General features: G+C 43.0%; 3 protein-coding genes, 3 long non-coding RNA genes and 1 pseudogene across 20 annotated transcripts in view; 4 read left to right on the forward strand and 3 right to left on the reverse strand.

Moving 5' to 3' along the window:
• Positions 1–4,671: 4,671 nt before the first annotated feature.
• cemip (cell migration inducing hyaluronidase 1) lies at positions 4,672–201,907 on the reverse strand. 6 transcript variants are annotated; one of them, XM_088370826.1, is made up of 31 exons: positions 201,803–201,907; positions 196,961–201,632; positions 196,618–196,790; positions 110,005–110,171; positions 97,267–97,404; positions 92,942–93,080; positions 91,121–91,357; positions 90,658–90,837; positions 77,826–77,896; positions 77,532–77,627; positions 70,577–70,698; positions 63,073–63,220; positions 62,007–62,198; positions 53,428–53,597; positions 44,916–45,125; positions 43,741–43,946; positions 39,239–39,308; positions 38,891–39,019; positions 37,126–37,211; positions 36,109–36,240; positions 36,006–36,041; positions 28,939–29,094; positions 28,616–28,796; positions 27,746–27,961; positions 19,073–19,284; positions 13,304–13,489; positions 9,078–9,282; positions 8,401–8,487; positions 7,415–7,572; positions 7,124–7,224; positions 4,672–6,417 (listed from the first exon to the last, which is right to left on the reverse strand). In XM_088370826.1, the coding sequence occupies exons 4-31, from the start codon at positions 110,087–110,089 to the stop codon at positions 6,185–6,187; spliced, it is 4,182 nt and encodes a 1,393-aa protein (XP_088226952.1). In that variant the 5' UTR covers positions 110,090–110,171; positions 196,618–196,790; positions 196,961–201,632; positions 201,803–201,907; the 3' UTR covers positions 4,672–6,184. The 6 variants fall into 6 exon arrangements, with proteins under 6 accessions (XP_088226952.1, XP_088226953.1, XP_088226950.1 ...); XM_088370827.1 differs by lacking the exons at positions 196,618–196,790; positions 196,961–201,632; positions 201,803–201,907 and adding an exon at positions 186,887–186,996; XM_088370824.1 differs by lacking the exons at positions 196,618–196,790; positions 196,961–201,632; positions 201,803–201,907 and adding an exon at positions 140,721–140,900.
• On the forward strand, positions 42,168–56,508 carry LOC148400102 (uncharacterized). The gene is made up of 3 exons (XR_015857458.1): positions 42,168–42,319; positions 44,370–44,440; positions 56,395–56,508. It is a non-coding gene; the product is annotated as an uncharacterized LOC148400102 (long non-coding RNA).
• Positions 73,387–75,035, forward strand: LOC148400103 (uncharacterized). Its single transcript, XM_088370831.1, has 2 exons — positions 73,387–73,408; positions 73,554–75,035. The coding sequence occupies exon 2, from the start codon at positions 73,718–73,720 to the stop codon at positions 74,810–74,812; it is 1,095 nt and encodes a 364-aa protein (XP_088226957.1). The 5' UTR covers positions 73,387–73,408; positions 73,554–73,717; the 3' UTR covers positions 74,813–75,035.
• LOC148400104 (uncharacterized) lies at positions 137,090–137,840 on the forward strand. Its single transcript, XR_015857392.1, has 3 exons — positions 137,090–137,140; positions 137,280–137,339; positions 137,449–137,840. It is a non-coding gene; the product is annotated as an uncharacterized LOC148400104 (long non-coding RNA).
• LOC148400105 (uncharacterized) lies at positions 179,432–188,442 on the reverse strand (annotated as a pseudogene).
• A 9,966-nt stretch (positions 201,908–211,873) lies between the features above and the next one.
• LOC148400106 (uncharacterized) lies at positions 211,874–214,758 on the forward strand. Its single transcript, XR_015857527.1, has 2 exons — positions 211,874–212,707; positions 214,520–214,758. It is a non-coding gene; the product is annotated as an uncharacterized LOC148400106 (long non-coding RNA).
• Positions 214,759–268,225: 53,467 nt separating this feature from the next.
• arnt2 (aryl hydrocarbon receptor nuclear translocator 2) overlaps positions 268,226–288,358 on the reverse strand; it is a 99,908-nt gene continuing 79,775 nt past the window's right edge. For 9 of the 10 annotated variants that reach the window (XM_088370734.1, XM_088370735.1, XM_088370732.1 and 6 more), the window contains 7 exons: positions 285,081–285,153; positions 284,797–284,920; positions 284,423–284,525; positions 284,200–284,338; positions 278,998–279,148; positions 272,591–272,736; positions 268,227–269,330 (listed from right to left, as the gene is read on the reverse strand). In XM_088370734.1, the coding sequence (XP_088226860.1) occupies positions 269,232–269,330; positions 272,591–272,736; positions 278,998–279,148; positions 284,200–284,338; positions 284,423–284,525; positions 284,797–284,920; positions 285,081–285,153 (835 nt within the window). In that variant the 3' untranslated portion in view covers positions 268,227–269,231. Of the gene's footprint in view, positions 269,331–272,590; positions 272,737–278,997; positions 279,149–284,199; positions 284,339–284,422; positions 284,526–284,796; positions 284,921–285,080; positions 285,154–288,358 lie in introns of all 10 variants that reach the window. The other variant, XM_088370736.1, reaches the window with a different exon arrangement.

Consider the following 288,358-nt stretch of genomic DNA (forward strand, 5'->3'; position numbering starts at 1 on the left):
AGACGAAATAAGATGGTTAGGAGAGCGAGCTCTGTCCTGGGCTGTCCCCTGGACTCCATTGAGGTTGTAGGTGAGAGGAGTACGTTAATTAAGCTGAAATCCATCATGGACAACACCTCTCACCCCCACCATGACATTGTGCGGTCCCTGAGCAGCTCCTTTAGCAGCAGACTATTACACCCACGGTGTAGGAAGGAACGATTCCGCAGATTCCCTCTGCTGTCAGACTCTACAACAAACCTGGGCAAATTACGGCCCGCGGGCGACATCCGGCCCTTTGTGCGTCCCTGTCCGGCCCGCATGAGGCCAATCGTAATTTAAAAAAAAAAAAAAATGTGTCGTGCGTACAATACAACTGTTTCGCTTTTATTTTGAAAGGCGTCGCACTTCGTGTAGCGTACGTATATGTGAGCTGTGCGTGAAGGTGAACAGTGCGAAGTAATGCTGCCCGAGAAACGTGTGCTGACCCTCAGAAAAGAAAAGTTGACAAGGAGTGCCGTGTTTTCAGCAAGACATGGACTGCCAAGTATTTCTGATTTGTGGTACACAGGTCGTTGTGTTTAAAGAATATAATTTGAGTTGCCACTCCACGACCAAGCATGAGAAAAAATACGTCTGTCTGATAAACAGCACGCATCAGAGGCTAATGCATTGCTAGCAAAACTGCAAGCCCAACAAGGACTTTTTATCAAACTTCACACCCAGAGATGGAGCGGCTTTGCCATTTGAGGAAAAGTTAAAGAAGTTAAGAATAAATTGTCCTGATTAATAATTGTTTTTTTATTTGACGTCTACACCACAATTTCACATAGCTTAATATAAACAGAATAATTGTATTCTTCTAATTACCAGTACCAACTATTTAAAATAAATAATTTAGTACATTTTACAATGGAAGAAAATTGAGCAGGTTTAAGTTATCGTAGGTGTGGCCCTCTGACACAAACTCAGGTCTTTCATGTGGCCCCTTGTAAAAATTAATTGCCCACCCCTGCTCTACAACATGCGTGGCACCTGATAAAATTGTGTTTCGTCTCTACCGCTACTAGCGGCACTTGTCTTTGTCCTTGTCTGTTATTTATCCTTTTTTGAATTTGGCACTTGTGTTCTTGCACTCTTATGCGCTGCTGTGACAAGTAAATTTCCCCACTGTGGGATGAATAAAGTTCTATCATCATCATCATCATCATCAAATAAATAAATAAATAAATAAATAATAAATAAATAAATAAATAAATAAAATATTGTCAGTGGGAACTTTAACTTGCTTGGGGTCGGATTTTGTTTTGTGTGACAGCTCGTTCTTTTTCTGTCGGTCTTTTGCGCTCTCTCGCAATAATGTACTGATCCCCTGTCCCATCTTGAGTCTTTGTACAATTCCAACAGCTTTCAAATGGCATTTCTGCTGAATGTGATGCTTGAGGTAGTCCAACTTCCATTCCTTCCATATTTCTCCCTCCCTAAACAGGCCCACCACTTTGGCTTAACTGCATGTTTTGCAGAGGACACATTTCTCATTCGAAAAAGAGAAAATCACTTTCAGTTTCACCGTGTCCTCTTGTCGTTGCAGACACTTCGACCGCCATTCAATCTTAAAAGAACTGCCGCATCGCTTATTTATTTTGGCTTGGCGAGTGGATGTGTCGCTGCTCATTCGTTTTGCCATGATTAGCTAATTTAGCATTAGCATCGCTTGACTCTGCCGCAGTGTCGTCAGCTAGCTAACCTGCGTGGCACGGATGGGTAGGACACATGTTCAGGCACTGTCAATCCTATGATTGGCTATGTAGCATAAGTGAACCATATCATATCATTGGCTAGACACCTGTCAATTACTGATTTACACTACAAAAAGGCACAGAAAGAAAATCATTCGTCCACTTAATCAGATTAGATTACGTCTAACATTAGATATTTATTTATTTATTTATTTACCGTTTATGCTGAATTTTATTTTGTGCGCAGCATGGAGTTTCTCGTGCGCAGACTGCGCGACCAGTGCGCAATTGCGCAGCTTAGAGGGAACACTGCTTCTAATTAACTCACAATACATCTATGCCCTCTAGCGGCCAACAAGACGTTGTTTCAACACTGGTGTTTAGATTATTGTTTCTACTTAGCGGAATTTCGTTTTTTGCTGGTGGTTCTGGAATGCATCTCCCACAAAAAACGAGGGATCGCTGTACTTTCACAGAAGTTAAATACGTCCCTCTATCAGTCCAAGCACGGTAGCTACTAGGGACGTGCGGTCAGTGCCTCCCCAGTCATGAACCTCACCGCACGTCACTGGTAGCTACATATACATTTCGAGAAACGTGAACCATGAATCTAGCAGTATCGTGTCTCCTCCCCAGATTCAACTAAACACTGTGTGTAGAAAATGAATGGATGGATATTCTTCCCTAAAAACACCATTAATGGTCGATGCTCTTATAGTGACCTCTCTGTCTTGATCAAAATGTCAGTCCTTATGATGGCTGATTTCTAGTAAATCCCTGAAATGAAATCATAAATACATAAAATATAGTCAGTATTTGTCACTTTTGTTGTTGTTGTTGTTGTGTGGTTTGTGCGAAATAAGAAAAGGACTCAGGCCATTATTGAAGATTGTGCCCTAGAACAGTGTTTCCCAACCACTGTGCCGCGGCACACTGGTGTGCCGTGAAAGACGTTCAGCTGTGCCGTGGGATTGTCCGATATTAATTACGGAGCGCATTGTAATCGCCAAACCACTGGTCAGTTCGCGCAAGGCCTGGTCAGCCACTTGCTAATCGTGCATGTGTGGAGAATCGGAGAATCTTGAGATTTCCTATTGTGTCGATCTGATTGTATTGCATCGGCACATATTCAGTTTATGTGTGTGTTGCTGTGTGCTTTTGCTAACAGTGACAGACACTATGACGGTTGTGGTGCGTTTGTGGTCCAATGGAAATCAGAGCATGCAGTTCAACCGGAGAACCTGGATTGGTTATTTTTCACATACGTAAAATAAGCAGTCAAGTCGAGATTCCTCGACTGTGATAGCCACTCAGCTGCTGTCAGAACAGCAGAGCGTCTTTAAAAGTGACTTTGTTCTTATTGTTGCAATATTTATCGACCTAGTCTAAAACAGTAAACAATATCACGTTGATTCTTTTATTTTAATCACAATCACTTTGAATAGTTTATTTCTCACACCGTCTAAAACCTTTTTAAAAAACGGTCACTTTTATTTAAAAAAAGGAATACAATTTAAAGAATATTTAGTATTTATTTCTATTAAATTATTCGATTCTCCATACATATATAGGAATAGGACTGTACGTGTTTCGTTGTAATATAACTGATTTTAATATAGGAGCTTAACAGATTTTTGTTGGCGGTGTGCCGCGAGATTTTTTCCAATGAAAAGGTGTGCCGTGATTGAAAAAAGGTTGGGAAACACTGCCCTAGAAGAATGGTTCCATGATTCGGTCGTGTATTGACGCCTAATATTTGGAAACAAATCTTTGTAAATACAAAGTTAAACTGTTTGATGAGATAGAAAATATAGTTACATTTTTTAAAAATTTGCATTTAGTTTAGGGTTTAACTTCACCTTGCAAGGCAGATGGTTACACAAGATGACAGTGCGGAAAGTTAGGTTCATCCACATCACAGGTGTCAAACTCCAACCGCTCCTGCATGTTTTCAAATTTCCCCTCGTTAAACACACTTGATTCAATTGATCAGGATCATTATCAGGCACCTGTAGAACGTGAGGATGAACTGATCCACAGAATTTGAACATCTGATCTGTAAAACACTATTTATTGTCTTTGCCTTTAAAAAATTTGATAAACCAATGAGGCAAAATGGCCACAGGTACAGAAGTTATTTGTAATGGTTGCGGATAAATTACTGACATGTTATGTAAAAAATACTTTTTAAGTGCTTGTGTACATATTTTAAAGACGTTGTCCTACCCAAATAGTTTGGTTTGCAAAATGCCTGCCCACCCATCAAGCGTACAACTAAATAATCAAACTAATCTTACATCTGCTTCTTACCTCACAATTTGTCAGTTAATCCAAGGCTGTCTAAAACGCAAACCCATCTAAACCAAAAAGTAAGAAGAGCTGCATTGAGTTCTATTGAACACACAGCTTAGCATTAATGTTATAGCTTTTGGTAATTGGCACAAATTTATTTGCTCAATGAAGTTGTTGACATGGTGGGGGTTGCGGGTAGCGGTGTTTGGTGGTATGTCTGTTGCATGCACCACATGCAGTTTTGTCGAAAGAATTAATAAATGTGTTAAGAGTAGTGTAGGAAGTAATGCCCCCCCCACACACTCTACACTTCTTAAATCGGAGTCGCTTGCCTCATCACAACACCCTATTATGTAAGACTTACATTGTACGTTGTACTCTCCATCGGTTCCACAGAAGCGAGGGCAGGCTGAAATGTCACTCATTGTCAGAAGACAAGACGAACCCCTGAATACAGGCTAAGTGAGGGGAGACTTAAAAAAAAAAAAAAAAAAACAGTGCATGAAGTGTGGCGCAATTCTTCATATTTGGAGTATTTTCACCATGTCACAACACATAAAAAGTTCAGTGCTGTCCTGTAACTTTGCAGGATGCCAGTTTTGAAATGTTTCAATTGGTTCTTTGTTCTTGCCACTGTGAAAAAAAAAGATACCAGTCAATCTCTCATCAGCATTATTTATTTATGTACAAAAGTCTCAAAAGACAAACATTAACAATCGCATACAACACATTCATTTTGTTTAGTGAACAATGCATATACAAGTTTGCAGGAGGTTGAAAAATTGATCTATTACCTACATGTACACAGAGGACAGAAACAACGTTACAACTCAGATGATGTTCATTGCAGATTTGGATTGGTGGAGTCTGTACAATAAATAAGTATAAAATATATGCCATATCTGTGGAATTTTAAAAACAAGTCAAACATACAAAACACAGAATTACTCCTACACCCTCCGAAAAAAGACCAGCTATTTCGGCAAAGGGAGGGTCCAGATTGGAACAAATGTTTCTGCGGGACTTTTAAATAAGAAAATTACATCTACAAAAACTCCATCGTTTGACATTTAGTGGATCCTTTAGTTATGGGCCTTTTGCTGGTTCAACACTAAAAATACAGAGCAATGTATCACATTGGAATTGGTTGGAATTGGGGGGTTAGATCACCAAATGATTCCCGAGCGCGGCACCGCTGCTGCTCACTGCTCCCCTCTCTCCCAGGGGATGGCTCAAAATCACACGGGGATGGGTTAAATGCAGAGGACAAATTTTACCACACCCAGATGTATGTGTGACGATCATTGGGACTTTAAAATAGAAAAAATAAAAAAAATATACAAGCTACTATTACACAACCCTGCATTGGATGCTAACAATGACTATATTTTTCTTTTTGTTGAGTAATTGAGTTTAATAACATGGACATTTAGGACGCTTGTTTCACATATTACCTATTGCCACACTTTCATGGAAGGATGCAGATGATACACACTTCATTTTGTTTGGACAAAATCTTGCTTGTAATATTGATGTTGAAGAGGTCGCTGGCTGACATTATAGAAATCCAACACACAGTTGCAACAAAGACTAAATGTCAGCGACCAAGAAGCATACCCAGCAGATGAGAGCTTTTAAATGTAAAGTACATGCGCATAAATTTGTCTTTTTCCATAGGTAATATTTAGCTTGACAAAAATAAACTTAGTTGTTGTCCAAGCTTCAGCTTTCAACTGAACTCTGCAGTTTTAGACACTTAAAATATCTGACAAGCGTGGCCAACCAACCATCATCTGACGAGCTTCTTAGCTTTCTCACACAGCAAAAGGGCTTTCACCTTGTACTCGCATGTGTCTTCTGACAATAACTCCTCAGGGGCATGTTATGCAAAATGCCAGCAGGACTATAGTAATGATTAATGTGCTCATGATAGAAGTGCAGCGTCTCAAACTTCCCGTTAATGTACGAAGAGTCGGCCATAATTCTGCACAATAATTCTACGTCGAGTTTAAGCCGTCTAGTAATCAAAAACACACCACTTGGACCTGGACCACAAAAGTCTATAGTCAATGTATAGTGAGTGCATTGTCTGAGTATGTGTGTGTATTTTTTTGTTTTGTTTTCATGATATTGCAGCCACATAGGCTCTTTGTTCTTCCCGTTCTGCCTGTCACTCATAGCTTCATCTTGTGGACCACAGGGATTGGCAGGACCTGGTGGATCTTGGCTCTGTCGGGGTCCACTTCCAATCGAATCCAGTCAGGGTGAAATGAGCCCTTGAAGCCTACAAACGCCAATTTATCTTCAGGAGGAAAACATTGAAGAGGGTGAGGACCTGACGTGAAGATTGTTGCTTCTAAGCAAGCTTCTTCTGGGTTTGTGTTGACTCTGGCTTGCGTGCCCAAAGCTGTTGAGTGGGTCTGGTTATTTTAGTATCCTCTCCCAGTCCAAAACCACAAATGATTGTAGCACATAGTAAGTCTCAGTTCATAGGTTATGCCTTAGAGGGAAACTTTTCCTTTGCCTCTCTAGGGCTTGAGACTAACTTTGTAACCTGACGTTTTAGGGGCGCAAGTAGATTTGTGTCATGAAAGGACTAGAGTAAATATCAAAGTGTAAATATTCATCCCACTTATTTACACTATATTACTGAAATGCGGAGTGCAGGTTTGTCAGCAACAAAATATATTCAAGAATTGTTTTTTTGTTTTAATCAGTAAATTACTGGTTGCTTGGGTGCGAGTAGATGAAAATTGCAGTTTCACGGTCTCAAATTTTGAGAGGCAAAATGCCACCATTTTGGTGCAACATGTTTACCTTTAAAGTGTGAGGAATCCCTTGAGATAACATGTTCGGAATTGGCACATTATAAATAAAATGTACCTAACTTGAATTATGATGTCTATTCATCATCTAGTATTTAAACACATGCTCTGTGCTTTCCAAATATTGTCAGAGATGGATGTATGGATGCCCGAGTTTGGCATTTATTATTTTATGTCCTGAAACAACATCATTCATTGTAAATTAGCAGACTACTATTTTAGTTAACATTAAGGTTAACACTACACATTTAATTGAAAAACAAATCATATTTTGTTGTCAGAAATTACCTTTCAATGGCTTTCCTGAGTACGCTCCAAGTCGCTCCAATACTTTGGTCCATGGACCTCTTGTTATCAGACGCCCTTTTGATGTCAGGAGAACAACAGAACTGGAGAAAGAATGGGACATAATAACAATAATAAAGAAACCACAGTTCAAGTCACTCCAATTAATCACGTTTCACAAACTTGTGTAAGGAAAGTAATCATTTTAGTTGGATAATTTTACTGCATTCAGTTCATTATGAATCAAAGATTTCTGTATTGTGTTGCTGGTTACATTGCAAAGCCTGCTCTTACCCATCTTTCAGTCCACTGATGTAGTTGTTTATCTGCGCAGGCACACCCTGAAGGATTGAGTTCCTGAAGCCTTTGCTCTCTATCACCTTGCCATCATGCCCATCGATTATGGTTAGCTGCACGCCATCTTCTGGTTGGTACAATTTCCGGCCATTCACCTGTCATTGCCAGTCATTCACATAACTTTCTAAAGTGCTACTACACACTGTTCAGCATCATTTAATCAGACGCTTAAAGCAATGTTTGTAAATATACAATGTATTATAAAAATAGGTATTTTAAATAAGGAAGAAAAGAGGAAAAAGTCTTAGCAGTTAGTAATTCAGGGTTACATGAGGCGAATGTGAGCTACTTACCCGCTTGAATACTTAAACATACATATGAAGTGATATTAAGGTTTAGTACTACTTTCTCTACCTCAGTCATTAGTGTTCCGTTGGCTTTTATACCTAGTCAAGAAAACAGGGCCCAATTCAGAAAAGGTCCTTGGAGGACCCAGATTATGTATCATTTGCACTAATATGCGCAATGAATGGAAAATAGTTAGGTGGTTTGGTGTAGCCTGATGTGCATTTCTGAGGTGGGGCACACTTGAGCAAACAAACAATTTGAAGGAACCAATCAGCAAAGAGCGGGGATGACTTTGAGGGGGAAACAAAAAAAATCTGTCTTACTTTGAAATAAATGCTTCCAGTGCCATCAACACCTGATACAACATTGGGTCTGGTTTGCCAAGCTCCACGAATGAAAGTGCAATTATCAAAATTGAAACTCAGGGAATAGTAGTAAAACAAAATAACATTAAGTATTGAGCACAAATTTGAACATAATACCTTGGTCCCACAGCCCAAATCCCAAAATATGACCATGTACTTTGTATTGAATTATAATTCGAAACTAACATTTGTAACATTTTGCAGTGTATGCAAATCTTAAGTCAGAGCAGTGAGGGAAATCTCCAACGCAAAGGAAAAACATAAAATTACCTCCGTAAAGGCAAAGTCCTCCTTAATGTGGAAAAACCGAGTATTATAGGACTCTAGTTTGACTTCCAGTAAGTGCTCTGGTGAGTGCTGAAACAAACAAAAATAAATATGAGACAATTTTGACATTTGAGAGAGACCGAGTTGCCACAATAAGACAACAAATAAATAGATATACATTTTACTTTTGTATAAATTATTTTTTTATTTATAAATTATTTTAATTAATCACTACTTCAATCAAAATCAAGTATTAATGTCAGTGTTGGTTCCTAATAATTAGTGCATGTTTACCCCTTGCTGGCGATGCAGGTTCTAAGCCCATATACTTTCAAAAATAATTTCTCTCTCTCTCCCTCTCTCTCTCTCTCTCTCTCTCTCTCTCTCTCTCTCTCTCTCTCTCTCTCTCTCTCATCATCTATCTATTTTTATGATTACTAATTGGAGTCTTCACTTTGAACATTAAAAGCACTTGTATGCTTGCCCACAATTTTTAATTTTAGATGATTTTTCAGATGACAAAATCAGTTCAGATGAACATAAACCTAAGACTGTTGAACCACATTCAGCAAGCCAACATGTTCATTATCAAACTTTCCAAAATATTTGTATAATGTCCACCACAAATTGAGCATTTCAATATTATTTGAGTATGAAATTGATTCTTTCCCATTTCTCACCAGTCTGTCATTTGGGATCTTCCTGGGCATTGGCACATCTACGACAGGCAGCTCAGCATGTTTTGGATAGGCCTGTGCCATGCAATTGCTGGGTGGACTCCCTTTAGGGATGACTGCTGTTATCTTTACCCTCTCGCATCCTTTGAGGGAGCAAAAGGCAAATTGCTCCTTGTCATTATGAGCCTGAACCTTCAAGAAGAGCAGCCTGCAAAACACATCATATCAAAACACACAACCACCACAGTTAGTTTGGAAGTATTGACATGATTAAAAACAAAGCTCTGTCTGTAATTGTGATATACTATATACCGTAATTTTCGGACTAAAAGGCGCTCCGGAATATAGGTCGCATTAGCCATAAAATGCAGAATAACGTGAAAAAAAACATATATATAAGTCACTCCGGAGTATGTCGCATTTTGGGGGGAAATTTATTCGACAAAATCCAACACAAAGAACAGACATGAACGAGCAACAACAGGCTAAACTATAGGTATGTTAACGTGACATAAACACAAACGAAGAGCTGAGAACGGGCCTGACGTTCAGAGTTATTAAAAAAACCTATTACATAAATAACACGTTTATAAAACCATCTGTGTCACTCCAATTCATTAAATCCATCGATCGTCCTTTTTCAACATTGGGTGCGCGCCGCTGACGGCGTTGCACTTCAAAATATTCCACAGGCCCATATGATATATAAATTAGATATCAAATAACCATTATATAAGCAATAATATTATCAAACCATCTGTGCACTCTAAATCATTAAATCCATCGATCAAATTCCTCGTCCTTTGTCAACAACGCCGCGCGTGCGCCCTGACGTCAGCCTCGTCGTTATTCCACAGATCTAGTATATAACTATATTGTAGCGTTAACAAAGTACAAGGAAAGACGTGGGTTTTGTAAACGGCTCTTTATTTAAAAAAACAAACTTCCAGGCGTGTGGCGGCATGGACTTCCAGCCACGGAGGTGGAAGAGAGATCCATAGAATAGGACCGGCCGTGCGTAAAAGCCATGACTGAGCCCCATCCACCGTCCCCGGACAGCCACCCGGCCGAGCGCCGGCCCCCGACTTCTATCCACGGAGGTGAAAGAGAGCTCCGTAGAGTAGGACCGGGCGTGCGTAAAAGCCATAATAGTTTTCAAACCTTCTGTGTCACTCCAAATCCTTAAATCCTTCAAACTCTTCGTCCTCCGTGTCACTTAGAAACAAAGCCGCAATGATGTACGTGGGGCTCTTCGTCATTATCGTCATCCCGTGATCAAGCTTTGTCCTTTTTGTAAACAACCGCCGCGCTGCGCTGCGCCGTGCTGCTCCGCGCTACTGACGTAACTTGAAATTCAAATTACAGTAATCCCTTGCTACATCGCGGTTCATTTATCGCGGTTTCACTTTTTTTTCTTTTGGGGAAAATTTTAGAAAACATTCACATATACGTAAGTTGCTCCTCATTATAAGTCGCCCCCCCACCCAAACTATGAAAAAAAAACGCGACTTATAGTCCGAAAATTACGGTGTGTATATATATATATATATATATATATATATATATATATACACACACACACACACACACACACACACACACACACACACACACACACACACACACACACACACACACACACACACACACACACACACACACACACGCGCGCGCACACACACACACACACACATACAGTGTCCTAGTGGTAGAGTGTCCGCCCTGAGACTGGAAGGTTGTGGGTTCAAACCCCGGCTGGGTCATACCAAAGACTATAAAAATGGGACCCATTGCCTCCCTGCTTGGCACTCAGCATTAAGAGTTGGAATTGGGGGGTTAGATCACCAAATGATTCCCGAGCGCGGCACCGCTGCTGCTCACTGCTCCCCTCTCCCCCAGGGGATGGATCAAAATCACACGGGGATGGGTTAAATGCAGAGGACAAATTTCACCACACCTAGATGTGTGTGTGACGATCATTGGGACTTTAACTTGATATAAATCTATCGATCGGTCGATCCATCCATCCATCCATCCATCCATCCATCCATCCATCCATCCATCCATCCATCCATCCATCCATCCATCCATCCATCCATCCATCCATCCATCCATCAGTACAAAATGTCGATACATACATCTATCAGTACAAAATGTTGATGTCTATACACAGTTTATACATAGTTATATTGCAGATATGATGTTATCAAGAGGTAGATTAGGACACTTAAGTTCTCCCTTTGCGTTCAGTTATGCAAACCTCTACATTTGTAGTCCTAGCAACTAATTTAAACACAATATCATATTAAAGAGATACATTGATGAAATTCTATGTTTGTTCATAGGTTCAGAAAACTCATTATTTCAGTTCAGACATTATCCTAATAATAAATAGCCTTTCCTGAAATTTACTGTGGAACACAACACAGATATGAAACATTTAATGGATTTACTTATTTTTGTCAATGAACATCAAACACTACTATTGATCATATACAAACTGATGGGAACATTATTTTACGTGCAGAAAGCAGTAAAGCAGGAGTGGTTCCAAATCACTCAAAGATAACATCCTTTATGGACAGTTCCTCAGACAAGTTATGACAGAGGGGGTAATTAGGAGAAGCAAGAACCTTATTACTGTGGTGTCTTCCCTGTAGCCATTGAGGAACCTAAGCTTGCAAGTAAAAATTGGTTGCCCCGAGAGGTCAATGGTAATTATAGATGGGGTACATCTACTGTACATATTGTGCTCACATACATACCATTAAAGTATTTACTCACCCACAGAACAGGCAAATAATTGTGGGGCCCATGGTGGTTTTTGGGACATTTGAATGGACATTCATACTCACCCGCCATGTTAATTATATTTTTAATACATTTTTGAATATGTTTTTGAACACGTTATATGCAGTTATATGCAAATAGTACTGTATTGTATCAGTGGCGAGTATTTGGGGATTTTAATGAGGCACCTGGGACAACTATGGGGGTCCTCAGTATCCGGAAGTAGTTGACAGTGAGTGGGAGTTTTGCCGGGTCTTGACTGTAACTGCCGCTGTTGTGTGTTTCAGTAAATTTATAATTTTAACAACAAACCCCGAATGCGTGGAGTGATTTGCGTCCATGCGCGCGACAAAATAAAAAAAAAAAAACAATTAATAAATTATAGTATGTCTACACATGATGTTTATTTGCTGAAATGTTCATGTGGTATTATCGATGTTGGACAAAGTACAATCTCAAATTGAGAATAGTACAGCACAAAGCTGCAATCAAAAATGGTAATGGACTACATCAGAGGTCACATATTCCACTCTTCGGGATCTGGTGCTTTGCATGTTTTATATGGCTTCCTACTGCAACACACCTGATAAAATTAGCGTATGACGTCGCCAAAGGGGGGCGGCGGCAGGGGTTACGGTGGAAAATGTGACAACTCAACGTCCAAAAACTCTGACCAATTATCACCAAAATTTGTGTGAGCAAGTGTAGGCATGTGATAATTATTCTCTAAAATATTAGAACAAAACTCGCAATATATATCAACCTACTTCATGTTGTGAGGTTGCCTGTCCATATGTTGCCTTGTAAAAAAAAAAAAAAAAAGGTGCCTGATTATCACCCAAATTGATGTGGACATATGTATAAAAATATCCCTTCCTCCCTCCCTCCCTCCCTCCCCCCCTCCCTCCCTCCCTCCCTCCCTCCCTAACCCACCAACCCAACCCAACCCATCCATTCATCCACCCATCCATCCATCCATTTTCTATGGTCACAGGCATGCTGGAGCCTATCCCAGCAGTCATCAGGCAGTAGGTGGGGGACACCCTGAACTGGTTGTCAGCCAATCGCAGGGCACACAGAGACGAACAACCATTCACACTCACAGCTAGGGACAATTTGTAGTGCTCAACCGGCCTTCCAAGCATGTTTTTGCGATGTGGGAGGAAACCGGAGTGCCCGGAAAAAAACCCACGCGGGCACGGGGAGAACATGCAAACTCCACACACACAGGGAGAGCCGGAGTCGAATTTGCACCCTCCTAACTATGAGGCGGACGTGCTAACAGTGTTCCACCGAGCCGCCTGTATAAAAATATGATAATCATAATCTGAAAATGCATATTAGCAAGTAACTCGCAATATTTATGAAGAGTCACATTTGTACAAATCCATAACAAATAACACATTTGTAAGACACTTGTGTATTTGAGTGTGTCTGACCCTGTGTCTTCCTCCCAGTAGTAATAGCTCCTGGTCAGATGTGAGTGGTTGAGCTTCTCCTTCTGCATTGTTCTCATGAAGACTCCTGTCTTCCGGGTCTGTTTGGTCAGGCGATTGTGAATGTCAGAGATGACAACAAAGGTAGTGCCTTGAGGGTAGCACACACCCACATTGATCCAGTCATTTCTGTAATAAAAAAATGATATCAAGAAGTCCAAAGGATTAGTGTTTTGCGGGTATTTAATACTCTAATAAAAACTCTGTTGGAATAGTTGGACTACAATACTTACCGTATTTGCCGGTGTATTGGTCGACCTTTTTCGATCCAAAATCGACCGAAAAAAATCGACCTCGACTTATACACCGAGTCATAAAATTTAACTTCGTATTCATCGCTTCAAATGTGATGGTAACCAAGGCCGTTTCTCATGCATCTCATTGTGCGTGGGTGTGCGTCCGTCAGGCTCATCAAACAGCGAGAAACTGAATCATTATAAAGCGTTCGTCGCATTAACACGCATCCTCAGCAACAATTTCAAATATTCTCACCTCAATAACGGACATCGAAAGCCAGGCAGCGACGATGACTGCTAGGGGGAAGTACTGGGTATTGAGCGAATGTGCGAGTCATCGCGCGTCAAGCAACGACAATAACTACCGGTACGTAAACATTCAATCGCCATGTCTAAATGAATGTCGTTGGCACTTAGAAAATATTCGCCAAACTTGGCCAGACTTCCAGGGGAAGAGGCCGAATTTTCACTTGTTCTGGCCGACCGGAGGAACCAGCCGAGGCGGACACTTTACGGCGGTTGAGTCGTTGGCACTTAGAAAATATTCGCCAAACTTGGCCGGACTTCCAGGGGAAGAGGCCGAATTTTCACTTGTGGTGGCCGACACGGGGAACCAGCCGAGGCGAACACTTTACGGCGGTTGAGTCGTTCGCACTTTGAAAATATTTGCCAAACTTGGCCAGACTTCCAGGGGAAGAGGCCGAATTTTCACTTGTGGTGGTCGACACGGGGAACCAGCCGAGGCGGACACTTTACGGCGGTTGAGTCGTTGGCACTTAGAAAATATTCGCCAAACTTGGCCGGACTTCCAGGGGAAGAGGCCGAATTTTCACTTGTTCTGGCCGACATGGGGAACCAGCCGAGGCGGACTCTTTATGGCGCAAGAGCCGTTGGCACTTAGAAAATTAGAACCGGGCGGCGTGCGCGAGTGCGCGGCCCGCTGGAAGTCGAATGAGGCTCTGCGATTTCATCCGCGGTGCTTATAAAGTGCCGATCCGCCGGCCGGAGCTATTTTCGGCCACCCGGCGCGTGCGCACGGCCTCCCGGCTGTGCCGGGCGGCGTGCGCGAGCTCGCCGGCTGCTGGAAGTCGAATGAGGCTCCGCGATCTCTTCCGCGGTGCTTATAAACTGCCGATGCGCTCGGCGGGAGCTATTCCCGGCCACTTGGCGCGTGCGCACGGCCTCCCGGATGTGCCGGGCGGCGTGTGCGAGCTCGCCGGCTGCTGGAAGTCGAATGAGGCTCTGCGATCTCCTCCGCGGTGCTTATAAAGAGCCGATCCGCTCGGCGGGAGCTATTTCCGGCCACTTGGCGCGTGTGCACGGCCTCCCGGTGGTGCCGGGCGGCGTGCGCGAGTGCGCTGGCCGCTGGAAGTCGAATGAGGCTCCGCGATCTCCTCCGCGGTGCTTATAAAGTGCCGATCCGCTCGGCTTGGAGCTATTTCCGGCCTCCCGGTGGTGCCGGGCGGCGTGCGCGAGCTCGCCGGCCGCTGGAAGTCGAATGAGGCTCCGCGATCTCCTCTGCGGTGCTTATAAACAGCCGAGCCGCTCGGCTGGAGCTATTTCCGGCCACTGCGCATGCGCCCGGCCTCCCGGAATTTGAACACATTTCGTCAATAAATTTCGCATATTTCTGATTGAATTTTGAAGTTTAATATAATGCAACAATTGAGCTCGACTTATACAAAGGATATATCATAAAATCGTAAATTTCCGTCGAATTTTAGGGGGTCGATTTATACACCGAGTCGATTTATACACTGGCAAATACGATAGTTGTTATGTAACACGTCTCTCAAAATTAAGCATTAAACTTGTAAAGTTTGATTTTTTTTTTTTGTGACACAGCCATTTAAATAATTTACTAGTTGGCCACCATCTATCAGAATACAACCCAGAACTATTCAGGTCACGCAGCATGCCATTGACTTTTGACAAAGACAAAAATCAATGGCATGCTGCGTGACTTGCTACACACCTACAGATGGTGCCATTGTCATTTTCATTGCTATCAATGGTGCAGCGTCAGATGAGCAACAAGTGCCAATAATAGACCACCAAGAAAGACTTGCCCATTTTTGCGAGTACCTAAAGTATTACAAACAATAAGTTTTACTGCCTGTCATACTAATTGACCAGAGTTTTGTAGATTAAACCCTGATAAAATGTTAATCTTGAAACGGCTCATAGTAAGTGAATCTCCATCCTCTCACAAACCTATTAAGACACAATGTCTAAGTATTGCTGGGGCGGGTTTCATGGAGCTTTCTGGGCTGTATAGAGCCAGGGCCACTAGGAAAGCTAGGGCTATTCTGTCCGACGAATAGCCCCACCTGCTGGCCTTCCACTACAGGCTCCTGCCGTCTGGCCGCCGGTACTTGTTATCTAGGCTCAGAACAAATACCTAAAGGAACATCTTTGTGCCAACCACTATAGACTTCTTGAAACAGGTATTGTGAGCCTGCCCCTGAGGTATAGGTGTCTGGATGCTGCACAATGTAATGATTATGATTGTATAATTGAACGCATCACCTGGCCATATTGTGTGATGTTGATAAATGAATGGTGACTCTCTGTTGTTCTGTTGTTGCGAAACAAATTGCCACTCCGGGGGATAATAAAGATTCTGAAGTCCAAATCCATGCTAATTGCTTAGAATACAATATTAGTCTGGTGCATTTATACATTTATATACCTACTATCTGCTTACTCAATTAGGGTGTGATGATTACTTTCTGTACGGCTTACTGACAGGACCTTATTCAGTGCGAATTCAGGGGCATGCTAAGCACAGTTGGATGCCTGGGATAGAATGGTCATTTTTTGAGGGGGGTGGGGTGTAAACATTTGCTTCAAACATAAGCAAGCAAATTTTCATTTGGATTTTATTTCACGATCAGCTATGGACATATGTAACTAGTGGCATTTCTACTCCTACGACAACCACCTAACTTGAGGAACACACACTGCCAGCTCGAAGGTGCAGAATTCTAACGTGTTGAGTTAACTTGCTTTTTAACTGTAAAGATGGACTTGGGCCTTTCTATGCCCCCTCTATTTATGCAGGATGCCACTTTAAAATGCACACAAATGAATTATTGAGATGCAGATCAATGTGCACCTAAAACATTTATGGTGGCAAACACACACGTCCAATTGTTTTTTGTCTTCCTTAACAACATTTCAGCTATGATATGTTGCCATGCACATATAGTGGCCGCGGTCAAAAGTTCACGTCACGCTTATTTGAGCATGTTTTTGTCCCTAAATTTCTCTCAGTTTGAAAATTCAAACAAATAATCAAAGTAATATCTATTGTAAAACAAAATGAAAATGAACATTTCCCATTAAATTTCCCTCCCTGCTTGCCTTATGTGAGTCGCTTGTAGCACCAGCGCACGTCCGCGTGATGTATGCATCGACAAACAGATCAATTTTAAATAATCACAAAAGCACAGGGGACATTTCTAAACTACACAACAAAGGAAATCAATTTTTGGTTTTTACATTTTCTCCAAGAGACGGGGACAAATTGTATCCCATAAGAGACTGGTTAAGACAAATTCTGGGGAAAACAGTCCAAGAAAAACTGGACTTTATAAGACTACGTCTGCTTTGCTGTGTCTTTTTGCTATACACAAGTATTTTATTTCAGTGTAGGTATGTATGAGTGGAAAAGTTAGCATACACAAATTGGCAGGAGCCTCTGCGTTAACATTTGTGGTGAGAGCAATGTGATTTTTGTATTTTAAAAATTGATAAAAAAAATATTGATAAAAGGATATTGTACTGAAGTATATACTTGGCAACTCTGGGTTGTGGATTTCTTTCATTGGCATATCAGCCCAAACATTCTTTGCCAGGTTTCAACGTGTTTTGCCTTATATTTACCACATAAAAGAATATTCTGCGTGTATAGCTGCTTCTCTGATATTCATTAGAATATTCAAATTAACATTGAGAACAATGTATGATCAATAATCTGTTAAGAAATGAGTTTTATGTTAAGAGTAGTAGTAGTAGTAGGAGGAGGAGTAGGAATAGGAGTAGGAATAGGAATAGGAGTAGGAGTAGGAGTAGTTGTAGTAGTACACGAGTAGCAGAGGAGAACATGCAAACTCCACACAGGAAGGCCAGAGCAGGAATGAAACCCTGCACCTCTGAAACTGGGAAGTGAATGTGCTAACCAATGCGCCACCATGCTGCCTCAATTTGAATAATGATAATAATATAATAATAATAATAATAATAATCATCATCCACCTCAAAGTTCGGAAGGTTGTGGGTTCGATTCCACCTTCGGCTTTCCCTGTGTGGCGTTTGCATGTTTTCCCCAGGAACTCCGGTTTCCTCTCACATCCCAAAAACATGCTTGGTAGGTCGATTGAGCACTCCAAATTGCCCATAAGTGCGTGTGCGACTGGTTGTTCGTCTCTGTGTGCTCTGCGATTGGCTGGCAACCAGTACAGGGTGTCTGCCCCTGCCTCCTGCCTGATGACTGCTGGGATAGGCTCCAGCACACTCGTGACCCCCAAGGGGACAAGCGGTACGAATAATGGATGGATGGATCTCTTCAAAGCTGCATGTTTATTTAAAACTTGCAGGAAAATGTCTTTGAAAAACGTCCAGGATTGCTCTACGTCTAGAATTAGATTTAGTATATATTCCCAGTTTACCAAACACAAATCATGATGAAAGACTTGCTCATGAAAATGTTTAAAATTCTTTCTGAAAACAATACGGGGCTTGCATTTTGGAATCCTAGTGCTTCTATATGATGATGATGATGATCACTTCGGTCATTACAATCGACATTGAAGGAAGAAAATCTATGTAGCATGTTAGTTAAGATCAAGTCAATCAAGATAGATTTATCTGGACTTTTGGGATGAGACCTGGTGGGAAAGTTGAATAAATGTCTGAGATTAGTAGAATTAAAATATCTTTTACACTCATCAGAAGTTGTATTTAACTAGTCCCAGTTTTCTACTGGTCAGAGCTTAGCCATCATCTTTGGAAAACAGTGACTCATTGTATGTGCCTTCTTATTTTTACTTTTTGTATTGTTTACTTGAATGTGTAATATGTCTTGTCACCGTGGGATAGTAAGAAACGAAATTTCGATCTCTTTGTATGTCTTGGTATGTGAAGAAATTATCAATAAAGCAGACTTTGACTTTGACTCTACGACGATGCTACTGAGGTATGTAGTTCAACTACCTGAAATGTTGTTACTGCCCAACACTGGGGTGTCATAAAATAAAAGCAGAATTTGAGTGCAATCTTTATTCAGCATTAATGTACATATACATACCTGTGCTGTATGTGTGTTCGCCACTGAACCTCTCTAAAAAAATTGTCACTCAACGATCCACATTTGTAATCAAGCATTTTGAGTGAAACATAATCGCTGTTTTTTGTGTTCCACTGTGTCTCTGTTTTCATCTTGCTACTATAAACCATGACCATGTTCACTTACTTGTTGAAGTTAATAAGCCAGATGGTGACCTCAGCAGGTGCGGCTTGGTCCCAATGGATGGTATACCCCTTGGCCAAAGTGACAACTGGTTGGAACTGCTGGTAGTGCTTCCTCTTTCCCAACGCACCCTCTAAAGTTAGGGGTCGGTCAGGGTATTCATCTCTTACTATGTGCATGTTCAGATTGGCAGGATTACGTGTCTGGACGTAGAGCTGTAGGAAATAAACATTGCGTTGTTAGGCTGATCTAAGTCTTAATTTTTTGGGTATTTGGTGTATTATTTAGTAAACTAGAAAGGTTTAAATATAAATATTTATGTACATGTTTGTTTGTTTGTTTGTTTATTTCGGCTTGTACATTGTCACCATTCATTACAATTCATCCACTGTTATTACATGACTTGCTGAAATGGGATGAAGCAATTCTGCTTATCTAGTCCCGCCCAGATTTCAACCAAGAATTTACATAATTACACTTCTATTTTGTTGCTTATAAAGTCCCCTCCGTGAGTCGTCACTTTATCGTGGTGGAGGGGTTTGCGTGCCCCTATGATCCTAGGAACCATGTTGTCTGGGGCTTCATGCCCCTGGTAGGGTCACCCATGGCAAACGGGTCCTAGGTGAGGGGCCAGACAAAGCACGGCTCACAAGCCCCTTATGATGAATAACATAAATGGATTACGTTTTCCCTCGCCCGGACGCGGGTCACCGGGGCCCCCCTCTGGAGCCAGGCCTGGAGGCGGGGTTTGAAGGCGAGCGTCTGGTGGCCGGGCCTTCACCCATGGGGCCCGGCCGGGCACAGCCCGAAAATGAAACGTGGGTCCCCCTTCCCATGGGCTCACCACCTGTGGGAGGGGCCAAAGGGGTCGGGTGCAGTGTAAGCTGGGCGGCGGCCAAAGGCAGGGACCTTGGCGGTTTGATCCCCGGCTGCAGAAGCTGGCTCTTGGGACATGGAATGTCACCTCTCTGGCTGGAAAGGAGCTGGTGTGCGAGGCAGAAAGGTTCCGACTAGAAATAGTCGGACTTGCCTCCACGCACAGTTTGGGGACCGGTACAAGCCCTCTCGAGAGGTGCTGGACTCTCTTCCACTCTGGAGCTGCCCACGGTGAGAGGCGTCGAGCAGGTGTGGGTATACTTATTGCCCCCCGGCTGGGCGCCTGCACATTGGGGTTCACCCCGGTGAACGAGAGGGTAGCCTCCCTCCGCCTTCGGGTGGGGGGACGGGTCCTGACTGTTGTTTGTGTCTATGCACCAAACGGCAGCTCAGAGTACCCACTCTTCTTGGAGTCCCTGGAGGAAGTGCTGGAGAGCGCTCCTTCTGGGGACTCCATCGTTCTATTGGGTTACTTCAATGCTCACGTGGGCAATGACAGTGAGACCTGGAAGGGCGTGATTGGGAGGAACGCCCCCCCCCGATCGGAACCCGAGCGGTGTTCTATTGTTGGACTTCTGTGCTCGACACGGATTTTCAATAATGAACACCATGTTCAAACATAAGGGTGTCCATGTGTGCACTTGGCACCAGGACACTTTGTAGTCATGTCATCGGATTTGCGGCCGCATGTTTTGGACACTCATGTGAAGAGAGGGGCGGAGCTGCCACCTGGTGGTGGGTTGGCTCCGATAGTGGGGGAAGATGCCGGTCCGACCTGGCAGACCCAAACGCTCTGTGAGGGTCTGCTGGGAACGTCTGGCAGAATCCCCTGTCAGGAAGAGCTTTTCCCACGTCCCCGGGGAGGCGGGGGACATTGAGTCTGAGTGGACCATGTTCCGCGCCTCCGTTGTTGAGGCGGCTGACCGAGGCTGTGGCCGTAAGGTCATTGGTGCCTGTCGTGGCGGTAATCCCCAAACCCGCTGGTGGACACCGGCGGTAAGGGATGCCGTCAAGCTGAAGAAGGAGTCCTATCGGGCCGTTTTGGCCTGCGGGACTCCGGAGGCAGCTGACAGGTATCGGATGGCCAAGCGGAACGCAGCTTCGGCGGTTGCCGAGGCAAAAGCCCGGGCGTGGGAGGAGTTTGGTGAGGCTATGGAGAATGACTTCCGGACGGCTTTGAGGAAATTCTGGTCCACCATCCGGCGTCTCAGGAGGGGGAAGCAGTGCAACGTCAACACTGTTTACAGTGGGGATGGCGTGCTGCTGACCTCGACTCGGGACGTCGTGAGTCGGTGGGGAGAATATTTTGAAGACCTCCTCAATTCCACCTACACGCCTTCCATTGAGGAAGCAGGTCCTGGAGACTCTGAGGCGGATTCTCCAATCTCTGGGGTCGAAGTCACTGAGGTAGATTAAAAACTCCTCGGTGGCAAGGCCCCGGGGGTGGATGAGATCCGCCCGGACTTCTTAAAGGCTCTGGATGTTGTAGGGCTGTCATGGCTGACACGCCTCTACAACATTGCGTGGACATCGGGGACAGTGCCTCTGGATTTGCAGACTGGGATGGTGGTTCCCCTCTTTAAGAAGGGGGACCGGAGGGTGTGTTCCAATTACAGGGGAATCACACTCCTCAGCCTCCCTGGTAAGGTCTATTCAGGGGTGCTGGAGAGGAGGGTCCGTCGGGAAGTCGAACCTCGGATTCAGGAGGAGCAGTGTGGCTTTCGTCCTGGCCGTGGAACAGTGGACCAGCTCAACACCCTCGGCAGGATCCTCGAGGGTGCATGGGAGTTTGCCCAACCAGTCCACATGTGTTTTGTGGACTTGGAGAAGGCGTTCGACCGTGTCCCTCGGGAGGTTCTGTGGCGGGTGCTTCGGGAGTAAGGGGTGCCGAGCCATCTGATAAGGGCGGTTCAGCCCCTGTATCACCGATGCCAGAGTCTGGTCCGCATTTCCGGCAGTAAGTCCGATTCGTTCCCCGTGAGGGTTGGACTCCGCCAAGGCTGCCCTTTGTCACCGATTCTGTTCATAATTTTTATGGACAGAATTTCTAGGCGCAGCCGAGGCGTTGAGGGGGTCTGGTTTAGGGACCTCAGCATCGTGTCTCTGCTTTTTGCAGATGACTTGGTGCTGTTGGTTTCTTTAGGCCGTGATCTCCAGCTCTTGCTTGAACGGTTCGCAGCCGAGTGTGAAGCGGTCGGGATGAGGGTCAGCACCTCCAAGTCCATGGTCTTCGATCGGAAAAGGGTGGAATGCCCTCTCCGGATCGGGGATGAGATCCTGCCCCAAGTGGAGGAGTTCAAGTATCTTGGAGTCTTGTTCACGAGTGAGGGGAGGATGGAGCGCGAGATCGACATGCGGATCAGTTTAGCGTCGGCAATAATGCGGACCATGTACCGGTCCGTTGTAGTGAAGAGAGAGCTGAGCCAAAAGTTAAAACTCTCAATTTATCAGTCGATTTACGCTCCTACCCTCACCTATGGTCACGAGCTATTGGTCGTGACCAAAAGAACGAAATCCCGGATACAAGTGGCCGAAGGGAGTTTTCTCCGCAGGATGTCTGGGCTCTCCCTTAGAGATAGGGTGAGAAGCTCGGTCATCCGGGAGGGACTCGGAGTAGAGTCGCTACTCCTCCATGTTGAGAGGAGCCAGATGAGGTGGCTCGGGCATCTTACCAGGATGCCTCCTGGACGCTTCCCTGGGGAGGTGTTCCGGGCATGTCCCACCGGTAGGAGACCCCGGGGACGACCCTGGACGCGCTGGAGACTATGTCTCTCAGCTGGCCTGGGAACGCCTTGGGATCCCCCGGGATGAGCTGGATGAAGTGGCTGGGGAGAGGGAAGTCTGGGAGTCCCTCCTAAAGCTGCTGCCCCCGCTATCCGACCCTGGATAAGCGGAAGAAGATGGATGGATGGATACTTATAAAGTGAAAAAAACAAGTTTGACATTCTAATCAGAATCAATCAATCAGAAAACCTTTATTGTCATTCTACATAGTACAATGAAATTGGAGACCTCCATCCAGTGCATGAGGTAGATACGAGTAACATAGTCAAGTAATCGACTAGTAGAAAAGTAGATGGATAATCAGAAACAGTAGTGCGGACAAAGTGCAGTAGTAGTGCAGGAGGAAAGTGTCATCAGTGTCGGCTGGAGTTGAGGGCGGCTATGGCTTGGGGAAAGAAACTGTTTTTGACTCTGTTTGTCCTGGTCTTCATTTGCCTGTAGCGTCTTCCAGGTCAAACAGGGCGGAGCCAGGGTGGGAGCTGTCCGCTGAGATGGCCTTAGCCCTGCTGAGGCAGCGGGTAGTGTAGATGTCCGTAAGGGAGGGGAGAGGGCGGCCGATGTTCCTCTGGGCTGCCTTCACCACTCTCTGCAGCTTCTCCCTGTCAGCGGCGGTGGAGCTGCCGAACCATACTACGATGCAGTAGGTCAGAAGACTCTCGATGGAAGATCGGTAGAAGGTCAGCAACAGGTCGGTGTTGAGGTTGTACCTCCTGAGGACTCTCAGGAAGTGTAACCGCTGCTGAGCCTTCTTGACGATGGTGGTGATGTTCTCTGACCAGGAGATCCGGTCAGAGATGTGGACGCCCAGGTACTTGGTGCTGTGGACCCTCTCCACCTGCTCGCCGTTGATGAAGAGGGGAGTTGGCTCAGGGCTGTGTCTTCTGAAGTCTATGATGAGCTCGTTGGTCTTCTTGGTGTTCAGAGCGAGATTGTTCTCAGAGCACCAGTCGACCAGCTCTCTGTAGGCTACCTCATCGCCATTGGAGATGAGACCGACCACAGTGGTATCGTCGGCGAACTTGACAATCCGGTTGTGGTTGTGAGCCGGTCTGCAATCATGAGTGTAGAGGCAGAAGAGGAGGGGGCTCAACACACAGCCCTGTGGGGAGCCGATGCTCAGCGTACGGGTGGAGGAGAGGCGGGAGCCAACTCTCACAGCCTGGAGTCGGTTGGTCAGAAAGTCATTAATCCAGGCACATGTGAGAGAGGGGAGTCCGAGAGTGTCCAGCTTTGTGGTGAGTCTGTCCGGGAGGATGGTGTTGAATGCCGAACTGTAATCCACAAAGAGCATCCGGACATAGCTCTGCTGCTGCTCCAGGTGGTTCACCGCACAATGGAGGGCTACGGCGATGGCGTCCTCTGTGGATCTGTTGGTCCAGTATGCAAACTGGTGGGGGTCGAGGTGTGGGGGAAGATAATCCTTGATGTGCTGAAGAACCAGCCTCTCAAAGCACTTCATGATCACCGGAGTGAGGGCCACTGGTCGGTAATCATTCAGGCTAGAGATGGCCGACTTCTTCGGCACTGGGATGATGGTTGAGGTTTTCAGGCAGGGCGGGACGGTTGCTAGGGCCAGGGAGCGGTTGAAGATCGTGGTGAAGGTGGGGGCGAGCTCCTCAGCGCAAGCCCTCAGCACCTTGAAATGTGTTACTTATAAAGTGAAAAAAAAACCAAGAATGACATTCTAAATTGGATAGTACTGTATTTTTCAGACTATAAGTCGCTCCGTAATATAGGTCGCATTAGCCATAAAATGCACAATAACGTGAAAAAAAAAAACATATATAAGTCGCCTCCGGAGTATGAATTGCATTTTGGGGGAAATGTATTCGACACAATCCAACACCAATAACAGGCATGAACGAGCAACAACAGGCTAAACGATAGGTATGCTAACGTGACATAAACACAAACGAAGAGCTGAGAACGGGCCTGACGTAACATTCAGAGTTATTCAAATAACTATTACATAAATAACACGTTTATAAAACCATCTGTGTCACTCCAATTCATTAAATCCATCGATCGTCCTTCATGTCAACAATGCCGGCCGGGTGCACGCCACTGACGGCGGTTGCAATTCAAAATATTCCACATGCCCATATAACGATATATAAATTATATATCAAATAACTATTATATAAGCAACAATATTATCAAACTATCTGTGTCACTCCAAATCATTAAATCCATCAATCGTCCTTTATGTCAACAATGCCGGCCGGGTGTGCGCAGCTGACGGCGCTTGCACTTCAAAATATTCCACAGGCCAATATAACGATATACAAATTACATATCAAATAACTATTATATAAGCAATAATATTATCAAACCATCTGTGTCACTCCAAATCATTAAATCCATCGATCAAATTCCTCGTTCTTTGTCAACAACGACGCGTGTGCGCCCTGACGTCAGCATCGTCGTTATTCCACAGATCTAGTATATAACTATATTGTAACGTTAACAAAGTACAAGGAAAGACGTGGGTTTGGTAAACAGCTCTTTATTTAACAAAACAAAAGTTCAATGAGCCAACAACTACTTAACTGTAACAATAAAAACATATACAAGTTGCTCCATGAAATAAAATATATCAAATAACTATAACATAAATAGTTCACCGCCACACGGCCCCAAGCACCGGCGTCGACTTCCAGGCGTGTGGCGGCATGGACTTCCATCCCCGGAGATGGCACTTCCAGCCACGGAGGTGGAAGAGAGCTCCATGGAATAGGACCGGGCGTGCGTAAAAGCCATGTCCGAGCCCCATCCACTGTCCCTGGACAGCCACCGGGCCAAGTGCCAGCCCCCGACTTCCATCCACAGAGGTGAAAGAGAGATCCATAGAATAGGACCAGGCGTGCATAAAAGCCATAATAGTTTTTCAGTTTTTTAGTGTTTCACTCCAAATCATTAAATCCTTCAAACTCTTCGTCCTCCGTGTCACTTACAAACAAAGCCGCTAATGATGCCGGTAGTATGTGGGGCCCTTCGTCATATTTGTCATCCCGTGATCGAAACTTTGTCCTTTATGTAAACAGCCACGTCACTTGAAATTCTAATTACAATAATCCCTTGCTACATCGCGGTTCGTTTATCGCGGTTTCACCTTTTTTTTTTAATTTTGAAAATTTGTGAAAAAATTCACATATAAGTCGCTCCTCAGTATAAGTCGCCCCCCCATCCAAACTATGAAAAAAAACGCGAATTATAGTTCTTTTTGTCCCAGGGTCCGAATGACCAGGATTCTTGACAGTTCATAAGAGTCATTTGTCAGAATCTAAACTCTATCCTTCTAATTTGTACTACTACTTGTACTATTTAGGGTCACATTTAGGGTCACAGAGTAGGTCGAACCCGTCATAGTAAACTGGGCAAAATACAAAGTGACACCAAAACTAAATTCTGATACCACTAGTACTTTTGAAATTTGAAAAAATTAGATCATTTCAAAGAAAGACCTATACTGTTTACATATCCCAATAAAGTATTTTTTCTTAAAATTGGAGTCTAATGGCAATTTTCAATTGCTATATTTTTTTTTTCATTTGGTCATAAATTAAATATTTTGGATAGAACATGCAAAAAAATTAAGCTTGATGGATGGATGATAGATGGATGGATGGACCGATGGAAAGATGGCTCTATCAGTGGATCAATCAATAGATGAATGGATAGATGTATAGATGGATGAACGGACCGATGGAAAGATGGCTCTATCAATGGATCAATCAATAGATGGATGGATAGATGTATAGATAAATCGGTAGAAATGACACAAATCAATACAAATGAAATAATTTAGTCACCAGAAAAAAAGTAAAACTCTAACGAATCAAATTGAATACTTGAATACTTTTTTTTTTGTGGCCCTTGAATGCTTCAGCAGTGCTTTTCAAAACCCCGATGCTACTGCTAATGTAAGCTGCTATCACATCAATGATCGTCGACTTGTGACAAAAGCGCACGTCCGTCAACTGCCGTTATACGACAGCAGCCAGCTCAGCAACACTCGTGGCATTTCTATCAAAGGCAATGTATGTGCGTTGAAAATAAGCGATAACTTACTAATTTCTGAACAATTTTCATGATGCTTCCATCTTTTTCAATGCCAGTGTTTGCTATCAATACAGAAAATGCATTTTTGAATATTTACGTAGCTTTGAACACGAACATGGAACATGACAACATTTTTTCCCAAGAGTGTTAATGTAATTACTGTAGATTGAAGATCTAAAGTTAAGTACGTACAGCTGGGCAAAATAAACTTAAACATTGCTATCGTTGGACAGCAAATATTGTAACTGGGAATATCGAATTAATCTAGGAAATGAAAAAGCACTGTCATACACATACACAAACAGTGCAATGCACTAGTGCTGATATAAATTGGGATTGTTTGGCCCTGGTAGAGGTCTGCAGTCAACTGAACACTGTTGTAGTTATCATTAAAAAGGCAGAGTTTTGACGACTTATGTAGTGGCTTTAATTAGACTGTGCAGACATAACTAATTTGTAGCTTGTGAATGTAAGTCAAGGAATACATGTTAATGGTGGATTTAATTATCTTGGAAAGACAGAAAAGCTAATATGATTAAAAAAAATACAGTGATCCTCTTTCTTTGCAGGGGTTGCGTTCCAGACACACCCGCAATTAATGTAAACACTAACACTGAACGTATTCAAACGTAAAAACATTGCAAACACCTTGGCCTTGCTTTGCCTTGTGAGTGTTTTAGCTGCTTTCCTGCGCTGTGGCCGGAACATGCATCGGGGAGCACGTTCTATTTCTAGCTTGGCACATGCAGGTCACAATGGGCCCATCAAGCCGGGAGTACAAAATGATTGCCATATACCAACGATTTCCGTGACGGTGAACTTTTCCAAAAGAAAATTAGATATGTTTACACATAAATCTGTGAAATTGGGACACCAACAATTGAACCACAATATACAAGCAATACCTGTGTTTGTATGTTGTAAGAACAGTATGTTTCTATGTTGATGACTTACCTGTGCATAGTGCCCACTGCAGATGGCAGCCCTCCAATCAGGCACATCAATGCACTCAGGGTGACGGAGCAGCCAGTTGTCTTCCTTAACCAGGTAAGCTCCGGGATACTCACTCACAGAGCCGTCAATGTCATGGAAAATAGTGGTCTTGTCCCCATCCATCTGCATCTTATTAAACCATGGACCAGGCTCCCCAAAAAACACACGTGATGTGATCTACGTGAGAGAGAGAGCAATTTTTAGCAAATAAAATTCTATATCGTATATCTATATATGAAGCATTTTGTTACAGCTGCAGCTGTTGTAAGATGTGCTATATAAGTAAAGTTGAAGGATGTTGGCATGTTTAATGGCGAACTTGCCCAACTGTTTAATTTGGATACAGAAGATGAGGACTTGGACAGATTTGCGTATGAATATTGATTAACAATATTGTGAGTACAGTACAGTACAGTACATGGTTAAACAGTAGAATAAAGTGCAACCGAATTCACTGTCTTGCTCTCGTGACGTTTTTTTGTTTACCGTAAGTCATGGCATGCATGCGCCCTATAATGCGGTGCACCCTATGTGTGGATTAAATACAAAATAGACCCCGCAATTGAGTATGCGCCTTTTAACCTGAAGCACCTTATGGTGCAGAAATTACGGTACATTATTAGTGTGTTTTCCCAAGTATCACCCAAAGTACATTCTATATTTTAATTTATGATTGACAACTTTTCTACCAAAATGTCTTATTTTCCTTAAAGATAAAACGGCATCTGGTTTATAGATGGTAGAAGTGTATGTCTTGCATGTTTTAAAATGTAGTTCCCTCGAAATATACAAACAATGCTTCAAGGATTTAACGCACAACTCTTAACTCACAGGTACATGGTCAAATTTGATGTCTGTCACGTTATTGTTGGGGCAACTCTGCCATGAGTTGTTGAGCCTAAACCCAAAAGCACTGCTGTGGCGTCCCTCCAGAGCTGCGTATTTACGAAACGTACAGTTTTGCACGTTGATGGGCCCATCGTAGATCTGCATGCCCCGGATAGGGAAATCACTGCACAGAAAAAAACTCATGGTTAACTTGTTTTCCGATATAGCAGAATATAATCATAACAGCATTTTGAATCCACTTTATTGTTTGTGGATCTAAAATAGACGATGGGATAAAGAGTTTTTCTATGTTCACTTTCACTTACATGCCTCGCGGGAGGGTCCTGCCAGTGAGGTCAGCACCCCCTAAGCCCCAGATACTGTTATCAAGGAGTTGCATTCCATGATTGTCACTTTCCCCCACAAACAGAGAATTCTTCACCTGCTGACGAGAACCATCATCATCTGGAAACGTTCCTCCACTGCACACACAGATGGTAAACGTTAACTCCAACAATTAGAGGCACTTTTGATTTATTATTGTTGAAATTTATTGATATTGTATGTGCCAGTGACTCAGCAGCTCATCACACTCTCCTAAACTCCTTAACTTGTACTTTCTACCAATTATAATAAGAACAATAAAAAATATATAATAATGAAATATGAATCCACGTATAAAAATACAAAATACATTTTATTCATAAATTTCCTTACAAGGGGATACAGCAAGAACCATGGACGACTGAAAGTGCCAAAATTAAATAAATAAATACATCCATCTTCTGGCCCACTTTTGCTCACAAGGATCGCGAGCATGATGACTTGGGTCAGTAGGTGGGGGCCATCCCGAACTGGTCGCCAGCCAATTGCAGGGCACACAGAGACGAACAACCACTCGCACTCACACAATGGACATATCGGAATGATCAAGTGACCCTGCATGTTTTTGGGATGTGGGAGGAAACCGGAGTACCTGGAGAAAACCCACGCAGGCAAAAGGAGAACATGTAAACGCCACACTGGAAGTCTAACCCACAGCCTCTGCACTGTTAGGTGGATGTGCTAACCAGTTGACCACCGTGCCGCCACACATACAAGTATGAATAATACTTTATCCTACCCTACAGGCGTCACAAACTGACATTCATTTTTTGTCATTACCATCAAAAATTTAAATAACTGAATATTTTTTAAAGTATCACTTCAGTTGTCCTGTCACTGCTTGCAGATTTAAATTATTTTTCAATGTATTTTACATTTGATAACTGTTAGGGTTTTCCAGGTTATCTTTATCATAGGATTATGTTGGAATGCAACAGGTAATAAATACCTTACCTTGTCCTCCTTATCACAAGGTCGTAAAACATCCCCTGACATGTTTAGACTAGAGGACAAGGGCTTTAGCCAGTTTACCCAAACCCCCACTCTGTTTCTCTTAATAAATATCCCCTCGCAGGAACGAGGGTTCAGACTTCATTCCTTGAACGAGTGAACTCTCCACCTGCAGGTGTCTAAAAGGACTTGCTTGTCTCCCGTGTGGTTCTTGCAAAATATTGTTTGAGTGAGCAAATCTCTAACAATAACATTGCATCCATATTCCCACTTGTTAATATTCACCAGACTCTGTGTTCTTCTTTGTCCCTTTTCTACTTACAGGACTCTTTTTTACTTTGTGCTCTTAGGGTTCAGACCGAGAGAAACTACAACATTTAAGTGAAAAGGGTGCCAGGACTGCTAAAAAAAACATTCAGTTGAACATTTAAATGTTAAAAATGACAAGTTGTTTCTCCATTTGAGAGAGCTACATTTATTTGGTAAAATAAAACACCTTTTCATCAAAGTTGCAAAATACAATGGCAATATCAGAACACTGCATATGATACAGTGTTTATTTATTCATTTATTGGTTAGGAGCACGGTCCTCTCACCTTGCAGCCTGGTATTTGTTCTTCATTTTGCATTTTGAAATCTATTAAGTGTAACAAGGATTGAGACTGAAGTGTAATGGCATAATAGAGGTTTAAATCCACTGACTAAATGAAAATTAACAAATTAAATCATTCATTCATCTTTTGAAGCGCTTATTCTCAAGACGATTGCGGGCATCCTGGAGCCTTTCCCAGCAGTCTTTGAGTGCTAGGGCGCTACACTCTGAACTGGTAGTCCATCGATCCATCTATGCGTCCGCCCGCTCATCCGTCCATCCATCCATCCACCAACCCATTCATAATAATAATAATAATAATAATAATAATAGTAATAATAATGATAATAATGACGGCTGGGATAGGCTCCAGCACACCCGCGACCCCCGTGGGGACGAACCGGTTCAGAAAATGGATGGATAGATAATGACAATAATAGTAATAATTATTATTATTACCGTATTTTTCGGACTATAAGTTGCGTTTTTTTTCCATAGTTTGGGTGGGGGGGGCGACTTATACTGAGGAGCGACTTATATGTGAATTTGTTCATAAATTTTAAAAATAAAAAAATAAAAAAGTGAAACCGTGATAAACGAACCGCGATGTAGCAAGGGATTACTGTAATTTGAATTTCAATTGACGTCAGCAGTGCGGTGCGGCGGTTGTTTACATAAAGGACAAAGATTCGATCACGGGATGACGAAGATGACGAAGGGCCCCACGTACTACCGGCATCATTAGCGGCTTTGTTTGTAAGTGACATGGAGGATGAAGAAGTTAAAGGATACAATGATTTGGAGTGACACAGAAGGTTTGAAAAACTATTATGGCTTTTACGCATGCCCGGTCCTACTCTGCGGAGCTCTCTTTCACCTCCGTGGATGGAAGTCAGGGGCCGGCGCTCGGCCGTTTGGCTATCCAGGGACGGTGGATAGGGCTCGGACATGGCTTTTACGCACGCCCGGTCCTACTCTATGGAGCTCTCTTCCACCTCCGTGGCTGGAAGTGCCACCTCCGGGTATGGAAGTCCACGCCGCCACACGCCTGGAAGTCCACGCCGGTGCTTGGGGGCGTGTGGCGGTTAACTATTTATGTTAGAGTTATTTGATATATTTTATTTCGTATACCAACTTGTATATGTTTTTATCGTTACAGTTCAGTAGTTGTTGGCTCGTTGAACTCTTGTTTTGTTAAATAAAGAGCCGTTTACCAAACCCACATCTTTCCTTGTACTTTGTTAACGCTACAATATAGTTATATACTAGATCTGTGGAATAACGACGAGGCTGACGTCAGGGCGCATGCGTGGCGTTGTTGACAAAGGACAAGGAATTTGATCGATGGATTTAATGATTTGGAGTGACACAGATGGTTTGATAATATTATTGCTTATATAATAGTTATTTGATATATAATTTATATATCGTTATATGGGCCTGTGGAATATTTTGAAGTGGAAGCACCATCAGCGGCGCGCACCCATTGTTGACATGAAGGACGATCAATGGATTTAATGAATTGGAGTGACACAGACCCCTCCGTGAGTCGTCAACTTATTGTGATGGAGGGCTTTGCGTGCCCCTATGATCCTAGGAGACACGTTGTCGGGGGCTTCATGCCCCTGGTAGGGTCACCCATGGCAAACGGGTCCTAGGTGAGGGGTCAGACAAAGCACGGCTCACCCAAGCCCTTATGACGAAATACACAAATGGACTTTGTTTTCCCTCGCCCGGACGCGGGTCACCGGGGCCTCCCTCTGGAGCCAGGCCTGGAGGCGGGGCTCGAAGGCGAGCGTCTGGTGGACGGGCCTTCGCACATGGGGCCCGGCCGGGCATAGCCCGAAATGGAAACGTGGGTCCCCCTTCCCATGGGCTCACCACCTGTGGGAGGGGCCGAAGGGGTCGGGTGCAATGTGAGCTGGGCGGCAGCCAAAGGCAGGGACCTTGGCGGTCTGATCCCCGGCTGCAGAAGCTGGCTCTTGGGACATGGAATGTCACCCCTCTGGCTGGAAAGGAGCCCGAGCTGGTGTGCGAGGCTGAAAAATTCCGACTAGATATAGTCGGACTAGCCTCCATGCAGTTTGGGTTCCGGTACAAGCCCTCTCGAGAGGGGCTGAACTCTCTTCCACTCTGGAGTTGCCCACGGTGAGAGGCGTCGAGCAGGTGTGAGTATACTTATTGCCCCCCGGCTGGGTGCCTGCACATTGGGGTTCACCCCGGTGAACGAGAGGGTAGCCTCCCTCCGCCTTCGGGTGGGGGGACGGGTCCTGACTGTTGTTTGTGTCTATGCACCAAACGGCAGCTCAAAGTACCCACCCTTCTTGGGGTCCCTGGAGGAAGTGCTGGAGAGCGCTCCTTCTGGGGACTCCATCGTTCTACTGGGTGACTTCAATGCTCACGTGGGCAATGACAGTGAGACCTGGAAGGGCGTGATTGGGAGGAACGGCCCCCCCGATCTGAACCCGAGCGGTGTTCTATTGTTGGACTTCTGTGCTCGACACGGATTTTCAATAATGAACACCATGTTCAAGCATAAGGGTGTCCATGTGTGCACTTGGCACCAGGACACCCTAGGCCGCAGTTCGATGATCGACTTTGTAGTCGTGTCGTCGGATTTGCGGCCGCATGTTTTGGACACTCGGGTGAAGAAAGGGGCGGAGCTGTCAACTGATCACCACCTGGTTGGCTCCGATGGTGGGGGAAGATGCCGGTCCGACCTGGCAGACCCAAACGCTCTGTGAGGGTCTGCTGGGAATGTCTGGCAGAATCTCCTGTCAGGAAGAGCTTCAACTCCCACCTCCGGCAGAGCTTTTCCCACGTCCCGGGGGAGGCGGGGGACATTGAGTCTGAGTGGACGATGTTCCGCGCCTCCATTGTTGAGGCGGCCGACCGGAGCTGTGGCCGTAAGGTCGTTGGTGCCTGTCGTGGCGGCAATCCCTGAACCCGCTGGTGGACACCGGCGGTAAGGGATGCCGTCAAGCTGAAGAAGGAGTCCTATCGGGCTGTTTTGGCCTGCGGGACTCAGGAGGCAGCTGACAGGTACCGGATGGCCAAGCGGAACGCGGCTTCGGCGGTTGCTGAGGCAAAAACCCGGGCGTGGGAGGAGTTTGGTGAGGCCATGGAGAATGACTTTCGGACGGCTTTGAGGAAATTCTGGTCCACCATCCGGCGTCTCAGGAGGGGGAAGCAGTGCAACGTCAACACTGTTTACAGTGGGGATGGCGTGCTGCTGACCTCGACTCGGGACGTCGTGAGTCGGTGGGGAGAATACTTCGAAGACCTCCTCAATTCCACCTACACGCCTTCCATTGAGGAAACAGGGCCTGGAGACTCTGAGGCGGATTCTCCAATCTCTGGGGTTGAAGTCACTGAGGTAGTTAAAAAACTCCTCGGTGGCAAGGCCCCGGGGGTGGATGAGATCCGCCCGGAGTTCTTAAAGGCTCTGGATGTTGTGGGGCTGTCATGGCTGACACGCCTCTACAACGTTGCGTGGACATCGGGGACAGTGCCTCTGGATTGGCAGACTGGGGTGGTGATTCCCCTCTTTAAGAAGGGGGACCGGAGGGTGTGTTCCAATTACAGGGGAATCACACTCCTCAGCCTCCCCGGTAAGGTCTATTCAGGGGTGTTGGAGAGGAGGGTCCGTCGGGAGGTCGAACCTCGGATTCAGGAGGAGCAGTGTGGCTTTCGTCCTGGCCGTGGAACAGTGGACCAGCTCTACACCCTCGGCAGGATCCTCGAGGGTGCATGGGAGTTCGCCCAACCAGTCCACATGTGTTTTGTGGACTTGGAGAAGGCGTTCGACCGTGTCCCTCGGGAGGTTCTGTGGAGGGTGCTTCGGGAGTACGGGGTGCCGAGCCATCTGATAAGGGCGGTTCGGTCCCTGTATCACCGATGCCAGAGTCTGGTCCGCATTTTCGGCAGTAAGTCAGATTCGTTCCCAGTGAGGGTTGGACTCCGCCAAGGCTGCCCTTTGTCACCGATTCTGTTCATAATTTTTATGGACAGAATTTCTAGGCGCAGCCGAGGCGTTGAGGGGGTCCGGTTTGGGGACCTCAGCATCGCGTCTCTGCTTTTTGCAGATGACGTGGTGCTGTTGGCTTCTTCAGGCCGTGATCTCCAGCTCTCGCTGGAACGGTTCGCAGCCGAGCGTGAAGCGGTCGGGATGAGGGTCAGCACCTCCAAATCCGAGTCCATGGTCCTTGATCGGAAAAGGATGGAATGCCCTCTCCGGATCGGGGATGAGATCCTGCCCCAAGTGGAGGATTTCAAGTATCTTGGAGTCTTGTTCACGCGTGAGGGGAGGATGGAGCGTGAGATCGACAGGCGGATCGGTGCAGCGTCGGCAGTAATGCGGGCCCTGTACCGGTCCGTTGTGGTGAAGAGAGAGCTGAGCCAAAAGGCAAAGCTCTCAATTTATCGGTCGATATACGCTCCTACCCTCACCTATGGTCACGAGCTATGGGTCGTGACTGAAAGAACGAGATCTCGGATACAAGCGGCCGAAATGAGTTTTTTCCGCAGGATTTCCGGGCTCTCCCTTAGAGATAGGGTGAGAAGCTCGGTCATCCGGGAGAGACTCGGAGTAGAGTCGCTACTCCTCCATGTTGAGAGGAGCCAGATGAGGTGGCTCGGGCATCTTATCAGGATGCCTCCTGGACGCCTCCTTGGGGAGGTGTTCCGGGCATGTCCCACCGGTAGGAGACCCCGGGGACGACCCAGGACGCGCTGGAGAGACTATGTCTCTCAGCTGGCCTGGCAACGCCTTGGGATTCCCCGGGATGAGCTGGACGAAGTGGCTGGGGAGAGGGAAGTCTGGCAGTCCCTCCTAAAGCTGCTGCCCCCGCGACCCGACCCCGGATAAGTGGAAGAAGATGGATGGGATGGATGGAGTGACACAGATGGTTTAATAAACGTGTTATTTATGTAATAGTTTTTTGAATAAGATTCAAGATTCAAGATTCAAGAGTTTTTTATTCGCCATGTTTGAGCGTGCCAAACAAGGAATTTGACTTCGGTAAATCACACCCTCTGTTCAACATTTAGGTGACTAACAACAACACTCAGCACATGTGAAGAACGAAAGATATTCTCAAGCATCCCCAGATCTTAAACTCCCAAGAGGGCAAGGGAAAACTCAAAACTCCAGCTATGGGAAATGAATAACTCTTAATGTTACGTCAGGCCCGTTCTCAGCTCTTCGTTTGTGTTTATGTCACGTTAGCATACCTATCGTTTAGCCTGTTGTTGCTCGTTCATGTCTGTTTTTGGTGTTGGATTTTGTCAAATAACTTTCCCCCAAAATGCGACTTATACTCCGGAGCGACTTACGTATATATGATTTTTTTCACGTTATTGTGCATTTTATGGTTAATGCGACCTATATTCCGGAGCCACTTTTAGTCAGAAAAATACGCTGTTATTATTATTATTAACAAGTTTGTGCTAAAGTAAGTGGCTTACCTTGCCAGAGTGAGGCCAATGCCGTTATCTGCAAATCTGCAAAATGAATAAGTTCAGGTTCATTTTAAGACACTCAAAAATAAACCATTCAGTTTGTACTCACTGGCAGTCATCCAGCCAGACATCCCCTCCTCTCAGCCAGGCTCCGTGGTCCTGGTTCTTATAGGCTACAAAATGGTGAATGTGAGCTGGAACTCTGGGTTTAAATGGGTCAGCATCCTGGTGGGGCCCATACCTTGGGGGCACAAAATCATAGTACCATTGGTTGAATTTAAAATGGGTGTTTAATTGTTAATAATTATACTGTATGGTGAACAAAAAAATGTAAAGTTCTTGAAAAATGTACTGAATATTTCTAGTCAGAAATTCAACTTTTTCCGCTTGTGTCTGTCATGTTTACAGCTGTGCAGGTGTTTGAACACATTTTTCTATGAAACTACACTGCCGCCATTTAAAAGAACTGATACAATGAACCTGGTTTAATTTAAGCTTTGTAGCACTTCTGCAATTTAGAAGAGGGTTTGAGTAGTTTTACATTAATTAAAAACAAAAATATTTGCTTTGGGTAAAAGCCTAGTTACAGCAGTTTGGATGGGAAATCAACAAAAATTCTTCAGATCATTCTTTATACCACACTGCCCTTTTGCTATGAGATCTGACAAACTACATGATTAAACTTCGACCTGACCATAAAGACAGTGTTTTTTTTTTGGTCAACAATTTCGAGTATTTTCGAAGGCAGCAAATTTTGCATTCTCGTCAGGGTTCATTCAAAGTCGAAATGTTCGACAGACGTTCAGCAGATATTTGCCTGTATTAAATAACTAGAAATCTTGAAGAAAGTCCGGCGAATGTTTTGAGAACATTTCCGACCTTGAACGCACCCTGAAAAATTCTGACGTGAACGCAACATTGGCTGCCTTTGCACAGTGGAACAGGGGTTTTGAATTTTTGTTTGTGGAATATGGGAAGAAAGCAGGAAGATGCAAACATAGAACCTCATGAGTGTGAGGCAGATGTGCCAACCACCTACAGATAACATATTGTATGTATACTAACAAAATCTCTGAGTATGGAAAAAAAGATTTGGAAAACTCATGGAAAAATCACAAATTCTTACCTAGCTCCAACCAGTGACAGGAAAGGTCTTTTGTCCTTGTCATTTGCCTGAGTTGTCTTGACTCCATTATCTAGAATGAATCCGGCCTGAAATAAAATAAATTATTTCCAGCATTGAGCACATCTGACCTAGCATTACTTCATCACATTAAGCAGCTGAAAACTTTCATATTTGCAACCACATAGCACTCGTTTATTATATTATATTATATTATATTATAATATATTATATTATATTATAACAAAAGTTATAATATAAATCAACCAGGATATTTCTTTTCAAACGTAATCACCACCTTTCCTTTCTTTTATTTCTTTTTTCCAAGATAAATAAATTACAATGTACCCACAGCATCTACTTGTAGACGTACATGGAAAAAAAATTCTCAGATTAATTTGAATGTCTTCGTTTTTGTCTTTGAGGAATTATAATTCACAGCTACATACAAATACATGACATTATGTTTTGGATAGTGGAAATTGTTTAGGGCAATAGCAACTTCTGCATTGTACATACGTATGAGCAGTGATGAAAGTGCAAACTGCACTGGCTCCAGAACATTTCCTTTTTCACGTGACGTTTTCTCTTACAAACTACCTATAGGCTGACATGACCTACGCTACCATTAAGGTGAGCCAAATTTAAAGTGACAAAAGCGATCAGTACAAAGGACGTATGATAACAACTTTACATCATGACCAGCAAATAATATATTTCTCACTGCTTTTAAATGTTGTACTTTAAATTATGTGAAGTGCAATTTTGCATGAAATACGCAATATATATTACGATGAAATTGCTCATACATGTCATTGTGCGTGTGAATGGTTGTTTGTCTTTGAGTGCCCTGCGATTGCCTGGCGACAAATTCAGGATGTACCCAGTCTACTGTCTGAATGCAGCTGGGATAGGCTCCAGCGCACCTGCAACACTGATGACAAGTGGTTCAGATAACAGAGACAGAGAGAGAGAGATATATAGAGAGACAGCTAGGTAGGTAGGTAGGTAGGTAGGTAGGTAGGTAGGTAGGTAGGTAGGTAGGTAGGTAGGTAGGTAGGTAGGTAGGTAGGTAGGTAGGTAGGTAGGTAGGTAGGTAGATACTAGATAGATCCATAGATAACCAGTTCAGAAAATGGATCAATGGTTGGAAAACTACCCTGAGATGTGCTGTTGGCCAGTGTACGATTCTGTCATGACTCGTCTCCGGTCGTTCTATTATGTGTCTATGTTGTCATGGTTTCTGTTCGCGTCTCTGTGTACTCGCCCCTCCCCTCCTGTGTCTACTCCCAATCAATGTAATCACAGTCTCTGTTTGTTAGTTTCTGTTCGTCTCTGTAACTTTGTCTGTTCATCTGTGCAAGTTGGTCTGTCTGTTCCTCTGCTTCAGTGAGTTATGTTAGTTTGCCGGTCCTGTTTGTTTGTTTTTCCTCATCCTCTCCTCCAACACCCCTTTCCCTCAATAAACCCTGGTCCAAGCTGCATTTGGGCGCCCTGCTCCATTCCTGGCCGTGACAGATTCAGGCAGGTGGCCACTGGCATTGACATCAATGCATAGAGCCTTAACCATGATTGTGTCTTTGTTACGCTCCGATAAAAAATGACACGTGGCTTGTAAGTATCATAGCTGCATGTCTGATATTTGTAACGACCCAATACACGACAAAATTCAATGAGATATTATGAACGGCGCTACAATTACAATAATGTAATAATATAAATGTTATGAAAGAATGGATTTGATTAAATTATATATTTCCCGACTCACTCGGTAGTTGGAATGAGCTCTGTTGTTGATAAACTGCCCCATAGGCGTGTGTTCTGTTTTTCCAGGTGAGTACAGCCCCTCAGATGGTCCAGTTGGTACATGGTGGAAGATAAACCAGAATCCTGTTTCCTATGGTACACAATCATAGTACACAAAAAGTTGTACAGGCATAATAAAGTCATAAATCCACTGCAGGGGTCAGCAACGAGGTGTTTGTTTGCAACAGGTAGTTCCTAAATTGTGTACAGTTATTAATCTGATCTGATATGATGCATGATCTAGCGTCTAGAGAAGCTGGAGACGGGGAGAGAAGTGGTTGAGAGGGCTTAGAATAAAAATAAAGCTCACCTCTGAGCCTGCAGCAGCACAGTTGATAATGTTGTTGTTTGGGTTGGCAATCCAGAAAGTTGAAGTTGCACTAAAAAAAAAAAAGAATTCGAATAAGACAGTGAGGAATGGGTATTCAAGAAAAATAAATGTATTCATCACAAGTGAAATGAATTGACTTTACATTTTGCAACATCCTCATCTGACCTGGTAGATGCCAATAAGTTGTAATATGTGTTTATGTCCTAAAAAGAGGAGGGAAGGAAAAATCCATCCCAAATCTCCTTTCAAGCAGACAGAGTGGACAGCCTGACACTGTGTGTGTGTGTGTGTGTGTGTGTGGGCGCGCATGTGTATATGCGTGTGTATGTGCGTGTGCACACGTATGTCTGTGTGTGTGTGTGGGGGGGGGGGGGGCTTGAACTAATAACAGTCAAAGTCAAATGAGTCCACACCATCTTGAGAGAAGAATTGATTTCAGCAGTTAAAGAATCATTTCCCTGTTAGGTGTTGAAATAATACCTTGTTTTAATTTAAAATTTTAGATATTCTCTTTTAGTTATGATCAAAAGGTAGATTATAAAACTTTTTTTTCACCTTTGCCTTAAAGGTGGAGTTTGCTGTCTAAAAAAGCAAAACTACACTTTTAAAACTGCATGCATGACCTAGCAGTAGACACTTTATTTATATAGCAGATTTCATGCACAAGACAACACAATGAGCAGTAATGATTAAATATTGTCCCTACACGTAAGTCAAGCATGAATAATGTGTGTGTGTTTGGGTGAGAGTATTTACCTTTATTTTTGTAAAATAACTATAGCCCCCCCTTTCATATTTAAATATTTATTTATTTATTTATTTTTTCCTTTCCTTAACCCTCTAAAACAATTTGAGACATCGAGTCAATCGGGATAAATGCAGGTATTACTCCTGAAAAGCTTTTAATTTCTTACACACTTGCGAGTGACCCACATTATCGCTACAAGCTTATTATATTTGCATGCCGTATAGCAACTAAATGCAACTTCACCATGCAGCTCCACTAACTGACCTGAGTCTGCAGACATCAGAGCCCCACTAGGTTTATATACAATCAGTATTTCTTTAATGTATTCAGGACCTAAACCATTCAGTGATTTCTAGACTATTACCAGAATTTTAAAATCCATTTTATACCTGACTGGGAGCAAGTGCTTTTTTTTTTTTTTTTTTTAACCATTCCAGTGTGACCTGTCCACAGTAGCATGAAGGTGATTGCTGAGCGTGGGGGATAAGAGCCCTTTAAGAAAATGCAGCTTTGAAGATGATGAAATGGCATTATTTGAAATTGAGATTTCGGTCCCAAAATGATAACTCTTTCAACCCTAATGGCTCCATCAATGCTGTTTTGAGAACTGCAGTGTATGTCACGCATCGGGATGCCACTCCGCTAAGAACCCATAACAGCATGGGAAACGTGGATGTGACCAGAAAAGGAAAGGAGTGTGCTGCATGTCTATTGACGGAACACAACTGCCAATCGGCCACTGGCAAAATGAAAGGGATACTTAGTTTGGCTAAATCAGTATATTGGGATGTTTTTTCATGATGTGAAGTTATGTTGCAAAATGCTGGCAAAGGGTGACAATACTAAATTAACAATAAACAAAATACCGGGACCACGTACCTGAAACCCGTGATAAAGGGGGTTTTACTGTATCAGGAAAAGCAGGCACAATGTCACAACACAGACGCGTTAACTAACTCTTCTTTATCTCTAAACGCTGTCTTTTCATCCCTTCCAAAGAAAAACAAGTCTCTTACGAATATCAAACCACACAGCCACTTTTGGCTCTCAGCTCCCTCCACCACTATTGTTACAACTGAATGCAATACTCGTGAGGGTGACTCCAGGCAGATTATTTCCAAATGGCTGCACAGCCCAACCACTGGTTAAATAAAGTCAGTTACGACACAAACTGTCAACTTCTGAGATAGTCGCCTTCCGACACTAACATGACTTGACTTACAGTATGAAATGGAGTAACCGACTTACGAGCCTGCCCGACCCCCTCCTGCCAGCCCGTCCGTCCATGCATCCGTCCATGCATGCATCCATCCATGCATGCATCCGTCCATCCATCCATCCATCCATCCATCCATCCATCCATCCATCCATCCATCCATCCATCCATCCATCCATCCATCCATCCATCCATTTTTCTTCCACAGGTAGGGTTGAGGGGACAACAGAGTCCATCCATCCATCATCCATTTTTCTTCTATAGGTAGAGTTGAGGGGACAACAGAGGCGTTCCTAGGCCCAGCGCTTCCTGGGTCGTCCCCGGGAATCCCCTTCCGTTGACACGTCCCTCACCTAACTATGAAGGCGTCCAAAGGAATACTGATTGGACGCCCGCGCTACTGCATCTGGCTCCTCTCAATGCAGAGGAGCAGCGGCTCTACTCTGAGCCCCTCCTCTCCCTGCCTCTGACTTAAGCAATACCTGTCCACCTATTTGCTTACCTTCCCACCTACCTTTTTGACGGAAAAGCCACATTTACAGGACTGGCAAGTTTATTAATATTGTAACATGACAACAAAAAACTCAACAAGAAACAAGTGTATCATACCCTCTCGAACTGAGCCATATCATGTAAAATTGTATTGGAAAACCAATCAACTGATCTGAATGGAATTCTTGGAATTTAAAATCACCTGTCCTTGAATCATAACAAAACCCCATGTATATGTATTGAAGCAACATTTACTGGAGAGAGCGGCACGCCTCTAGTTTTAATCTGTGCTTCCAAACACAGAAGAAAGTGTGACTCCTCAGTTGCACTGTCACGCCCGTGCCAGAGCACACTCGGCCGCCAACTTCCCTCAGCCACACCCCTTCGTTATCGTCATGGATGTCACCTGCTCCCTCTTGTTACCTTGTGTATTTAAGCCCTGCCCGTGTGTTTCTCCCTTTCGGTGTCTACTGTTGTCTCCCGTCTGTGTCCGCACCTTGTATTCCTGTCCTGCTCGTCCAGTTTTCCCCCGGTCTTGTGCGGAGGCTCACGGTCAGAATCTGTTCCGTGTCCGAGTCGGCTTCTGTCTCTCTGTTTGCTGGCGGTGAGTCTCTATCCTATCTGTCTTCGTTCCCCGCCTACCTCCCTTCCAACTCCTTTCCTTTCACTAAACCCCGGTTCAAGCTACATTTGGTTGCCCTGGCTCCAATCATTCCTGACAGCACTACTGAAACTGTTAGGGAGGAGAGAATGGTGAGGTGTCTCATTCACAGAGTATACTGGTGTAGATGTTTTAGAAAATACCTAAAAAAGCCTTTAACATGAGAAGTATGCACTGTATGCACGCGTGTGTTGCCGGCATCAACATCAACCATACGGCTGCGTTTGCCTGTACCTCGAACATCCATCCATTTTCCATTCCACTTGTCCCCACGGGGGTCGCGGCCGTGCTGCAGCCTATCCTAGCAGTCATCAACAAATCCACCAAAATCACAAGACACCACCGTTGTGCCAGACATGCTTTTTCAGAGGTGTGTGTGTGTGTGTGTGTGTGTGTGTGTGTGTGTGTGTGTGTGTGTGTGTGTGTGTGTGTGTGTGTGTGTGTGTGTGTGTGTGTGTGTGTGTGTGTGTGTGTGTGTGTGTGTGTGTGTGCGTGTGTGCGTGTGTGCGTGTGTGCGTGTGTGCGTGTGTGCGTGTGTGCGTGTGTGCGTGTGTGCGTGTGTGCGTGTGTGCGTGTGTGCGTGTGTGCGTGTGTGCGTGTGTGCGTGTGTGCGTGTGTGCGTGTGTGCGTGTGTGCGTGTGTGCGTGTGTGCGTGTGCGCGTGTGCGCGTGTGCGCGTGTGCGCGTGTGCGCGTGTGCGCGTGTGCGCGTGTGTTATTGATGTTTTTTTACTCATCATGGTTTTTGTGGAATATTGACTAGCCCCTGTGCAAAGATTTGTTTTTGCTAGCTAGATGTTGCCTATGTGTTTTAGCATTTGTAATAAAAAAAAGTAATATTTTGACAAAATATATTCTGCGAGTCTAAGTTCTTGGTGCATTCTACCAATTCTGGAAACACGTTGAACCAAAATTGACCCGGCAATGAATGTTTTTACACCAAGTGCACGGGCACGTCTACAAAAATAGGGACCAATTTGTTAAGATCTGCAAGATAAGATTGCATAATACGTAGGTATACCGTACATGGCGCGGTATACAAACCACAAGTGCATTCGTGCTTTGTCAGACTATATGAAAATGAAAACCCAACCAACACTACTGGACCCAATAAATTAACAACATTCTAACATATTAGAGGGTATCCGTATTTGTCTACAAACATAGCTCAGTTTGCTCCTAATCCCTGCAGCTGCATATGATGAGTTAATTCTTTTTCAGCTGATGTTCAGCAGATTGTCTAGTTTGTCTAGTTTTGGGCCCATTTTTTGTCAGAATCAAATGCTTTTGAGGCACACAAGTCACAAGGTAGTAGAGATGTACCCTCTTAATGGACTAAACACGGGTCCTGCCATTGCAGTCTTACCTGCAGTCTTGCCGTGGGTTGGCTACATATCCAGGGTATGCTCCATCAGTGATATCACGACACATTTTGCTGTCTCTGTCTGAAGGCAGTAGAGTACCCGCTCGGACCATGAGGCCCAGACAGTGATCAAATGTGTTTCTCTCCTCAGGACCATCCTCTGTAAAGAAACAGTGGCCCAGCGTGTCATAGCCCACCACGTCTTTTACCTGCAAAGGAGAATATTTAGTTTTTTATTACAAACAACAAGAGCACAAGTGTTTATAAATGTAACTGAATAAACTGTCTATCATATTACTTCCTCTTTTTATTTGCTTTTCTCTCTTGGAAGAGTAAATTATGTTTAAGACAAAACAATTCATGTGCAATAAATCTGACACCATTCACAGTTGGGTAGTGAAGCGGTAGGGTCAAATTCCCTGTTCGTGAAAATACACATATTCATATACTTGATCAGTTTTACTTGCATACATCCAGATAACTGACATTGATAAACATGAACGTGCATGTACTCTGAACTTTACATGACACTAGCAGTAAACATGTTGTTCACAGTCAACATGACTTTCAAAAGACTAAACACAAGAGAATTTTGGGACCAAGGATGGGCTGTTTTGGCTGCGTGTGTGCAGGAGGCCGCAGCCCAGATGGATAGAGAAGCAGTAGGCGGGGAACCAGAGGAGCGTGAGAAGATGCTGAACAGGTAAGCCCTCAACCCAGATTCTTTAGAATTGTATCATCTTCAGGCAGGCAAGTGAAACACTGATTAAAAATGCTTCAGACCGACTGCTATGAAAAAAATGAGGCTGTCTTGGCGTGCTTGAACGCAGTTTACTTAAAACTGATTCAGGTCTTGACGTTTTACAATTTTTGAGCGGGAATTACAAATTTTATATTGAACGGAACCTTTTTCCAGACAACTTTGATCTAGCTCACTGGGTTTCCCCAGATGTTTTTAAGGAATTAAGGAATTGAGCAAAACAAAGCACGGATAAATATTTTTTCCCGGTTCAAGAATGCAAGTCGATGCCTATAATTGGATATCCAACCTGCACAATCTGTTAGTGACCATCAGACAGCGAACATACGTTAACAGTGAGTGGCAAATAATTCCTATCTATTCCTATCCTATATAATATATAAGCACTTTCCTGTTCATAAACAAAAGCTGAACTCACCAGAAGTCCATTGGAGCTGTGGATGGTTACGCAGCGAGAGAACGTGTGGTGGATTGACAAATCACTGACATAGGTGGGGGGGTTGTAACCTCCCCTCTCATCCACTTCACCATTCATATGGAAATGGACTGGGTAGTGTCCCATTGTTTGTTGGCCCATGTGTTGCAGCTCCACACCTGATATGTGTGTGGCCTTGAAACCTCGCTCTACCTAATGATAGCAGAGGGGATTAGTCAGTTTCAAGATATGCAATACATCTTTATTTCTATAGCGATTTCACAACAGCGTTTTCCATCACAAAGCACTTTGCAAAAATATATCACCTAGAACAGACATGGGCAAACTACGGCCCGCGGGCCACATCCGGCCCACAGAGTCGATTAATCCGGCCCGCCAAACCTGAATAAATTGTATGATGAAACATTTTGTCATTTTCCCTGCAATCACTGTGTTTCCCCAGTAGATGGGGAAACGCCCGCCTGTGCATTTACTCCCGGAAGCCGTGTCAGAAAGCTCAGAGCACACTCACAAGTGCGTGTACGTACTCAGTAGTACGGACGCGGTGCACTCCGCGCTCTATTTCTATTGAAGGAATGAGGTCGAAATACAAAAAGTCCTGCCTCGCTACAAAAACAGATATGCTCAAACCTCATTGAATAAAGTACATAAGCAGACAAGTATATTCACATATTAAATAAATAAAAGAAACATTTGAAGCATATAATTATACCTACACACCAAATCAATAAAGAAGACATAACTAGACATTTTTGATAAGTGGTGATGAGAAAGGTTTTTATAACTTTATGATCTGATATATATATTTCTGAGGACTTTGAAATAACAAATGACTTTTGATATATTGCCTGAATACCTTAATGACCCTTAAGGAACTGTGGAATTCATGCCTGATGTTTTTTCTCTGAATCATGGACACGGCCAGAGTCGTCTTGACCGTTCAGTACTTGATTGTATCTTATGTTTTGACTAATGCTAGACGCCAGTTTTTGATTACTACTGAACGCTCTGCACAGAGGGAAATAGTTTGCCTAACAAAGCAAAGATACGGTTGAATGCGGTACGACAGTGTATGTCCAAGATTGGAGAAGAATGTTCACAGGAAGCTCACGTGGAGATAAAACCAGTGGGTGCCAGAAGGAGCCACCCGAGAACTCGGCCAAAGATGATCGCCAAGGCCGAGAGACGGGATGGAAGACAACAGCCCCCTCCACACACACACACCAACAGCCCCCCACCAACACACCGAATCGCCCATAACCAGCACCACTCCCATGGAAGCAGACTCTCCTTCGAACTTGCCCCACCCCGAAGACTCATCGCCCATCAATCCCAGCCCACAATGTGCTACTGAATATAAAACTGATCTAACAACCTTGGACTTTGCCTTTTCTGAATGGAAATTTTCCGCTCTTGAAGGGCCCAGCGCTGTATTGTACTTTCCTGAAAACAGAGCTTTCTGAACAAGAATTGTGATTGAACTCAACCAACCTGTGTAAGTCTAATTTCTGCTTCAGTGTCTTTGCATTTTCCTAAATCTGAAGAAATCAAACGAGCACGCAGTGAGTAAATTGGATAACAGGTGATTGGCAAAGGCTTTTGCCGTGAGGCGCAGCTAAAGCGCTCCCTAAATTGTGGACAAAATCCAACACTATCAGTGCCGAATTTCGAGTGTGGGCTGTGACGTCAGCATTCTTGTAATTCGCACACTGATCTTTCAGATACAGTTTTACGCTAAAGCCACGCACACACAAACCTGCTCCTGGAATCCTTCCATTAAAATGAGTGGCCCAAGGAGAAGAAAGTCGGACACTGAGTGCCGACCGAGTGTTTAAAAAAGAGTGGACAATTTGGCTCTACCGACGTGTGTGAGCAGAAGTTCAGCCACGTGAACATCAACAAAGCCCAATCACAGATCTAGGTTAACGGACCAACACCTTGGCTCTATCGTAAGAATTGCCACAGCAAATTTTACTCCAGACTATGATGCACTCGCAAAAAAATGGAGACCAACAACACTGTTCCTACTGAAAATGAAGGAGAGTTTCTCTAGTTTGTTGTAAAATAAAAAATGCATTTTGAAAATAATTTGTACAAATAGCAGGGATTGAAGCTAGCGACCATTCTCATTTTCAAACAATGCAGGATGCTCAAGGACATTGATGCACCACCTGCTTGCGACCTTGCCTGCAAGCTGAATTCTCGTGGTATTTGTGAGTTAACAAACGCCAGAGAATTTGTTTTTGTCAGGGTCCGAGGGGTTTCCTTTCTGTCCACAGGTGGCATCCATTAGCAGGGTAGCTGAGGATCCACAGGTGCCACTGATCAGGCTTGTCAAGGGAAGGCTCTTAAGGAGCTTGCTATCAACAACTCTTCGCCTGAGTGTTAGACGATGTTGGTCACCTCCACTGTTGAAACCACGTTCCCTACCCTGCTCACCTACGCCACAACTCCTGGCTCTCCACTCCTGGACCCCACTCACAGATCTCTGCTAAGATCCACTCCTCTCTGGCGACGTTTCACGCCCTCCCCCATTAAGGAACCAGCCCAGCCACTCCTGTTTCGGAACCCAGCTCAACTACCGACCGTATCTCGATAAATCCTTACCGATCACTTTGGTCTCTCTGAGTTCGTTCTGCATGTGGGTCAAAACAATCGCCCGCACCATGACAGAATAACCAGACCCAGCAGAGGCACTCAAAAGGACCCTCACAGACCAACAACACCAGCTTCGATCCCACGAGTCCACTCTCCGAGCCCTCCTGGAGCAGCAGCAGAACACAAACCACCAGCTGGAAGCACTGGCGAATCTTCTTCGAGACGCCCAGGTCAGAGAACTCTCCTCTCCGCCAGCTGGCGCCGCCTACCCATCAGTCACGCAGCAGACTCTGCATTCTGGCGAGGTCCGTTCCCCCAAGTTCTCCGGAGAGGTTGGTAGTTGTGGTGGTTTTCTTCTCCAGTGCTCCTTGGTGTTTAATCACTCTCCCCAGTCTTTTCCCCACGATGAGGCGAAGATCTCATTTATTTTGGGACTCCTCACGGGCAAGGCGCTAAGGTGGATGAGGCCCATTTTTCTGACTGCAGGCATTTTAGGTGCTCTTTTGAGGAATTTTTGAAGGAATTCAAACAGCCTTTTACGATCGAGACTGATCAGACACAACACTTGATACACTTGATGACATAATAGCCTTGGCTATTTGGTTAGACAACCGAATTAGGGAAAGACAAAAGAGCTCACGACCGGTGGCGAGACCGCAGCCTCCTCGGCTTACCACTAGTCCGCCTTGGCCGCTGCCTAACCATTTCTCTCCAGAGCCCAAGGCTATGCAGGTGGGTCGGACTCGACTTTCCCCTGAGGAACTGCAGCGGCGCAGAGAGTCAAGGCAATGCCTGTACTGCGGTTCACCGGATCATTTTGTTGCCCTCTGTCCGATCCGGCCAAAAGAGAGGGTCCGCCGGTCGTGAAGGGGATATCGCCGGCCCATCCTCCAGATATTCAGACCCCTCGCTTCTCTCTATCCGCCATAGTGTCAGTCCACAATAACATTTTCAAACTATCTGCCCTAGTTGACTCTGGCTGCGAACAGAACCTCATCGACCAGGAATTCATCTCCCGAGCCCAGATTGAAACGGTGCCTCTCTCCACTCCTCTCTCTGTTTTTGCCCTGGATGGTAGTGGACTATCCAGAGTCACCCAACGCACTCGACCTGTGGAGTTAATCATCTCTGGCAACCACAGAGAACTCATCTCATTCCTTGTTTTTCCCGCAAGACAGTCAGCCCTTGTACTCGGTTTCCCCTGGCTCCAGAAACACAATCCACATATTAACTGGTCAGATAGTCACATCGAGTCCTAGTTCACAAATTATCTAACCTCCTGTCTTCAGTCTGCCGTGCCCTCTCGCTTGCCCTGATGAAACAGGTCCCATCAATCTCACGCAGGTTCCAGAAGAATACCATGAACTTAAGCAAGTCTTCAACAAGAGCAAGGCTTTGTCTTTACCACCTCATCGCCCATATGATTGTGCTACACAACTCCTTCCCGGTGCCCCGCTACCGTCCAGTAGGCTCTACAACATTTCCCGCTCAGAAAGACCAGCAGCCATGGAGACATATATCGAGTCACTGGCCGCTGGCATAATTCGTCCTTCCTCCTCACCTCTGGGGGCAGGATTCTTTTTCGCAGGCAAGAAGGATAGGACTCTCCGCCCTTGCATCGAGTACCAAGGCCTCAACCTCATCACCGCCAAGAATAGGTACCCCCTTCCCCTCATCTCGTCAGCATTTGAACCAGTCCAAGAATCAACCATCTTCACCAAGCTTGACCTCCGAAATGCATATCATCTGGTCAGGATCCGCCAGGGAGATGAGTGGAAGACCGCTTTCAAGACCCCACGAGGCCACTTCGAATACCTCGTCATGCCCTATGGACTTTGCAACGCCCCCGCTGTTTTTCAAGCCTTGGTCAACGCTGTCCTCCGAGACTTTCTCAATAAATTAGTTTTTGTCTATCTGGATGACATCCTCATTTACTCGCGAAACCCCTCCGAACATCGCCATCATGTCCACCTGGTGCTACCTGGTGGTTCCTGGACAACCGATTGTACATCAAGGCAGAGAAATGCAAGTTCCACAAACAATCTGTCACCTTTTTGGGATTCATTCTCGAGGGTGGACAGGTTCGGCCGGACCCTGACAAGATCAAAGCCGTCCTGGAGTGGCTTGTCCCGGAAACCCGTAACCAGGTCCAACGCTTTCTCGGGTTTGCCAACTTCTACCGCCGTTTCATCCGCAATTAGAGTCAAACAGCTGCAACCCTAGCGGCCCTGACCTCCACCAAGACAACATTCACCTGGACTCAAGAAGCCAATGCCGCGTTCACCGCGTTAAAGAAGAGGTTCTCACAGGTACCAATACTCATCCACCTGGACCCCTGCAAACAGTTCACCCTGGAAGTCGACGCATCCAACACAGGAGAAGGCGCGATACTATCACAACTCATGGACTCCAATGGGAAGCTTCACCCTTGCGCATTTTTCTCCCGACGTCTGTCACCCGCAGAGAGAAACTATGATGTCAGCGACCGACCGCTTCTGGCAATTAAGCTGGCGCCACTGGCTAGCGGGTACTGAACAACCCGTGATGGTCTGGACCAACCACAAGAACCTGGCATATCTACAGTCCGCCAAACGCCTGAATTCTCGACAGTCTCGCTGGTCCTTGTTCTTCTCCCGGTTCGATTTGTCCACCTCCTATCACCCTGGCTCCAAGAACACCAAACCAGATGCCCTGTCCCGACAGTTCTCACCCAAGTCTGAAGAGGAACTAGCTCCCATCCTTCCCCCCAGTTGCACCATAGGCTCCCTCTCCTGGGACATTGAAGAACTGATCTCACAGGCTCAGCTCCATGAACCCGATCCTGGTACCGGTCCACAAGTCAGAACCTACGTTCCTTCCTCAGTCCACTCTCGCCTCATTCACTGGTTTCACTCGGTTAAGTTTTCAGCCCATTCTGGAACCAGTCGCACCATCGCTCTGATCTCCAGATGCTTCTGGTGGCTATCAATCCATAGGGACACTAGGAAGTATGTCTTCGCATGTCCCATCTGCGCACGCAATAAGGCGACTCACAGACCGCCTGCTGGACTTCTACAACCCCTCACCACATCCAGACTTCCCTGGTCCCATGTCGCATCGGATTTTGTAACAGGATTGCCCGTTTCTCTGGGGATGACCACCATTCTCACCATCATCGACCGCTTCTCCAAATCCTATCATCTGGTTCCCCTCAGAAAGCTCCCTCTGCTCTCGAGACCGCTCAACTCTTGGTCAAACACGTTTTCTGTCTCCAAGGCATCCCTCAAGTGATCCTCTCAGATCGTGGCCCAAAATTCATCTCACGGGTCTGGAAACAATTCTGCTCGGCTCTTGGTGCTAAGGTCTCCCTGACATCTGGTTACCATCCTCAAGCAAACGGTCAAACTGAACGCAAGAACCAAGAACTCGAATCAACCCTCAGATGTCTCACCTCTGATAACCCCTCCGACTGGAATAAGTTTCTGCCATGGGTGGAGTATGCCCACAATTCGCATGTCTCCGCTGCCACAGGCCTGTCTCCATTTAAAGTGTCACTCGGCTATCAACCACCACTATTCCCAGCTGATGAGAAGGAGATCACTTCCGTCCACCATCACATGCGCCACTGTAAACACGTCTGGTCCAACACCATCAAAGCCCTTCAACGCACAATTGAACAAAATCGAAAATACGCTGACCGTAGGCATACTTCCGCTCCTCGGTATCCCCCTGGTTAAAGGGTCTGGCTCTCATCCCGTGACATTCCCCTTAAATCCATGAGCAAAAATGTTCTCACTTCATTGGCCCGTTTGAGATTGTGTCCGTCATCAGTCCCTCGGCAGTCCGTCTCCGTTTGCCTCCTACCCTCCGGATTCATCCCACGTTCCACATCTCCCACATAAAGCCTGTCCGGTCCAGCACGTCCCTCCCTCCAGCCGATGCTGGTGATTATCATCCGTTGTTGTGATTGGTTAAAACGAAAGTTTGGTAGGCATGCAGAAGTTTTCACATCGCCTTAAAAGTTTTGAGTATTGTACTGTTTGTCCTACCTATCTTGAGCATATCACAGTTCAGCAGTCCCCTATTGATACTGTGGAGAACTTGAGTGATTCACATATCAATCTGGCTCTTTTCAGGTTAATCAAATTCACCTTTTCCATTTATTTTTTTCTGATATTCTCTGAAAAACTCACCTCTTGTCCATGTTTATGCTCTTTCTAAATGCCCTGATACAAGATGGCACCAAAGCATTGCCTAATAAAAATATAACACCATCTTGTGCCATTTTAGCGCCAAGGAAATATGTTGAATTGAGGGACCTTTTATTAGCATGTTTTTGGAACATGGAAGGAAAAATGCAACATACATATGATTGTTTCATTATTTCTTGGTTTAACAATACCTTTCAGTCAGAAGTTTATTACCCTTTCAAATGGTGCCACATTTGTAAGGAACATGCATTTGTAGGATGAGCAGCAGAACTTACTACTATGTGGGTTGAACCCATGAAAAAGTTACCACCAATTTTTATAACAATGTCAAACAGCCCATTTTACTCTTTTATTATTAACTAATTTTTAGTGTTTGGTGGATTACATGATTGAAGTTTAGAGGAAGAAGACGTGACAAATTTAACAGTTTATCCATTGAATGGTTCCATGCCTTCAAAATCATCACTCCAATTCCCTATTCTTTCGGAGGGCCATTATGTCAACCTAAATAAATGTATGAGCACCTCATATTATATACAGTAAAAGCTACTAATCAAACTGACAAATAACTCGTTTTCAAATCAGACGAGTAAAAACTGGTCAAATATGAAAAAAAAAGATATTAAAAGTGAAGACAGTTTACAATTCTAGTAATGACATACAAATTTGATGCACAATTTGTCTTTGCGGGCCACATAAAATGATGTAGCGGGCCGTATCTGGCCCCCGGGCCTTGAGTTTGACACCTGCGCTTTAATGTATAACAGTGTTTCCCAACCACTGTCCCGCGGCACACTGGTGTGCCGTGAAAGACGTTCAGCTGTGGCGTGGGATTGTAATCGCCAAACCACCGGCAGTTCGCGCAAGGCCTGGTCAGCCACTTGCTAATCGTGCATGTGTGGAGAATCGGAGAATCTTGAGATTTCATATTGTGTCGATCTGATTGTATTGCATCGGCACATATTCAGTTTATGTGTGTGTTGCTGTGTGCTTTTGCTAACAGTGACAGACACTATGACGGTTGTGGTTCGTTTGTGGTCCAATGGAAATCAGAGCATGAAGTTCAACCGGAGAACCTGGATTGGTTATTTTTCACATACGTAAAATAAGCAGCCAAGTCGAGATTCCTCGACTGTGATAGCCACTCAGCTGATGTCAGAACAGCAGAGAGTCTTTAAAAGTGACTTTGTTCTTATTGTTGCAATATTTATAGACCTAGTCTAAAACAGTAAACAATATCACGTTGATTATTTTATTTTAATCACAATCACTTTAAATAGTTTATTTCTTACACCGTCTAAAACCTTTTTAAAAAACTGTCACTTTTATTTAAAAAAAGGAATACAATTTAAAGAATATTTAGTATTTATTTCTATTAAATTATTCGACTCTCCATACATATATAGGAATAGGACTGTACGTGTTTCGTTGTAATATAACTGATTTTAATATAGGAGCTTAACAGATTTTTGTTGGCGGTGTGGCGCGAGATTTTTTCCAATGAAAAGGTGTGCCGTGATTGAAAAAAGGTTGGGAAACACTGATGTATAACATACAGTAGTAGGTTAAATAGCGTCAATGACATGATTTAAGTTTGACATCTGTGCGAGTAGAAATGATTTATGTACTATGTACTGACAAGACAAAACTAAATTTTATACTCAACATTTATCCGTTCATTAAAAATGTTAGAAAGTATAGTGTACCTTCAAATGTCCTCCAAAGGTGTCAAAGTCAAAGAATTTGCAGGCTTCATTGCCATAACAGCTGGGCTCGATCTCACCACGGACTAGGATATTACGACTCAGCAGGCCAACCTCAGCTCTCATATCCACCCCATCTACCTCTTCACCCATGTGAATAAATTGGGCTTTGCCTGTGAACACATACACACATGCATAAAAAACTGGTCTTCTATAACTGCAGAGGACATAATCCACCCCCCCACCAATGTGCTGCCTGAGGAGACATCAATAGTTGTTTAGTCATTTAAATCCAGAGTTATGCCGCACACAGGTAGAACAAATGTCACCCAAACTTTCGCCCTTTTGCATTCTTTTTTTTTTTTTTTTACTCAAAGCATAAAACTTAAACATTCACTGCCATGAACATTTGTTATGCTCTAATGCAGGGGTCGGGAACCTTTTTGGCGGACAGAGCCATAAATGCCCATTTTTTAAAGTCAAGTCAAGTCAAGTTTATTTGTATAGCCCTAAATCACAAACAGTCTCAAAGGGCTTCACATAGACAGAAATTGACAATTATTCTCAAAGCATCCCCTGATCTTAAGCTCCCAAAAGGGCAAGGAAGAACTCAAAAAACCCCTGCCAGGGGAATATGAGAAACCTTGAGAAGGGACCACAGATGGAAGGATCCCCCTTTCAGGATCACCAGGTTGTAATGGATGCAGAGAGGGCACAAGTAATACATAATATGAAAATCAATGAAAAAATGGATGTCGGAGGTGCCCTCGATTGTCCCGGCAGTTTCTTGAGCTGCAGTTTCATCATCTTGAATTGGTCCCAGAGAATCCAGCTACCCGCTATAAGCTTTTGCGCCACCTAACCCCCTCCCCAGCCAGGGAGGGGGTGGGCAGAGAGAACAAAACAAACTCCGGCCGAATCGGCCAGTACAAGTTAGTTAAAGGCCATTTCAAAAAAATGTGTCTTTAAACGTGTCTTAAATGTGTCTACTGAGGTAGTCGTTCTAATATCCATTGGTAGGGCATTCCAAAGCTCTGGAGCCCGAATAGAGAATGCTCTAGAACCTGCAGACATTTTCTTGGCCCTCGGTGTAACTAAAAGACTAGCGTTTTGCAAAAGAAGGTTACGAGACGGAACATAAGGAACGACTAGGTCGACGAGATATGAAGGCGCTAAGCCATGCAGTGATTTATAGGTTAGTAGAAGAACCTTGAAGTCACATCTTAAATGGACCGGGATCCAATGTAAGTTGGCTAATATTGGGGTAATGTGATCAAATTTTCCTGTCCGTGAGAGCAGCCTCGCAGCAGCATTTTGTACTAAATGTAGACTTTTGATGAGGGACTTAGGAAGACCAGAGAATAATACATTACAGTAGTCCAGGCGCGACGTGACGAACGCATGTATAATAGTTTCCGCATCCCCGGTCGAGAGGATCGGACGAATCTTAGCAATATTACGAAGGTGAAAAAACGCAATCCTGGTTATATTCTTAATGTGTTTTTAAAGGAGAGCGTTTGGTCAAATATTACCCCGAGATGAGTTACAGTATCACTCTGAGTGACAGTATAGTTATAGAGGTTTCCTTATGTAAGTGTTAATAACGAGTAGGACCAATTATCAACATCTCAGTTTTATCTGGGTTAAGACGAAGGAAGTTGAGAGACATCCATTGCTTGATCTCCGCAAGGCACGCCTCGAGATTACAACAGTCCCGCGGATCTGTCATCGATAACGGCATATATAATTGGGTGTCATCCGCGTAGCATTGAAAACTAATATTATATTTACGTATTATGTCGCCAAGCGGAATCATATAAATATTAAATAAAATCGGTCCGAGTACCGATCCCTGTGGGACACCACACGTAACATTATAGAGCTCAGAGGACGTATTGCCATGGACCACTCGGTGCGTCCTGTCTGATAGATAGCAATAGAACCAGCTTAGTGCTGACCCTGAGATACCAACACAACTTTTAAGACGCCCTAATAAAAGTCTACAGTGTCAAAGGCAGCACTAAGATCGAGTAGTAACAATACAGACGACGCATTTGAATCCATAGCTATGAGAAGATCATTAGTCACTTTAGCAAGTGCTGTCTCTGTGGAATGATTAGCTCTAAAACCAGACTGAAAAGGGTCATATCGATTATTAGCGACCATGTAATCAATAAGCTGCTGCGCTACTACTTTTTCAAGAAGTTTTGCTATGAATGGGAGGTTTGAAACTGGCCTATAATTACTGAGACAGCCCGGGTCAAGATTTGCTCGCTTAAGTAATGGTTTAATAATAGCGGTTTTAAAGGCTGTTGGCACTATCCCAGAGGAAACAGACAGATTGATTATATTTAAGACGGACGGTCCTAAAATTGGAAATAATTCTTTAAGTAGTTTGGCTGGAAGCGGGTCAAGTAAACATGTTGTTTGTTTAGCCGCACTAACCAATTGTGTAAGCATTTCAAGGGACACGCTTTTAAAATTTGAGACGGTTATTGCATGATCCCCAGCGCTAGTAACCAGCGGAGCGATTGGAATGGTATTCTTGATCTCGTCCCTAATGGACTCAATCTTTTGAGCAAAAAATTTCATAAACTCGTCAGCTGAGTGGAAGGAGCTCTCTATTTAATGGCTTTCTATTTATAAGCAGCATGGAAAACAAACAATAACACAAATCTATTTTTTTCACTGTACTGAACATCAATAAAGAGCCCTAACACCACGTTAACTCCTAATCAGGGACTCAATGCCAAATAATGTATCTATTTTGATTGAGGTTTTCCCTGTTTGTTAGCTGATCAGTTAAAAACTCTTCAGAATTTGTTAATTACTGTAGATATTTTATTACCAAGTGGCAAATGTAACATTTTTCAGGTAGGATATTTGGATAATTGCACAAAATACAAAGGCTTAGGGTTTTACATTGTTATAATTCTGTAATACTGCTGTTTTTGTATTCTTTCTTTCCAGGCTGAAACAAATGACGGCATACCCTCTAACCAGACAGGGGACGTGATCCACAAAAATAACAGATTATGGCTTTGTCTGCCGCAATAAAGACCAAGCTCATGGCCTCTGTCACAACTACAGAGTTCGCTTTCTGTGTGGCTCATGCTTTCTACATAATTGCTTAAGCGTACGTGTTTCATCTGTGAACCACGGAGTTGGCCATCTACGGCGAGTTTTCAGACGTCGCGGCGCCACAGAGTCGATGGCTTTTAATAATGTCGCATTGAATTCATTTGTAAGATTATCAATAGAGCCGCTGTATGTGGGAAACATGGCGGTTGCCGGCGACAGTAACTCAGATAGCGCAGTTGCAATCATGGAGTTAAAATTACGGCTGCTATAATTCTGATTGGTCTCTTGTCTTTGACAAGGGACTAAAATTTCAAATTTTATTAAGAAATGATCAGACAAAACAGTAGTGTATGGCAGTACTTCTATATTTGAGGTTGCTTGTCCCCGGGATAATACCAGATCTAAGGTATTTCCATTCTTATGCGTTGCTGCCTGTACGGCTTGCGTAAAACCAAACGTATCGATTAAAGTCTGAAATGCCGAAGTCAGTGGTTCTGACGGTGAATTCATGTGGATGTTGAAATCACCCATGATAACTATATTATCTGCATTTGTCACTAGATCAGCCACAAATTCTGAAAATTCATCCAGGAAGCCAGAGTAAGCCCCGGGTGGACGGTAAATAACAGCAAGATAGAATGACGGTAAAGCAGTGGATCGCACAATGAGAACTTCAAATGTTTTAAATACGTGAATTGAGCGAGGCCTAAAACTAAGCTCAGAATTTGAGATGAGGGCGACACCCCCACCCTTTTTTCGAGGACGCGCCACATGCGAGCCCACAAAATTTGGAGGCGAGGCCTCGTTAAGTGGCAGCAGTTCATTAGGTTTTAACCAGGTCTCGCAAAGACCAAAAACGTTTAGATTATGTTCCGTGATAAGGTCATTAACGAGAACTGCTTTCGTATGAAGCGATCTAATATTCATAAAACCGAGTTTAAGTGTAATCGGTCGATCAAGGAGCGTATCTATCGAAGGATTTTTAAACGGGATGCGAGTAAAATTGTGTTCTCTAGGCCTAACATCACCTCTCAAAAGTTTATTAGCGCGGTGGGATGAAACGACCGTAGGAATTTGATGGTGAATATTTGTTACACATGTGAAGTTATCTACAACAGGCACCGTTTCATCAGCAAGACCGGTCGGGACGGAGTGATTGGATTTGTCTACGACCCCAGTAGAAAGTGTGTTTATGTGTACTGTAGCACTATTCAAACTGTCGCGCTCTAGTCTACACGAGGAGCTATGTGTATGCTGAAATTCTAGCCTAGCGCTAGTTAACTTTAACTTAACAGACTCCAAACCCATCCTCACAGGTGGTCTAATCACCTGTGCCCTGGCCTGCTCTAAAGTGACCTGTCATGAGTGGCTCAGACAGTAATCTATATTCCTAGAAAGAGTGAAGGCACCTTCACGGTTAGGGTGAAGGCCGTCCTTCCTCAGCAGGTCGGGGCGGCCCCAGAAGGAGGACCACTGATCTATAAAATACAGTCCCTGCTTTTTACAGAACCCAGCCATCCATCGATTAAGGGAGACTAATCTACTAAACCTCTCATCAGTGCCTCTCCCAGGCAGGTGGCCAGAGACAAATACTCGATGCCGACTCATCTTTCTGGCAAGATCACAAGTCCTCGCTATGTTTTTCTTTGTGATCTCTGATTGTCTCATCCTAACATCATTGGAGCCGACGTGTATCACTATGTCCGAGTAGCTAGTGTTGGTGGAACTACGCTGTTGACTAGGCCTATTGCGAGTCAGCTCCCTAAGATTAGCTTCTATATCGGGTGCTCTGCCCCCAGGAATATACATTACCGTGGCTGGACCTTTAAGCGTAATGTTTCGGGTAATGGAGTCACCTATGACCAAAGTGCGAGGGCCAGTAGACCGAGATGACTTTGGACGGCTATGCGTCTTACCTGGCTCATTGCGATTAGCAAGCCGCCTGGGGCTAATGCTAACCAGGCTAGCGGGCTGACTACAGCCCGCGTCTGTGTCCGCCACAACTACTGTTATCGCACTATTCTGCTCTAACTGGCGGACACGTCCCTCTAGTAGAGACAACCTCTCTAAGAGAAGGGTGCAGTTAGTGCACGAAGCCGTAAAAACCTCTTGGTCCGCTGCCATACTTTGTGTCCGAAGAGCGACGATCAAGAGCCAACGGCGACGTAAAAAAAATTGTTTCCCGTGAGAGCCATACCATTTAAAAAAAAAACGATAGCTTAAATACAATTAAATGCATGTATTTTAATTAACACCAACAATTTTTTTAGTGTACTAATGTATTCTTTTTAATAATGTTTTTAACGTCGTCAAAAGAGCCATTTCTGGCTCGCGAGCCAGATCTGGCTCATGAGCCATAGGTTCCGGACCCCTGCTCTAATGTATGCAAAGGTTGGCTGGCAACCGGTTCAGGGTGTCCCCCGCCTTCTGCCCGTTGACGGCTGGGATAGGCTCCAGCACGCCCGTGACCCCCGTGGGGACTAAGCGGTTCAGAAAATGGATGGATGGATGGATGGATGGATGGATGGATGGATGGATGTTTATTGATGATCAGATGATATGAAAAATCACCAATCATTTATTTCAACTACCGTATTTTTCGCACCATAAGGCGCACTGGATTATAAGGCGCACCCACATTAAATTTTTTATTTTTGAAATTATTTCATATATAGGGCGCACCGGATTAAAAGGCGCATAAAATAGAAGCTATACTGCAACAAACTGAGGTTGACTAGGGTCGCGGTATGCATCCACTAGCCAATAAGCCCTCTGTAAACAATCGCGTTTCTCAAACTATCTCCTATAAAATGATCGGAACTGACTAAAGTTCGATCTCACACATTGGTACTGCTTACTTATGTTTCCGTTCCATATCGATCCGTAAATTTACTCGAAACATTAACGGAGCAGCCTATTTTGAAATGAAATAGCCTCGTGCGTATAGCAGCTATCATTATAGCATTAGCCACCCGCAAACTCCCATGAGCCTCAGCTTGCAGACTCCCATGAGCGTCAGCAAAGTGTCATGGCAGCCCCCTGTAAATAATCACGTTACTCAAACTCTCTCCCATAAAAGTGATCGGAACCGACTAAAGACTGATTTAACACATTGGGGCTGCTTATTTATGATTCCATTGAATATTTATCCGTAAACGTACTCGAAAACATTAATGGAACAGCCTATTTTGAAATGAAATAGCCTCGCGGGTACAACAGCTATTCAGTGACGCCCCCTTACCACGGTTGCCGTAATGCTGGGAAGCAATGCGACCTTGTAATTTACTAGTCGTACTAAAACGTACTGAAACATTTTGGCGGAGCGCTGTGTACAACCAGTATGGATCAACAAATTCATCAATTGATCCATATACAAGGCGCTCTGCATTATAAGGCGCACTGTGGTTTTTTGAGTAAATTTTAAGTTCTTAAGTGCGCCTAATAGTGCAGAAAATACGGTAAGTACAAACAAACACAACGGCTGAGTTTGCCCGTTAGTGATTGGATGTAAGGATTGGTTGAAAATTTCCCATCCCATTCGTCCTCTCACTTGACGTCACCTCTTGCCTTTATCCATATTCGTAATGGGATGCAATTTTACAGAGAAGATGCCACCCTCACTCTTACAAATGAAATACAAGTGGGGGGAAAATAATGAATGGACCAAAATACAAAACAGAGCCATTGGAAGAATAAACATACAAACAAAAACAAAACAGTCTATGTAATGAAAACTGAACAAAAAACATTTCAAAACTTTTGTATTAAAAAAACCCATTTATTGTTTTTTGAGTAATTTCTAAGTTTTTAATTGCCCCTGATAGTGCGGAAATGATGGTAATTCTAACTTCTCATCTCAGGGTTGACCTCTTCCAAGTTTTCACATACATAACCAACAGTGCTTGCTAGAATACCCCCGCACCCACAGGGACATGGAAAGCCACAGTCCACAGTTGTTTAGGATATGGATGTCAGGAAATACAAGCGAGTGTATACATTAACCGTTGGTATTTCTGATGCTGGTATATGCTGTATCTTTAAAAAGCCATTTGAATCAGCTGACAGATCAGGCCTGAAATATTGTCCTAAAACAGTATGAGAACACATTAATAACTGAGCATAAACAGGAAACAAAATACATGAAATTATTTGTACAGACAAAAATGTTCTATGCTTAGATCTTCTGTTGAAACATACCGTATTGGCCCGAATATATGACAATGTTTTTTGCATTGAAATAAGACTGAAAAAGTGGGGGTCGTCTTACATTCGGGGTCTTGACGTTATACCCATTCACTTGTGCGCAGCGGTAAGTTAAAGGCTGCTGTATCGACTGAGTATGTTGCTTTGATCGTGTGTGTCTTTGACACAAAGTGAGTATATACATTTCATTGTTACTACTGTCCACTGTTGTGCCGTTTGTCCGATCATGGTTTGCTTCGTGTGCGCGCCGATTGATTGACACCTCCGGCGCGCTCCTTTAAGTTTGCCTGGCATCGTACGAGCAGCGTACACGAATGACTACAGCCGTTAAAGCCGCACAGCGACTAACGATCGCCAGCAAACGTATTTTGTTGTCTCGATGACTTATGTTTGGTATGTTGCCGAGAGTATTTCATTTATGGTTATTTAGTATAGCGGAACCGTTACGCGCAGTTGGTTATGTAATGTGTGCCGTCTACTAGGGTTGTGTGACGTCAGAAGTTGAGCGTTGACTTACATGCTGTATTTCTGTCTGTTGCAGAACCACACACACACACACGCGCACATGCACACACTTAAATTTGGGCCAATACGGTACATACATTTAATGTTTAAGTCAGCATGAAAAGGCCCATTAAGAAACACACATGCCTACAGGATACGAGCTGTGATTTTCCCTTGAAGCTGAGTCAGTTCACACACCTTTCCCAGACTCCAACACAGTACTCCAAGTTGTTCAAATGTGACCTGCATTGAACTAAAAACACGCAAACCTGCAAAGTTACTCCAGTTCCACAGCTATACCTTCGTAAAATATGCCGTTTGGAATCACTATTTTACCATTTCACCATTACTATTTATAGACCTAATTTGATCAGGATACTGATCATTCCTGTAGTCAGTGGACAGGCCTTAAGCAGGAATGGGTTAATAATGTAAATATAGCTCCATAAACTGAAGTGAACAAGGATTTTTTCTCGTCTATCTATGGGACTTTCTCCCAGAAGCCTCTTGACTTGTCAACATGCGGTTTGGCAAATACCAGCCTCATAATTTTTCTCTTGAGCGACAGAAACTTTCTGCTTCCATGGTTTATGACAATAACATCCTTGTCAATGATTCACAAATGGAGCTTGAAGCTCGATCAAATAAAACAAGTCAAGCACTGCAAGTCATATTAATACTAAGAATATTAATCAATATTAATACTAAGAATATTAATTCAGTATTTTCAGTTTTAATTTCAAGAATTGAAATGTTTTAAGATGTGTGATTGTGCTATGAGTCACATTCCTCACCTCGAACCTTGACTTGGTTAAGTGTACAAGTAGGGCAAGGAATTAGTTCAAACCCTTCAGTCTGATGCATTGAGTAGTCCGTGCTGGCCACCACAACATGGTCCCCAGGTTGCCAACCCATAGGCTGGTCTGCAAGCTCCAAAATTGTGCTGTTGGACAACATGTCGATTGAAATTGAGGCCTGAGGACGGACTGCAGGATTGGAGAATAAGAATTACAGCTCGAGAAATGGACAATGACTGTTGACAGCTAACAATGTATTCTACAGAAAGCGGAGACCTCGGACCCTATTTGTAATGGGCACAAGTCTAGTGCAAAGAACAGTAGAGTTTTCTTTCTTTTGGTATTTTGTCAGACTTTGTGCTGGTAGAACTGGGTGTAAGGGGGCTTTTAGAACTTTGTGCCCCATTGGGGGATGCAAGTAGACTTTTACCTGATTTGCATGAAAATCTGGGCGGTCGAAGTGAAAACCCGAGTACGCCGTGCATGACACTGCAGACCCCCCCCCCAAAAAAATAGAAAAAAAACACCCAACTTGGACAGAGCACTAACTGCTGAGCTTAAAGTCTGTGTCGTTGGCTCACCGAATTGCCTTATAACTGCAATGGAGGGTGCAACTGAGGCTGCCATGCATTCTGCATTTTCATATTTGGGACATTTTCTGAAGCTCTGTTCAATTAATGTTTCAGAGTGATTGCCCCATGTTGCTTTCATGAACTGAACAATTGCCCTTGCATGAAAATGACAATGCACACCCATATGAGCACAACAACCGTACACCAAGGAAACACACCAAACTAGACTTGGGCTGTCACGAGTTACGCCCACCTTTACGCCATTCCACCAAAATAAGGCCCTAGGTCTCATCACCATGTTACTGTAATGTAATGTACTGTAATGTAATGTAACAATGTAAAGCATATACTAAATTATCATGCGTTGCTTGTTCTCAAAGCAGAGACACGTCTGTCACATCAAACACCAGCAAAAAGTAAAGAAAATGCCTATGTTTCATACAAATAACCTGAGATACATTCTGATAAAAAAATAAAAAAAATACAATTACCAAGTTTTCCACACAGAAAGCGAACTCTGTAGTTGTGACAGAGGCCATGAGCTTGGTCTTTATTGCGGCAGACAAAGCCATAATCTTTGTTATTTTTGTGGATCACGTCCCCTGTCTGGTTAGAGGGTATGCCGTCATTTGTTTCAGCCTGGAAAGAAAGAATACAAAAACAGCAGTATTACAGAATTATAACAATGTAAAACCCTAAGCCTTTGTATTTTGTGCTATTATCCAAATATCCTACCTGAAAAATGTTACATTTGCTAGTAATTAACTAATTCTGAAGAGTTTTTACCTGATCAGCTAACAAACAGGGAAAACCTCAATCAAAATAGATACATTATTTGGCATTGAGTCCCTGATTAAGAGTTAACGTGGTGTTAGGGCTCTTTATTGATGTTCAGTGCAGTGAAAAAAATAGATTTGTGTTATTGTTTGTTTTCCATGCTGCTTGTAAATAGAAAGCCATTAAATAGAGAGCTCCTTCCACTCAGCTGACGAGTTTATGAAATTTTTTGATCAAAAGATTGAGTCCATTAGGGACGAGATCAAGAATACCATTCCAATCGCTCCGCCGGTTACTTGCGCTGGGGATCATGCAATAACCCTCTCAAATTTTAAAAGCGTGTCCCTTGAAATGCTTACAAAATTGGTTAGTGCGGCTAAACAAACAACATGTTTACTCGACCCGCTTCCAGCCAAACTACTTAAAGAATTATTTCCAATTTTAGGACCGTCCGTCTTAAATATAATCAATCTGTCTGTTTCCTCTGGGATAGTGCCAACAGCCTTTAAAACCGCTATTATTAAAGCGCTACTTAAGCGAGCAAATCTTGACCCGGACTGTCTCAGTAATTATAGGCCAGTTTCAAACCTCCCATTCATAGCAAAACCTCTTGAAAAAGTAGTAGCGCAGCAGCTTATTGATTACATGGTCGCTAATAATCGATATGACCCTTTTCAGTCTGGTTTTAGAGCTAATCATTCCACAGAGACAGCACTTGCTAAAGTGACTAATGATCTTCTCATAGCTATGGATTCAAATGCGTCGTCTGTATTGTTACTACTCGATCTTAGTGCTGCCTTTGACACTGTAGACTTTTATTAGGGCGTCTTAAAAGTTGTGTTGGTATCTCAGGGTCAGCACTAAGCTGGTTCTATTGCTATCGATCAGACAGGACGCACCGAGTGGTCCATGGCAATACGTTCTCTGAGCTCTATAATGTTACAGGGATCGGTACTCGGACCGATTTCATTTAATATTTATATGATTCCGCTTGGGGACATAATACGTAAATATAATATTAGTTTTCAATGCTACGCGGATGACACCCAATTATATATGCCGTTATCGATGACAGATCCGCGGGACTGTTGTAATCTCGAGGCGTGCCTTGCGGAGATCAAGCAATGGATGTCTCTCAACTTCCTTCGTCTTAACCCAGATAAAACTGAGATGTTGATAATTGGTCCTACTCGTTATCAACACTTATTTAAGGAAACCAATATAACTATAGATAACCGTACTATCACTCAGAGTGATACTGTAACTAATCTCGGGGTAATATTTGACCAAACGCTCTCCTTTCAAAAACACATTAAGAATATAACCAGGATTGCGTTTTTTCACCCTCGTAATATTGCTAAGATTCGTCCGATCCTCTCGACCGGGGATGCGGAAACTATTATACATGCGTTCGTCACGTCGCGCCTGGACTACTGTAATGTATTATTCTCTGGTCTTCCTAAGTCCAGTATCAAAAGTCTACAGTTAGTGCAAAATGCCGCTGCGAGGCTGCTCTCACGGTCAAGAAAATTTGATCACATTACCCCAATATTAGCCAACTTACATTGGCTCCCGGTCCATTTAAGATGTGACTTCAAGGTTCTTCTACTAACCTATAAATCACTGCATGGCTTAGCGCCTTCATATCTCGTCGACCAAGTCATTCCTTATGTTCCGTCTCGTAACCTTCGTTCGCAAAACGCTAGTCTTTTAGTTACACCGAGGGCAAAGAAAATGTCTGCAGGTTCTAGAGCATTCTCTATTTGGGCTCCAGAGCTTTGGAATGCCCTACCAATGTATATTACAACTACTACCTCAGTAGAAACATTTAAGACACGTTTAAAGACACATTTCTATGTGTTTCTATCCCTGGTTGGGGAGGGGGTTAGGTGGCGCAAAAGCTGATAGCGGCTAACTGGATTCTCCAGGATCAATTCAAGATGAAGAAACTGCAGCTCAACCTCCTTGAAGACACTGCCAGGACAATCGAGGGCACCTCCGACATCCATTTTGTCATTGATTTTCATATTATGTATTACTTGTGCCCTCTCTGCATCCATTACAACCTGATGATCCTGAAAGGGGGATCCTTCCATCTGTGGTCCCTTCTCAAGGTTTCTCATTTTCCCCTGGCAGGGTTTTTTTGAGTTTTTCCTTGCCCTTTTGGGAGCTTAAGATCAGGGGATGCTTTGAGAATAATTGTCAATTTTTGGCTATGTGAAGCCCTTAGAGACCGTTTGTGATTTAGGGCTATACAAATAAACTTGACTTCACTTGACTAGAGCAGACCTTCACCAAACTTGAAGTATGAATACAATGAAAACTATTAAGAAAATTGTAATTGGAATTCTCTCAATCTCTCAATTTTAGCAGACTACATCCTGGCGGATTGAGTGCAATACTACATTTAAATCGAACAAACAAACAAACAAACAAACAAACAAACAAACAAACAAACAAACACATTTGTAAATAAATACATGTGTACCTGAATAAATATATAAACCTCTAAATAAACCCCAGATTTTTATCAAGATAGATTATACTATAATTGGTTGTTTCTTCACATATCAAAGTTGATTTGATTTCGTAATCATTTGTGTATACCTGGTCTGTGTGCTTGACCGTGCCTGCCTCATCTGCTTTCTCAATAGACATTGAGATGTCGGATTTATTTATTTATTCATTCATTTACAGAGATGGGTAATTTCCCAAATTTTTCCTGTCTGTCCTTCGTCATTGGCCTGGGCAACTGTTCATCATCGTCAGTAGTCTGTCGAGTTACATGGTGGATAGGTAAAAGATGGTGCGCGAGTGTGTATTGGATTTGGCCCAGACGAATTGGCTAAGATGAAATTCCAAATTTCAAAGCTTGGCATGGAAGACATGAGGAAGGGGGCCTGAGTAAGGGTTACTTAAAAGTTAGTTCTTCCAAATTAACTATTATTAAATTGGAATAGGGGAATTTGTTGGTTGAATCAGTCAACCTCCATTCCAAATTTCACCAGAAGATGGTGCCAAAGTCAGATTGACCTAACATAGTAAACTAATAGTTTAAAAAGTCATCGATTAGATGAAGACTTGTTCTGAAGCACAGCAACACACCATTTTGGATTATGTTATATTATTTTGTTTTGCTATAATATACTTTGAAACTGCTTGAATATTTTAATTTTCTAACCAGGGAAGCCCATGCTCATTGTTGGGTAATGAGAATGAGACATGTTAATCACAGTTAGAGTAAGCTGCAATATACTTTATTTTGTTCTACTTTGCAATATTGTATAGTTAGTAGCAACTTGAGCAGCATCATAGCACTGATGTTTCATTTACACATGAATGTATTAAAAGTTAAATTAAAATTAAAAAATATTAAAAGAGTAAGGACATGGGGTTGACAGTGGTACCGTGGGTGGAAGACTGCAATCCCACGCTTGAGCTTGACCTAGAGGTCACCAGCTTGTCAAAATATGTTTTGAAGATGCTTGAGTGTTTTAATCTGCTAACTAGAAGAATCCACGATCATAGTTATGATTATGTGTTAAGTTGACTATTGTGAAATTATGTGTTATTATTGTCACAATGTTTAATCAGTATCAAACAGGTATGTAATATTGATGTTCCATTTACACATGAATGTGTAAATGTGAGCGAAGACAAGGAGGCGGAAAGGGTTAATGATGATACTAAGTAGTGGAAGACTGAGATCCCACACATGAGCGTGACCCGAGGTCACGTTCATCCAGTTGAGGTCGAAACAAAATGCTGTTTGACGGAACACAAGTCAGAGAAAAAACATTTGCAAAGGTCAAGTTGACGGACAGTTGACAAGATTTGGAAGTGGAAAACAGGATGAAGCATTCCTGAGAAAATTGTTACCGTAATTGCCGGACTATAAACCGCAGCGGATTATAAACCGCACTAGCTACAATTCAGGGATATTTCAGTTTTTTTCTTACATAAACCGCACCGGACTACAAGCCGCGCGTGCACGCGAGTTTTTTGCAAAGAAAGACAGTACATAGAAAGCCTTTTTAACGTTTTAATAACATACTAGAACATGTCTTTCTAAACATGGCCTGTGACGCAGCAGTAGTACCGCAGCAACGCGTAAGTGAGCACGCGAGTTATTAGCAAAGAAAGACTGGACACAGAAAGTTTTTTTAAAGCTTTAATAACATACCTTAACATTTCTTCCCAAAGACTGCCTGTTACGCGGCAGTCATACCGCAGCAACACGGAAGTAACACAGCACAGTCACTGAGACGCGGCGGTAACACAGCAGCAACACAGCAGCAACACGGTAGCACAGCACTAACAGGGCTGGTTAAAAAAAAAACATACCAGTAATAGTAAAAAAAGAGCCGTCTTCATCTTCCTCCTGTGCACTGAAACCATCGAAGTCTTCCTCCTTAGTGTCGGATTGGAATAGCGTTAGATATCCTTCGCCTCACACTTTCTCAGTCTCTCTTTCGTCGTCGCTTTTATGCATTTCTTCGAGTGTGAAGAGGGTCTATTCATGCTAATCTTATTCATGCACGAAGCGCTAAATTACATTAAACACGTATAGCTTAAAAGCGGCATCATATGCATTTCTTTTGTCCCCCATAATGACGGTTTGTGTATAAAAGCTTCCTGTCTTTGTGTGAGCGCGGGTGTGTGCGTGATGCACGAGACGATCAAAACACAAACTAGCACGTCTTCTTCGACACATTATCTCTTCTTCGTCTGTCTCGCTCTTGCTTCCTGCTAGAGCACCCCCTGGAGACCGGAGGCCGTAAAAATCCATAAGTACGCTCCAGAGTAGACACAAGATAATGTCATCAACATCGACTGCCTTTGGCTTAAAAGCGGCATCATATGCATTTCTTTTGTCCCCCATGACGGTTTGTATATAAAGGCTTCCTTTCAGTAATGTCCGTCTTGATCGCGTTCCGCGTGATGCGCGAAATGTAAACACAAACTAGCACATCTTCTTCGGCGCATTATCTCTTCTTCGCCTGTCTCGCTCTTGCTTCCTGTAGAGCGCCCCCTGGAGGCCGGAGGCCGTAAAAATCCATAAGTACGCCGCGCCGCCGTTTAAGGTTCAAAGTAACCTTCTGAATAAAATTCATTTAAAGTTCACATTCATTACAACTTGTTTTTGGTGAGCAAAATGTCAGAAGAATTGGATTTAAATGCTGATTGATTGGGTTTTAATACAATGCAGATGGTCCAAACAGCGCCACTACTTTGTGTAATCTCTGAGTGACATGGCAGAGTAAGAGAAAGGGTTTAGAGCACAGGTGTCAAACTCAAGGCCCGGGGGCCAGATACGGCCCGCCACATCATTCTATGTGGCCCGCGAAGACAAATTGTGCATCAAATTCGTTCATTAATAGAATTGCAAATTGTCTTCACTTTTAATAATATCTTTTTTTTTAAATATTTGACCAGTTTTTACTCGTCTGATTTGAAAACGAGTTATTTGTCAGTTTGTTTTGTAGCTTTTACTGTATATAATATTGTTAAGAGTAAAAGTGATCAAGTCATCACAAAAATCACGAAAAAAAATCTTATATAAGCCGCACCTGACTATAAGCCGCAGGGTCCAAAATTTTGGAAAAAAGTTGCGGCTTATAGTCCGGAAATTATGGTACATCCCTGAGAACATGGTCACCTCATCTGGTTGAATGCGGTTGAGACCGGCCGAGATGCAGGTGCAGTCTATTCTGGAAGCATTTGGGTCATCTGAGGCCAATGTATGACGTCATGGAAAAAAACTGGCATAGTACCCACGAACTGAACTGGAATAAAAGGTTCGTTCGGACAAACACAGGGCTCTCTCTCGCCCAGTGGGCTCTCCCCATCAGGGGTTTGCCCCTGCAGGCTACTGCCGTGGGTCGAGGACGCCAATTAGAAAAAGATCGTTTTCATCCTTTCGGAGATGAACCCAAGGTCTCTTAGGATGAATTTATACTATCTTCAACTTGGATTTAGTCAAATTTTAAGCCTAAAGACAGGCTAGGAGATGCAGACCTCGGTGCAGGAGAGAGGAGCCATTTTCAGGGCGTCGGCACGTCTCCCTTCTTTAGGCCAGCCTGTTCTTTTAAACAGAATTCGGATTTTGTAACAAGGAGAACTGATCACTCGACTTTTCCACCAAACAGCATTTTAGACCTGTAGCCTCTTACCCTTTTTTTACAATATTTTTGAGTTTTCAATCGAGAGAACTTCGAGACTGAATAATTTTTGCTCTATTGAGAAGGGTGAATGGAAATTATTGTTAGTTGTTCGAACAATTGAAACTTGTAATTCTTTTTCTTGCTTATTCATTAAATTTCTACTTTATAATCATTTAATTTCGATTAATGATTATTTTGATCTTTTATGCTTTAAATCTCTTTTGTTTCTCTATCATAGTCATACTTTAAACCGTTCAGTTCTTTTTTAAATGAAGACAGCTTTAATCCTTGACATCAGGGAGTGTCAGAATCTGGTTCGAAACCGTTAAGATTTGAGCTCAGCTAGTGTGGGTGCACGCTAGTGTAAATAAACGAGTTCCTGCGGTCTTAACAAAGAAAGCAAAATCTATTCCGAGCGGTTAACAAAAGCCCCAATCATTATAGGAAAGAAGAGCCGCTGAAACGGCCGCGATCAATTTGATCCTGGGTCTCGAAAAGGGATTACTCAACACCGGAATCCTGTTGCTTTAAAAGGGACTGGCGTCCGAAAATGACGGAATTAATCTAACAATAGATTAGTTACCTGAACAGTGGTTAGACTCGGAACGAATCTTCTTTCCGTACCGGCTTAAATCAATTCTCGTCTCCCCTACATACTGCGTTACTGCAGAGGGGCTAAAGTACAGAATTTTACCCTTTAAATGGAGAGCCTGTCACTTACATCAGATAAGTGCACGATTGACAAGTCATAATGCAATCGACCAGCTGTCCGCGTTATGTTAAAAGTGCTTACATCATCGCGTCCATCAGAGGCTCTGTCCATCGTCAGTCCGTCCAAAAAATAAACTTTAACAGATGAGAAAATGGTGGCATGCATACGTATGTCAAACGATCCACACCATACAGTGGGTGCCAAAGAGTGACATTCACTTTTTTTCTTTACAACCTTCAAATGCCCAAAAGTTTAAAATGGCTTACTTTAATCCTTTACTTTAATTTTATCCAAGTCAGTTATTGCGGTGTCGAACAAAATATTCACATGTACGCGATTTACCTCAATGTCCAGCGGATTGTTACACAGACGGTCCGGATAGGTCTCACGCAGATCTGACAGCTTCTCCCAGTCACCGGATCCTCTTTCATCATCCCTGTCAAACCATTCTGTCCACTCAGCCTCTACGACACACGCACACACGCACACAAAGTAGGATTGAATGTCAGATTTATTTCAAATTCTTGTCAACATCCATTTATGAGTATACCATCTTAAATATCACTGAAAATGTGTGCATCAGAATAACAGCAGAGCTGTGATTTATTTGCCTGCCCGTGTCACGACTCATCCTCTGTTGCTGTATTGTGTCTTTGTTACCATGGTTTCTGTTTGCGTTGCCCCTCTCCTCCTGTGTAACCTCAATCAGTGTAACCACAGTCACCTGCCTCGTGTTTCATGTTTTGTATTTAAGTCCTGTCTGCCCCTCACTCCGTTGTCGGATCATTAATGTCTTCTCGTCTCTTGTCTCGTCTGTCGTCGCCGTTCCTGTCTTTACCCTGTCTTTACCTTGTCTTTTTGTTCAGTTAGTCTTGTCCCGAGTCGAGCTTCTTATAGTCTGTCTTTGAGTTTTCCAATAAACCCTGGTCCAAGCTGCATTTGGTTGCCCTGCTCCATCCGATTCATGACAGAATGATCCGACCATCACAGCGACCAGTGCTTGGACCTTCCTCCACCAACAGCTCCCATCAGCGACGCCTGATCCACGTCCATCGTCTGAGCTTGTTCCAGTGCCATGGGCCCCGCGGCCGCCATCGGACTTCGCTCCCACGACGCCGAACCCTCGGCCACCATCGGAGTGCTTCTGGCGCCAGCGGCTCCACAGCCGCCGCCGGACTTCGCTCCAGCGACACCGGCTCCGCAGCCGCCATCGGAGAGCCTACCGGCGCCATCAGACTCACGGCCGCCATCGGGCCTCACCTCAGCATCGCAGGACCCACGGGCGTCGCCAGAATTCAAGCCAGCTGCGCCGGACTCGCGATCGTCCCTGGCCCCACTCCCACGGCTGCGGTGCGTGGTGACTTCCAAACGCCGCCGATTGCGGCTCTGACTTTTTGTATGCCGCCGATTGCGGTTCATGTCCCCGAGTTGCCGCCGACTGCTGTCCATGTCCCTGAGTTGCCGCCGATTGCGGTTCATGTCCCCAGAGTTGCCGCCGATTGCGGTTCATGTCCCCAGAGTTGCCGCCGATTGCGGTTATGTTCCAGAGTTGCCGCCGAGCGCGGTTAGGACTTTGCCATGGCCAGTGAGGTCATTTGAACTGGTGCGCTTCGCCCCCGCCCACCCGCTCGCCTCGTGGGGGTTTGGTTTTTTGGGACGTCGGGAGCCGTCCCTTGTGGGGGGGTACTGTCACAACTCATCCTCCGTTGCTGTATTGTGTCTTTGTTACCATGGTTTCTGTTCACGTTGCCCCTCCCCTCCTGTGTTACCTCAATCAATGTGACCACAGTCACCTGCCTCGTGTTTTGTATTTAAGTCCTGTCTGCCCCTCACTCCGTTGTCGGATCATTAATGTCTCTCAACTCGTCTATCGTCGTCGTTCCTTTCTTTACCTTGTCTTTTTGTTCAGTTAGTCTTGTCCCTAGTCAAGCTTCTTATAGTCTGTCTTTGAGTTCTCCAATAAACCCTGGTCCAAGCTGCATTTGGTCACCCTGCTCCATTCCTTCCCTGACAGGATTCATATTGAATGTACAGAAACAGAATCTTACAAATATCTGAGGTGTGTTTTAACACAGCTGATGTGGGGTGCCAAATAACATAATTATACGCATTTGTGATCATATTGTGACCGCGAGCTGCAAACAATCATTTTAATAACATTGGGCATTGACAGTAAGTATTGGGTGTTAAATTTCTCACTGTGGTGGAGAAATTTTGCTAGCAGGAGGCAGGCAAAATCCAGAGTCAACTTCAAACACCCAAACCAAAATTGGTTTTACACACAGGACATCGATCAAGGAATAAGCCAGTCCCCAGCCGGCTTTGTCACGTGCCGGTGTCATCCAGCCCCGCCCCGCCAATCACCAGGATCATTCTCACCTGTCTGCTGCGTGCACGATATTAGCGCGGCCAGCGCTACTGCTCGTGTCAGCTTGTCTCGTGATGTCTCAGTGCACACCGGTCCTTGTAAGCTTGACTCCCCGTTTCTTTACGATTCGGTCCTTGTCCTGTCTGTCCAATGCTACCTTGTCAGTCTGCAGTTGCTCTCCTCGGAGATCACCCGTCAGCCACGTCCAGTCCTCGCCAGTGAGAAGTCCAGCCACCAACTCCTTCCCCTGGCTTACCATCCGACTCCCCACACCCGACAAGAGCAGCCTCGCCGGTTCGCCGCTCCAGCCCTCCACCGTTCCCCTTTCCCTCCACAATAAATTCTGCTTCACTTTGCATTTGGCTGCACTGTCCGATCTTTCACAAGCTTCTTAGATGGCTGGTATGTAAGAAGTCATTGAAGAAGTCTTTCCACCCATTACCATGTGATTAATAATTGCCTATGGGCTGCATTTTAAGACTGAAACGGAGTCAGACTACACATTAATCTTTAAACATATGTGACGCAGCCACTACTTTGGTGCACACATATTGAACTTGCCTGGGGGGGAGTTACTTTCATAAAGTTGCAATCAGGTGGAAGATGAGAAGCACCTAATTGGAATCAGATATGAAGCGATGGTAACAGCAAAGTTGATAACACCAGCATTGCATTGGGGCAGACTATTGATGAGAACAAGATGCTGTGATGATAATACAATGGCTGATTAATTACAGGAGATGTTGAAGAATCCAAGTGAGATCATTAACCAAAGTCATCTGATGGCGCCGCGGATGGCTGCCACGGTGAGTCGCTCTCTGTTTCTTTGTCTTATTTTCTGTGTTTTCTGTGTCTTCTGCTATCCATCCCGGATCACTTTTACTAGGGAAGCACTGTTAAACATCGGTCAGTCTTCTTCTGGTATTTTCTCTCCTGTTCTCTCTGATTCAGACTGTTTGTCGGAGATTTTAGCCGGAGCGGCGGTGCTATACAAGCTAGCGCGACGGCGGCGACGCGGAAAACGAGCCGGAGCCCTTGTAAAGCTGAGGCAGAGAGGGTTCCGTTCTGCCCTACCGTCAATTCATCTGGCGAATGTCCGCTCCCTGGCGAACAAGATGGACGAACTGCTGCTCCTCACTTCAAGTAACACGGACTTCAGCAGATCCGCCGCGCTGTGTTTTGTTGAAACGTGGCTTAGCGAACAAACCCCCCACCACGCCATGGAGTTAGCTGGGTTTCGGCTAACGCGTGCAGATCGCCGCGCGGAGCTCTCCGGAAAATCAAAGGGAGGTGGTCTCTGTTTCTACATTAATGAACGTTGGTGTACCGATGTCATGGTGTTGAAAGAGTTTTGCAGCCCTCTCCTAGAAACACTTTTCATAAACTGCCGGCCGTTCTATTCACCACGGGAGTTCTCCTCGATCATCATGGCGGCTGTTTACATTCCACCACACGCACGTGCGAGTGAAGCCACGCAGATGCTGGCTGACCAGGTGACAGACATGGAGAAACTTCTACCAAATTCACTAATCATTGTTGTGGGTGATCTTAACAGGGCGGACCTCGCACACGAACTCCCCAGATACAGACAGCGCATAACGTGTCCCACCAGAGGGGCACATACACTGGACCACTGCTACACCGTAATTAAGGATGCATACCACTCTGTGGCTCGTGCAGCTTTAGGACTCTCGGACCACTGTCTAGTTCATCTGATCCCTGCCTACAGACAGAAACTAAAAACTTCTAAGCCTGTGGTGAGGACTGTAAGGAAGTGGACAGTGGAGTCAAGGCAGGACCTCCAAGCCTGCTTTGACTGCACCGATTGGAGAGTTTTTGAAGCTGCAAATTCAGACTTGCATGAACTCACTGACACTGTCACATCATACATCAGTTTTTGTGAGGATCTGTGTGTGCAGACTAAGACCTTCTGCACGTACAACAACGACAAACCTTGGTTTACACCGAACCTTAGGAGGCTGTGCAAAGTCAAGGAGGAGGCCTACAGGAGTGGCGACCGGCACCTGTTCAAGCAGACCAGAAACACACTGAACCGAGAGGTCAGGAAAGCCAGGAGGTGTTACGGGGAGAGCCTGGAGAGACACCTCTCTGCCAATCCTGATCCCTCAATAGTGTGGAAAGGCCTGCAGAGCATCACGGGCTTCAAGAAACGAACCCCCCCGTCCTGTGGAGAGCCCAAGGCTCGCTAACCAGCTAAACAGGTTCTACTGCAGGTTTGATCGATCCTCCCACACAACGGGACCTCCTGCAGCACAATCCACATAGTCACCTCCCCCCACAACTGCTCTGTCCACACCTCCATCACCGTGGTCACCGACTCTCTCTCTTGCAGAGGCCGCGCCCGCACTCCAGATTCGCGAGGAGGAAGTGCGCCAGATGTTGCGGAGACAAAAGATCAGGAAGGCACCGGGCCCAGACGGTGTGTCACCTTCCTGCTTGAAAGTCTGCGCTGAGCAGCTGGCGCCCACCTTTGCACGGATCTTCAACCGTTCCCTGGAGCTGTGTGAGGTGCCCTCATGCTTCAAGAGCTCCACCATCGTTCCAGTGGCCAAGAAGCCCGCCATCACAGGTCTGAATGACTATAGACCTGTTGCACTGACATCTGTGGTCAAGAAATCCTTTGAGAGGTTAGTGCTGAACCACCTGAAGGATGTCACGGGCCCCCTGCTGGACCCCCTCCAGTTTGCCTACCGGGCAAACAGGTCGGTGGATGATGCGGTCAACATGGGACTGCACTACATCCTGCAACACCTGGACACCCCAGGAAAGTACGCCAGGGTCCTGTTTGTGGACTTCAGCTCGGCGTTCAACACCATCGCTCCTGACATCCTCCAACAGAAGCTCATCCAGCTCGCGGTGCCTGCCTCCACCTGTCAGTGGATCACCAGCTTCCTGACCAACAGGAGACAGCGTGTGAGGCTGGGGAGCATCACATCTGACACCCTGACCACCAATACTGGAGCCCCTCAGGGGTGCGTCCTCTCCCCACTGCTCTTCTCCCTCTACACCAACGATTTCTCCGCAAGTGACTCTTCTGTGGAGCTCCTGAAGTATGCAGACGACATCACTCTCATCGGACTGATCCAGAACGGTGATGAGACTGCGTACAGACAGGAGGTGGAGCGGCTGGTCCACTGGTGCAGCTAAAACCACCTGGACCTGAACCCGCTCAAGACCGTGGAGATGACAGTGGACTTCAGGCGAGGCCCTTCACCACTTTCACCCCTCACTATCCGCAGTAATACTATTCTCTCATCAGACACCTTCAAGTTCCTGGGAACCACAATCTCTCGGGACCTGAAATGGACCGGCCACATAGACTCTGTCCGGAAGAAGGCCCAGCAGAGGCTGTACGTCCTGAGACAGCTCAAGAAGTTCAACCTGCCGCGGGAGCTGCTGAAGACCTTCTACACTGCCATCATCCAGTCTGTCCTCTGCACCTCCATCACGGTCTGGTTTGGATCGGCCTCCAAACAAGACAAGCACAGACTGCAACGGACAATAAGGACTGAAGAAAAGATAATTGGAATCAACCTCCCATTTATCCAAGACTTGTACCTGTCCAGGACCAGGAAACGTGCAAGTAACATCTCAACAGACCCTTCGCACCCAGGTTGCAGCCTGTTTGAACTACTCCCCTCCGGACGCCGTTATAGAGCTCTGTACACTAAAACCAGCAGACACAGAGACAGCTTCTTCCCCCAGGCTGTCGCTCTGATGAACTCACACCACTCTTAGAGTCTCAGAGGCATTACTGTGCAATAACATCCCGCTTTCCACACCTTTTTTGTCTACACTGTTTGTACTATGTGTCCTCTCTGCATCCATTGCAGCCTGGTCATCCTAGAAGAGGGACCCTCCCATCTGTGGTCTCTTCTCAAGGTTTCTCATTTCCCCTAGCTGGAGTTTTGAGTTTTTCCTTGCCCTCTTGGGAGTTTAAGATCAGTTTAAGATCAGGGGATGTTTGAGAATATCTTTCGTTTTTCACATGTCCTGAGTGTTGTTGTTAGTCACCTAAATGTTGAACAGAGGCTGTGATTTACCGAAGTCAAATTCCTTGTTTGGCACGCTCAAACATGGCGAATAAAATACTCTTGAATCTTGAATATTTTGCCTACTCGACCATTAATGTTTAGTTCTTGAGGTGTTGCATCTAATATCACATAATTTAAACTTTCTTTCTGCAAAAGGTTAGAGAGGGTTATTGACTGAAAAGAGAAGATTGAGCGGAAAACTAAGAGATGGACTACTCCTGTGATTATTAGGAGTCTTTAAAAGTTAGGATGGAAAATAAATTCAATGAGGCCGGCAGGTTTTCAACTGGTTAGCAGGTCAGCCTCACAGTGCAAAGTTTATGGATTCAATTCCGGCTCCACCGTTCCTGTGTGGAGTTTGCATGTTCTCCCTGAACTTGCATGGGGGCACTCCCACATCCCCAAAACATGCATGATAGGCCCATTGAACACTCAAATTGTCGTAAATTGTAGATCTGAGTGTGAGTGCGAATGATTGTTCTTCTATGTGTGCCCTGCGATTGGCTGGCAACCAGTTCAGGGTGTCCCCTGCCTACTGGCGAAAGGATGGATGGATGGATGGATGGATGGATGGACGGACGGACGGACGGATGGATGGTTTCTGCCATTCAATGACTTCTGAAGTTTACTGTCTAATGTCTACAAGCTAGAGTCTTACAAAATGACATGTTACTTAGAGTAAACCGTGTGTTCCGTGTGTTGCTTAGACAGTCTGTCAACAGACACCAAAATTTGCACATTTTAACTCAGAGCTCTCTCTCGCTCTTGCGCTCTCTCTCTCTCTCTCTCTCTCTCTCTCTCTCTCTCTCTCTCTCTCTCGCTCTCTCTTTCCGTCCAGGTCAAAATATCTTGTAAAAGTGTGCGCAGGTTGTACCTTGTACCCACTGGCTGCTGGCTGTTACAGTAAAATGCTCTGCATAGCTCATATGAAAAACGCGAGAACTTCGGGCTTCTGAAGAGGCTTTGGTCCCTTTTAACAAACACACAAAATATGCATAATGCGTTAGCCTTGTAAAAATACAAAATATTTCTGTCTGCGGGTTATTCACAATTTTCCACAATTTTAATCATGTCTAACATAATAAAATGTAATAATTTTGTTTTGTCCTGTGAACGCTGGAGCAGAAAAAGCTGACTGGACAGCATAGATTGAAAAAAAGATTCTCACCTTGATAGAGAGCATGATCTTCTACAGCAGAAGATGGGTTTCCTTTCACAACTATAAAAGACCATGGATGTCTGTGGATGAAAGAAAAAGGACAGCAAAGATTAACTGTAAAAAACTTACAAAAATGAAGACACGCACATATGCACAGTTACCTTAATTAAACGAGCTATTTCAGTATGATTTCTAGACGAAACAAGATAAGCTTTGTGCATGTATGTGAGTCAATGAAGGTGTCTCTAAGTACCGTAATTTCCGGACTATAAGTCGCGTTTTTTTTCATAGTTTGGGTGGGGGGGCGACTTATACTCAGGAGCGACTTATATATGTTTTTTTTCACAAATTTTTACTTGATCATTAAGACATCACTTACAAGTATAGTTGACCACTTCCCATGTTATTTTTAGTATAGTTGATCACTTCACATGCATTTATATCTTTATCTTGAACATATTCAAAACATAAAAAATAGAGAAAACATCAAATAAAGCAATTAACACTTTAAAGCACCATATCCAAGTCCACTGTCTGCTGTATGTACACTTGCTCCATTTTTGCTCCTCTTATATTTATTATTATTATTTATTATTATTTGTTTATTTATCATTTATTCAACACTCTTATTTATTCATTGTTAGTGCCTTCTTGGTTTTTTTTGTGTTGCTTGTATGCATATGTGTACTATCTCACCGAGGGATAGTGGAAACGTAATTTCAATCTCTTTGTGTGTCTTAGTATATAAAAAAAAAAAAAAATCGATGATTAAGCAGACTTTGACTTTGATAAAACAACCAAAAAAAATTATATTTTCAGACGAAACTGGATGAGGGCGCTCTAAATTTTACCGCTGGCCGTGACTCATCAACTGGGTGGGTTTAAGAAAAATGGCACCAAAAAGAAACTCATATTTTGCAGGTTACAAACTTCAAGTTGTAAAATATGCAGCTGAAAACAGTAATCGAGCAGCAGAAAGAAAGTTTGGAGAACCGTGATGTAACAATGGATTACTATTTCAAGTGACGTCAGTAGCGCGGCGCGCCGGTTGTTTACATACAAAGTGCCCACACAAGGACTACCGGCATCATTAGCGGTGATCATTTCTAAGTGACACGGAGGACAAAGAGTTTGAAGGAATTAAGGATTTGGAGTGACATAGAAGGTTTGAAAAACTATTATGGCTTTTACGCACGCCCGGTCTCCGCTTAGTCGGGGGCCGGCGCTCGGCCGAGTGGCTGTCCGCGAACGGTGCGCGGGGCTCGGACATGGCCATTACGCACGCCCGGTCTGTCTGGAAGTCCACGCCGCCACACGCTTGGAAGTTTGTTTTGTTTAATAAAGAGCCGTTTACCAAACCCACGTCTATCCTTGTACTTTGTTAACGCTACAATATAGTTATATAGTAGATCTGTGGAATAAAGACGAGGCTGACGTCAGGGCGCACGCGCGGCGATGTTGACAAAGGACGAGGAATTTGATCGATGGATTTAATGGAATTAAAGTGCACAGATGGTTTGATAATATTATTGGCTTGTATTAGAGCAATTTGAAATATAGTTTATCTATCGTTATATGAGCCTGTGGAATATTTTGAAGTGCAAGCGCCCTCAGCCGTGCGCACCCATTGTTGACAAAGAACGATCGATGGATTTAATGAATTGGAGTGACACCGATGGTTTTATAAACATGTTATTCATGTAATAGTTGTCCTTAATCACTCTATATGTTACGTCAGGCCCCTTCTCAGCTCTTTGTTTGTGTTTGTCACGTTAGCATACCTATCGTTTAGCCTGTTGTTGCTATTTAATGAATTGGAGTGACACCGATGGTTTTATAAACATGTTATTCATGTAATAGTTGTCCTTAATCACTCTATATGTTACGTCAGGCCCGTTCTCAGCTCTTTGTTGGAGTTTGTCACGTTAGCATACCTATCGTTTAGCCTGTTGTTGCTATTTAATGAATTGGAGTGACACCGATGGTTTTATAAACATGTTATTCATGTAATAGTTGTCCTTAATCACTCTATATGTTACGTCAGGCCCATTCTCAGCTCTTTGTTTGAGTTTGTCACGTTAGCATACCTATCGTTTAGCCTGTTGTTGCTATTTAATGAATTGGAGTGACACTGATGGTTTTATAAACATGTTATTCATGTAATAGTTGTCCTTAATCACTCTATATGTTACGTCAGGCCCATTCTCAGCTCTTTGTTTGTGTTTGTCACGTTAGCATACCTATCGTTTAGCCTGTTGTTGCTATCGTTTAGCCTGTTGTTGCTCGTTCATGACTGTTTTTGGTGTGGGATTTTGTCGAATAAATTGCCCCCAAAATACGACTTATACTCCGGAGCGACTTATATATGTTTTTTTCACTTTTTGGGGCATTTTATGGCTGGTGCGACTTATACTCCGGAGCGACTTATAGTCCGGAAAATACGGTATATACTGTTTTAATGAAAATATGAGGGACATTTTCATGAAAATTGAAAGGACTCAACGGTTTTAGTGTGGAAAAAAAACACTGGTGTGCCGTGAGAGATTTTCAGCTGTGCTGTGGGATTGTCCAATATTAATTACGGAGCGCATTGTAAACAGGATCGCCAAACCATTGGTCAGTTCGCGCAAGGCCAGGTCAGCCACTTGCTAATCGTGCATGCATGGAGAATCAGAGAATCTTGAGATTTCAAGATTTCATGTTGTGTCGGTCTGATTGTATTGCATATTCTGTTTATGTGTGAGTTGCTGTGTGCTTTTGCTAACAGTGACATACACTATGACGGTTGTGGTGCGTTTGTGGTCCGATGGAAATTAGAGCATTCGGTTCAACCAGAGAACCTGGATTGTTAATTTTTCACCAACAAAAAATACATAGTCAAGTCGAGACACTCCGACTGTGATAGCCACTCAGCTACTGTCAGAACAGCAGAAGTGACATTGTTCTTATTGTCGTAATATTTATAGCGCTAGTCTAAAACATTAAACAAAGTCATGTTGATTCTTTGGGATTTTAATAACAATCACTTTCAATAGTTTATTCCTTACACTGCCTAAAATATTTTAAAAAAAAACTCACTTTTATTTAAAAAAAATACAATTAAAAGAATATTTAGTATTTATTTTTATTCAATTATTTGACTCTTCATACATATATAGGGATAGGACTTTACGTCTTTTTTTGTAATATAACTGATATTAATATAGAAGCTGGTATAACACTTAACAGATTTTTGTTGGTGATATGCCTCGAGATTTTTTCCAATGAAAAGGTGTGCCGTGAATGAAAAAAGGTTGGGAAACACTTCTTTAGTCCACTTGTTTCGTCCGGATCAAAAGCGGACTGAATTTTTTTTATTTGCTGCGGTTCCTATTCAGACTGTACATTTTTTAAGTGAAGTACAGTACAGTAATCCCTCGTTTATCGCGGATAACTGGTTCCAAGACCACCCGCGATATGTGAAAATCCGCGTAGTGTCACCCTTTTTTTTAACATACTACATACCTTTTTTGTGTATCATTAAGTGTATATTAAACCATATAAGTGTTATCATTAGAACATCAAATAATAGTTTCAAACATGTAAATACTATATTAATATGTAATGTAAATGACATACATAAAATAATGTTTAAATATTATAAATATAAATATGATACATGTGTGTGTGTGTGTGTACATGTGCGTGCGTGTGTGTGCGTGCGCGTGTGTGTGTAACATATGTAGATGTTGCTAAAGTATACATACTGTAAATATGTTTTTAGAACTCTTCTTATTATAACACATTTTTATAACAAGGTACAAGTGTACATACTGTAAATATGTTTTTAGAACTATTTTATTATGATAACATTTTTTTAGAACAAGGTAAAACACTGTTAATATGTTTTTAGAACTCTTATTATTATAACAACTTTTTTATAAAAAAGTACAAGTGTACGTCCTGCAATTGAGTGGGCACTCCCTGCGTTCTGCTGGCGTGTGGGCAACGTTCATGCCATAATTCCTCAATTTAGAGGTTTTATTTAGAATTTTTGATTTTTTTTTTTTAATTTGGAAAAAAAATCTGCGATGCACTGAAGCCGCAATAAATAAACCACAATGTATCGAGAGATTACTGTAAACCTAATAATTTATTAGAGAAAATGAAAATATAAATTCATGTAGAACCTATGGTCATGAGCTGTGCGTCGTGACCAAAAGAATGCAATCCCATTTACAAGTGTCTGGGCAGTTGTGAGAAGCTCGGTCATCAGAGAGGGGCTCAGAGTCGAACCACTCTCTCCTCCTAGAGAGGAACCAGATGAGGTGGCTGGGGCATTTGACTAGGATGCCTCCTGCACGCCTCCCTGGTGAGGTGTTCCGGGCACGTCCCACCGGCAGGACCCAGAGGACGACCCAGGACACGCTTTTACCAGTGAAAAAAAAGAAAAAGAAAAGAAATATTGCAAAAAACAGATGTGCTAGAAAAAAGTAAAGATATTCTTTTAAATCATCAATCATCAACCATCTTTGATTGAAATTTGTTCTTTACCAATGTAAATGTTAATACGAACACGTGTCTTTACCGCCATGGCAGCAGTGGTAAACATGCCAATAAACTGTATGATGTCTCATAAATCCAGGGTTATTAAAAAGTGTCTGGATGTGCTAAGAAATGCACAGCCTATCTCCTGATGGCACCTGTTTCAGTCTGTTTGGCAGAAGTGTGGGGAGGAAAGGAGACAAAAGTCATTAGGCGGGAACCATCCCAGTGTTGTCTTGCCATCACTCCTATTTAATGACTCCACAGGCATGGGGCAGAGTGCAAATTGAGAAAGCAAATTCAAACTCTAACATTCTCCTGTTTTTTTTAAAGCATCTTCATGCTCCCCTTGTATATTTAGCAGCGTGTTTTATGAGACCTTGGCTGATAATAATAACATTTTTGCATTCAAAAAGCTTTTTTTTAACGCAATGGGAGTGTAAGTGTGCAAGTACAGTCTTACCCTTGTTAAAATCTACTGTCAGAAAAACTGTGGTTATGTTTATAGCAATTGAAATAAAACACCAGTCCTTCATCACTATTGAGGACAGAGATTTAGATCATGTCCACACTCTACAAGTCCACACACAAAAAATTGTTGGGAAAGTTTTCCAAATTTACATTAGCAAAGGTCACATTCTTTTATTATCAATCCACATGTCTGATATGTTCCCTAATTCACCATCACTTGTTGCATAGGCTTGTGCTTGACAGCCTAAAATTCTTCCACATATGAATATTTTATTAATGCCTTTTTGTGGTGCATTAATAGTGTTTTTTTGTTTATTGGTTTTTGGTTTGCGTGTGTATAAACACAGCCTAGATTGTATCTTTGTTACATGTCATGGAAAGACATAAGGTTCCGATTCAATTGCAGGGAATCATTTGAGGGACACAACTGTCAACAGTGACATGATGCTGAAGACAATCTCTAATTTTGGACCATCTGAATTAGCTAATTACTTGATGGGGTTGCTGGCTATCTGGAATGAAAATTGCTGTTTTGAATTCCAGCATCTTAAGTGTCAACAAGAAGACACTTGTGAGCTGGGGGGTATTCCAGAAAGCAGCTTCAACATACTCTTGAGTCTATACCTGAACTCTGAGTTGACTTACTCTGAGATGGGAGACTGAGTATTCGATTCCAGAAATGCTGGTCTGTTAGTTCAATCAACTCCGAGTATGTTAACCTGGAGTTACGCGCGTGCACGACCACTATAAAAAGCCATTATCAATGGAGCCCCGATACCATGAGTCACCATGACAACTGAGGAAAAACAGATCACCTTACTTTACCACAATGGAGTTGGAGGTCCTTATGCAAGCCTACGGCGAGTACGAACGTATTTTTCTTCGCAAATCGAATACGGCTGCAGCAGCGAAGAAGAGAGAGACGTCATGGGAGGAAATTGACGCCCGAGTCAATGCGTCAGTTTGAACCAGGGACGTGCGGGCTACACCTCCCCTGCCATCATGAAAAGGGGAAAAACAAATTCAGTTGTTTTTATTATAAAGTCATTTTCCTTTTAATCTCAATAATTTTGTATCATTTTGAACCAAAATTGCTGAATTTTTATAGTTATTTTAAAACCGAAGACAATTCGCTCGGAGGAGCCAACGTCCTGTCGAGCCTCCTCTGAGGATTGCGCAATCACACGGCTGCCTATGTTGACAGGCTATGCAGTTAGACTGAACTGCTCTCTGTCTTTATGTTGCTGTTTAAGTGTTCAAACACTGTGGCTATATTAATAAATTTCCATAGTTAAACTGGTGTATATAATATCTTGTGTTTTGTAACGTCATGTTTCTTTAGATGAACAAAACGGCTTTGAAAAGAGATCTTACGGAGGCTACGAAAAAAGGTTCTCCAGCCTTATGGCAGGGGGTGCTAGTGATCCCGGGATGCTTCGTCAGTGCCTCCCCAGTCATGAACCTCACCGCACGTCACTGGTTTGAACGTACTATTCAATTGATGTACCATTTAACCATAAGATCATAGCGTAGCCTGTAGTTATGAATTTAAATAGGAATGAAATCTGATTTTCATTTAGGTGCAATCCAACAGGAGTGTCACGACTCGTCCCCGATCATGTCCATATTGTCATAGTTTTGTCTGTGTGCTCGCCCCTTCCCTCCTGTGTGCCCATGATCAGTGTGATCATTCTCACCTGCCTCTCATTACCTGTCTACAATTTAAGTCCTGTCTGCGTGTCACTCCCCTGTCGGATCATTGTCTTGTTGCTGTCATTGTCAATGTCACCCTGTCTTTTTGTTTCACATCTCCGTTTAGTTTCTGTTGTTGGTTTTGTTAGTAAGTTACGTTAGTCTGCCGAGTCTGTTAGTTTGTTCCCGCCAATAAACCCTGGTCCAAGCTGCACTCGGTCGCCCTGCTCCATCCGTTCCGAGACAGAATGATCCGACCATCATAGCGACCAGTGCTTGGACCTTCCACCATCAGCTCCCGTCCGCGACGCCCGATCGACGTCCGTCGTCCGAGCAGGTTCCAGCGCCATGGGCTCCGCGGCCGCGATCGGACTTCACTGCCGCGATGCCGGACCCGCGGCTGCCATCAGACTCGCGGCCGCCAACGGGCTCCACCCCAGCGTCACCGGTTCCGCGGCATTGCCGGGCCTCGCGCCAACAATGCCGGACCCGCGATCATCACAGACCCTGCTCCCACTGCTGAACCACGCGTCTGACTCCTGCTGCTGCGTGAGCTCTGGCTTCCTGTATGCCGCCGTGTGTGTGGCTGTGACTGTTGCCGCTGCACGCGGTTCTGACTCTCCGTTTGCCACAGAGTGTGGTTCTGTTTCCCCGGTTGCCGCCGATTGCGGTTCTGTCCCTGAGTTTCCGCCATGTGCGGTTCTGTCCCCGAATAGCCGCTGATTGCGGTTCTGTTTCCCCGAGTTGCCGCCGATTGCGGTTCTGTTTCCCCGGTTGATGCCGATTGCGGTTCTGTTCCTGAGTTTCCGCCGATTGCGGTTCTGTCCCCGAATAGCCGCCGATTGTGGTTCCGTCCCCGAATAGCCGCCGATTGCGGTTCTGTCCCCGAATAGCCGCCGATGGTGGTTCTGTTTCCCCGAGTTACCGCTGATTGCAGTTCTGTTTCCCCGAGTTGCCGCCGAGAGCGGTTGTTTCCCCAGTCGCCGCCGAGTGCGGTTCAAACTTTGTAACAGACAAGTGGGGGTCATCTGGACTGGTGCGCTTCCCCCCCCGGCCCCCCGCGCGCTTCGTGGGGGTTTGATTTTTGGGACGTCGGGAGCCGTCCCTTGTGGGGGGGGTTCTGTCACGACTCGTCCCCGATCATGTCCATATTGTCATAGTTTTGTCTGTGTGCCCGCCCCTCCCCTCCTGTGTGCCCATGATCAGTGTGATCATTCTCACCTGCCTCTCATTACCTGTCTCGTATTTAAGTCCTGTCTGCGTGTCACTCCCCGGTCGGATCAGTGTTGTCTTGTTGCTGTCATTGTCAATGTCACCCTGTCTTTTTGTTTCACGTCTCTGTTTAGTTTCTGTTGTTGGTTTTGTTAGTAAGTTACGTTAGTCTGCCGAGTCTGTTAGTTTGTTCCCGCCAAAAAACCCTGGTCCAAGCTGCACTTGGTCCCCCTGCTCTATCCGTTCCGAGAAAAAAGGACTTGGAAGCAGCTCAAAATGAAACACATGAAAAACATTAGTCAAGAAGGTAAGGCATGTTTTGCTAGGCTGTGATTGCACCTCACTTTGATTTTAATTTAATTATTTTATATGGACTTGGGCTATTAAACAAAGTCAATATTAATTTAAACAAAAATATTAATTTAGTGGCTACTTCAAATAATAAAACCCGCAAATAAAATGTTTTCCAATATCCTTTCAGTTAATTCTACACTTTGTGGATTAACACTTGACACAAACACATTTATGTTTCATACCTATTGAAGTCATTTAAAATGTGACGCTGTAGCCTACACCAACACTCAATAATATACTATTTTAAAACAAACATTGAGTTCTTCTCAGCGAACAGAAGAAAAGTAGTGCTCTGCATCCCCAATATTATAAAGAAAATGCCATTTGCAAAAAAAAACAACATAGTGCTATGCATAAAGGTTGCACTGATGTGAGTGCTCGTCCACAGTGTGTGAGGTTGGAGGTACATGGCCGGAGAAGGTTTTTTTTAAAAAATATATAAAAAGTCACATGCCCACAGCGCCATATGTGAGACTCAAACTTGTGGTGCCTGCACACAAGTCAGGTGAGTGTACCACTACACCATAAGCCAGGTATGGGCAAACTACGGCCCGCGGGCCACATCCGGCCCACGGGACCGTTTAATCCGGCCCGCCAACCCTAAATAAATTGTATTACTACACTTTTTTTTGGGGTCATTTTGCCTGCAATGACTGCGTTTCCCAAGTAGATGGGGAACCACTCGCCTGCGCATTTACTACCGGAAGCCGTGTTAGAAAGCTCGTTGCACACTCGCAAGTGCGTGTACGTACTCAGTAGTACGGAAATGGCGCACTCGCGCTCTATTTGTATCAGTGCCGAATTTAGAGCGTAGGCTGTGACGACAGCATTCTTGTAATTTGCACGCCGAGCTTTCGGATACAGTTTTACGCTAAAGCCACCCACAAACCTTCCCCTGGAATCCTTCCATTAAAAAGAGTTGCCCAAGGAAAAGCAAGGTGGACACTGAGTGCTGAGTGTTTAAAAAGAGTGGCCAATTTGGCTCGACGTACGCGATGTGACGTTCAGCCACATGAACATCAACATCAACCCGTCACAGATCTAGGTAAACGGACCAACACCTCGGATCTCTCCTAAGAATTGCCACAACAAATTTTACTCCAGACTATGACACACTAGCAAAAAAAGGGAGACCAACAACACTGTTCCCACTGAAAATGAAGGGGAGGCTTTCAAGTTTGTTGTAAAAAAATGGATTTTGAATATGATCTGTACAAATAGCAGGGATTGAAACTAGCGACCATTCTCATTTTCAAACAATGCAGGATACTCAAGGACATTGATGCAGCACCTGTTTGTGACTAATGTTTACCTGTAAAGTTCTTAAGGCTTACTTTAAGGAAGTGTTTCCCGTTTCCTCACCTCTGTTACCAGGTGTTTGTGAGTTAAAACTCTGCTCTGATTTTCAAATACCCCTCACCGTGTTGCCGTTTTGATTACTTTATTTGGATGTATGCTTTCACCGATTCTTCAAGATGATATATTTGGTCAGAATGTTTGCCGTTTGATGTGATCTCATAAGATAAACATCTTTCATTAATCTGACCTGCAGGCACTGAAGTGATGGAGACTGTTATTCATAATAACAGTGTCGTATTTTATGAGAATCACTGATAGCAGTTTTTTAGGGATGTTTTTTTTTAATGCTGTTAATAAATGTATTTGTTTTCCAAAAACTTTTTTTGAATACCCATGCTTTACTACCTACTCAAGGCCAAAACCTTTTATCCAATGACCTTTACAGGTCGTTTATATTACTTCACACAAACACGACATCCATCTGCTCCTGGTTCGGCCCCCGGTCTAAATTTAGAACCCAATTCGGCCCGCAAGTCAAAAAGTTTGCCCACCCCTGCCATAAGCCATTCAATGGTGGAAGAAGGTTATTGAGATAAATTATACTGTTCAAAGAAAAGCGGTAGCGTTCGAAAATATATTATTCTAGAAATGATAAAACGTCTATTCTGGGTCAGAAAATTATCTCGCGACATAAAGCGTTTCGAATTATTACGGCTTTGATGTCGATCGGATTTTGAATGAACGGCCAATCCATGATTAACCGCTTTCTTTGTGTGAGGGGAGACAGGTAGAACCTCTGGATCTCTTGTAGTAAACCTGCCGGTGAGCAGGTTATGTTCACAGAGTAAGTTACCGCAGTAACTGACCCAGAGTTTAAGTTACCTCTCTTTCTGGAATGGATAACTCAGAGTTTCTCTCATTTCAGGGTTAACTTACTCAGAGTTTTCACATAACCCGCTTTCTGGAATATGCCTCAGGTTAGTTACAAGGGCAGCAAAGTAAGGATGCAACAATAGCAGCCATATCGCAACACAGCAATATTTAAAATTGCCACAAGAGTGTTGTCTTCATTTTACAGTATTTAAAGCAGCACACTTTTTACCCTTTTCAGACAAACACAGTGAACTACATAGACCATAACACAAACTATTACATGACTATAAATATTATTATTACCGTATTTTCCGGACTGTAAGTCACTCCGGAGTATAAGTCGCACCAGCCATAAAATGCCCCAAAAAGTAATAAAAAACATATATAAGTCGTTCCGGAGTATAAGTTGCATTTTGGGGGGCAATTTATTCGACAAAATCCCACACCAAAAACAGTCATGAACGAGCAACAACAGGCTAAACGATAGCAACAACAGGCTAAATGATAGGTATGCTAACGTGACAAACACAAACAAAGAGCTGAGAAAGGGCCTGACGTAACATTTAGAGTGATTAAGGACAACTATTACATGAATAACATGTTTATAAACCCATCGGTGTCACTCCAATTCATTAAATCCATCGATCGTTCGATACGATAGCAACAGGCTAAACGATAGGTATGCTAACGTGACAAACACAAACGAGGAGCTGAGAACGGGCCTGACGTAACATATAGAATGATTTAGGACAACTATTACATAAATAACATGTTTATAAAACCATCTGTGTAACTCCAATTCATTAAATCCATCGATCGTTCGATACGATAGCAACAGGCTAAACGATAGATACGCTAACGTGACAAACACAAACGAGGAGCTGAGAACGAGCCTGACGTAACATATAGAGTGATTTAGGACAACTATTACATAAATAACATGTTTATAAAACCATCTGTGTCACTCCAATTTATTAAATCCATCGATCAAATTCCTCGTCCTTTGTCAACATCGCCGCGCGTGCGCCCTGACGTCAGCCTCGTCTTTATTCCACAGATCTAGTACATAACTATATTGTAGCGTTAACAAAGTACAAGGATAGACGTGGGTTTGGTAAACGGCTCTTTATTAATCAAAACAAACTTCCAAGCGTGTGGCGGCGTGGACTTCCAGACACGAGAGCTCCATGGCATAGGACCAGGCGTGCGTAATGGCCATGTCCAAGCCCCATGCACCGTTCGCGGACAGACAGTCAGTAGAGTAGGACCGGGCGTGCGTAAAAGCCATAATAGTTTTTCAAACCTTCTATGTCAGTCCAAATCCTTAATTCCTTCAAACTCTTTGTCCTCCGTGTCACTTAGAAATGATCACCGCGAATGATGCCGGTAGTCCTCACGTGGGTACGTTTGTCCTTTATGTAAACAACCGCCGTGCCGCGCCGTGCCACTGATGTCACTTGAAATAGTAATCCCTTGGTACATCACGGTTCTCCAAACTTTCTTTCTGCTGCTCGATTACTGTTTTCAGCTGCATATTGTACAACTTGAAGTTTGTAACCTGCAAAATATGAGTTTCTTTTTGGTGCCATTTTTCTTAAGCCCACCCAGTTGATGAGTCACGGCCAACGGTGAAATTTAGAATATCAATTCAGTTTCGTCTGAAAATATAATTTTTTTCAGATGTAGTTTTTTGTTTTGTTTATTTGGTTGTTTTATCAAAGTCAAAGTCTGCTTTATCGTCGATTTTTTTTCATATACCAAGACACACAAAGAGATTGAAATTACGTTCCCACTATCCCTCGGTGAGATAGTACACACATGCATACAAGCAACACAAAACAACCCAAGAAGGCACAAACAATGAATAAATAAGAGTGTTGAATAAATTATAAATAAACAAATAATAATAAATAATAATAATAAATATAAGAGGAGCAAAAATGGAGCAAGTGTACATACAGCAGACAGTGGACTTGGATATGGTGCTTTAAAGTGTTAATTGCTTTATTTGATGTTTTCTCTATTTTTTATGTTTTGAATATGTTCAAGATAAAGATATAAAAGCACGTGAAGTGATCAACTATACTAAAAATAACATGGGAAGTGGTCAACTATGCTTGTAAGTGATGTCTTAATGATCAAGTAAAAATTTGTGGAAAAAAAACATATATATAAGTCGCTCCTGAGTATAAGTCGCCCCCCCACCCAAACTATGAAAAAAAACGTGATCTATAGTCCGGAAATTACGGTACTAAACACAGGGTGTTGTGGGGTTTTTTTTCCCCAAGTATTTTTTAATGTTGTGATTTTGAATATCGTGCAGCCCTATTAGTTACCGTGAATGCATTAGTGTAGTAATATTGCATAAGTAATGTGCTTTGAGGAACACAAAACACAGTGTGTAGATAATAGATACCTGAATCCCAAACTGTTGATATGCTGACTGCCAAGCTTGAAGATGCTCTTTTTGGCGGAGTCCTCCATGTTGTTGGAACCCTCATCATTGACCACCATGGCTACAATGAGTCCTGTATCCACACCATCCAAATACTTTGCAAGGCGATTGCTCTCATCCTTACTGCGATATGTGTCAAACCTGTGGGAATGACAGTAATGTAAATCCTGTAATCTGTTAATCAGGCAAACGAGAATCAGGTAGCTGCTGTGCGTGTGTCAAAGCAAAAGAATCAGCGTGGGCTGACCGGCGAAGAACGGTGTCTATAAACCCGTCCTAATCAGCAGGTAACGGCACACACAAACACACACACACACGCACGCACACACACACACACATACACACAGACGCACACACACAGACGCACACACACACACACACACACACACACAAGCACACGCTTCGACTTTGAGTGCCCGCCCACCTGTCATTACTCAGTACCTCTCCTTTCTTGGGGTTAATTACATGGACAATAATTCCTCGGTTCCCCCAGCTTTTCTCCAATAGGTAGTGATTTTGGAGGCTTTCTCCAGGATAGATGGTTTTGTTCAAGAAAGTCCATGAAAGCTTTTTCGCCCCATGGATCTCCAAAGTCCCTCCGGTACCTACGCCAATATATTTGCGGCCAAAATAGCTGTGCTCCTGATCCGCATCATCTGACCTGAGAACAGCAGTGTAGAGAAGTCATTTTGAAAATTAACAAATATACGACAGGTATATGACAGCTCTTAGAGAGCATAAGTTAATACTACTGCATTACAGTTTCGTAAAAGCTTGTCATTGGTAAGACTGAACACTTCCATGTGGTAGTGGAAATACAGATATTCAAATCAAATTATGTATTGGGAAATGGGTCAGCCTGGTTCAGGGTTGTCACTATTAATATTTTTTAGAATGGACATTTTTATCGATTATTCCATTGCTGAATAGAATATTCTGATAAAGACTAATTCTGCATTTTTTTTCTGATTACTGCTCATTAACGGAATGTTGTTCTTTATTTGGGAATGTTTATTGATGAAACAAAACCAAATAAACAATAATAAAGCAATATCCCATGAGAGGGAATTATGTACTCACCAACGCTTTTGAAACAGAGCTACTGTACTAATTGGCTACTGATTATTGTGAAGGGTTACAACACAACAGTTTGATATACACTTCTGAGGCTTTTAAAGGTTTATCTTGCAGGTTATTCGTAATAACTGCTATTTTGTAAAAGATTAAACTTTTACATACTGACGGAACATTTGGAAAGTTGTTGTTTTCCAAAGCAGAATCAAAGCAAATGGATATGATGGATGGATAGATGGAAGGGATGGCTGGCTGGATGGATGGATGAATGTATGTATGTATGTATGTATGTATGTATGTATGTATGTATGTATGTATGTATGTATGTATGTATGTATGTATGTATGTATGGATGGATGGATGGATGGATGGATGGATGGATGGATGGATGGATGGATGGATGGATGGATGGATGGATGGATGGATGGATGGATGGATGGATGGATGGATGGATGGATGGATGGATGGATGGATGGATGGATGGATGGATGGATGGATGGATGGATGGATGGATGGATGGATGGATGGATGGATGGATGGATGGATGGATGGATGGATGGATGGATGGATGGATGGATGGATGGATGGATGGATGGAAATACAATCAGTTTTTATGGAGGACAATCGTTTTTTATGGAGGACTACAGAAACCCCAGAATATTTTTTTTTGCGAAGTTGATATCAGACGATTTGAACAATTCGAACTTAAATAATGTCTTCAAATGACTAATTGACCGTCAAAAACGTTGTCTATTCATTTTAGGATTAATTAATTAACACCTCAAGCTGGCTTCTGTTTTTCAACTTTATCTTGCTGCAAACATTTATTTTCGAAGACTTACAAAACTGGAAGAATTAAATAAAAGCCTCAACATCAGTTAATGGGTGAAATTGACAATGAGTTTTGTCATTCATTCACCAATCAATCTTTTCTATTGGCTATAAACATGTTGCATATACATACATATATATGAATTCTAGTTTGAGTACTGTGAGATACCACTATGTTGCATTTTTCATTGTTTTTTCAATATTTATTTTTTCCTTCTTCAATATTTTTGTTCTTTTACCTTGTAATATCTTGTGTTAATCTTTTAATGGACCATGCCTTGATTGATTGATTGATTAATTAATTAATTAAATATTTAATTAATTCTTGGCTAAAGCCTACCTTCCAAACAGAGAAATGGTAAGGTTGCCCTTGTAAGGACAGTCTGGACTTCCAATGTGCAGTTCCCCCTTATTTCCAATTAGAATGTGTTTTGTCCGAAGAAGAATGGGCCGGTTGGTGTCAGCAATCACTAATTTCCCTAAACATGTGAGGGACACAAGTAAAGAAGAAACAAGAGGGAGAGGGAAAAACAGTATTTAAACCTTGAATTTTCTTTGCAGCTCTATTGCCCTCAGACACCATTTATGACCATCAGTACAGGCTGTGAGCACACATGCATCTATTTTACCACATTAGCTCTTGCTTTTACTACATTAGATTCTTTGATCATTGAGAAGAACTTGGCCTATAGCACATTTTATAGATTACATAATAGTAAAGCATGTTTTTACCTTTAAAGTTCTTTGACTCTAAGGCACCTATTAGGAAGCTGCTTAAATCTTAAATCAAGCGATTCACCATGGTACAAAACTCTTTAAAGTAATCCCAGGAGGTGCAAGTTTATGAGCCTACCAATCGCCATTTATCGGAGAAAAGTCAGAGGATCAGCTATAAGAAGCAAAATTTCTCAGTCATGCATGGTTATGACTAGTCACATCGTATTCAATTGAGGGCAACTGGCCGAGGTTCCTTTAACAGGATTCATTTATTCAGTTCACAACACGTCCCAACAAAAATGAAAACTAACATTCACATAGAATCCAAATTACCGGATTGGCCCGAATATAAGACAGTGTTTTTTGCATTGAAATAAGACTGAAAAAGTGGGGGTCGTCTTACATTCGGGGTCTAGACATTATACCTATTCACAACGCTAGATGGCACCAGATATCTTCAAAGCGAATGCTGAACTTAACTTCCTTAAGCGAACCCCTGTCACGAAGAATAAAAATAGCGGTAGCAGTTTGCATTATTTTATTGCAATGTTTTTCCTTATTCAAGACTACAGTTACAGTTAGACTTTACTTTGATGGTTAATGCAGTTATTGCAATTTAGTTGTTTTATCACAGTAGATTGGTTTATTTACATTTCAAAAACCAGAAGCCATTCATTTACAAATGTGATTGCAGTTTAGTTTACATATTTAAATGTTCAGATATTAAGATGTGATAGACAGTTTTTGCATGATTTGAATGAGGCAAAATAAAATGCTTTTTCTCTTGAATACCGTATTTTTCGGACTAAAAGTCGCTCTGGAGTACAAGTCGCATCAGCCATAAAATGCACAATAAAGAGGAAAAAAACACATATAAGTCGCACCGGAGTTTAAGTCACATTTTGGGGAAAATTTATTTGACAAAATCCAACACCAAGAACAGACATGACCAGCAACAACAGGCTAAACGATACGGTATGCTAACGTGACATAAACACAAACGAGGAGCTGAGAACGGGCCTGACGTAACATTAACAGTTATTCAAATAACTATAAAATAAATAACACGTTTATCAAACCATCTGTGTCACTGCAAATCATTAAATCCATCAATCAAATCCGTCGTCGTTTCTGTTAACAACGCCGCGTGTGCGGCGCGCCGCTGACGTCGGACTCATCGTCAGTTGCAGTTCAAATTATTCCACAGGCCCATATAACAATATATAAACTATATATCAAATAACAATAATATAAGCAACAATTTTATTGAACCAACCGTGTCACTCCAAATCATTAAATCCATCGGAATCTTGGTCTTGTGTCACTTAAAAAAAACAAAAACAAAACACAGCTGTTGACACCGGAACGAGGTGCGCCGCTGACGTCAGACTAGATATATCAAATAAATGCAATATAAACAACAATTTTATCGAACCATCCGTGTCACTCCAAATCATTAAATCCATCGGAATCTTCGTCTTGTGTCACTTAAAACGAAAAAAAAACACAGCTGTTGACGCCGGAACTACGTGCGCCCCTGACGTCAAACTAGATATATCTTATAAATGTAATATAAACAACAATTTTAACGAACCATCCGTGTCACTCCAAATCATTAAATCCATCGGAATATTCATCCTCTGTGTCAATAAAAAAAACAAAAACAGCTGTTGACTCCGGACCTACGTGCGCCGCTGACGTCAGCCTCGTCGTCAGTTGCGGCTCCAATTATTCCAAAGATCTACGCATATAACTACTATATTGTAGCATTACCAAAGTACCAGGCAAGACGTGGGTTTGGTAACCGGCTCTTTATTTCACAAAACAAGAGCTCAACATGTGTGTGTGTGCTCCAAGTAAGCGCACTGGATCGCTCCCTCCCGCCCCCACCCCCCCTCCGCTGCCTTCACCGCCTCGCTAGACAATTGGAAACTAACAACATACACGTTGCTACTCTAAATAAACTATATGTCAAATACCTATAACATAAATAACAAGTTTATTTAACCATCTGTGTCACTCCAAATCATTAAATCTCCTGACTCCGGAAGTCAGTGAATTGAACTCATTGTCAGTGAGGCTCCAATTATTCAAGATTCAAGAATTTTTATTGGCCATGTTTGAGCATGCCAAACAAGAAATTTGACTTCGGTACATCTCAGGCTCTGTTCAACATTCAGGTGACTAACAAATATTCTCAAACATCCCCTGATCTTAAACTCCCAGGAGTTTCCACAGCCATAGTGCGGCCTCATGCGGTTTAAAGTGAAAATAAGTGATCAACTATACTAGTAAGTAAGTAATGTGTTAATGATCAAGTAAAAATTTGTGAATAATTTCAAATATAAGTCGCTCCTGAGTATAAGTCGCCCCCCCACCCAAACTATAAAAAAACGTGATTTATAGTCCGAAAAATACGGTACTTAAATTCACACTGTGTAAGGTGAAAGGTAACACAAAAAATAGTCATTTTTAGTGAAAAGGCAAATAGCATGAGCAAGCAAAGTTCTCAATCTGTTTTATGAGTTTAAGATCTGCTATAGATGATTGACATGTTTTTAGTCAATGACCGTGCCATTAGATTTCAGATTTCAAGATTTCAGTTTCCAATCTTTGCAGTAAATTACTGTGAATGTTTTTTCCTCATCTGTGTTGATTTGTCTGTTTGGTTTTAGCCTTCTTGTTCTCTCACATAAGAGGCACAACCACACAAAAGAATGCAGAATGGAGAGATAATTGTGCTCTGGCACAGAGAGCTTGTGATTTAGTGTGATGCTGAACGCATAAGTGTATTTTTAAAGATCCTGCTCAGACGCCAGTATCATTCCTGTTTTAATTGCTTAGATTCACTGTCCCTTGACAGGCAAGCTGTTTCTGCAGTCACTTAACATCTGCTTGCTATATTTAAAAATATTTTAAGGTTCCAACCTGACATCTGATGCCATTGCTATTTCCCTTGGCTGTATTTACATTTGCAAACTGCACTTGCCTTATTCATCCTCTGTCAATAAAACAAAAACAAAAAATCAGCTGTTTACTCCGGACCTACGTGCGCCGCTGACGTCAGCCTCGTCGTCAGCCTCGTCGTCAGTTGCGGCTCCAATGATTCCACAGATCTACGTATATAACTATATTGTAGCGATACCAATGTACCAGGCAAGACGTGGGTTTGGTAACCAGCTCTTTATTTCAGAAAACAAGAGCTCAACATATGTGTGTGTGCTCCAAGCAAGCACCCTGGATTGCTCTTCTCGTGCCCCCCCCCTCTGCCTTCACGGCCTCGCTAGACAATCGGAAACAACTGAAGTCTAACAACATACACGTTGCTACTCTAAATAAACGTTATGTCAAATAACTATAACATAAATAACAAGTTTATCGAACCATCTGTGTCACTCCAAATCATTAAATCCCCTGACTCCGGAAGTCAGTGAATGGAACTCATTGTCAGTGAGGCTCCAATTATTCCACAGCCATAATGCGGTTTAAAGTGAAAATAACATGTGAAGTGATCAACTATACTAGTAAGTAATGTGTTAATGATCAGGTAAAAATGTGTGAATAATTTCACATATAAGTCGCACCTGAGTATAAGTCGCCCCCCCACCCAAACTATGAAAAAACACGACTTATAGTTCGAAAAATACGGTATATTGTTATAATCATTTGTTTCAGATGTACTGTAATTATTTTCTGTATAAAAATCAAATTTGGTGTTCAAAAAGTCTTTTTTCAAACTTGAGTCTTGAAAAAGAGGGGGTCGTCTTATAATCAGAGTCGTCTTATATTCGGGCCAATAGTAGTTAGTAACTAAAGTGATGATGCAGCAATGCAGACATTATTGTTTTAAAGCAGATTTAAGAATGACCTTGGTACTTCTGTTGCGTTGAAAACAATGCTACTCCACAGATTAAAAACAAAGGGTAAACATGGATTGGTTTGCCTCACCTCCGTTAAGAATTTCAATGGATTGCACAGTAGCGGAAGTTGTGAGGAGGACCTTCCTGCCATAACTGATGACAACACGATGATGTTTACTATGTCCCGGCATCCATGGCTTCAGCCCTGGTTCTTTGTCAGGACACACTGAAAGAGTATGACGGAGGGAACAACAGTTATATTTACTGTAATTCACAGAACCATAGGAGTTATAATACCATAGCACCATTTCTTCATCTCTATTAGCTGCACTATCAGGTTTTGCTCTGAAATCTCGCAGCACAGTCTGGATTTTCAGATTTCCAGCCCAAACATACAATAAATTAAGAGGAAGAGGAAGAAATATATCACATAATGTCACATAATCTTACATTATTAAAGTCCAATCAATATTTAAACAATTCCTTCTAGATTCGACCGTTAAATATTGCTCAAAAGAGTAGCTAACAGTAAATCATGAAGTACTGTTCAACTAAATTGGGGAAAATATATATAATTTAATTTTAAATCAGTACAGTACAATTTGTGTCTGTTGCCTGAAACCACTGAGTCTCACTGTATAAATGTTGCATCTCTCCAGTTGAGTTTCAATTTTGTGATCAGTGTGAGTGGTTGCCCCATCTCCCTGCCGCCAAATAGACACATCAATGGCATTTACTGGTTTGGGCTTTCCATTGTCAAATAGATTTCCCAGTGGAGTTACCATGTATTGATAAGAAGCAAGGTGCAAATGGATTTTTATCTGCTGTGTGCAAAGAATGGCTGTTTAGTTCTGACAATGAAGCCAGTGTTCCATTATTCTATCTTTTAGGAGAGTATACTCACACACACACATACACACACACACACACACACAGACACACAGACACACACACACACACACACGCACAAACACACGCACACACACGCATTAACACACACACGTGGGTCAAATTTGAGCATTTTTCATCCGTTGCTGTCTGATTATCTGGTCTCTAAAAGAACGTTTTCTAGAAATGTCTCCTCTCCGATTTTATTGTAAACAGAAAACAGAACAGTAGACAATTAGGAAGTTACCTGAAGATGTTGCCAAACACAAATAGAGGAGTGCTAGAGGGGTTTAGGAGGTTGTGTAACATATCTGTCATGTCATTCACCACAGTAAAAATGGTGTTTCCAACCACAATATAATTAGCAGACAGTCAGCCTGACTCCCTCATGTTCTTCTACGACAATTCTTGCCCCTTGTTTGTATTTTCCGGCAGTCTAGATGACCTGTAGCACCACTGTGCCTCTCCCAAACCAGTCCTGGTACAATGCTGGACATCGTTATACTGTATGTGTGTGTGCTGTGCTGTGTTGGTCATTATGGATACTCCACACGTTATAAAAGCAGTATGAATAAATTGAGATTTTTTTTTCCTCGTTATGTGTGGCATCACGTTTCAAAACTCAATTGAGCTGTCAAAACCTATGTTTGCCCGCTATATTAGGCAGAACCATCAATTGGCAGAGTTTACTATGTCAAGATTCAAAGGAATGCAGGGGATGCTCAAATAGTGAAAACTACATGCATTTGGTTTTAATCATTGTAATCACAACAGGCTTTTGTCATCAGCTTTTTGTGAGCATGTTGTTGTTAAATCTGCTCTTAGTAAACTTAAGAATATTGGCGAGATGAGGTCGTTTAGTACAGTCAGCAGACTGTGATTTATGGACACACCAGCTGTCCTTCAATTTAAAAAAGAAATCAAATTATTAGTCACTGTGTAACTGATAGGAAAACACTAATCTAGCTTGCATTTCCTCTGCAGGGCATGTGGGATGACAATTTTTACGTGACCATTGTATCAAGACATCAAGAAAAGCCGTGTCTAAAATTACATTGTTCACAGAGAGAAAGAGGAGGGAGGGAGACCTCTGGAAAGTAGATATTATGTTTGAACTATGAGTAAATGAGTAACTGCAGGGAACCCATTAAAATTTCAATTACTTTGATGATACAAAGAAAGAGTGTAAAGCAGTGTTAGAAAAATTGTATATATATGTTATCATGCGTTCTCTAATGAGTACTTGTTCATAATGTTACTGCTCAGTATGCTTGTTGCTTTGCCTTGCTTATTCTTATCTTGTGCAACAGAACAGAAGGATTACGGCTGGGTCAGGGGCGAGATGGCGGTTGTGTCAAACAAGATACTGCTGACATCTCAGCGTCCACCAGAACAGATCGTGAAAACAACACGTCAAACGATGTGTCATGAACCTTCTGATCTTCCTTAAAGAACGCCACTTTCTCTTTCTATCTCTCGGAATCCAAGAAAGTTACTGATTGCTTAAACTGTTTTGCTGATATAGCCATATCTGCACGCAACACTTTGTGCATCACTTTTGTTTCTTTTCTTACGAGACGAAACCCACAATCTTTTTTCCCTCACCCTAATCGTCTCACACTGTGGGTAGGGCGTTCTAAATAAAAAGAGCGAGGAGTGTAAACAGATTTTTAGTGTAGTCAGATTGTAGAAAGCAATCTGTATCGCACTCCTCGCGAGAAAAATCAATATTCTGCCTCACTTGTTTTTTGTCTGCTGATCCTTTTCTCTTATTCAGATATTCAGTTCGCACTTTGAACCTGACAGAAATTGGTGGCTCGTCCGGGATTCTCAACAGACCTATTTCGGGGGTCCGGCTGGCTTTTCGACGCAGGATAAGTCCTTGGCCAAGGCATATAAAGAAACCCTTTTCACGGGGCTGACTCGATCAATCGGCTGGACACCGAGAGTGGTTGACGAGAACATCCGAGGAAAAGAACCAGCAGACTGTGAGTACGAGTATTGATTCTGTTAAAAGGAATGAAAGTGCAGTGACAAGAGGTCACTTAAAACCTTGACAATTCTAGACCCTATCAAGTGCAATTAGAAACAGTTAAATTCCGCTGGGATGATGGAGTCCCCTGACTTATAAATCAGTTTAAGTCCAAGGGAGGGCGGACTCCTCTGTTTTCTAAAGAAGTACAGGTAATTTGGAGCAGTTAAATTCCGCTGAGGTGTCGTGGGGCCTCCTAACTTAACCTTCTTAATGTGTTAGCTTTCTGCTGCCATCTGTGGTGTTAGCGGGTCATTTTTGACCCGTGTATTGAATCAGCCAAAAAAACAAAAACCCTAAAAACAATCTTTTTTCATCCAATGTTTTTCTTAACTCTTGTTTAGCTGGTTTGGCTCCCTTATCCATGAAAAGACAGGTTTTATATCTACTTCAAGAAAAGGGCAAAAATAAGGTTTTTTTACACAATAGGAAGGTTAAAGAGTTTGTTAAAATCCACGGGAGGGCGGACTCCCCTCCTTGCCTGTGAGACGATAAAAGTGCGCATCGTGTGTGTGTGTGTGTGTGTATGGTCTGACTGAGAGTGACCTCATTTGAGCTCTCCTTTATATAAAACACACAGGATTGTAAACAGTGGTTTTGTGTGGAAGCAGAGTAAAGGAGACTTACCACTCATTGAATATTTTACCACTGTCCTGTGAATTAAATTGGCTTTAGGACACTGTAGGTGCCATTCGAATTGCGAACTCCGAAATTTAGAAAAATAAACCATGGGAAAATCAAATAGCAAACAAAAGTCGCTACCCCGACATGAATTAAAATGCAAAGATTGAAAATTAATGGAAGGGGTCGACACTGAAAATATAAAATATCTTGACAAATGCATATTTTGGAAAGAGGTGGGGGGTTGCATTATGCGACGTGGCGGTGGCGAGGCTCTCCGCACTTCAGTTGCTCCCCCCACCCTTGTTATCAGCTGGGAAGATTGTCATGTCTATGTTGTGGGCCCGTGTGTTTGTTTCTGTGTATGTTTGTCTTTGTGTATCAGTCCGTTATAAAGGTTGGAATTGCGTTAAATTGGTGCACGAAAACGGTGTGCTAGACAATGGTTTATCAGATTTGCATTGTTAAATGTAAAAATTAGAAATTATAGAATAATATGAGGGTTGTGGGCAGAAACTCGTCCGACGAGCAGAGTGCCCAACCCTCATAAAAATGTGAGAGTAAGAGAAAACATACATTGTAGAACTGGATAAAATTAGGTTAATGATTAGAAATCAATGGTGTTATTATTATTCTCTTATCCCCTGCAATGTAAATGTCTTCTTGATGCAGATAGGTTAACGGGCTAGGACTTTAGTGAGGAGATAATTTATCAATTGATGGGGGTTAGTAATTGTCCAAATTCTAGTCACATGTTTTGAGGGACCACAGCAACAACATTATATTTCATTTGAAGGCCATTATTTAGTATGATATGACAGTGTCTAGCTAAGTAGACTGTTCTATCAAAAAATGTGAGAATGAAGGAGGAGGTTTGATTTGTAATCTGACATTTGGGTCCCATTTTGAAGAGTCTCTGCAGGAGCATAGATTGTTTTTGTTTGTTTTTAAAGATATATTTAACAGTTTATCTCAGTGCAGTAAGGATATAGCAATTTTGCAAGACTTAAAATTAAAAATTAAAAAGCAAAATTACATTCTCATTTTCCCAGATGTGAGGAAAATTGAAAGATAAGGAAGACGAAGAAAAGATAAAAAAGAACTTGCTTTTGCACGGACAGGAAGATGATGACACAGTGTCAGCGCAAGCTCGCTTAAGAATCGCAGCTGAGAATGTGATGAATGAAGATGAGAAAAATGATCAAATTACAAAGACAGAGATGTGGCACGGCAAAGCAAACCATCCTTTCCGTCTTTGTATCCCAAATTAAACAACTCATTGCTTCCTATAATTTGAGAGGTGATGAAGTACAACAGGTTTTCATGGCATCCTTAACTATTGGGCAAGCGTTAAAGGCACCTGGAGTCCTTTTGATCTCCAGGGTCGTCCATTGGAATATAACGGGGTGCCATTACAAATACAAATTGACCAACTATTGGGCAGGATAAAAATAAAATTCCAACGTAGAGCAAATTACACAGACATTGGCCGGACTAAACAAAAAGAAGATGAGTTGTTTGAAGACTTTAGACACAGACCAGAAAGAGTGTTCAACTGATGTCTATGATCAACAACTCAAAAATGCTCTACATGCAAATTTGTGACCAGTATTATGTCGACAACGAATAAATTCAACAACTTTTTTCCCTATAAAATGGTGCCGTTTGGGTTTGAAGTACATAGCCGCTTCAAAGGAGGTAAAGCATGATTTAAGATACGCGATTGATCAATGAGAAGGCTATCCCTTGTGCCAGGGGTGTCAAATTCATTTGTTCGCGGGCCGCAGTGTAGTCATGCCACTCTCATTCCCCTTCCTGACGGCGGCGAATTCCATGATTGTGTCGATGCTGCCCAACAGATTGCAAAGGCTCGGCCTGATTTGGAAGATACGCCTCTGCCAGATGGTCATGTGGTTTTTGTTGATGGGTCTTCTAAGAAAAATGAATCTGGTGTGACCCTTACTGGGTATGCCATTGTTACTGCCGACGAAGTCTTGGAGACTGCTAAACTGCTATCCTCTATGTCAGCACAGGCCGCTGAGCTCATTGCTATGACTGGGGCCTGCAAATTGTTTGCAAACAAGTCCGTCACTATCTGGACTGATAGTCAGTATGCTTTTGCTACAGTGCACGTTTTTGCTCGGCAGTGGAGCAACCGTGGCATGATAACTTCTACGGGGAAGCCCGTCACCCATTCCACATTACTAACTCAACTTTTGGACGCTGTCCAGCTACCTTTAAAGGTGGCGGTTTGCAAATGTGCTGCTCACACTGCAAGCTCTGATCCTGTTTCTCTCGGTAATGCTTTTGCTGACAAATCCGCTAAGGCCGCAGCAGAAGGCCTGCTCCATGTCCTCTCGTCTCTCACAGATCATGATTCGATGTCACACATCTCCCCTGATGTGTTGCTTGACATGCAGTCTCAGAGCCCCTCCCAGGAACGACTCTCTTGGGAAAAGCGGGTTGCAACTAAAAACACTGATGGTCTTTTTGTGTGACCTTTGGGCAAACCTGTCTTGCCTCGTAACTTGTTCAAATGGGCTGCTATTTCGAGTCATGGGGTCACCCATGTCTCGACGGAGGGGTATGGTGAAACAAGTTGAAGCCATTTATATGACATACGGTTTTGCAGCTTTTTCACAAGGCAATTTAAGACCTCAGAGAGGAAAGTTCCCGACTCCATTGTATCCGTTTCAGACAATATATATGGCTTATATCCAATTACATAAATGTGAAGGGAAAGAATATTGTTTTTTTTCTGCATTTATTTGTTTTCTGCATTTATCTCATTGTAAAAAGATGATATCCGCAGACCCAACCTAAGTACGGAAGGTGAGCAAAGTCTGGTAATAGTGCCTGATACTGGTGCCAAGATCCAGGGTTGACACGAAAGCTAGCAGAAGCCAATTTCCAAGACACCAACCCGAAGCTCAGGGTGTTGACTCTGAGGAGATCCAAAACATGAGCATTAGAGAGTCATTCGTAAAGTGCTTTAATCGGGCTGTAGCCTGCGCAAAGTCTACCATGTGCTTTTGGTTGCTTTTGCTGGTTTGTGTTATTGTTATATTTTTTTTTCGGGGGTTATTTTATTTGTATGGATAGAGTACAATGAACCTCGAACATTCTTCTCCCAGGCAACTACCAACGCTGATTCAAATCAATATGGCTCGTGGGGAATAATTGCTAGACATAAGCGCAACACAAAATCCCCTTTTGATCATGTTTGTACACCAGAAACCGTCCGCGTTCCAACTTGCGTGCCATGGCTTTTGTGTTGGACTTACAATAACTCATTAATGTTTACTGTGGCTCCTAATACAGCTTCTTCTATTATTTTACCTGTGAAAAGTTTGAAAGGCTTTCGAAATGGTCACCCCAGTACTGGGGATAAATGGCTCGGATATTGGTGGTATTTAAGTAGTCACCCGGTTAGCACCGACTGGGGCACCCTTGTCATCACACAAACGCAAGATTTTTGGCCCTCTGGTTCCAGTGAAGAGGCTGTGTTCTTTGCTAAATGAGTAACTTTGAAGAATCAGGGCACAAGCCTCCTTTTGACTCTTACACTCCCTGATGGTCAAATTTGTCCTCCAAATGCCACCTTGTTTAACACTTCCTGTTGGGGTTTTCAACTGTGGGCTTGGTCCTCTGGAATCGATCCTCACTTTCCTTTTGCTATTTGCATTAACAAAACAATGTCGATCGCAGACCGTCCCGTTACAAATAATTACACCCTGTCAGCAGGAGCAAAAATTACAAGTATGCTCCTCACTGTTGTAGACAGCTATTTTGTAGCCTTCACAGGAATAAGTGGTCAAACCAACAACTGGCTTCTTATGGCTGAGCAAGCCGCAAAGATGGCTAAGACCAGTTGCATTGCATGTATGGGTCCAAGACCTCTTTTGAAAATCATACCTGCAAATATAGTTCCTAAGTGTGCTGTTGTTTTAATGTTAAACTCATCCATTTCACCCACTCATGATTGTTTTAAATGGGATAAGGTTTACCCTGTTGCCTCTATGACAAAATATAAACCCCTTTTTTTTTTCCGTCCGATGTAGCTAAGGGTAATTTTACATGCATTAGATTACCTGGTACTGGTGAGAAGCTCGGCGCCCTACCTACTCCATGGTGTGGGTCCATGACCAATGTCACTGCCCCTTTTTTGCCCATTGCTCGTAGTGAAATTTGGTTTTGGTGTAATAGTAACAAACTTTATGATAGGTTGCCTTTAAACAGCTCTGGAATTTGCACTTTGGTAACCCTATTGTTTCCTGTTCATTTGATACCAATGTCCTCTTATGATTTAACAGCTTTTGCTAAGTGCCAAGATCCAGGGTTGACACGAAAGCTAGCAGAAGCCAATTTCCAAGACACCAACCCGAAGCTCAGGGTGTTGACTCTGAGGAGATCCAAAACATGAGCATTAGAGAGTCATTCGTAAAGTGCTTTAATCGGGCTGTAGCCTGCGCAAAGTCTACCATGTGCTTTTGGTTGCTTTTGCTGGTTTGTGTTATTGTTATATTTTTTTTTCGGGGGTTATTTTATTTGTATGGATAGAGTACAATGAACCTCGAACATTCTTCTCCCAGGCAACTACCAACGCTGATTCAAATCAATATGGCTCGTGGGGAATAATTGCTAGACATAAGCGCAACACAAAATCCCCTTTTGATCATGTTTGTACACCAGAAACCGTCCGCGTTCCAACTTGCGTGCCATGGCTTTTGTGTTGGACTTACAATAACTCATTAATGTTTACTGTGGCTCCTAATACAGCTTCTTCTATTATTTTACCTGTGAAAAGTTTGAAAGGCTTTCGAAATGGTCACCCCAGTACTGGGGATAAATGGCTCGGATATTGGTGGTATTTAACTAGTCACCCGGTTAGCACCGACTGGGGCACCCTTGTCATCACACAAACGCAAGATTTTTGGCCCTCTGGTTCCAGTGAAGAGGCTGTGTTCTTTGCTAAATGAGTAACTTTGAAGAATCAGGGCACAAGCCTCCTTTTGACTCTTACACTCCCTGATGGTCAAATTTGTCCTCCAAATGCCACCTTGTTTAACACTTCCTGTTGGGGTTTTCAACTGTGGGCTTGGTCCTCTGGAATCGATCCTCACTTTCCTTTTGCTATTTGCATTAACAAAACAATGTCGATCGCAGACCGTCCCGTTACAAATAATTACACCCTGTCAGCAGGAGCAAAAATTACAAGTATGCTCCTCACTGTTGTAGACAGCTATTTTGTAGCCTTCACAGGAATAAGTGGTCAAACCAACAACTGGCTTCTTATGGCTGAGCAAGCCGCAAAGATGGCTAAGACCAGTTGCATTGCATGTATGGGTCCAAGACCTCTTTTGAAAATCATACCTGCAAATATAGTTCCTAAGTGTGCTGTTGTTTTAATGTTAAACTCATCCATTTCACCCACTCATGATTGTTTTAAATGGGATAAGGTTTACCCTGTTGCCTCTATGACAAAATATAAACCCCTTTTTTTTTTCCGTCCGATGTAGCTAAGGGTAATTTTACATGCATTAGATTACCTGGTACTGGTGAGAAGCTCGGCGCCCTACCTACTCCATGGTGTGGGTCCATGACCAATGTCACTGCCCCTTTTTTGCCCATTGCTCGTAGTGAAATTTGGTTTTGGTGTAATAGTAACAAACTTTATGATAGGTTGCCTTTAAACAGCTCTGGAATTTGCACTTTGGTAACCCTATTGTTTCCTGTTCATTTGATACCAATGTCCTCTTATGATTTAACAGCTTTTGCTAAGTCCGTAGTGCCCGAATACTGGCCGAGAATGAAGCGAAACGCTGAATGGCAGGGTGCAGCTAATCCAACTTACATAGACGCCATTGGTGTTCCTAGAGTTAAAGTCCCAAAGTCCCAATGATCATCGTCACGCACACATGTGGGTGTGGTGAAATTTGTCCTCTGCATTTAACCCATCCCCATGTGATTTTGATCCATCCCTTGGGGGAGAAGGGAGCAGTGAGCAGCAGCGGTGCCGCGCTCGGGAATCATTTGGTCATCTAACCCCCCAATTCCAACCCTTAATGCTGAGTGCCAAGCAGGGAGGCAATGGGTCCCATTTTTATAGTCTTTGGTATGACCCGGCCGGGGTTTGAACCCACAACCTTCCAGTCTCAGGGCGGACACTCTACTACTAGGCCACTGAGCTGGAGAGGAATACCGGATGAGTGTAAGCTGGTGGATCAGATAGCAGCTGGTTTTGAATCCGCCCTGTGTTGGTGGTGTACTCTTAACAAAAATAATGACGGGATTAACTACATCCATTACAACGTGCAGAGGCTTGGAAACTGGACCGAGGCGGGTTTCAAGGCGGTCCACTCCCAACTGGCCGCTACTTCCCTCATGGCTTTCCAGAATCGAATGGCCCTTGACATGCTACTCTCAAAAGAGGGCGGTGTCTGCGCCATGTTTGGTGAGCAATGTTGCACATTTATTCCAAATAATACTGCAGCCGACGGAAGCCTGTCCCGGGCCCTTGAGGGTCTGCGGACCTTGAATGGGAGACTGAAGGAACACAGTGGGGTGAACACGGAGGTTTGGATCGACTGGTTGAACGTGTTCGGAAAGTACCGCACCCTGGTTTCCTCGGTCCTGGTCTCCATTGCCGTTTTCTCTACCATTTTGACCCTATGTGGATGTTGTTGCATTCCTCTTCTCCGATCCTTAATTAACAGGCTAATTACAACTGCTATCTCTCCACCAGCTGAGACTTTTCCGTTGCTCCAAAGGTATGACCTTTGGATCGACGGGAGTTCTTTCTCTAGTGACGACTGTCGGCGAATCTATTGTGGTAAACCTGTCCGATTTGTTTCCTGACTCTGGCTTTGACGATTAAGACTCAATTTCCTCCCAAGTGTAAGTTAGTTCTTGCGAAATGTGATCCCTTGGGTGAAAATCTTTTGAAGTGGGCTTATGGGTGATAAGTTAGTCCCCAAGAACTTATGATAAACAGGGGGGAATTGTTAGAAAAATTGTATATATATGTTATCATGCGTTCTCTAATGTTACTGCTCAGTATGCTTGCTGCTTTGCCTTGCTTATTCTTATCTTGTGCAACAGAACAGAAGGATTACGGCTGGGTCAGGGGCGAGAAGACGGTTGTGTCAAACAAGATACTGCTGACATCTCAGCGTCCACCAGAACAGATCGTGAAAACAACACGTCAAACGATCCGTCATGAACCTTCTGATCTTCCTTAAAGAACGTCACTTTCTCTTTCTATCTCTCGAAATCCAAGAAAGTTACTGATTGCTTAAACTGTTTTGCTGATATCGCCATATCTGCACGCAACACTTTGTGCATCACTTTTGTTTCTTTTCTTACGAGACGAAGCCCACAATCTTTTTTCCCTCACCCTCAGGGGCTAATCGTCTCACACTGTAGGTAGGGCGTTCCAAATAAAAAGAGCGAGGAGTGTAAACAGATTTTTAGTGTAGTCAGATTGTCGAAAGCAATCTGTATTTCACTCTTCGCGAGAAAAATCAATATTCTGCCTCACTTGTTTTTTGTCTGCTGATCCTTTTCTCTTATTCAGATATTCAGTTAGCACTTTGAACCTGACAAGCAGTGATTCTCAACTGGTGGTGTTTGAAGCCATCTTAACTTGTGTTTTGTGGTATTCATGGTTCAGGTTTTCATTTGTCTTTTGAGTTAGACTTAATTGATGTTGCCAGGTTTCACCACACCCTCATATTGAGTATATTGCGTGTGCTATGTTGGGGTGTATGGTTGAGTGTGTCATAAAGGTTTGCCAGCTCAGTGGCCTAGTAGTAGAGTGTCCGCCCTGAGTCTGGGAGGTTGTGGGTTCAAAACCTCATACCAAAGACTATAAATGGGACCAATTGCCTCCCTGCTTGGCACTCAGCATTAAGGGTTTGAATTGGGGGGTTAGATCACCAAATGATTCCCGAGCGCGGCAGCGCTGCTGCTCACTGCTCCCCTCTCCCCCAGGGGATGGATCAAAATAACATGGGGATGGGTTAAATGCAGAGGACAAATTTCACCACACCCAGATGTGTGTGTGACGATGATCATTGGGACTTTAAAGACTAGGTTTTGATGAAAACACAAATTATCTATTGATTTTTTTTTTTTAAATGTTTGCACAATGGCTCTGATTGAGACTTCCCTCTCCCTAGCCGCTTCGTGCTGCTCCTCCTGGGGTATCCCAAATCGTCTTCAAGCCAGCTGAGAGACAGTCTCTCCAGCATGCCCGGGTCATACTCAAGGCCTTCGCCTAGTGGGACACGCCCTGAACTCCTTACCAGGGAGGCATTCAAATTTAGGCTGGCAAGAGTTCGAACACAGACATACATAGAATTGACTAAAAATGCCGTTTACTCGCCATTGGGAGAGTGAAGCCATCTTAAGTTGCCAATCTCTATACCTGTGCAGTCAGTGTTGTCGTCAAAAAAAATATGTCGTCAGTAACATTGGCAATGTAAAATGGCTCCCCTGTGGCTTCAGGCACAAGGGGCCTATTGTTAGTCCATGGTGCACCAGTCAGGCTGCATTTGGAAATTAATGCACTCACATGCCCACTCACAGAGTAGTGCATGGGCGTCAATGTGAATTTCAGCGTCACTTATGTATATGTCCGTGTTTGAAGACTGGGCGAGAAATGATCGCTCTAAATCTCTCGCATGCAGACATTTCCACCAATTTGTTCCAAATTGGGCTACAGCAAGGATGTGGTGTGATGAGTGTGAGGAGATTTTGTGCACATCACAAGTTCTGTACACAAATGCTGTGTCCAAATTCACAGGCTCCAAAGGCCATTGCAAAGGCTGGGTTCTTTGCAGCCCTAGAAGCTCTGCCTCTGTTGACCGTATAAGTCATGGTGAATTTGGACAGGCGAATTTGCTGCGTACAAATGAATGGGCAGTGTCCTTCAACGTCCTTCAGCTCTAGTAACCAGTGACTAGGCGAAGACGCAGAGTTCCAAATATTTTATTTTGATTTATATGGGGTCTTCTGTGTTTGGTCCCTTCATCTATTTGTAAAGAGTAACCCTACCAGGGGCTTTGTGCAAATTATCTTCAAGGAACATTGGAGAGCACATACATACGTCTCCACCACTGAAAGGTGATGGATCAAGCAGCACAGCATTCTCTCCATGACAAAAAACTGTTTGAATATTGCTGAAGTATGGTTTTGACTATTGATTATGTCGTCTTTTATATACCTTTAACTCACCTATTCTATTTAGAAATACTTGAGGTCAGTGAAAATTCCACAACTCACATGCTTCGATGGTAGGGAACAGCAGAGCTGCAACAAACACAAAACATGTCTTCATCTCTCTCAGCTTCCCACTGAGCAACCTCATGCCAGAGGCCTTAAGGTTGTTTCGGACCTCCCACTGGACTGCAGATGGAGTGGAGTTCACAGGGAGTGGTAATCCAAAAAATCTGAAAAAGAAAATATGCAAAGAGAATTTCACATGACATGCACATCTTTAAAAATCTAGACTCTATGTAGACATAGCTGAGATTCCAGCACAACAGCACAATTTTTTTAATTTTAGCATTTATGATGATTAACCTTTTACTAAATATTTCAAGGGATTTGACTTGGCTTTTATCTTACATTTTAATTATGTGCCACAATTTGACCTAACATATTGCTCGGTCACTAAATTACACCCCATTATAAGGTTTTGAAATAAAAAAAGGATTTAACTCATAAAATTGGAGGCTTTTTGATTATGGTAGATTCATCCTGATTACAGATGTGTAGAAATAACTGCATCACCAATTGCCCACTGAATGGGTTAACTGCTAGAATAAAAAGCTCACCTGCAGACTTCTATTAGTAAATAAATGGCAGAATCTTTGTGCCGTGGAGCCCAACCATAGTTGTAGTATTTAATTAGCCTATACAGGCATTTGGGGAGATCACTGAGGGAAAATGAGCGCAAAGAAACACTATAATGTTCAAGATTTGAAAAAAAATGTAATTAGCTGTCTATTTCATTTTTTTATTATTGTGACTTAGTATGCTGTAGTATGCTGGTGATAGGAAAAATACTGATTGGTGATTTTAGTCCATGGAAAGGCCTTTTTTTGGGTGAGGATAGAGGAGTGGTGGAGGTCTAGCTGAACCGGTCGGGGCATGTCGGTCAGAAAAGTCAATAATATGAAACAGTGATTCCCTGGTCTAGCTGTGAGCTGTGTGATTTATCTTTGAGAGTGTGACTCAGTTAAATGCTGAACTGAAGTCAAACAACTGATCTATGTCATTATTATCAAGGTGAGAGAGTGTTATGCACTGTGGGAGTCCAGGGTGAGCAAATGTTCTAGACTTCTTTTTTCTCTTTCTGAGCTTCAATGTTTGGAATATTAAAAATATCAAATGTGAGATGAATAATTTGTGAAAATGATGTCTGTCAGGGTTTTTCAGATTATCCTTATCGTATGATTATGTTGGAATGCAACCGGTAATAAATAACCTAGCTTGTCCCATCCTACACAAGGTTGTAAAACACCCCCTGATATGCTTTGACTTAGAGGACAAGGGCTTTCTCTATCCAGTCCACTCTTACCCCCACTCTGTTTTTCTTAATAAATATGCTCTTGCAGGAGGGAGAGTCAGACCTCCATTCGAACATCGCTGTACGCACAGCGACGAATGGACTCTCCACCTGCAGGTGTCTAAAAGGACAAAATAAGTTGGAGTGAGTGAATCTCTAACAATGTCTATACACATATTACCCTGTATCATTTCCATCAGAAAGCATTCCAGGTTTCAGATCCGAGTCGCACTAGAATTTGTGTTTTTGTTGGCAAAGCCCCAATTGTTGAAGATATTTAAATTGTGGTAAAAGTAGATTTAACAACGTCATTTGTGGAATAGAAGTACAAGGGTGACTTTGAACAGTCTGAGTTCAATGAGTTCACATTACCACCTGACAAAACGAGGCAAATGGGTAAAACGATCAAACTAAAAGGTTTGAGTCCTTGAGACACACTGTCAAATAATTGATCCACTATATAATGTAAAATGTAATAATCCCTGTAGTTTGAAAAGCCTTATCCTGCAAATGTGGAAGATCTTAAATGCTTTTGATTCTTTATTCCTTATACTTCCTTTGACTACACCTACTAGCCAATGTAACTACATTATTGTGACTCTACTGTCTCAACTGATTGCAACTAGATATATGTGCCAAGAGTGTCATAGAAAGGAATATGCCAAGCCAGGAAGAAAAGGTTGCAGCGACACAACGGCCTAGCTCAAATCCCCTATCTCATTATATGTGCCAAACAGGCCTAATCTAAAAGCAATATAAATTCAAACATGTAAAATTGGTGTTCGAACTGGTTCAGTCTGTGGAAATTTCCAGAAGTCAAGGTCCAGAGAATCATACTGCTAGTATGTAGGCTATGTATGTATTTAGACTTTGTGTAAAATATGTTTGTATGCAAGGCGTATCCTACAGCTGTGAAATAAGTCAATCAAGTCATCAATGCGCATGATGCCTGAGCATAACTAAACTCAACTTTATTTTTGAGCACTTTGACAAAAAGTGCTTTACATAGGCTGAAACATAAATCATACATAAAATACCAATACAAATAAAGTAATAAATAAATACACTATACCAATAAATATGTTTTTTTGTCTAATTAAAACATAAATTACAAGAAGAGTTCCCTTCATTTAGCATGCAAAGACATCACTTGGTATGTGGTGGCCAGTGGAACTATGGGTGTTTTGGCATTGGGCAATTTCTATAAAGCAAATAATGTAGTGCTCAGTGATGTCTATTAATGATTATTATTATAATGCTGTTATTTTGTTGACACAAATGGACTTCCAACACAGTCATTCACAAGTACCCGAGAATGGAGCTTTTAGATGAACTAACTCTCACCATTTGACATGACAGAATGAAAGTTGATTTAGCCATTGTTTGATGACAGAGTGTCTATTGTGCCACTTTTGAGGTGAAGACGTATCAAATGAAGCACTTGTGAAACTTTTTATTATGTTTATAGCATGATAAATGGTGCTAACATACAGAATGAAAAGCTGTGAAACATCTGTGTGTGATAGACTGCAAGTCTTTCCCAGTGCACACTCTAGATTCTCTGAATTCTTGGAGGAACTGCGATGACCTATACACATCTGTTCAGAGTATGTTAGTGATTACCAGGCTCTTCAAAGGTACTGTGGTTCTAGTCCCAGCGATGCATTCTAAGTGTTATTGTCTCATGAGGGAGCTCACATGCTTCTTTTCCAGGGCCAAATGGCTCCTGACTTGGCAGCAAAATCGGTTATAGGCCTGACTGAAAGGCTGCTGAAGAAGAACATAATGCAGCATTCAAGTTACACTAGTTATGGCCTACTATTGTCAAAGGTTTAAAATTGATAAAGGTCACCAGATGTCATTCCTCTCCACTTGTGGAGGTAATGAAGTTAAAAGAAAATGATCTCATTGTAGTCACGCTGCTACTGACCCCTATGTTGACCATTTGCAACAAATCGGCAACAAATTTTTCAAACGAAGAACACAATTTACGGGCCAGCACTAGTTAAAACTCAGCAATTGAATTAATATTTCAATAAGAATTAAACAGAATAATCATGCGCACCATGCTGGGAGTATCCAAAACATGCTGTGGGTTGAGACATTTTTCAAGTTGATTCTATCATTTAAATAGCTCAAGAGGGTGGTTATCAATTCACCCCCATGTTGTAAAAATCAAGGTTCTTGGCTAACTTTTTTTCTAAACGTGCCATAGTACTTGTATATCTGTGTGGGCTGCAGTCAAGATTCAAAACCAGAGTTCCACAACTGTGAGGAAGAGATGATAACCGCGGGCTTTATCAGCTTTTAATCTCGCTTTTACCAAATGAATCCATCCCCTCCTTCGCGGCAGTAATCCACTTGAAATTAACTCGTTCAAGAATAAGACATGGTGACTCTGCCACCCCGAATCCCATTGAATTAAAAGAGGGTGGGGTACCTTTCAACACTTAAGACTTTTATAGAAACAAAAGTGTATGATTTATCACTTAAAGGACAGCATTAAGTCCATGAATAGCACATAATAATATACTATACCTCTGAGAGTAGGGTGGGGCTTGGCCAGTAACATGAACAACAGCTCTGGTCATAGACTGGCTGAATTGTTGTACATAAGACAAAAAACTGCTGAGTGCACATTCACCCATCCATTTCCATTTTTTAAATTTGTGTCTCGTCTCCATGCAACCAGAAAAAGTTGAGGATTTTGATAAGCTTTTGCTGCATTCCACTAAATCATTGTCCATCCTTATTTCCCCTGACATTTTTAGAACAACAAAATGTCCCCTCTTTTTATCTGGGCTACAAAATGGCCATACTGTAACAGACCAGACGGAACGACCAATTGCGTCACACTTTGTTTATTGACTTTGAGGGAATGGGACGTGGAGAGCGGACGCAGCGTGGGAGGAGGAGGAGAAGACGTGGTCGAGGACGAGCGGTTGGTCGGGGCAGGCAGCGTTGAGATGTCGGGGACGGGTGGTCGATCGAGGTAGGCGGCGTTCAGACGTGGTCAGTCAGTTTGGACAGAAACAAGGGTGGCAACTGGAAGCAAGCGCAAAGCACAAGGACCAAACGGGTGCCATACGGGGACGAACTGACAAGGACTGACTGACGTGTGGGGTTTAAATAAGGGAGTGGATGAGCCAGGTGCAGGTGTGGTAACTGGTAACGAGGGACAGGCACTGAGCGCTGATTGCTCAGGGGGTGTGGTTGTGACCTGTGTAAACAGAAGCAGGGTGCTGACCAGGGTGCGAGGAGAGCAGGTGCGTGACCCATACAGTCAATAGGAGTCACTCATGTACAAACAAGAATATTAACCCTGATTGGACACTCACTCATGAATAATATTCTTGATTGTGATTGAAATGATCACCACTGGTTTCTTTTGATGTTTGCCCTGTGAGAAAAACATAATCTCAACCCCTTGTAACTGCAATCTCATTGTTTCAGTTGTAAATGGATTATATTCCCCCAGCACATGGCGATGAAGTTTCATTTTCTTGTTTTAAGATGTAACACCAATCAACACTGTATTAATTAGATGTATTGCGTAGTCATTACTTCATAATTTAATTCCGGCTAATTCACACCCTGATGATGTAGCACCAGGACCAACTGGGAGTTCAGCATTTTGCAAAAGGATTCTAACAAAGCCTACAAGTTAAGCGACAGCTAAAATACCCCCACAATTCGACACAAGTAGACAGCAATTCAATGCCATAAAGGGAATAAATGTCACAGATGATCAAATCAGGCTGCTCTCTCCATCTGTGAGCAGGTGGATGTGAGTCAATGGGTCAGCCGGTACTCTGTGTTATGTGGCACCAAGCTACCATAAACTAATATCACAATGTGCTATAAAATTATGGAGTACAATATTTTATAACTATGAATAACAAGTGGACACCTGTTGTTCCTTCAAATTATACCATTTCACAAACAAATCACTGAAGAGATCCATTAGGTTATGGTTAGGTAGAGGAACTTAGGTTCATCCAAGTGTGATCAGCAGTGAATACTAGTATCAAGTGTCAGCCATGACCAACAAACACATAGACTGATCCCTGATTCCTCTTCAGGAAATATAACCAATGACAGCAACAATACAGGTTATATTCAGGACATTTCGCAACATTTAATTTGCAATCATATGAATTCATCCATTTTCAACACAGCTTATTCGGGAGGGAGGGGGGTTACACTGACACTGAGCGGGAATCAATGGATTATTTTTTTTACAAAATATTATATCCATCCATATCCTCATTGTTGGTACACTCGCCTGACTTGAGTGCGGACAGCATGGGATTGATTCCTGCTGAGTGATAGAGTGCATGTGGGTGTGGCATGTTGTTCGTCTCAATATGTGTCCTACGAATGGCTGGCAACCAGTTCAGGATGTTGTCTGCCTTTCGCCTGATGTCAGCGTGGATAGACTCCAGCATGCCCCTGCGACCCCGAACAGAATAAGCAGTGTTGAAAATGGATGGATAAATGAATAAAATAGTAATAATACTAAATGTCCTACTAGAACAGCTGGACTCATTTGAGGCTAATATGAGGCATTTTAAATGGTGCCACAAACCCTAATTTAACATGAATTCAAATGTGGCTGGTTAATTCTGAACACAAGATGTGGTAAGGTTGTGTGAGTCAACCTTCAGTCATCATCCTGTCTCTTCTGGAAGTCAATATTCACTTCAGCAATTTTCAGTCATCAAATTGGCATTCTACCCCCATCTGTCCCTCTATATCCAGTCTTGGGGTACCAAACCTGCTCATCACTTCTTTGTAGCCCCCGTTACTGTCACCATCATGCCCACTAAAATCTGCCCCATTCTCTCTGCTTGGGATACATTTAACTACTCCATCTATCACTTTCCAGAATGTCTCTTTCTCTTCTTGTTAAAATCCTAGCAGTGGGGTGTAACATTGAACATAACATCCTCAATTTCAAGCTATAACCTCATAACTCAATCTGACACTAGTTTCACCACCAGGAAATTCTTTGACTCTTCCTTTCAGATGACCCCTACTACATTTCTCTTCCCATTCACATCACAGTAAACTAATTTGAAGCTTGCTCCTAAGCTTCAAGCTTTCCTGCCTTTCAACTTGTCCTAACATTCAACGATTCTACTTTGAGTTTCGCTGGGCTCCAATCATCTCTTTTGCATATGGAGATACTTTCCACCTCTCCATTGTCTTTCTCTGCTTTTCCACTGGTGCGCTGTAGATGGTACAAGGTCACACGCGGTCGACAGACATTTTCCAAAACTTTTCTTTTCGTAAGGGAGTGCTGACCATGTTAAAGATTTCCTTGCGACAAGAAAAAAAAAAATCACTGTTGGCAAACGTCTGATGAACGATTGCGTCCTTGAACAAACCCTGATGTGAATGCACATATTGCTACCTAATGCTATTTATTGGGCTGCTTATGATGTGGCTTGGTTACAGAGTTACACGTCCCTCCTACTTGTAGACTCCTGGCTAAAGAAGTCCTTAGCAAAATAAGCACATGACCACTGTTACATCTCAATGCCTAAAAAACTCCAGAATATAGTATATTTTTTTATTAATTTGGTGTTGGACAATGTAGTACACCATAATACAGAAACTGCATTAGGTTAGTGAATGCAGGATGGTTCTTTTGGGAATAGGAGAACAGAGGAAGTGATCTGACTAACAGGAAATCATGCTCTACTTTGAGCTTCAGTTTCTGTCAAATCTCTGATCAAACGTATCAAGACCATGGAAGAGAAAGGGCCCCAATTAGAGGAAGTAACATCAAGAGCAGCAAAGAAAGGCATCCCCAGCGAGCCCTGCAGTCACCAAATATAATGTACCGTACTTTCCGGGCTAAAAGTCGCTCCGGAATATAGGTCGCATTAGCCATAAAATGCACAATAACGTTTAAAAAAAACATATAAAAGTCGCTCCGGAGTATAAGTCGCATTTTGGGATAAATTTATTCGACAAAATCCAACACCAAGAACAGACATGAACGAGAAACAACAGGCTAAACGATAGGTATGCTAACGTAACATAAACACAAACGAAGAGCTGAGAACGGGCCTGAGGTAACATTCAGAGTTATTCAAATAACTATGACATAAATAACACGTTTATAAAAATCTGTGTCACTCCAATTCATTAAATCCATTGATCGTCCTTTATGTCAACAATGCTGGCCGGGTGCGGGCTGCTGACGGCAGTTGCACTTCAAAATATTCCACAGGCCCATATAACAATATATAAATTATATATCAAATGACTATTATATAAACAATAATATTATCAAACCATCTGTGTCACTCCAAATCATTAAAGTCATCGATCAAATTCCTCATCCTTTGGCAACAACGCCGCGCGTGCGCCCTGACATCAGCCTCGTCGTTATTCCACAGATATAGTCTATAACTATACTGTAGCGTTAACAAAGTACAAGAAAAGACGTGGGTTTGGTAAACAGCTCTTTATTTAACAAAACAAGAGTTCAACGAGCCAACAACTACTGAACTGTAATGATAAAAACATATAGAAGTTGCTACACGAAATAGAATATATAAAATAACTATAACATAAATACTTAACCGCCACACGGCCCCAAGCACCGGCGGTGACTTCCAGGCGTGTGGCGGCGTGGACTTCCATCCCCGGAGGTGGCACTTCCAGCCACGGAGGTGGAAGAGAACGCCATAGAATAGGACCGGGCGTGCGTAAAAGTCATGTCCGAGCCCCATCCACCGTCCCCGGACAGCTACCCGGCCGAGCGCCGGCCCCCGACTTCCATCCACGGAGGTGAAAGAGACCTCCGTAGAGTAGGACCGGGCGTGCGCAATAGCCATGTCCGAGCCCCATCCATCGTCCCCGGACAGCCACCCGGCCGAGCGCCGGCCCCCGACTTCCATCCACGGAGGTGAAAGAGAGCTCCGTAGAGTAGGACCAGGCGTGCGTAAAAGCCATAATAGTTTTTCAAACCTTCTGTGTCACTCCAAATCATTAAATCCTTCAAACTCTTCGTCCTCCGTGTCACTTACAAACAAAGCCGCTAATGATGCCGGTAATACATGGGGCCCTTTGTCATCTCCGTCATCCCGTGATCAAATCTTTATCCTTTATGTAAACAACCACTGCGCCGCGCTGCTGAAGTCACTTGAAATTCAAATTACAGTAATCCCTTGCTACGTCGCGGTTCGTTTATCGCGGTTTCACTTGTTTTTTTTTAATTTTGAAAATTTATGAAAAAATTCACATATAAGTCGCTCCTCAGTATAAGTCGCCCCCCCACCCAAACTATGAAAAAAAATGCGACTTATAGTCCGAAAAAAACGGTACACGTTACAGCATCTGAATGAGTGGGTGTGAAATTGATACACATGATGCAAATGCTAATATCCAGTGATAAGAGCAACGTATCAGAGCTCAGTGGCCTAGTAGTAGAGTGTCCGCCCTGAGACTGGAAGGTTGTGGGTTCAAACCCCGGCCGGGTCATAGCAAAGACTATAAAAATGGGACCCATTGCCTCCCTGCTTGGCACTCAGCATTAAGGGTTGGAATTGGGGGGTTAGATCACCAAATGAGTCCCGGGCGCGGCACCGCTGCTGCCCACTGCTCCATTCGGGGATGGGTTAAATGCAGAGACAAATTTCACCGCATCCAGTTGTGTGTGTGACAATCATTGGGACTTTAACTTTAACTTTAGAATGAAGATTGTTTTACTTGCTTTCATTAGGTTAATGTGCATACCTGTTGAGTGACTTTGACAACATTGCAGATGAGCCTAGCCCAACTGATCGCTGGTCGCCACATACAGTACATCCATTATATTGGACCTCAAAGCTATGATTTACCTTACCATACCCACCCTCCCTTACCGCACTTCACTATCCTTTACTGTACTGTTTCAATATAACGTTTTAGGTAATTATGGTGAATGACTGAACTGATCAAGCGCGATGGATGGATGGATGGATGGATGGATGGATGGATGGATGGATGGATGGATGGATGGATGGATGGATGGATGGATGGAAATGCCAAATATTTGGAAGGCTTTTCAAGCTGAAACCAATTTCCTCCCGCTGTCCGCATGCAGAAAAACACTTGATGTGAGATTGGCTAACAACCCTCCCATCCCTGATAAATGACACCTGACACAGCATGAAGCAACTGTGATAACATTCTATGAAACTTTGCAGATTTGTTTTCTCAAAAAAAAAAAAAAAAAGAGCTAATGTCCAAGCACTGTTTCTAGTGGGTCCGACATCTAAAATTCAGAGGAGGAACCCTATTTTCCAGAACACACACTTACGTCAACAGTGAGCCGTGCCAACCCATATTGGATTAGCAAGTCTAATGTGACGATGTGGTATCAAATGGTTGATTTGTCAGGCTAGGCTGCTTTATAAAAGAAGATGGAGTATTCCCAACTCATCTACTAATCTGTCTGAATATCTGCCACTTAATAGGTTTATTGATCTTAAAAAGTGGTAATGTGTCTGCCCGAGCACATCCATCATGCATAACCCACCCTATCAACACCAGCTAAGTAAAGAAAACTATACAAACACAAACTTAGTTTTTGTGTGTGATGACAGGCCAAATGAATCACTCATTAGGTCATGCATCCTGTTGCTTACACTTTCGATAATAATCCATTACATTTTATATATTCAAGGCTTGAAATTACTTTTTTCTTTGAGGAGTGGTTTGGCTAATCAATGACGGTTTGAGAAGCAACTTAATTAAATAATACAAATATGACAGTATAACTAGGGAGGTGTAGTAATATTTTAGTATTCAAGTATCCTACTGAATAGCTGTTGAATAATGGAATATTCAGATAAAATATATCTTTCCTTGGTTAAAGAGCAATTATGACTACAAATGAGAAAAAATAATTCACTTAATTGACAAATGTGACCTCCGTGAGACGTCACCTTATTGTGGTGGAGGGGTTTGCGTGCCCCTATGATCCTAGGAGCCATGTTGTCTGGGGCTTCATGCCCCTGGTAGGGTCTCCCATGGCAAACGGATCCTAGGTGAGGGGCCAGAAAAAGCACGGCTCACAAGCCCCTTATGATGAATAACATAAATAGATTGCGTTTTCCCTCGCCCGGACGCGGGTCACCGGGGCCCCTCTCTGGAGCCAGGCCTGGAGGCAGGGCTCGAAGGCGAGCGTCTGGTCGCCGGGCCTTCACCCAGGGGCCCAGCCGGGCACAGCCCGAAAAGGAAACGTGGGTCCCCCTTCCCATGGGCTCACCACCTGTGGGAGGGGCCAAAGGGGTCGGGTGCAGTGAAATCTGGGCAGCGGCCAAAGGCAGGGACCTTGGCGGTCTGATCCCCGGCTGCAGAAGCTGGCTCTTGGGACATGGAATGTCACCTCTCTGGCTGGAAAGGAGCCCGAGCTGGTGTGCGAGGCAGAAAAGTTCCGACTAGACAAAGTCGGACTTGCCTCCACGCACAGTTTGGGTTCCGGTACAAGCCCTCTCGAGAGGGGCTGGACTCTCTTCCACTCTGGAGTTGCCCACGGTGAGAGGCGTCGAGCAGGTGTGGGTATACTTATTGCCCCCCGGCTGGGCGCCTGCACATTGGGGTTCACCCCGGTGAACGAGAGGGTACCCTCCCTCCGCCTTCGGGTGGGGGGACAGTTCCTGACTGTTGTGTGTGTCTATGCACCAAACGGCAGCTCAGAGTACCCACCCTTCTTGGAGTCCCTGGAGGAAGTGCTGGAGAGCGCTCCTTCTGGGGACTCCATCGTTCTACTGGGTGACTTCAATGCTCACGTGGGCAATGACAGTGAGACCTGGAAGGGCGTGATTGGGAGGAACGGCCCCCCTGATCTGAACCCGAGCGGTGTTCTATTATTGGACTTCTGTGCTCGACACGGATTTTCAATAATGAACACCATGTTCAAACATAAGGGTGTCCATGTGTGCACTTGGCACCAGGACACCCGAGGCCGCAGTTCGATGATCGACTTTGTAGTTGTGTCATCAGATTTACGGCCGCATGTTTTGGACACTCGGGTGAAGAGAGGGGCGGAGCTGTCAACTGATCACCACCTGGTGGTGGGTTGGCTACGATGGTGGGGGAAGATGCCGGTCCGACCTGGCAGACCCAAACGCTCTGTGAGGATCTGCTGGGAACGTCTGGCAGAATCCCCTGTCAGGAAGAGCTTCAACTCCCACCTCTGGCAGAGCTTCTCCCACGTCCCGGGGGAGGCGGGGGACATTGAGTCCGAGTGGACCATGTTCCGCGCCTCCATTGTTGAGGCGGCCGACCGGAGCTGTGGCCGTAAGGTCGTTGGTGCCTGTCGTGGCAGCAATCCCTGAACCCGCTGGTGGACACCGGCGGTAAGGGATGCCGTCAAGCTGAAGGAGTCCTATCGGGCCGTTTTGACCTGCGGGACTCCGGAGGCAGCTGACAGGTACCGGACGGCCAAGCGGAACGCGGCTTCGGCGGTTGCTGAGGCAAAAACCCGGGCGTAGGAGGAATTTGGCGAGGCCATGGAGAATGACTTCCGGACGGCTTCGAGGAAATTCTGGTCCACCATCCGGTGTCTCAGAAGGGGGAAGCAGTGCAACGTCAACTCTGTTTACAGTGGGGATGGCGTGCTGCTGACCTCGACTTGGGACGTCGCGAGTCGGTGGGGAGAATACTTCAATGACCTCCTCAATTCCACCTACACACCTTCCATTGTGGAAGCAGGGCCTGGGGACTCTGAGGCGGACTCTCCAATCTCTGGGGTCGAAGTCACTGAGGTAGTTAAAAAACTCCTCGGTGGCAAGGCCTCGGGGGTGGATGAGATCCGCCCGGAGTTCTTAAGGGCTCTGGATGTTGTGGGGCTGTCATGGCTGACACGCCTCTACAACATTGCGTGGACATCGGGGACAGTACCTCTGGATTGGCAGACTGGGGCTGTGGTTTCCCTCTTTAAAAAGGGGGACCGGAGGGTGTGTTCCAATTACAGGGGAATCATACTCCTCAGCCTCCCTGGTAATGTCTATTCAGGGGTGCTGGAGAGGAGGGTCCGTCGGGAGGTCGAACCTCGGATTCAGGAGGAGCAGTGTGGCTTTCGTCCTGGCCGTGGAACAATGGACCAGCTCTACACCCTCAGCAGGATCCTCGAGGGTGCATGGGAGTTCGCCCAACGAGTCCACATGTGTTTTGTGGACTTGGAGAAGGCGTTCGACCGTGTCCCTCGGGAGGTTCTGTGGAGGGTGCTTCGGGAGTACAGGGTGCCGAGCCAACTGATAAGGGCGGTTCGGTCCCTGTATGACCGATGCCAGAGTTTGGTCCGCATTTCCGGCAGTAAGTCGAATTCGTTCCCAGTGAGGGTTGGACTCCGCCAACTATGTCTCTCAGCTGGCCTGGGAACGCCTTGGGATCCCCCGGGATGAGCTGGATGAAGTGGCTGGGGAGAGGGAAGTCTGGGAGTCCCTCCTGAAGCTGCTGCCCCCGCGACCCGACCCCGGATAAGCGGAAGAAGATGGATGGATGGATGGATGGAAGCAATCATAAATTACATTTGATTACAACTTAATAAATAAAATAAAATCTGTGTCATACATGCAATACAACTGTGCTGCTTTTATTTTGAAAGGCATCACACTTCGTGTAGCGTGCGTGCATGTGAGCTCTGTGTGTAGGTGAACAGCGCAAAGTAATGCTGCCCTCAAAATGTGTGCTGACGCGAAGAAAAGAAAAGTTGACAAGGAGTGCCGTCTTTTCAACAAGACATGGACTGCCAAGTATTTCTTTACAGAACTGAAAGGTAAAGCTGTGTGCCTGGTTTGTGGCACACAGGTCGCTGTGTTTAAAGAATATAATTTGAGTCGCCACTGCAGAACCAAGCATGAGGAAAAATACAGAAATGTGTCGAATAAAGAGCGCACAACAGAGGCTGATGCATTGCTAGCAAAACTGCAAGCCCAACAAGGACTTTTTATCAAACTTCACACCCACGGAGATGCAGCGGTCAGTTTTGTCATTTCCCGCAAAATTCCCAGAAAAAGTAAGCCGTTTACTGACGGAGAGTTTATTAAGGAGTGCTTATTGGACTCTGTTGCACTGATATGCCCGGAGAAAAAGAGCGCATTTGAGATCTCCCGACGTACCGTAACAAGGCGGGTTGAGGACACATTGATATGTTTCTATAAATATGTTGTAATTCACAGTTTAAGGAAAAGTTAAAGAAGTTAAGATTAAATTGTACTGATTAATGATTTTTGTATTTGACCTACACACCACAATTTCACATAGCCTAATATAAATATAAACAGAATAATTGTATTCTTCTAATTACCAGTACCAGCTATTTAAAATAAATAATTTAGTGCATATTACAATGGAATAAAGTTGAGCAGGTTTAAATTATCGTTGGTGTGGCCCTCTGACAGAACTCAGGTTTTTCATGTGGCCCCTTGTAAAAATTAATACCCCACCCCTGGTTTAGAGGCTGATATTACCGTATTTTTCGGACTAAAAGTCGCTCCGGAATATACGTCACATCAGCCATAAAATGCACAATAAAGTGAAAAAACCCATATATGTCGCTCTGGTGTATAAGTCGCATTTTGGGGGAAATTTATTCGACAAAATCCAACACCAAGAACAGACATGAACGAGCAACAACAGGCTAAACGATACAGTATGCTAACGTGACATAAACACAAACGAGAAGCTGAGAACGGGCCTAATGTAACAATAACAGTTATTCAAGTAACTATAACATAAATAACACCTTTATCAAACCATCTGTGTCACTCCAAATCATTAACGCCATCGATCGAGTTTTGACCTCCTTTATGTAAAGTCCGACGTCAGCCCATATAACAATCTATATACTATGTATGGAATAACATAACATAGACAACAATTTTATTGAACCATCCGTGTCACTCCTAATCAATAAATCCATCAGAATCTTCGTCTCCCGTGTCACTTGAAAAAAAACAACAACAACAATACAGCCGTCGACGCCGGAAAGACTACGTGTGCCGCTGACATCAGACTAGATATGTCAAATAAATGTAATATAAACAACAATTTTATCGAACCATCCGTGTCACTCCAAATCAATAAATTCATCAGAATCTTCGTCTTCCGTGTCACTTAAAAAAAACAACAACAACACAGCTGTTGACACCGAAACTACGTGCACCGCTGACGTAAGACTAGATATACGTATCAAATAAATGTAATATAAACAACAATTTTAACGAACCATCCGTGTCACTCCAAATCATTAAATCCACCGGAATATTCATCCTCTGTGTCAAAACAAAACAAAACAAAACAGCTGTCGATTCCGGACCTACGTGCGCCGCTGATGTCAGCCTCGTTGTCAGTTGGCAGCTCCAATTATTCCACAGATCTACGTATATAACTATATTGTAGCGTTACCAAAGTACCAGGCAAGACGTGGGTTTGGTAACCGGCTCTTTATTTCACAAATCAAGAGCTCAACATGTGAGCCAACACACGCAAGCGCCCTGGATCGCTCTTCCGCTCCCCCCCTGCTACCTTCACGGCCTCCCTAGAAAATCGGAAACTACTGAAGTCTAACAACATACACATTGCTACTCTAAATGTCAAATAACTATAACATAAATAACAAGTTCATCAAATAATCTGTGTCACTCCAAATCATTAAATCTCCCGACTTCGAAAGTCAGTCAATGGAATTCATTGTCAGTGAGGTTCCAATCATTCCACAGCAATAGTGCGCCCTCATGCGGTTTAAAGTGAAAATAACCTGTGAAGTGATCAACTATACTAGTAAGTAAGTCAAGTGTTAATGATCAAGTAAAAATTTGTGAAAAAAATCACATATAAGTTGCTCCTGAGTATAAGTTCCCCCCCCCATCTGTTTTATGAGAAAAAACACGACTTATAGTCTGAAAAATACGGTACTGCAAAAGGAGGATTTTTCTTTTGGGGTGCCCAAATTTATGCACCTGCCGACGTTTGTTCAAGGAATGCACACTTTCTGTAAATCCTATAAACATTATTTCACAAAAATAGTGTAAGTATGTATGTACTGTTGTCCATACTCAATTCTCGTTTTGTTAGCCATCATTGTTAACTTCATCTGTTTGGAGTTTGGGTTAGGGTTAGAGCAGTGGTTCTTATTCTGGGTTCGATCGAACCCTAGGGGTTCGGTGAGTCGGTCTCAGGGGTTCAACAGAGCCTCCACTGAGTAGGTCTGAACAAACCTGATTTATCGTGTAAATTTTGATTTGCCAGTATGTAATTTGTTGTGAGTTTATGCATTGTGTTGGTTTTGTTCTTTGAACAGGGTGATGTTCCTCCACGGCTCATTTTGAGCACCAGTAAAAGACGTGAAAAAAATAATTTTCACTAGCGAGGGGTTCGGTGAATGCGCATATGAAACTGGTGGGGTTCGGTACCTCCAACAAGGTTAAGAACCACTGGGTCATAGATTTGTCAGACTTGCAGACTTCTCATACTAACTCCCAACCTTTTTACATTCACGGCAGACCTTTTCATTGGAAAAAATCTCGAGGCACACCACCAACAAAAATCTGTTAAGTGTTACACCAGCTTCTATATTAAAATCAGTTACATTACGACAAAAGACGTAAAGTTCTATTCCTATATATGTATGGAGAGTCGAATAATTGAATAAAAATAAATACTAAACATTCTTTAAATTGTATTTGTTTTGTAGATAAAAGTGACAGGTTCTGAAAAAAGGTTTTAGACAGTGCAAGGAATAAACTATTGAAAGTGATTGTGATCAAAATCCAAAAGAATTAATATGACTTTGTTTACTGTTTTAGACTAGCTCTGTAAATATTGCGACGTTAAGAACAAAGTCACTTTTAAAGGCCCTCTGCTGTTCTGACAGCGGCTGAGTGGCTATCACAGTCGAGGTGTCTCGACTTGACTGTGTATTTTATGTTGGAGAAAAATTAACAATCCAGGTTCTCCCAATGAATAACATGCTCTGATTTCCATCGGACCGAAAACGCACCACAGCCGTCATAGTGTCACTGATAGTAAAAGCACACAACAACACACGTAAACTGAGTATGTGCCGATGCCACAACAACAATCTCAAGATTCTCCGATTTGCCACTCATGCACGATTAACAAGTGGCAGAACAGGCTTTGCGCTAACTGACCAGTGGTTTGGCGATCCTGTTTACAATGCACTCCGTAATTAATGTTGGACAATTTCCCACAGCACAGTTGAACATCTCTCACGGCACACCAGTCTGCCGCGACACACTGGTTGGGAAACACTGCATTAACTGAATTGATTTGAGTCTTCTTAAGCGGTTTTGTGGAGACAATATATATTCCCTGATATCTATGTGGCTGCAACAGAGCTCCTGTACCATTTTTATTCTTAGGCTTTCGACTGTAACTGTTCTGCTACTGTATGTTAATTTGTGTTACAATTTACTGTTTTCACTGTCTTTGTGGTTGTACCATTGCTATATGTGAAGCGCTTTCAAAGCGGAGGCGGGTTCGGGTGTGGCCTGAGGGTGCCTCTGATGCACTTTGTGACTGCTTCGACACCACTGACTGGGACTTGTTTAAGCAGGCAGCCACTTACAACAATCGGACGGACATAGAGGAGTATGCTGACTCTGTTTCCTCTTACATCACGAAGTGCATCGATGATGTGACTTGCTCAAAATCCATCATCACTCGCGCGAACTGGAAGCCGTGGCTGACAGGGGCTGTCCTCAGACTGCTGAGGGCCAGGGACAAGGCTTTCAGAGCGGGGGATGAGGCTGGCTTGAGGACAGCGAGGGCCGACCTGTCCCGAAGCATCAAAGAAGCGAAGAAGGCGTTCTCGTGCAAGGTCTCCACCCACTTCAAGGACAGCAAGGACGCACGTAGCCTTTGGAAGGGCATTCAGACCATCACGGACTACAAGCCCGCGCCGAGGAGCTGTGAGGGCGACGTCCGTCTGCTGAACGATCTGAACCGCTTCTTTGCTCGCTTCGACGCCCAGAACAGCACTTGCCCGCTGAAGACCACTCCCCCCCCACACGAGCAGCCCCTGCGCCTCTCTGCCGACGGTGTGAGGAGGGCGCTTGCCGCTATTGACACCCATAAGGCGGCGGGCCCTGACAACATCCCGGGTCGAAAGCTGAAGGACTGCGCTGGGGAGCTGTCGGATGTCTTCACGGACATCTTTAACGTTTCCCTGCAGCAGGCCATCGTCCCCTCGTCTTTCAAGGCTGCCACCATCGTTCCTGTGCCGAAAAAACCTGCACCGTCCTGCTTCAATGACTACCGCCCCGTGGCACTGACGCCCATCATCATGAAGTGCTTTGAGCGGCTTGTCATGGAGCACATCAAATCCGTTCTCCCCCCCACCATTGACCCTTTCCAGTTTCCGTACCGTGCCAAGCGGTCCTCTGAGGATGCCATCTGCTCTGCCCTCCACTCGGCCCTCACCCACCTGGAGAGAAAGGACTCATATGTGAGGTTGCTGTTTGTGGACTTCAGCTCTGCCTTCAACACCATTGTGCCGCAGCGACTCATCTGCAAACTCGACGATCTGGGCCTCAGTACCTCCCTCTGCAACTGGCTCCTGGACTTCCTCTGTCAGAGGCCTCAGGTGGTGCGTGTTGGCGACAAAATCTCCGCCAGCATCACGCTGAGCACGGGGGCCCCCCAGGGCTGCGTGCTCAGTCCATTGCTCTTCACCCTGCTGACGTATGACTGCACTGCGACCTACAGCGACAACCGCATAGTGAAGTTTGCTGACGACACGACTCTGGTGGGTCTCATCACGAAGGGCGACGAGACTCGGTACAGGTCGGAAGTTGACCTTCTGACCACGTGGTGCAGGGACAACAACCTCCTGCTGAACGTCAACAAGACCAAGGAAATCGTTGTTGACTTCCGGAAGGGTCACACAAAACACCTGCCGCTGATCATCGATGGTGCTGTGGTGGGGAGGGTGAGCTGCACCAAGTTCCTGGGGGTGCACATCAGTGAGGACCTCTCCTGGTCCGCAAACACCTCATCACTGGCAAAGAAAGCTCAGCGCCGCCTGTACTTCCTGCGGAAGCTCAGGCGTGCATGTGCTCCTCAGGCAGTCCTGTCTACATTCTACCGTGGCACCATTGAGAGCGTCCTCACCAGTTGCATCACTGTCTGGGGTGGTAACTGCACTGAACAGAACTTGAAGGCCCTGCAGCGCATAGTGAATACGGCTGGTAAGATTATTGGTGCTTCGCTCCCCTCCCTGAAGGACATTTACACCTCCCATCTCGCCCGCAAGGCAATCTCGATTGCGAGAGATGTGAGTCACCGGCTCAGTCTTTGTTTGACCTTCTGCCCTCTGGGAAGAGGTACAGGAGCCTGCGCTCCCGTACCACCAGACTCGCCAACAGCTTCTTTCTCCAGGCTGTTAGGACCCTGAACTCGCTACCCCCTTCTGCGTAGTGTGCGGCACTGTTGCGCTATTTTTGGGAATGTCTGCTGTACGCGCACTTGCTCCTTTTTTTTTTTTTTTCTCTGCTCCTCTTATTTATTTATTTATTGTTGTGTTATGTATTCATTATTTATTCAGCACGCTGTTGTTATACTTGTTTACTTGTTTGTCTGTTGTGGGCCATGTCTTGTCACCGTGGGATAGGGGGGAATGAAATTTCGGTTTCTTTGTGTGTCTTTGGCATGTGGAGAAATTGACAATAAAGCTGACTTTGACTTTGACTTTGCAGCTGTTGTACAAAAAGTTGTAGTGTATCGTATTTATAGCTCTCTAAGCTAGCATGCCGAAGACGGCGTGGCAAGTGCGCCGGAGCCCTCGTGAAGCTGAGGCAGAGAGGGTTCCATTCTCCCCTACCATCAATTCATCTGGCGAATGTTCTCTCCCTGGCAAACAAGATGGACGAACTGTTGCTTCTCATCCCACAGAACCCGGACGTTAGCGGATCCGGCGCCCTGTGCTTCACTGAATCGTGGCTCTCCGAACTCGTCCCCTCGACCATGCCGTGCAGCTGCCTGGATTTAGGCTAGTCCGCATCGATCGCAGCCTGGAGCTCTCGGGAAAAGCAAACGGAGGTGGTTTATGTTTCTATATTAATGAACATTGGTGTACTGATGTCACGGTGTTGAAAGAGTCTTGCAGCCCTCTCCTAGAAACACTTTTCATAAACTGCCGACCGTTTATTCACCACGTGAGTTCTCCTCTATCGTGATGGCGGCTGTTTACATTCCACCACACGCACGTGCGATCGAAGCCACGCACCTGCTGGCTGATCAGGTAACAGACATGGAGAAAATACTACCAAACTCACTAATCATTGTTTTGGGTGATTTTAACAGGGCGAACCTCGCACACGAACTACCCAAATACAGACAGCACATAACGTGTCCCACCAGAGGGACACAGACACTGGACCACTGCTACACCGTAATAAAGGACGCATACCGCTCTGTGCCCCATGCAGCTAAGGGACTCTCAGTTAAAGTCCCAATGATCATCGTCACACACACATCTGGGTGTGGGGAAATTTGTCCTCTGCATTTAACCCATCCCCATGTGATTTTGATCCATCCCCTGGGGGAGAGGGGAGCAGTGAGCAGCAGCGGTGCTGCGCTCGGGAATCATTTGGTGATCCTACCCCCCAATTCCAACCCTTAATGCTGAGTGCCAAGCAGGGAGGCAATGGGTCCCATTTTTATAGTCTTTGGTATGACCCGGCCGGGGTTTGAACCCACAACCTTCCAGTCTCAGGGCGGACACTCTACTACTAGGCCACTCAGACCACTGTCTTGTTCATCTGATCCCAACCTATAGGCAGAAATTAAAAACTTCTAAGCATGTGGTGAGGACTGTGAGGAAGTGGACAGTGGAATCAAAGCTGGACCTCCAAGCCTGCTTTGACTGCACCGATTGGGGGGTTTTTGAAACTGCAACTTCAGACCTGCATGAACTCACGATACTGTCACATCATACATCAGCTTTTGTGAGGACTTGTGTGTGCAGACTAAGACCTTCTACACGTCAAACAACGACAAACCTTGGTTTACACCAAACATCAGGATGCTGCGCAAAGCCAAGGGGGAGGCCTACAGGAGCGGGGACCAGGACCTGTTCAGGCAGACCAGGAACACACTGAACCGAGAGATCAGGAAAGCCAAGAGGTGTTATGGGGAGAGCCTGGAGAGACACCTCTCTGCCAATCCTGATCTCTCAACAGTGTGGAAAGGTCTGCAGAGCATCACGGGCTTCAAGAAACCAACCCCCCATCCTGTGGAGAACCCAAGGCTTGCAAACCAGCTAAACAGGTTTTACTGCCGGTTTGAACGGTCCACCCACACAACAGGACCTCCTGCATCACAATCGACATACACACCTCCCCCCACAACCCCCCTTTCCACATCTCCATCATCGTTATCACCTACTCGCTCTCTTACAGAAGCTGCACCCGCACTTCAGATCAGCGAGGAGATGCGTCAGATGTTCCGGAGACAAAAGGTCAGGAAGGCACCAGGCCCAGACGGCGTGTCACCCTCCTGCCTTAAAGTCTGTGCTGAACAACACTGAACCACCTGAAGGAAATCACGGGCCCCCTGCTCGACCCCCTGCAGTTTGCCTACTGGGCAAACAGGTCGGTGGGCGATGCGGTCAACATGGGACTGCACTACATCCTGCACCCCCTGGAAACCCTAACCCCAGGGACGTACGCCAGGATCCTGTTTGAGGACTTCAGCTTGGCGTTCAATACCATCGCTCATGACGTCCTCCACCAGAAGCTCATTCAGCGCGCGGTGCTATAATGCCATCATCCAGTCTACCCTCTGCACCTCCATCACTGTCTGGTTTGGATCGGCCACCAAACAAGACAGGCACAGACTGCAATGGACAATCAGGACTGCAAAAAAGATAATCGGGACCAACCTCCCATCTATCCAGGACTTGTAATTGTCCAGGACAAGGAAATGTGCAAGAAACATCTCTACAGACCAGTGATGTGCAGTGAGGTTCATGACTGGGGAGGCACTGACCTCACCCCCCCGGTAAAATTTGTCCGGCACCTAACCGTGTCACAAAAAAGGTTGGGGAACACTGCTCTAGTGTGGCTTATTCATTATTTAATCTGAACTATTTTAATTAAAATCTCATATCAGCAGTCTTCACACATAAAAACACTCAATAAAGCACATGGAATCAAAACTTGTTTTCGATCGTGCGTACCAATCCGTTCCGAAATCCCGTTGGATGAATCAAACCTTTTAACTCCGGAGTTGCTCTTCTTTTACTGATGACCTCCTGCTTCGACCGAAAATCCATAGTTGAAAATCGTTTGGATATGTGATCTTCCATTGTAAAACGAAATGTAAAAATGAGAAAAAAAGAAAAAAAAACGAATGTAAAATGAAATAAATGGATGACTGCTCCTCTGTTGTTCACTGTAAATTTGAACTGGAGATCTCTTATTCTACAGGTCGGCGCATGAAGCATCCCGGGATCACTAGCACCCCCTGTCATAAGGCTGGATAACCTTTTTTCGTAGCCTCCGTAAGGTATATTTTCAAAGCGGTTTTGTTCATCTAAAGAAACACAACGTTACAGATGACAAAAATTACAAGATATTATATATGTCAGCTTAACTATGGAAATTAGTTAATATAGCCATAGTGTTTGAACACTGCATAGCCTGTCAACATAGGCAGCCGTGTGATTACGCAATCTTCAGAGGAGGCTAGACAGGAAGTTGGCTCCTCCGAGCGAATCATCTTCGGTTTTAAATTAACTATAAAAATTCAGCGATTTTGGTTCAAAATGATCATTCTATTGATTATTTTAACAAGCCTGTAATGACTTAAAATTACAACATTAGAATTTCAGATTACAATTGTTAAAATAGAGTGTAAAAGCAGTGAAGGAATGGGGTCGAAATACAAAAAGTCCTGCCTAGCTACAAAAACAGATATGCTCAAACCTCATTGAATAAAGTATATAAGCAGACAAGTATATTCACATATTAAATCAATAAAAGAAACATTTTAAGCATATAATTATACCTGCACACCAAACCAATAAAGAAGACATAACTAGACATTTTTATATATGGCGATGACATAGGTTTTTATAACTTCATGATCTGATATGTATTTCTGTGCACTTTGAAATAACAAATGTTTGTTCATACGTATATTGCCTGAATAGCATAACGACCCTTAAGGAACTGTTTAATGCATGCCTGATGTTATTCTAATTCACGGACACGGCCCAAGGTGTCTAAGAATGTTTTGTACTTGATTATATCTTGTGTTTTGATTAATGCTTGATGTGACGTCGTATTTTGCCTAATGCTAGACGCCAGCCTTGGATTACTATTGAATGTTCTGGACAGAAAGAAAATGTTTTGACTAATAATGAAAACTACGGTCGGAAGCATAATTAAACTAAGAATGTGACAAACAAACAAATGCATGGTAAGTGGTGACTAAGAACTTTGTATAGTCAGGGAACATTAACGAATTGATGATGTCACACACAAAACTTCACATAAGTCCGTACAAAATGACAAAAGTGGAAGGATGATGAATGGACGAGGTGCAAGTGTATGTGCAAGAATGGAGGAGAATGTTTACAGGAAGGTCACTTGGAGATAAAACCTGCAGGTGCCAGAGGGAGACAGCCAAGAACCCAGCCAAAGATGATCGCCAAGGCCGAAAGACGAAAAGGAAGACAACAGCCCCCACACACATCGAATCGCCCATAATCAGCACCCAACCCCACGGAACCAGCTCTCACCGAACCAGCACCCACTCCCATGGAATCAAACTTTCCTGAGAACTTGCCCCACCCTAAAGACTCATCACCCATCAAATTCGGCCCACACCGGCATGTGCAACTGAATATAAGCTGACCAAAGAACCTTGAACGTTGCCTTTTCTGAATGGAGACTTTCTGCTCTTTAGCATGGTCGCACGAACGGCCCAGCGCTGTATTGTACTTTCCTGAAAGCAGAGCTTTCTTAACAAGAATTGTGATTGAACTCAACCAACCTGTGTAAGTCTAAATTTTGTTTCGGTGTCTCAGTCTTTTCCTTACATTGCAAAAGAAAACGAACACGCGAGGAGTAAATTGGATAACAGGTGATTGGCTCTGGCATTTGCCGTGAGGCACGGATAGTCACAGTAACAGCTGTCAACCTTTGACCAAACCTTGAACGAGACATCGGTCATTTGAACATCAACATCAAGTGCATTTCTGAGTGTGCGCACTCGGTGATGTGACAATGCACCCCCTCATATATATGTCAAAAGTCAGTCAAAAACGAGTGTAACGAGGCAAATTTGGTGACTTTAAATAATAAATAAAATAAAAAATGTTTCAGCCTCGGCTAATAAATAAACCAGAAATGCTGTGACTTTTTTTTTTTCTTTAACTTGTGCGCCCTGGTTAGCACGTCCGCCTCACAGTTAGGAGAGTGCAGGTTCGATGCCATCTCCGGCCCTCCCTATGTGGAGTTTGCATGTTCTCCCCGTGCCCGCGTGGGTTTTCTCCGGGTACTCCGGTTTCCTCCCACATCCCAAAAACATGCTTGGTAGGCCGATTGAGCACTCCAAATTATCCCTAGATGTGAGCGCGAGTGCAAATGGTTGTTCGTCTCTGTGTGCGCTGCGATTGGCTGGCAACCGGTTCAGGGTGTCCCCCGCCTACTGCCCGATGACTCCTGGAATAGGCTCCAGCACGCCCGTGACCCCCGTGGGGACGAGCGGTATAGAAAATGGATGGATGGAACTTGTGCGCCCTGCTGTGACTTTTTTTTTTCTTTAATTTGTGCGCCCTGCTGTGGTCTAGTCCAAGGTGGTCGGGAACCACTAATGTAAGGAACAATCTTTATTCTAAACCCAGTCGATCTTTATGTTTGTATGTGCAGATGTGTGAGTAATGCAAGTTCATGAAATAGCCAGTCAAAGCTCCATAACGCAGGCAAGTGCAGTTTGCAAATGTAAATACAGCCAAGGGAAATAGCAATGGCATCAGATGTCAGGTTGGAACCTTAAAATATTTTTAAATATAGCAAGCAGATGTTAAGTGACTGCAGAAACAGCTTGCCTGTCAAGGGACAGTGAATCTAAGCAATTAAAACAGGAATGATACTGGCGTCTGAGCAGGATCTTTAAAAATACACTTATGCGTTCAGCATCACACTAAATCACAAGCTCTCTGTGCCAGAGCACAATTATCTCTCCATTCTGCATTCTTTTGTGTGGTTGTGCCTCTTATGTGAGAGAACAAGAAGGCTAAAACCAAACAGACAAATAAACACAGATGAGGAAAAAACATTCACAGTAATTTACTGCAAAGATTGGAAACTGAAATCTTGAAATCTGAAATCTAATGGCACGGCCATTGACTAAAAACATGTCAATCATCTATAGCAGATCTTAAACTCATAAAACAGATTCAGAACTTTGCTTGCTCATGCTATTTGCCTTTTCACTAAAAATGACTATTTTTTGTGTTACCTTTCACCTTACACAGTGTGAATTTAAGTACCGTATTTTTCGGACTATAAATCACGTTTTTTTATAGTTTGGGTGGGGGGGCGACTTATACTCAGGAGCGACTTATATTTGAAATTATTCACAAATTTTTACTTGATCATTAACACATTACTTACTTACTAGTATAGTTGATCACTTATTTTCACTTTAAACCGCATGAGGCCGCACTATGGCTGTGGAAACTCCTGGGAGTTTAAGATCAGGGGATGTTTGAGAATATTTGTTAGTCACCTGAATGTTGAACAGAGCCTGAGATGTACCGAAGTCAAATTTCTTGTTTGGCATGCTCAAACATGGCCAATAAAAATTCTTGAATCTTGAATAATTGGAGCCTCACTGACAATGAGTTCAATTCACTGACTTCCGGAGTCAGGAGATTTAATGATTTGGAGTGACACAGATGGTTAAATAAACTTGTTATTTATGTTATAGGTATTTGACATATAGTTTATTTAGAGTAGCAACGTGTATGTTGTTAGTTTCCAATTGTCTAGCGAGGCGGTGAAGGCAGCGGAGGGGGGGTGGGGGCGGGAGGGAGCGATCCAGTGCGCTTACTTGGAGCACACACACACATGTTGAGCTCTTGTTTTGTGAAATAAAGAGCCGGTTACCAAACCCACGTCTTGCCTGGTACTTTGGTAATGCTACAATATAGTAGTTATATGCGTAGATCTTTGGAATAATTGGAGCCGCAACTGACGACGAGGCTGACGTCAGCGGCGCAGGTAGGTCCGGAGTCAACAGCTGTTTTTGTTTTTTTTATTGACACAGAGGATGAATATTCCGATGGATTTAATGATTTGGAGTGACACGGATGGTTTGTTAAAATTGTTGTTTATATTACATTTATTTGATGTGACTAGTCTGACGTCAGCGGCGCATGTAGTTCCGGCGTCAACAGCTGTGTTTTATTTTTCAAGTGACACAAGACAAATATTCCAATGGATTTAATGATTTGGAGTGACACGGATGGTTCGATAAAATTGTTGTTTATATTGCATTTATTTGATAAATCTAGTCTGACGTCAGCGGCGCACCTCGTTCCGGTATCAACAGCTGTGTTTTTTTTTTTTTTTTTTTAAGTGACACAAGACGAAGATTCCGATGAATTTAATGATTTGGAGTGACACGGATGGTTCGATAAAATTGTTGTTTATATTATTGTTATTTGATATATAGTTTACATATTGTTATATGGGCCTGTGCAATAATTTGAACTGCCACTGACGACGAGTCCGACGTCAGCGGCGCGCCGCACACGCGGCGTTGTTTACAGAAAGGATGACGAATTTGATCGATGGATTTAATGATTTGGAGTGACACAGATGGTTTGATAAACGTGTTATTTATGTTATAGTTATTTGAATAACTGTTAATGTTACGTCAGGCCCGTTCTCATCTCCTCGTTTGTGTTTATGTCACGTTAGCATACCGTATCGTTTGGCCTGTTGTTGCTTGTTCATGTCTGTTCTTGGTGTTGGATTTCGTCAAATAAATTTCCCCCAAGATGCGACTTAAATTCCTGTGCGAGTTATCTGTTTTTTCCACTTTATTGTGCATTTTATGGCTGATGCGACTTGTACTCCGGAGCAACCTTTAGTCCGAAAAATACGGTACCTTAATTTCCGGACTGTAAACCACTATTTTTTGCACAAGCTTTGAACCCTGCGGTTTATAGTCCATTTCATCTTATATATGGATTTTTCATGATTTTTATGATATCACAATACTATATTATATTATATTATATTTTTGATAATACAGGCAATATGAAAGTTAGGACATTTTATGTAAAACACCTGTGGCTTATAGTCTGGTGCATCTTGTACATGAAAAAAAACAGGAATTTCCCCTAGTTTCAGCTGCTGTGGTTTATATCCAGGTATGGCTTATAGTTCGGAAATTACAGTATGTACTCTGTTTTTGTGAGTCAGTCATGTAATTGACTAGTGAGCAGTCACTCTCAATCAGATGGGATATGATTCAACTCTCGAATGATAATGAATATAATAAATGGGATAGACTACTGATGAAACACTACTCAGACCTCGTCAGTACAGACAAATGTATTAGAGATTTTTTTTCAAACCCTCAAAAATTACCAAAATAATTACAATAGACAGTTTAAGCTATATACAAAAAACAAGAGGGGTGGGGGATAGGGAAATTTAAGATATCAAAAATATTTGAAAATTATGTAAAAATAAAAATAATAAAACCTGTGAATGTGTGGATCTGGAGGGATTCTGACTGGCATCTACCCAATTAACAGCTTCTGAAGTTTTATGGACTGTAAAAATGAAAACCTTCCAGGTATCGATTGAAAAAATTGAAAAATAACATACCCTTGTTATTACAGACATTACTGAAAAATGAGCTAACTGAAGTATTGGAGATCAAAAGGAAAAAGAGACTTAATGCAAAAATATGAATCTCCTTCTGTGATCATCAGATGCAGCTAGAAGTTCAAACCACGGAGCTGGAACAGATTCCAACAAATTTTTGGCGAGAGGTGAATATAATCTTGGCTTGCTTGCTGCTCAATCACAGATATCGACAAACAACAATTAACACTCACATTCACACAATTGGACAACTTAATGAACATAAATTTATTTCAGGGAAAAATGTATGGAGGAAAGCTGGAGAAAGCATCATATTAATGACTCATCAAGCTTCAGAGAAAAACTCTGCTCATCAACACCTGGTGAAAAAGTTCTTCTAACAGGTGTACCAAGCCATGCAATTGCAAGTACCTTTTGATTGATTTGTCATTTTTATCAATCTTTTGCAATTGCCTTCTTACGGAATTCTCCAACTGCTTTCTGATGTTGAACTAAAACGTAGAAATTGCAAAATGACACCTTGGACTGCTGCCTTATTTTTTATTTCACCTACTGGCTTTGCAAAACCAAACAAAACAAAACAATCAGAGTCTGAGTTTTTACAATGGTTTTGTTATTCATCTTGCAAGTATGCGGGGAGCTTTTTTCTGCATTGCTTTCAACAAACTTCTCATGGCTACTGGTGTGGTGATGCTCGAAATTGGCATTTCCACAAGAGCAATTAACTCATGTTAAATAAGGAAGATAACATTGCCTTGCACGAATGTGTACAAAAACACATTTTTATCCATTAAAATGAAACTTTTTGTTTTTCCTGGTTAGTGTCTGCCATCTTTACTACTTGTTCAGCCAACAGCTAGCGGTAATTGCTACGTAGAGTTTATTTAGTCTGTATGGTTTATATCAAATACAAACATTTATATTTAATCCTAGCAAGGTGGTTGTGTTTGATTTTATTTTCAATCCTTATTGGAATGATAACCCATTCCTGCCAGTACACAGACACCCACACCCATACGCACGCACGCACACGCGCACGCACGCACACACACACACACGCCAGAGAGATCTTACATGACTTGACACATTTACCTGCATTTCTCCACACACACGCCAGAGAGGTCTTAGGTGACATGACACATTAACCTGCATTTGTCCTGGGTGGTCTGGTCTCAAGTCACTTGGGCTCATAGCATGCTTGTCCTTTCTCGTAAGCAGAACCATAGACAAGTTTGTGGACGTTTTGAGGTTTTCTATTCTCTCTTGCCAGTGATCTGCCTCCAGGACATGAGAACTGTTCCATGGTAACATTGAGAGCGTTCAGTTTGCTATGTTTGGCAACAAGTTACGCAGAAAACACCATGAGTCAAAATCTATTTCCAAAACTTTAAAGGACTAAAAAGCTCTTGGGAGGACAAAAGAGGAAATGTGAGATCCTAGAAAACTGTGCTGAACTCCTGCTGATTGCATGTGCCGAAATAAAAACACTCCAATGCTCAATGCCGAACACAAACACTAAATGTTGATCAGCACAATCCAATTAAGTCATGTTGTTTGTGCAATAAGACTCCATGCAGTATAGAGGTGAGAATTATCAGATGTTGACAAAAGTCACATTTACTGCAAGTGCCACTACGTCTCAGGTAAGCGCATATTAAATAATTGATGCGTCCCAAAAATGTAACAAATCCCAAATACCTAAAATATCCACAACGATGCTTGAGAAGTGTAGTTAATATAAAAAGGGTGAAAAATGCATATTGTTGGTCATGAATAACTGCAGGCAACACCGAATGTACCATGAAGTGCAGCTACCGTCGACTAAGAAAGGATAAGAAATACATAAAATGGCCTTTAGTCTTCAAACCCTTCAAAGGCAAAAAAATAAATAAAATGTTGACTGTCCTGGCAACCACACAGAGTGGGTGGAATTGGAAGCAAGAACATTTCTTTTTGTTTTTAAGAAGAATGCATTTCAGCAGCAGTGACACTCAACAGAGGACCAATGCATTTAGTCCAGGGGTGTCAAATCCCAGTCCTCGGGAGCCGCATTCCTCCATGTTTTCCAAGTTTTCCTCGTTAAACACAGCTGATTTTATTAATCAGGATCATTATGAGGCTCCTGCAGAACGTGAGGATGAACTCAGCATCGGAATGCGCCCCCTGAGGACTGGAGTTTGCACCCCTGATTTAGTCTGTTGTGACTTTCAGCTGAAACCAGATGTGAAGGGCTTTCAATTATGCATATAAATAATATCTCCTCCATCCATCCATCCATCCATCCATCCATCCATCCATCCATCCATCCATCCATCCATCCATCCATCCATCCAAAGCCTTCCAAAGAGTTGGCATTTATTTCCAGTATTCACTAATTTTAGAAGTTATCAGAAATACCGTATTGGCCGGGATATAAGACGATCCTGATTATAAGATGGCCCCCTCTTTTTCAAGACTCAAGTTTGAAAAAATACTTTTTGAACACCAAATTTAATTTTTATACAGAAAATAATTCCAGTAAATCTGAAACAAATGATTATAACAATATATTCGACAGAAAAAGCATGTTATTTTGCCTCATTCAAATCATGCAACAACTGTCTATCACATCTTAATATCATCACATTTGTAAATGATTGGCTTCTGGTTTTTTAAATGTAAATATACCAATCTACTGTGATAAAACAACCAAATTGCAATAACTGCATCAACCATCAAAGTGAAGTCTAACTGTAACTGTAGTCTTGAAACAAATCCAAATAAGGAAAAACATTGCAATAAAATAATGCAAACTGCTACCGCTATTGTTGGGGAGCCTGAGGACTGTATAGGGGGTTGGCTCGGATGGTTATGCTCTTTTCGCCCCTGGGTGTCGGTCAGAACACAGGAAGGAAGACGTGGTTCAGTTGCTTTAGTGATTTATTGGCAAAAAAACTAACAGGCACTGTGGCTCATAGGGTCATACAAGCAACCTGGCAAAAGGGTATAGGCACGCGTTTGGTCATAAGGATGTGAGAGCAGGTGTGTGTAGTGTACATGAGTGAGTGTTTGGGTGTGTGAATGTGATTCTTGTGTGTGTGATTATTGTATGAAGCGTGTGAAGGGTGCGTGGGGTGTATGTGTGTGTGTGTGTGTGCGCGTGTGTGTGTGTGTGTGTGTGTGTGTGTGTGTGTGTGTGTGTGTGTGTGGTGTGTTTGAAATACACAGAAATACAGCACATAAGTCAACGCTCAACTTCTGACGTCACACAACACTAGTAGACGGCACACATTACATAACTAACTGCGTGTAACGGCTCCGCTATACTAAATAACTATAAATGAACTACTCTCAGCAACACACCAAACATAAGTCATCGAGACAACAAAATACATTTGCTGGCGACCATTAGTCGCCGTGCTGCTGCGTAACGGCTACTCATACAATGCGAAGCAAACTTAAAGGAGCGCGCCAAAGCTATCAATCAAACGGCGCACACACGAAACAAACCGCGATCAGACAAACGGCACAACAGTAGACAGTAGTAACAATGAAATGTATATACTCACTTTGTGTCAACGACACACACGATCACAGCAACATACTCAGTCGATACCAGCATTCTTTAACTAACCGCTGCGCACAACTTCCAACAATCGCGATAAGCTGAGGTAACTCACGCGAGACTTAAAGGCGCGGTGACGTAACTGTCCAACATTTTAACATCAACACAGGAACCTTTCTAACAGCTATTTTTATTTTTCTTCTTTGTGACAGGGGTTTGCTTTGGCCTGGGGAGGTAAGTTCAGCATTAGCTTTAAAGATATCTGGCGCGTCTAGCGTTGTAAATGGGTATAATGTCTCGACCCCGAATGTAAGACGACTCCCACTTTTTCAGTCTTATTTCAATGCAAAAAAGCATCGTCTTATATTCGGGCCAATACGGTAATAAAGTAAGACTTGTTCCTTAATCTACATGACTGCTTCTTGGATTTTGACTTGTAAGTCTCCTTGTGCATACATCAATTCTCTCGAACGGTACTCTGTTTCCACATCCCAAAAATATGCTTCTTGGATTAATTGAAGCCTCTAAGGAAGGGTGTCAAACTCATTTTTGTCGCAGGCCACATTGTCATTTTGGTTTCCAGCGTCGGGCCATTATGACTGTGAACCCATATCAATGAATAATCTCAACAGAAGTTTGTAAAAAAAATCTATTTTAAAAGGGGAATGGATAACAGGAAATGTTGCAACTCCTTGATGTGATTAAAAGTGAAGACAATATATATTTGTGGCACTTTAGCAAGAAACATGTAAAATGATGTGGCGGGTTGGCCTCGGGCCTTGAGTTTGACACATGCTCTAAGGCTTTGTTTAGACTGGCAGCCCCAAAACCATATCTGTGTGTTATGAAGACATCTTAAATCAAATCTATTGCGCTAGACCTAAATCACATGGGGAAATTGGTTTCATATCTGATACTGATCAAATGTATCCATATGCGTCTCGGGTGCGGACGCTCTGGCCTCTCAAATCTAATAACACGACGTTTGCTCAGTTGCATATCAATGAGGTAGTAATAGTAATATCATTTTGGCTGTCACACCACAAGCCACAAACATATGCATACGCAACAAACAACCATTCACGCTCACATTTACACCTACAGACATTTTAGAATGTATAAATAACCGAAGAAACGTGTTTTTGGATTGTGGAAAGAACCCTGCCAAGGAAAACATGAGACAAGCGCAGGGAAAACATGCAAACTCCAGATAGATAGCCAGAGCCTGGATTCAAACCCACACCCTCAGAACTGTGAAGTGGATGTGCTCTTCTTTACTGTGCTACCCTGCTTTTTTTTTAACCTTTTCATATTTTTCATTTTACCAGCTAAAATTGGACAACAAATGAAGAATAATCCTCTGCAATTGCTTCACTGATAAACAAACAAATTGCCAACCAAGATAGCCCACAGAACTGACAGATATGAGAATTTAGATCCTTCTCTCTTTAAGTCATCTTGCCTGTGAAGTTATCATTAGGTGATCCAGTCACTGAAATAAAGTGAAGGCCTGCGGCCAGTGGCCTTTGCAGAGATGAATGACTTCATGTTTAAATGCCGCCAATATAAACACAACACAAACCACTGAGTCACGGATCTGCAGAGGTTGCTTGTTTGTCACAAATACTTTTGATGGAGAGAACTGATACTTTGTGTTGTCTGCAAATCAAAGAGAAAGATTGATGAATAGAGAGGATTATGCTGCTCTGATCCTGTCATTGATTTTGTTTGCTTTCATCAGTGATATGGACAAATCTTAAAAGACATTTCTCAAATTGAAAAGTCCTGAGACCTAAAATACATACACAATGAGACAAGAGAGGTCTGCTTTGCTTCATATTGTGTAAGGTCAGTGAAAGATCTCACACTTCTAGGATACACAAGTGACATTTTGGGTTTAGATTGTCAGAGGTCAAAGCGAAAGTTAAGAAGGAGGAGCGCAAATATGTAATGACCAGTGATGGGTATTACCGTATTTTCCGGAATATAAGGTGCACCGGACTATAAGGCGCACCTTCAATGAATGGCCCATTTTAAAACGTTTTCCATATATAAGGCGCACCGGACTATAAGGCGCACCATTAATGCAATCACAATATAATAACTTGAAATAGTGAAAACAATAACAATATATCAATAATGTTAATATCACACAACACACAAAATAAACATGTAAAGCTTACTTTAATAAGTACAAAACAAAACAGTCAGATAGATCAGTAAACTTTAAAAGTTAAAGTTAAAGATTAAAATAATAACAAATTAACAATTTTATGAAAGTTGAATGATTTTTTTATTAGATGTATTAGGTTTGTTTTATTGTTGTTATTGTTGTATGAATAAAAAGGGAGATATTGGTGTTTGTGACTGCAGTAAACAGGCCAGGTTGCATCATGTCAGATTTTTAATCCAAATCAAATCATTCTCCATTTTATCTTTTTTATTTAAACTTCAGACGCAGTAAATTACTTTATAATCACAAAATAATGATCCATAGTCTTTTTGATTCATGATTCATAGTCTTCAGCGGGCCACTTATGATTGATTTTATGACACAATGCTTCGGGTCAGTTTAAATTTAGACCAAATGCGGCCCGCGGGCCGAAATTTGGTCCATATATAAGACACACCGAACTATAAGGCGCACTGTCGGCTTTTGAGAAAATTTGAGGTTTTTAGGTGCGCCTTATAGTCCGGAAAATACGGTAATACGATTTTAACAATATTCTAAACAATACTTCTATGCATTCTAACATGGCAAAAATAGGAGGGGACGTGGCGCACACAGCAATTAACTTGGGGTTGGTCATTCCCCCTGTCTCCTATGTGTTGTTTTTGGCAGGCAGTCTTAGTTTTAGCTGTCATTTTAGTTTTTATTAATTTTAGTCATGTCCATACTTCAGTTTTAGTCAACTAAAACTCAGAGCATTATCATTTTATTTTAGTCAGAATTTTCCAGGACATTTTTTTTTCACTGTTGTGGTGATGATACTCATTTACATGCTGTTGGAAAGAAGAAATCCGCACGCGCAATTGCTGTGAGCTAGTCGTGCCTTACGGAAATTAAAGGCCCAGAGACACCGGTATATGTATAAATCGATTTTAGTTAGCTTATGGGTTTATAAATATAAATTGATGATCGAAACAACGAAAAGGAAGCTGTTGCTCTGAAGAATATAATTTAAATTTGCCGCGCAAACGAGTTTGACTGCACCGAGCCGCCAGCCGGAAGTGAAGTCTCAAGTTGTACGCGTTTAGCATCAGTGAATGTAAAGAAAAAGAGAAGAGGGGCCAGCGCGGAGACGTCGGGCCAGGCTTGCGGCCAACCCAGCTCGCCCAGCCGTGCCTTCCATTCTCCTGGCGTACGTTCGCTCGCGGGACGACAAGATGGGTTGTGTTCGCCTGATAGGATCCACGAACCGGACAGTGCGTGCCTGCTGTGTGCTCGTGTTCAGAGTGGCCCGGTTGACTGTCATCTTTCCGGACTCTGGGGTGCATCGGAAGCGGCTAGCGTGCTATCACTCTTATTGTTCATTGATGTTGACTTCTTGTTTTATTTTTCCTGTGTTGTTTACTTGTATGTGCATTGTGAACTCTGTCTTGTCACCCTGGGATGGTGAGAAACGTAATTTCGATTTCTTTGTGTGTCTTGACATGCGGAGGAATTGACAATAAAGGAGACTTTGAGACTTTGACTTTGAAAAGTATGTCGAAGCGTGACGGGAGGGGCACAATTCAGAAAACGTGTTCAGCTTGTCAAAAAAATGCGATTTAAGCATTAAAATTAAAAATGCGCCTAAAATCTAAACCAAACGCTGCAGATGTTCATTTCTTCATGCGCAGTGGTCAACTCGGCACTCTAAAGCCCCCTGAGAATGTTTTACTATGCCAACCTAACCACAGTGACGGGAGAGGCACAATTCAGAAAACGTGCTCAGCTCGTCGAGAAAATGCGATTTAAGCAATAAAATTAAAAAAGCGCAAAAAACCTAAACCAAACGTTGCGGGTGGTCATTTCTTCATGTGTCGTGGTCAACTCGGCACTCTAAAGCCCCCAAGAGCACTTTTTTCTATGCCAACCTAACCAGAGTGACGGGAGGGCCACAAATCAGAAAACGTGCTCAGCTCGTCGAGAAAATGTGGTTTAAGCAATAAAATTTAAAATGCGATTTAAACCCAAACCAAACGCTGCAGATGGTCATTTCTTCATGCGCCGTGGTCAACTTGGCACTCTAAAGCCCCCTAGAGAACCTTTTACTATGCCAACCTAACCAGAGTGACGGGAGAGGCACATCTCAGAAAATGTGCTCAGCTCGTCGAGAAAATGTGATTTAAGCAATAAAAAAAAAAAATGATTCTAAAACCTAAACCAAACGTTGCAGGTGGTCATTTCTTCATGTGCCGAGATCAACTCGGCACTCTAAAGCCCCCAAGAGCACTTTTTACTATGCCAACCTAACCAGAGTGATGGGAGGGGCACAATTCAGAAAACGTGCTCAGCTCAGCCCAAATGAACTGCTAGATTCATCATATTCTGCGTCAAAAGAGGTTTCTGAATCAGATAAAATGCTGCTAATATTGCCGCTAGAAACGGAGCTGTCGCTATCATCTACCATGTTGTTTGGGTTTGTTGAGATCCGGGTGTACTTGTGACGTCACAGTAATGGCGCCACCAGTGTGGCTGCGTGCGGAACCCGATCGATAAACTGGCATTTAATTTTAGCTTTATTCTTAGTAATGGGTGTCCATTCTTAATTTCCAATGCGGCAAATGTGTTCTCTATACATTCTATCAAATTCCGTTCTAATTGAAAAAAAAAGGATGTCTCTAGGCCTTTAAACAATGGATGTCTTTCCATTTTTTGATAAAACTGATACGTTGACTATTGGCCCTGCTCATCATCAGCACCTATTAAAGGACAGGAGCACTCTGACTTTTGATAAAAGTATATTTAAGTATATTAAGTTATATTTAAGTCAACTCTCACATTTGGAATGCACATTAAGAACATTACTGGAATTTGGAATACCTGCTAAATTAAGAGTTTTGCCCTCCCGCTCTTCACTTTCTTCAACACAGCACAAATACCTGCATTAATTGTGACACCACAGCACCTGTCAGCCTCATGCTTCACTTCTCTTGTTCACGCACCAGGTGCAAGTGTCTACCCTCTTGGCAGTACGTCCATTTCACTTGAGTACACCATGATTTCCCTGCACACTGCCCAAATCATTCTAAAGTCAAAAAGCCACCATATGGCAGTGATGATCAGCTCCGATCCTCGAGTACCGCTGTGCTGCATGTTTTAGATGTCTCCCTCCTCCAACACACCTGATTCAAATGATCCGTCATCAATAATCTCTGAAGAAGCTTGATAATGATCCTAATGATTTGAGTCTGGTGCGTTGGAGGAGTAAGACAAATAAAACATGCAGGTCAGCAGCACTCTAGGACAGAGTCTAAAAGCCATAAGGTGTTCTTCATACATAGCAAAAAAGAACTTTCCAAGTCCACAATGATGGTTCTGGATCCTCAAGACTGGGCTACCAACTTAATATATTCCCAAAAAGGCAAAAAACAACAACATTATTTGGCATACGACCAGATCTTTCAGAGAGGGTTATGACTAAGCTAGCAAAATAAAACTGATCACATTTGTGATTACAAATTACTTTCTATGATGATCCTCCATAAAATCTTGACAAATAACTTGTTAGCGGTGGCAGCCAAGGTCAACAATTACAAGGCTCTCAGAAAGTATTGGTACGTTGTGATTAGTTAAGTTCTATTTGCTCTATATAGATAACTAGGTTAAAAATCAAAAGATAAAATGATGCATGCAACCGTTTTGGCTTTTCAAGACAAGGTATTTAATTTACTATATCTGAAATACAAAGCCTCTTAGCTGATGTTTGTTTTGGAAATTCTCTTCAGCTCTTGAAGAGGTGAATGAATATGGACTGAATGACTTGCCAGTCCACAACTTTCTTTGTCTATAATGAACACATTCTATTGTTAGGCATTTTGGAGCAATTTCTTGCCGATTTATGAAGGCTCTCCCAATCAGTTTGTTTTCTTATTTCTTTAAAGTGACACAAAATGCTTCTGTAGATTTCAGTTTGCGAGTACCTTCTTGTTAATCAACTGGGATTAATGAGCCTGTCCCTTAAGAATCCATACCAGTCAAAGCTATTACACTACCTCCACTGACCTTCACAGACTAATTTGTTTGGGATAATAAGATATATTTTTTTATGTTCTGATATACCATCTGTATTTGTTCACGAAGTCTTCTGCAAACAGTATGTTGGTATTCTTTGCCTTCAGAAGGTTGTTGGTAATTACCAATAGACAGCTCTATTCATGTTGATTACACCTCTAACTAGAACAAAAAAAGTATTCACACGCAAAGCCTTAATCTAGAGCGACATTTTTTTGGAGGGGAGTATACATTTATACACACGGATATCGGCGTTCCAACTCAAGTATTTGTTGATTAAGACTGAAGGAACCTCTGTAGAGAAGCGGAATGTAAAATCAAAATGAAAAAGAGTGTAAGCTTGGCAGTGCTTCATTCAGTAAGATCTGCAGTGACTTCTATGCATGGTTAAGGGATTTTTTTTCATTGTTGTTTTTGGGTTGAGTGTTTTGCCATCTGTTCTGCTTTTCCTTGTCTGCTGTTAGACAGTCAAGCTTCTACTTTTACAATAGGATGCACTATTTGGCGTGGCAACGCGGAAGAACAGCACCCCAGCTGTCAGCGTTGCCTATTTGCAGGTGCTGACGTAGTGGCAGCTGTCAGAGATTTTTAATATCTCATGTATTAATAATGTGCTATGATGAGTGTGTATTTAAGAAAACAACATTTTCTGCTTACATCAAATTCAAACAAGGCCTTGCATGAGTGTGCCAAAACTTTTGATTGCTTGTATATTCCTAGGTAGAACTATGTAGAAAGTATATTGATCTTTCCTGCCACATATTATCTCCAGAAACATCATCTATACCAGAGCTATCAACACTCATGCACTGAGTGTCAAACTCAAACATTTCTGTACTCTCTTATGCTTTATTTAAATTTCTCACTCTATGAAAAAGTACCACTGAAAAAAAAAAGGTTTCGTCATTGCCAAAAGTGATCCAGAATGTGCAAACACAACATGCGACATGAATTTACATCGACTGGAGCGTCTCTCATCGCGCTTTAGTTGATGTCGCACGCACCATTCGACTGTTTGTGACCCGTGTTGCCAAATCCTTTTTCTTCCGCCTATTTAAGCTTATTTACAGTGGGTTCAGCGGGGTTTTATTTTGAAATCCTAGAAAAGAAAACCTGGCATCCTTGAACAAAAATAAACTGTCATTCAAAACCGTTCATAACCCCAGAATGAGCGCGTTCACAAAAACATTCACAAAGCAAAAATGTGCAACATTCTGTCCACGTTAGACCAAATTATGAAGAGGTTCATGAGCATTCATTGAACGTGCTCAGATACAGCACTGGTGGGAGGAAACCCACACAGGGACGGGGAGAACATGAAAACGCCACACAGGAAAGCCGGAACTGGAAACCCACTTGTGGAAACCCACAAACCCTGCACAGTGAGGCGAACGCGCTAACCAGTGCAAAACCGTGCCGCCTGTCACTACTATTAGTGACATGAAATTTGAACATTTCATCTGCAAGTTCCCAAAGTCTCAATTTAGCCTAGCTGTCACTGACAGTTAAAGTTTTGAATACCTTTAACTGCATTGTTGTCATTTCCCAAGTTTAATCCCCATTCCCTGACCTGTTGACACTTGCACGATTGCGTCATCTAAGTTTCAGTGTGATCTTAATAAGCTTATCCACAGCCTTGACAAGCCGACACATGCATGAATATAAAGTCAAAAATAGCTGAACATATAAATGTACAATCAATATTTGAACATCAGCCCTAGATTTAATTACAAAGAAAGTAAAACATGGATTTACTTGTCCACCAAAGAGACTGAAATACCAAAGACAGGCAAGATACTATGTCTGTAATTTGATGTGGTTATCAAAGTGAAATTGTGATTCCAGCTTGCCTTATATTGTATTCCATCCATCCATCCATCCATCCATCCATCCATCCATCCATCCATCCATCCATCCATCCATCCATCCATCCATCCATCCATTATCTGAACCGTTTATTCTCACATGGATCGCAGGCATGCTGGAGTTTACCCCAGCTTACTTCAGTTGGCGGTGTACATCCTGAACTGGCACACATAGACAAACAAACATTTGCACTCACGATTACACCAAAGGACAAGTGAGAGTGCCCAATTTACCTACCATGCATGTTTCTGGAATGTGGGAGGAACCAGAGTACCCGGAGGAAACCCCCACTCAGGCAGTAGACGTGCTAACCAGTGTGTCACCGTGCCACCCTGATACTGTATTTATGACCTTTAATTTCACATGGATCGCAGGCATGCTGGAGTTTACCCCAGCTTACTTCAGTTGGCGGTGTACATCCTGAACTGGCACACATAGACAAACAAACATTTGCACTCACGATTACACCAAAGGACAAGTTAGAGTGCCCAATTTACCTACCATGCATGTTTCTGGAATGTGGGAGGAACCAGAGTACCCGGAGGAAACCCCCACTCAGGCAGTAGACGTGCTAACCAGTGCGTCACCGTGCCACCCTGATACTGTATTTATGACCTTTAATTTCAAACAGCCCATCCATCCATGAGGTAGCGCCTATAACAGCTGGCTTTGAACAGGAGCAGGATACCCCCTGGAGTGTTTGCCAGCCGATCGCAGGGTATAAAGAAATGCCACAGACGGCCCCTCTCTCTCTCTCTCTCTCTCTCTCTCTCTCTCTCTCTCCTCTCTCTCTCTCTCTCTCTCTCTCTCTCTCTCTCTCTCTCTCTCTCTCTCTCTCTCTCTCTCTCTCTCTCTCTCTCTCTCTCTATATATATATATATATATATATATATATATATATATATATATATATATATATATATATATATATATATACACACTGCTCAAAAAAATTAAAGGAACAGTTTTTTTATCAGGGTATGGCATGAATTCAATTAGACTTTTCTGATAAGGTTTTGGTCAGGGGCAGAGGGGGATTGTTAATCAGTTTCAGCTGCATTGGTGTTGATGGAATTAACAACAGGTGCACTAGAGGGGCAACAATGAGATGGTCCCCAAAACAGGACTGGTTTTGCAGGTGGAGGACATTTCAAGTTCCTCCCTCTTGATCTTTTTTAACTTTTTCCACAAGTGTTGGCTTTAGCAAGAGTGATTATCACGACTGGAAGCATGAGGCGATTTCTTAACCCTCCTGAAGTTGCACATATTGTCCAACACCTCCAGGATGGCACATCCATGAGTGCTGTTGCAAAAAGATTTGATGTGACTCCCAGTACAATCTCCAGAGCATGGAGGAGATTCCAGGAGGCAGGCAGTTACTTTCGGAGAGCTGGACAGGGCCGTAGACGGTCCTCATTCCAACAGCAGGACCGATATCTGCTGCTTTGTGCAAGGAGGAACAGGTTGAGCACTGCTGAGCCCTACAGAATGACCTCCAGCAGGATACTGGTGTGAATGTCTCTGCCCAAAAAGTCAGAAACAGACTTCACGAGGGTGGCCTCAGGGCACGGCGTCCTGTAGTGTTTTCTGTGCTCATTGCTCAGCACCGTGGAGCTCGATTGCCATTTGCCATAGAACACCAGAATTGGCAAGTCCGCCACTGGCGCCCTGTTCCCAGATGAGAGCAGGTTTACCCTGAGCACCTGTGATAGACGTGAAAGGGTCTGGAGAAGCCAAAGAGAGCGCTATGCTGCCTGCAACATGACCGGTTTGGTGGTGGGTCAGTGATGGTCTGGGGAGGCATTTCCCTGGAGGGACGAACAGACCTCTACAGGCTAGAGAACAACAGTCTGACTGCCATTAGGTATCGGGATGAAATCCTTGCACCCATGGTCAGACCCTACGCTGGTGCAGTAGGTCCTGGGTTCCTCCTGAGCCACAACAATGCCCGGCCTATTGTGGCAAGAGTATGCAGACAGTATCTGGCGGATGAAGGAATTGACACAATTGAATGGCTCTCACGATTACCTGATCTAAACCCGATAGATTACCTCGGGGACATAATGTTTCCCCCCAATGATCTTCGTCACACACACATCTGGGTGTGGTGAAATTTGTCCTCTGCATTTAACCCATCCCCATGTGATTTTGATCCATCCCCTGGGGGAGGGGAGCAGTGAGCAGCAGCGGTGCCGTGCTCAGGAATCATTTGGTGATCTAACCCCCCAATTCCAACCCTTAATGCTGAGTGCCAAGCAGGGAGGCAATGGGTCCCATTTTTATAGTCTTTGGTATGACCCGGCCGGGGTTTGAACCCACAACCTTCCAGTCTCAGGGCGGACATTCTACTACTAGGCCACTGAGCCTGAGTTTCGGTCCATCATACGCCGCCAGGTTGCTCCTCAGACTTTACAGGAGCTCACTGATGCCCTTAGACAGATCTGGGAGGACATCTCACAAGATACCATCCGTCGTCTCATTAGGAGCATGCCGCGACGTTTTCAAGCATGCATACAAGCTCGTGGGGGCCACACAAGATATTGAAGCGAATTTTGAGTTGCAGAAATTGAATTTAAGCAAAAAGGACGAGCCTGCCATATCATTTTTTCACTTTGATTTTTGGGGTGTCTGTATACTGAGCCCTCTGTAGGCTGAATTTTTTTATTTCCATCAAAAGATGTGGCATCCTTTTGTTCCTGAGACATTAAACTGTCCATATCAGTATAGATACCCCCCAAAAAAATTTCACCATTGAAATCTGATGAGTTTTCAAAGTGTTCCTTTAATTGTTTTGAGCAGTGTATATATATATATATATATATATATATATATATATATATATATATATATATATATATATATATATATATATATATACATATATATAGATATAGATATATATATAGATATATATATAGATATATATATATAGATATATATTGGCCAATACTTTTGAATATTTATTTGGGGTCACTTTGAATAATGTCAGGTTTAAAAAGTAAATGTTAATCCCAAGCGAACAAATATTCATATCAAATGCAACTGGGTCAGTTTCCCAGACCTTGCAACTTGACAAGTCACCAAACACATTTTTAAGTATGCCTGCAAGTAGATAATGGGCTTAAATGTTTATGAGAAAATAAAAAAATCCTAAATTAAAGAGTTACTTCAGTCTTGTGCCAGAAGGGTTGAGTTTTCTGACCTGACAAGAGGTCTGTATGTAAAGACCTTTTAATGCTGTTCCCACACATCAGCACCCAACTTCTTGTGTTACAATTACTCACGCAAATAACTGGAAAGCGGTGACATTACATTACAGTGACTTCATCAGTAAATAACTGAAGTCGCCTCAACCTGTCTCCTTAATGTTCCCCCTTGGCCTTTAATGTGACTCGCATAGAGCTCAATAACTCTTAATATTGTCAGGACAGAAACATGTCTAATGTCAAAATAAATAAAATACAGCAGAGACATAGCGCAAGTGAGAGATAAAGTGTTTGTGGTTTTCAAAGTTGTACTTAAAGAGGCAATGCGATCTTTAATTTTGATTACAACTTTTGTACTGAAAAGTCATACACAACTCAGCTGGTTAAGGTTATGAAACAGCACTTTGTCTGCTTTTTTCTTTTAACAGAGACAGTTGACATTTCAGAGATTTGTGGTTTAAACAGCCAGAAACAGCAACCTCAGCTTCCCATGAGACATATTTTGTGGTACAGTGTGTACACATACAAGGGTATGCTGCCAACAGTAGATTAATGTGCGCAGCCACAGCAGGTAATCCTCTGGGTGATGCACTCCTCCTCAGAGCAAAAACAAATGCTGTCACTCAACTTAACACAATTAATTTCCTTTCCTGATTTAGACATTAAATATGTGCACAGGAATTATCCTTACAGCTAATTAATTACTATACAGTTAAAGGACAAACATCTTAGGGATGGTTTTGTAATTGTTTAAGTCAAATCTTACTTGTAATACTGTTACTGTACACAATTAGAAAACTTTCAAAAGCAAAGTCTGAAAACAGAATGACAATAATGGAGGATTCCTGTTAGTCATTTCATGTTAAATGCAATCTCACTGCTAATTTACTTTCTAGTGACTGCTTGTGGCACTTTCACATAGTTGTCATGTTCAAAACATTCTCTTGTCTTTTGACATTGTACCATCTAGTGTAAAACAATCAAGACACACCTCTCCATACAGCAGCAAAATGCAACAACTTTGGTTTTGAATAAAATATGTTCACTGAGACTATACTTAATATCCTCTGACTGCATAGACAGATTATAAAATTATACTTGGAGAAAAAAACATTGGAACTTCTGAGTCATCACAGCTATTTATAGTGTTTGCTAACCACTGAAGCCTCGGAACTTGAGTCTACAGTAATGGGATGCCACACATGCATCCATACTCATGTACCCTCAGATATGAACTGTGTGACTTGGTAATCCTGTCAGAAAAAGCAATTTTGATGACAGCAGTGGAACCCAAATTAGGTAAGAGACTGTCTTAAACAGTTTACAGAAGAGACATTTAGTGGTAACGATTATGTGCAGAATTAGACAAAACTATTTTGTGTGGCCTGCAAGAATGCGGTTTTGAGAGGAAAAATCATGTGATTTTGAATTTGATCTTATGTTTGATTTGAAAACAAAACAAAACAAAACCAAACAAATTAAGTCATTACATTTTAAAATCGTTACTTCATTCGATACAGACCCCATGTATCGAGAAATGTATCAAATCGTCTTTTGGAGAGATGTAGACCCCTAATTCACGGTCATATTGTGTATACTTTATCCTTTGCAAAGAATTACTACATGTCCATAAATCTCATAGTTGTAGGCAGGACATGCCCTGTTGTGTCACGTGAGTCGCATTTGAGTTCGAGGCAGCGCATGCCTCGCTGCAAAATGATTCGCTGCTGGATCCAGGTAATTAAGTGCAACATAAATAACAAGTATAAATTTGCCACCACATGGCCAAAGCACGCACAAAAGACAAAATGTGCGTTCGTTTGAATGAGAATGCATGTTTGTCATTATTGTATGTTTTTATAAAGTGTAATATTATAGAAAGCTACGTTTCTCTTTAAAAGTAATTGCATTTCTTTTTAAGGGGTGGGGGGCTGACAGCAATTAATGCCATTTTAAGGAGGAAAGATGACTTGGCTTGGTGAATGGACTGCACTTATATAGCTCTTTTATCTACATCGCATGGTGCCCAAAGCGCTTTACAATGCCTCACATTCACCCATTCACGCACATACTATTCATACACCAATAGAAGGCTGCTGCCATGCAAGGTGCTGGGAACTCCCACACTGGGAGCAAATTGGGGTTCAGTGACTTGCTCAAGGACACTTCCACGTGGTCACCGGTGTTGAAGATCGATCCCACAACCTCAGAGTTGAGAGGCTCTACCACTGAGCCACGCCGCCCCATGTGTGAGTGTTTTAATTATCAGTGTGGTCAAGGAAGGAATTAAACTCAAATCAACACAAAAATATGGAAACGGCCAACCCTACTAAGTGCAAATTGAAAGGAACCTAATTAATTTATTTTGTTGCAGAAATAATCATTTTAGTAACTTTGTTTTGACAAAATTGAAGTCACATAGTAATGTAATGTGAGTAAAAGTACCTCTAAACTGAAACAAATGATATAGAAATGTGGAAGACTAAAAGAGAGGCAGGAAGAAGACAACAAAGACACTGAGAGAACAATCCAAGACATAATTTTCAATCATGGCTATGAAGGCTACGAGCCAGCAACTCACCCAGAGTAGCCCTGGCATCCAGGTCAATTATATCTGGACTGACTGAGAGAAATGGATTATCACTTGTTAAACAGTCTAGTGGTTGGTGAACAAAAACAGTCTATCATTTGGAATAAACATCAAACTAGCTCAGCTCATAAATGTATCATTAAATGCACAAGAAAACAGGGGTAAGACAAAGTTACAGCTAAATAAAAGTAAAAGTACCAGACACAGAAGGGTGCCACAAATTATATTTGGCTTCTTCACTGAGACATACTGACTATATACATTGTATGCCAACAGCAAAGGCACAAGTGCATCCACACTTTCACATTGTCCATTAGAGCCCCCCCAAACAACATCCAACACCACAAATACAATTTCAGAATTACTTTTTTTTTTTTTTTTTTGGGGGGGGGGAGTATTTTCAAGCAATGTTTAGCACAAACTACCGTACCTTTCTCTAATTTATGACATTTGCTGCAGATCTCTGCAAGAGGCTGGTAACTGTTTTACGTTTCAGAATGTTCTTGAGGTCTTGATGTTTTTGTCGAGACACAAACCTCACCCCTTGGAAGCCTCAAATGAGAGTGCAGGCTTTTAGCTCAGCAGCCAGCCAACTGTTGTGAGTGCAGGATTGAAGTCCAGATGTGGCTCCACAGCACTGCATCACTACCATTACATTAGCAAGTTTGCTATATGTAATCAACAGCAACTTATCAAAAACGGTTTTATCCCAACTACCAATTGCTCTGCCAGTGAAAAGAGCTGCTAACGTCCCCAGTATGCCACTAGCACACTATAAGCATACTAATACGTCTTTCTTAATATTAAAAAATAGATGAAGAAATTTGGTTGGTTCAGAAGGTAAACGATCTTCTATTAGATTCTGTGTGCTGTTCGGGGGCTTGTGTGTTTCGCGAGTGATCCACTATGATCTTTTACTAAGATCCCAAATAGCAAGCACTTAAATCAGATGTTCACTCACTAATAGATAGCACATGCTGGCAATAGGTGTAGAAGTACAAGACACCCATGTATTTAAAGCGAGATTTGCATTTTGGATAGCGCTGATGGTTTTCTCCATGAAAAATTTGGGCGAGACCACATGGAAGCAAAGTGTTAGTGGAAGATGCAAACAAACACATAACTGAGTTACAGGAAAATCACAACTAACAGCATAGAATCCAGAAGCATTTCCTCTTTTTCAATTCTGAAGCACATTTGAATCTGTGTAGTGCATCGTGCAACACAGATCACATGCTATCTAATTGGCACACGGTATAACTGCAGCCAACAGGGGTGATCAGCCAGAGCTTTGCTTAAGGAGGTTTGGCAGCAAAAAATAAAATAAAATAAGGAACCTTTTGCGAAATGAGACTATTCGGAAGTTGCTTGCTGTTGTGGTACAAAAGGCTGTTCACTCCGCTTGCAGCTGCAGAGGTTTTAGTCTTTGTCTGACACTAATGTACAAGGTTGCCTGGAGCAAAACACCAAAACAAAACACACCCTATCACTGGGCACATACCTAAGAAGTTCTACATCAGTTTTTTTTTTTTAAAAAAAAAACATTACCATCAATCATTCAATTTAAAGCTTTATTTGATGTGGCCATTTCTGACAAAGCCCTACATCAGGTGCTACAATTTATGGATTGCTACATATTATTTTATGTTAAAGTACATAAAAGGCCATTAACTTTAAATTAGCTTGGATTTTGTATTTTTCATCTTTAAATCACTTAATCCTGTTAACACACAGACTACGTTCGTTCACAAAATAACTGGTTGTTTGTGTAGAGAAAATTTCAACAATTTGATCTGCCAGTACAGTCAAAATAGAATTTAAGGAAGCGATAGTCAATCAACGAGCACGGATTACGTCAGGAGCTGATAAAGAAGTTCCAGACCTTATAATGATGTGCTTTATGAAAAAGGAATGATGTAAAACATCATATACATTTGTAATTTCTGCTCATCTTAATACCTTAGCTGTATATCACCGTCTTTGATATTTATATTATCAGTATGATTTAATCTTGTTAATGAAAAATAGCCGTATAAGTCCATATACACTGCTCAAAAAAAATAAAGGAACACTTTGAAAGTACATCCGATTTCAATGGTGACAACAAAAATGTTGGATATCTATACTGATATGGACAGCTACCGTGTTGCTGCCGTGTTACCGCCGCGTCTCAGTGACTTTGCTGAGTTACTTCCGTGTTGCTGCGGTATTACTGCCGCGTCACAGGCAGTGTTTGGAAAGAAATGTTATGGTATGTTATTAAAGCTTTAAAAAAAACTTTCTGTGTCGAGTCTTTCTTTGCTAATAACTCGCGTGCACACTTCTGCGTTGCTGCGGTACTACTGCTGCGTCACAGGCAATGTTTAGAAAGACATGTTCAAGTATGTTATTAAAACGTTAAAAAGGCTTTCTATGTACTGTCTTTCTTTGTAAAAAAACTCGTGTGCACGTACGGCTAATAGTCCAGTGCGGCTTATGTAAGAAAAAAACTGAAATATCCCTGAATTTTAGCAGGTGCGGCTTATAATCCGGTGCGGTTTATAGTGCGGCAATTACGGTAATTGAATTCATGCCATACCCTGATAAAAAACTGTTCCTTTAATTTTTTTGAGCAGTGTAAAAACATCAGATGATTTTTGTCACACCCTCACCTCCTTGGTCAGCTAGCCTCTCAACAAAAATTAATTTTCCAAACTGTCATTATTTGTTTTAATAAGGGCAGCCAATGAGGTTTATTCAGCAGTCTGCTTTTCAAAATTCTTCTGCAACAGAATGATCTTATTTTTAATAATCCAATCCAAGTTTCACAAGGCACGAGAGCTCTCAAGGTCGTACTGGTTACAAACTGATATTTCTGACATTTAACTATTCATATTTTCCTTTATACACATATTCAGTGATCTCACATACTTTTAGCAAATGAGGGAAAGATAGATGTGCTTGGCTGCAGCTGACATTTAGTTCTCCATCCTAGACCAAAAATAGTGTTCCTATAGTCAATAAGTCTTGAGCCGAGTTTTCACCAATTCAATCTCTCTTTATCTCTAGAGCACTTAAACCACACACACGGGCGGGCACACGCACACACGCACGCACGCACACACACATGGGCACACCCACACACTCACACACCCACACACAAACACATTTTTGTTGGTTTATTCACACGCAGGGAAACAAAAGAAAGTATCAATTACCGATTTCTGTTGGAAGGTTGAATGCTTAAATTTTAGTGAGGATGGAGATTAAGACTTAGATCTTCATTTTCAGTTTTATTAACACTAATCATTGTTATGCTATTGTTTACATGCTTGATTAATACTTGAATCCCAACAGCATTCATTGCACGTTTGAGTATGTATCGATATAAAGTGTACAAGTTTAAGATGGTGTAGAGGTGCCACACCTGACTAGTGTGCAGGCACCGTGAGATTGATTCCCGCTCTGTGACGGTGTGCATGTGAGTGTGTTTGTTTGTCTTTATATGTGCCCAGTGACTGGCTGGGGACCAGTTCAGAGTGTGGCCTGTCTTTCGCCCGATGTCACAGAGGATAGGTTCCTGCTACCCTGAACAGTATAAACGGTGTTAAAAGTAAATGGAATTTTAAGATGATCAAAATTAGATTTATTCAGTTTGCACCCTACTCTCTGAAGTGAGTAAACCAGTGACAAATAATTCATTACATTTATCATGCTGCATTAGCTAAATGAGAAGTGGCTGAGCTGGGTATTCCATCTTCCCAAGCAGATATCCATTTTGCAGACAAGGGACGACGAGGTCAAAAAGGATGGACTGAGGATGGATGAAAGTGGGTTTTCGTTTATGTAATTGTTCCTATCTGAGTCAAGTGGCAAATAACCTCACTCCGTCCGATGGACCATTTCAACCAGGGCTGTGGACTCGGACTCGGGGACTCGGACTCGGTCGGACTCGGTCATTTTTGCCGGACTCGGACTCAGTGCTGATTTTGACCGAGTCCACCAAGTCCGACAATAAAAAAAAAATACGTTCAATTTTATTTTCATCATGCTGCTGAGAATGCGCGTAGGAATACTGTCCACAGCCCTGCTTACGATCAATGCGGCCACGTTGAGTTGCACTTAGGCTAATGTTTACATTATGTACCAATGTCAAGGATGATTATGTCACCCAGCTTATATCATTATTTTGATTTTGATCTAAATTAGCCTTGAATAAAGACTAAGCAGTCACATGAATTAACAGAAAAAATGGACAGCCGGACTCGGACGCGGACTCGGACTCGGTGGTCAAGAGGCCGGACTCGGACTCGGACTCGGAGCAAAAATCCGACCGAGTCCACAGCCCTGATTTCAACACACTAACATGGAAGTTTGTCAAAGATTCGTTTTGGTCTGATTTTCTAGTTTTTTAAAAATAAAGTGATGCATATGTGTTTCCTAAATATTGTGAGAAATGAATTAACATGATCAGTGTCTTCTCAATATCGTTCCTAAAGTTAATTTGAGAAAGTACATTATATGAGAAGTGGTTATCAAACTTGTAGCTCTTCGCATTAATCAATACCCCAGAAGAGGCCCTCAGTTTCAAAATGGTTGCTTTAGGCCTTTTCATACTGCAGATGAGAATGCGCAGTGTGCCAATAATTCAATTCACCACGGGATCTGGGATGACGGTGTTGAAGTGGTGAGAAATCTACGAAGAGCAGGCGGACACATGAGTTGAGAGAAGGCGGTGTTTTTTCAGAGGCGTAGCATCCCATTCGGCAAACCAGGCAATTGCTTGGAGCCCCCGAGCCAGAAAAGCCCCCCCGTGGGAGATCACGAGCAGATATAACACACATGGTCACCCTTGAGCAGTGGTGTCAAACTTGTTTTTTTTGCGGGCCACATTGTAGTCATAGCTTCTTTCGGAGGGCCATTATGACTGTCAACCCAAATCAATGTATGAGCACCTCATATTATATACAGTAAAAGCTACAAAACAAACTGACAAATAACTCGTTTTCAAATCAGACGAGTAAAAACTGGTCAAATTAAAAAAAAAAGATATCAATAAAAGTGAAGACAATTCGCAATTTTAGTAATGACACAGGAATTTGATGCACAATTTGTCTCCAGGGGCCACACAAAGTGAATTGGCAGGCCATATCTGGCCCCCGGGCCTTGAGTTTGACACCTGTGATTTAAACCCTAGTTTGAAACCCTAACTCTAGTAGGAACCCGAGTTTAAAACCGTAGCCCAAGCTTTAAACCCTACTTTGAAACCGTAACCCTAGCTTTAAACCCTATTTTGAAACCCTAACACTAGTTTGAAACCCTAGTTTGAAATCCTAACCATAGCTTTAAACCCACGTTTGAAACCCTAACCCTAGCTTTGAACCCTACTTTGAAACCCTAACTTTAGTATGAAACCCTACTTTGAAACCCTAACCCTAGATTTAAACCAGTGGTGTCAAACTCTTTTTTTTTCCGCAGGCCCCATTGTAGTCATAGATTCTTTCGGAGGGTTATTATGACTGTCAACCCAAATATATGTATGAGCACCTCAAATTATATACAGTAAAAGCTTCAAAACAAATGAACAAATAACTCGTTTTCAAATCAGACGAGTAAAAACTGGTCAAATATTTAAAAAAAAGAGATTATTGAAAGTAAAGACAATTTGCAATTCTAGTAATGACACACGAATTTGATGCATAATTTGTCTTTGCGGGCCACATAAAATGAATCAAATAAAATCTGGCCCCCGGGCCTTGAGTTTGACATTGGTGCCCTAGAGATAGAATTCACCACACAATGGTAGTGGGTAGTTGAATGTTGCAATAACAATTAGCCAAAGTAAGAATCGCGCCTCTCGCTATTGCCGTGTTTTCTGGTCTACAAGTCGTAGTTTTTTTCATAGTTTGGCCGGGGGTGCGACTTCTACTCAGGAGCGACTTATGTGTGATATTATTAACACATTATGTGCTCTAGGCCTATGGAATAATTGGAACTGCAACTGACGAGTCTGACGTAACCGACGTAGAAGAGGAAGTGCAGCATCTTCTACTTCCGGGGTTAGCAGAGTTGTCTATAAGTGACACAGAGGATGAAGATTTCCTTTGATTTAATGATTTGGAGTGACACAGATGGTTCGATAAATCATTATTTGTGCTATAGTTATTTGAATAACTCCTAATATGTTACATCAGGCACGTTCTTAGTGCCTTGTTTATGTTTATGTAACGTTAGCATACCGTACCGTTCAGCCTGTTGTTGCCTATTCTATTTTTATTTTAAATTGCCTTTCAAGATTGCATGTCTGCTCTTGGTGTTGGATTTTAAATTTCCCCCCAAAATCCGATCGCGGTTTGCTTCCTGTGCGCGCCGTTTGATTGACAGTTCCGGCGCGCTCCTTTAAGTTTGCCTTGCATCGTACGAGGAGCCGTTACGCAGCGGCACGGCGACTAACGGTCGCCAGCAAATGTAGTTTGTTGTCTCGATCGATGACTTATGTTTGGTGTGTTGCCAAGAGTATTTCATTTATAGTTATTTATTCTTATTATTTTTGCCAATAATTCAGTAAAGCAATCAAAACTGAACCACGTCTTCCCTCCTGTGTTCTGACCGACACCCGGGGGCGAAAAGAGCATAACCATCCGAGCCAACCCCTTATACCAGGCATGTCAAACTCAGTTTGGCTCTGGGGCCGGATCCAGACTTTCTGTTCTCAGGTGGGCCGGATCAGTAAAAGAATGTCAACTCCAAATATTTTGCTTTGTTTTTCAGTACTATGCTTTATCATTCAGCCTACATTTGTAGCCTACCCTACATATTATAATCACGGATGACAAGGAATCTTTTCTAAGCACAACACATTTTTTCCACAAACAATGAAAAAAAAAATGATTTCATGGTTCACTGGTTTATTTTAACAATGAAGTGAATACAGTTTTACACCTGAACCAACTCACCACACTTAACAAACGCAAGTGGGAGCTATGAAAAAAAAAATTCTCGCCTTAATTGTCGTACTGCTTTGAAATAAGTAAAAAAGAAATACAAAATAAAAGTTATAGCAGTGCATTCTTATGCTACATCCGATCAAACTACTAGGCTGGGCCTACTGAAGCTGAGAATATACTACACAATATTAACTGTCTTTAATATGAAACCAGATTAATCTTATTTTTCAGGATCTGTATTAATGAGTGCAAACAAATTTTGTGTCATCACACTTTTGTTCTCTTTCACTACACTCCTGCAGTCTACTTGCTGCTGCTGGCTCCTGAAACTTGGGATCTTTTTGCCTTCACAAGTGTATCAATATTGGGTGTCAAATCCTGAGTAGCAGCACATTTAACAATATCATTCAAGTGTTTATTTGTTAACCTTGAGCGCTGCTTTGTTTTAGTATTGTTCATTACGGAAAAAACCTGTTCACAAAGATAAGTAGTCCCAAACATGGATAGAACGTTTGCAGCCATGGCTGTTAATTTGGGGTAACCTGGCACGAGATATTGATAAAACGTATCCAATCCCACGGACCCAAATTTATCCTTCATAGCGGAATCGCACTGAGAGTCAATAAGCTTGAGTTGAATGGCATATCAGAAGGCTTCACTGTAAATGGCGAGTGAAAAAAGCCAAATTTGTTCTCAAGTTCACTGAATACCTGAAACCTCTGCTCAAACTCTCGCAGCAAATATGTTATGTTGTCTTTATATTTTTTCAAATCATTATCGGGACGGTCCGGTGCCTCCGGACGAACAGCTGTGAAACAAGAGAAATGCGCAGAGTCACCCCTGGATATCTGCGTCTCCCACAGTGACAGTTTCATCTTGAACGCACTTATGCTGTCGTAATACTGAGTGACAACTCTGTTTCGGCCCTGCAATGTAGTGTTAAGTGTGTTCAAATGTTGTGTAATATCAGTCAGAAACGCAAGATCCTGCACCCATTCCTTGCATTTAAGTTCCTGAACTGGGCGTCCTTTCTTCTCCATAAACTGTCCAATTTCCCCTCGTAGCTCAAAGAAGCGCTTGAGTACTGCACCTCTGCTTAACCACCGCACGTCAGTGTGGTATGGTAGACCAGCATGAATTCATTATCATGGAGGAATGTGTCAAACTGACGGTGATTTAGACCGCGCGCTCTGATGAAATTGACAGTTTTCACAACCACACTCATAACATAGTCCATTTTCAGTGTTTTGCAACATAACGCCTCCTGATGCAAAATACAGTGAAATGCCCAAAAGTCTTGTCCTCCATTCACGGTCTGTACTTTGTCACGGAATTTTGTAGCAACGCCTGCCTTTCTCCCGACCATTGATGGTGCACCGTCGGTAGCCAGGCTCACGGCACGCGACCAGTCCCCTCCCGCCCTGTCCAGCGCTCCAACGAGAGCGCTGAAAATGTCGTCTGCTGTTGTGGTGTCATTCATGGGTACCAATCCAAGCAGCTCCTCGGTGATGGTCAAAGTTTCATCAACACCTCTAATAAATATGGCCAGTTGAGCAATATCTGTGACATCGGTACGCTCATCTATTGCAATTGAAAATGCGATAAATGACTTGATTTTCTCTTCCATTTGGCGCGTCAAGTCACTTGAGAGTTCTGTCACCCAATCTGCGACAGTGTTCCTCGTCAGACTAATATTGGCAAAGGCAGGTCGCTTTTCAGGGCACACGACTTCCGCAGCCTTCAACATGCATGTTTTCACAAACTCCCCATCAGAAAATGGCTTGGATGCCTGCACCAGCTCGTTAGCAATAATGTAGCTGGCTCTTACAGCCCCATCAGCGATATCGCGGCTGCGCGTAAAAGTAGACTGCTGTTTCTTCAGACCAGCCACAAATTTGTTTATCTCGTCTTTCCTTATTTGTCCTTTCAAGTGGTCATCCTTGTCTTTATGATGAGTCTCATAGTGGCGCCGGATATTAAACTCTTTGAACACTGCAACTTGCTGACTACATACCAAGCACACTGGTTTTGCATTCACTTCTGTGAATAAATAATGCTCAGTCCATTTTTCCTTGAAAACTCTGCACTCCATGTCCACTTTTCTTCTTTTTACCGTGCCATTTTGGGAAGGGTGTGTTGACTGATAACTTGTGGTGAATTGTGAAGCAAGATTTACGGTTTAGTTTCATGTCATGTCAGTCTCATGTCAATGCCGCTGGACGTGAGCTCTTTTACACATTTACTGCCCTCCCGTGGCCGGAGGGAGCACTTGGTTTGTATTTGTTTTAAAAAATCATAACTTTTGATAGAAATGAGCTAGAGACTCTCTTCTTTTTTTGACATACTCAGAAATTTATGCCGGGCCGGATTAAATGATCCAACGGGCCGGATCCGGCCCGCGGGCCGTATGTTTGACATGCCTGCCTTATACCAAACCCGGGCAAACACGGCCCGCGGGCCATATCCGGCCCTTTGTGCGTCTCTGTCCGGCCCGCAATCATAAATTACATTTGATTACAACTTAATAAAAAAAAAAAAAATCTGTGTCGTACATGCAATACAACTGTGCTGCTTTTATTTTGAAAGGCGTCGCACTTCCGTGAAGCGTGCGTGCATGTGAGCTGTGCGTAGGTGAACAGCGCGAAGTAATGCTGCCCTCAAAATGTGTGCTGATGCGAAGAAAAGAAAAGTTGACGAGTGCCGTGTTTTCAACAAGACATGGACTGCCAAGTATTTCTTTACAGAACTGAAAGGTAAAGCCGTGTGCCTGGTTTGTGGCACACAGTCGCTGTGTTTAAAGAATATAATTTGAGTCACCACTACACGACCAAGCACGAGGAAAAATACAGAAATCTGTCTAATAAAGAGCACGCAACAGAGGCTGATGCATTGCTAGCAAAACTGCAAGCCCAACAAAGACTTTTTATCAAACTTCACACCCACAGAGATGCAGCAGTCAGGAGACGTTTTGTCATTTCCCGCAAAATTGCCAGAAAAAGTAAGCCGTTTGCTGACGGAGAGTTTATTAAGGAGTGCTTATTGGACTCTGTTGCACTGATATGCCTGGAGAAAAAGAGCGCATTTGAGAACGTGTCACTCTCCCGACGTACCGTAACAAGGCGGGTTGAGGACACATTGATATGTTTCGAAAAATGTGTTGTAATTCACAGTTTGAGGAAAAGTTAAAGAAGTTAAGAATAAATTGTACTGATTAATGATTTTTTATTTGACCTATACACCACAATTTCACATAGCCTAATATAAATATAAACAGAATAATTGTAGTCTTCTAATTACCAGTACCAGCTATTTAAAATAAATAATTTAGTGCATATTACAATGGAATAAAGTTGAGCAGGTTTGAATTATCGTTGGTGTGGCCCTCTGACATAACTCAGGTTTTTCATGTGGCCCCTTGTAAAAATTAATTGCCCGCCCCTGCCTTATACAGTCCTCAGCGGTAGCAGTTTGCATTATTTTATTGCAATGTTTTTCCTTATTTAGATTTGTTTCAAGACTACAGTTAGACTTCACTTTGATGGTTAATGCAGTTATTGCAATTTTGTTGTTTTATCACAGTAGATTGGTTTATTTACATTTCAAAAACCAGAAGCCATTCATTTACAAATGTGATTGCACTTTAGTTTACATGTTTAAATGTTCAGGTATTAAGATGTGATACAGTTTTTGCATGATTTGAATGAGGCAAAATAACGTGCTTTTTCTCTCGAATACAGGACTGTCTCAGAATATTAGAATATTGTGATAAAGTTCTTTATTTTCTGTAATATAATTAAAAAAACAAAAATGTCATACATTCTGGATTCATTACAATCAACTGAAATATTGCAAGCCTTTTATTATTTTAATATTGCCGATTATGGCTTACAGTTTAAGAAAACTCAAAAATCCTATCTCAAAATATTAGAATATTTCCTCAGACCAAGTAAAAAAAAAAGATTTATGACAGCAAAACAAAATCAAACATTTGAAAATGTCCATTAATGCACTCAGTACTTGGTTGGGAATCCTTTTGCACGAATTACTGCATCATTTCGGCGTGGCATGGAGCCAATCAGCCTGTGGCATTGCTGAGGTGTTATGGACGCCCAGGATGCTTCAATAGCGGCCTTTAGCTCATTTGCATTGTTGGGTCTGGTGTCTTTCAGCTTCTTCTTCACAATACCCCACAAATTCTCTATGGGAGAATTGGCAGGCCAATCGAGGACAGTAATGTCATGATCAGTACACCATTTACTGGTGGTTTTGGCACTGTGGGCAGGTGCCAGATCATGCTGGAAAATGAAAATCATCATCTCCATAGAGCTCTTCAGCAGACGGAAGCATGTAGTGCTCTAAAATCTGCATTTACTCTGGACTTGATGAAACACAATGGACCAACACCAGCAGCTGACATGGCTCCCTAAACCATCGCTGACTGTGGGAACTTCACACTGGATTTCAATCAACCTGGATTTTGCTCCTCTCCAGCCTTTCTCCAGACTCTGGCGCCTTGACTTCCAAATGAAATACAAAATTTGCTTTTGTCTGAAAAGAGGACTTTGGACCACTCTGCAACTGTCCAGTGCTTCTTTTCCATAGCCCAAGTCAGACGCTTCTTCCGTTGTCGTGAGTTCAGAAGTGGCTTGACCATGGGAATACGGCTATTGTAGCCCATTTCGCGGACACGTCTGTGAACAGTGGCTTTTGATACCTGGAATCCAGCTTCAGTCCACTGTCTTTGAAGCTCCCCCAAATTCTGGAAGCGACTCTTCTTCACAATGCTGTTAAGGGTGCGGTCATCTCTCTTGGTTGTGCAACGTTTCCTGCCACATTTCCTCCTTCCAACAGACTTTTTGTGGATGTGCTTTGAAACTGCACTCTATGAACAACTTGCTCTTTGAGAAATTTCTTTTCGTGTCTTACCCTGATGGAGGGTGTCAATGATAGTCCTCTGGACAGCAGTCAGATCAGCAGTCTTCCCCATGCTTGTGATTTAGTTTACTGAACCAAGCTGAGTGTTTTTCAAGGCTCAGGAAACCCTTGCAGGTGTTTCGAGTTAATTAGACGATTCAAGTGATTAGTTGAATACCCCACTAGTATACTTTTTCATGATATTTGAATATTTTGAGATAGGATATTTGGGTTTTCTTAAGATGTATGCCATAATCCGCAATATTAAAATAATAAAAGGCTTGCAATATTTCAGTTGATTTGTAATGAATCCAGAATGTATGACATTTTTGTTTTTTTATTGCATTACAGAAAATAAAGCACTTTATCACAATATTCAAATTTTCTGAGACAGTCCTGTATATTGTTATAATCATTTGTTTCAGATGTAATTATTTTCTGTGTAAAAATTAAATTTGGTGTTCAAAAAGTCTTTTTTCAAACTTGAGTCTTGAAAAAAGGGGTTCGTCTTATAATCGGGGTCGTCTTATATTCGGGCCAATACGGTATATGTCTTTCTTTTATTATGCATTTTATGGCTGGTGCGACTTATTCTCCAGAGCGAAAATACGATACTCAGAGTGCACGTTCTTCACTCTTTATTCAAAGAGCACGTTTGGAAATTCATACTGATGCCCATGCACTACCTTCCTTGATTTCCAAATGCATCAGTGTTCTATCTTGTACTTCTAAATGCATCGGAGCACCGTGTCCTCAGTTGGAGCCACGAGTGCAAGCACTGGCGCTCCGTTTTTGGTGCACTCTGAATCTCCGAACTGCAGAATCGTGGAACGAATAGAATTTTCAAGCTGTCAAACTTGAACCAGTGCGTGTTCAGAGTGAATGTCCAAATGCCCCCTAAGTAAACAAACAGCCTTACATCTCCCAACAAAATGAAGAGGATTTATCCTTCTTGGAGTAAAAACAAAAGAAAAAAGGAGGAGGAGAAAAGAAAGCAAAACAGCAGTGTGATATGTTATTGTGTAGTTTTATGTCTCTCATCTTATCTTCAGTTTTGTTAATTTATGTGAAATAAGTGTAGGCAACATTTGGTAAATATTGATTTTTAGTTGCGTAAGTTGTATTAGCTTTAACTGCCACAGTAGGGTCAGGGTGATGTTAGCAAAGAGTAATTAATCTCATCTATGTATACTATCATCAAGTATATTATTCATTTATTTTTTATTGGATCACTAAGACTTATGCTTTAAAATAAAAAAATACAATAATTGACAAGTAATGTTGAGTGTTAAACAAGGCTTTGGACTAGTGATCTTTAAAAATACAAATATACCTGTCAGTGCACAAACAAGATTCTCAGTTCTTTCTCGGTTGTATCTTTGAGATGAACTCTTGGAAAACAAATCATCTGGCATGTGAGGTTAATTGCAGGTGCTCATTATTATCACGAACATCAAGCACACACACGTACTTCCCTTTTTAGTCATGGATACCAATGTTTGCTTGTCCAAACACATGCCTTAGCATGTATAGGTCAATGAGCAAGCAAGATCACCAACAAATGAATGTGAGCATGCTCTGTCTTTATTCACACTGGTTTCACAGCGGTGTGGGGGTTCTTGGGGTGATCTACTCTTTTCTCAGTGCACTGACATGCTTCATTATCTCTTTTGACAGCACCATGCCTACTGTAATTCTGCTTAAAATCTACTAATCACTCCTGAGGCTTTCTTGGCGTGTGTCAAAAAGACCCTGCAGCGGCTTCACATTAGACTTCTCGGCGAAGAAATTACCAGCAGTGTTTTCACCTGTCAACTTTGTGAGAAAGTGGATGAGGAGACATGACAGTGATTATTTCTATTCTGTCGCCATCTAGTCCACCATCCTCAAAATATTTTGACTCTGTTTGGAAGCCATCTTTTTCTGACAAGAAAAGGCAGGGGCTATTATGCATGAATCATCACATCTTAAAGTAAATATTTTTAGTAGATTGGAGTGGGGTAAAACAATGATGGTACTTGTAACAATTTTGGCCAAATATTAATTTACTTAATATGTTGAACTGGTTGTGGTGAGGCGGGATCGATTCCACATCTGACCCTTCCTGTGTGGATTTTGCATGTTCTCTCCGTGCCCGCGTGTTTTTTTTCGGGCACTCCGGTTTCCTCCCACATTCCCAAAACATGCTTGGTAGGCCGATTGAGCACTCCAGATTGCCCTTAGGTGTGAGTGCGAGTGTGAATGGTTGTTCGTCTCTGTGTGCCCTGCGATTGGCTGGCAACCGGTTCTGGGTGTCCCCAAAGTCTGCTGGGATAGGGTCCAGTACGCCCGCGACCCCCATTGGGACAAGTGGTATAGAAAATGGATGGATGGATATTGTAGTGATCTTACTGTTCTTAATCTATAAGAATGTACGAGTACAGCTCTTTCACTTATTGATCCAAAATTTTCACAGTTTGGTAGAGTTAAGCAATAAACAATTATTCAAAATACCGTAATTTTCGGACTATAAGTCGCGTTTTTTTTCATAGTTTGGGTGGGAGGGCGACTTATACTCAGGAGCGACTTATATATGTTTTTTTTTCACACATTTTTACTTGATTATTAACACATCACTTACTTACAAGTATAGGTGACCACTTCACATGTTATTTTTAGTATAGTTGATCACTTCACATGCTTTTATATCTTTATCTTGAACATATTCAAAACATAAAAAATAGAGAAAAAATCAAATAAAGCAATTAACACTTTAAAGCGCCATATCCAAGTCCACTGTCTGCTGTATGCACACTTGCTCCATTTTTGCTCCTCTTATATTTATTATGTTATTTGTTTATTTATTATTTATTCATCACTCTTATTTATTCATTGTTTGTGCCTTCTTGGTTTTTTTTGTGTTGTTTACTTGAATGCATATTGTGTACTATGTCTTGTCACCATGGGATAGTGGAAACGTAATTTCGATCTCTTTGTGTGTCTTGGCATATGAAGAAATCGACACTAAAGCAGACTTTGACTGAAACAACCAAATAAACAAAACAAAAAAACTACATCTGAAAAAAAATATATTTTCAGACGAAACTGGATGAGGGCGCTCTAAATGGGAAGGGCTTAAGAAAAATGGCACCAAAAAGAAACTCATATTTTGCAGGTAACAAACTTCAACTTGTAAAATATGCAGCCGAAAACAGTAATCGAGCAGCAGAAAGAAAGTTTGGAGAACCGTGATGTACCAAAGCATTACTGTAATTTGAATTTCAAGTGACGTCAGTGGCACGGCACGGCGCGGCGGTTGTTTACATAAAGGACAAACGTACCCACGTACGTACTACCGGCATCATTAGCAGCTTTGTTTCTAAATGACATGGAGGACGCAGAGATTGAAGGAATTAAGGATTTGGAGTGACAAAGAAGGTTTGAAAAACTATTATGGCTTTTACGGACGCCCGGTCCTACTCTACTGAGCTCTCGTTCACCGCCGTGGATCGAAGTCGGGGGCCGGCGCGCGGTCGGGTGGCTGTCCGCGGACGGTGCATGGGGCTCGGACATGGTTTTTACGCACGCCCGGTCCTATTGTATGGAGCTCTCTTCCACATCGGTGGCTGGAAGTCCACACCGCCACACGCTCGGAAGTTTGTTTTGGTAAATAAAGAGCCGTTTACCAAACCCACGTCTTCCCTTGTACTTTGTTAACGCTACAATATATGTAGTTATATAGTAGATCTGTGGAATAACGACGAGGCTGACGTCAGGACGCGCGCACGGCGCTGTTGACAAAGGACGAGGAATTTGATCGATGGATTTAATGATTTAAAGTGCACAGATGGTTTGATAATATTGCTTATATAATAGCTATTTGAAATATAATGTATATATCGTTATAAGGTCCTGTGGAATATTTTGAGTTGCAAGCGCCGTCAGCCGCGTGCACACATTGATGACAAAGAACGATCGATGGATTTAATGAATTGGAGTGACACCAATGGTTTTATAAACGTGTTATTTATGTAATAGTTCTCTTTAATAACTCTATATGTTACGTCAGGCCCATTCTCAGCTCTTTGTTTGTGTTTGTCACGTTAGCATACCTATCGTTTAGCCTGTTATTGCTATCGTATCGAACGATCGATGGATTTAATGAATTGGAGTGACAGATGGTTTTATAAACATGTTATTTATGTAATAGTTGTCTTTAATAACTCTATATGTTACGTCAGGCCCGTTCTCAGCTCTTTGTTTGTGTTTGTCACGTTAGCATACCTATCGTTTAGCCTGTTGTTGCTATCGTTTAGCCTGTTGTTGCTCGTTCATGACTGTTCTTGGTGTGGGATTTTGTCGAATAAATTGCCCCCCAAAATGCCACTTATACTCGGAGCGACTCAAATATGTTTTTTTTCACTTTTTGGGGTATTTTATGGCTGGTGCGACTTATACTCCGGAGCGACTTATAGTCCGAAAATGACGGTACTGTCTTTAAGTACCTACATTCATTGCATATTTTTCTGTCACGGAGCAAGCACAAGTGTCTGTTGTAATGCTGGGAATCATTTCTTTGCATAAAGTGTTCCATGGAAAGTTATGTTGCACATTGTATTTTGGTCATTGCCCTCTGGATTTAGGAGCACGCTATGGACAGAAGTGGAGCAGCTCCTCGAGACAAACAAACAACTGCTTTTTGACAATATTAAAGCTCATTAAGAAATTCATAAATGTATCAAAATATTCATTCAGAATTCTGCTCATGCTACAGTGCAGACAGTGGAGTGGTAATTCTTCATGTTTAGAATGCAGGGCATCACAGGCCTGACCAGAGGATTTACATATTTTCTTTAAGAGTTGATGGTTTTCTCGAGTAAACTGTGGGGATTTGGTTTTCTGCCCTCATTCCTCATGTCAACTCTCTGCTAGGACTTCTCATTCTATGTGTGTTTGCACGAGTGGAAACTACAACCTACACTGGAAAATTAGGGCGTTGTAGCTGTCAAAATATTAGCTTTCAATGCTACGCGGATGACACCCAATTATATATGCCGTTATCGATGACAAATCCGCAGGACTGTTGTAATCTCGAGGCGTGCCTTGCGGAGATCAAGCAATGGATGTCTCTCAACTTCCTTCGTCTTAACCCAGATAAAACTGAGATGTTGATAATTGGTCCTACTCGTTATCAACACTTATTTAAGGAAACCACTATAACTATAGATAATCGTACTATCACTCAGAGTGAGACGGTAACTAATCTCGGGGTAATATTTGACCAAACGCTCTCCTTTCAAAAACACATTAAGAATATAACCAGGATTGCGTTTTTTCACCTTCGTAATATTGCTAAGTTTCGTCCTATCCTCTCGACCGGGGATGCGGAAACTATTATACATGCGTTCGTCACGTCGCGCCTGGACTACTGTAATGTATTATTATCTGGTCTTCCTAAGTCCAGTATCAAAAGTCTACAGTTAGTGCAAAATGTCGCTGCGAGGCTGCTCTCATGGTCAAGAAAATTTGATCACATTACCCCAATATTAGCCAAATTACATTGGCTCCCAGTCCATTTAAGATGTGACTTCAAGGTTCTTCTACTAACCTATAAATCACTGCATGGCTTAGCGCCTTCATATCTCATCGACCTAGTCGTTCCTTATGTTCCGTCTCGTAACCTTCGTTCGCAAAACGCCAGTCTTTTAGTTACACCGAGGGCCAAGAAAATGTCTGCAGGGTCTAGAGCATTCTCTATTCGGGCTCCAGGGCTTTGGAATGCCCTACCAATGGATATTAGAACTACTACCTCAGTAGAAACATTTAAGACACGTTTAAAGACACATTTCTATGAGATGGCCTTTAACTAACTTGTAGTGGCCGATTTGGCCGGAGTTTGTTTTGTTCTCTCTGCCCACCCCCTCAAAAGCTGATGGCGGCTAGCTGGATTCTCGGGGACCAATTCAAGATGAAGAAACTGCAGCTCAACCCCCTTGAAGACACTGCCAGGACAGTCGCGGGCACCTCCGACATCCATTTTTTCATTGATTTTCATATTATGTATTACTTGTGCCCTCTCTGCATCCATTACAACCTGGTGATCCTGAAAGGGGGATCCTTCCATCTGTGGTCCCTTCTCAAGGTTTCTCATTTTCCCCTGGCAGGGTTTTTTTGAGTTTTTCCTTGCCCTTTTGGGAGCTTAAGATCAGGGGATGCTTTGAGAATAATTGTCAATTTTGGCTATGTGAAGCTCTTTGAGACCGTTTGTGAGTTAGGGCTATACAAATAAACTTGACTTGACTTGACTTGAAAAGTCATGTTCTTTATATTGCTTTCATGAGAAAGTTTCAAAGTGAGAAGTGAGTAGGAAGGGACTTTAGAAAAAGTATTTCCTTCCTCGCTTACGGGGTTACTTGCAATTAGTTTATGGAAGAGACCACTGTGAACACATTTATATTACTTACGCAAACAAATGTATTAACATAGGACCATATAACAATACAACAATAGTAAATGTAGTCTTTTTTTTCATTTAATATAGACATTCTTATGTGCAATGTTTACATGCTATTGATTACATTAATCATATTTGTTACCAGAACACATATTTTTAATAAATTCAATAGCCATATAATTATGGTTGGTGCTTCATGCTGCAAGTTTAGCCATTAAAAAACTGGCTTAGTTAGATTATATTCCACTTTCAAAGATAAATAAAAGCAAGGCAACGTTTGATCAAATATTTGTTTACCAGAAAAAAAAAGAAAAACACCATCAGCAATTTAGTTTACGTGTACAAGTCACAATTTTAGACGCAAACTATAGTTGAGAGCATTATTACATTGGTGCAAGAACACCCATCTTATTCTTTATTATGCTCAAGGATTTAACAGAGAAAAACTAGGTCATGAACTGCCAAAATAAAATCTGTATTTTAAGACTGCTGTGTTAAGTACTATCATTACAGTTCCCAAGGTAACTGCATTTTGGGACTGAATGTGCCTGTTGCTCTGATGTTTGCGGTCATGAAGTGTTTTGAACGTCTAGCATTGGACGACCTGAAATCAAGTAAAATCAGTTTTATCTATGCAGCCCTTAATCACAGAAATGTCTCAAAGGGCTTCACATACCCAATGTTGACAAACATTAATGACATCCCCTGAGCTTTACCCACAGGAGGGCAAGAAAAAAGGAAAACAAAAAAAATCTGGGGAAGAAAATGAGATACCTTGAGAAAGGGGCCACAAATGGGGTAATACCCCTTCCAGGATGACTAAGCTGCAATGGCTGCCGAGTGGGCAACATTTAATACAAAATTAATATGAGCCACTGCGATTGGCTGGCAACTAGTTTGGGGTGTCCCCTGCCTAACGCCCGAAGTCGACTGGGATAGGCTCCAGCGCACCCGTGACCCTCGTGAGGATAAGCAGTTCTGATCATGGATGGAAGGATTGATATGAAGGATATACTCCTTGAAGTTTGTCAATCTAGTCCAGAGATGAAGCAGACAATGTGAATGTAAACTTCATCTGAAAAACCTCGATGGTTCAGCTCAGGATTATTCTGGTTATCTGCCAGTGCAGAGGATCATCCTGAAGCTGAGCGGACATTCTCTCCGGGACAAAACTCTTTCATTTTTTTGCCATGCGTTATGGTGCAAGAGGCTAAGAGGTTTCATAACGAGAAATAATAATAAACATTTGAATCTCAATGATTATTCACATCCACTTAACAGGGACAGTGGCACCCACTTCCGTGTTAACATTCAGATTTGGTTGAACTTGATATTTTTTCCTTGTCCTTTATTTAATAAACAAATACTTATATACATAAGCAGGAAGAAATAACAAAAAACACAATGTATTGGCATGCACACGCAAGACAAAGGAACCTGTCTTTGGCAGTTTTTCATGTTAGTGTGCCAAAAAGGTCCTTAGTTGGCACTTGACCAGCATCAGGACGATTACACTGGCGGACAAAAAAACACTTCCATCTGTCCTCAATCCGCCCTTTTTCTAACTGTGTCAATCCTCCTCCTTTGTCTGCAAAATGGGCGTATGTCCAGGACAGACGGACAGACCGCTCTGTCCCTGGGATGGAATGCGTACCTCTGTTGCAGGACATGCGGGATCTTGTGGAGGCCAGGTCTTGTGGCGGCCAAAGGACGTGCAGCACCAGAGCAGCTGGTGGGTGCCGGACATGTGCAGAGCAAGAACGGATATTGACAGGAGGATGCATTTCAACAGGGGACGGGAGGGGATTGCTTAGCTGTTTCCAGGTGGGAATGAGACAAAATCTGCCCACCTGTGCAACCAGGATATCTATACTAAATGTTAGGTACTGCAGAGCATCCTTTAATGTGCTTTAATGTTTTCCGGTGAAGCAATTCACCTCAGTATAGAATAGCAAATAGGGGTCCATTAGTGGTATAGTTGTTCTGTCAGGCTCAGTGGTTTGCATGCTAGTGTGAACACCCAAATCCAGACTAGCAAAAAAAGACCAAAAAGAATATTGGCAACAAGGCATATAAAAAATAGAAAAATTATCAGAATCATTATTTAACATGGATCGGACATTGAGGTAGTGGAGAACGACAAATTCCTGGGTGTTTGCCTTAACAACAAACTGGACTGGACTGATCACACCCACGCCCTGTACTAAAAGGGCCAAAGTCGCCTCCACCTGCTGAGGAGACTGAGGTCCTTTGGTGTGTGCAGGGCTCTCTTCCGGAGCTTCTATGACTCTGTGGTGGCCTCAGCCATCCTCTACACTGTGGTCTGCTGGGGTGGGGGCAGTACTGACCGGGACAGGGGGAGACTGAATAAGATGGTCAGAACAGCGAGCTCTGTCCTGGGCTGTCCCCTGGACTCCATTGAGGTTGTGGGTGAGAGGAGGATGTTGATTAAGCTTAGATCCATCATGGACAACACCTCTCACTCCCTCCATGAGATTGTGCGGTCCCTGAGCAGCTCCTTTAGTGGCAGACTTTTGCACCCTCGGTGTAGGAAGGAACGGTTCCACAGGTCCTTCATTCCCTTTGCTGTCAGACTTTACAACATGCATGCCACCTGATAAAATGAATGTGTTAGCAGCACTTGTGTTTGTCCTTCTCTGTTATTTACCCTTTTTTGTGATTCTGGCACTTGTTTTATTCTTGCACTCGTATTATTCTTGCACTCATATGCGTTGCTGTGACAAGTGAATTTCCCCGCTGTGGGATGAATAAAGTTCTATCATCATCATCATCATCATCATCATGCAAAAGTCCCCAAATACCAATGGAGCCTATTTGTAGCACAGGAGGCCAAAATCACTATAACTGACAACATGACTTGACAAGAACAATGACCAGACAAGGATGGAAAAAAAACAGGTAACAAAATAAAAACAAACTGAGGAGATAGCAAGGAGCAACTGGACAAGACCCAAGTGGTCACAGGGAGCCAGTTGGTTTACCCATGGGACTGAGCTGATGAGAACAGGTGGATACAAAACAAGAACAACATGAAAAAAAGCCAAGCATACTCAAAACAATGCAAAATTCCAGAAATTCAGATCATGAGACTTTGAGGGTTCAATAGACACTTGTGAAAAACCTTTGTAACTCGATGGTTGTATCTACAAATCAATCAGCTGGGCAAGCGCCATGTCTGCTCGGCACAAAAAGAGGCTGAACAAACAGAAAAAGAGCCAGCTCTCTCCAATGCTCTACGTTGGTCAACCCTGCCGAGCCCTTCGAGGACTCTAACAGCACCACACAGCTCCTACACTGTGTGAAGGAGCGATTCCGCCATTCCTTCCTGATTGCACTTGACAGAGATTATTACGAAGACATTGGATGATTTGTGCTTTTTTTATTTTGTGCAATGTGTTTTCTTTAGACACTGTTTTCATTCCTGAAAAGTCGAATCCCAATATTTATAGCCTCTTATTTATTTATGGCCTGTGCTTGGCGCGCATACCAATGCTTACATTTTATGTGTTCTCTTTGCATGCCGTTTTGTATTTTTTGTATCAACTATTGTTGCTGAAACAAATTTCCTTAATGCGGGACGTTATCTTAATAAAGTATCTTATTTTTATCACAGTCTCATTTAGTGTTGCTACATAAAATTGAAAACACAGACCGCAGCAACTCAACAACTATGTACCTAAGTAGTATCAGATAAAACTTCTTCTAATACTACCCTGGCACAACACCTTTTCCAACTCCTTTTATCTGGTAGGAGGCTATAAATTACTATGCCAAAATCACGACCAGACATTTGAACAGCTTTCCCTGCCATGCTGTCAGCTTTTGTAACGTTTGAGTCATAAATTTACTGTAACATTCTTCTCTCACACTTCGTCAATTTAGAGCACAGGTGTCAAAACCAAGGCCCGACAGCCAGATTTAGCTAGAATTGTCCATCCATCCATCCATTTTCTGAACCGCTTAGTCCCCACGGGGGTCGCGGGCGTGCTGGAGCCTATCCCAGCCATCAACGCGCAGTAGGCGGGGGACACCCTGAACCGGTTGCCAGCTAATCGCAGGGCACACAGAGACAAACAACCATCCGCACTCGCACTCACACCTAGGGACAATTTGGAGGGCTCAATCGGCCTACCAAGCATGTTTTGGGGATGTGAGAGGAAACCGGAGTGCCCGGAGGAAACCCACGCGGGCCCGGGGAGAACATGCAAACTCCACACAGGGAGGGCCGGAATCGAACCTCCTAACTGTGAGGCGGACGTGCTACCCAGTGCACCACCGAGCCGCATGCTAGAATTGTTATTTGTAATAAAACAAGATTTTGCAAGAATTTGTTACCATTTTTACAATATCTTCATCATTGAACAAACTATTTATTTTCTAATTTCAGCACTAGTAATCCGAGCGGCACAAATGGAACACTGGCTAGCACGCCCGCCCCACAGTTCAGAGTTGCACGGTTCGATTCCGGCTTCGGCCTTCCTATATGGAGTTTGCATGTTCTCCTCGTAACCTGTGTGGAATTCCTCTGGGTACTCCGGTTTCCTCCTACATTCCAAAGACATGCATGGAAGGCCAATTGAACACTATTCAAATAACTATAACTTAAACACGTTTATCAAACCATCTGTCTCACTCCAAATCATTAAATCCATCGATCGAATTCGTCCTCCTTTCTGTAAACAACGCCACGTGTGCAGCGCGCCGCTGACGTCGGACTCGTCGTCAGTTGTAGTTCAAAATATATTCCACAGGCCCATATAACGATAAATAACTATCATATAAACAACAATATTATCAAACCATCTGTGTCATTCCAAATCATTAAATCTATCAATCGAATTCCTCGTCCTTCATGTAAACAACGCTGCGTGTGTGCCGCGTCACTGACGTCGGACTCGTCGTCAAATGCAGTTTAAATTATTCCACAGGCCCATATAATTATAAACAACAATTTTATCAAACGATCTCTGTAACTCCACGTCATTAAATCCATCGATTGAATCCTTCGTCCTTTATGTAAACGCCGCGTGTGCGCCGTGTCGCTGACGTCGGACTAGTCGTCAGTTGCAGTTCAAATTACAGTAATCCTTTGCTACATCGCGGAATGTTTATCACGGTTTCACTACACTGCGATTTGTTTTCCAAATAAAAAAAAAATAAGATGCAAAATAAAATTTTTAAATTGAGGAATTATGGCACAAATGTTGCCCACTCGTCAGCAGAAGGCGGGGGTGCCCACACAATTGCAGGGCATACACTTGTACCTTTTTATGAAAAAAATGTTATATTAATAAGAGTTCTAAAAACACATTTAAGAGTGTTATAACTTGTTAAAGAAATATCATTATAATAATAAAACAGTTCTAAAAACATATTTACAGTATGTACACTTGTACCTCGTTATTAAAATTGTTATAATAATAAAAGCTGTTCTAAAAAGATATTTACAGTATGTGTTAAGAATTCTCCATGTTATTTATGTTATTCAGCCGTGCTTTGATTTGAGGTAGGGTGCTTTATTTTGAAGGCCGTTTTCAGATGATACCATTTCAAATCATTAAATCTCCTGACTCTGGAAGTCAATGAATGGAACTCATTGTCAGTGAGGCTCCAATTATTCCACAGCCATAGTGCGCCTTCATGCGGTTTGAAGTGAAAATAACATGTGAAGTGATCAACTATACTCGTAAGTAACTAGTGTGTTCATGATAAAGTAAAAATCTGTGAATAATTTCTGAGTATAAGTCGGCCCCCCACCCAAACTATGGGAAAAGACGCGACTTATAGTCCGAAAAATACAGTAATAATATGATGATACAATTAAACTGTGGTTTCACCATCACTTTGAAGTAAGCCGTAATTGCAGAGGCCAGTGACAAAAATGAGTTTGACAATTTGTACCAGTATCATTGATACTGACTTAGTTTTGCACACTTTCTGCTGATGATGAGAATTTTACTCAACTGAATTATTATTTCTTTAAGATGTTCCATCTCTACATCTGTGTTTACTTATATAGCCTGTGTGTATCAACACTTCAATGCAGTCCAATTGTCTAAGCTCGCCAGCTAGCTTGATAATCGGGTGCGAGGGGGAAAAACACTGTAAAGCGCAATCATGTCCGTTCATTCTCAGTGAATTATATTGGTTTTGTCTGCCTTTGTGCTGCCACTTAAAATTGTGTACTGAATATATGCAATTGAAAGGCTCAAACTCTAGTCTTGAGATACCAATTGTAACACAAAAAAGTAAAATGTGAATTTGTTGAACAAAATCCGTACACCTAGGTAGGTATGCAATTACAATGTAATTGCACATTTCCATTTGGTTAAAAAATATATAGTTGCATCATAAAACAAACACAAATGTTAAGGCAATGTTTGTGTTAGCAAAAAAAAAAAAAATCCTGTCATGGCATTTAAAATGAAATTACTAATGCTGCATATGAGGGTTGGGAAATTGACCCTACATTGTTCCATTAATGGGTCAAAAATGACCCATATTAGAATCACTGTGTTTTTATGCCATTTTTTCATTTTGGTAGAGAGTAATTCACTTCTATGATATTAGGATATTCTACCTGGGACCACAAAACAATGATTTCATCTTTGAAATATCTTTATTTTGAACTTCTTTGAACTTCATTGAAGTGATATTTATGGCAAATGTCTTCAAATCTTCCAACAGCCATAGTGCCCTTGTACATGGGATTATGTAGGGAACTACCAAACAGCGCATAGACTAATACATCTCAGTTCTTCTCACTTCTGGCAAGCAGGATCAATCCAATGAAGGCGATCAAATCTTCTTTGGTGACATTTTTAAGTTCTCTATCTTTTCTCTCCGTCCTTTCATGTTCGTGCACTTCATCACCTCTTGAATTACCGTATTGGCCCGAATATAGGACGATGTTTTTTCCATTGAAATAAGACTGAAAAAGTGGGGGTCGTCTTACATTCGGGGTCTAGGCATTATACCCATTCACTTGCGCGGTAAGTTAAATGTTGCGGGTATCAACTGAGTATGTTGCTGTGATCGTGTGCATCTTTGACACAAAGTGAGTATATACATTTCATTGTTACTACTGTCCACTGTTGTGCCATTTGTCCTATCGCGGTTTGCTTCGTGTGCGCACTGTTTGATTGACAGCTCCGGCGCGCTCCTTTAAGTTTGCCTTGCATCGTACGAGCAGCGTACACGCATGACTACAGCTGTTACGCAGCGGCACGGCGACTAACGGTCGGCAGCAAATGTATTTTGTTGTCTCGATGACTTATGTTTGGTGTGTTGCCGAGAATATTTCATTTATGGTTATTTAGTATAGCGGAACCGTTACGCGCAGTTAGTTATGTAATGTGTGCCGTCTACTAGTGTTGTGTGACGTCAGAAGTTGAGCGTCGACTTACGTGCTGTAATTCTGTCTGTTGCAGAAACACACACACACACACCCTTCACACGCTTCATACAATAATCACACACACAAGAATCACATTCACACACCCAAACACTCACCCATGTACACTACACACACCTGCTCTCACATCCTTACGACCAAACTGTGCCTAAACCCTTTTGCCAGTTTGCCTGTATGCCACTATGAGCCACAGTGCCTGTTACTTTTTTGCCAGTAATTCAGTAAAGCAATAAAACTGAACCACATCTTCCCTCCTGTGCTCTGACCGACATCCGGGGGCGAAAAGAGCATAACCATCCGAGCCAACCCCCTATACAGTCCTCAGGCTCCCCAACAATAGCGGTAGAAGGTTGCATTATTTTATTGCAATGTTTGTTTGTTTCAAGACTACAGTTACAGTTAGACTACTCTTTGATGGTTAATGCAGTTACAGTCAAACCTCGGTTTTCGACCACAATCCGTTCCAGAAGGCGGTTCGAGAAGTGAATCGGTTGAATTCCGAATCTATTTTTCCCATTACAAATAATGGAAAAATTTTTAATCCGTTCCAAGTCTACAAGAAACGCCTTTTTAAGCATATTTTCATTTGCGCATTTTTGTCCGATCGCGCAACTGCAGCGCATCGCCGAACGTGCAACCGTAGCACGCCAGCAACCGCGCAACTGCACCGCGCTGGTCGCATTATTATGACAGAGCTGTCACTGAAATTTAGAAAATATTTTTAAAGTCCTGATGTACTTTCCAAATTTTAAGTGGACCTCAGTGCGCAGGGAGCTTAATTTGGGCCGATCGCGCAACCGCAGCGCGCTGGGCGCTCACTGTCGCATTGCTTTAAGAGCATCTTTGTGTTTTAGGATGGCTTTACTGCTCCAACTTGCTTTCTTTGGAGGCATGATTAGGGGTTAATACAATCCTCAAAGTGACGAAAATCCAATAACGAACAGAGTCAGTCGGCATCCAGGCCGCGCGGTCGGGTTTTTTCACGTCCTTTCGGCTCATCTCGTGAGATTCGACCTCAGAATTTTGTTCGAAAACCGAAGCAAAAAAATCTCTTATTTTTCGTTCAAATTCCGATTTGTTCGACGTTCGAAAACCGAGGTTTGACTGTAGTGCAATTTTAAAGTCCCAATGATCATCGTCACAAACACATCTGGGTGTGGTGAAATTTGTCCTCTGCATTTAACCCATCCCCATGTGATTTTGATCCATCCCCTGGGGGAGAGGGGAGCAGTGAGCAGCAGCGGTGCCGCGCTCGGGAATCATTTGGTGATCTAACCCCCCAAATTCCAACCCTTAATGCTGAGTGCCAAGCAGGGAGGCAATTGGTCCCATTTTTAGTCTTTGGTATGAGGTTTTGAACCCACAACCTCCCAGACTCAGGGCGGACACTCTACTACTAGGCCACTGAGCTGGTTGTTTTGTTGTTTTATCACAGTAGATTGGTTTATTTACATTTCAAAAAACAGAAGCCATTCATTTACAAATGTGATTGCACTTTAGTTTACATGTTTAAATGTTCGGATATTAAGATGTAATAGTCAGTTTTTGCATGATTTGAATGAGGCAAAATAACATGCTTTTTCTCTCGAATATATTGTTATAATATTTTGTTTCAGATGTAATCATTTTCTGTATAAAAATTTAATTTAGTGTTCAAAAAGTCTTTTTTTCAAACTTCAGTCTTGAAAAAGAGGGAGTCGTCTTATAATCAGGGTCGTCTCGTATTCGGGCCAATACGGTATATTATCAGTGATAAAGAGCTCTGATGCATCTTTTGGTGAGACAGTCGTGCTTGTGCAGGCCTTGATCGATTTCTGAAGATATTAAGGCTCTGTGCTCTGCCCTGGGTGGAAGGTAACTCACTCCAATAAGAGCCCTTCCGATTCATTCTGCTGGACATGATTTGGACCCTTTCTTCTTCAGAGGATAGAGAAGAGGAATCTTCTGAGTCAGACTGATCCTGTTCAGTTGGATTTCCGGGTGGACAACTGCAACTACCACCTTTGGGTTCTTATCATCAGAAATGTCAGACTCTGAGTCCAACCCTGTCACTGCCTCGCCATCATCCATCAGCATGTACAGTATATCTAGCAGATATGACACCTTGGAAACAACACGAGTAATGTTTTCAACTATTGAAATAAAACAATATGTAGCTATATAAATAAATACAATCACACATACATACACACGTATAGTAATGTTAGCTATATCTTAGGTAGCTAGCTAGTGTTAGCTAGTTATATAGTAGAATAATTTGTAGATAAATAACAGTCATGAAAGACACACACACAATATTATTATCATTATTCATATCATATTATTATGAAGATTATACTTACACGTACCAGATCTTGCTGTCTAAAATAATCGTCTTGAAGGGTGACACTTCTGATCTGAGTTGTCTAGTTTATTTATTCCTAACAATTACGGTTGATATTAATCAAACATTTCCATTGGATTCCATAGAACATACACTTATGGAAGTTTGGGGTAGTAATACAAAAACTACAATTTCTTAAAATACATAATAAAAGATACCTTATTTTCTAGATTATAAATCGCTCCGGAGTACAAGTCGCACCAGCCATAAAATGCATAATAAAGAAGGAAATTACATAAATATGTCGCACTGGTGTAAAGTAAGTAAGTCGCATTTTTGAAGGAAATTTATTTGATAAAATCAAACACCGAGAACAGACATATCATCTTTAAAGGAAATTTACAATAAAAATAGAATAGAGACAACAACAGACTGAATTATTATACCGTATGCCAACGTTACTTGACACATAAACAACGAACTGAAAACATGCCTGACGTAACTGAAAACATGCCTTGACGTAACTGAAAACATGCCTGACGTAACATATTAAGAGTTATTCAGATAAGCATGGCATAAATAACATGCTGACAAGTTTACCAAACCATCCGTGTCACTCCAAATCACTAAATCCAATTAAACTAAAAGTGTCACTCTGCTAACTCCGAATGTAGAAGATGAGGCGCTTCTTCTGCGTCGCTTACGTCAGACTCATCGTCAAATTATCAACACAGGCCTAGAGTGCCCTCTTGCGGTTTAGTGTGAAAATAACATGTCAAATGATACAATAATTACACACATAAGTCGCTTCAGAGTACAAGTCACACCCCCGGCCCAACTATGAAAAAAATGTGACTTATAGTCCGGAAAATACGGTAAGTTAAAAATGTAAATGCCATTACGTCAGAAACATGTTTTTTGAGGAATACCTGGAATATGAAAAGGTAACATTTTTTTTATTATGAAGCTGTCCAAAGTCCGGCCAGTGGGCCAAATTCGGCCCCCGGTCAGATTTCATATGGCCCGCAGCTTCAGTCTTATAATGTATTATTTATGGCCCTCCTGCACTGTCAAACTGAATAAAAAAAAAATCATGAAACTTTAAACTGTAATTCGTCCTAATACCAAAAGGTGGCAGCGCCACCCCTCTCTGCTCATTTCTGCCATGACGACTGCAAAGAAAACGAGGAAATTTGACATTGAGGGCCGTCGCTTTCAAGAGAAATGGGAATTAATCAAGGCAATTGTGTTTGTCTAATTTCTAAAGAGACGGTTGCCTTGTTTAAGGATTTCAACCTAAAGAGACACTAGCAGACTCAACATGCTAACACATACGACAAGCTAACAGGGAGTGGCCGCGCTGATAAAGTGAAGCAGCTCCAAGCTGAACTGGCATCACAACAGTGATTCTTCACGCGGGGCTGTGAGTCAAAAGTAAATCAAAAGTAGATATTACTTAATATTAAATATTACGAAGTGGCCATGTTAATACTGTTGATGTTATGAACCTGTAGACGTGACACAAACTATTACTTTCTGAAAGATATTGTAAATGACAAGAGCAAAATTCACTTGTTTTATGTTTTAATAATAACAGACAACTTTGCATTACTTATAACTCCTGTTTAAAATGTTCACGAGGGAAAAATAATTTTAAACTCATGTAAATGTAAGGTATTTCATACAGTTTGTTCAATGTTATCGGACTCTTCAAATATGAATGAAAGGCAGAATTTGTGTTTTTAGAGTTGTTCACATATGCCTGAGTGGGTTATATTTGGTTATTTGTCATTTAAAAAATAAAGACAAGTGGGACAATGAAATTTTTTTTATAACTGTGTGTATTTGCATGAAATTTTTGTAGTTAAAAATGTCCGAAAAACCTTTATCAAATCGGGCCCTCCTTGCAAAAAGTTTGGACACCCCTGATCTAAGGGTTAGGGAGCCAATGATATTTCAGAGGATCTGCAAAACAAAGCAAACCTTTCCACAAAATTCTTCAGAAAACACAGATAAACATTGACTATACAATCCCTATGTGGGACGAAGGGGAAATGTGGAAAACAATTCTCAGGAAAAAAAAAAAAGAAAAATACAGAAAAATTAATTAGCTAGCCTGGCAGCTGAGATCCAAGCATAATTAAGCGGGGGGGGGGCAGTGCCCACGCAGCCCCCCTTCTAGTTCTGCCAGTGTAAATGATCATTCAACTCTGTATGTCCAACATCATCAAGATCGTATATATTATTGAAGGTTTAAGTGCAGGCATCACCAACAGGTAGCTCCCAAGGACCACATGAGTAGCCCGTTGGCCTGTTTTGGAAATCGCACAACAGTGATGGGACATTAAGATATCCTCGCAATAATGTAAACACGATCATTTAAAAAGTGAGCATTAGCAATGATTTGTATGTCTTAATTATGAGTATATATAATATTAAATATATATTATGTATATATATTATATAATTAATTATATATATTATGTATATATAATATATACATATACATACATATAGTATATATATTAAATTATCCTCTATTAGTTATTTCATAAGTGTGAATCAAATTAGTAGTCATTTGCATTAATCAGTATCCAAGAAGTAGCTCTCAACTTCAAGAAGGTTGGTAACCTCATTTTAGGGCTATCCTAGTCACTTGTCATATGGTGCCTTTCCACTGTGTGACGCCGCTCTAGTTACGTTTTCCATTTGAAAACAGTAGGAAAAGACTTCCAGATTGAAATCATCAGTTGGAGCGCCACATGCTAACAAACAAAAACAAAGAAGAGCAATGGTGTCTCATTTCCCAACATGTGGCTGTTGGTTACAGTAAGAACACATTTTATTCCATAGGAAATTAACAATATGTTGCTGCTGTAGAATGGAGTGTGTGTAATAACATAGTAGGTGAACATGTTGTGCAAAGGAACACAACTGGGTCACTAATATTCGCTTGGGTACTCAATTTTGTCATTTCTCACTGTGTTAATGATGAATCTGCCCTACCAAAGAATATACAGCTGCGTTTTTTGTCACTAGAGTAGTATCAGATTGATGCTTGGATCTAGGTGAAAAAGTAAGATAATTTCATGGCAAGATCATCGTAAACACACATTACATCGATATTTGTGTTAGCTAAAAGAACATCACATTTTAAATACAACAAACAAAATCAGCAACCCTGTGCAAGTTTGGACATCAGAAACATAAACAACCACAGTGACATTTCATTCATGCAAGACACTGTACTGTACACTTATTTGGCTCTGTTGTTGAGGGGATATTTTTGCTCCTATCCAATCCGATGTCTCATCTCAAAGTCGGAGGTGAACAGTATAGTACTGTCACAGAATGACAATTGGGAATTGGCTACCCTGTCATTCACATTTTTACCCCTTGTACTGTTAACTCTCAGGTCTTGGCTCAAAATGTCATTTTAGATTTCAGCATTATTTATTCTGTATGTTAATTTTTTTTCTTGTGTGAGGGAGGTTTGTCATGTTTTTTCTTGTGGCAATATTACAGTACACATCGTAGATATGTTTTGTATTTGTAGACTCTTGTATACTGGCTTGTTTGTTTGCTTTAATCCAATGGGTGTGTCTTTTGGTAATTTTATTTCTTGATCTTGCTTTTTTGCATACCTTTTTTGTTCTTGCTTATCTTCTTCAAACGGTAAGAATGGTAGGATAATGGCATCAATTCCCGAAAACGATAAGACAGGAGCATTTTTACTTGCCAAGAGAAGAAATGCTCACTTACATTACGTTATACTTGCGGGGTGCACAGGAGAATGCACTTGTTACCGCTGGAGTCAGAGAGCGAGTAGGCTTTGCACACACGAGTTAGACCACTGAGCTAGCATTTTTATTTTTTGTTTCTAATGGCTTAGTTTTTTTAAGAAAACGCCAACGTGAAAGGTAACCAAAAGCGAGCACAGCCAAACGTTCTGTGCACTTCACTTGCTAATATAGTCACGCTTGGACGTGCAGGCACGGTGAGTGGGCTCCATCAAAATCTACCTTTGTCAACAGTCCAATACAGTCTAACAATTTACTACTTAATGACACTGAAGCTACTTTGAGACCGCAATCGGGGAGACCTTCGTCTTTAGAACCGAAGAGCGCAAAACACACAGAAAAAGATGCACACCTGTGGCTCCAAGCGGATAAATCACAACTGACCCTCTCTGTCATTATCCCGTTATATTCATAGAAACAATCACAACAACAGTGTTAAGGAAGGGTAAATTCTTACCGCAATGTTGTAAATAATCTGTGTCTCTGAAATTTAAGAGTTCGAAAGCCTGCGGTGATGGAGCAGATGTGCAACAGCGGGTGCCGGTAGCCGACCGAACAGACACTGTCATTTCTTGACTGGGAAGCACAGAGGCGCGCTTCTATTTACTCATACTGGAGGGAAGACACGCCCACTGCGTGTCTGTATGGTGCTTGTGTGTGCGCGTGTGCATGTATGGGCGCCCTTGTGTGGGTGCGTGTGTGCGTGTGTTGGTACCTGTTCGATGAGATCTGAAGACAATACTTTGTACAAACCTTTGTACAAATTCCTGCTTAAATGTTTTTTGTCCCTCATTTTTTATGCTGGTGGTAGGGGGGGGGGGGGGGGGGATTAGGGGAAATAACATTGTGAAACCCCGACTGTCGTTTTGTTTTTGTTTTTGAATTTCAAAAAGGGGACAGCTGAGAGCACCAACCACTTAGGCAGGCTGCATACCAAGAAAACTACAGTGTTTTTTATTTTTTGTCAAACTGCATGAAGTGCTACAAAACAGCTGTGTATGCTCACATTCCACATTCACATGTGGAGAATGAATGATTGGATGTTATGTCACGAATACTCAAAATCACATCAGTTTGTGTATTTACATGAATTTTATTTTGTTTTATTTTCAGAACTGTTCTTTAGTCTTAATAAGTCAAATAGACACATTGCAGTGGTTGGAGGACATTAAGCAGGCTACAGCAGCGTGTCATAACCTTTACTGAGCTAAGGCAACCAATTTACATTTGAAACATCTCACAGCCCAACACTAAACCAAAATAACACAAAAAGTATGACAACTTAAATGATCATGATCGTGTCAATTTAATTTACTTACGGTTCTTACTTCAAAATCTTGGCCTGTGTAATTGAACACAAGCTGATATACTCACAGAAAGCCACATTTTATTTTGTTGTATGAATGACAACAGATGAGAGAGACAGCTTCATAGCAGAGATGAGGGACTTTATTCATATGACATTAACTTTGATTGATGACTATGCATAATAGGCCGATTGACCACTCCAAATTGCCCGTAGGTGTGATTGTGAGCATGAATACTTGTTTGTCTGGTATGATTTCGATGGACTGCAGCTGGTTTGATTCTTACTGGGCTGTGCAGTGTTTGGGGTGGAGGCCTGTGGTCGCTGGTGACGGTGGTTACCGTCCCCAGCACTAGCTCCTTGCAGCTCACTGCCCGCTTCCCATTGAGCCCACACCATACCAGTTACAACTATGTAAGTCCTCGCGGTTAACCATTAGGGTCTCGCTGGGCCGCACACCACGAACTCCTCGCCGCTCAGTGCTAGCCTCTTGCTGGGGCCTCAAGGTACTCGCCGGACGGAACAGTGACAGTAAACGGTGGTGATAGTGTTCTCAGCTGGTGGTGGAGGTGACAGCTGCTAGTGTTGGTAGTAACCGCTGCTGATGGTAGCTGCTGATGGTAGCTACTTATGTTGTTAGTTGTTGGTGGTTGTGCCAGGCCCGATGGGTTGACTGCCACTTGCCTTCCAGCTGGACTGGGAGACATTCGCTCGTGCGTGTGCTAGTGGCTTATGCTGGACTCGACGCGTCGACCGACACTTGCATTCCACCACTGGGCCAGGAGATGATTGCTCGCGACCACTACTTGCCTCCCACCGCGAGGCCAGAAATCTCGCTCGTGCTTGGTCTTTCACTCGCTAGTGCTCGGTCTATCGCTCGGTCTATCGCTCGCTTGTGTTTTTCTCACGCTCTTGCCCAGTATCTCACTCTAGTCAGACTCAAGGTGCCATTTTTAGGACATTTGTTTGCCAAAAACTTAAAGACGACTTGACATGGGACTTTGACTTGAGTTAGATTTGAACTACATGACTTAAATTGTCATCTTACTTATTGCTTGAAATCTGTATTTCAACACGGTTTGCCTATTTAGAAAGCAACTAAACAAGGTATTTGTGTTTGTTTCATTACGCCAACCTGGCAACCCGATCAACGTCGATGGTTGGTGTGAAGTGGTGTCATTTTGCCATTACCACCAACAGCAATGGGAACAACTCAGGGATCATTAATTTGAAATAATAGATTGCCTTAATAATGACATTGGCAAAAATAGCATGGCAAAAAGCAAGGTTTGCACCTTATGTACCGTATTTTTCGGACTAAAAGTCGCTCCGGAATATAGGTCGCATTAGCCATAAAATGCACAATAACGTGAAAAATAACATATTTAAGTCGCTCCGGAGTATAAGTCGCATTTTGGGGGAAATGTATTAGACAAAATCCAACACCAAGAACGGACATGAACGAGCAACAACAGGCTAAACGATATGATTGCTAACGTGACATAAACACAAACAAAGAGCTGAGAACGTCCGTGATGTAACATTCAGAGTTATTCAAATAACTATTACATAAATAACACGTTTATAAAACCATCTGTGTCACTCCAATTAATTAAATCCATCGATCGTCCTTTATGTTAACAATGCCGGCTGGGTGCACGCCGGTGACGGCGGTTGCACTTCAAAATAATCCACAGGCCCATATAACGATATATAAATTATATATCAAATAACTATTATACAAGCAATAATATTATCAAACCATCTGTGTCACTCCAAATCATTAAATCCATCGATCTTCCTTTATGTAAACAATGCCGGCCGGGTGCGCGCTGCTGACGGCGCTTGCACTTCTAAATATTCCACAGGCCCATATAACGATATATAAATTATATATCAAATAACTGTTATATAAGCAATACTATTATCAAACCATCTGTGTCACTCCAAATCATTAAATCCATCGATCAAATTCCTCGTCCTTTGTCAACAACGCCGCGCGTGCACCCTGACGTCAGCCTCGTCGTTATTCCACAGATCTAGTATATAACTATAGTGTAGCGTTGACAAAATATCAGGAAAAACGTGAATTTGGTAAATGGCTCTTTATTTAACAAAACGAGTTCAACGAGCCAACAACTACTGAACTGTAACGATAAAAACATGTACAAGTTGCTACACGAAATAAAATATATCAAATAACTATAATATAAATAGTTCACCGCCACACGGCCCCAAGCACCGACGTCAACTTCCAGGCGTGTGGCGGCGTGGACTTCCATCCCCAGCCGTGGCACTTCCAGCCACGGAGGTGGAAAAGAGCTCCATAGAATAGGACCGGGCGTGCGTAAAAGCCATGTCTGAGCCCCATCCACCGTCCCCGGACAGCCACCCGGCCGAGCGCCGAGTGCCGGCCCCCGACTTCCATCCACGAAGGTGAAAGAGAGCTCCGTAGAGTAGGACCGGACGTGCGTAAAAGCCATGTCCGAGCCCCATCCACCCGGCCGAGCGCCGGCCCCAGACTTCCATCCACGGAGGTGAAAGAGAGCTCCATAGAGTTGTCATAATAGTTTTTCAAACCTTCTGTGTCACTCCAAATCATTAAAGCCTTCAAACTCTTCATCCTCCGTGTCATTTACAAACAAATTATGCCGGTAGTACTTGGGGCCCTTCGTCATCTTCGTCATCCCGTGATCGGATCTTTGTCCTTTACGTAAACAACCGCCATGCTGCGCCGCGCTGCTGACGTCACTTGAAATTCAAATTACAGTAATCCCTTGCTACTTCGTGGTTCGTCTATCGTGGTTTCACTTTTTTTTTTTAAATTGTTGAAAAAATTCACATATAAGTCGCTCCTCAGTATAAGTCGCCCCCCCACCCAAACTATGAAAAAAAAACGCGACTTATAGTCCAAAAATTACGGTATTTTATTTATATTTCAAAAACCAGAAGCCATTCATTTACAAATGTGATTACACTTTAGTTTACATATTTAAATGATATTAAGATATTAAGATGTGATAGACAGTTTTTGCATGATTTGAAAAGGCCAAAATAACAAGCTTTTTCTCTTGAATATATTGATATAATCATTTGTTTCAGATGTAATCATTTTTTGTATAAAACTTTAATTTGGTGTTCAAAAAGTCTTATTTCAAACTTGGGTCTTGAAAAGAAGAGGTCGTCTTATATTCGGGCCAATACGGTAATAAACCAAATGCACACAGTCTTTTGTCAACTTTGTCAGTCTGTCCGTTTGTTAGTGTCCTCCACTGGTTTGGAATTGGCAGTGTTGGCAAAGTTCATTTTCTACACAAACTAGTAGTTCAAAGTTAAGTTCACAAATTTTAAAATGAACTTCTTCAGTTTGTAATTGAAGTTCATCGTTCCAAAAATGAAAAGTTCATAGTTCCCCCCCCCAATCAAAAAGACAGGTCGCTGCAAGATGTTACCCTCTGGCATATTGGCATTTTTTCATTGTTTCCACCCATTCCATTCACACTAGTATCCAGGTGCTACTATCACCCTACAATCTCAAATACAAGAGACAATTGCTTCTACTGTCTTTTCTTTAATGAACCATCTGCTGTAGGTGCCAGACTGAGGTAGGAAACAAAGGATGTACAAATGAAGTATTAAAAAAAAATTAAAGTAACATTATATTTGTTTAAGTAACTTTTCGGATCTTTGTCCTTTACGTAAACAACCGCCATGCCGCGCCGCACCGCTGACGTCACTTGAAATTCAAATTACAGTAATCCCTTGCTACATCGCGGTTCGTTTATCGCGGTTTCACTTTTTTTATCTTGAAAATTTGTGAAAAAATTACCTTATAAGTCGCTCCTCATTATAAGTCGCCCCCCCACCCAAACTATGAAAAAAAACGCGATTTATAGTCCGAAAAATACGGTAATGAAGACACAACAATGACATTACAAACATAATATTACAAAACCCACAGACAGATAAGCAAATGTCACAGTTTAGCCAGCAATACGAACACTGATTTGGAACCAATAGAAAAATGTGATTATGATGCAAGTACACAGTATAAACATTTCAAATTAAGTTTCAAATTCGACGCAGTTCATGACCCAGTTGTTGTTGTTAACTCATCTAGATGGCACTGGGTTTGAACAAAGGGGTTTAAGAACATCATTGTGGTTTCATTTCAGCCCGGTATTGAACATAGCCATCTAGAAGAGTAGAAAAATATAACTTGAAGCAAATATGAGACTTATTTCAAGTAATTTCAAACAACAAGGCATATAAAGGGATAGGTGTTATGTTTGTAATAATAACAATGTTTATGTGATATATGTGACAGGTGGCAGGTAATGAGCATTGATTAGGATGGGCGTGGCTGTGAATGAAGTGCGTCAATGGAGGCGTGGCTGTGAGCGAAGTGGCTTCATGGAAAAGAACTGACCAGGGTGCAGAAGGATTGGAGGCATGACAGTATTGTTGTTACATATTTTTGTAAAGCGCTTCATTATGGCAAAAGCTGTTGTGAAAGTGCAACAGAAATAATGATGTATTATATTGCATTGTTCTGTACATATATCATGAGGTATTATGGCACCATCTCAACAGTAGTTAAAAATAAAAATGCACCAATTTATATGATGAGCACATGTCTGCCCATCTACAAAAATAGGGTTCTTAATGTAAATGGTCCAGTCAGTTAACTCAGTATCACTTTGTCTTAAATTCTTTCTTTGCAATTCAAGCAGATAACACTGGTGCTGTGTCTGACTACCTGAACCAATTCTTTGTTCGAAAAAACATCCGGTCTAAAACAACAAACAGGGAGTATGAGGATAATCTGGGTTGCAAATTCATATCATGTCCTTTGTCAATCCTGATAAAAATTCACCTTCTACACATTATGATATTAATTTTCTAACACAAATACTAATTACTAGCCAAACGACCAATGAAAGCAAGCTAAACGGAACAATGAATGACTGGTTAGATATTTTTGGGGCATACAGTGGTGGCTGTGAAAGCATGTTGTGTTCCATCATATGTAGCTCTGTTTTTTTTTTCTTTCAGTCACTAGGGCGGCACTCTCTCTCTATATATATACATATATATATATATGTATATATATAGAGAGATAAATATTCATTTAGATATTTAAAAAAAATAGATTTTTATGTTTTGTATATAGATATATATATATAGATATATATAGATATATATATGCACACATACATACATGTACGTACATACATACATACATACATACATGTATGAACTAAAGGAGATGTATGATGCTATTTTAAGCTTTCCACAGTTAATTATGATATTACAATGGTGATCCAATTTCCTATGAAATTAGTTATTGTGGTGGCTATTTTTCTGTACAAATAAACACAATTATTGTTATGTGTTTGTGTACATGGGATTCCCCGGTGGTGCACTGGTTACCACGACCGCCTTACAGTAAGGAGGATGCCGGTTCGATTCCACCTCCGACCCTCCCTGTGTGGAGTTTGCATGTTCTCCCCGTGCCCACGTGTGGAGTTTGCATGTTCTCCCCGTGCCCGCGTGGGTTTTCTCCGGGCACTCCTGTTTCCTCCCACATTCCAAAACCATGCTTGATAGGCCGATTGAGCTCTCCAAATTGCCCTAGGTGTGAGTGCGAGTGCGAATGGTTGTTCGTCTGTGTGCCCTGCGATTGGCTGGCAACCGGTTCAGGGTATCCCCCGCCTAATGCCCGATGACTGCTGGGATAGGCTCCAGTAGGCCCGCGACCCCCTTGGGGATAAAGCGGTACAGAAAATGGATGGATGTTTGTGTACATCACATTGTACAACTGTACTGTACAACTGTGTTGAAAATGTGTAAATACGATTTAATCATAATAATAATAATAAATTATATTTATATTGCACTTTACATTGCATAGAATCTCAAAGTGCTACAGAAATGCTTTTTTAAAAAGAAATGTCTTAAGACCGCTTTTAAAGGTGTCAACCGACTCTGATGCTCTCAGGTGGACTGGGAGGGCTTTCCACAGTTCGGGGGAGACAAAGCAGAAAGCCCGGTGTCCCACGGAGCCGAGGTTTGTCTTGGAGGTTTTGAGGTAGGTGTTGAGCGGGGACTCCAAATGGAAGACTGGAGAGTGACCAGTTCCTTGAGGTAAGGGGGTGCGTTGCCGTGGATGCATTGATGAGTTAACAGAATGATTTTATTTATTTGTTGACTCATTTGGAGCTGTATGATGCTATTTTAAGCTTTCCACAGTTAATTATAGGTATGTTTTGGATTATATATGACATTTAGCACAATGGTGATCCAAGTTCCTATGAAATTGGTTATTGTGGTGGCTATTTTTCTGTACAGATAAACACATAATTATTATGTGTTTCTGTACACCACATTGTACAGTTTATTGAAAATGTGTAAATACGATTTGTATTTGCTTTTGTTTCACCCCTGCAGGTTGGCATTGCGAATGAGAATCTCTTCTTAATGGTCTTATCTGGATAAAATAAAAGCTAAAGCTACTCACGCTGCACCCTCAGACACCTCAACAGTCAAGGCCGCAGACTGGAGAGACTGTACAGGAAAACTGGACTCACCATACACAAAGACATGTACACCTCACACACCCTCCATTGCAAACAGTCTGTATATACAGCAAGATCCACATTCTACTAAAATTTAATCAGATCACATGAAGGTCACTCGAAAACACTATTCTCACTCCTCTCACGGATCACAAAACCCCCGGACTCACTTCCACCTCACCTCTATTCCTCTGAATTCCGCAATAACCTGGCTGCTTCCATGACCATTCAAAATTCACCAACATCTTAACCTCTCTTTTTCAAACCATCCGTTTCATCTTCCGCATCTGCAACGCATCTGTTTTCTTCTTTCACCCTGCCCTCTGTCACCCAAATCGCTTCAATCTTATTCAATCAAAACTCCAAATCTTCCACCTGTCAACCAGATCCTCTCCCGATTGTCCTGATCAAAAGCTCCATCCCTGCACTGTCTCCCTTTATGACACATCATTCATTCCTCTCTCACTTCTGGTACTGTTCCCTCCCCTCTCAAAACTGCTGTCCTCACTCCAATTCCCAAAATACCTGGTTCTGATCCGTTTGCCCTCAATAACTTCCGTCCCATTTGAAACCTACCTTTCATTTCCAAACTTCTCGAAAAAACTATTGCTGCTCAACCCATAATTTCAATCTGGCTTCCGTCCCCTCCATAGCACTAAAACTGCCCTTCTGAAAATCATTAACAACCTCCTACTCTGCTGACTCTGGTTCACTTTCTATCCTCCTTTTGCTAAACCTCAGTGCAGCATTTTACAACATCTCACACTCCATCCTCCTCAATAGACTTTCCTCCATTGGCATCTCAGGTACTCCCCTCTCCTGATTCCGCTCCTACCTCTCAGAATGCTCCCAGTTTATTCAGCTCAAGTCATTGACCTCACACCCCTTCCCCGTCACGTCAGGTGTTCCTCAGGGTTCTGTCCTTGGTCCTTTGCTCTTTCTAATCTTCTTTCTCCCCCTTGGTTCCATTTTCAGAAAAAAAAAACTCATTCACTTCCACTGTTTCATGGATAACACCCAGCTCTACATCTCTACTTCCTCAAACTTAATGGTAATAAAATAGAGCTCCACCTGACCGGTACCAAAGTCAACCCAAGTAAAATAAACCCTTTTTCCATATCCATCGATGGCTCCTCTATCTCCCCCTCGCCTCAGGTAGTCTGGGTGTCATCCTCAACGTCACACTTTCCTTCACCTCCCATATCAACAACGTCACCCGGTCTGCCTACTACCACCTCAGAAACATCTACCGCCTTCATCCCTCACTCACCCCACACACCACCACCATCCTCATCCATCGCCTGGTCATTTTCCGTAAAGACTCCTGCAACTCTTTCCTGTTCAGCCTCCCATAAAAATCACTCCATAAACTCCAACTGTTCCAAAATTCAGCCGCCCGCATTATCACGCACACACCCTTCCATCACCACATCCCAACCGTCCTACAACAGCTCCACTGGCTCCCCATCACACTCCGCATATACAACAAAAGCATATCCTTCATATCCAAAATCATTCTCAGAATGATGTAGTGGAAATTATGCACTTTACCTAGAAATGGGTGCAACACTAATCCAAGTCTCCTGTTTGCAAAAAGCTAACTAAATATATTATTCTAAGTATTTGTAGCAGAAGATTATTGGACAGTAATTAAATCATGACCATCTCCAAAAATCTATTTCCCCCACCAACCGTGAATAAAAACAGAATAAAAACCTTCTCGATACACATGGTTGGATGGGGTTTAGGCATAGCCAACCACACATCATAGTGTTATTGCAAGGCAAAATTTTAGCATAGGGACAAACAACTACACATTGTATCTGTTATCTCAAAAACATTTTCATTTCATGGATTATAAATCTGTGTTGTTTATTGTGAAAGTGTCCATAACGAGTGCTTTAATTTGTGTAAATTAAAGGAATTACTGGTCAAGTAAGACAGAGAGTAATTACATTACCCCAGCATTCCATTCCATTGTGAAACTCTTCTTGTTTATTGTCAGTATACTTTAGTCTAGCAAAATCATACATAATATTAACAAAGCTTACCATGATTGTGCAGATGGTCCACAAATGTTCTTACATTTTTAAAAATTGCATAGCCATTATGGACGAGTTGAAAATCTGGTCACGATTTCGATGAAATTGATGGTTATTTTGTTTGCATCAAGCTCTAATTTCACTCAGCAGATAAAGATAAGATATATATAATAGTGAACCACACTATTATAACAAGTGCAGCAGAATCAGAGAAATAATGCCCGACCGGGATCTGAAAAATTACTCTGCTTGAGCCAATTACCTGCTTATTTAATTACTGCACTGGTCTGTTGCATGTCTTTCAAAAGAAGCTATCCTGCCCTCCAAATATGTTGAATATCGGAAGACAGTAAGGTCAACCACTTTCACTCATCAAGACTCTGAAGGCCAGGTTGAAGGTTGACTCCAGGTTTAATAACAAGGGAAAGGGTGAAACTGGGAGAATACAAACCACATTGTATAATTAGTCATACGAACTAAATGAATTAAATCGATATGAAATCTCAATCATGCTTTTATCCTATCGTCTAACATCACAGAACACTATAATTTCAAAACTCAAAAGATCTATTTCGATCCATAGTAACTTAAACAAAGATACATACCAACGATGCCTTGTATAACACAAAATGTAGGTAGTAGTTTTGCCGAACTGCAGGAGAGAATAGAACAAGCAGCGTTCTCTTTCAACACTGTGGTGAAACATGCGCTTACTTCCTGATTCTAGTCATGTGACCTACTCTATATTTAACACTGATCACAGACTACAAAGACATGAAAGACATGACACTCCCCTTCTGGCATTTTGCCACAACCTTAAAGGTCCATTATACAGTTCTTACTGTTTCTTATCAGGGGCAAGAAGGAGGACCGTCTCGGAGACGGGATGCTGGTACAGTTTTGTCCCGCCCGTCTTGGAGACCTTGACCTCGACTTTACGTACCATGCCATCGTTGCTGGGGAAGACCTGAGCAATCAGTCCCAGAGCGCACTTTTTTCTCATGAGCTGATTGTCTTTGAGAAGGACAATGCTGAATGTCTGAGGTGGGAGCCTGCCACTTCTGTTGTGGCTGAAGTGATGCAAGGTATTGCTTCTTCCATCTATCCCAGGACGTTTGGGCCAGATGTTGTACTTGGCGCCACTAGGACTTGTGGAGGTTTTTGATCCAGTCACCGACTGGGGCTGAAGGTACACTCACCTTCTAGGTGAGGAGGGTTGCTGTAGTAAGAATGAAAGGATTGTCCGGGTCAGTAGACATTGGAATCAGAGGTCTGGTGTTGATGATCGCAGCGACCTCCGCCATCAGTGTGGAGAGTGCTTCGTGTGAGAGGCGTGTGGAACGTTGAACTTCCAGGCACATCCTTGGTCCAGGAGGAAGCGTGACGTTCAAGGGGATCTTCAACTCCTTACAAGCGCCGACAAAGTTGGTTCCTCGATCAGAACGGATGAGCTTCACAGGGCCCCTGACAGCAAGGAAACGCCGGAGGGCGTTGATGAAGCTGGAGGTGTCTAAGGACTCAATGACTTCGATGTGGACGGCTCGTACACTCATGCACGTAAATAACACTGCCCACCGCTTACTGTGAGCGAGGTCCCCTCTCGCACGGCGTGATGATACGGTCCATGGTCCGAACACATCGATGCCCATGTTTGTGAATGGAGGTTCGGTAGAGAGGCGGTCTGCCGGAAGGTCGGTCATCTTCTGTGTTTGGGGGGTGCCACGCAGTTTGCGACATGTGACTCACCCGTGGATCAGGCTGCTCACACGCCTTTTGCCGCCAATTATCCAGAAACCGGCGCCCCACACAGCGCCCTCAGTGAACAGTCCCTGATGTTTGGTCTTCTCATGGTGGTGTCGAACCAAGAATGTTGCTATGTTATGTTTGCCAGGTATGATGAGAGGGGGTTTCTCCTCTTGCTGGAGCTGTGCTTCTCTGACACGACCTCCAACCCTCAGCAGACCATCAGCGTCGATGAAGAAATCTAAGGTTTTGAGAGGGCTGTCTTTAGAAAGTTTCTCCTTCTTTCGCAGACAGGCGTACTCGTGAGGGTAGATCACCTCTTGAACAGCCCGGATGATGGTTCTTTTAGACTGAGAGAGTTCGTCGATTGAGATTGTTGCGTGGCAGTGATGCCAACCTTTGCAGCCACTGGCTTCAGTTGTCGAATTCTTCTGGAAACAACGTACAACATGGGTTAGGCGAGCTATGGCGTGGGTCAACGATGTCCAACTTGAAAACTTGGAGAAGCGCTGAGACCCGAGTTGTTTGCTCGACATGGTTGTGCTCATAGTCAACACTCGGGGACGGATGTCTGGATGTGATGAAGGATTCATCAGCTCGAAGGAGTCTTCTTCAGGCTGGACCTTAAGGGGCTGCTTCAAGAACGCAGGTCCAGACAGCCAGCTGGAGTCTGAGAGACGTGCAGCAGTAACGGACCTCGTGGCGATATCTGCAGGATTCAGTTCTGTATCTGCTGCCACTGCTCTTCATCCTCCTTCAGAGGAGGGGTCACTTCTGCGTGTTTGTTCCGAAAGACTGTCTCCATGAAGGTGAGGAAATGCTGTTGCATCGCTGGTTTCCTTTCCATGATGTTCAAGAACGAGAGGTCGTCAATGGAGGGAGCCACCTTATTATCATCCTTTGTTTGTTGAAACACTGTAGAACCCAGCTGGTCGGTTTCTCCGTTGCAGTTTCTCTGTCGACTGATCGGGGCCTTGGAATTGACTGTACCTCTCTTTCACCTGAAAGACGTTCGGGCAGGGTTCGAAGATGGAGGGGCGTTTCTGCTCTGTAGTCCGGGTACAGGGCATTTGTGGTGTTAAGCTTGTGAACCCCTCCCACACACACATTTCCGATGATCACCCATCCAAGGTCGAGTTTCTGGGTCTCTTGGACCGTTCACCTGCTTGCGGACTTTATGGGCCGTGATGATGTTGAAGGTGTTGAAGAAATCGGAACGAGCCAAGGATCTGTTGCTGTGTTCATCAATGATTGCGTAGACGTTTGTCGCTTTCTCACGATGGTTGACAGGGTAGATCCTGACAAGGCAGATTTTAGAGCATGATCTGTCGCTCTGATCGCCACCCCAGACATCGGTGCAATTGCTTGTGACCTCCGAAGGAGCTGTAGGGGCTAGCTCCCCGCCATGCTCTGTAGTGGGGGCTGGCTCCTTGGTCTGCGATATTGGTCCAGTGCAGAGTTATGTTTCTCACTCCCGCATTCAATACATATGGCTGTATACTTACAGTCCTGGGCCATGTGCTTAGTAGACGTGCAACATTTAAAGCAGATTCTGTGTTCTTTCAGGAACGCTCTCCTCTCCTCTATGGGTTTCTCCCGGAAAGCCCGACATTTCCTTAACAGGTGGGGCTTTCTGTGAATAGGGCACTGGCGATCGGGGCTCTCGGCTCCAGCGCTGCGCTCCGCAGCACCGACGTCCGCCTTGTGGACTGAGATCTCCCTTTGTGCATTTTCGTGTTCTTGCTTGGTTCAGGAATGTCCGTTTGGCTAATGGCCTTGAAGCTCAGGTCATTCATGATTTTAGCCTGATGGAAGATGAAGTCCACGAAAATTCTGAAGGGGGGGAATGAAACTCCATAACGTTGTTTGTAGCTGGATCCGTTAGTCCGCCACTTCTCTTGCAGGCTAAAGGGCAGCCTTTGAACCAGGGGACTTATTCCTCTGGCTGTGTCTAGGTACTGAAGGCCTGGAAGGGTTCCGTCTGCCTTGGCTGCTCTTAATTCCATCAAGAGGTCACTGAGCTCATGGAGCATTGCACAGTCTTTGTTGGTGATTTTTGGGAAATTGTTGATGCGTTGGAAAAGAGCCTCTTCAGGGGCTCCGTAGCATGCATCCAGTCTGTCCCATGTCATCTGGAGTCCTCGTTGGGGGTGATTGGCATTGACATCCCTGATACGCTTTGCATGCTCTCCCGAATCTTTCCCGAGCCACTTGACCAGTAGATCCATCTCCTCGCTGGGAGTGAGATTGAGTCCTCACACTGCGTTTTGAAAGGACAGTCGCCAAGCTCTGTAGCTTGCAGGCTTGTCGTTGAATTGAGTCATGCTTGTAGTGACCAGCTCGCGACGGGCGAAATATCTGACAACATCGTTGATACCTGATTGGTCGTGCTGGTTGCTTTGGGGTGTGTAGTTGGGCACGGTAGGACGTGATGGACCCCGGTATCGGGGTGTAGCTGTATATGTGCCCTGATGGCCCTGTGTACCTCTTGGAATAAGATATGTGATAGGGGCATGTTGTTGTGGCCAATGAGCTGGTAGTCTGTTCACTGGTGTATAGGTGAGGTTGGCATCGGCCGGACCATTCTCTGAAATAGGCCGTGGAGCTGTAATAGAGTTACCTATCATGGTATTTGCATGTAGATATGAATCGTCACCTTGCGGTGGAAGATAAGGTGCTGATGCAGACTCTACGTGTAGCCATCTTGCCTCGTCGTGAGAGTGTAGATGTGGTGCCATTGTTGGCTCTGTGAATCGCTCCAGGCTCGTCTTGAGAAAATGGTTGTGATGCCAAGGTTAGCTGAGTACGAGCTGAACAGGCTCATCCTGGGAGAGTACACGTGGTGGCGCTGGGGGCTCTGCGTATAGCTGGTTAGTGTCATTCTAAGTGAGAAGGTGCGGAGGCGGGTTGGATAATATGTTTAGCGGGTCCGTTTCGGTAGGAGCGTATTCTTCCCGCGCGACGGTTGAATACTCCTTGGACTGCTGAGCGACATATTCTCTGGTCCGTTCCAGTGGGTTAAAGGGATTCTCATTGAGTTGAATCTTCTTGCTATCTCGCTCACTACCGTTGATGCTAGCTGCTGCTTCTAGAGCCTCTGCCTTGGCCTCAGCCGCAGCCACGTTTTTCTCTAATGAGAGCTTCTTTATGCGTGCCACTAATTGTGCCTTTTCCATCTCCATGCATGCCTCTAATTGTGCCTTTTCCATTTTCAGAATCATTTCTTTATCTGTGAAGGAAAGCAGTACTTTCGCTGCCTCGGCTTCGGCGCGGGCCATGGCAGCAGCATTGCCAGAGGCTTTTGTAGAACGTGATTTGTAAGATCTAGACTTCAGTGACTGTTCTTTTTGTCCATCCATAATCTGAGTTTGGCGTTTAACTTTGTTACCTTCTGCGATGAAAACGTTTTACTATCCTGCCCTCCAAATATGTTGAGTATCCGAAGACAGTAAGCTCAACCACTTTCACTCATCAAGACTCTGAAGGCCAGGTTGAAGGTTGACTCCAGGTTTAATAACAAAGGAAAGGGTGAAACTGGGAGAATACAAACCACATTGTATAATCAGTCATACGAACTAAATGAATTAAATCGATATGAAATCTCAATCATGCTTTTATCCTATCGTCCAACATCACTGAAAACTATAATTTCAAAACTCAAAAGATCTATTTCGATCCATAATAACTTAAACAAAGATACATACCAACGATGCCTTGTATAACACAAAATGTAGGTAGTAGTTCTGCCGAACTGCAGGAGAGAATAGAACAAGCAGCGTTCTCTTTCAACACTGTGCTGAAACATGCACTTACTTCCTGATTCTAGTCAAGTGACCTCCTCTATCACTGTACACAGACTGCAAAGACATGAAAGACATGACAAACACTTTTTGAACTTCCGCTCATTATAAATGCAACAGCTTTATTCTCATACAAACCAAGATAAATGGCTGTTTAGGCTTAATGTTTCTGAGTCAAACAAACCAGATTACAGTTGAATGAAATGCCAGTTACCTAAAGTGAAAGCAGTAAAACAAAGTGAGCAATGGCTGTAATGGAAGCCCCCAAAAGTATCTGAATATGTTGGGTCTTTAATTTCACTGTTAGCTACATTCCAGCAGGTTTACACAAATATGAAGGTAACCTCCACAAAAACTCCACACAACTGTCCAGCGCGATGGCCCGCGAAGACAAATTTTGCATTGACTTTGTGTCATTACTAAAATTACAAATTGTCTTCACTTTAAAAAAAAGACATTGCTTGCAATTTTTATCACCATTTGTTTTTTTAGAATATTTGAACAGTTCTTACTAGTCTCTAATTTTAAAACTAGTTATTCATCAGTTTGTTTTGTAGCCTATACTGTATATAGAAGACATTGACGATCATAATGACCCTCCGAGGGAAACTATGACTACAATGCGGCCCGTGACAAAAAAGAGTTTGACACCCCTGTACATCCTCCAGGGAACATGATCTGGCATGCTAGCAAAAAGAGACATAGGCAAACAGCTCGATGAATTGTTGTCTGTCATGACCTTTGACTTGACCTTTAGGTTTTAGTTTGGCATTGGGTTTTGATCTGATTTAATTTCAGGATAGACGAAATTCTGTATTTTCCAGTTTCTTGTTGCCTGTTATCTGTGGTCCTTTTAAAAGACCAAATGTTAAGTAATTTCAGAAAATACCAAGTTTTATCATTTTCCGTCGTGTAAAGTAATTAAAGACAACACAAAAAATAAAGCATGAAAAAAATATTTCTTTGTATGTTTGACAGATGTTTTACCGAAGTGTTCGAGAGAAAAACAAAGTGGGATGTCATTTAGTCCACCTTTGCAGAGCTCAACAAGGAAAGTGTACAAGACAGTCATAAAGCGAAAGGGATATTTTAAACTTTTTCGTCATTTTTGATGTGAGTTTTACCGTTATAGCTTTTAAGCATTGTGTGTTTTCTTGTGTAGGATGTCCTACCTGCTTAAGAGGTTATTTCAATTGTTAGGACGTACTACCTGCTTGCATCTATGTGTAAATATTTTGTGAAGGGATTTTCTAAGAACGTTCTTACGTATGCATTCAAGCAAAAAAAATAAATAAATGAAAACGCATGGTAGTACTTGGGCTGTCAAATCAGTATTCTAAATATAACATTATACTTTCTGACTCTTTTAAATGGAAATATTTATCTTTAATAATTAACCATGATATGAATTTCAGGCCATATTGTTAGCCCTCAGTCTGTCTCTGAGTTGAGTGTAGTCATACAGCTTAATGTTTTTAGATGTAATTTTTGATCATGTTTATAAATGTTACTCAGCGCATTGTGAATCTTGCACTAAAACTAGATCAAGAACATCGTAAATCAAATCGAAATCGCAATACCTATCAAAAGAATACAAAAAAAATTCTTAAAATCGTTCAGTCTTTAGCTGCGCACGTCGTACCCTTGTTGAGCAATTCACATCTTGCAGCTGTTAGGATGGAATGTTTTTCTCTCAGAAGGGACACCGCGTTCAGAGATGTTCAGACATCGCTGCACACTGTCTCCTTTCAAGGACACAATCCACACACACCCAGTTTTCATATCTTTTCTTATCACATAGTATAGTGGTGTGAAAAAGTGTTTGACCTCTCTGCTCTTTTTTTTTGCATATTTGTCACACAAATATATCCCTTAATCAAATACATCAAAAAATAAGTCAAAAACAGTAAACACAAATTGCTTTTTTTTAAAATAAAGGATTATATTATTGAGCGGGGTGTGGGATGCAATAAAAACGTATGAGTGTGACAAAGTAATTGCCCCTAAACCTAATAAGGGGTTGGGTCATTCTCAGCAGCAATAACTAAAATCATGAAATCAAGCGTTTTCTATAACTGGAAATGATTCTTTCCCATCTCTGTGGAGACATTTTGGCCCACTCTTTAGTGAAGAATTGCTTTAATTCAGCAACACTGGAGGCTTTTTGAGCATGAATGGCCCTTTAAAGATCATGCCACACAGCATTTCAATCAGACTGGATTTCAACGAGGCCACTCTTAAACCGTCATTTTGAATTACTGATGTGTTTTTGATTGTTGTTGTGATGCAGAACCCAAAATCACTTCAGCTTGAGGTCAAAATGATGACCAAAAATTCTCCTTTAGGATTTTCTGGTAAAGAGCAAAATTAATGGTTCTACCAATCACACCAAGTCATCCAGGTCCTGAAGTATCAAACCAGCTTCAGACCATCAAACCATCACCAAGAGGAAAAAAAAAAAATATCAATGTGTATAACAAACATTGTGGAAGAAGCGACAGTACACTTGATAACAAGTTTGAATGGTTTTTATGGTATATTGTAGGGGTTAGGGTTAGGATATGTCTTGAAATAATAGGGAATAATATGTAGGAATATTAATAGCAATAAGAAAGAAAAAAACGCTAAGTTGGACTAATGTAACAAAGTTTGGATGATGTTCTGATTAGTCTGCGTGCTGAATTTAGGACCAACTACAAACAGTGAAAAGAGACATTAAGTCCAACTGTGGGAGAATGTACAGGTATGTTAGGATTACAAATTCCCAGTGTTGTACCGGAACGCATTCAATGAACAAAGGTTCGTAGCGCATTTTTGCTTCGTGAACACTTTTATGAACATGCTCATTCTGGGGCCAATAAACGGTTTGGAACAGAAGTTCACTTTAGTTCAAGGCTGCTAAGTTTTCTCTTAGACTTCATAACAAAACTCTGCTAAACACACTATCAACCAGGCTTAATGAGGCGAGAGAAAAAGGACTGGCAACAACGGCCACAAACAGTCGCACGGCCCGTGTTATCAAAATGCGACGTGTACATGGAGGAGCAAACAAAACATGATGACGCTTCAGTCAATGTAAACTCATATGTTGCGCGACAAGCAGCTCCACTCGCCCTTTCTTGTCAAACAGCAACGTAAGGTATCATCTATAAGAGCATTCAGGAATTCTAGGAGTCAATGTAGTGCTCTCAATGGCGTTTAAACACAAATTACTTGTAATGAGATTGTTTGTTGTTGTTTTATTAATTTATTTGGGCTGTGCACCTTTACCGTTGCACTTATATGTCCAAGTTCTTTCAGCAAACAAGTTAAGAAATAATACATTCACTAAAAATGAAAAGTTACTTAAACAAATATAATGTTACTTTAATTTTTTTTGAATACTTCATTTGTACATCCTTTGTTTCCTACCTCAGTCTGGCACCTACAGCAGATGGTTCATTAAAGAAAAGACAGTAGAAGCAATTGTCTCTTGTATTTGAGATTGTGGGGTGATAGTAGCACCTGGATACTAGTGTAAATGGAATGGGTGGAAACAATGAAAAAATGCCAATATGCCAGAGGGTAACATCTTGCAGGAACCTTTCTTTTTGATTGGGGGGGAAACTATGAACTTTTCATTTTTGGAACGATGAACTTCAATTACAAACTGAAGAAGTTCATTTTAAAATTTGTGAACTTAACTTTGAACTACTAGTTTGTGTAGAAAATGAACTTTGCCAACACTGCCAATTCCAAACCAGTGGAGGACACTAACAAACGGACAGACTGACAAAGTTGACAAAAGACTGTGTGCATTTGGTTTATTACCGTATTGGCCCGAATATAAGACGACCCTGATTATAAGACGACCTCCTCTTTTTCAAGACTCGTTTGAAATAAGACTTTTTGAACACCAAATTTAATTTTTTACAAAAAATGATTACATCTGAAACAAATGATTATATCAATATATTCAAGAAAAAAAGCTTGTTATTTTGCCTTGTTCAAATCATGCAAAAACTGTCTATCACATCTTAATATCTTAATATCATTTAAATGTGTAAACTAAAGTGTAATCACATTTGTAAATGAATGGCTTCTGGTTTTTGAAATATAAATAAAGTACCGTAATTTTCGGACTATAACTCGCGTTTTTTTTTTTTATAGTTTGGGTGGGGGGGCGACATATACTGAGGAGCGACTTATATGTGAATTTTTTCAACAATTAAAAAAAAAAAAGTGAAACCATGATAGACAAACCGCGATGTAGCAAGGGATTACTGTAATTTGAATTTCAAGTGACTTCAGCAGCGCGGCGCAGTGGTTGTTTACATAAAGGACAAAGATTCGATCACGGGATGACGGAGATGACGAAGGGCCCCACATACTACCGGCATCATTAGCGGCTTTGTTTGTAAGTGACACGGAGGACGAAGAGTTTGAAGGATTTAATGATTTGGAGTGACACAGGAGGTTTGAAAAACTATTATGGCTTTTACGCACGCCCGGTGCTACTCTACAGAGCTCTCTTTCACCTCCGTGGATGGAAGTCGGGGGCCGGCGCTCGGCCGGGTGGCTGTCCGGTGACGGTGGATGGGGGTCGGACATGGCTTTTACGCACGCCCGGTTCTACTCTACGGAGCTCTCTTTCACCTCCATGGATGGAAGTCGGGGGCTGGTGCTCGGCCGGGTGGCTGTCCGGGGACGGTGGATGGAGCTCGGACATGGCTTTTACGCACGCCCGGTCCTATTCTATGGAGCTCTCTTCCACCTCCGTGGCTGGAAGTGCCACCTCCGGGGATGGAAGTCCATCCCGCCACACGCCTGGAAGTCGACGCCGGCGCTTGGGGCCGTGTGGTGGTGAACTATTTATGTTATAGTTATTTGATATATTTTATTTCGTGTAGCAAGTTGTATATGTTTTTATCGTTACAGTTCAGTAGTTGTTGGCTCGTTGACCTCTTGTTTTGTTAAATAAAGACCCGTTTACCAAACCCACGTCTTTCCTTGTACTTTGTTAACGCTACGATATAGTTATATACTAGATCTGTGGGATAATGACGAGGCTGATGTCAGGGCGCACGCGCTGCGTTGTTGACAAAGGACGAGGAATTTGATCGATGGATTTAATGATTTGGAGTGACACAGATGCTTTGATAATATTATTGCTTATATAATAGTTATTTGATATATCATTTGTATATCATTATATGGGCCTGTGGAATATTTTGAAGTGCAAGTGCTGTCAGCGGCGCGCACCCATTGTTGACATAAAGGACGATCGATGGATTTAATGAGTTGCAGTGACACAGATGGTTTTATAAACGTGTTATTTATGTAATAGTTATTTGAATAACTCTGAATGTTACATCAGGCCCGTTCTCAGCTCTTCGTTTGTGTTTATGTCACGTTAGCATACCTATCGTTTAGCGTGTTGGTGCTCGTTCATGTCTTTTCTTGGTGTTGGATTTTGTCAAATAAATTTCCCCCAAAATGTGACTTATACTCCGGAGCGACTTATATAAGTTTTTTTTTCACGTTATTGCGCATTTTATGGCTAATGCGACCTATATTCCGGAGCGACTTTTAGTCCGAAAAATACGGTACACGCGGAAGTACACGCCAAAACATGTCAGGTAAATCAACCTAAATAATTTGTCTGTGAGAAAAGAACCAGTAAAATAATTTATAAGTGAAGACAAAATGAACGTAGTACAACTATTATGAGAAACCTACGGAGAGAAATGTGTCAAGGAATTTCGCCTCCTGGAAAAGCTGACGAAGAAACGGGCTCGCTACAGGATTCACCTGAGGTTCAACCTACGCTGCCGGGATGAAGAGGTAATGCCGGCCAGTCTGACAGTCAAGAACCCGATCCAAACCAGGAACGCGGAGAGGATTATCAGGAGAGTGCGGATGATTCTGGTCAAAGAACGGATACGATACACAACCAACAAAAACTCAAAAACATCAACAGCGAACTACAGCGACTGACGGAGCAGTTCAAACACCGGTATTCCCTGGACAATAACATGGCAACAACACTACATGGGCACTTAGATAGCATACACGAACAGGAATTTACCACCACAAAAAACCGACAGATCCGAAAATTAGACAAACTCATCGCACAAAAAAAGAAGACACGACCGGACCACACCTACATCAACAACAAATGGATTCACAACATGTCACGTCACAAACTCACACAGGCAGAGCGCAGCATACTGGCGAAAGGACTCAACTACGCGATCACACCCAAAAACATATCCCACGAGGATTTCATGTTAGCCACAGAGTTGGCATGCGAAAAAAATACACAATCCAGGACAGAAAGCAGCACTACGTAATGAAATTGCAGGTATACAAAGAACGGCTAAATCACCACCCAGCAATATTACTAAACAGGAAGCAAGAGCAATGAATACACTAGCAAAAAATAAAGACATCACAATCCTCCCAGCAGACGAAGGCAGAACAACAGTAATCATGGACACAGACACTTACGAAGAACAGATGCGAAAGTTACTACGGGACGTAGTGGTAAAAAAAGACCCAACAGAAGACAAGAAAAATAAACTCAAAGCATTACTTAAACCACTACTTATTAAAATAAAATAGACAAACAGTCATACAATCACTTAGTACCCACAGGATCTATGGCATGCCAAAAATCCATAAACCGGCTACACCTCTCTGCCCCATTGTCGACAGCATATGATTAGTTACCTACAACCTTTCAAAAGCACTCACAGAAATAATAAAACCACTACTAGGACTCACAGATCAACACTGCAAAAACTCAAAACAACTCGCCACAGAACTCACCCACATAAAAGTATAGAAAGATGAAATTCATTCTAGTCATTTCACTCTTGACAAAAACACCCACACAGGCCACAGTACATGACAGATTATTAGCAGACAGGACACTCAAAAAACGCACAAATTTAACAGTACAGGACATCACTCAACTACTCCATTTCATCGCCACTTCCACATACTTCCAATACAGAAACACGATTTACAGACAAAAAAAAGGATTCCCCATGGGAGACCCATTGTCTGCCATCATGTGCAGCTTTTTCATGGAGAACTTACAAAACGCACTCTCAACAGCCCCAGACATATACAAACCCACATTATGGAAATGCTACGTAGATGACATTTTGGAAAAAGTAAAAACAGGACATTCACAACACCTCACAGACCATCTCAACACGATAGACACCACCGGCAATATCAAATTCACCCACAAAGACGAAATAGATAGATCCATAGCCTTTCTAGACATTAACATACACGACACAGACAACAGAGATATCAAAATAAAAGTACACAGAAAACCCACGCACACCGACCAATACCTCCTCTGGACATCTGAACACTCCACTATACATAAACTGTCTGTAGTCGGAACATTACACGAACACACAACGAAAATCATGAACCCGGAGGACAGAACACGGGAAGAAAAACACATACAACACGCACTTAAAAGATGTCAGCATCCACAATGGGCAATAACTAAAGGTGCAGGACAGGTCAAAAACAACACAACACAGGGGGGGGGAAGAAAAAACAAACAAGTAAACAAGAACACAGACGAATGGTGACGTTGCCGTACGTGAGAGGGATTACGGAACGCATCCAAAGAACTATGAGAAAATACAACATTAACACACCGGTCAAACCACACACAACACTACAGATACTGGTTCACCCAAAGGACAGAAACCACCCGGAAAACAAATGCAACTCCATATACGAGATCCCATGCAAATCATGCAATAAATCATACATCGGGGAGACAGGGAGGAATTTTATTACAAGAAAAACAGAACACAAGAGGGAGTGTAAGAAGGAGACAGCAACAAGAGCAATAAAACAACAAGCAGAACAGGAACGCTACAAGTCAGCCATCACCGACCACTGCAAAAGAGAGAATCACATCATGGACTGGGAAAAGGCCAGAGTCATCAGCACAGAAGAAAACAAACATCAGGGTTGGATCAGGGAGGCCATCGAGATCCGCAAGCGGGGCCCGAGGACCATCAACAGAGACAAGGGAGCTTTTATGCTGTCTACCACCTGGAGCAGCATTCTGGAGGGGTGAACGGACAGCAGAGGGCGTGACTCACCTGTCAAATCTGACAGGTGAGCCACGCCTTCATTCATCAGCTGATAAAGACGCGTTACAACTACACCAGTGGCACTCTGATGAAGGCGGAAGTACACGCCGAAACATGTCAGGTAAATCAACCTAAATAATTTGTCTGTGATAAAAGAACGAGTAAAATAATGTAAATAAACCAATCTACTGTGATAAAACAACAAAATTGCAATAACTGCATTAACCATCAAAGTGAAGTCTAACTGTAACTATTGTCTTGAAAAAAATCTGAATAAGGAAAAACATTGCAATGAAATAATGCAAACTGCTACTGCTATTGTTGGGGAGCCTGAGGACTGTATAGGGGGTTGGCTCGGATGGTTATGCCCTTTTCGCCCCCGGGTGTCGGTCAGAACACAGAAGGGAAGACGTGGTTCAGTTTTGATTGCTTTACTTAATTATTGGCAAAAAAGTAACAAGCACTGTGGCTCATAGGGGCATACAGGCAAACTGGCAAAAGGGTATAGGCACACGTTTGGCCGTAAGGATATGAGAGCAGGTGTGTGTAGTGTACATGGGTGAGTCTTTCGGTGTGAATGTGATTCTTGTGTGTGTGATTATTGCATGAAGGTTGTGTGGGGTGTTTGGGGTGTGTGTGTGTGTGTGTGTGTGTGTGCGTGTGTGCGCGTGTGTGTGTGTGCGTGTGCGTGTGCGTGTGTGTGTGTGTGTGTGTGTGTGTGCGTGTGTGTGTGTGCGTGTGCGTGTGTGTGCTGTGTGTGCGTGTGTGTGCTGTGTGTGTGTGCGTGTGTGTGGTGTGTGTGTGTGTGTGGTTCTGCAACAGACAGAAATACACCACGTAAGTCAATGCTTAACTTCTGACGTCACACAACACTAGTAGACGGCACACATTACATAACTAACTGCGCGTAACGGTTCCGCTATATCAAATAACCATGAATCTAATACTCTTGGCAACACACCAAACAAAAGTCATCGAGACATCAAAATACATTTGCTGGCGACCGTTAGTCGCTGTGCCACCGCATAAAGGCTACTCGCGATGCGAGGCAAACTTAAAGGAGCGCGCCGGAGCTGTCAATCAAACGGCGCGCACACGAAGCAAATTGCGATCGGACAAACGGCACAATAGTGGACAGTAGTAACAATGAAATGTATATACTCACTTTGTGTCAAAGACTCACACGATCATAGCAACATACTCATACCGGCAACCTTTAACTTACCACTGCACACAAGTGAATGGGTATAATGTCTAGACCCCGAATGTAAGACGACCCCCACTTTTTCAGTCTTATTTCAATGCAAAAATACTCCTCTTATATCGGGCCAATACGGTAAATAAATAGCGATCATCCATCTTCTATCATTTATCCAGAGTCGGGTTGCGGGGACAGCAGCTTCAACTGGGAAACCCAGACTTCCCACTCCCTTGCCATTTCATCCAGCTCATCCTGGGGGTGTTCCCAAGGCAGCTGGGCGACATAGTCCCTCCAGCGTGTCCTGGGTCATCCCCCAGGACATCCCCCTGGGCCTCCTTCCAGTGAGACATGCCCGGAACACCTCACCAGGGAAGTGTCCAGGAGGCATACTAATTAGATGCCCAAGCTACCGTATTTTCCGGACTATAAGTCGCTCCGGAGTATAAGTCGCACCAGCCATAAAATGCACCAAAAAGTGAAAAAACCATATATAAGTCGCTCCGGAGTATAAGTCGCATTTTGGGGGCAATTTATTCGACAAAATCCCACACCAAAACGAACGAGCAACAACAGGCTAAACGATAGCAACAACAGGCTAAACGATAGGTATGCTAACGTGACAAACACAAACAAAGAGCTGAGAACGGGCCTGACGTAACATATAGAGTGATTAAGGACAGCTATTACATGAATAACATGTTTATAAAACCATCAGTGTCACTCCAATTCATTAAATAGCAACAACAGGCTAAACGATAGGTATGCTAACGTGACAAACTCAAACAAAGAGCTGAGAACGGGCCTGACGTAACATATAGAGTGATTAAGGACAACTATTACATGAATAACATGTTTATAAAACCATCGGTGTCACTCCAATTCATTAAATAGCAACAACAGGCTAAACGATAGGTATGCTAACGTGACAAACACAAACAAAGAGCTGAGAACGGGCCTGACGTAACATATAGAGTGATTAAGGACAACTATTACATGAATAACATGTTTATAAAACCATCGGTGTCACTCCAATTCATTAAATCCATCGATCGTTCTTTGTCAACAATGGGTGCGCACGGCTGAGGGCGCTTGCACTTCAAAATATTCCACAGGCTCATATAACGATAAACTATATTTCAAATAACTATAATACAAGCCAAAAATATTATCAAACCATCCGTGCACTTTAATTCCATTAAATCCATCGATCAAATTCCTCGTCCTTTGTCAACATCGCCGCGCGTGCGCCCTGACGTCAGCCTCGTCTTTATTCCACAGATCTACTATATAACTATATTGTAGCGTTAACAAATTACAAGGATAGACGTGGGTTTGGTAAACGGCTCTTTATTAAACAAAACAAACTTCCAAGCGTGTGGCGGCGTGGACTTCCAGACAGACCGGGCGTGCGTAATGGCCATGTCCGAGCCCCGCGCACCGTTCGCGGACAGCCACTCGGCCGGGCGCCGGCCCCCGACTAAGCGGAGACCGGGCGTGCGTAAAAGCCATAATAGTTTTTCAAACCTTCTATGTCACTCCAAATCCTTAATTCCTTCAAACTCTTTGTCCTCCGTGTCACTTAGAAATGATCACTGCTAATGATCGTCCTTGTGTGGGCACTTTGTATGTAAACAACCGGCGCGCCGCGCTACTGACGTCACTTGAAATAGTAATCCATTGGTACATCACGGTTCTCCAAACTTTGTTTCTGCTGCTCGATTACTGTTTTCAGCTGCATATTTTACAACTTGAAGTTTGTAACCTGCAAAATATGAGTTTCTTTTTGGTGCCATTTTTCTTAAACCCACCCAGTTGATGAGTCACGGCCAACGGTAAAATTTAGAGCGCCCTCATCCAGTTTCGTCTGAAAATATAATTTTTTTGGGTTGTTTTATCAAAGTCAAAGTCTGCTTTATCGTCGATTTTTTTTTTTTTTATATACTAAGACACAAAAAGAGATTGAAATTACGTTTACACTATCCCTCGGTGAGATAGTACACATATGCATACAAGCAACACAAAAAAAAAACCAAGAAGGCACTAACAATGAATAAATAAGAGTGTTGAATAAATGATAAATAAACAAATAATAATAAATAATAATAATAAATATAAGAGGAGCAAAAATGGAGCAAGTGTACATACAGCAGACAGTGGACTTGGATATGGTGCTTTAAAGTGTTAATTGCTTTATTTGATGTTTTCTCTATTTTTTATGTTTTGAATATGTTCAAGATAAAGATATAAAAGCATGTGAAGTGATCAACTATACTAAAAATAACATGGGAAGTGGTCAACTATACTTGTAAGTGATGTCTTAATGATCAAGTAAAAATTTGTGAAAAAAAACATATATAAGTCGCTCCTGAGTATAAGTCGCCCCCCCACCCAAACTATGAAAAAAACCGCGACTTATAGTCCGGAAATTACGGTACTTCATCTGGTTCCTCTCAATGCAGACGAGCAGCAGCTTGACTCTGAGTCCCTCCCGAATGACCAAGCTTCTCACCTCATCTCTAAGGGAGAGCCCGGACACTCTGCAGAGGAAATTTATTCCGGCCGCTTGTATCTGGGATCTCGTTCTTTTGATCAAGACCAACAGCTTGGGGAGGGTAGGAACATAGAATGAGCGGTTAATCGAGAGCTTCGCCTTTCAGCTTGGCCTCTTCTTCACCATGACAGTCACGTACAGAGTCTGTATCACAGTAGAAACTGCACCAATCCGCCTGTTGATCTCACCCTCCATCTTTCCCTCACTCGTGAACAAGACCCAAAAATACTTGAAGTCTTCCACTTGCGGCAGAATCTCATCCTGACCCGAAGACGGCATTCTACCGTTTTCTGACTATGGTCTCAGATTTGGAGGTGCTGATTTTCATCCCAACCGCAACACACTCGGCCACGAACCGGTCGAGAATGAAGAAGCCACATTAAAAGCAAAAAGTAGAGATGCGTTTCTGAGGTTGCCAAACCTGACCCCACAAGGCCACAGCTGCGCCCAGAAATTTTGTCCATGAAAGTTATGAGCAGAATCAGTGACAAAGGGCAGCCTTAGTGGAGTCTAACCATCACCCGAAAGAAATCCATTATATATTAGATTAGATTAGATTAGATAAAGAAAAGTATACAATAGAGAAAGCTTTGTATGTATCAGCATCTGTATGTCTTAGAATTATTCAAACATGCTTGTGAGTATGCGTCGAACACAAACATTTTTACAAATGATGTCTGGTGATACAATTTTCACCATGTTGCAACCCGCTAATGTTGCTCTCTATGTAACGTCGATATCTCATTCGACCGCAGACGGAGCTGGCGAGAGCTTGCGCAGTCCTGATCCACGCCTGACGGCCATCAGTGCGGCTATCAACAGCATGTGGCCCCTTCTCCTGAGCCTCTCACGCAGGGCGCCTGTGGACAAAACACACCGTTGTACTTAATACAATAAAATATCAATGATGCTTTTGCACATAAATTTTAAAAAAAAATCAGTCACCCGACTGTAAAAACACCCTGTAGAAAAATAAAGTTTTCCAATGAACACACTCCAGGCTTCAGTCACATTGATTGTTGATGCCCCGAAGCCCTGGTTTAAAAGACGCTCATATGCAAATGCAGCATTTGACAATGGTCCGTGACAGGTCCCGGTTTGCTTCCACATCAAAACATCAATTGTTCCTCGACAGGGCCGCTGGAGTTTACCTCTAGGTTTGTAGATTCTTCGATTTAAAAGTTAATTATTATGTATTATGAAAGCTTCCACATTAATTTCTCATTCATGCTGTGATCCATGGCAAAATAGGAAGGCCCAGAGAAGAACATCTAATCAGTTTTAGGATGAGCGCTGGATAATATTTTATAAACACCGGAATAAACCACTTGGATTTTAATCTACCCTTGGCCCGCATCTACCCATGCAAAGCGAGATCCTGGTTTAAGTACTTCAAACATTTTGGCCTTTTAATGTTGCTAATAAAAGGTGAATGTGTTGCTTTTGTAAACGTTTGGCAGCCACTGAATGGTGTAGATATTTTGATATTTGCACTTCACCACTTTAATCACATTGGGTTTATCAGCTGTTGGACTATAACTTTTATATGGACGACGGACGGAAGGATGTACTGATGAAGTTAGCCCTTTTAAATTGATGAAGACGGACGGACAGACAATTATATTTTGAATAAGGACAGACGCACAAGGACGAAAATGGTGGACAAAGCACTGAGGGCGGAGTGGCAAAATTTCCTTAAGTGTCCACCTCTGGTATTTGTTATGCACAATCTGTGACCTGCACAGAAGTGTAATAACAGAACACCACTTGGAGTCTGGTTGCGGGGACTGTTGCTCCTGATCATGCTCCGTGAGGTCTCACTGTCATTGCTCATGTGAGTGTTTAAATTCCACAGTAGAACAAGGGAGTCCACAGTGGGAGCACTTTTCAGTACTAGTTCTAATGATTTCAAAGAGGTTGAGTTAGCTAAGCTGGTGCAGTTTGGCTGGGTGTCAGCGTAAAAGAACGGCACCATTGTGAACATGTCTGCTTTCATATGCCCGTTTCACAGCGACAGCCACACTGAAGGAGGTTTCCTGTTAAGGTGTAGAGGCAGAGTCCTGCTGCCTATTAAGGTGTGGGGGCCTATCTGTCTCACTTTTTACTTTATCTACAGTTTTATGTAATCAGCAAAAATAAATACAGAACACTCAAATATTAAATGTATTAGCCTAACTATGGAAAATCAGAATGCATATGACAAGTGTCTGAAAATGTATTGGAAACATTAAGGGAGACAAAACAGGTGCTTGCCAGTCTCTATTGTTGAGTATTTTTAGATGGTTCATTGCTCTGAACAATTTTTGCTTTTTGTGAAAAATTGTGCAACCGAGGGTCCTGATTGACCACTGCCACACTCATCCTCTTGCCCTTGTTTTGAAGGAAATATTTTACAATTAAATCATGGATATTGTTAAATTAAAAATGAAAACAAATGAAAAGCACAGACCAGAAAACTAAAATGGAAAATAATTTCATGTGATTATTATCCATCCATCCATCCATCCATCCATCCATCCATCCATCCATCCATCCATCCATCCATCCATCCATCCATCCACCCATCCATCCATTTTCCTAACCGCTGAATACTCACAACGGTCAGTCGGTCACGGGTGTGCTGGAGCCTATACCAGCAATCTTTGGGCGGTAGGTGGGGTACCACCTGAAGTCGCCAGCCAATTGCAGAACGTGTCAGGAGGACAAATAAAGGAGGTGTAGTAATGTGCAAGGATGTCAGGCGACTCATGTGCATTTAAATTAGTGGTGCATGTAATGCAGTACATTGCATTGACACCTGTGAGTTAAAAGAAGCCAGGTGTGAGTTTATTGAAGCAGTGGGGAGACATTAAGGATTGTGTGTACTATGTATCGTTGGGTTGTTAGGAGATGGGACAGATTGTGATGTTTGAGGACTACTTTGTAATGTGAAGTGAAAGAACCAAGCCTGGAGTGATCACTGAGCATGCTTCAGAGAAAAAAAAAAGCAATTAGAGTAAAATCCCGAGATATCAACATTTCAAAGAGAATGCACAGTAGTTTTGTTGTCAATCATGCAAATGTAAGAATACCAAAAGGAAAGTCTGGAGAAAACCTAGAAAATATAGATGGCCACAAACAGTGTATCAGCCCATTATTCATCTTTCTTCACAAAAAATGGAGACAACAACAACACCACCAAAAAGTGTTTGTATTCATCACTGTAGCCAGGCTGACAAAGTGTTATTATCGAACCAACCTCTCACTCAGCTGTGATGACTTCACGGGGTAATCAATTACATGCTGTCAACTGAAGCCACCTATCATAAGTTACTTGGTCAATTCTGATTCAGTGACGTCACGGTGCAATCTCTAGGCAATAGAAACTGATATGGGAGGCAACAGACTGGAAGCCAAGAGTAAATGCCGTTACTTTTATGTTGTCCTGCTGTGATTTTGGTTGCTGCTACAAGTCCGGTGCCCCCAGTCTTTCTAAAAAGCCGACCACCGCCTTTCTTCTGCTGATTGAAATGGTACCCAATGTGGGAGCTCTCCGGATCTCAACATGTAATTGCAGTGTCTGGTTACAGTTGTCTGTGGTGGTGCCTTTGAGGATATGATTGTTTTTTAATTGAACGATTAAATGGAAGACAAAGAAATGCGAACTGTGATTAATACTTATGGTAAACAGGAGGAAAATATTGTGTAGCTCAAACCTGTGAAATCCAAAATCATAATTACACGTTTATTTATCATGATTGTAATCACAGTTATTGTTAGGGAAAACATTTATATCATTACATTACTTTTTTTTTAACAAATAATGTCAAGATTTTTCAATGCAATATTAAACTTGAAAAAAAATGGATAAATCAAATTCATAAAATGTACCCAACAATTTATCATTTACAAAGGGGCTAACTGAATAAATACATTAACGCAAACTAAAGTCTTAATCTCTTTCAAGCGCCGAGTTCTAACCATGATGCTCCTCATTTCCAATTTACTCTACTACCATAAGGCGCACTGGATTACAAGGCGCACCCTAATTGATTTTTTTATTTTAGAAATTATTTCATCTATAGGGCGCACCGGATTAAAAGGCGCATAAAATAGAAGCTATTATGCATCAAACTGAGGTTGACTAGGGTTGCGGTATGCATCCACTAGCCAATAACCAATGAGCCCTCCGTAAACAATCGTGTTTCTCAAACTACCTCCTATGAAAGTGATCGGAACCGACACTGGTACTGCGTACTTATGTTTCCCTTCCATATCGATCCATAAATTTACTCGAAACATTAACAGAGCAGCCTATTTTGAAATGAAAGAGCCTCGTGTGTATAGCAGCTATCATTATAGCATTAGCCACTTGGAAACTCCCATGAGCCTCAGCTCGCAGATGTCAGGATTGAGTTGAGCCAGGGCGACCAAATGCAGCTTGAACCAGGATTTATTAAAGGGAAGGGGGAAGGTGAACAAAGGAACCGGCGGAAAGAGGCTCACGGACAGCGAGCGGGAAACGGGATTCCCCTCGTACCAAGCGCAGATCAGGAAGAGGTTCTGACCGTGAGCCTACACACAAGACCCGGCGAAGACACAACAGGCGCGGACACAAACGGGAAGAAACAGTAGACACTGACGGCGAGGAAACACACGGACAGGGTTTAAATACATCAGGGAGCAGGTGACAGTCATTGCGGTAATGAAGGGGTGTGGCTGAGGGAAGTTGCTGGCTGAGCGTCCTCTTGCACAGGCATGACAGCAGACTCCCATGAGCCTCAGCAAAGTGTCATGGCAGCCCCCTGTAAACAATCACGTTTCTCAAACTCTCTCCCGTTAAAGTGATCAGAACCGGCTAAAGACCGATTTAACATTTTAGTGCTGCTTATTTGTGATTCCGTTGCATATTGATCCGTAAACATTAACGGAACAGCCTATCTTGAAATGAAATAGCCTCGCGGGTATAACAGCTATTCAGTGACGCCCCCTGACCACGGTTGCCATAATGCTGGGAAGCAATGCGACCCTGTAATTTGCTAGTTGTACTAAAACGTACTAAAACATTTTGGCAGAGCGCTTTGTACAACCAGTATGGACCAACAAATGCATCAATTGATCCATATATAAGACGCTCTGCATCATAAGGCGCACTGTGTTTTTAAGTTTTTAAGTGCGCCTAATAGTGCAGAAAATACGGTAATTTGTTTTTTTAAGTCTGTGGAGGATCCGCTTTATTCATGGTGCAGATGTGAAGGTAAGGTCTTACATGAATGTTCTTTTTGGGGGCAGTTGTGTAACGGCCTGTCAACTGTGGGCACGTGAAGCTCTTAGAGACGTTTCTGTGATTAAGAGTTATTGTGACGTACGAAACACTCCAACTAGTTGCAGAAACTTTGTTTATTGTGAAAATAAGGGAAGGAAAGGGAAGAGAGAAAAAGGGCCAGGACTGTTGCAGCAGGAAAGTATGACCGAGGAGGACGGACAGCCCGAGCGGGGCAGTGGTTGAGAAATTGGTGGAATCGGATAGTGACAGGAGTTGGAACGCGGCTAAGTGTTCACAAGCAAGGAGGAAGGCAGAAAGGCAGGCAGGTGGATAGACAGGCAGGGAGGCAGCCAGGTGGGCAGGTAGGTGATATCAAGGCAAGGGCACAGGCATCGTCGAGTTAGGCAGGGCACAGCGAACTCATAGGCGCATACAGGCAGGATTTTCCCCTAATTTCTGCTGGTGCAATTTATATTCAGATGTGTCTTTTAGTCCAGAAATCACGAGAAATAAACAGAGGCTCAGTGAGCAACATTTTTTAATGAAAGTACAGCTGGACTGCTGCCTATGTGATGGGAAACTGGGACGATTATTTAGAAAAAGGGAAAAGGGAAGTGGAAGAAACGAGCGTACGGGAGGAGCAGCAGGTAGGCAGGGAAGCAGGTGACAGAATTGCAGGCAGGTGGGCTGGCAGGCAGGGAGGTGAGCAGGCAGATAGGTGGGTGGACAGACAAGTGGGCAGGCAGGCGGGTGGGCGGGCAGGCGGGCGGGCGGGCAGGCAAGCAGGCAGGCAGGCAGGCAGGCAGGCAGGCAGGCAGGCAGGCAGGCAGGCAGGCAGGCAGGCAGGCAGGCAGGCAGGCAGGCATACAAGCAGACAGGCAGGCAGGCAAGAGGAGAACAGGCCAGGGGAACAGGCGTCGTCGGCTTAGGCAGGGCACAGCGAAGTACAGGCAAGAGTGGTCAGGCCAGGCAGCGGTCGGGATCAATCGTGATCGTGTAAGGCAATCGAGGTCAGGCCATTTGAAAACATGTCAGCTTTCAGAATGTTCTCCAGGTTTCTCTTTTGAAGTAGCCCATAAAAACTCAGGATAAAATGATTTGAACACATCTTTAATTCCTTAAAGGCATTTTCATCAGGTCGGGATCAGACGTAATGAGGTCAGGCAGGGTCAGTTAGGGAGCTCAGTTTGGGGAACAGCCAGCCAGCGAACAGGAATGTGTAGCAACACAGAGGAACTGACAGGGAGTGGTGACAGAACAGCATTTAAATACGCCCTGATGAACCGGTAACAAGGAACAGGGGGCAGGCAATGAGCGCTGATTAGCACAGGGGTGTGGCCGCTGGCCATGTGTGTGGCGGAAAGTTACCAAGCAGGGTGCAGGTGGAGTGGAGACGTGATAGGTGATGGGAGTAACTTATAAACGTTTCATAGTTTTCACAGTGTTTGACTGATTGCATCCCAAAAAAAAACCCATATCTGCTGAGACAACTTGAGAGCCACCCTGTAGTCCACATGGTTTCTGGGAACTGTCTGAGAGCAAGGCTTGATTTACAGTAGAATCTAAAGGTAGAAGAGGTACACCCTAAAAAGTGACAACTTGGATCACGTGAATCACATTCAGTTCAGTGAAGGAAAATGTAACAAGCAGGTATTGTCTTTTCAAAAACTAAGAAATACGGAGCACTCCCTTCTTCATTATCACAAGCTGTAAATCTTAAGCCAAACATGATTTCTGGTTGACAAAAAGGTGGTCCTCATGTATTTAGTTGAGGAAAGCTTCCAAATTTTTCAACATCACATAAGCTGTAATGTTGATGACTGACTTGTTTGTTAACACAACAGTCTATATCTGTACCTTCTTTCTGGACCAGTGGTTAGCAGTCATTAGGACTACAAAGAGCAAACCTATAAAAGTTCAAATATGTAAAAGTTCCTTTTGATTTAGAAAAGGGAACAAAACTGTTAAAAAAAATTAAAATGCTTGGAAGGGGGCTCAGAAAATACAATTTCTGAAAAGAGGTGCACAACAAAAGTGCATTTGACTGAAGATTAGCCCTGCAAATAAACCCAGGAATAATAATAATAAAGTACAAACTCGAATTTTTACTTGAGGTGCAAAAACGATTGTTTTTGTCCTACTACAAGAAGATACACAGTAAGATTGAATATGTTAGAGACTCACAGCAAGCAGGCATCACAGTACAAACGGAAAAGAATAAGTAAATATGACACACTCGACACTTGGTTTGACAAAATTGGTAAGGAGTGTTTGGACAAAGGGAAGAAAATAGAGCTGGAGTGGGAAATGAATTGTGGCTGGGAAGCAGCTGGAAAGACTGTCTTTGTTGTCAAAGTATGTCCACATGTGCAAGCATCTGGTTTGGTGACATTGTAGCAGTCTAAAATGCATGCCTGTCACTGGCCTACCTTTACCGTTGACATGTACTTCGACATGCTCTTTCAACACACCCAACCACGGAAATGCCATGTGAAGTGTGTGCTCTGTCAACATTTGGAGATGAAGTTGGGAGCTGATCAGGAGAAGACTGAATGGAACCCTGGCCTGTGTGTGCTGTGGAAAGCTCAAAGGAAATGAACTGGTTGAGTCTCTCCAGGTGTTGCGCATTGAGTTCAATGTCATTATGATAGCCAGAGGGGCTCGATGGTACGTGGGCAGCGCTTGTACATGGCTAAGCCATGGGAGATGTCTATGACTTCATCCTCTGTACCATGTATCACCAACACTGGGGATACCTCCTTGGGCACTTTCTTGGTATTATGCAGAGCAAAGAGATAAAGATTTGTGCTTAGATCTTTAGCAAAGCAAGCACAAAGTCGTCCGTCTTCAATGTTATCCTTCTGCAATGCTTGACGATGATCAACAATGGTTCTCTCAATTCAATATTAAATGACAATTTGAATGATGAAGTACAAGATTAAAGATTCGCCACTCCGAATAAGTCACTACCACCCATGTAAACAGCTCCACACATTGTATTACAATATTACAAAGTGTTGCGCTGAAAACATTATTACTTCAAGTTACTTTACTGGTCATTCCAGTAGGGCTGACAATTGTTTTTAGAATCTAGGAATGACAGAGGAGTTCAAGGGGGATGTGAGACTGCATCAAGGATCAGCTCTGAGCCCCATCTTGTTTGCTATAGTGATGGACAGGCTGACAAATGAGGTCAGACAGGAATCTCCATGGACCATGATGATCGCAGATGACATTGTGATCTGTAGTGAGAGTAGGGAGCAGGTGGAAGGAAATCTAGAGGTGGAGGTATGCCGTGGAAAGGAGGGGAATGAAGATTGGCCGAAAGAAGACAGCATACGTGTGTGTAAATGAGAAGGATCCAAGTGGAATGGTGAGGCTATAGGGAGTAGAGATCCAGAAGGTAGAGGATTTGAAGTACTTAGGGTCAACAGTCCAGAGCAACGGAGAGTGTGGAAAACAGGTGAAGAAGCGCAACCAAGCAGCATGGAACGGGTGGAGAAAAGTGTCAGGGGTGATGTGTGATGAGTATCATCAAAAATGAAGGGAAAGGTGTACAAGACAGTGGTGTTGAGACCAACAATGCTGTATGGTTTAGAGACTGGCACTGGGGAAAAGACAGAAGGCGGAGATGAAGATGCTGAGGTTCTCTTGGGAGTGACGCGGTTGGATAAGATCAGGAACGAGTGCAACAGAGGGGCAGCACAGCGCATGTTAGGTGTTTCGGCCAGAGAGACTAGACTGGGACGGCTCCGACATGTTCAGAGAAGGAATAGTGAATATATTGGTAGAAGAATGCTGAGGATGGAACCACCAGGCAGGAGGTCAAGAGGAAGACCAAAGAGGAGATTTATGGATGGAGTGGAAGAGAACATGAAGTTCGTTGGGGTGAGAGAAGAGGATTCACACGATAGGGTGAGATGGAAACAGATGGTTCGCTGTGATGACCCCTGAGGGGAAAAGCCAAAAGGAAAAGAAGTACGTAGATATGGCAGCGAATATGTTATTTGTTTACTTATTTTTTTTAGCCTTAATATCTGTCAAACTGATCAACTCAGAGACCATACTTTGGTGATTGTAATTTAACCTACCTCTAGAGCAGTGGTTCTTAACCTGGGTTCGATTGAACCCCAGGGGTTTGGTGAGTCGGCTTCAGGGATTCGGCAGAGCTGGTATGTCATTGCCCCACCCCCCTGTCCGCGGATGGCCGAACACACCGGTAGCACCCCCCCTCCCCCGTCCGCGGATGGCCGAACACACCGGTAGCACCCCCCTCCCCCCCGTCAGCGGATGGTCGAAAACAACAGTAGCACCCCCCCCACGTCAGCGGATGGCTGAACACATCGGTACCCCCCCAAGAGGGGTTCAGGCACATATGAACCTGATGGGGTTCAGTACCTCCAAAAAGGTTAAGAACCACTGCTCTAGAGGTAGAGGCAAAAGTGATAGAGATCTTCAATCTGCAAAAATAGGGGTTCAACAACTCTTCAAATTTGCTATTTCATTTTGACAAACGAAATTTAGGGAGACGTACCTACCATACTTAGGTTACAATTGAACTCCACGCCTGACATAACAAATTTGGAGGCTATTAGTTGCATATATTCATAAATATCAGTAGAAATTTTTAAGGCTACAGACTTCAGTTTTCCAGATATCGCTCATGTGACAGAACAGACAAGCCAACCAAGTGTGTTACGAGATTCTCTTTCTTGATGTTAGGGAGAGGGGACATGGTAGACAGGAGCTTTGACAGAGCAGATACAAGAGCGGAGCCAGGACGAAAGCTGCTGAGGTCTAGCACTGGATTGCTGCCGAGAGCATGCAGGGAGGAAGCGAGCTGACAACCAGACTAGCAACTCGACCAGCGGGCGTCGAGGGCAGCTGAGCTGGGAAGCAGCAAGACAAGTTCATGGCCGCAATCGAGCAACAAATCGGACCTGTTGGTGTCGGCTGCAGAGCAAGCGTACGGGTAAACAGGGCGTAGCGCAGAGATGTAGTTGAGGACGAGCAGGAAGTCAGACCAGCATTCAGGGAGGTACGGGCAAAATCGGAAAATGGGATTCAGACGGAGGGTACACAGTGTGCACATGGGTAGCATCACACTGACAATGAACGGTGAGAGTGCAGTGTTTACATAGGGGAGTAAATTAGCTGGGAGCAGGTGTGGTGATGACGAACATCAGGTGTCAGACAATGAGCGCTGATTGCTGCAGGGTGCGGCTGTGGTTGCGTCATAGGGGCGTGGCTGTGAACAACGAGCATGAGGGGATATTCATGGACGTCAGGAGACGTGGACACTTTGACAGCTGATTAAAAATGGCTTTTCAGAGTATGATATTTTGGATTTTTACATTTAACAAATGTGTAGTTTTGCTAGAATTTTTACGTACATCACAGATGGTCAGGTGGGAGGCATTTGATGAAATGACATGGAATGAACCCGAGTGTCTGGTCGGTGTCAGAGACGCAAAACAGGACAAATTTATACTCTCAGCTTGGCATTAGTCAATGCTTACATCTTTATTGATCGCTTAATTAGCTGTATCTTATCACATTTTTGGGATAGTTACACACCACATTTATTTTGGAAAGTCCATGGACAGACTTGCTCATCCTCGATAAGAGATTGCAAAAAAGAAAAAAAAAAGGTCAAAGGGCACTTTGGGCATTAAGGAGAAAAAGGGTCAATGCCCAGGCAACCATCACGCACGTACAGTACATGCATGGGGCACGCACCTGCAAGTGACCACTCCAGTGTGCTGTAAAAAGTCTATCTACCTCAGTTTTGGACATGACTGATTGTGTCAATACAGACTGTGTATTATTATCAATGATGATGAAATTATGATCGCTTCCTTCCGTGATGTCATCAACCAAGACATGGAGGGTAGGGGTGTGTGGCCATATTCCTCATTAAAAGTGTGTGTTTCATTTTTCTCATTGTTTCATGACTTATTTCATTATTTCTACAAAACTAATAAATAAAATTGAAAATGCTAACTTTCTTTTCATTTTCCTAATCAAAAATACATAAATTGGGCTAGTCAATTAAAAATGAACCATCTTTGCTTTTGTGTCCCTTTAAAGTTGTGACTGGTGAGTGAGTGTGTCCAATTGCCTCTAATGAATTAGATGAATAAAAAGCTACACCAATTTGTATCAGAACTTATCATTCACGCTATAATTACTTTAGTGGTTACTTGGTATAAAATCCTACCTATAATTCAAAGGGTGGCTGCATTGTTAAATACAGGAATGCCTTACAGTCAGAGAGCGATGACTCTGAATTCACTTGGATGGTTCCAACTCACTTGTTCCTCAGTACCTCCCAGGCTGCCTCAATATCTGCATACATATTCTTCTCAGAAGGCTTGCCAGTGCTGACTCCATAGCCTGAGTAGTCGTAAGAAAACATGCTGTAGTTGATTCTGGAGCCCAAGCCGGTGTGAAAAGTGCACATCCCAAGTCCACAGCAGCTGTTGTGGGTGCAACACACAAACATAGTTTGAACCGGTTGCTCCAACTACTGGAAAATACTTCCACCAAGTTTACTGGTTTCGGTTAAATGCAAGTTAGTTCACTGTTAACATCGATATGGACTGAGTAGGTGGGCTTGTGTGGAAGGAAACCTCATTCGGCCGCGATGGGACTGGGACAGAGTGGACAGCAGAAGAGCCAGAATATTTAGTTCAAAGGAAACCCATTCATCCTTGGTCCCTGTCCAGGCATTTAAACACGGAATAACCCAGACAGTTTGGTGGAAAACTGCCTTGAGGAACAGAATTCAAAATGTGGGTCATTCAAAAGGCTATTGAGGTGAGAAGTGGCTCGGCACTTGACTTTGGAGCTAATGCGCTTTGCCGTTACACCCTTTCAACAAATCTCTATTAGCGGATGATTAACAGAAGCGTAACATCCATATTAAGAAATAATGTATTACTCACCAGAAAAGAACAGAGGACAGTGTGAAGTTTATCGGCTTCCCAATCATTGTTTTTCCTAACCGATTCTGATGAGTATGAAAAAAAGCAATCCGGTCCAGTATCCTGAAGACAAACTTGTTTTCCGGCGCATGTAGGCGCTGCACAAAGATTATTACTGTTTTGATAATGAGAACTAAAAAAATAACAAACATTGATTCATTCATCTTCCATATCATATCAGGGTTGTGGGCGTGCTTGAGCCTATCTCAACTGACTGTACAGTAAAGTTAAAGTTAAAGTCCCAATGATCGTCACACACATCTGGGTGTGGTGAAATTTGTCCTCTGCATTTAACCCATCCCCGTGTGATTTTGATCCATCCCCTGGGGGAGAGGGAAGCAGTGAGCAGCAGCGGTGCCGCGCTTGGGAATCATTTGGTGATCTAACCCCCAAATTCCAACCCTTAAAGCTGAGTGCCAAGCAGGGAGGCAATGGGTTCCATTTTTATAGTCTTTGTCAAAGTCAAAGTCAGCTTTATAGTTGGTATAGTCAAGTCAAGTCAAGTCAAGTTTATTTGTATAGCCCTAAATCACAAACAGTCTCAAAGGGTTTCACATAGACAAAAATTGACAATTATTCTCAAAGCATCCCCTGATCTTAAGCTCCCAAAAGGGCAAGGAAAAACTAAAAAAAAAAAAAACCTACTAGGGGAAAATGAGAAACCTTGAGAAGGGACCACAGATGGAAGGATCCCCCTTTCAGGATCACCAGGTTGTAATGGATGCAGAGAGGGCACAAGTAATACATAATATGAAAATCAATGAAAAAATGCATTTCGGAGGTGCCCTCGATTGTCCTGGCAGTGTCTTCAAGGAGGTTGAGCTGCAGTTTCCTCATCTTGAATATGTCCCCGAGAATCCAGCTAGCTGCTATCAGCTTTTGCGCCACCTAACCCTCTCCCCAGCCAGGGAGGGGGGTGGGGAGAGAGAACAAAAACAAACTCCGGCCGAATCGGCCACTACAAGTTAGTTAAAGGCCATCTCATAGAAATGTGTCTTTAAACGTGTCTTAAATGTTTCTACTGAGTTAGCAGTTCTAATATCCATTGTTCAAGTTCAAGTTCAAGTTTACTTTATTGTCAAAAATCCTATGTAACAGGGTTACCACAGAAGTTTGAAATTGCGTTTGGCCAGTCTCCAATGTGCAGTTTAACTAAAAACATTTAAATAAGACATTGACATAAATCTCTTTCTTACTCACACACACATACACACAACACACACAACACACACACACACACACACAGCTAACTGGTCGGGCATTCCAAAGCTCTGGAGCCCGAATAGAGAATGCTCTAGAACCTGCAGACATTTTCTTGGCCCTCGGTGTAACTAAAAGACTAGCGTTTTGCAAACGAAGGTTATGAGACGGAACATAAGGAACAATTAGGTCGACGAGATATGAAGGCGCTAAGCCATGCAGTGATTTATAGGTTAGTAGAAGAACCTTGAAGTCACATCTTAAATGGACCGGGAGCCAATGTAAGCTGGCTAATATTGGGGTAATGTGATCAAATTTTCTTGTCCGTGAGAGCAGCCTCGCAGCACCATTTTGTACTAACTGTAGACTTTTGATGAGGGACTTAGGAAGACCAGAGAATAATACATTACAGTAGTCAAGGCACGACGTGACGAACGCATGTATAATAGTTTCGCATCCCCGGTCGAGAGGATCTGACGAATCTTAGCAATATTACGAAGGTGAAAAAACGCAATTTTGGTTATATTCTCATGTGTTTTTGAAAGGAAAGTGTTTGGTCAAATATTACCCCGAGATTAGTTACAGTATCACTCTGAGTGATAGTACGGTTATCTATAGTTATAGTGGTTTCCTTAAATAAGTGTTGATAACGAGTAGGACCAATTATCAACATCTCAGTTTTATCTGGGTTAAGACGAAGGAAGTTGAGAGACATCCATTGCTTGATCTCCGCAAGGCACGGCTCAAGATTACAACAGTCCCGTGGATCTGTCATCAATAACGGCATATATAATTGGGTGTCATCCGCGTAGCATTGAAAACTAATATTATATTTACGTATTATGTCCCCAAGCGGAATCGTATAAATATTAAATAAAATCGGTCCGAGTACCGATCCCTGTGGGACACCACACGTAACATTATAGAGCTCAGAGGACGTATTGCCATGGACCACTCGGTGAGTCCTGTCTGATAGACAGGAATAGAACCAGCCTAGTGCTGACCCTGAAATACCAACACAACTTTTAAGACGCCCTAATAAAATATCGAAGTCTACAGTGTCAAAGGCAGCACTAAGATCGAGTAGTAACAATACAGACGACGTATTTGAATCCATAGCTATGAGGAGATCATTAGTCACTTTAGCAAGTGCTGTCTCTATGGAATGATTAGCTCTAAAACCAGACTGAAAAGAGTCATATCGATTATTAGCGACCATGTAATCAATAAGCTGCTGCGCTACTACTTTTTCAAGAAGTTTTGCGAATGGGAGGTTTGAAACTGGCCTATAATTACTGAGACAGTCCAGGTCAAGATTTGCTCGCTTAAGTAACGGTTTAATAATAGCGGTTATAAAGGCTGTTGGCACTATCTCAGAGGAGACAGACAGATTGATTATATTTAAGACGGACGGTCCTAAATTTGGAAATAATTCTTTAAGTAGTTTGGCTGGAAGCGGGTCGAGTAAACATGTTTGTTTAGCTGCACTAACCAATTGTGTAAGCCTTTCAAGGGACACACTTAAAATTTGAGAGGGTTATCACCAGCGCAAGTAATCGGCGGGATTGACTGAGCGATTGGAATGGTATTCTTGATCTGGTCCCTAATGGACTCAATCTTTTGAGCAAAAAATTTCATAAACTCGTCAGCTGAGTGGAAGGAGCTATCGGGGGTCGGCTGACGTAGAGTTAGCTTTGCCACTGTATCAAATAGGTATTTAGGATTTTTTTTATTGAGATTAATGACTTGCGAAAAATAACGAGTTTTTGCTAAGATAAGCGCATCTTTATATTTCAAGAGGCTGTCCTTCCATGCCTGATGGAAAACCTCAAGTTTGGTTAAACGCCATCTGCGCTAATGCTTTCTACATAATTGCTTAAGTGTATGTGTTTCATCTGTGAACCACGGAGTTGGCCATCCATGGCGAGTTTTCAGACGTAGCGGCGCCATAGAGTCGATGGCTTTTAATAATGTCGCATTGAATTCATTTGTAAGATTATCAATAGAGCCAATGTATGCGGGAAATATGGCGGTTGCCGGCGACAGTAACTCAGATAGCGCAGTTGCAGTCATGGAGTTAAAATTACAGCTGCTATAATTCTGATTGCTCTCTTGTCTTTGACAAGGAGCTAAAATTTCAAATTTTATTAAGAAATGATCAGACAAAACAGTAGTGTATGGCAGTACTGCTATATTTGAGGTTGCGAGTCCCCGGGATAATACCAGATCTAAGGTATTTCCATTCTTATGCGTTGCTGCCTGTACGGCTTGCGTAAAACCAAACGTATCGATTAAAGTCTGAAACGCCGAAGTCAGTGGTTCCATCCATCCATCCATCCATCCATCTTCTTCCGCTTATCCGGGGTCGGGTCGCGGGGGCAGCAGCTTTAGGAGGGACTCCCAGACTTCCCTCTCCCCAGCCACTTCATCCAGCTCATCCCGGGGGATCCCAAGGCGTTCCCAGGCCAGCTGAGAGACATAGTCTCTCCAGCGCGTCCTGGGTCGTCCCCGGGGTCTCCTACCGGTGGGACATGCCCGGAACACCTCCCCAGGGAGGCGTCCAGGAGGCATCCTGATAAGATGCCCGAGCCACCTCATCTGGCTCCTCTCAACGTGGAGGAGTAGCGACTCTACTCCGAGTCTCTCCCGGATGACCGAGCTTCTCACCCTATCTCTAAGGGAGAGCCCGGACATCCTGCGGAGAAAACTCATTTCGGCCGCTTGTATCCGAGATCTCGTTCTTTCGGTCACGACCCATAGCTCGTGACCATAGGTGAGGGTAGGAGCGTAAATCGACCGGTAAATTGAGAGCTTTGCCTTTTGGCTCAGCTCTCTCTTCACCACAACGGACCGGTACAGGGTCCGCATTACTGCCGACGCTGCACCGATCCGCCTGTCGATCTCACGCTCCATCCTCCCCTCACTCGTGAACAAGACTCCAAGATACTTGAACTCCTCCACTTGGGGCAGGATCTCATCCCCGATCCGGAGAGGGCATTCCACCCTTTTCCGATCGAGGACCATGGACTCGGATTTGGAGGTGCTGACCCTCATCCCGACCGCTTCACACTCGGCTGCGAATCGTTCCAGCGAGAGCTGGAGATCACGGCCTGAAGAAGCCAACAGCACCACGTCATCTGCAAAAAGCAGAGACGCGATGCTGAGGTCCCCAAACCGGACCCCCTCAACGCCTCGGCTGCGCCTAGAAATTCTGTCCATAAAAATTATGAACAGAATCGGTGACAAAGGGCAGCCTTGGCGGAGTCCAACCCTCACTGGGAACGAATCCGTCTTACTGCCGGAAATGCGGACCAGACTCTGGCATCGGTGATACAGGGACCGAACCACCCTTATCAGTTGGCTCGGCACCCCGTACTCCCGAAGCACCCTCCACAGAACCTCCCGAGGGACACGGTCGAACGCCTTCTCCAAGTCCACAAAACACATGTGGACTGGTTGGGCGAACTCCCATGCACCCTCGAGGATCCTGCCGAGGGTGTAGAGCTGGTCCACTGTTCCACGGCCAGGACGAAAGCCACACTGCTCCTTCTGAATCCGAGGTTCGACCTCCCGACGGACCCTCCTCTCCAGCACCCCTGAATAGACCTTACCAGGGAGGCTGAGGAGTGTGATTCCCCTGTAATTGGAACACACCCTCCGGTCCCCCTTCTTAAAGAGGGGAACCACCACCCCAGTCTGCCAATCCAGAGGCACTGTCCCCGATGTCCACGCAACGTTGTAGAGGCGTGTCAGCCATGACAGCCCCACAACATCCAGAGCCTTTAAGAACTCCGGGCGGATCTCATCCACCCCCGGGGCCTTGCCACCGAGGAGTTTTTTGACTACCTCAGTGACTTCGGCCCCAGAGATTGGAGAATCCGCCTCAGAGTCTCCAGGCCCTGCTTCCTCAATGGAAGGCGTGTAGGTGGAATTGAGGAGGTCTTCGAAGTATTCTCCCCACCGACTCACGACGTCCCGAGTCGAGGTCAGCAGCACGCCATCCCCACTGTAAACAGTGTTGACGTTGCACTGCTTCCCCCTCCTGAGACGCCGGATGGTGGACCAGAATTTCCTCGAAGCCGTCCGAAAGTCATTCTCCATGGCCTCACCGAACTCCTCCCACGCCCGGGTTTTTGCCTCAGCAACCGCCGAAGCCGCGTTCCGCTTGGCCATCCGGTACCTGTCAGCTGCCTCCGGAGTCCCGCAGGCCAAAACGGCCCGATAGGACTCCTTCTTCAGCTTGACGGCATCCCTTACCGCCGGTGTCCACCAGCGGGTTCGGGGATTGCCGCCACGACAGGCACCAACGACCTTACGGCCACAGCTCCGGTCGGCCGCCTCAACAATGGAGGCGCGGAACATGGTCCACTCAGACTCAATGTCCCCCGCCTCCCCCGGGACGTGGGAAAAGCTCTGCCGGAGGTGGGAGTTGAAGCTCTTCCTGACAGGAGATTCTGCCAGACGTTCCCAGCAGACCCTCACAGAGCGTTTGGGTCTGCCAGGTCGGACCGGCATCTTCCCCCACCATCGGAGCCAACCCACCACCAGGTGGTGATCAGTTGACAGCTCCGCCCCTCTCTTCACCCGAGTGTCCAAAACATGCGGCCGCAAATCCGATGACACGACTACAAAGTCGATCATCGAACTGCGGCCTAGGGTGTCTTGGTGCCAAGTGCACACATGGACACCCTTATGTTTGAACATGGTGTTCATTATTGAAAATCCGTGTCGAGCACAGAAGTCCAACAATAGAACACCGCTCGGGTTCAGATCAGGGGGGCCGTTCCTCCCAATCACGCCCTTCCAGGTCTCACTGTCATTGCCCACGTGAGCATTGAAGTCACCCAGTAGAACGATGGAGTCCCCAGAAGGAGCGCTCTCCAGCACTTCTTCCAGGGACCCCAAGAAGGGTGGGTACTCTGAGCTGCTGTTTGGTGCATAGACACAAACAACAGTCAGGACCCGTCCCCCCACCCGAAGGCGGAGGGAGGCTACCCTCTCGTTCACCGGGGTGAACCCCAATGTGCAGGCGCCCAGCCGGGGGGCAATAAGTATACCCACACCTGCTCGACGCCTCTCACCGTGGGCAACTCCAGAGTGGAAGAGAGTCCAGTCCCTCTCGAGAGGGCTTGTACCGGAACCCAAACTGTGTGTCGAGGCTAGTCCGACTATATCTAGTCGGAATCTTTCTGCCTCGCACACCAGCTCGGGCTCCTTTCCAGCCAGAGAGGTGACATTCCATGTCCCAAGAGCCAGCTTCTGCAGCCGGGGATCAGAACGCCAAGGTCCCTGCCTTTGGCTGCCGCCCAGCTCACATTGCACCCGACCCCTTCGGCCCCTCCCACAGGTGGTGAGCCCATGGGAAGGGGGACCCACGTTTCCATTTCGGGCTATGCCCGGCCGGGCCCCATGGGCGAAGACCCGGCCACCAGACGCTCGCCTTCGAGCCCCGCCTCCAGGCCTGGCTCCAGAGGGGGGCCCCGGTGACCCGCGTCCGGGCGAGGGAAAACAAAGTCCATTTATGGTTTTCATCATAAGGGGCTTGGGTGAGCCGTGCTTTGTCTGACCCCTCACCTAGGACCCGTTTGCCATGGGTGACCCTACCAGGGGCATGAAGCCCCCGACAACATGGCTCCTAGGATCATAGGGGCACGCAAACCCCTCCACCACGATAAGGTGACGACTCGCGGAGGGGAAGTCAGTGGTTCTGACGGTAAATTCATGTGGATGTTGAAATCACTCATGATAATTATATTATCTGCATTTGTCACTAGATCAGCCACCAATTCTGAAAATTCATCCAGGAAGCCAGAGTAAGCCCCGGGTGGACGGTAAATAACAGCAAGATAAAATGACGGTAAAGCGGTGGATCGGACAATGAGAACTTCAAATGTTTTAAATACGTTAACTGAATGAGGCCTAAATCTAAGATCAGAATTTGAGATGAGGGCGACACCCCCACCCTTTTTTAAGACGCGCCACATGCGAGCTCACAAAATTTGGAGGCGAGGCCTCGTTAAGCGGCAGCAGTTCATTAGGTTTTAACCAGGTCTCGCAAAGACCAAATACGTTTAGATTATGTTCCGTGATAAGGTCATTAACGAGAACTGCTTTCGTATGAAGCGATCTAATATTCATAAAACCGAGTTTAAGTGTAATCGGTCGATCAGGGTGCGTATCTATCGAAGGATTTTTAAACGGGATGCGAGTAAAATTGTGTTCTCTAGGCCTGACATCACCTCTTAAAAGTTTATTAGCGTGGTGGGACGAAACGACCGTGGGAATTTGATGGCGAATATTTGTTACCCATGTGAAGTTATCTAAAACAGGCACCGTTTCATCGGCAAGACCGGTCGGGGTGGAGTGATTGGATTTGTCTACTACCCCAGTAGAAAGTGCGTTTATGTGTAGTGTAGCACTATTCACTGTCGTGCTCTAGTCTACACGAGCAGCTATGTGCATGCTGAAAGTCTAGCCTAGCGCTAGTTAACTTTAACTTAACAGACTCCAAACCCATCCTCACAGGTGGTCTAATCACCTGTGCCCTGGCCTGCTCTAAAGTGACCTGTCATGAGTGGCTCAAACAGTAATCCATATTCCTAGAAAGAGTGAAGGCGCCTTCACGGTTAGTGTCAAGTGGCCCACACTTTTGTGGGGTTAAACTGCAGCTCCCCACTTGAAAGGCGCTTGGACAAAAGGACTTGAACTGAACTTCACTCAGTGATCATGACTGGTTTTTCTTCCTTGTCTTTGTTTTATTTTTGATTATCTTCAGCCAAACACAGCCAAACGCAGCCAAACACAGGTGAAAAACCTTAAAATAAACACAAATAGATGGTCAAACTCTAAACCATAATTAAGCAATATAACCCAAAATCAAATACTTAATTTTTAAATACTAAGTCAGGATGACTTAGCCAAACAGCTTTCAACCCTGGTAAGTACACACAAACATTTTTCCCGATTTCTTTTTTAGCTTTTACTTTTTAAAATACACCACATAACTTACCACAATTTCACTATAATGTTTAGCATAACCATAACCCATATCAATTTTACAATTAATAAGCAGCACATCCACATATTAATTTCCAAAGCTACCCAGATGTGAGCTGTAGCCCCATATTCAAATGTCCAAAGGCCCACCGGCTCCTTCTTTTGTTTCGTTTACCAAGCTTTCCGCTGCAGTCCTGCCCTTTGGAAATGCTGCCTTGTCCAAATCATAGCAGGGTACCGTGAGCTCCAAACCTCTCCCTCTTAATTAACCCCACCTGATGCTCTCAACAGCCTGCCTCCTTCTGTGTGGCTGAGACACACCCAGGCAGAGAGGGTGCGGCTTGCAACTCATCTCAACACCTCCCACTCGATCTTCCCACGGAAACCGCTGGAAAGATCGCAGACAATGACTTGTGGTCAGGGTTTCTATTTTGGGCTTTCTGTCTGCTCTTCCACTGTTTAGCAAAACCACCAGTCGTTGGACATCCCGGTGAAGAATTATGGACTGATGATCCCTCTGGATGCTGGATGTAGGATGCTTGGATGCTGATGTTGTGGGTCTAATCTCAGGGGCGCAGGAGGTTCTCACAACTCTGACTGTCACATCCCGTACGATGCCACGGGAGTCTGGGTTGACACTGATGACCCTCCCAAGCTTAAAGTGCCCCCTCAACGCATTTTGATCACACAGCCAAACAATGTCTCCTTCTGCGATGTTCCTCTGTGTGGTGTGCCATTTACTCCTCACAAAAAGATTAGGACCGGTGAGTTGGCTCCAGGACCTCCAGAATTTATTAACCTGACCTAACCTGCATTTCCTGCAGTCTCTTATAAGGGTACCTTCCAAAGTCAAATGTTTTCCAGTCACCTCTCATTGATGCTCGTCCCAACAGGAGTGCATTGGGTGTGATGTACTGCACAGTGTCTTCATGGCTCTGCACCCTCGCATCAATGGGGCGCTAATTTGTAAGATTTGCAGCAAGCTGAAGGATCGTCTGAAATTCGCTGTAGCTAAGATTCCCTGAGTCCCTCTCCAGGCTCTGGAATGCCTTTTTCACAATCCTAACAGCTGCTTCAGCAGCGCCGTTTCGATGAGGTGAATCCGCTGGCTGAATTTTCCAGTGCCAGCTGGTTCCATTTTGAGCTGACGTCTCCTCCATAACAGACCTGTCCAGCCCATCTAGAAACTGATACAGCTCCTCCAGAACAGGTTTGGCTCCAACGAAATTCGTTCCTGGATCAGACCAAATCTTCTTAGGATGTCCTCGAATTGCTGTAAATCTCTGATAAGCCATCAGGAAGCTTTCAGTCGACATGGTGTTGGCCAGCTCAGTGTGGATTGCTCTACTGGCCATACAGCAGAATACAAGTCCCCAAACTTTCAACCTGACTCTTTTCCTCACGTCATCTTTGACCTGATATGGTCCAAACAGGTCGACTGCTGTGAACTCAAATGGAGCTGCCGGCCTGGTTCTCTCCTGGGGCAGGTCACCCATCACTTGCTGGCATCTTCTAGCTCTAGCTTTCTTGCAGATCACACAGTTATCAATGACCCTTTGAGCAATTCGTCGTCCCTTGATGACCCATGCTCTCTTTCTCACTTTCAGCAGAGTCGCAGCAATTCCCTCGTGACCTTCGCTGTGGGCTTCATGAACCAGCAATGTTGAAATCCAAGCACTGTAAGGTAAGAGGGGAACACTAACCCTGTCTTCATTGAAAGGCTGGACTCTCCCACCACAAACCAATAACCCAGTTTTTTCCTCCTTGAAGACTACCAGCCGGTCTGTTGTGGTGGTTGGAAAGGTTACACCCTCTTGTGCAGCAAGAAAAAGATCTCTTAAAGCATCTTGACGTTCTGTCACAGTAATAACTCCACCCAATGAAACTGCCTCCCACTTTGGAGTTTCCAGGCTCCTACTTTGAGCTGCAAAATGCTTTGCTGCCCTCCAGACCTGGGCGACAACCTTAATCGGGCGGGTCAGGTTGCTGAACCGTCCTTCATCCACCAGGTTTCGGGCAGCAATGCCAGCAGGTGGCCTCCGACACTCCAGATCTAGTGGGTCTTTCTTCACCTGTGCTCTTGTGAGTGCAGATGTAAATACTTTCTTCTGCATTTTCCCAACACTCTCTTTGGCAGTTGCTGATACATCCTTTGCAGACTTAATTGGCCACTCGTCAGCTGGAAGACTCAGGAACTTTGGGCCTTGCTGCCACGGTGAATTTTCCTCCAACTCTTTTGGGACAGCCCCCCGAGTGATAATATCCGCAATGTTCAAAGTTCCAGGGATCCACCACCAGTCCAGAATCTGTGTGCTGCCCTGGATTTCTCCAATCCGGTTGGCGAAAAAAGTATGGAATCCATAGCTTTCACGTTGTATTGCACCCAGTACTGTTTGGCTGTCAACAAAGTGATACCACTGCTTGACTTGGATTCGGCCCTGTTGCTCAAAATACCTCTTCAACCGGGCAGCGAATACTGCTCCACAAAGCTCTGCCTTGACTGCCTCCCCCTTGTGGTCCAACGGAGTCAGCTTAGCTTTGGACTCCACCAACCGCACTGTAATTCCTCGGTTGTAGGCCCACCGCAGGTACAGGACAGCACCATACGCATGCTCACTGCCATCGGAGAAGGTGATTGCATCAGGCTTATCCAGCATGCCTGCTGGTGTCAGGGCTCTGTAAAACTTGACCTTACTCAGCTGAGCGTATTCTTCAAAGAGGCAGATGGCATCTTCTCTGAGCTTTCCTGACAGCGGCAAGTCCCAAGTATCTTTGATGGTTCTAGACTTGGGTTTGGCCTCCTGAAAAGCTCTTCGAACCAAAATGGCCCCTTTTTGCTTAACAGGTGTTATTAGACCAATCGGGTCATACAGTCCAGAAACCTGGCTCAGCAACTCTCGTCGAGTCAGTGGGTCTGGTGTCTGAGCTCTCACCTGTTCCAGATGAAGGTCTTGGCCCAGCCTCATTTTCCTCCTCCTCTTCGAGAAGTTTACTCTGACCATAACATGAAGCTTGTTGTCTTCCAGAGTGTAGCCGAGTCCAGGAGCTTTATTGTCCTCTTCTTTAAGTTGATTCGGCAGAATCACGGTCCTGGGAGTAGCCACCTGCTCCTGCTTTTCAGATGACTCCTTCCTATTTTGACCAGAGAAGACCCACGACTTCAGCTCAAAGCCTCCTGCTCTCAGGATCTGCTCTACATTCTCCGTGATGACTTTAAGCTGTCTCAAGTTGTCATGAGAGGTCAAGATGTCATCAACATAGCTATCTTCCTGCAGTACACGACACTCTTCCGCAAGGTGGCTGAACTGGGGGAGATTAGCAGTCTCTGTCATGGCTAGTTGAGCGATGCAGCCTGCTGGCTTGTCCCCAATGTTAACTCTCGTGACAGCGTATTCGCCCAGCTCCTCTTCCTCAGAATCACGCCACAGGAACCTATGCAGATGCACCTCTTGTTCTTCCAGCCAAACAGAGTTGTACATTTTTTTTATGTCTCCCAGCGCAGCAAACGCTCCCCTCCTGAATTTGAGAAGCACAGCGCGGATTGGGTTAAGGACATCTGGGCCCTTCAGAAGGAGATCATTTAGGCTCACCCCTCTGCACTTCTGACGACTGTTCCAAACCAGCCTCACCGGAGTTGTAACGAAGTGTGGGTTAGGTGCAATGAGGTGGCTAATATACCATACTGGGCCAGTCCATGCACGGAGGATGTCTTTGGTCAACTTCATAGCAGCCCGGCGTTCGACCATCTCATGAACTTGAGCTGCATAGGCGGCCTTCCACTCTGGTTCCCTGGCCAGCCGCCTCTCAATCCTCAAGAATGTGACACATTGCCCAGAGATTTTTTTTCATTCAAAAATAATGTTTCTGAAAACTTCAGCCAAAGTGGAGATTCCCGGATATCTCCGGAGCTGCGTTTAGCTGTGGACAGTCATGACCGGAGATTTATGTGTTTTAGGTTTGTCTGTCAGCCAGTCTGTTACGTACTCTGTCTTGCAGCGGAACCGGGACAAACCACACTTGTGTCCCTGCAGCAAAAACTGTTTCCATGCTGCTTCTTTTTGATTCGCCTGCCCAATGACCGTGCAGGCGCGTGACTCGTGCGCTTGCAGATCCGCACTCAGTATTCACGTGAAAAGTAGCTTTTAGGTTTCTCGACACTAATTAGTCATTAGGAAAGATAGAGAAATGTGCCTCTGCGCCCTTCTTCCCATACACCACCATCAGTTTTAACAGGTCACAGCTGTTCCATGCGCCTTGTAAAATAAAGAGAGAGAAAACTTTTTTGTTTGTATTATTGCCAATGTTTTATATTTTCTGTCATTTTAAAGCTTTTTTTCCCCTTCCGGTGTAGGTATCGCTTCTACTCGGGTGTTCAGATCGACTGGGGAGTCTAAGCCTTTTGATGACGTCACGTTATATGATCAGCTGGAAGGACAGTACGGTGACATTTACGTACTATCCCATTTTCGCAATGAAATGGTAGTTCAAACATGGATGATTTTTGCGTAAAACGGACCGACCACAATCTTAAACGTCACCTTCCAGCCAATCAAATGGAGTAGCTTCGGCCCCTGAGTCAATCTGAACACCTGAGTAGATGTGGTATCTACTCCTTAGAGCAGATCCATTGTACCCCTGTTGGCTGCTGTCTACAGGAATTTCCCCACGTGGCACGAATAACAGAAAATCTTATAGTAAAAAACAATCTTTCTAAAATTACATTACTGCAGACTTTTTTTCATACCAATTTAACTTTTTCTTCTAGAAAATATAATAAAGGGCACGGTTATACACAATGTGAAGTTAAGGAATGGAAACGGTTGGTACGACATATATTACAAGAAACAACAATTCATTCAATATATTGTCATACTTTTATTTAGTAAAAACCCTTGCTTGAGGTCCCTGGGATTAAATTCCTTGTTTGGCACGCTCAAACATGGCGAATAACAACTCTTGAATCTTGAATTCACAAAATTAGCTGGAAAATAAATTAGACTAATTAGACCACAGGTGTCAAACTCAAGGCCCGGGGGCCAGATACGGCCCGCCACATCATTTTATGTGGCCCGCGAAGACAAATTGTGCATCAAATTCGTGTCATTACTAAAATTGCAAATTGTCTTCACTTTTAATAATATCTTTTTTTTTTAATATTTGACCAGTTTTTACTCGTGTGAGTTGAAAACGAGTTATTTGTCTGTTTGTTTTGTAGCTTTTACTGTATATAATTTCTGATGAACATCAGTATAAAAACAAATGCAAATATCATGGATTATAGCTACAAAGCTAGTTTTCATGTCTAGTCCCCAGGCAGGCCGATACATAAGAGAGAAAATACATACACATACATACATAAATACATACATATAAATACATAAGAAAGAAAATATGACATACAATATAGTAAGTAACGCAAGGGAAATGTAAGGAGTCTCGTTGTCATGTGACTGGTTTGTTTTCAGCCATAGTTTGAGTTGAGCTCTAAAGCTGATCAATGTAGGGCTCTCCTGTATATGCAGAGGAACACTGTTCCAGAAGTTAGTGGCTCTCACAGAGAGTGTTCTGTCCAAACGTTGTTCTCCCGTGGGGTACCTCATAGTGTCCTCTGCAGAAGGCCCTGGTTCTCAAGTCACTTGAAGTCTTAAATTTGAACAAGGTAGACGCTGGATGTCAGAAAAATTGTATATATATGTTATCATGCGTTCTCTAATGAGCACTTATTCATAATGTTACTGTTCAGTATGCTTGCTGCTTTGCCTTGCTTATTCTTATCTTGTGTAACAGAACAGAAGGATTACGGCTGAGTCAGGGGCGAGATGACAGTTGTGTCAAACAAGATACTGCTGACTTCTCAGCAGAAAAACGACATCCACCTGAACAGATCACATCAAACGATGCGTCATGAACCTTCCGATCTTCCTTAAAGAACATCAGTTTCTCTTTTTATCTCTCGGAATATTGCTTACTTTTTGTTTCTTTTCTTACGAGACGAAGCCCACAATCTCTCCCCCCCGCCCCCCCCCCCCCCCCCAGGGGCTAATTGTCTCACACTGTGGGTAGGGCGTTCCAAATAAAAAGAGCGAGGAGTGTAAACAGATTTTTAGTGTAGTCAGATTGTAGAGAGCAATCTGTATCGCACTCCTCGCGAGAAAAATCAATATTCTGCCTCACTTGTTTTTTGTCTGCTGATCCTTTTCTCTTATTCAGATATTCAGTTAGCACTTTGAACCTGACAGATATTTGGGGGCTCGTCTGGGATTCTCAACAGACCTATTTCGGGGTTCCGGCTGACTTTTCGACGCAGGACAAGTCCTTGGCCAAGGCACATAAAGAAACCCTTTTCACGGGGCTGACTCGATCAGTCGGCTGGACACCGAGAGTGGTTGACGAGAACATCCGAGGAAAAGTACCAGCAGACTGTGAGTACGAATATTGATTCTGTTAAAAGGAATGAAAGTGCAGTGACAAGAGGTCACTTAAAACCTTGACAATTCTAGACCCTATAAAGTGCAATTAGAAACAGTTAAATTCCGCTGGGATGATGGAGTCTCCTGACTTATGAGTCAGTTAAATTCCATGGGAGGGCGGACTCCTCTGTTTTCTAAAGAAGTACAGGTAATTTGGAGCAGTTAAATTCCGCTGAGGTGTCGTGGGGCCTCCTAACTTAACCTTCCTAATGTGTTAGCTTTCTGCTGCCATCTGTGGTGTTCGCAGGTCATTTTTGACCCGTGTATTGAATCAGCCAAAAAAACAACAACAAAAAACAAATACCCTAAAAACAATCTTTTTTCATCCAATGTTTTTCTTAACTCTTGTTTAGCTGGTTTCGCTCCCTTATCCATGAAAAGATAGGTTTTATATCTACTTCAAGAAAAGGGCAAAAATAAGGTTTTTTTTACACAATAGGAAGGTTAAAGAGTTTGTTAAAATCCACGGGAGGGCGGACTCCCCTGCTTGCCTGTGAGACGATAAAAGTGTGCATTGTGTGTGTGTGTATGGTTTGACTGAGAGTGACCTCATTTGAGCTCTCCTTTATATAAAACACACAGGATTGTAAACAGTGGTTTTGTGTGGAAGCAGAGGAAAGGAGAAATACCACTCATTGAATATTTTACCACTGTCCTGTGAATTAAATTGGCTTTAGGACACTGTAGGTGCCATTCAAATTGCCAACTCCGAAATTTAGAAAAATAAACCATGGGAAAATCAATATATGAGGGTTGTGGGCAGAAACTCGTCCGACGAGGAGAGTGCCCAACCCTCATAAAAATGTGAGAGTAAGAGAAAACATACATTGTAGAACTGGATGAAATTAGGTTAATGATTAGAAATCAATGGTGTTATTATTATTCTCTAATCCCCTGCATTGCAAATGTCTTCTTGATGCAGATAGGTTAACAGGCTAGGACTTTAGTGAGGAGATAATTTATCAATTGATGGGGGTTAGTAATTGTCCAAATTCTAGTCACATGTTTTGAGGGACCACAGCAACAACATTATATTTAATTTACAGGCCATTATTTAGTATGATATGACAGTGTCTAGCTAAGTAGACTGTTCAGTGGCCAAGAAGCCCGCCATCACAGGTCTGAATGACTATAGACCTGTTGCACTGACATCTGTGGTCATGAAATCTTTCGAGAGGTTAGTGCTGAACCACCTGAAGGATGTCACGGGCCCCCTGCTGGACCCCCTCCAGTTTGCCTACCGGGCAAACAGGTCGGTGGATGATGCGGTCAACATGGGACTGCACTACATCCTGCAACACCTGGACACCCCAGGAAAGTACGCCAGGATCCTGTTTGTGGACTTCAGCTTGGCGTTCAACACCATCGCTCCTGACATCCTCCAACAGTAGCTCATCCAGCTCGCGGTGCCTGCCTCCACCTGTCAATGGACCACCAGCTTCCTGACCAACAGGAGACAGCGTGTGAGGCTGGGGAGCATCACATCTGACACCCTGACCACCAACACTGGAGCCCCTCAGGGGTGCGTCCTCTCCCCACTGCTCTTCTCCCTCTACACCAACGATTTCTCCGCAAGTGACTCTTCTGTGAAGCTCCTGAAGTATGCAGACGACACCACTCTCATCGGACTGATCCAGAACGGTGATGAGACTGCGTACAGACAGGAGGTGGAGCGGCTGGTCCACTGGTGCAACCAAAACCACCTGGACCTGAACCCGCTCAAGACCGTGGAGATGACAGTGGACTTCAGGCAAGGCCCTTCACCACTTTCACCCCTCACTATCCGCAGTAATACTATTCTCTCATCAGACACCTTCAAGTTCCTGGGAACCACAATCTCTCGGGACCTGAAATGGACCGGCCACATAGACTCTGTCCGGAAGAAGGCCCAGCAGAGGCTGTACTTCCTGAGACAGCTCAAGAAGTTCAACCTGCCGCGGGAGCTGCTGAAGACCTTCTACACTGCCATCATCCAGTCTGTCCTCTGCACCTCCATCACTGTCTGGTTTGGATCGGCCTCCAAACAAGACAAGCACAGACTGCAACGGACAATAAGGACTGCAGAAAAGATAATTGGAATCAACCTCCCATCTATCCAAGACTTGTACCTGTCCAGGACCAGGAAACGTGCAAGTAACATCTCAACTTCGCACCCAGGTTGCAGCCTGTTTGAACTACTCCCCTCCGAACGCCATTATAGAGCTCTGTACACTAAAACCAGCAGACACAGAGACAGCTTATTCCCCCAGGCTGTCGCTCTGATGAACTCACACCACTCTTAGAGTCTCAGAGTCATTACTGTGCAATAACATCCTGCTTTCCACACCTTTTTTGTCTACACTGTTTGTACTATGTGTCCTCTCTGCATCCATTGCAGCCTGGTCTCCTAGAAGAGGGACCCTCCCATCTGTGGTCTTTTCTCAAGGTTTCTCATTTCCCCTAGCTGGAGTTTTGAGTTTTTCCTTGCCCTCTTGGGAGTTTAAGATCAGGGGATGTTTGAGAATATCTTTCGTTCTCACATGTCCTGAGTGTTGTTGTTAGTCACCTAAATGTTGAACAGAGGCTGTGATTTACCGAAGTCAAATTCCTTGTTTGGCACGCTCAAACATGGCGAATAAAAAACTCTTGAATCTTGAATCTATCAAAAAATGTGAGAGTGAAGGAGGAGGTTTGATTTGTAATCTGACATTTGGGTCCCATTTTGAAAAGTCTCTGCAGGAGCATAGATTGTTTTTGTTTGTTTTTAAAGATATATTTAACAGTTTATCTTGGTGCTGTAAGGATATAGCAATTTTGCAAGACTTAGAATTAAAATTAAAAAGCAAAATTACATTCTCATTGTCCCAGATGAGAGGAAAATTGAAAGATAAGGAAGACGAAGAAAAGATAAAAAAGAACTTGCTGTTGCACAGACAGGAAGATGATGACACAGTGTCAGCGCGAGCTCGCTTAAGAATCGCAGCCGAGAATGTGATGAATGAAGATGAGAAAAATGATCAAATTACAAAGACAGATGTTGTGGCACAGCAAAGCGAACCATCCTTTCCGTCTTTGTACCCCAAATTAAACAACTCATTGCTTCCTATAATTTGAGAGGTGATGAAGTACAACAGGTTTTTATGGCATCCTTAACCAAACATTGGGCAAGCGTTAAAGGCACCTGGAGTCCTTTTAATCTCCAGGGCCGTCCATTGGAATATAACAGGGTGCCATTACAAATACAAATTGACCAACTATTGGTCAGGATAAAAATAAAATTCCAACGTAGAGCAAATTACACAGACATTGGCTGAACTAAACAAAAACAAAATAAGTTGTTTGAAGACTTTAGACACAGACCAGAAAGAGCGTTCAACTGATGTCTATGATGAACAACTCAAAAATGCTCTACATGCAAATTTGCGACCAGTATTATGCCGACAACGAATAAATTCGACAATTTTTTTCCCTATAAAATGGTGCCGTTTGGGTTTGAAGTATATAGTCGCTTCAAAGGAGGAAAAGCATGATTTAAGATACGCGATTGATCAATGAGAAGGCTATCCCTTGTGCCAGGGGTGTCAAACTCATTTGTTTGCGGGCCGCGGTGTACTCATGGCTTCTTTTGGAGGGCCGGTATGACTATCGTACCCGAGTAGATGTGTGAGCGCCTCATATTGCGGGAGCTGCAAAACAAGCTGACGAGTAACTCGGTTTCAAATCAGACAAATACAAACTGGTCTAATATTTAAACTTACAACATTACTAAAAGGGAAGATAATTTGCAATTCGAGTAATGACACATGAATATGAAGCACAATTTGACACCTGTGCCTTATACAAACGTAAAGTAGGATTAGGAATTGCTTGCAATATAATTACAAATTAGTTAACACCTGTGTGATTGATTGATTGATTGATTGATTAATTGATTGTCAGATTGAGTGAGTGAGTGAGTGAGTGAGTGAGTGAGTGAGTGAGTGAGTGAGTGAGTGAGTGAGTGAGTGAGTGAGTGAGTCAGTCAGTCAGTCAGTGAGTGAGTGAGTGAGTGAGTGAGTGAGTGAGTGAGTGAGTGAGTGAGTGAGTCAGTCAGTGAGTGAGTGAGTGAGTGAGTGAGTGACTTTTCTGTCGCCTGCACGTCATCTTTCTTACGTACGTTTGTTCGCGGGACGACAAGATGGGTTGCGTTCACCTGATAGGATCCACGAACCGGACAGTGCGTGCCTGCTGTGTGCTCGTGTTCGCAGTGGCCTGGTTGACTGTCATCTTTCCGGACTCTGCTGTGCATCGGGAGCGGCTAGCGTGCTATCACTCTTATATGTTCATCTTCTTGTTTTATTTTTCCTGTGTTGTTTACTTGTATGTGCGTTGTGAACTCTGTCTTGTCACCCTGGGATAGTGAGAAACGTAATTTCGATCTCTTTGTGTGTCTTGACATGCGGAGGAATTGACAATAAAGGAGACTTTGACTTTTTTTTCTTGCATGGCTACGTTGCTGTCTCAGCCGCATCTGACCATTGAAAGATGCACGACACTCAATCCTGCCACTCTCATTCCCCTTCCTGACGACGGCGAATTCCATGATTGTGTCGATGCTGCCCAACAGATTGCGAAGGCTCGGCCTGATTTGGAAGATACGCCTCTGCCAGATGGTCACGTGGTTTTTGTTGATGGGTCTTCTAAGAAAAATGAATCTGGTGTGACCCTCACTGGGTATGCCATTGTTACTGCCGACGAAGTCTTGGAGGCTGCTAAACTGCCATCCTATATGTCAGCACAGGCCGCTGAGCTCATTGCTTTGACTGGGGCCTGCAAATTGTTTGCAAACAAGTCCGTCACTATCTGGACTGACAGTCAGTATGCTTTTGCTCCAGTGCACGTTTTTGCTCAGCAGCGGAGCAACCGTGGCATGATAACTTCTACGGGGAAGCCCGTCACCCATTCCACATTACGAACTCAACTTTTGGACGCTGTCCAGCTACCTTTAAATTTTGCTGACAAATCCGCTAAGGCCGGTGCAGAAGGCCTGCTCCATGTCCTCTCGTCTCTCACAGATCATGATTCGATGTCACACATCTCCCCTGATGTGTTGCTTGACATGCAGTCTCAGAGCCCCTGCCAGGAACGACTCTCTTGGGAAAAGCGGGGTGCAACTAAAAACACTGATGGTCTTTTTGTGTGACCTTTGGGCAAACCTGTCTTGCCTCGTAACTTGTTCAAATGGGCTGCTATTTCGAGTCATGGGGTCACCCATGTCTCGACGGGGGGGTATGGTGAAAGAAGTTGAAGCTATTTATACGACACGGTTTTGCAGTTTTTTCACAAGGCAATTTAAGACCTCAGAGAGGAAAGTTCCCGACTCCATTGTATCCGTTTCAGACAATATATATGGTTTATATCCAATTACATAAATGTGAAGGGAAAGAATATTGTTTTTTTCTGCATTTATTTGTTTTCTGCATTTATCTCATTGTAAAAAGGTGATCTCCGCAGACCCAACCTAAGTACGGAAGGTGAGCAAAGTCTGGTAATAGTTCCTGATCCTGGTGCCAAGATCCAGGGTTGACACGAAAGCTAGCAGAAGCCAATTTCCAAGACACCAACCCGAAGCTCAGGGTGTTGACTCTGAGGAGATCCAAAACATGAGCATTAGAGAGTCATTCGTAAAGTGCTTTAATCGGGCTGTAGCCTGCGCAAAGTCTACCATGTGCTTTTGGTTGCTTTTGCTGGTTTGTGTTATTGTTATATTTTTTTCGGGGGTTATTTTGTTTGTATGGCTAGAGTACCATGAGCCTCGAACATTCTTCTCCTAGGCAACTACCAACGCTGATTCTAATCAATATGGCTCATGGGGAAAAATTGCTAGACATAAGCGCAACACAAAATCCCTTTTTGATCACGTTGTTTGTACATCAGAAACCGTCCGCGTTCCAACTTGCGTGCCATGGCTTTTGTCTTAGACTTACAATAACTCATTAATGTTTACTGTGGCTCCTAATACATCTTCTTCTATTATTTTACCTAAGAAAAGTTTGAAAGGTTTTCAAAATGGTCACCCCACTACTGGGGATAAATGGCTCGGATATTGGTGGTATTTAACGAGTCACCCGGTTAGCACCGACTGGGGCCACACAAAACGCCAGGTTTTTGGCCTTCTGGTTCCAGTGAAGAGGCTGTGTTCTTTGCTAAATGAGTAACTTTGAAGAATCAGGGCACAAGCCTCCTTTTGACTCTTACACTCCCTGATGGTCAAATTTGTCCTCCAAATGCCACCTTGTTTAACACTTCCTGTTGGGGTTTTCAACTGTGGGCTTGGTCCTCTGGAATCGATCCTCACTTTCCTTTTGCTATTTGCATTAACAAAACAATGTCGATCGCAGACCGTCCCGTTACAAATAATTACACCCTGTCAGCAGGAGCAAAAATTACAAGTATGCTCCTCACTGATGTAGACAGCTATTTTGTAGCCTCCACAGGAATAAGCGGTCAAACCAACAACTGGCTTCTTATGGCTGAGCAAGCCGCAAAGATGGCTAACACCAGTTGCATTGCATGTATGGGTCCAAGACCTCTTTTGAAAATCATACCTGCAAATATAGTTCCTAAGTGTGCTGTTGTTTTAATGTTAAACTCATCCATTTCACCCACTCATGATTGTTTTAAATGGGATAAGGTTTACCCTGTTGCCTCTATGACAAAATATAACCCCCCTTTTTTTTTCCGTCCGATGTAGCTAAGGGTAATTTTACATGCATTAGATTACCTGGTACTGGTACCTACTCCATGGTGTGGGTCCATGACCAATGTCACTGCCCCTTTTTTGCCCATTGCTCGTAGTGATATTTGGTTTTGGTGTAATAGTAACAAACTTTATGATAGGTTGCCTTTAAACAGCTCTGGAATTTGCACTTTGGTAACCCTATTGTTTCCTGTTCATTTGATACCAATGTCCTCTTATGATTTAACAGCTTTTGCTAAGTCCGTAGTGCCCGAATACTGGCCGAGAACGAACCGAAACGCTGAATGGCAGGGTGCAGCTAATCCAATTTACATAGACGCCATTGGTGTTCCTAGAGTTAAAGTCCCAAAGTCCCAATGATCATCGTCACGCACACATGTGGGTGCGGTGAAATTTGTCCTCTGCATTTAACCCATCCCCATGTGATTTTGATCCATCCCTTGGGGGAGAGGGGAGCAGTGAGCAGCAGCGGTGCCGCACTCGGGAATCATTTGGTGATCTAACCCCCCAATTCCAACCCTTAATGCTGAGTGCCAAGCAGGGAGGCAATGGGTCCCATTTTTATAGTCTTTGGTATGACCCGGCCGGGGTTTGAACCCACAACCTTCCAGTCACAGGGCGGACACTCTACGACTAGGCCACTGAGCTGGAAAGGGGTACCGGATGAGTATAAGCTGGTGGATCAGATAGCAGCTGGTTTTGAATCCGCCCTGTGTTGGTGGTGTACTCTTAACAAAAATAATGACAGGATTAACTACATCCATTACAACGTACAGAGGCTTGGAAACTGGACCGAGGCGGGTTTCAAGGCGGTCCACTCCCAACTGGCCGCTACTTCCCTCATGGCTTTCCAGAATCGAATGGCCCTTGACATGCTACTCTCAAAAGAGGGCGGTGTCTGCGCCATGTTTGGTGAGCAATGTTGCACATTTATTCCAAATAATACTGCAGCTGACGGAAGCCTGTCCCGGGCCCTTGAGGGTCTGCGGACCTTGAATGGGAGGATGAAGGAACACAGTGGGGTGAACACGGAGGTTTGGACCGACTGGTTGAACGTGTTCAGAAAGTACCGCACCCTGGTTTCCTCGGTCCTGGTCTCCATTGCCGTTTTCTCTGCCATTTTGACCTTGTGTGGATGTTGTTGCATTCCTTGTCTCCAATCCTTAATTAATAGGCTAATTACAACTGCTATCTCTCCACCAGCTGAGACTTTTCCGTTGCTCCAAAGGGATGACCTTTCGATCGACGGGAGTTCTTTCTCTAGTGACGACTCTGTCAGCGAATCTATATTGGTAAACCTGTCCGATTTGTTTCCTGACTCTGGCTTTGATGATTAAGACTCAATTTCCTCCCAAGTGTAAGTTAGTTCTTGCGAAATGTGATCCCTTGGCTGAAAATCTCTTGAAGTGGCCATATGGGTGATAAGTTAGTCCCCGAGAATTTATGATAAACAGGGGGGGATTGTTAGAAAAATTGTATATATATGTTATCATGCGTTCTATGATGAGCACTTATTCATAATGTTACTGTTCAGTATGCTTGCTGCTTTGCCTTGCTTATTCTTATCTTGTGTAACAGAACAGAAGGATTACGGCTGAGTCAGGGGCGAGATGACGGTTGTGTCAAACAAGATACTGCTGACTTCTCAGCAGAAAAACGACATCCACCAGAACAGATCACATCAAACGATGCGTCATGAACCTTCTGATCTTCCTTAAAGAACATCACTTTCTCTTTTTATCTCTCGGAATATTGCTTACTTTTTGTTTCTTTTCTTACGAGACGAAGCCCACAATCTCTCCCCCCCCCCCCTCAGGGGCTAATCGTCTCACACTGTGGGTAGGGCGTTCCAAATAAAAAGAGCGAGGAGTGTAAACAGATTTTTAGTGTAGTCAGATTGTAGAGAGCAATCTGTATCGCACTCCTCGTGAGAAAAATCAATATTCTGCCTCACTTGTTTTTTGTCTGCTGATCCTTTTCTCTTATTCAGATATTCAGTTAGCACTTTGAACCTGACACTGGAGGAGGGGTATGTTATAAATGAAGAATACATATTTAAAGTGTGTCAAATTTTCAAAATTTTAAATATTGTGCTTGTTCAAAATATTACATAGTACATGAAAAAAAAAGTTTTTTGGTCACAAACTTCATGAGGTTTTTTGTACAGCGATTCAATTAATTTCAAATTTATAGCTGTGGTGAGAGACCAACTTGTGATACCGTATTAAATATGAGATAAAATCATAATATATTTTTTTATTTCTGTCAAAACTGTGATTAATAAGTGTTCAACAACAATTATTTATACTACCAGTGAATATGACACAATTGTCCATGTTTATGTTTATCTGAAAAACGTCTGTCTTGGGTGTCCACTTCTCTCTCCTTAAGGCAGGTCCGATAGGCTCCAGTTGTTGACCCAAATGGACAACTGCTCAAGAAAATGGATGGATGGATAACAGTGATTACAACAACCAATGTAAAAACTATACCCAGCGCGATATATCCTTTATCATGCACAAAGTACACTAATATACCTAGTTTGCAGGACAGGCTGTATTTTCTTTTAATTTAAATAACTTTCATCATTTATTGAAAGAGCTATAATCAAGCACTTTCCATAAATAAAGTGAAGTTAAAATAAATTGGACTTACTGTTGTGGCTTGCGGGGAGCCAGCTGACATTCACAGCCCGAAAGTAGGGCAAGCGAACCACAACTGCTCACTTGTTAAAATGAATTGAATTTTACTCCTTTGGTGAGGGGTTAGTTTCCCCTAGTTCTTTTAATTACATTTATCTGACAATAATACGACAACAGCAAAGTCGTTGTATATTGAGCACTGTTGCCACAGGTTCTTGGCTTGAATCTGTGTCCTGTGTTTTTTTTTTTTTACGCTTTCAGTCAGACAAACAAATCCATCTATGTCATTTCTATACCACTTTTCTAGACTGTGGTCCTGGAGCGACTGGATATTTTTCCAGTTGATTTAGGATGAGAGATGGCAATCACCAGGGTTGCCGATTCTGGTTTCACTGAGGGCAAATATAACTGAGAAATGTTTGACACAAACCTGCAACATTCCTGCATACTAATATCAGTACTAATGCTGATTGTTGAGCATATTACCCTACAATAAAAGACAAATAAAACAATAAACTATGCAGAATCAGTGTCAAAATGGCCGTCCGAATTTTTTATATGATGATGTGTTTTCTGTCTTATGAATGTTTAATATGCACTAGAATAAGGAGGAATTTGAACCACCCACAATCACATTAGTTGATTTTAAGAAGTTTTAACAACCGTGCAAGTTATTACGAGTGAGTTTGGAGCAAAAAGAAGATAAATTGTGTTGTTGAATGTAACCTTTACACGAGTGGTCGCTCCGATCCCGGTCACGCGCTAAAAATGCACACAATTGTTTTTTCGATGGTGATGCTGTGTTATGCTATGTTGTCAACTGCAAGAAAACATTAGAATTTTTTTCAAGTTTAGATTGCTAACATGGTGCTTGAATAATAAACCTGTCTGATTTGAGACAGGATAAAACATTTACTTACCGTATTGTCCGGACTATAAGTCGCAGTGTTTTTCATAGTTTGGCCAGGGGTGCGACTTAAAATCACATCTCTACAGACCCTTCTCACCCAGATCACAGTCTGTTCGAACAACTCCCCTCCAGACGGCGTTAGTGTGCTGTGTTAGAGTGCTGTACACTAAAACCAGCAGACACAGACAAAGCTTCTTCCCCCAGGCTGTCACTCTAATGATCTCACACCACTCGTAGAGTCTCAGAGACATCACTGGGCAATAACATCCTGCTCTTGCCACTTAAATGTTGTTAGTCACCTGAATGTTGTCAGTCACTTAAATGTTGTACAGAGGCTGAGATAACCGGAGTCAAATTCCTTGTTTGGCATCCACAAACTTGGCCAAAAAAGCTGATTCTGATATTGTTAGAGTTCAGTAGTTTCTAATTGCCGAGGGAGGCCGTGAAAGCGGGAGGGGGAGGAGATGGGAAGAGAGTTGTTAGCGTGCAGCTACACACACTGTGTGTTGGTTCGTATGTTGAACTCTTGGTTTCTGAAATAAAGAGCCAGTTACCAAACCCACAACTTGCCTGGTACCTTGGTAACGCTACAATATAGTTACTATATATTAGATCTGTGGATTAATTGGAGCCTGACGTCAGCGCCACATGTACTTCTGGAGTCAGCAGCTGTCTTTTTTTTTCTTCAAATGACAGAGAGGACGAAGATTTTGATGGATTTAATGATTTGGAGTGACACGAATGGTTCGATAAAATTGTTATTTATGTGATAGTTATTTGATATATAGTTTATATATAGTTCTATAGGCCTGTGGAATAATTGGAACTGCAACAGACAACGAGTCCGACGTCAGCACCGCATGCACTTCCGGGGTCAGCAGCAGTGTTGTTTACACAAAGGACGAAGATTTCAATGGATTTAATAATTTGGAGTGACACGGATGGTTTGATAAACGTGTTATTTATGTTATAGTTATTTGAATAACTGTTAATGTTACGTCAGGCACGTTCTCAGTTCCTTGTTTGTGTTTATGTAACGTTAGCATATCGTATCGTTGAGCCTGTTGTTGCCTGTTCATGTCTGTTCTTGGTGTTGGATTTTGTCAAATAAAGTTCTTCCAAAAATGCGACTTGTACTTCGGTGCGACTTACATGTCTTTTCTCTTATTTATTATGCATTTTATGGCTGGTGCGACTTGTACTCCAGAGCAACTCATAGTCCGGAAAATACGGTACATTAGATGCAGATGTGCATGCTAGCCTGCTGCTCGTTCCCCAAAATAAAACACCCGCCTTTGGGATGACTGAAATGTTATCAAAAATAAATAGGCTAGGTTCACACTGCAGGCAAATACGAACCAGATGTGATTATCTTGCCCATATGCAATTTATTTTATGATAGTCTGATCAGCTCAATTCTGCTTTCCAAATTTTCCAAATCCACCCTGGGTCCTTTTTATATGTGGTCCTAGATTAGATACGTATCAATGTTTTGCGGTGAGACTGTATTTTGAACTGCCATGTCACATTTATCGATCCAAGAAGTCATCATGTGGGGAGACAGGCTGCTTGGGAAGCTGAATGATTCAGTGAGTCTGAAAAGTTGTTTTGAAATATTACTAGTGTTATATATTTGACTTTGATCCCTTTTTAAACATGAAGCTTCTACATTGAATCTTAAAGTAGGGACTCATTGATTACGTGCGGCAATGACATGACTTTGCATGAATAAAAGAGTCCATTTACGTGCCTTAGATTTCTCTTTTGTCTACTCAAACAACTGTCGACTTAAATGGGAAAACAATGCCATTTCGCCAATAACGCAATAGCAGTAAACGGAATAAGGTGAATAAGAATTTACATTTATGCTTACCTTGCAGTTGCCATTTAGGAGACACAAGTAGTGCTGTTTGCAATAACTACTTTTTATTTTCATTTACTGATAAGGTTGAGTAAGATTGTGAGAATGTCTGGAAAAACAACAGTGACTGCAGATGGAGGGTGCCTGCAACGAGAACCCCCCAAAAGATGTGGGAGGATGTGACTGCACAACCGAAAGTAAAATCTTCACGAATGGCCCAACGTAGATAATACAAGACAACTCCTTATTTCCCAACGTAGCTCGGCCTCCTTGCAAACCAGCTTGACGCACAATTTACCCATGCTTGCCAACAACAGAACACACATGCTCAAGAGCTAAGCTAAGATGTTTCCCATGGGTATCAATGTAAAAGCAAATAAGGCATGCCAGACTATCCCAAAAGTCACACTTTTTGCCCCATTACTCTGTGTAAAACACTTGAAAACAAAAACAACAGTTATATTTTTGGTTTTTCAAACCTTTATAACAAAAAATTAATGTCACTTTATTCTTGACATCCTGGCTTTGCTTGGGGAGGGGAGAAACCTGTTCTAATTTTCTACACTTGCCCCAAGAAGACACAAAAAGTCTGACTAACAAATTATTGTATGCTTCCACATATTACTCCTTGCAATGTGTTCACATACTTGCCGTTACTTTATGGTGTAATTATTGAGTTTTCCAACTGTGTGAGTGGTCATTGAACGCACCTCGCGCACAATGCGAGTCAGAACTTAAAAACAATACAAGAAAAGGAACCTAGCTTCTAAAGATAGAGATTGACAAACACAAACATTTTCTACACTTGCTAAAAATATTTTATATAAAATAAAATAGAAGACAGAAAAAGTCAGGCTAATAAATTATTGTATGCTTCCACGTAAGCCTTGCAATGTGCTCACATACTAATTTTTGGTACAATTGATGAGTTTTCCGATTGTGTGAGTGGTCATTGAACGCACCTTGTCCAGAACGAGTGAGAACTTAATAGAAAAGAAAAGAAAAGAAAAGGAACCAAGCTTCCAAAGATGGAAACTGACAAACACAAAAGTCTGTTTAAGCTTTTATTCAAAACAAGCTGGTACTGTCTGCCGCACGGCAACGTCTTTTGCCTTTCACTCAAAGCGTGCACGCTCCTCCAGCAGTTGATTCCGATTTTCACAGACTTTACTCACTTTGGCACACTGGCCATATACAGTAATCCCTCGTTCATTGCGGATAATTGGTTCCAAGAACACCCGCGATAGGTGAAATTCCATGATGTAGACACAATATATTGTTACAATATCCATAAAAGACTTTTATGAACCTTTATTGTATTTTATTGTATTTTTAAACACTGTATATTGTACTTTTAAATGCTTTTTGCATTTTTAAACAATTTAGTAAACATTTTAAAGTCAACCTGATTTTCATAAACATTCTTTATTTAAATCAAGATCAAGCGAGCTTTTGCCCTTCTGCTCCACGGGAGGTTTCTGTCCTCCCTGAGCTCGCCTTAGGACACCTGCGTTACTGTTTGACAGGTGTACCGCCCCAGTCAAACTCCCCACCTGCCACTGTCCACGGAGCGGGTCGCGCCCCGGGCCAAGGGGGGGGAGGCGCCGCCGCCCCCGCGAAGGGGCGACGCCGGTGACCCGCACCCCGGCTTGCCGTATGTCATGCGCTTGGAACCAGAATCGAGAGCGCCCCGCGCGGGGTCGCTCGCCTTCCCGCCTCACCGCGTAAGTGAGGAAACGAGTCGTCCGCGAGTCGTCACCTTATCGTGGTGGAGGGGTTTGCGTGCCCCTATGATCCTAGGAGCCATGTTGTCGGGGGCTTCATGCCCCTGGTAGGGTCACCCATGGCAAACGGGTCCTAGGTGAGGGGTCAGACAAAGCACGGCTCACCCAAGCCCCTTATGATGAAAAACATAAATGGACTTTGTTTTCCCTCGCCCGGACGCGGGTCACCAGGGCCTCCCTCTGGAGCCAGGCCTGGAGGCGGGGCTCGAAGGCGAGCGTCTGGTGGCCGGGCCTTCGCCCATGGGGCATAGCCCGAAATGGAAACGTGGGTCCCCCTTCCCATGGGCTCACCACCTGTGGGAGGGGCCAAAGGGGTCGGGTGCAATGTGAGCTGGGCGGCAGCCAAAGGCAGGGACCTTGGCGGTCTGATCCCCGGCTGCAGAAGCTGGCTCTTAGGACATGGAATGTCACCTCTCTGGCTGGAAAGGAGCCCGAACTGGTGTGCGAGGCAGAAAGATTCCGACTAGATATAGTCGGACTAGCCTCCACGCACAGTTTGGATTCCGGTACAAGCCCTTTCGCGAGGGGCTGGACTCTCTTCCACTCTGGAGTTGCCCACGGTGAGAGGCGTCGAGCAGGTGTGGGTATACTTATTGCCCCCCGGCTGGGCGCCTGCACATTGGGGTTCACCCCGGTGAACGAGAGGGTAGCCTCCCCTCCGCCTTCGGGTGGGGGGACGGGTCCTGACTGTTGTTTGTGTCTATGCACTAAACGGCAGCTCAGAGTACCCACGCTTCTTGGGGTCCCTGGAGGAAGTGCTGGAGAGCGCTCCTTCTGGGGACTCCATCGTTCTACTCGGTGACTTCAATGCTCATGTGGGCAATGACAGTGAGACCTGGAAGGGCGTGATTGGGAGGAACGCCCCCCCTGATCTGAACCCGAGCGGTGTTCTATTGTTGGACTTCTGTGCTCGACACGGTTTTTCAATAATGAACACCATGTTCAAACATAAGGGTGTCCATGTGTGCACTTGGCACCAGGACACCCTAGGCCGCGGTTCGATGATCGACTTTGTAGTCGTGTCATCGGATTTGCGGCCGTATGTTTTGGACACTCGGGTGAAGAGAGGGGCGGAGCTGTCAACTGATCACCACCTGGTGGTGGGTTGGCTCCGATGGTGGGGGAAGATGCCGGTCCGACCTGGCAGACCCAAACGCTCTGTGAGGGTCTGCTGGGAACGTCTGGCGGAATCTCCTGTCAGGAAGAGCTTCAACTCCCACCTCCGGCAGAGCTTTTCCCACGTCCCGGGGGAGGTGGGGGACATTGAGTCTGAGTGGACCATGTTCCGCGCCTCCATTGTTGAGGCGGCCGACCGGAGCTGTGGCCGTAAGGTCGTTGGTGCCTGTCGTGGCGGCAATCCCCGAACCCGCTGATGGACACCCATCAGCGGGATGCCGTAAGGGATGCCGTCAAGCTGAAGAAGGAGTCCTATCGGGCCGTTTTGGCCTGCGGGACTCCGGAGGCAACTGACGGGTACCGGATGGCCAAGCGGAACGCGGCTTCAGCGGTTGCTGAGGCAAAAACCCGGGCGTTGGAGGAGTTTGGTGAGGCCATGGAGAATGACTTTCGGACGGCTTCGAGGAAATTCTGGTCCACCATCCGGCGTCTCAGGAGGGGGAAGCAGTGCAACGTCAACACTGTTTACAGTGGGGATGGCGTGCTGCTGACCTCGACTCCGGACGTCGTGAGTCGGTGGGGAGAATACTTCGAAGACCTCCTCAATTCCACCTACACGCCTTCCATTTAGCGCTTCGTGCATGAATAAAATTAGCATGAACAGACCCTCATAATGAAAAATGCTAGAAGAAATGCATAAAAGCGACGACGAAAGAGAGACTGAGAAAGTGTGTGGCTAAGGATATCTAGCGCTATTCCAATCGGACACTGAGGAGTAAGACTTCGATGGTTTCAGTGCACAGGAGGAAGATGAAGACGTTGAAGCTATTTTTTTTATTTTTACTGGTATGTTTTTTTAACCAGCCCTGTTAGTGCTGTGCTACCGTGTTGCTGCTGTGTTACCGCCGCGTCTCAGTGACTTTTACCGGTATGTTTTTTCAATCCGGCCCTATTAGTGCTGTGTTACTTCCGTGTTGCTGCGGTATTACTGCCACGTCACAGGCAGTGTTTGGAAAGAAATGTTGAGGTATGTTATTATAAATTTAAAAAGGCTTTCAGTGTACCGTCTTTCCTTGTAAATAACTTCCGTGCACACTTCTGTGTCGCTGCGGTACTACTGCTACGCAGCAGTAGTTTAGAAAGACATATTAAAATATGTTATTAAAGCTTTAAAAAGGCTTTCTGTGTACTGTCTTTCTTTGTAAATAACTCATGCACACGTGTGGTTTATAGTCCGGTGCAGCTTACATAAGAAAAAAACAAAAATATCCCCGAATTCTAGCTGGTGTGGCTTATAGTCCGGTGCGGCTTATAGTCCAAAAATCACAGTAAATATATTGTTACAATATCCGCGGAAGACTTTTATGAATTTTGTTTTATACACTTTATTCTTTGCTGGCCGACTGACGCGACCCCGCGGCCCAGCGCGAGCGCATCCGCACAAGACTTTTATAATTTTATTTTTATACTCTATTGTACTTTTAAATACATTATTATATTTTAAACACTTTTTAAAGCATTTTAAAGTGTCACAGCTCCGCTGCTCTTGCCGTGCTGACCAGCTGACGCGCCCATGCAGCTCAGCGCACAAGACATTTATAATTTTACTTTTAAACACTTTATTGTATTTTTAAACATTTAAACATTTTAAAGTGTAAATGTCTCACGGCTCCACTCCGCTCTTGCGGTGCTGACCAGCTGACGCACCCAGGCAGCCCAGCGCGAGGGCATCCGCACATTGCTCAGAGGCACGCCCGGCACTTAGTGCTCATTGACCAAATCCTGGACGGCAGTGCTTTATTACTACATGTGCGGTTGCGCTCACTGCTGTTGTCCCGACTGTTTCTGCACGGCGGTGCATTTTTCCTTCGTGCGCGGCTGTTTCACGTCGCCACTCTCGCCCTGCCGGCCAGCCCATGCGCCCTCCAGGCTAGACCTCTGAAGCGCGCGTCGCCAATACGGAACTGCTAATTGTCAATCCTCACAGTTTTGTCTGTTTTGACGCGCACGCCTGCCACCTGATTCTCGTTTGCCTGACCCACGGTGTTACGAGATGCCCGCACGAAACGAGCTCGCTGACCGGCTCGTCATTTTAAAGTGTAAACGTGCAACGGCTTCGTTCTGCTCTTGCCGTGCTGACCGGCTGACCCCGCTGCCGGGCGCGAGGGCATCTGCACAAGATTTTTAGAATTTTATTTTTAAATACTTTATTACACTTTCATACGAAGAGTGGATTTTTCCACCTTCACAGTGAACGGCAGAATAAACAATGGATGACAGGAGACACGGGGTCTTGAAAGGTCATCATCTGCGAAAATTACCGGAGATTGCTGAACAAAAGCATTTTCATTGTTACGCGCGTAAGTATGAGTCTAATTAGGAACCTGAGTGGGTATCCTGTTAAAAAAATGAACAAAACTATGCTTAAAACAGTATTAGCCCTTAAAATAGTTAAAACGGTTTACATGACACTAGGTCTTTTAAAAGATGTGCTTTTGCCCTTGCTGGAAAACACGGAAGTGAGCGACGATAAGGAATTTATTCCACACTTACCACGCTGTGAAGAAAGTAAATAGTACAATGAAGGTAGACAACATGGGCTGTGTCAGTTGTAAACATAAGCCAAGGGCTGCTAAAAATTGCATGGCAGTCCATAAATGGTAAACAGGCTGCAGTTTGGACACCACTAACCTATGTGGTCAGGTTAGTTATGATTAATCATTATAGTAGTAAGTAGACCGTTGCATGATGGATGATGGGAATATGAATGCAAAACTTATATAAAAAAAAATAGTTGACGTTACGTGTGTTAAGACTGTGGTTGGTATTTTTCCTCTCTCTGCGGTTTAAAAGCTGTTGTAAGAGCATCTTGAGGACATAATTTGAGGGAGAGCATTTGAGTTGGAGACACAGAGAGACTGGAGATAAGCATACTTCTCTGCTCCACAAACCGAGCGTGTATGTGATGAATAATTGCATACTGTGCATACATAATACGTCAGTGGCTTATGCAAATTGACCATTTTTCCACTCAGATTCAAACACGCGCCACACACACACACACACACACACACACACACACACACACACACACACACACACACACACACACACACACACACACTCACACACACTTGCTATTCACAAGTCAGAACAACAAACAAGAATTTTTTTATGCATTCTCAGCTAATGCCAATTTGGCATTAAATGGGATGGGAGCTTGTACTGTGGGGATATAATGAAAACATCCCTGGAATGAAATGTTTCTCTCTCCCCTCTTCCTGCCAGTCCATCACTAATGCCGCATAGCTTAAGAAATGTCAGAGTGGAATTTAAGAGGCTGATCAGAGTTCATACTGTGTCACGAAGGAATGTGAGCAACTATTTGTTTGCATCACCTTTCTGTTTGTTCAAGAGGAGCCACAACAGGACGTTGATGCAAAAAAACAGATCTGCAATTTATTTAATTGTCAGTTTAGCGTTATTATTCACCCCACTTGCGCTCTCTCACAGTGTTTTTATACTCACTCCCCTACCCTTCCAGTCAACCATTCCCACATCTGGCATCAGACAAAACTACTCATTGCTAGATTGTTTGTTCCACACCCATGCACTTTTCCGTGGACAGATCTTCTGTGGCTGACCCTGTCTGCAGGAGCCTTGTCCCAGGAATCCTCCTAGTCTTCTGACCCTGACCATGAGTTCATTGACAAGCAAAGGAAAAGTTCTGGCAGTTCCTGCAGAACTGATGTAAGTTGAGCAAGATGCTAAACATCCATCCAATTGCTGTCTAGATAGTGAGATGACATTCACAGTAATAGTATATGATCATGGAGATGTGGATAGACCACATTTACTTAGTTTCTCAATAACTTTTACAATTTAAAATGGTTTTCATTTAATTGTGTTGACATCCTGCTGAGGGTGTAGAGCTGGTCCACTGTTCCACAGCCAGGACGAAAGCCACACTGCTCCTCCTGAATCCGAGGTTCGACCTCCCGACGGACCCTCCTCTCCAGCATCCCTGAATAAACCTTACCAGGGAGGCTGAGGAGTGTGAGGGTGCATGGGAGTTCGCCCAACCAGTCCACATGTGTTTTGTGGACTTGGAGAAGGCGTTCGACCGTGTCCCTCGGGAGGTTCTGTGGAGGGTGCTTCGGGAGTACGGGGTGCCGAGCCAACTGATAAGGGCGGTTCGGTCCCTGTATCACCGATGCCAGAGTTTGGTCCGCATTTCCGGCAGTAAGTCGGATTCGTTCCCAGTGAGGGTTGGACTTCGCCAAGGTAGCCCTTTGTCACCGATTCTGTTCATAATTTTTATGGACAGAATTTCTAGGCGCAGCCGAGGCGTTGAGGGGGTCTGGTTTGGGGACCTCAGCATTGCGTCTCTGCTTTTTGCAGACGACGTGGTGCTGTTGGCTTCTTCAGGCCGTGATCTCCAGCTCTCACTGGAGCGGTTCGCAGCCGAGTGTGAAGCGGTCGGGATGAGGGTCAGCACCTCCAAATCCGAGTCCATGGTCCTCGATCGGAAAAGGGTGGAATGCCCTCTCCGGATCGGGGATGAGATTCTGCCCCAAGTGGAGGAGTTTAAGTATCATGGGGTCTTGTTCACGAGTGAGGGGAGGATGGAGCGCGAGATCGACAGGCGGATCGGTGCAGCGTCGGCAGTAATGCGGACTCTGTACCTGTCCGTCGTGGTAAAGAGAGAGCTAAGCCAAAAGGCAAAGCTCTCAATTTACCGGTTGATTTACGCTCCTACCCTCACCTATGGTCACGAGCTATGGGTCGTGACCGAAAGAACGAGATCCCGGATTAAAGCGGCCGAAATGAGTTTTCTCCGCAGGATGTCCGGGCTCTCCCTTAGAGATAGGGTGAGAAGCTCGGTCATCCGAGAGAGACTCGGAGTAGAGTCGCTATTCCTCCACATTGAGAGGAGCCAGATGAGGTGGCTCGGGCATCTCATCAGGATGCCTCCTGGACGCCTCCCTGGGGAGGTGTTCCGGGCATGTCTCACCGGTAGGAGACCCCGGGGACGACCCAGGATGTGCTGGAGAGACTATGTCTCTCAGCTGGCCTGGGAACGCCTTGGGATCCCCGGGATGAGCTGGATGAAGTGGCTGGGGAGAGGGACGTCTGGGAGTCCCTCCTGAAGCTACTGCCCCCGCGACCCTACCCCGGATAAGCGGAAGAAGATGGACGGATGGATGGATGTGTTGACATCTAATTTTAAGAAACCCTCCGCTGTTTTAGTAAATAGTGGAAATGCAAAGTCTTGTCTCTCCTTCACATTTTGATTCAGGTTGAAGAGCCTCTGTTGCTAATACATTATTTGCTCGTCACAATTTAATTAGTCTTACTGCCATCAAATTTAACTCCAGTGACTACGAAACATTGATGGACTATATGTGTATATAGCTGAACCTCAATTTTACGCGGACTTTGGGGTCCAGAATTTGTGAATAGAAGTTTATGTAATAAAATCAAAGCCATGCATACGATTGTATCGGGAAATACATATGATGTGTGTATGTGTATACGTATATATATATATATATATATATATATATATGTATATATATGAACTGGTTGCCAGCCAAATGTATATATATGAACTGGTTGCCAGCCAATTGGTCCATCCATCCATCCATCCATCCATCCATCCATCCATCCATCCATCCATCCATCCATCCATCCATCCATCCATCCATCTTCTTCCGTCGGGTCGCGGGGGCAGCAGCTTTTGGAGGGACTCCCAGACTTCCCACTCCCCAGCTCATCCCAGGGGATCCAAAGGCGTTCCCAGGCCAGCTGAGAGACGTAATCTCTCCAGCGCGTCCTGGGTCATCCACGGGGTCTCCTGCTGGTGGGACATGCCAGGAACACCTCCCCAGGGAGGCGTCCAGGAGGCAGCCTGGTGAGATGCCCGAGCCACCTCATCTGGCTCCTATCAATGTGGAGGAGCAGCGGCTCTACTCTGAGTCTCTGCCGGATGACCGAGTTTCTCACCCTATCTTTAAGGGAGAACCCGGACACCCTGCGGAGGAAACTCATTCCAGCCGCTTGTATCCGGGATAGCTCGTGACCATAGGTGAGGGTAGGAACGTGGGTCGACCGGTAAATTGAGAGCTTTGCCTTTTGGCTCAGCTCTCTCTTCACCATGACGGACTGGTGCAGAGTCTGCATTACAGCTGACGCTGCACCGATCCGCCTGTCGATCTCACGCTCCATCCTGGCCTCGCTCGTGAACAAGTTCCCAAGATACTTGAACTCCTCCACTTGGGGCAGGATCTCATCCCCGATCCGGAGAGGGCATTCCACCCTTTTCCGACTGAGGACCATGGACAAAGATTTGGAGGTGCTGATCCACATCTCGACCGCTTCACACTCGGCTGCGATCCGCTCCAGTGAGAGCTGCAGATCATGGCATTAAGAAGCCAACAGCACCACGTCGTCTGCAAAAAGCAGAGACGCAATGCTGAGGTCCCTCAGCACCTCGGCTGCGTCTAGAAATTCTGTCCATAAAAGTTATGAACAGAATCGGCGACAAAGGGTAGCCTTGGCGGAGTCCAACCCTCACTGGGAACGAATCCGACTAACTGTTGGACCAAACTCTGACATTGATGATACAGGGACCGAACCGCCCTTATCAGTTGGTTCGGCACCCCGCACTCCCGAAGCACCCCCCACAGAAATTCCCGAGGGACACGGTCGAACGCCTTCTCCAAGTCCACAAAACACACGTGGACTGGTTGAGCGAACTCCCATACACTCTTGAGGATCCTGCCGAGGGTATAGAGCTGGTCCACTGTTCCACGGCCAGGACGAAAACCACACTATCCTCCTGAATTCGAGATTCGACCTCCTGACGGACGCTCCCCTCCAGCACCCCTGAATAGGCCTAACCAGGGAGGCTGAGGAGTGTGATTCCTCTGTAGTTGGAGCACACCCTCCAGTCTCTCTTCTTAAAGTGGGGAACCACCACCCCAGTCTGCCAATCCAGAGGCACCGTCCCTTACGCAATGCTGTAAGTCGTGTCAGCCATGACAGCCCCACAACATCCAGAGCCTTTAAAAACTCTGGGCGGATCTCGCCTTGCCCCTGAGGAGTTTTTTACTACCTCAGTGACTTCGACCCCAGAGATTGGAGAGTCCACCTCAGAGTCCAGGCCCTGCTTCCACAATGGAAGGCATGTCTGTGGAATTGAGGAGGTCTTTGAAGTATTCTCCCCACCGACTCACGACGTCCCGAGTCAAGGTCAGCAGCATGCCATCTCCGCTATAAACAGTGTTGACGGGGCACTGCTTCCCCCTCCTGAGACACCGGATGGTGGACCAGAATTTCCTCGAAGCCGTCCGGAAGTTATTCTCCATGGCCTTTCCAAACTCCTCCCACGCCAAACTCATATATATATATATATCTATATCTATATAGATATATATATATTCATATATATATGAAGACTCTAAATTGTCCCTAGGTGTGAGTGTGAGTGCGATTGGTTGTCTGTCTCTGTGTGCCCTGCGATTGGCTGGCAACCAGTTCAGGGTGTCCCCCGCCTACTGCCCGATGACGGCTGGGATAGGCTCCAGCACGCCCGCGACCCCCGTGGGGACTAAGCAGTATACACACACACACACACACACACACGCACGCACGCACGCACGCATGCACGCACGCACGCACGCACGCACGCACGCACGCACGCACGCACGCACGCACGCACGCACACACACGCACGCACACACACACACACACACAAACACACACACACACACACACACACAAATATAAAATGGGAAAAAAACATTAGGAAATATACAATGATCCGACTGGTTGAGCTCCAGCCTTCCTTTGCATGTGGAGTTTGCATGTTCTGCCCGTGGCTTTTCTCCGGGTACTCCGGTTTCCTTCCATAACAATGCATGGCAGGCCGGTTGAGCACTCCAAATTGTCTGTAGGTGTGAGTGCGAATGGTTATCCATCTGTGTGTTCCATGCAATTGGCTGGCAACCAGTTAAGGCTGTCCCACGCCTACTGGTCGATGACTGCTGGGACGGGCTCCAGCACGCTCGTGACTCCAGTGAGGATAAGCGTGATAGAGGATGGATGGATAGATGGAGAAAAAAAATGTTCCAGCAAATTTTACCATCCTTAGACTTAAACTTTTATTAAAATCTTAATCGGTCAAACAATGCAACTAAAACTGTGAAGTGAACACACCTAACCAATAAGAATTTATTGTCACAATTCACAAGTGTTACACAAAAATAATAGGACACATTTACACAATTTATACAGGTCCACAACTCAATGTACGTACATTTAACAGACTAACTAAATATCAATAGTTAAATATGTACTCACATTGCACATAGTATTATTAAGAATGCACATTAAACACACAAAACAGGTAACAGTGTGTAAATAACACCAACGGACATAAAAATAATTATTTACAAAAGATGTTGACTTGAAAGCGAAGCATAAAGACTGTTGTGTGTGCGTGTGTGTGCGTGTGTGTGTTCTCTCATCTGTCTGAGACATCATACAATCTATCATGTAAAAGCTCCCACCCTACAAAGTATTATTACTAAGTCTTAATACTCCAAAATGATTATAAAGTAAGTCAAGCAGTGAAGGATGAAGAACACCAAATGCACTACTAAACACTGCAATTGCTTGGACAGTATTGCGGTTTTCCTTTTTAAAGCAGGCTGGGGAGATTAGCAGTTATGAAGTGCACTTTACGTCTTAGCTGAGCAACTGCCTGCCATTACGTTTTCCTCTTAAAACTGTTTAATTTATGCACAGAATCTTTCTATAACCTTTATTTTTTTTAACCAAAGTTATGGACAACACTACACATTGCTGAACTTTACAAAGTAAGGTTGATGAGGTGATGAGGATGAGCAGCTTTTATCCTGTTGCTATCTGATAATAGTCAGTGATGGTGTGCCAAGGGCTCCATGAGTCAGATGGAGGTGTAAATCTTCAACTGCTCACTTCCAGTTCTTCATGTGGTGTTTCCATTGATAATATTCCATGTCATCGCAATTACCAGAGGAGAATGATCATTTTCTATTTTACATTTTCCTGGACGCTTAACCTGATGCCAACATTAAACATTAAAGTCCTGCCGTCAAAAAAGCTCAGATTTTGAGAGTTCTATATGCACATTGTATAGAGCAGGGGTGGCCAACCTGCGGCTCACGAGCCGCATGCGGCTCTTTGCCTGGTTTCATGCGGCTCTTTTACGTTCATATCAACATTTGTGTTTGTGGGTTGTTTATTTTTTTTTTGTGCGTGTTTGCTTCGCTTGAGTTCAATTTGGTATTTTAGTCAAACGCACATGCGCATGAGGTGAAATCCCGCAAAGGAGGAGGGGCAAACCCATTCGAGGAAATAATTAGTGTTAATTTCGCTCTCTAAATGGCAGGGAAAAAATGCACAGCTAAACGAAAATATGAAGATGAACACATGACGTTTTTAACAGAGTGGGAAAGTTTATATTTTTTTGTTGAACGCAATGGCAAGCCATTCTGCCTGATATGTCAAACGTCATTAGCGCATTTCAAAGCTTCAAACCTTCAGCACTACTTCAGCTCACTTCATGCTAATATCGATAAGGACTTTCCAAAAGGGACTGCATTTTGCAAATTCCACTGGTAATATTGCCGATAACCTCTGCAAGTTGATTGAATAAAAAAAAGGAAGATAAAAACAGGAAGAAAAAAATAAACAACTGAGATAATGTTGCACAAGTGTGCTCTTGTAACTGGAAATTTGGCTGTATTCAGAATTTACCAATCACATCCAAACTCATGTTACATGAGAGTCGGCACACACCTGCCACCATTTAAAGTGCCTCTGATTATTCAAATAAGGATCAGCTGTTGCAGTCTGTTTTTCCTGACATTCTTTTGCCTTTTTGGAAGAAGCCTGAAGGTTTTTTGCTAACACCGACTGGTTTTTGGAACTATTCATAATTGCCTCCATCTTGGTTAAGGCCATCGTTCCGGCTGAAGAAAAACAGCCTCATGTTCCATCATTAAGCTCCCAGTCACCAATCTTCACTGGAGTATGGTATTCTTTTGGTGATGAGCAGTGTTCTGTTTTTGCCAAATAATAGCTTTTGGAATTACGAGACAAAAGTTCAACCCTGGTTTCATTAGACCATAATGACCATAATGTACTTTTCCACGTGTTTGGGAGATATAATAATAGAAACAAGGGCTGTCCATTTTTTGTAAATGTCAAAGCTGTGCCATATTTTCTGTAATTGATGACTGTTTACTCTGTCCCACTGTTGGAAAGCCTTCTCCTGACCGATTGAACATTTATTTATTTAAAAATTAATTTATCAAGGTAAGGCAATTAAAACAGATTCTCATTTGCAATCCTAACTTGGCAACAGACAGCATAGTAAAACTAAGCAAAAAACAAAAGCTAAAAACCTATAAACAGTAAATTTAAATCCATCTATCCATTTATTCTCTGAACCGCTTATCATATAAATTTACCATAAATGTGATTGCTTAACTGTGAAGCAGTCACATACTCAGTTATTAGAGCAGTGGTTCTTAACCTTGTTGGAGGTATCGAACCCCACCAGTTTCATATACGCATTCACCGAACTCCTCTTTGGTGAAAAATAAAATTATTTCTTTCAAATTCAAGACATCAATGTTTTTACTGGCGCTCAAAATGAGCTGCACAGAAACATCGCCTTGTTCAAAGAACAAAACCAACACAATGCATGAACTCAAACCAAATTACACACCTGCAAATCAGCATGACTTCTGCTGTTGCCTTTGCGAAACCAGTTCAGATATGCGTCATCACGAATTTACATGACAAATCAGGTGTGTTTGGACTTCTGCAGAAGAGGCTCTGCCGAACCCCTGAGACCGACTCACCGAACCCCTAGGTATTAGCACTGTCGGCACTGTATTAGAGAGAGTCCACACTAGTGCGACCACATTATCTATTTTTACTTCCCCTCTGGAAAAGATTTTGTTTGTATTTGTGATTGAGTTGTACAGGTTCTAGGTCATATTAATGGCGGAAAAGGTTTGGAAATTATTTATGTTAGACTTTCTCTTTTTTATTTCACAAATGCTAGTATTTGAACAAGGCGTGTGTAGACTTTTATATTCACTGTCGGTACATCATCTACCAGGAGTTATATAGCCAGTCCTATGAGACCTTTGCGTTCGTGGGTAAGTGCTACATTTGTTCTACAATTAATCCTATGCCTTATTTGACCTATTGTGAATCTATAAATATATGTATAATTTGCCCAATACGCATCATCACCTCGCTATGCCACACTCAGAATGCTGTGCCTGTTTTGGATGTGACAAACTGAAAATGCATAAACAAGGCAATTAAAGTCGCGTTTTTTTTCATAGTTTGGGTGGGGGGCGACTTATAACAAGGAGCGACTTATATGTGGGTTTTTTTCAAAAATTAAAAAAAAAAAAAAAAAAAGAAGTGAAACCGCGATAAACGAACCGCGATGTAGCAAGGGATTACTGTAATTTGAATTTCAAGTGATTGGTTGGATGGGCACTTCTGCGTACCATACGGTCGAGCTGCTCCCACAACAGCTCAATGGGGTTCAGATCTGGTGACTGCGCTGGCCACTCCATTACCGATAGAATACCAGCTGCCTGCTTCTGCTCTAAATAGTTCTCGCACAATTTGGAGGTGTGTTTGGGGTCATTGTCCTGTTGTAGGATGAAATTGGCTCCAATCAAGCGCTGTCCACTGGGTATGGCATGGCGTTGCAAAATCGAGTGATAGCCTTCCTTATTCAGAATCCCTTTTACCCTGTACAAATCTCCCACCTTACCAGCACCAAAGCAACCCCAGACCATCACATTACCTCCTCCATGCTTAACAGATGGCGTCAGGCATTCTTCCAGCATCTTTTCATTTGTTCTGCGTCTCACAAACGTTCTTCTTTGTGATCCAAGCACCTCAAACTTGGATTCATCCGTCCACAACAGTTTTTTCCAGTCTTCCTCTGTCCAATGTCTGATTTCTTTTGCCCATCTTAATCTTTTTTTTTTGTTGGCCAATCTCAGATATGGCTTTTTCTTTGCCTCTCTGCCCTGAAGCCCAGAATCCCGCAGCCGCCTCTTCACTGTAGATGTTGACACTGGTGTTATGCGGGTACTATTTAATGAAGATGCCAGTTATTAAATTAAATTAAATTTTAAATTAAGTTATTAAATTAATGCCTGACGCCATCTGTTAAGCATGGAGGAGGTAATGTGATGGTCTGGGGTTGCTTTGGTGCTGGTAAGGTGGGAGATTTGTACAGGGTAAAAGGGATTCTGAATAAGGAAGGCTATCACTTCATTTTGCAACGCCATGCCAAAGCCAGTGGACAGCGCTTGATTGGAGCCAATTTCATCCTACAACAGGACAATGACCCCAAACACACCTCCAAATTGTGCGAGAACTATTTAGAGCAGAAGCAGGCAGCTGGTATTCTATCGGTAATGGAGTGGCCAGCGCAGTCACCAGATCTGAACCCCATTGAGCTGTTGTGGGAGCAGCTCGACCGTATGGTACGCAAGAAGTGCCCATCCAACCAATCAAACTTGTGGGAGCTGCTTCTGGAAGCGTGGGGTGCAATTTTTCCAGATTACCTCAACAAATTAACAGCTAGAATGCCAAAGGTCTGCAATGCCGTAATTGCTGCAAATGGAGGATTCTTTGACGAAAGCAAAGTTTGATGTAAAAAAATCTTATTTCAAATACAAATCATTATTTCTAACTTTGTCAATGTCTTGACTCTATTTTCTATTCATTTCACAACATTTGGTGGAGAATAAGTGTGACTTTTCATGGAAAACACAAAATTGTTTGGGTGACCCTTAACTTTTGAACGGTAGTGTATATACGTTTTTTTTCACGTTATTGTGCATTTTATGGCTAATGCAACCTATAGTCCGGAGCAATTTTTAGTCCGAAAATTACGGTACTATTATTAAACCTAATCCTCAGCAGAGAATGCAGCTTTGGGTCCACCAGCATATAAGGGCCAGACATTCTGGGAGTGTAACAACCAATTTTCCTATACATGGTTTTCACATGCATCTGTGGACTAAAATGTACCATAAAATAATTCAGATGTTCAAAGATCAACTGGCTGAACTCCTCTGGTAATACCGATGCTTTCTATCTCTTGTCTTAGCAAACATCTTTTGCATTCATCATTGAGACAGTTTCCATTTCTGGCACAAACAAAGATATATTGACAGGGGTCCATTTGGCAATAGGACCCCTCTTTCATTGATGAGGTATATTCACAAATACATACTGCAGACCGTCGGATCCAAACGTGTGTGGACTGTATGTTTGTATGCGTGCTTGATGTGTGCACCCTGACATTCAATATGCTGCACATCAGTTGTGAGCTGGTGTCCCAGCTATGTTTCCTATTGCGACACAACATGAGAGATGAATGCAAACCAAACCAGTTCAGTTCCTCCATTGTAAAGGAAGAGTGACAGGAGATGGCAGGGGTTACTCGGAGAATGGTGGGAACATGCCGAGGTCAGCAAAGTCCTCAATGTTGTAGTTGGCTGTTCCCTGAGTAGGATCTCCAGCCATGGGTAACATATCCTGCAAACAAGAGAGGGTTTACCGGTTAGGGAGGTGGGTATCATTATAATTTCAATAATACTACGACTCTTGACGATACTGCTTATTGAGCCAGTACTTGAGCGACATTTTTATTGGTTCTATTTTGTTGAGAAAAAGATAAAAACAAATGATTAAGTACTATTTTAGTACTATGACAGTTCATCAAGAAGTTCCATTCCTTGAATTAGATTAAAGACTATGAAAATCTACAAAAATAAAATTTGTTATTGTAAATACTCATAACATAATACACATTTTTTAAATTTCTATGACAGCTTTAGATTTAGACATGTTACACTATTCTCCACAATGTACCGTAATTTCCGGACTATAAGTCGCGGTTTTTTTTCATAGTTTGGGTGGGGGGGCGACTTATACTCAGGAGTGACTTATATATGTTTTTTTTCACAAATCTTTACTTGATCATTAAGACATCACTTATAGTATAAGTATCATAGTATAGTATAGTATAGTATCAAGTATAGTTGACCACTTCCCATGTTATTTTTAGTATAGTTGATCACTTAACATGTTTTATATCTTTATCTTGAACATATTCAAAACATAAAAAATAGAGAAAACATCAAATAAAGCAATTAACACTTTAAAGCACCATATCCAAGTCCACTGTCTGCTGTATGTACACTTGCTCCATTTTTGCGCCTCTTATATTTATTATTATTATTTATTATTATTTGTTTATTTATCATTTATTCAACACTCTTATTTATTCATTGTTTGTGCCTTCTTGGTTTTTTTTTTGTGTTGCTTGTATGCATATGTGTACTATCTCACCGAGGGATAGTGGAAACGTAATTTCAATCTCTTTGTGTGTCTTAGTATATAAAAAAAAATCGACGATAAAGCAGACTTTGACTTTGATAAAACAACCCCAAAAAATTATATTTTCAGACGAAACTGGATGAGGGCGCTCTAAATTTCACCGTTGGCCGTGACTCATCAACTGGGTGGGCTTAAGAAAAATGGCACCAAAAAGAAACTCATATTTTGCAGGTTACAAACTTCAAGTTGTAAAATATGCAGCTGAAAACAGTAATCGAGCAGCAGAAAGAAAGTTTGGAGAACCGTGATGTACCAATCGATTACTATTTCAAGTGAGGTCAGTAGCACGACGCGGCACGGCGGTTGTTTACATAAAAACGTGCTCACATAAGGACTACAGGCATCATTAGCGGTGATCATTTCTAAGTGACACGGAGGACAAAGAGTTTGAAGGAATTAAGGATTTGGAGTGACATAGAAGGTTTGAAAAACTATTATGGCTTTTACGCACGCCCGGTCCTACTCTACTGAGTCGGGGGCCGGCGCTCGGCCGAGTGGCTGTCCGCGAAAGGTGCGCGGGGCTCGGACATGGCCATTACGCACGCCCGGTCTGTCTGGAAGTCCACGCCGCCACACGCTTGGAAGTTTGGTTTGTTTAATAAAGAGCCGTTTACCAAACCCACGTCTATCCTTGTACTTTGTTAACGCTACAATATAGTTATATAGTAGATCTGTGGAATAAAGACGAGGCTGACGTCAGGGCGCACGCGCGGCGATGTTGACAAAGGACGAGGAATTTGATCGATGGATTTAATGGAATTAAAGTGCACGGATGGTTTGATAATATTATTGGCTTGTATTATAGTTATTTGAAATATAGTTTATCTATCGTTATATGATCCTGTGGAATATTTTGAAGTGCAAGCGCCCTCAGCCGTGCGCACCCATTGTTGACAAAGAACGATCGATGGATTTAATGAATTGGAGTGACACCGATGGTTTTATAAACATGTTATTCATGTAATAGTTGTCCTTAATCACTCTATATGTTACGTCAGGCCCGTTCTCAGCTCTTTGTTTTGTGTTTGTCACGTTAGCATACCTATCGTTTAGCCTGTTGTTGCTATTTAATGAATTGGAGTGACACCGATGGTTTTATAAACATGTTATTCATGTAATAGTTGTCCTTAATCACTCTATATGTTACGTCAGGCCCGTTCTCAGCTCTTTGTTTGAGTTTGTCACGTTAGCATACCTATCGATTAGCCTGTTGTTGCTATTTAATGAATTGGAGTGACACCGATGGTTTTATAAACATGTTATTCATGTAATAGTTGTCCTTAATCACTCTATATGTTATGTCAGGCCCGTTCTCAGCTCTTTGTTTGAGTTTGTCACGTTAGCATACCTATCATTTAGCCTGTTGTTGCTATTTAATGAATTGGAGTGACACTGATGGTTTTATAAACATGTTATTCATGTAATAGTTGTCCTTAATCACTCTATATGTTACGTCAGGCCCGTTCTCAGCTCTTTGTTTGTGTTTGTCACGTTAGCATACCTATCGTTTAGGCTGTTGTTGCTATCGTTTAGCCTGTTGTTGCTCGTTCATGACTGGTTTTGGTGTGGGATTTTGTCGAATAAATTGCCCCCCAAAATTCGATTTATACTCCGGAGCGACTTATATGGTTTTTTTTTCACTTTTTGGGGCATTTTATGGCTGGTGCGACTTATACTCAGGAGCGACTTATAGTCTGGAAAATACGGTATTGTAATGTACCTACATGTTTTTATTGCACTACAATAGGACAATTATGTTTTTGCAACAATTTAGATAATTTCAAATGTTACTTAACAATGGAATCCTTTTATTTTCTGGTTCTTGTTTGTGGTAAAAGAACCAGAAAATAATTGACAAGTGAAAACAAAATGAACATAGTACAACTCTCCTTTTATTTTCATCTACCATTTAAAGCGGAAATACCACCATCACAAATTTAGAAATATACAGCAGCAAAGGCGGACACTCAAGAGTTAATTCAATGCAAGTGACACACTGTGTGCAAGCTGCATCTCTGCTTGGGTAGCATCATTGATTCCAAATTAGTTCATCTTGCTCCTCTTCTCATATTTGTTTTCATGACTTCAATACACTCCACTTTCCTTCTGACTTAAAATAAAGACTTATCAGTAATAATGGGCAGCACGGTGGTCGACTGGTTAGCACGTCCACCTCACAGTGCAGTGGTCGTGGGTTAAATTCCATCCCCTGGTCGTCCTGTGTGGGGTTTGCATATTCTCCCCTCTCCTGCGTGAGTTTTTTGTGAGTATTTCCTCCCGCAATCCCAAAAACACGCATAGTAGGTAAATTGAGCACTCCCAAAAACTCCTGTAGGTGCACTCTAAATTGTGCTTTGGTGTGAGTACGTGTGTTGTGTGTGCATGTGTGTTATCACCTGAAACACTTCAGTCTGGCTCGCGTTGGGATGTGTATGCTGCTCCCCAGCCTGCTGGGAGTGATGCTGGTTCTGCCACTGGGACCAGACTTCACTGGGTCTACCCTGAAACTGACCTCCGCTCTGGTTGCTCTCTCCTGACACGTCTGGAATAACACACATTATACACATTATATAGTATCACAGACAATGGTGCCTTGATATGAGTGTAATTGGTTCCTTGGCCACTTTTGTTATTTAAAGCACTCGTATCTCAAATCATCTTTTCCCCATTGAAATGAGCGGAAATTCAGACTTCGGTTTAAGAGTCGAACCAGTTTAAAGGCTAGACGTCAGCCAAAGCAGCGAAGGGCAACTGCTGCCACCCCAGAGTCCCGGTGGTCAACACAGCTGGAAAGAGCAGGGCGCGCCTACAAAGTCCCCTCCACAGCCCAGGCGTTGTAGAGTGGGCAGAAAGGCTGACCGAGAGGAGCAGCCAGTGAAGACGAGCTGTCGTCACCAGCACTGAAGCTTCGGCAGCAGGAGGGGCTGCGCACACATTTTCTATGGTTCTTCCTCGTTTGTGCTTCTTTCAAGTGGCTAACTAGGAATTAAATTTCAGCACCGATATTTAAACGATTCTGAGAAAACGGACCCACTCGATTCCTAGTTTTTAATGCCCTGGTCTACAAAGTATCCTAATTAGGGCTTTTAAAAGAACATCATCATGATAAAAAAAAAACTTAAAAATGGATTTCAACATTGCCAACGACAATAATTTGCAAATTGCTGTATTTTAGGCTGAGAAAAAGATACCGTATTTTTTGGACTAAAAGTCCCTTCGGAATATACGTCGCATTAGCCATAAAATGCACAATAAAGTGAAAAAAACACATATACCGTATTGGCATGAATATAAGACAACCCCGATTATAAGACGACCCCCTCTTTTTCAAGACTTAAGTTTGAAAAAAGACTTTTTGAACACCAAATTTAATTTTTACACAGAAAATAATTACATCTGAAACAAATGATTATAACAATATATTCAAGAGAAAAAGCATGTTATTTTGCCTCATTCAAATCATGCAAAAACTGTCTATCACATTTACTATCTGAACATTTAAATATGTAAACTAAAGTGCAATCACATTTGGAAATGAATGGCTTCTGGTTTTTGAAATGTAAATAAACCAATTTACTGTGATAAAACAACAAAATTGCAATAACTGCATTAACCATCAAAGTGAAGTCTAACTGTCGTCTTAAAACAAATCTGAATAAGGAAAAACATTGCAATAAAATAATGCAAACTGCTCCTGCTATTTTTGGGGAGCCTGAGGACTGCATAGGGCAGCGGTGGGCAAACGTTTTGACTGGCGGGCCGAATTTGGTTCTAAATTTTGATCAGGGGGCCGTACCAGGAGCAGATGGATATCGTGTTTGTGTGAAGTAATAGAAATGACATGTAAAGGTCATTACATAAAAGGTTTGTACTTTTAGTAGGTAGTAAAGCATGGATATTCAAAAAAAGCTTTTCGAAAACAAATGCATTTATTAACAGCATTAAAACAATATTTCACCCAAAAACTACTATCAGTGATTCTCATTAAATACGACACTGTTATTATGAATAATAGTTTCCATCACTTCAGCGCCTGCAGGTCAGATTTATGAAATACTATGTTTATCCAATGAGGTGAAATCACATCAAACGGCAAACATTCTGATCAAATATATCATCTTGAAGAATCAGTGAAAGAATACTTCTAAATAAAGTAATAAAGAAATCAATAGTATTGTTGTTCTCCCTTTTTTGCTAGTGCATCGTGGTCTGGGGTAAAATTTGTTGTGGTAATTCTTAGGATAGGGCCGAGGTGTCGGTCCGTTAACCTAGAGCTGTGACGGGCTTTGTTGATGTTCATGTGGCGGAACGTCTGCTCACACGTGTAGGTCGAGCCAAATTGTCCTCTCTTTTTTTTTTAAACACTCAGCACTCAGTGTCCACCTTTCTTTTCCTCGGGCCACTCATTTTAGTGGAAGGATTCCAGGGGAAGGTTCGTGGGTGGCATTAACGTAAAACTTTATCTGAAAGCTCAGCGCGCGAATTACGAGAATGCTGACGTCACAGCCCACACTCGAAATTCGGCACTGATGGAAATAGAGCACGGAGTGTGTCGGGTCTGTACTACTTAGTACGTACACGCACTTGTGAGTGTGCACCGAGCTTTCTGACACGGCTTCCGGGGGTAAATGCGTGGGCGGGCGCTTCCCCATCTATTGGGGAAACATACTAATTGCAGGGAAAATGACCCCTTAAAAAGTTCAATAATACAATTTATTCAGGTTTGGCGGGCCGGATCAAATGGCCCCGTGGGCCGTAAGTGGCCCGCGGGCCGTAGTTTGACCATGTCTGGTATCGGGAGTTGGCTAGGATGGTTATGCTCTTTTCACCCCCGGGTGTCGGTCAGAACACAGGAAGGAAGACGTGGTTCAGTTTTGATTGCTTTACTGAATTATTGGCAAATAATAATAATAACCATAAATGAAATACTCTCTGCAACACACCAAACATAAGTCATCGATCGAGACAACAAAATACATTTGCTGGCGACAGTTAGTTGCCGTGCCACTGTGTAACGGCTACTCGTACAATGCGAGGCAAACTTGAAGGAGCGCGCCAGAGTTGTCAATCAAACAGCGCACACACGAAGCAAACCGCGACCGGACAAACGACACAACAGTGGTAACAATGAAATGTATATACTCACTTTGTGTCAAAGACGCACACGATCACAGCAACATACTCAACTGATTATGAGCGCGCCGGAGCTGTCAATCAAACGGCGCGCACAGGAACCAAACCGCGATCGGACAAATGGCACAACAGTGGACGGTAGTAACAATGAAATGTATATACTCACTTTGTGTCAAGGACGCACGCGATCACAGCAACAGTCGATACCAGCAACCTTTAACTTACCGCTGCGCACAAGTGAAAATAGGTATAATGTCTAGACCCCGAATATAAGACGACCCCCACTTTTTCAGTCTTATTTCAATGCAAAAAACGTCGTCTTATATTCGGGCCAATACGGTATAAGTTGCTCCGGAGCATAAGTCGCATTTTGGGGGAAATTTATTCGACAAAATCCAACACCAAGAACAGACATGAACGAGCAACAACAAGCTAAACGATACGGTATGCTAATGTGACACAAACGAAGAGCTGAGAACGGGCCTGACGTAGCATTGACAGTTATCCAAATAACTATAACATAAATAACACCTTTATCAAACCATCTGTGTCACTCCAAATCATTAAATGCGTTGATCGTTCTTTATGTCAACAATGCCGGCCGGGTGAGCGCTGCTGATGGCGGTTGCACTTCAAAATATTCCACAGGCCCATATAACGATATATAAATTATATATCAAATAACTATTATTATAAGCAATAATATTATCAAACCATCTGTGTCACTCCAAATCATTAAATCCATTGATCGTCCTTTATAACAACAATGCCGGCCGGGTGCGCACCGCTGACGGCGGTTGCCCTTCAAAATATTCCACAGGCCCATATAATTATAAACAACAATTTTATCAAACAATCTCTGTCACTCCAAGTCATTAAATCCCGTGATAGAATCCTTTGTCCTTTATGTAAAACACCGCCGTGTATGCACCGCGCCACAGTTGCAGTTCAGATTACAGTAATCCCTTGCTACATCGCGGCTCGTTTATCGCGGTTGCACTACATTGCGGATTTTTGAATGTTGAAAATTTGTGAAAAAATTCACATACAAGTCACTCCTGAGTATGAGTCATCCCCCCACACAAACTATGAAAAAAACGTGATTTATAGTCCGAAATTTACGGTAATAGTTTTACTCTAATTTGCAGGTGTTTTTATACTATATTTTCCATAGGTAATGTTACAAACATCTTAAAATTTGTCTGGGAACCTATTGCCCAATTTTGTTTCAAGTGACCATTTCAACCAGATTTTGATTTGTGCCAAGTCTTTTTGTCTGGAACCTATTGCCCAATTTTGTTTCAAGTGACCATTTCAACCAGATTTTAATTTGTGCCAAATCTTTTAGGGGAAATTTTGCAAGTTACTATTGTGAGTCAAGAGCATAGCTACATTGCATCTCCTTCCGATGTTGTTTATTTGTAACGTTTTACAAGGCGAAAATGTTTAGACTTAAATGCACTCACAAGCATGCATACTATGACTTAAGACACAAACACATTCATGTGAGGCATTCTTTCTCTTTCAGCATAATGAAACGAGTGTGCATCTGACTTACACATTGCTACAAATCGGAATTTCCCCTTGTGGGACAAATGAAGGAATATCTTATAGAAAATGTTTTAAAATTACAGATGGAAAGTAATTAACAAATTGCAAAGAGGTTCAGACAAACTCTTTATTAAAATTATTATGAAAACGTGCAGCAGATCATGTAAACGGCATGGTTGTAAGCAGCTTAATTTGTTTTACAAACGGTCTATAAGGACAGTCAGGGAGCACAAGTGGCACTGCAGAGATAATCCATTTGGGTAATGTTTGTGTCCATTAAAAGGCCATCAAGTAGCTGTTCCACGCTGGGCAAGCTTCATTGCACTCACTATGTGGACAACCAACAGCAGGAGGCGTGAGCAGCTGCTTGACGAGCAGGTCTGACTGAATGCACACCAAGGCTGTCAGCTTTCTCCCATTCCATTTTCAGAGTGATCATGTAGTCCGGAAATTGGCAATATTGGGTGAGTGAAACTATTGGTTGGGTTATAACGCAACTTTGGGCAACCATGCATTCTGGACTCATTTTACGGAACCAGACATGATTAGTTTGATCATTTAATCTTCTTTGTTTTTCATTGAGCCCTAATTCACTCATTTTTGGAAGTGTTATTTTCATAAGTACATTAAGGTTTTTGAGGTTCCAACTTCTCATGTGGTAAATCAAAAATCTAATTGAACAGCATTGATTGACGGCTGCTGGTTTGTATACTTACTGTGTATACAAATTTTGCAATTGCTTTTTAAAATAATATTAAATATAGTCAGTGTTGTACCTGAAAGTTCATGAACTCGTTCATATTTTGGACGACGGTGAACTGAACGTAGAACAGTTTCATTTTGTGAACGTTTTTGTGAACAGGCTCATTCGGGGGCCGATGAACGATTTTTAAAGGGCAGCGCATTTTCGTTCAAAACTGCCAGGCCTTCTCTACTTAGATTTCAAAATAAAACCCTGCTAAACACACTGTGCTTAAATAGGATGGGGGAGATTTTGGGCAATCCCGACCACAAACAGTCGCACAGAGCATGCGTCATAAAAATGTGACGTGTGCTTGGAGGAATGAAGAAAGCGTGATGAAGCTTCAGTCGATGTAAACTCAGTTGTGTTATGAGCAGCCCCACTCGCATTTTCTTGTCATAGGCCAATGATTATATATCATATCCTATGAGAGCATTCAGGAATTTTTTGAGAAGTTGTAGTGGTTTCAATGGCGTTGAACCACATTGCTCTTAACTAGATTAGTTTTTTGTTGTTTCAGTAATTTAACATTGAAAGCCCAAATTCTACACGTTTCCTGGTTCTTCGGGTGAACAAGTTAAGAAATTATACATTCACAAAAAAATTAAAAGTTAAAGCAAATGCAAATGTTTTGCACATTTAATACTTCATTTGAACATCATTTGTTTTCTACTGCTACCTCAGTCTGGCACCTACAGCCGATTGTTTGTGTTTGCGCATTCTGAACATTGAACTAGTTCCTGTAGAAAATGATTTTTCCCAACACTGAATGAAGTCTATCAAAAACATGAGCTATCAATCTTCTTCTTACTTCTTTTCATGCTGACGGAAAATACATTAGTACAAATTGTGCAATGTTGACTAACTCGAGAGATGTTCTAAAAACAGTTCCAATAACGAGAGAGCACATCATACAATTGCCTGTGTACTTTGTCCAAGATTTGCTATCTTCTGTAACATGAATAAGTAAAATACTGTAAATTAAAAGACAATTATTGATTACTAATGAGAAAAATCATGTCAATCATTGACCGATATGACATATGACCTTGCATCCTGGACTGAACGGCAGTGGAATTTAAGAGGGCTCGCTCGTGAATTTTTTAAGAAGACCTATTTACTATTTAACCACTAACCTGAGTCCCTTCGGACATTATTTAATTCCCTTTGTGAAGCTGAATTCTAAATTAGGGCCTAAAGGGAAAGACACAAAACACTGATATATTGGAATACTTTTGATCTACTTGATTGTGCACTGCTTTGGTAGGAAAGCCTTTTTTGATACAAATGCTAACTGTCAAAAATATAATTGTTCCGCTTCCACAACAGATCCAGCCTTTTCCAAAATGATGGATAAATAGGATGCAAAGAACTCACCAAAACCTGTGCTGCGGTTTGTCAGTCCCGAGTAGGCATTGCCGCTGGGGGATGATGTGGCTGGGGATGAAAGAGGACTGTAGGAAGCCGGATCAGTCTGGTAGCTGTGGCCCGTACCAATACCAAAAGGACTGGACTGGGCTTTACTGGACTGTAATGTAATGTTTAGATACGGGTTAGATATTTGCAGTACAACAATGAATATGAGAGCTAGAAAAATATATATGTTTTTTTTTTTTTAAATGTACATATATTTGAAGTAAAGACCATGTAACGCGACTGAAAAAAATGTCATGTAAATTTGACAGCACAGAGCAAAGTATTGTGATCAAGCCTGTGAGATTTGAAAAAAATAAACAAGTATATAGCATATAATACGGCTCCAAAGTCAGGCCTGTTAGCACTGTAAGACACTGTGTGCATGTCCACAGGAGGCATTGGAAACAAACCATGCTTGACCTTCATCTGTCAATCAAATACGTAATGTAGCCAACTGCAGGCTAAAAAAAAAAACGTGTGTTGTGGTATTCAAAACTCATTCACAGCAAGTGACATATATACATATTTACATCTTTTAAGAATCCAGACAATCAAGGTATGTAATTACAGGATTTTCTGCACTATAAGGCGCACTGGATTAAAAGGCGCACCCTCATTGAATTTTTTATTTTAGAAATATTTTCATATATAGGGCGCACCGGATTAAAAGGTGCATAGAATAGAAGCTACTACATCTAACTGGGGTTGACTGGGGTTGCGTTATGCATCCACTGGATGGAGTTGTGCTAAAGGGAATGTCAAACCAGTCAATGAGGTATTTAGTCAAACTTTTGCACAATAACACGACGTTGTTCAAACGTTAATGTGCATATTTACATATCCCCGTCCACGAATCCGTCGAATTCTTCCATCTCCAAATTGAAGTTTTTTTGAACAGTTGAACGATATACAATACAAACATTGCACAATAACACAACGTTGTTCAAATGTTAATGTACATATTTACAACTCCCCGTCCACAAATCCATCGAATTCTTCTTCTTCCGTGTCCGAATTGAAGTTTTTTTTGAACAGTTGAACGATATACAATACAAACATTGCACAATAATATGACATTGTTCAAATGTTAATGTACATAGTATTTACATATCCCCCGTCCACAAATCTGTCGAATTCTTCCTCTTCCGTGTCCGAATTGATTTTTTTTTTTTAACAGTTGAACGATATACAATACAAATATTGCACAATAACATAACGTTCAAACGTTAATGTGCATATTTACGTATCCCCGTCCACGAATCCGTCGAATTCTTCCTCTTCCGTGTCTGAATTGAACAGTTGGGCGAGTGCGGCATTCATTATGCCCGGCTCCCTCTCGTCATTATCCGTGTCAGTGTCGCTGCTATTTCCTGACAGTTCAGTCAGTTATTATTCCTGCCTTCGCGAAAGCTCTGACCACAGTTGAGACTGATATATCAGCCCAGGTGTTCACAATCCATTGGCAGATAGTGGCACGCGTGTCATTTTGGCATCTTTATACACACAAGTGGTGTTGTTCGACTAGGAGTAAGCACAGTATGAAACTCATACTATGAATGTTTACCGCTATTACGTTGGTGACGCCCCTGACCACATTTGCCGTAATGCTGAAAGCGATGCAACCTTGTAATTTACCGTAATTTCCAGACTATAAGTTGCGGTTTTTTTCATACTTTGGGTGGGGGGGCGACTTATACTCAGGAGCGACTTATATATGGTTTTTTTTCACAAATTTTTACTTGATCATTAAGACATCACTTAAAAGTATAGTTGACCACTTCCCATGTTATTTTTAGTATAGTTGATCACTTAGCATGCTTTTATATCTTTATCTTGAACATATTCAAAACATAAAAAATAGAGAAAACATCAAATAAAGCAATTAACACTTTAAAGCACCATATCCAAGCCCACTGTCTGTTTGCTCCTCTTATATTTATTATTATTATTTATTATTATTTGTTTATTTATCATTTATTCAACACTCTTATTTATTCATTGTTTATGCCTTCTTGGGGTTTTTTGTGTTGCTTGTATGGATATGTGTACTATCTCACCGAGGGATAGTGGGAACGTAATTTCAATTTCTTTGTGTGTCTTGGTATATGAAAAAAAAAATCGACAATAAAGCAGAGTTTGTCTTTGATAAAACAACCAAATAAACAAAACAAAAAACTACATCTGAAAAAAAATATATTTTCAGACGAAACTGGATGAGGGCGCTTTAAATTTCACCGTTGGCCGTGACTCATCAACTGGGTGGGCTTAAGAAAAATGGCACCAAAAAGAAAGTCATATTTTGCAAGTTACAAACTTCAAGTTGTAAAATTTGCCGCTGAAAACAGTAATCGAGCAGCAGAAAGAAAGTTTGGAGAACCGTGATGTACCAATGGATTACTATTTCAAGTGACGTCATGGGCACCGCGCGGCGCGACCCACGTAAGGACGACCGGCGTCATTAGCGGTGATCATTTCTAAGTGACACGGAGGACAAAGCGTTTAAAGGAATTAAGGATTTGGAGTGACATAGAAGGTTTGAAAAACTATTATGGCTTTTACGCACGCCCGGTCCTACTCTACTGAGTCGGGGGCCGGCGCTCGGTCGAGTGGCTGTCCGCGAACGGTGCATGGGGCTCGGACATGGCCATTACGCACGCCCGGTCCTCTGCCATGGAGCTATCGTCTCTGGAAGTCCACGCCGCCACACGCTTGGAAGTTTGTTTTGTGGAATAAAGAGCCGTTTACCAAACCCACGTCTATCCTTGTACTTTGTTAACGCTACAATATAGTTATATAGTAGATCTGTGGAATAAAGACGAGGCTGACGTCAGGGCGCACGCGCGGCGATGTTGACAAAGGACGAGGAATTTGATCGATGGATTTAATGGATTTAAAGTGCACGGATGGTTTGATAATATTATTGCTTATATTATAGTTATTTGAAATATAGTTTATCTATCGTTATATGAGCCTGTGGAATATTTTGAAGTGCAAGCGCCCTCAGCCGCGCGCAGCCATTGTTGACAAAGAACGATAGATGGATTTAATGAATTGGAGGGACACCGATGGTTTTATAAACATGTTATTTGTGTAATGGTTGTCCTAAATCACTCTATATGTTACGTCAGGCCCGTTCTCAGCTCCTCATTTGTGTTTGTCACGTTAGCACACCTATCGTTTAGCCTGTTGCTATCGTATCGAATGATTGTTGGATTTAATGAATTGGAGTGACACCAATGGTTTTATAAACATGTTATTCATGTAATAGTTGTCCTTAATCACTCTATATGTTACATCAGGCCCGTTCTCAGCTCTTTGTTTGTGTTTGTCACGTTAGCATCCCTATCGTTTTGCCTGTTGTTGCTATCGTTTAGCCTGTTGTTGCTCGTTCATGACTGTTTTTGGTGTGGGATTTTGTCGAATAAATTGCCCCCCAAAATGCGACTTATACTCCGGAGCGACTTATATATGTTTTTTTTCACTTTTTGGGGCATTTTATGGCTGGTGCGACTTATACTCCGGAGCGACTTATAGTCCGGAAAATACGGTACTAGTCGTACTGAAACATTTTGGTAGAGCGCTGTGTACAACCAGTATGGATCAACAAATTCACCAATTGATCCATAAATAATGCGCCCCGTATTATATTATAAGGCGCACTGTGTTTTTTTGAGTAAATTAAAGGCTTTTAAGTGTGCCTAATAGTGAAGAAAATACGCTATATATATATTTAAAAGAAAAAAAAATCACATGGTAGGGTAAATGAGGGTCAAAAAGTGGATGGGAGGGTCAGAAAGTGGATGGGAGGGACAGCTAATTTTCCCTCAAGCATCTCGTGGGTCATTACGTGGGTCTTCATGAAATGCTTGAGTGAGGCAGCTGGAGTACTGCATGGGCCCAATGCCGCACGTCCAGTAACTAATTGCTACTAGCTGCTAGTAGCACATCATTCAACTCGCTATCGGTTCACTTCATGCAGCATACCACCACAGAGAAGATGCATTTTTGGGTCGTTAACTGCACAACGTACTGGTAGAAATGAGCCAAGATTATTTGACCAAGTAACAAAAAAAGTCCTTGAGGGCTGCTTTCCTGCAGGTTTTAGATATCTACCTCCTCCAATATACATGAATCAAATGAATCGGCAAGCTCTGAAGAAACCAAATAACAATCCTGATCTTTTGAATCAGGTGTGTTGGAGGAAAGAAACATCATAAACATGCAATATAGCGGCCCTTGAGGATTGGATTTGGACACAGATGGAGAAGGTGTTCAATCGTTTTTAGTTTGCGTAGGTTTTCAGCAGTTATGTATATAATAATAGAATATTAAGAATATAGAATATAGAATATTAAGTATCTAGAAAAATGTCACAAAACTGACAAGGTCTTTAAAAAGGCCAGTGAAAAAACTATTCAAAAAGTTATGCAAACTTCATAAAATGTACCAACTTGTTTAGCATAAAACCGCAGACAGTTCACTGTTAACTTTTTATATTATTTCACACCAAAGTCAGTCAGAATCATAGCAATGCAAAAAAATCTCAAATTTAGGTGTGAATGCCCATAACAAGACTGCAGACAAGTTCGACAACATGGGACATCTGGGCCATTATCTTTAGTGCAATGCAAGCTCTGATTTGAATTAATTTCATTCAATGCCCATCCGACATCCATTCCAATAAACTTAGCTAAAGTAGCCTGGAAACTAGAACAATCTGTGAAGTTTATTTGCCCTCGCAGATGGGTCCGTCATCCTGCTCAGACTGATTTATATTGTGTTTGGAACATTCTTTTAGTGAAAAGGCCAAAAAGGGACTCAAAACTTGGTCAGGCTGTAAACTTGAACATGATGTCACATTTTACCATCTGCTTAGAGGTGGTGAACAGAAACCCTGTTTTCCTCTAAATTATCTCACTGCAGTGACTTGATTCATTTGCTGGAAACTTTTATTAACCCTTACCTTGCATTATAGGGATTTAAAGTTTGCTATGGTCCCCAGTGTGCATGTGTAAACACACTGACACGCACACCAAACAAAGGCTAATTCATCTGGCAGCAAAGATGGAACAGGAATGCTACGGAAATTGCTGAGGAAACCATTTGGCAGCACACCCGAGGCTGACAAGTATGTCAATGTTTGCATGTGTGCATGTGTAATACCTGGCCAGAGAAGGGGGGTCGGTTTCCTGACCAAGCAACTTGGCCTGGGTTGATCTGTCTTGATATCTGAGCTAGATTCTGATTGGATGAACTTGATGGCTGGATGTCATTAACACCTGGGACATGGATCACAGAGGAACTAGAAAGAGAGGTACACACAGACATGTACACAGCGCGCTACAAGAACTGAAAATGACAAAAAGATAGTGACTATGACATGTACCTGAAACTTTTTCCAGCGTGGCCCTGCTGGAACGGAGAACTCTGAGAGTAAAGCTGCTGTCCTCCCGCTGTAGAGGAGGGAACCATCATCTTCTTATCACCCGCTATGCACATACACAGAAACACCAGATTAAAATTAAAGTTAATAACATGGCAGAGAAAAATATTGCGTTGTATGGGTGATAGAGTCATAAGCTGAGTAAGCAGCAATTAGCAAGTTTAAATCCGCTAAATACAAAGTTTGTTCAGATGAATTAAGATGAAATAGGATAAACAAAATGGCAACCTTCAGGGCTTTATCCGTTTTAAAATATAAGAAGTAACTGCAAAGCAATATTTCATGTGGGGGTCTAACTGTGTCTGAGTATGACATACATCCAGAGATGCTGCTGTAAATCTCAGCAAAGCGGGAATCTCTCTCCTGGGAAAAAAGAGCTTCTGGCTTGTCAATGCTCTTTCCTGCCTCATGCACTCCACTGCTCACACTGGCTACAGGAACCTGGCAGTTGGGATGAGATGATAGGAGGATTTCAAATTTGAGTAACAAAGACTCCACATCAGATTCCTATTAAATGGTATTTGAGCAATTAAAATTTACTCAAAAAAACCCATCTCTGCCTTACCAGCTTGGGTAATTTATGAATTTAGAATTTGTTTACCTGGGAAAGATCGTAAGCGGTAAGACCGTCCCTCTGGTGAACTTCCAACTCTGCCTGTTGCTGCTGAAGTTGCCTGGAAAGAAACATAAAAATATCATAAGAAATGAGTAGATGATCTGCAAGACAAATGTTACATTTTTTAAAAATATCTTTTTATAGCTATATGTTTGGCTTTATGTTCAACTGATGCTACAGTTTCGGAATTTTTAATGAAACCAAATTTCAGTGTTACCTAAATTGTCATCTCAGTGCATTGTACAGTGTATCAATACAGGTCTTAACGGCTTCTTGCATCAAAGACTCAGCAATAAAATGCCAAGTAGCAATGGCCAAAATCTTCAGGCCATTGCTCTAAATCAGGGATCATGAACCGGTGGTCCGCGGCCCTCTAGTGGTCCATGGCGGTGTTGTAGGTGGTCCGCAAAATTGGAAATGGAAAATAATTGTAACATTTTTAAAACTAATATTGATTTATTATTTAGACTTGACTTATTTTCCAGCTGATTTTGTGAATTATTCACTCATCATTATTGTAGTAAATGTCGCTTGAGATTCCCAAAATAGACATACAGATGCAATTAAATAGCTTCTTCTTCTTGTGTCTGGAGGTTAGGTCTTCACACAGCGTTTCCTGTGGTTGGTGAGTCCAACCCGTGAGAGGCAGACACGGCCGCAGATGTCACAGGTGTGGGCTGGATCCGGTAATGGTGAGGGCATGGTGGCTTGCTGCTTCCTCAACTTCCTTTTCGTTTCTCGGTGTTGAGCCAGGGTGGTTTTGTGGGTCTGCAGCCCGTTTCGGAGAGCCTGCTGCCATTTGTGACGATCCTGAGCGATGTCTTCCCAGGTGGCTGGGTTGATGTTGAAGGATTTGAGGTCTTGTTTGCAGACATTCTTGTAGCGGAGCAGTGGGCGGCCTACTTGCCTTTTGCCTGATTTTAGCTCTGCATATAGGATGTCCTCTGGCATACGACCATCTTCCATCCGACAGACATGGCCCAGCCAACGGAGACGCCGTTGCTTCAGCAGGAAGAGCATAGTCTGTGATCCTGTCCTGCCAGGTGATGCCCAGTATGCGTCTCAGGCAACGCAGATGGAAAGAGTTCAGCCTTCTCTCTTGGTGTGAGTAAAGAGTCCAGCCTTCGCTGCCATTCAAGAGTGTACTGACGACACAGGCCCTGTACACTTGTACCTTTGTATGGATGGTGAGCTTGCTGTTCTGCCATACTCAGGATGTCAGTTTTCCAAAAGTAGAAGCTGCCTTCCCAATCCAGCTGCTGACCTCAGCATCGAGTGACAAATTGCAGGTGATGGTAGACCCAAGATAGGTAAAGCTGCTTACAGTTTCCAGTGTGTAGTTGTTGATGGCGATGGAGGGTGGGACAGTGGTCCCCTGGCCCATTGTCTTGGATTTGTTTCGGCTGATGGTCAGGTTGAAGCCCTGATATCCTTGGCTCTACCGGTCGAGGAGAATCTGCAGGTGTTTCTTGGTGTGTGTTGCCGATGCTGCATCATCATCAAACAACATGTCCCGAATGGTGAGTGGTCTGACCTTGGTTTTTGCGCTCAGTCGGGAGAGGTTGAATAATTTGCCGTCTGTCCTGGTGTGTAAATAGACTCCCTCAGTTGATGTTCCGAAGGCTTGGCGCAGGAGGAGAGAGAAGAATATCCCAAACAGAGTGGGTGTCAGCACGCATCCCTGTTTGACACCACAGCAGATGTTAAAGGGTTCAGAAGTGCATCCGTCGGACTGAACAGTAGTACCTTTCATGTCAGTGTGGAAGGACTGGGGGATGCTGAGGAGGTTTGGGGGGCAACCTATCCGTTCCACCAGTTGGAAAAGGCCGCTCCTGCTCACCAGGTCGAAAACCTTGGTAAGGTCGACGAAGGCCATGTAGAGAGGTTTATGTTGCTCTCTGCACTTCTCCTGCAGCTGTCTCAGGGTGAAGATCATATCCAGAGTTGATCTTCCTGCTCTGAACCCTGCCTGTGACTGTGGGTAGAGCTTCTCTGCGAGGACTTGGAGTCTATTTAGTGCAACTCGAGCAAAGAGCTTACCGGTAATGCTGAGTAGGGAGATGCCGTGGTAGTTGTTACAGTCACTCCTGTCCCCCTAGTTTTTGTACAAAGTGACGATGTTAGCATTTCTCATGTCCGGTGGGACAGAGCCTTCTTTCCAGCACAGGCATATGAGCCTGTGTAGTCTATGCAGAAGAGCAGGCATCTTACACTTGAGGACTTCGGCTGTCATCCCATCGGTGCCTGGAGCTTTTCCGCTGGTCAGGCTGTTAATTGCTTTGTTTAGCTCGTCAGTCGTTGGTTCCATGTCGAGCTCTTTCATAACAGGTAGACATGTAGATGCCCTACATGCTTGAGGGCTGCATCAGAGACACTGTTGTCCCTGGCATAGAGCTCTGAGTAGTGTTCCACCCAGCGGTCCAGCTGTCAGCAGCTGATTGAATGTTGCTGCAGAGCTGCAGCCAATAGTCGTTGGCACAACGTCTCGAGGCTTGTTGAAGTTTCCCCCTAGGAGATCGGAGGGCCTGTAGAGTTTTGGTGTTTGGAGTATGCTTGTAATTTGTGAGGGCGATGCGTTTTTCTTCGAGGATTGGTGCCAATATTGTTAAATTGTCATCGAACCAGTCATTTGGTTTTCTCTGCTTTTTGCCAAAGACTGACAGGGCCGTGCTGTGTATGGCATCCCTCAAGCTATCCCAGGACTGCTGCGCACAGATAGACAGGGGTGGGTCGGGAAGGGAATCCTCTAAGGCACAGAGGAAGGCTGTAGCTTTGGTTGGGCCAGTTGTTTTGCTGCTGTCAATGCGGGGGGCTCCCTTTGGTTTGGATCTGTGTAGATTTTTTGCCTGTAGCTTGACTCAACAGAGCACAAGGGAGTGGTCTGTGTCGCAAACTGCACTGTGGAGACTGCGTGTATAAGGATGCCTCTGACATCAGACGTGCATGTTATGATCAGGTCTAACTGGTGCCAGTGACCTGAGCGTGGATGTCTCTAAGAGACTTTGTGGATGCGTTTGGTCTGGAAGTATGTGTTGGTGATGCAGAGGTGGTGATATGTGCAGAACTCCAGAAGTCGCTGCCCATTTTTGTTCAGTTTACCGATGCCATGATGTCCCAAGCAGGATGGCCAGGAGTCACGATCGGCTCTGACTCTTGCATTAAAGTCACCAACTAGGTAGAGCTGTTCACGGCTGGGGATGTTTTTTAGAGTCGCTTCGAGTTCTTCATAAAACCTGTCTTTTATTTCTTGGGGGGAGCTAAGT

Source organism: Syngnathus floridae, chromosome 3 (assembly GCF_059516105.1).
Source record: "Syngnathus floridae isolate MCC-2025c chromosome 3, RoL_Sflo_1.0, whole genome shotgun sequence".
Lineage (NCBI taxonomy): Eukaryota > Metazoa > Chordata > Actinopteri > Syngnathiformes > Syngnathidae > Syngnathus > Syngnathus floridae.

Coding starts and splice junctions, on each gene's coding strand:
- LOC148400103 (XM_088370831.1), top strand. CDS start 73,718: ATGGACGAACTGCTGCTCCTCACTTCAAGTAACACGGACTTCAGCAGA.
- cemip (XM_088370824.1), bottom strand. CDS start 140,773: ATGCTGGTATCGACTGAGTATGTTGCTGTGATCGTGTGTGTCGTTGAC. Junction 39,020..39,238: donor GTGCTGCTGCAGGCTCAGAG/GTGAGCTTTATT, acceptor TGTGTACCATAG/GAAACAGGATTCTGGTTTAT. Junction 9,283..13,303: donor TACTGGGAGGAAGACACAGG/GTCAGACACACT, acceptor TGTGTTTTGCAG/GCTGCTCTTCTTGAAGGTTC.